Consider the following 288,358-nt stretch of genomic DNA (forward strand, 5'->3'; position numbering starts at 1 on the left):
CAGTGCACAGGAACATTAATGCTTTAATGAATTTAATGTGCTGCTATTAAAAATGCCATGCCGCAACGAAAATATGTTCAACTGGCTGCACAATGTAAACCAGTCTAGACCCAGTCTAGACACGTAATAACATACTACAGTAAAGCGTGTCAGGCCACATTTAGACATACCTAGACTGGTTGCACCAAAATGCCACTTGAAGCACAAACACTTATTATGGTTATTTTATCACAGATGCCCAGAAAAATTTAAAATATACAATGCCACAGTAACGGCTAGACTGGCAGCACACAAATGTCAGTGTAGCCAGGCAATTACACTTTGCAGGACTGCTTTATCAGCAATGCCCAGTTAAAAAAAAAGTCAAACCAAACTAAGCAATGACTACACTGGCTGCACCACAATGCCTCTCTAGCCACTAATACCACATATCATGCCTGCTTAGTCTGGACATGGAGGACCATTAGGATTTATCGCAGAATCCTGCACCTCTGCCACCCCCTACACATTCCCCACCCCAACCCCCATAAAATAGCTCATGGGCCCAGAATTACCTCCACGTCCCTCTTCCTTGTCCCAGTGCTTACGCATGAGACACCTTGACTCATGGGCACGTACTGGGACGAGGAAGAGCCAGACTAGGAGTAATGAAGATTACAGGTAACTAAGCCAGCATTAGCTCCATCTGCCTCTACATCAACCCAGTACTTGTGCATGAGGCAAAGTGCCTCATGCACAAGTACTGGGATGAGGAAGGAAAGGGTCAGGAGTAATGAAGATTACCTATAAGTAATCAAGGCATTAAACACAAGCAGTGGTGCAACACCATTGCGCTGACTGGACTTCAGCCCCCCACCAACCTGAAATTTTGGGCTATGTTGACTCGGCCTGGCTGACCTAAAGAGCCGTTGCCGGACAGAACAGGACACAGATGTTAATGTTAAACGGCGCCTGTATGTTGCTGTTAACAAAGGCCCAGCAATTACTAACATAAAGCATTACACCGTTAGTACCTGTATTCAAATGCTTAATTTTTTGGGCAATTGAAATCGTGATGTGGATTTAGTACTTGCATACCAGGAAAGTGATTCGAAGGGTAGAGAGGGGACAGGAGACCCCTCATTCGCACAGCAGTCCATAAGTGTGTGCTTTCAGACTTAAAGGAGAGAGTTAACTGCTTGTAACATTGAAGCTGCACTAGAATAGTTTAATTAGAATGCGTAAAGAAGTTAGATGCCCCCACACAAATACGTTTGCCACTTCCCCATGGCCCGTGAAGTTAGCGCCTCTCCCTACATTTGAAGGGTTAGCCCTCCCCGAAATGTAGGTTTTGTTGCACCCCTGAAGACAAGCACACACAGCATTCATCATACACACACAAATGCACACTCAGCCACCCATACATTTAAAAGTGTGTACCCTTTCACCATACAGGCACACCCAGGCATTCACCCATACATTTACGTGTACACACTTTAACCATGCAGTCACACCGAGGCAGCCACCCATACATTTAAGTGTGCACCCTTTCACTGTACAGGCACACTCAGGCAGCCACCCATACATGTAAGTGTGCACTCTTTCACTACACAGGCACACCGAGGCAGCCACCCATACATTTAAGTGTGTACTCTTTAACCATGCAGGCAAATGCAGGCACCACCCATACATTTAAGTGTGCACTCTTTCACCATACAGGCACACCCTGGCAGCAACCCACACATTTAAGTGTGTACCGTTGCCATAAAGGCACACCCCGGCAGCCACCTATATATGTAAGTGTGCACCCTTTCACCATACAGGCACAGACACCCCGTCAGCCACCCATACCTTTAAGAGTGCAACCTTTCACCATGTAGGCACACACCAACAGCCACCCATACATTTAAGTGCAAACCGTTTCACCGTAAAGGCACACTCGGCCACTCATACATTTATTTGTGCACCCTTTTACCATACACACGCACACCCAGCCACACATACATTTAAGTGTGCACCCTTTCATCATACACTCACCCAGTCAGCCACCCATACATCATGCACTCAGTCATTCATGCACATTGTGTACATATATACACACATACACTTACATGCACACACACATTTAAAGAAAATACATTTTCTTACCTTTAATCCGTTGGTCCAGGGAACAAAGCCTTCAGCTCCCTGCAGCAGCCAGGAACGCCTGTTCCTATCATCTACAGAGGATCTTGAGGCCTCCATGTCATGGGGTGGGGGCAGCCCTCACACTTAAAAAATAAAGTTTCTTTTTGAAGTCACTCTTCCTTCATAAAGAAACAGAGTGAGTTAAAAAAAACGATTTCATTATTTTTTTTACATTTTAATTTCTTCGAGGGGCCCCTGCCCAGGACCTGTTCTGGCTGGCCCCCCTGCACCACAGGGGCTGCAGGGGCCCCTGCTATGCCAGTGTTGGGGAGGCATCTGTGCGGTGCATAGATTATAGCAGAGCGTGCTCCCCTAAAGCAAGTTGCAACAGGTGATTTCCCTGTCTTTTTCATTGAGGTAACAGAGCATGAACCCATCTGCTCCCCCGAGCTTCATTAATCTCTTAGCATACTCACTGCCCCACGCCAAAGAGCTGAAAGCAGGGTGAATATGGTCTGTTATTATTGAACACTTTCTGAAGATGCCTGTCTGGCCTGCAAATACGCATGTGAAGTGACCCAGCCTTCAGTGTGCGAAGAGTGATCCATCCTTAGCAAATTTTAGCATACAATCAGCACCACCTTACGGCGTCATTCTGTGGCAACTACTAGATAAAGCAAGGGAGGGAGGGGGTTAATAGCTGCAGATTATCAAAAAGAAGGTGTACAGCCCTCTGCACATCAGAACAAAGAACGGTAGCTGGTGCGGAAGCTAAAACCCCAAATGACCACTTAAGAAAAATGATTAAGCTTTCTTTGACATAGTCATAGTGGGGCGGCCGGAGGGTCAAGATTTACAGCCAATTTCACAAGTAATTATCATTATAAATATAATTGGTTATTTATAACACGCTTAATACCCAGAGGTTTCTAAACATGGACCGGGAATCAAACCTGTGTTACTCCTCGTCGTCTTGCTTCCAAGGCGAGCGCATTGCCCCTGAGCTATGCTCCCTCAAATGCCTACAGCACCCAACAGCAAGGCCGCTTGCAATCAAGTTCCATTCTCGTGCTAAAACACATTCGGCCAGACTAAGGGCCTCATTGCAACTCCGGCGGTAGCCGTACTGGTAAAACCGGCAGGCTGCCCCCAGAGTTGTGATTTTTTCCGGCACCTGGCTTGCCGGTAACAATGGGGGGATTCTAACCTCACCGGTCCGGGAAGTCAGGCGCCGGAAAAATGGTATTCCCAATTCTCATTCGAGTCCCATAGGACTCAATGGAAATGGGGAACACGGAGGAACGGCACCGTAAATTGTGATTTTTTCCGGCACCTGGCTTGCCGGTAACATCGGGGGATTCTAACCCCGCCGGTCTGGGAATTCAGGTACCGGAAAAATGGTATTCCTCATTCCTATTCGAGTCTTATAGGACTCAATGGAAATGGCGAACACGGAGGAACCAGTACCGTAAATAACGATGGTGGTGCCTCCGTGAAAGTCTGCTAGCAGCTGTCATCGTGCCTGCCAGGTCTCACCTGGCGGGTGGGACGGCAAGCAGCTCACAGACTCAGAGTGTGCCGGTCTGGTAACAACGGTGACAGTAGGCTTAGTGCCAGTCCGGTATTTACCAGCACCGTTGTTACCGGACCGGCATGCTCGTAATGAGGCCCTAAGATTGGATAGAAGACTGACCCCGCCCCCTTTAGGAAAGAAGGTTCTGGGGTCGTTTCTTTCTGGTACAGGCGATTAGACACTGGAATCTACAACCTCACCCTGCTAGCCTTAAAGAAAACATTCAAAACTCATCGTTTTAATGTATGATCTACCGTTGCCTCGGTTCCTAAAACGCCTGTGCTTCTGAGCTTTTCTCCACATCGGACAGTGCCGAGGTACCCACTCGGTGATTGCCTCGCTCAATCAAACTCACCCATAACATAACATAGCATATCATAACATAACATAGAGCCTAACACTGAGCTTGGGGGGCGCAGTGCGGATGACGGCCACAGGGAGAGACTATGATGTCTGTCGCAGAGTGTGGTGGAAAAATGAGTATCATATCAGAATACACACGTGTAGCATGTAGGTCCCGCACCTAAGTGTTGCAACTTGGCAACTTGTCCACGGTGTTGTGGCAAGAAACTGGTCGATTAGATGTGATAAGAGATGTGATAAGAGTCTTGAAAATTGTTGAAAAAAAGGAGCTCACGGTGAGAATCCCTGATTGTTGGAGCAATTGATTTGAACTGCAACCCACGTATTTGCACGTTACTTTCCATGGCTGCACGCGCCCAGGCCTGTGCCTTCTCGATGGCAGGTGCGCTCACACAAGCTCATGTGTGAACGAGGCAGCATCTGCCGTGGCAACGCCTAGACCTGCATGCCCAGGCTGTCCAGATGGGCACAGCGTTTGATCTATGAACGAACCAATCCCACAGGCTCGTCCATCGCCTCCCTAGAACAAGGGTCAACCTGGTCCCTGCAGAGGGATGTGGCTAAGGGGAGGAGCCAGATGTCGACCTATTTAAAGGCCAGGTTGGCTGGGCCAGTAGAGCCACGGTGGCACTGGCTGCAGGTACTTTACCCAGGTGCCGCCTCTCTCCAGGAGTTCCACCAGCCCCTCCATCTTACCCTCCACCACAGCGCGCCTGTGCACCTTCTTTGTGAGACGCAGAGGTTCCCTCAAGACTGTATTTTTTTAAGTTAAACTTGGGCGCTACATCCTCAAAATGACCAGGATTTTGACGGTGTTCAAGAAGGTGAAGACCCTGAGAGGTGGGCTCGGACTGTCTGCGTCACGTCACTGGAACTTTTCAAGACCTGGCGTCAGACTTTTAAGTGTTCAGGTATAGTACCTTCAAGGAGGTTTTCTCGTTATCGAAGCGTTTGATTCTGTGTCAGGGGGCCAGTACCCGAGCTTGTCATTGCACTAGGGATCCGGTCGCCGTTATGGATCAAGGCACTGGGGAGATACAGCAAGTCTACCCATAGGACTTAAGAAGGCTACCTTTATTGTGTAGGGCGACTACTTCTGAGCCTGGGGTCAGCTGGCCTAACTGAAAATGACCACGGTTTTAGAACTTTGGCAGTGATCCTAACTTCACTGCCTGTTCCGCTCTAAGATGGGAGTGCTCCTTTGCTCACTCCTACTGGGTGTTACTTTAGTTTGGGGCGCTGTTCTTTTTTCATGTAAGCTGTACAAAAGAACTCCCAGTGGTTATGATTAATTCAAAGCTTTCTATCCCGCACTTTTGAAATGTATTCCTTCCAAAAGGAGACATACTCTTGCATTTTCTTTTTCTATTGTACTTTATTTCTGGACTTTTTCTTTTTGTGCGCGGTATGCATTCATGCTCTGTGCTGCGACTGCGCAGCTCATTTGTGTTTTTTACCCTTAAAATCCTATGGGGTAACTAGCGCACCGAAGCTTTAAGGTGGATCAAGGACAGGGATTTGGTTAAAGAAATAATCTATCTATCTATCTATCTATCTATCTATCTATCTATCTATCTATCTATCTATCTATCTATCTATCTAGCTATCTATCCATCCACATATTCAACTTTTTGTATTGCACTTTACACCCATGGGTCTCTAAGCGCTCACATGACATTAACAGCAAAAACCAGAACGAGTCATAGTGGAGGACAGAATAAGGGTGGGGTAATAGATGGGATGGATCGCCAGGCAATGTCAGCCCTGTTGCTCTAGTTACTTTATCTTGGTGTAAAGATACTTCTTTGTTGCTGTTGCAATCTGAATATTTTGGGGATCAATGTCAGGTGGGTCCAGCACATGAACTCTACTAAAAGCTGCAGCAAGATTGCTCAGTCCCTGCTTAAGAGGTCTGTCTGTAGCTGGTAGGTGTGAACCCTCAGATGTTTCATTTATCCTTTCCTCCCTCTGGGCGTCCATTCCTGTGGTGTCATGCACGGCCCACCTTCAACCACAGCACCTCACCCTGGACACATCACCATCTTAAATACAGAAACCGCCATAAGACTGCATGTCGGAGAGATAACCGAACAGCTGGGTTGTGGGGTGTGATGGTGGACTTCTGAAGACACAATTATGCAAACATGATAGTCGAGGTAGGGATGTGGGATCCCTCAGGGGCTGTGTTCACCTTAGATAAAGGATGTATATCTTTTTGACGAAGTCCTGAATAACCTACCTTTCTATGTTGGTCATTCTAGGGCACACCAATGCAGCCAGCCCCCTGCAAAGAATGGGTAGGAATCAAGGACCAGTAACAAGGTGGCATTTAAGGGCAGACGACGACTACCCAGTTCATCCAATGTGCCCATTCTTGATACTCATGGTCCCCAGCTTTACCCTCAGTTCATCAGTAATATTGTTCCTTTTTTCTGTTTCTGGCATGGGCCTTTTTGAACCCATGTACCGTGTTTGGCTACCCCCCATCCCAGAACTCCCAAATAAACCCCCAGTGTCACTCACAGTTTTTCTGGGAACCTGTTACATGCATTATCTGCTCTTTCTGGGATCAAAGGCTTTCTGGTGTGGATCCAGAGCCTGGTTTTGTTAGCAGCCTATCATTGCATCCTCTATTTTTATTTCCACTGTCTCCTTTAAGGAGGGGCTTTTGTGCTAAGTTCCCGGTGGTGGGACCTGGAGAGAATTGTGGTGTGCGGGTGCGTCCAATGAAACAAGGAAAAGAAAAAGGCCCAGAAATTCCAAATCAAGGAGGCCTTAACTCGTGAATTTGTATGTTTTTCTCTGTGGAGTCCTCACTCTTTTTAGTTTTTGCTAATCGTTGGCACCTAAGCACCACCCATAATCTGAAACTATTGGATTGGAGTACATCTAGAAGGGAGATGACATGTGAGGATGGACACACAGCTTGTGGGTGGTATTAAATGATTTACCCACCCATCGACTGCCCCTGGCCATGCTAATCCTTATTGCCATTCCTACCCAGTATCTGCCCCTCCCGACCCAAAACACATCTTCCTGGAGTCTCTTTGAGCTAGTGCTTTCAAGCAGTAAGATCAGACGTTGGCCTGCAAGTGTTACTTCAAAGCAGCCTGCTAAGAGATAATGGCTCAATTGCAGCTGTAACGCACTACTGGTATAATATAAACGTCTTAACCAAGTGTGCCTTCAGTCAATTCATTTATATATGTTCCTTGCACTGATGTCCAGATACAAACAAACATTGAAAAAGCCAACTGTTCTGGCTTGTGTACAGGTGTTAGATATGTATTTGTCAGGCACTGCTATCAAATACCCAGGTAATCACACCTTTTTCCAGCTGTTGCCATCTTATGGCCAAGTAGTACTATTATGGTAGTGTCTGACAAATAACTATCCCATGTCTACACAAAAGCCAAACTGGTTGACTTTGCCAATGCTTGTTTGTTTGGGAGCGGCCGCAGCCGGGTCTCAGGTCTGTCATGAAGCATGCTGCTACTCTCTGTGCCATAAGCCCATCTGGCAATTCAATTACCACAACTTTGTGTGTCCCATTATTGCGGTCTGCAGAAGCCCGGGTACGTGGTTCTTCAGCCTATACATGGATTTTAAAGTAAAGCCCTTTGTAAAACTTTGCAAAGCCATCCGATCCGTTAACATGACCCCTGTGTATGCTTTTTTTTGTTGTTGCAAAGAACTGCAGATTCAATTTACATCAAACATAACAGTAAGCTGAATGCTTGGGTCAGAGTCTGTTAAGATACAATTTTGCCCCATTCTAGGTGTGAAATGCCCAGCCAGCTCTGGCCTTCTGGCGCCCATCACTGTGCATTATGGTACTTGCAGTCCTTATTTCATAGTGGTGAAAATAAAACTACAAGACTACAGAATGACATGAACCAAAAAGAGATGGGCTGCAGAATTTCAATCTTGATAGGGGACAGACTGAGAACTGAGAGGGGTAGTCCTTAGTGCCCTTTCCCTGACACTAGGTAGATGTTTGGAAGTGACAACTTAGATACCAAAGAACATTTCCCTGCACTGGATGATAAGCAACTACAGGGAAGATGTGCCCTGCAGTAGGAAGTGCGATTGCACGGCAAGAGGGGGGCTGCTGTGCAATACGGGAGACTCCAGCGTGCAACGCTATTGAGCTAATCCGGCTCCAGCCTCCCTCCCCCTGAAATGTGAGCTGAGGGGCGGGGCCTCTGCATAGAGCTCTTTGCTTTTTGTTAGCGATGGGCAGAGAAGCCTTTGCTGAAACTAGCGGCTTTAAAGTGTTACTGTATTTGTGCAGAAAAAATGTATTTGTACAAACACAGCAAACCTTAAAACTCCTATTGTCAGGAAAGGCTTCCATCGCTGCTCTGCATCATAAAAATCACATGCACACATCAACCCCCTCGCCACAGATGCGAGCGAACATATAACAACGTGATGTGTTCTTTCACCTCCGAGGGGAGCGGGCTGATGTGTGCCCATGCTTCCTGTTAGGCAGAGACGCGAAGGAAGCCTTTCCTAACAGTGGCAGCGTTAAAGTTTTACTGTGTTGGTGCAGAACAATGTATTTGCACAAGTGCAGCAACACTTTAAAGCTGCTAGTTACAAGAAAGGCTTCCATTGCCTCTCTGCCTCAGAAAAACGAAATGCACACATCAGCCCCCTGCCCACGGATGCGAGCCAGCATATAACAATGTTAAGTGTTCTTTCACATCCAAGGGGGGGGGGGGCGCTGGCTGGCTGATGTGCACACTTGCTTTTTGTTAGGCAGAGGGGCGAGGACGCCTTTTCTGAAACTTGCAGTGTTAAAGGATGTTGTTGCATGTCAGCTCATTATGCATGTACGCATGTGTGCAAGGAGTGCGTGAGTGTATGATGCATGGGACTGGATGCGCATGGGAAGGAGCGAGTGTGTGGTGAATGGGATGTTTAACTGAGTGATTGAATGTGTAATTGTGTGTGGGTGTGTGCGCTTATGTGGAATGCTGGACCAAGTGGCTGATGCTAGCGGTTAGAAGGTGGGGGTGGGGGCATGGTGGTTGGTGACAGAGGGATGGGTGGGCAAAGGGGGATTTCACTAAACATAACATTTTAGTGGACATACATAATAAAGTACACATGATATGCGCTATGTGACTAGAATAGCATTTTGGTGCAGCCAGTCTTGTGATTTATTAATGTGGCATGACCTTTTTTTTACTAGGAATCCGTAACAAAGTAGGCATGATGTGCTATTAAGTGGCTAGACTGGAATTTTGTTATAGCCTGTCTAGCCATTTCATCCTATGTCTTGACATTTTTCACTGGGATGGATATGTTTTCTTCTAGTATCACTACTGGCATTGTAGGCAAAGCAAAAATGAGTGTTTTCATATATGGGAATATTGGCATATTTTGGTGTAGCCAGAATGGAAATGTATGGGCACAACCAGCTTAAAAATGTTTAAACGGCATATATGGTAAATTGAACAGAAATGTACGGTTTGTATCTCATGTGGTAGTTGGATCAGTGGTACACTGTACTTACGTCTTGTCCCCTAGTGGTCGAGTTTGCTTAAAGGGCTGGGCTTTAGATATACAAATTATCAAAGCAACTAAATGTGTATTTTATCTTTAAATCCAATCACTTTGTCATTCTCACTGGCATATTTTGCTTTATTATCGTTGTTAAGAATAGATCTTACGTGTTCATGCGATGATGTTAGCGTACCATAATGCAATGGTATTATGTTATTTGTGTGAATGGCATTAGGCTATGCTGCTGGTATTCTATGTTATCTTTGTCCTGTTATGCTTTGATACACTAGGTTTTGCAAAGCCAGGCTATTCTATGCCATTTCATATTATGTTTGGCTACACTATTACCTCCCATGTGGTCATGCTATGCTAGCTAAGCTTATGTGGTATTTGGTATGGTGTACATTTATTTATTTATTTGCATTTTTATGTGCTCACACAGCCCGGGGGCATCGAGGCGCTGTTACAGGAATATGTCTTAGTTGTGTATTTATAATGCGCTTAATACCCGGAGGTTACTAAGCACGGACCCGTGGATCGAACCTGTGTTGCTTCGTGCTGTCTTGTTTCCAAGGCGAGCATGTTGCCGCTGAGCTATCCTCCCCGCTACATTGCATACGGGTATGCATTTTATTCATGCACAGAAATGAAAGTCTCCTACCTATGCAGAGCCTGCAGTTGCAACCAGAGATATTGTCAACCTAATCTCACACACCTCACATGTAGTCCCTGCACCACCTTGTTCCCCTATGCTTCTTTGCGACTCCCTGCTCACTGTGCTTAGAGAGGCTCAGCTTCACCTCACTGATGATGCCCAACAAGGCTGAAACACGTGTATGGGGTTGCTGTTGGTACTCTTGTTCAGAGAGGAATTGCCATAGCATTTCGGTGCTGGACTGCCCATGTGGGCGGGACAAAGACTGATATGCAAATGGATATTTCCCATCTGTCAAAGGTACAGTGAGCAAAAAGCAGATGGCTGCAAACTCTCAATGTGGTTAACAACCACTGAACAGTTTATCATGCCTTGTTCTTTCGAGAGAGGGGCGCCTGCTACCTTTGTTGAATTCTTTGCGACTCAGACCAATGGCACTTAAGTGCTTTGCAAATGAGAAACGACTTCACAAAACACGGACCAATAACCTGAATTAAGTAGATCTGTTCTGCTTTTCATTGCCTAGTGACTATAGCAGCAGCCATTCTCCAGTGGTAGGCTATGTTGGGTGATTCGGCGCTTGCACTGCTCTGACTCACCACCGCAGTAACTTAAAAGCACTGAATTCTTGTTCGAGGCCCATTTTGCCCCCACCGGGGCCACCAGACCATATACTCTGCTGGGAGGAATAGCATGAACAAGTTTGAAGGTAGGAGGGAGGGAAAGGCGTGTGCAAATGCTGAGGAGCCGGGCATGGCTGAATGCTTGAGCTAGTATGGATGCATGTTGCCGCTTCTATGCAGACTATCTTCTAGAGAGAGGCGATACGGGAGAGTATATGTTGAGCTACTTATATGCACTGCGATTACAAGGCCTTTTTGGAGTAATATGACATAGATAGGGTAGGGTTGGTTAGGTGAGAGTCTTGAGACCGTGCCCGGGTAATCCTGGTAGATATAGAGGTGAGTAGGCTTAAAATAGCTTTTGCGTATAGTTATGGTACTGGAGATAACTCCTGAGAATGATATGATATGCTTGGTTATTCATAACATGCTTAATACCCAGAGGTTTCTAAGAGCGGACCCGGGGTACGAACCTGTTTTGCTCCGTGTTGTCTTGCTTCCAAGGCGAACACGTTGCCCCTGAGCTATCCTCCAAGATGAGAAGGTGGCTTAATCCCAGAGTAGGGCATGTGAGAGGTGAATGCTGGTAACACATCCTAGTGGACCTTTATTCATTCTCCTGATGCCGCCTCAGTATACCACCAAACAGCCTGCGCTACCCAACCTTCCATCAACTGCAAAATCAAGGACAAGTCACCTGCATGTGATGGACACCGGGCTCCCTCAGCGGTGCCCAGCAAAAAGCTGCAGCGATGCACTCTTGGGATTCATAAGCCAATGTGCAGCCATGTGGTCCCAACGATCAGTGCATGAAGAGCCCTTAGCATTGTTGCACCAGCGCGCCCCGATCCTCACCGATCCAGTTCCTGTCCTATCATAATAGGAGTACATAGGCTCTTCCCCCTCCGCGTCAACATTCTAACCACCATCAATAACGACCACCATCATCCCTATCAGCTCCTGTTGCTGGGACTTCTTCGACGGGAATGGCCACTTCATCCATTAGTCTCAGGGACCCTCAGAGGCGGTGGGCTCTTCGCGTCCGTTCCCAGTATCTTCTGACTTTAACCTTCCCCTGAATGGATTTCCATTCAATTTCCAGACAAGTTTATTGTAACCACATAGGTTTGCGGTATCTTTGAACGGTTACCTTGATTGCGTTTGTGGTTTTCCTAGATTCTTGGGCACAAAGCCATCCTTAAGACCTCCTGAATGTCAGAATACCATACAGACTGCCTTTACGCCCCACATAAACCATTGCGCTCGGAGGGTTATTTTTCTCAAACTGTATTTTACTCTTCCCTGTGGATTCCTGCATTGCCAGCCTGCATGGATCTGGTTTCCATACCTTTGAAGTGACACAAAAAAACTGCTCTCCTTTAGCCAGAAGATAACAGAAAAGCAAGTCATTTATTTGCCAAAATTAATACGAGGAAATGGTACGACGTTGTTACATCACCTGTTTTTTTCGATTTGTTTTTTTCGGACAGTTTTTGCCCGAAAAAACTCATCGAAAAATATAGGAGGGTGGGGGGTAATGGTATGTGAGGGATATCGGGCGTGGGGAATAGGTAACAAATAATAGGGTAGGCGGAGCTTGGGAGAAGCCCCCCTTAAATACAAAAATACAAATGTCAATGAGTTTTTCTGGCAAAAAACTGTCTGCAAATAACTCAAGGAGAAAAAAAACGGCGATGTAAGAACAGAGAAAGGAGGAAAAAGGTTTTCATCTCTTCTAAAAGATATGCGAGTGTTTTGGTTCCACCCAAATAAATTCTCAAGAATACATCTCATCAGCTGACAGCATGTGTTTAGTTTCTGGGCTGGACAGTGATCTCATTTCCGGCTCCCATAAGGGCACGTTTAATTGTGCTGACCCACTCCAGGTGCGTTAGGATATGAAGCTAGGAGCTAGTGAAAGATGGACTTCGCTGCTTAGACCCAATCTTGCTGTCTGTTGGTTCTAAGCCGGGCACCCAGATGGGAACACTGCTCCTATCACAATCTCCCGCTAGCAGAGAACCCAAGGAATTGCTTCCATCACTAGTTGGGCAATGTTATCAGGTTAGAGTGACCAGGGAAAGTTTTGATAAGGTCCGGTTTTCGAGGCAAGGCAGGACGGAGGAGTATTTGTATTTGTGGGCATACTTGAATGAGCTGTATGGATAGTTTGGATTGAATACTACTGTATATTCTTGGTGATAAGGGGGGTTGTCAAAGGATTGTGTGTGTATGTGATTAGGTGAGTGTGCCCCCATTTTTTATTTATTTTTTTGTTTGTTTCTTTTGAGTTTAGATTTAATTTAGTTGGGGATTCAATGTTCTTTTTGACTTTTAGTGTAATTGCTGTAGAATTTGGTATTTGTATTAATATATCACCAATAATTGTTACTTATATGATATGGATTGTACTTGGAGTTTATTTCCACTTGTAGATATTCGAATATTTTGTTTCTCTGAAAATAAGAAAATAAAATAATCATGAAAAAAAAAGACATTCCAGGGAAGGTTTTAACAGCTCCTTCACATGAAACCCATTGAAGGAAAATATGCCTTGTGTTCATTCTTATGAGTCCATCAAGTTGGACTCACTGGCTGCTCCTCGGCATCACTTTCTGGATCTAGACTCAATTTCAGGAGCCAGGGGGAGACATGGTGGCGGAAGCACTGTCCTCTAAGACACAACCCGATCAGATTTAGGGACATACCACGATCTCAAAACACAAACAGAATGCAATGCTACCAGGGGTGGACTGGCCCATAGGGAACTCTGGCGATTTCCCAGTGGGGCTCTGCACACTGGGCCTCTTTTGTGTGGTATTTTCAAATGTTCCCATAGGAAAAGGGTTGGGCTTGCTGAAAATGTGTAACATGGGGCCACTTTGAAACTTATTTCCAGGGCCTCTTTTGCTTCCCAGTCCACCCCTGAATGCTACATCTTTGTGGAGAGGTCTATTGTGATTTGTGATGCTGATTGCTCAAGCTCTTGGTTAACGGATAATTAAGTGGGATTTCTTTTTCCACAGGCCAAGTCAGCAAACCTTGTGCTGGAAGATGGAACCAAGATCAAGGGCTATTCGTTCGGGCACCCGACCTCTGTCGCTGGAGAAGTCGTCTTCAATACCGGTCTGGCGGGGTGAGTCTTCCCTAAAGTGCGCGCACCCATACACACGCACACCCAGGCGCGCGCGCGCACGCACACACACACACACACACACACACACCATATTGAGTTCCACTTACAACAGACCCTACACAGGATTCATACAGTCACCAGAGGAGGTTGCGCATTATAAACACCATGACCACGATCCAGATACACTACACGTGCCTTCCAAATAAACACGCACAAGACCGGATCCACCAGCATAATCAAGACTGTACTATGCAACATACCCAAAGCAACACCGTTGGTACTAAACTTTCACCTCCCCACTCAAATATTTGTTTTTCTAACTTCACTTAAACACTACCCTAACTCTTATTTTCCATACTTCATAAATGCTTCGCAGGGTCTAGCACATGCTAGCACACTGTCGCTTGCACAGCTCAACAATGTCACATTAACTGACATATACATGTATAGTGTATTACTCACACTCTGTAACCCTCACACACACAATCCCGTTCAGGTGTGTGCACGCACGCATTTTCCTTGCAGATTCACAATACATAATCCCTTCTGTGCACAGAAACACACACAGTACACAAAAACACACACAGTACACAAACACACACACAGTACACACACACACCACACACACACACAACACACACCCCACACACGCACACACACACATACACACACAGACACACCACACACCACACACACATTCACTTTTTTCTGAATGCTCTCAGAATCACTCTCAACGTGAGCTAACACTATGTAAATGTGGTCTCGTGTTGTTCCTTTGCATTGTGCCAGGTATACCGAGGCCATTACAGACCCCAGCTACCGGGGGCAGATCCTGACACTGACCAACCCAATCATCGGCAATGGGGGAGGCCCAGACACCAAAGCTGTGGACGAGATTGGGCTGCGAATGTTCATGGAATCTGAGCGCATCCAGGTACAGACCCTCTAGCACATGGATACTTAGGGAACAAGCACGAACAAGAGCACTTCCTGAGCAAAGGGGAACCTTTGAGCCCCAGTGGAAGTCATGGTGAGGTAGATTAGGTATCAGGTGGGGCATGCTTTGTGGAGCAGGTGTGGTTGCTTCACCAATGCTGTGGTTGTCAAGCCTAGCTAGGAAGCAACAGAGCTCTGTACAAGTAATTTGGCGTTATCAGAAGCTGGAGGAAGGGGAGGTTACAAGTTATTGCACATTGGATACCCCATACTACGCGGGCTGCACGTCCCCAAGAGTAGAAGTGACCCTTGGGGTTACCCTGAAGACCTGGATCTTAAGTTCCTTCTTGAACTGCAGGAGCATTGGAGTGGTCTGGATTGCAACCAGGATGGCGTTCCAATCGGCTGGATCTTAGCGAGAGAAGGCCTTTTTCCTGGTTTTCTTTTTGTGTGCCGGTTAAGTCTCGGGCCTCGCATTGGCCTCGCTCCTAGAGGAGTGCATCCCACCTGTGCCCACATGTCTCCTGGCTGAGAAGGCTGGTGTTCGGGCGGTAGTGGTGGCCGCATATATGACGCCGGCAGGTTTGAAGGGTATCCTGGCTAGTATGAGTAGCAAGAGTAATTTTATGGGGACACGTGGTCACATGTGTTAGTTCCTATAACGAGGCCTGCAAGGGTGGTTGAAGAGAATTCAGAGGAGACCCTGGGTCTCATTACAAGTTTGGAGGTAGCCAAGGTGCTATTAGCGCCATGACTGCCCCCAAAATCGTGTCCGGGTTCCTTGAATGAGGATTTACCGGGTCATTCCGACCTTGGAGTACCCAGTAATTCCTCATTCAAAAAGCCAATCCCCATTCCCATTTGAGCCCCCATAGGGCTTAATGGGGATGGAGCTAATAATGGGCCTGTCAATAACGGGCCCGTTATTAGCTCCCTGGTTCCCTTGCGGGACCCGCAAAGGACGTCTGGTCTGACCAGACGTTCTGAGGGGGTCCCGCAAGGGAACCTCGTAATAGGGCTGAATGGGTTTACCGGCACCGGCAGCAATACCGGTGCCGGTAAACCCATTCCGCCAACCTCGTAATGAGGCCCCATATGTGTGGCTGGGATTTTTTCGGGCAAGCTTTGCACCATCTTGCACCAGCTTGGGGTGTCTCGCCTGGACTGTGTCTTTTCGATCTTCATCTCCTGTGTGGTGTACCCAAGCCATGTGTCCTGGGGCCATTGAGTCTATACTTTCCCCATGTAAATCCCCACTTCCCGAACTGCCCTATGCTCCTCACAAGGGCTGCCACCCCTGGGAGTCAGATAACGTTGTCAGCATCTGTGCCAGGCTGCGTCAGTCTTGCCTAATTATAAGGGGCCTTCGCAGCTGGATTGTTCATCCCAGGCACAGTCGCGAGGGCATTGCCACTGTTGCGTTAGAAAGGCGGGTGGAGTCTGGGGAGGGAAAAGGTCACCCAAATCGAATAAGTTTCACACTGAATGATAACATGCATTTGGGCAAAGCAGCCAGTCCCAAGGTCAATACCACTTTAGGCTGAGTGCCACCCCCGGGGAAAGATGGTACCGACCTCGAGAATTAAAAAGAAGTACAGAGAGAGAGAGAGAGAGAGAGAGAGAAAGAGAGAGAGAGAGAGAGAGGGGAGGAGAGAGGGAGAGAGAGAAAGAGAGAGAGAGGGGGAGAGAGAGAGAGAAAGAAAGAGAGAGAGAGAGAGAGGGGGGAGAGAGAGAGAAAGGGAGAGAGAGAGGGCGAGAGAGAGTGTGAGAGAGAGGGGAGAGAGAGAGAGGCAGCGAGAGATAGAGTGAGAGAGAGAGGGAGAGAGAGAGAAAGGCAGGTTAAGAGCGAGGCAGGTATATGCGGCCTTCCTGGTTATTTACCTGGTGTCCAGTCACCCATGTATTCTGTAATATCTTGGCGTGTTTATTTTGTGACTTTAGCACAGTGCCGCCAATGCGCCTTACACAATGTCTTGCCTCACCAGGTTTCAGGGCTGCTGGTCCTAGACTACAGCAACGAGTACAGCCACTGGCGGGCGGCCAAGTCTCTGGCAGAGTGGCTGCACGAGGAGAAGGTGAGTGATGTCAGGGGTTAGGCCGGACACAGGTAAACCTGTTGGTTCAAGTGCTTACTGGAATTGAGTATGAGAATATACATTTCCTATTTGTGATGCGGTCCTGCCATCCTGTGGATGACGTTAGAAATTGCAGCTTGTAGAAAAATAAAACGGAATGTTTGTCATCTTCAAGAGGAGCCGGTGATGGTTTAGACCTTCTTTTAAAACAATGCCATTGTCTAATTGACAGTTCTAAATGCTTATTTTGTGCTACTGTATACCATTTTAATAACCAATGGAAGCGTAGGCGACCTATTTTCGAAGCAGCTATAAAGAAAGGGGAGTAACCGCAGGTGAAATGTTGGAAGCTGGGATGGGGAGTAGTGCAGTGGAGATGCTACACAGGGCCACTGATGTACGGGGGGGAAAGCAGACGCAGCCCCCAGCAAAGGTACCACCTTTGCCTACGTTTTAATCGCAATATATCAAACTTAATCCCTAACTCCATACTAAACAAACCATAGATTACTTTTCAGAAAAACGTATGGTATGACCATATATAACATATGTCTAAAAAACCTATAAACATCAAGAAGATAAAGACATTAGAATAAAAACGAAGCTATCATGAACCGCACCAACTTGGGAGTCGTTCTCCCTGGCTAATCCAGTGTTGAAGTGTCACTTTGGGCGGCTCGGGTGCCCGCTTCCGCCTGTGCAGAGTCCTCATTCAGTGTGGGTCCCTCAAAGTCGTTCTTGCAGCGCTGGCGCATGCGCCCTCTGAACCAATGGCCAGGGGTGTATCTCAGGTCGGCTGCCTGGAAAACTGCCCCGCGGAGTTGGGGAGCGGCAGGCCCTTTCAGAGGATGAACCATTTACTACTTCCCACAAGGACAAAGAAAGATTTGCTCTCTGCGCATCCCACCTTTTGCAAAGGTCGTATCAGATTTCCACATGAACCAAGAGATTTGTCTGCGAGTTTTCTTCCCCAACCCTTCGCTGGAGGACGCCAGACCCAGAGCACCATATCTGATATCCATATTTTAGTCATAATAAAACGGATCCCTGATCAGATTAGGTTCTTCTTCTGGGCCTACGAAGGCAATCGATCGTCCTTAGGTAGTCAATTCGGACATTTTGGCTGACCATGCTCCCCCATTTCTGACCCAATTTCCAATTCCTAAAATGATTTTCTTAACCTTCAGCTGCTACTTTTTTAGTGCATGAAATGATATACCGCTCTGTCTGCAGAATTAAAGGAAGGTCACACAAGAGTGGAAGGTGAATACTACATTTCAGGTATTTCCCAAACACTAAGTTAATTGTATCTTAACCCAGCAATCTCAAAAGAGGTCCTGCAGTTCACCTTTTTCAAGACCTGGTGTGTGCACGAGCACCCTCAGAGCTCTGACACCTTACATCTACCCTGACTTGACATGCGTCTTTGTTCATTAGTACTCAGGCCTTTTCAGAGCTCTCCTTTCTCAATAGGACTATTTCCTGATCTGCAGCAGGCCCTTGAGTCCCAACAGGGTAAAATCCTCAGAGCACCCATAATGCACTGCTATGCTGATTTGCTGTGTGCATTAACATCCCAGTAATTACCTATCCTCAAAGCTCTCCTAAAGCAGAGCCATACACTGTAGTTCCCTCGGAACTGAGGCGCGGAGCTCTCAAGACACTTCCACTCCTTGACTTGCGCTGTGCTCTAATATCCGAATATTGATGCATCCACAGCACTCTCAACCCTGTCCTGACTTGTGATGCGCACTCTTGAGTACTGAGACATCCCTGTAGCGCTGGTAACGCTCCCACATCCTGACTTTCATGATACATCTAGAGCTGGGTTGTACATTTAGTATCATTGTATGCGAATGTATCTCATGAATATTAATGAGAGGGTGTCCTGAAAACCCGACATGTGTCCGGCCCTCGAGGCCTGGAGTTAGATAACTCTGATGTAGAGCGTAATAACACCTTTCATCTAAAAAGCGAGCACAGGGCGTGAATGCACCACCTGCAGAGACTTATCAAAGCTGCATCTTCAGGTGTTTGAGTTCTGAAGGGGCCAACTTGAACGTTCAACATTTCGAGTTTATTGAAATGAGCACCACTAAGCTGGGTACTTGTGGTCACTGCAAACATGTGTCCATAAGGTGTAGGTTCCCGTGCAAATGTGCTCAGTGGTTGACTCACTTTCCAGAGCTATGCATGTAACCCACAGGTCACAGGTTAGGATCCAGTGCACTGGCAAGTGTCTGCCGAGGAGAACCAGATATAGCCTGCAGAAAGCTAGCTCCCCTCATAGTAATATAGCTCAGGGGGTACTGTGTCTGCTGCAGAGCTACGCATATAACCCAGAGGCCACAGGTTAGAATCCAATGCACTTGCAAGTGCCTGCTGAGGAGATCCAGGTATAGCCTGCAAACAGCTAGCTCCTCTCATAGTAATATAGCTCAGCGGGTACTGTGTCTGCTGCAGAGCCATGCATATAACCCAGAGGCCACAGGTTAGAATCCAATGCACTTACAAGTGCCTGCCGAGGAGAACCAGGTATAGCCTGCAGACAGCTAGCTCCTCCCATAGTAATATAGCTCAGGGGGTACTGTGTCTGCTGCAGAGCCATGCATATAACCCAGAGGACACAGGTTAGAATCCAATGCACTTACAAGTGCCTGCTGAGGAGATCCAGGTATAGCCTGCAGACAGCTAGCTCCTCTCATAGTAATATAGCTCTGGGGGTTCTGTGTCTGCTGCAGAGCTACGCATATAACCCAGAGGCCACAGGTTAGAATCCAATGCACTTGCAAGTGCCTGCTGAGGAGATCCAGGTATAGCCTGCAAACAGCTAGCTCCTCTCATAGTAATATAGCTCAGCGGGTACTGTGTCTGCTGCAGAGCCATGCATATAACCCAGAGGCCACAGGTTAGAATCCAATGCACTTACAAGTGCCTGCCGAGGAGAACCAGGTATAGCCTGCAGACAGCTAGCTCCTCCCATAGTAATATAGCTCAGGGGGTACTGTGTCTGCTGCAGAGCCATGCATATAACCCAGAGGACACAGGTTAGAATCCAATGCACTTACAAGTGCCTGCTGAGGAGAACCAGGTATAGCCTGCAGACAGCTAGCTCCTCTCATAGTAATATAGCTCTGGGGGTTCTGTGTCTACTGCAGAGCTCTGCATGTAACCCACAGGCCACATGTTAGAATCCCTGCCCAGTGCTTTAAGTGGGATAAGAAACTGAAGGGGGGGCTCCTGCGTGCTGTGATTCATATTTTTGAGGGTGAGGCCTAAAAAAGCTATGGCAAACCCTCAAATCGCAAAGCCTTTAAAAGAGGTGGGGCCTACATAATTAAGAGTGACCCAACAGACCCAATTGAATTTTCATACATGCAACGGAAGGGGAGTAAAGCCTACTTTACAATATATATAAATGTGCTTAAACATATTGACCAAAATAAATATATTCATTTATCGAATAGAACTTCAAATCCAAACGGTCACTGCACCATGCAAACCCATAGACCTTTGAAAGAAATCTGTGAGTCTTATGTACTAATTAACATCATTGGGATGACAATACTTTAATATAATGTGTTTCAATGATCAAACCTGTTTGAACACCTAATTCAACTGATGTATTTGTAAATATGATTGATAGTGACATCTACTGGTGAAGATTAGTAGTGTCACTCAGCTTTGTGTTTACATTACGGCAAAGAAGCGATTTGGCCAGGAAAGTCAGTTCCCAGAGCCCTGCAGAGCCCCGGCATTTGGAAGTGCTGAGTTGAGCCTTTGCTACCCCCGGCCCACCTAAAGCCCTGTCCCTGCCTTTCAAACAGAAATGTTCACCCTGGTAGTGTGGGCTCACATAAAGATAGGACTTGGGTGCAGTGGCGTCGCCAGGAATCAAATTTAGGAGGGGCACAGTGGGGCCCATAGACAAAAGTAGGGGGGCACAGACAAAAGTAGGTAGAGAAAATGGTCACTGCTCGTTTTAGGTAGGGAGGGCACAAGGGGGGGCACAGCGTTTCACAGGGGGGGCCTACCTCCCCACGCCCCTTAGCTACGCCACTGCTTGGGTGCCTAGAGTATGAGCATTTTCTAAAAATGTAAGCCAATCGAATTCTTTTTGTGCCACAAAATGTCCTTTATTTCAATCGTTTCGAATCAGGAAGCTGTGGCACGTGGGTGTTCTCTCTGCTCGTTGCCCCATTCCGATGGCATGCCCCCCCGACCCCCAACATAAACACGATGAAAGATGGGCGTTTTGATTTAGAAAAGAGGAACATGGTCCAATTTACAATTGAAATTATTGGGCAGAAAGGATTTTTATAACAGGAACAATATGTACATTGCACACATATGTGTCAAATATTGGCCCGAAAATAGTAACTGTCCCTAAACAAAAAAAGGAAAACCAAAACTTAACAGAGTGCTGTACTGTCATTGACCGTTTTGCATGTTAACGATAATGACATCATCAACATGAAAAAGGGACTACGGAAGTACAGACCTCTTCAGGGTTCCCTGTAATAAGGTTCCTTTTTAATGTTCATTTCCTCCAAAGAGCCTTTATCACACGGGTGTACCATTTATGGGTGCTTAGGGGTGCACAGGTGGGTGTCGAGTGTGCCATTTTCACAAAGGGGTCAAGGGCCACTGGCCAAGCAGCACCCTGGCTGCTCACAATTCAGGCTTGCACCTGTTACTTCAGCCTGCGGCCCAAACCTCCTGATTGGCCAGCTGTCCCAGCTGGCTTCTAATGAAAGTCAGGTTTTGGCGAACTTTACTGGGTGGGGACCCTTCTCAATTCCCACAAAAAAACAGGTGTCTTTACTACTATTGGTCTTCTGATAGTGAAAGCTGCTTCTATCTGCGTGTGCCCCCAGTGATGGGAAAGTCCATACGTACAATGCTGATATCTCACTTTCTCTCTCCTCTCTGGATTGTGTTTTTGCAGGTGCCGGCCCTTTATGGAATTGATACTAGAATGTTGGCCAAAACCATCAGAGATAAGGTAAGCCTTTTGCATACCCTTCCACATGTGCCCCCGGCCCCCCTTTAAGACACAGCAGCGAGGCAGACATCTTGAGGTCCTGCACTGTGGATCAGTGATGAATGTGTGTAGCATTTTGAAGATTTCACCTCCTATGCAGATGCCAGTGGATCAATGAACTCATAGGCTCCTTAATTTACATCCACACAAAATGGGGTACAATTTCAATCTGCTGCTAACTATTTCAACATTATATGCAGAACTTTCCAAAAATGAGTTGCCTGAGCTAATAATACTTTTTTTTGGCAGGCTTTTCCTGACTTGCAACTAGCGCTGCATCCTTTGAGCTAGTCTTTCAGCATGCACTTCTCTATCCTGTACTTGCCTCCCAGTAGAAGGAAACCAGTGCCCTCCATCGGTAGAAGGACACCCATCACCTCCCTCGTTCCCTGATCGAGAGCGATGCACGTCCTTATATTCTGACTTGCTCTCCCCAGAACAACCCGCTCACAGAGTGATTGATTTTTTCCCCGCAGGGTACAGTGCTGGGAAAGATCGAGTTTGAAGGGGCGCCTGTGGAATTTGTGGATCCCAACAAAAGAAACTTGATTGCTGAAGTTTCGACCAAGGTGAGATCTTGACTCGCTTGCATGCCTGTGTCATCAATGGGGTCAAAATGTAGCACCCATAAGAGCCTGCCGTGTTATCTAATATCCAAAGCAACCAACCCACTTGAAATGTGTGATTTGCAGTGGATTGACAGCTTGGACCGAATTCATCAAGTGAGAGCCCAATCAACGCTGCCTTTTTTTTTGGAAGCAAGAATTTAACATCTGGTAGTCCTTCTCCAGGGGGTAACTTGCAGTTGTAAAGGCATAGAAAAAGCGTCTTTGCAGGAGCCTACTCTCGCATACTCTCCAGACTACCTCTCAGCGCCCGTCCAGTACATGCACCACTCCAGGACACATTGCACAACACTTCTGCCATAAGAATGCAGCTATCCCCCATGATAAAAATGTGGTGAAGCTGCACGCATAATGTCTCTCCTGCTCTCGCACACCCCCCGAACTACCTCTCAGCACCCATCCACATGCCAGCTGGACTTGGGCGCCTAGCAGGGACTTGGCCACCCCTACCTACCTTTGGATTGGCTATAATGCAAACACGCATTCTAAATCTCTCTGATGACTTTACCATACCTGACTTCTGTCCCCGGGAGTGTTCAACCTACAGCGCCTTGGGACCATACCAATGGTGAAAGGCGCTATACCAATTACAATGACACTGCATTACATTATAACCATGGCCAGGCTGCTTAGTGTTAATGTCCCGATGGTTCAGTTCAGTGAAAATGGGAGCAGTTCATTATTAAGGAAGACAGTTTTTCTTTTGGGCATAAACTGCCTATGCTGACTAGGGTTGTAGAGCAAGTTGCTTGTGGCTACCAACGCTGTTGTGGTCATGAGACAGAGGTGTTTTAATGTGAATTTGAATCCGTTTAATTTCTTCTTTTTTTCCTTGTTCTCGATACAACTGTCAGGTTTTCTAATTTTTTTCCTTGTAAACTTTTCGCAGGAGGGTGCCTAGACTCCTCGCCCTCCTCAAAATATTGACATGTCATTCTAAAATGGCAGTTAATATTTGTACTCTATGCATTTGAATCAGTCGCCGATTAGCCCACTTAAAAACCTCTGACTTGCCCTCAAGCCTTCTGGGTAAGTTGCCAGTGTTTCCGGGCTGCTTATACTGATAGTGGAGTGTGATGCTTGGTCACCAATGCTCTTGTGCCCAATACCCTGACCTTTTCAAAAACTCATTTCTTAATTTTATCTAGTACTTCTTTTTCTTGCACAGCACTATGCTGGCAGGGCCCCTAGACCCATTTTCTCATGTTATTCATGTTAACCTTTGGCAGGAGAGGACCTGGCTCCAGGTGATCTATGCTGTTCATGCTGGTAGTGGTTGTCTGCTTGGATACTGATGCTGTTGCACCCATTCCCCTTAAGCGTTTTAACTTAGTTTCTTTTATTTCTCCTGTTATTATTTTAATTATTTCTTCTCTTCCGTGTAAAAAACTGCATTGGGATAGTTCCCATTTACTCTTGGTAGATCTTCTCAGCAGTGTGCATGGGCACTCTGCACATTACTGTCTGCATGTTTTCCCATTCTAAAATGGCTGCCAATCTTTTTTACTCTATTCATTTGATCCAGTTGCAAATCCCCCTGTGTACAATCAACTGACTTGCCCCTGAGTCAAGCGCTTATGGCTACAGCATGTGCGCAGAGTGAATGGGCACAGTGGGCAAACTACTGGTGAATTAGGGGCAAACCCAGCTGTTTTCTGGCCACGTGGTGTGCAGGCTTAAGGCTCCCCTCTTGAGACGTTGATCCCAAATGATAATTATCAAATAATCTGCCAATATTCCACAGAAACGCAGCTACAACGGACAACCAAAAAGCATTTACTATTCATACATTATTCCATCATCTGATATCAGCCACAATATTAATAGTATTATTGGCTACTTAATGAATGTCCGGTCAGCAGTTAAGAAGATAGCTTGCATTCATGATCTCCTATTAGATCCATCAGGTCGGCCAAGGATCGAATTCCCCAGAAGCTGCCAAGCCCCACTGCCTCCTTGGCAGCGTTCATGCAGCAACCCCAAAATGAACCCGCCGCGCTCTTAACCCTCACAAGGGAATGTGGTGTGCATAGCATAACACACTTCAGAAGCTCCCTCTCTCTGGAGCCTTGCAGAGGAGACCGAAGTACATCTACCATTAGCTTCTATTTGAAGGAGTATTTCAGCCTTTCCGTGACACATTCTTCTGTAATCAGCAACATTACCTGACTGCCCCTGCACTATGCTTAGGGGCTGATTATTATCTCAACTGCTAAACCTCAGTTCTTTGACTAAACTGAAGGCCCCGGAGAAATAGTGTAGGCTGCTTGAAAGGAACTATTACAGGGTAGCTGTCTGCTTTTCTCTGTTTTCTGTTATTTACATTCATATGTCTGCTTTTCTCTGCTTTTCCAGCAAGGCCTTCTAAGCCTTTTCATGGAGATGAATAGTTCTGTTCAGCTATGTACAAACGCTATTACTCAGAGTCACCCAAAACAGTACCTTCATATAATTCACACACTGAGCTAGCTGTAATCGGCCAAAAACCTTGCTGATCTCTGCCATCAACTGCACCAAATGACCAAACTCTGGTCCCCCGCCCCTGGGGAACAAGAGGGACCATCCACACTGCGGCAGCACCTGAAAGATAGGAAAGGATTAATGTCACCTTGGCTGCATCAGTAGGAAAGGACTCAGGTCGACACACAAAGTGCAGTTCACATTGGGCCTCATTACGACCCTGGCGCTAATGTGTTAACGGCGCTGTAAAAGGCTGCGGCGCCATTAACCCATTAGCGCCTTATTACGAGGTCCCTTTGCGGGACCCGACCTTAACGGCTGGTCTAGACCAGCCGTTAAAGTAGGGACCCGCAAAGGGACCTTCGCGGTAAGTATGGTACTGCAATTTGCGGTACCGTACTTAGCACCATCGCCATTCCCATTATGCCCCATGGGGCAAAAATGGGAATGGGGAAGGGCCATGGGGAAATGGGGAAATACCGCCCCGCCAACCTTGGAATGGGGCGGTATTTCACCATTTCACCATGGCGGACACGTTACGATACCAGCACCAACCATGGTGCTAATAGCGCCATGGTTTAGCACCGGTATCGTAATGAGGGCCATTGTGTCCAGAAAGTTGAGAATCCCTTTTGGTTGCCTGCAAACCCGCTCTGGGGGAGCTAGTGGACTAGCCAAGTGATAGATTCCCAAAATCTTGGCAACCTAATCCCCAATTCCCTGACTTCTTCCCTTGACTACCAACAACTGATTTGGGTATTGTTTAGGACGCTCAGGGTCGACATTGTTTCCTGGTGGGGATGGTGCCAGCTGAACTCCAGATTCACTTACCCGCAGATGCAACTCTTCCAACCTCCTCTCTCATTCTCCTAAGATTCCCCTATGGGCACTAAACCCGGGCAGGACTAACAACTTGGGGCTTTCATCCTGTCAGGTCCCAGTAGATTTTTCCTGCAGAGGCTGCTGAACCCCACAAACCCAGCTTAAATGTTTGCCCTGCATATTTTTTAATTCTCAACCAGAGAACCTAAACTCCAGGATAAGGAAAGGGAAAGTGGAGAAAATAACGAAAAACCAGCTTTCAAACGTGTGTCCACACTGTCTCTCACTGGACTTTGTTGGAGAACCTAAAAATAAAAATAATACAGTGTTATCTAAAAACTGAAAACCATCTACTCTCCCCCACCTCCTGGTGACCTCTGCAGATTCCTTAGAAGTGATTACTATTTTGATTTTATGGTAGCTCTCCTTTGAAATGCCTGGCCTTTTGTTCTGAGATTTTATTTGCACTGTATCTTTAAGGTTTTCACTCAGTGTTTGCTCCAAGAGTCTGTCTAGGTTTCTAGTTCACTGTGATGACTCCTTTTTAGTAGGAAGGTCCTCAAAGTTACAACGTTAATTGCGGAAATGGTACGTGAATCCTGAATCTTTAATAATACATTTGCTTCTTTATTTTGTCCTCCGCTCCCTGCAGCACACACACGCGTCTGGCCCACGCTCTGTAGGTAACCGATGCCGCAATAAAATCCTCCTTCCAAGATGGCTGCGGCGAACGCTGCACGCAAAGTGCTGCTTTCCTTTGATGACGCCGCCCCCTTTATGCTTTTCCTCAGTGCTGTAAACCACACTTGGTGAAAACGATAAAAAATGCTCAAGCTAACTCCTACGTTTTTAAAAAAGCATTAAACAAAAATGAACATTTTCTAAGCAAACACGCGCCTCAAATTCCTAAACATGCGCAGACAAAAACAAACTCTTGAGCCGCTATCTGCCCCGCTTAAACTAGCATTTGTCTCAGTCTAAATCAAATCTTTTACAAGTGGTAAAACTGTCTCAATGGGTATCTTCTTTCGAACACACGCTACAGTGATGGCACAACTGTTGATGTCAAACACGGCACAATCTCAGGTCTTCAACATATGGGAGGTAGGGGGGCATGTTTTCCTACAGAAGCATGCATCTGCTCCTCTACACCATTTTCAAACGGACCGAAGCTGAAGGCTCAAGCTTTCCTACAATTGCGGCCAAACAATGGAACTCCCTCCCCTGCTGGCCTTGCGAGCTGAGATATCCTACTGGACTTTCTGGAGATCTCTAAAAACTTTGCTGTTTGCATAATCTGCAAACCTGAACAGTACCGTCAATCTAACCTTCTGCACACGCTTTGCGAGTAACACTTTTCTCTGTAACAGCACCTTGATGCCCCCTGGTTTAGTGCGCTTTATACATGTAAACATAAATAAATAAATACATTCTCTGCACCTGTTTGAACCAGGTGCAGAGGAAGGTGCTATAAAGGAGAGGTTCATTTCTGAAGCTTTCATGCATTTATTTTGAAGTGAAAGAGCATTGGTACTACTGTTGCTCTTCCACTTGCATTTCTATCCTTCGAACAAGGATAGAAATGCTTTTGTTAATCATTCCATAGTGACATGACATTTAGAGCCCTTTAAGGGCCTGTCACTGTGAAATGCACTCCCACCACCCCCATGGGTGATGGGAGCCTGTATAACACATCTTGGGTTGGGGATGACCTACCCTTGTGCATGATAATTAAGTTAAAGAAATCATTGGAAAATGTGACCCCCAACTAAACTCCCCCAATCAAAATGAGTAGAACAATCACCCAGCCTGTGAGTTACCACCCTGCCAAGCTACCTGTGTGCCCTTACCCACCCACAACGCCCCCTCCCAGGGCTAACTTTGAAGGGATTAGATCAATGCAAGTTGGTGACTATGCGAGGAGCATGGACATCAATAGCTCCCTCCCAAGACCTTTATTTGGGTCCAAAACCTTTCCAATTGACTAGATAATGGAAATTCCCCTGTCCCCTCCAAAATGACCCTAACCTCACATTCCTCAGATTGTCCATCCTTCCATAATATTGGAAACCGATTTTTCTTCCTTCAACTTTCATTTTTTTCCCTGAAATTGGAGCCATCATCCTTAAGGTAGGCTCTGGGTTTCAGGACACTTGCCAAGTTCGAGGGTCCTTCAGAACTCCTCACTCCTAGGTCTTTCCACCTTCTGCCAATGCCTAACTTTGGAGACCCCCCTTCCACCGCTCCCATCTTGTGCTGAGTCACCCTATGGTCCATCTGCATAAGTAAATCTATTGTTGTGTCACAGAGCGAGGGCCTATCCACAATCGTTGACAAGGCATCTTTCAGCTATTCCCTCAATGATTTAGAAAGATTTGAATCTTCTTAGGATCCCAAGCAAAAGTCCCCAGGCTCCAAAAGGAATTGCCACGTGAGATGATCTATGCAAGGACACCTTACTATCGATCACCCTACACTCCACTTTTGTACCCAGGCTTGTTCACCCCGAAACGCTTACTCAGGAAGTAACTTGGGCCTCTTCAGGCAGTAAGGGCATCCTAGGGGCCTGCAGATTACTGACTTGTAGACTAAGCGTATCCAGTTTCTGACTGAGGGCTATATTCTCCTACCGAGAAACCTGCGACTCGTTCCTATGTTCCCTTAGTATGTGCCCAAAGGGCTTGGAAGGGAATTATATGAATCCCTAGCAACTCAGGTGAAAAGGCCTATTTGGACATTCTGTTCCATCAGGCCCTCATGTGGTGAAATCCAGTGGAGTCGTTGGGCACCACAGACTGCCCCTCCCATCGCATTTCCATCTACAGCAGTCAGGCTAGTGCTAAAATCATGATAACTGGACAGGAAAGGGGAATTGAATAAAAATAGAAACAGCACAGGGTCTCTTCTTTCACGTTAGAGATCTACAAGGCACAAGAAAACATTTGGTAAGAAACTTCCTCTCTTACATCTGCCTCGCCTTTCCTGGTCAAATGGTAGTTATTTACATGCACCACCGCTAAGTGCTTGGCGAGGTAGAGCAACCGGAGACCCCTGATCATCAAAGGTACTTGCGGTATGGTATTGTGAAAGATGGTCTGCTGGCTCTTCCTTTGAACCCCAACAACAACTATGGCCTCGTGTATGAGCTTTTCCAGTCGTTAGCTTGAAGCCTCAAACTTATATTTTCCTAAATGTCTTTTGTAGGTTCCTCTTCCCTTTTTCTTACCTGAATAGCTTATTCTAACTTTCCCTACCTCTAATTATTTACAAAGGTTACTTATTTTCCTGCTCGACTAGTCCTTTCCTCATCTACTTTTCTTTAACTATGAATTCATGTTTTTCTCCCTTTTTTCACATACTCTCATCTTCAAGAGTTGCTCAAGCTGCTTGCTTGCTTAACGCCAGAGGCCCTTGCAGTGGTGTTAACTTACCAAGTCCTCAAGTGTACATAAGAGTCTCTTCCACAATACACTATCTCAGAGCTATGTAGGCAGTTTCTTTGATGCTCAAATCTGAAGTCAACGAAAAGCTGCCCTCCAAAAACTAGAGACTGCATGTCTCTTTTACGGGAGTTGGTTGCTGCTGCGAGCGTGCCCCAAAGCAATGGCTCTGACCTGCTCCTACACATGTTGGGACTTCATGCGTCTTCAGAAGACTCAATTTTACCCATCTTCAGTGCACTACCAGAGTTTCCCTCAATAATGATTTTTAGGGTGGCTGAGCCCCAACTTCACTTAGTTCTGTCCTTTAGAGCCAATGATTATTTCAACTTTCAGCAGTCCCACCATATAATCTGGAACCTGTTACTCAATGGCCCTTCAAATCGTCTGGATAAGGGAGGCCCAAGTAGGCCTTGACTTCACAGAGCAGACTTCAGATGGACCTCGCTCCTGATTGTCTTGAACAAAAGGCACCAACTGTAGCCACAAATATTCGGAATAGTCCTATGACCTCACTACTCCACTCTCGCTGGATCCCATGCTCTCTTCTCCATCTTGGGTTGGGGATGGCCTACTCTCCTGCATAACAAATTAAGTTGAGGAAATCATTGGAAAGCATGACCCCAAACAAAGCTACCAAAGCCCAATTGAGTAAAGCAACAAACCAGTCTGCAAATTACCGCCGGGCCCAGCCTCTTGTGTGTCCTGACAGCAAGGTGGTAAGGAGTCCCAGAGATTCCACCTAGAGGTTTTTCTTCTTCACCTCCATGTCTTGAGGTCCTTACTTTAGTCCTGCACTCACCTTGTCTACCTCCTCACTAGTTACAAAAGTATCATACTTAAGAGGATATTTCCTATGCCTCCTGTCCTCTTCACTCCCTCCCCGCTTTGCCTTCTCCTGTGCCTCCTCGATGCATTGGCACATGCTGATACCACCACCTTTCCTTAATTCTCCACCACCAGGCTTGTAGCATGCTTGCTCCCTTCAATTTTCCTCCTCCGACCGTCCTTCTAGTATGTGTCCTGCCCTCAACCTCATTGTTCTCTCTTCTTGCCTTTTCTCCCAGACTGCACCTTGGATTCTTATCCAGTCACCTCCCAAATGCAATCCAACTCTCCCCTCCTGATATTTCCTCCGAGCACTTCCTCAATGTACTTCTCTCCACCTATGATGTTGTTTCCTGCTTCCTTTCTAAATGTCCTCCTTCCTTAGATTTTCCTTGAACTCCTATTATACACCAATGCCTCTCCACCACACCTCCTCTGCGTGCATTGGCTCAATCCTCCTCTACCCCCTCCAGGCCCCCCCTCTCCAACCTTCTCTCACCTGTGCTCCTCTTTCTCAATCGACCTCCAATATTCACCAAACGTCTGTCTCCTAGCATCACCCACACTCCTCGCACAAAGCTACTGTGTTCCATGGAGGGATGGCCCCCAAACCTGGGGACCACTCACACCTAACCATGCTCTGGGTCATAATTAGACTTCCAATCTGATTGGTTCAACTAAATCTTATTGTAGGATCTCTGTCCCTCTGGCAACCTTACCCCTACATTTGCTGTGGTGCTGTTTGAGACTTGACAATGGCTGCCTGCCATATTGATTTCCCATTCCACTTATGGCTGTGGTGGGGCTGCTACTGTGGGGCTCTACAGTCCATGTCCCCGTACAGGACTACTATGCAGTGAATGCATCTTCGCCAAGCAAAGACCTCCAGACTCCCCTCACAATGTGCCACTTTCATCCTCCACCCTGTATCTTAAAGCTGCTGGCATCCACGTGGCATTAACGTTTTGGTAGTTAGGACTTTGAAACCATCCTTGCCAGATGGTTCTAGGGTTACCGTTGCTGGGTTGTCAGAGGTGGTGATGGGGTGGGGGTAGTGGTGGATCTGTGATCACTTGTTGGGTCAAACTTTGGGAAAACTTGGAATACTGGGGTGCTTGGAATTTGACCACATTACTCAGGGGTGGAGTCTCTTCAAATGAGTTTTGGGGATGTTTCCGGCACTGAAGAGCAAGCCCTTGCCAAATAGTTGGGGTATGGTGGTGTGGGCGAGGGGAACCTCCCAAATTTTTCTCTGTGCACTTCATTGTGTATCCGTATCCGGAACAGCATGAGCCCCCCCCCCCCAACCTCTACCCTTATGGCCAGGCAGGGAACCTCCTTAGGTTCAGGAATGGTGTCAAGGCGGAACTCATCAGGCATGGTTTCTATTATGGGAAAGGAGTCTCATCTATGACTGCCCTGGTTCAATAGGGTGCCCTTCCCATCGACACTGTAACTCACATCAGCATTTATGCCATTTGTTAAGAACCAGAAAAAGCATTGCTCCTATCCTGCAATAAGGGGTCATCCGATGTACAATTTACTCCTCACTGCATCTTGCAATATGTTCCTTCATCGCCCCTCTCCCTCCCACCCAGCGACCTTTTCCTGCGATGTGGAGCGATCCGTTTCCAAGAAGCATGATACAAATCACAATAAAATAACATTACAAAAATAAAATGTCACAAATTGTATATCTGATTGAAAGCTCGTCTGCTGCTTCATAGCCTCCAACAACTCTGCCTAGTCTTGAACGAGGTGGCATGCCATGCATGAAAGTCCTGCAATTAATACTGTGCCACAGAGGCAGCTGGAGTACTAGTCCCAGTGGTTAAATTGGTGCCTGCCTAAGTCTCTTCACTGCACTGTGAACTCTCATACCCACCACCTCCAGGGACGACATTTCACCAACATGCCTGGGGTAGCGGAAGTGACATCACAAGACCCCTGGCCGCCTGATGACATCGCAGGAAGTGATGTCATTTGACCCCACCTCAAAGTGACATCACAGGAAGTGATGGAACACAACCTTTCACCCCTTGTCAAAACAATAAGTTGCATCACATAGCATTGTTCCTAAGTACACTACGAAAAATATGGTAACAATATCACTGTAATGTAATATTTCATACAAGAACGGATCACCATATGTAACGTTAATATCAGTGTGTATAGGTGCATGTTACCAAATTACTGTGACTGCAAGCAGATGCCCAAGGCCAAATGATAATGATGTGTTATTATAAAGCACTTACTCTTACTCACGCTTCCTTACACTTACTTACGTTTACCCTTCATATAGAACAAATATACAGACAATATCACCCAACACAACCTGTGTAGGTACTCATTTATCAACCTCATAGGGATGAAAGGCTGAGTTGGCCTTGCCGGGATTCAAACGTGCAACCTGCTGATCACACACACATTGCTGCAGCGAGCACTAAACCCACTGAGCTATCTTACCGGCTATAGCTATCTTACTGGCTATAGTAAAATGTGAAATTACACGTCTGAATGTACTCAGAAAGCAAATTACACTCTGTAGTGGATACCATTAAACTGGTAACAGATTTAAAAGCAGGCCAGTTCATCTGCAGGTCTGGTGCAAAGTTAGCCACATGTCACGCCTGCGTGGATCTACTTTTCAGGTTTCAGAGGTTGGCCTCACAGGGCATCCCATACTCTGGGCATTCGTTACCTCATACATGCAAACAAACATCGCAAACAAACATCCTGAACAGCGTGCCATGGAGATAGGAAAGATAGACACATTACAAGGCACAATGAAATCAAGGGCCACTTTATGTGTTATGGTCAAACATTTCTACACTCTACACAAACTTTTAGGACACAGAAATGGAATGTCTTGTGATGATCATAACAGAGACAACAGCAGAAACAAACATGCTATAGTTGCAAATTGTGAATTTGAGGTGTTTAAGAACAGACTTAATCAGTGACACACCCCCTGAAGTGTGCCTGAAATAAATCTTTAATGAGTCTAGCAATTATTGTATACAATTCCAGAAAGATACATTACTTGTTATTCCAATTCTTTCATATTTATAGTTTTGTGGCTCAAAGTGGTACACCTGTGGAACCCCCTGTTTTTATTTTAAGAGGCCTGAACAAGAAAGCCAGCCACACCAGAAACAAAAGCCACACGGTGCTGGCCCCATGCCAGGAACTTCTATCTACCCCTGCGACCCCTAAATGACGTCTCTAACCACCTCCAAGGAAGTTATCTCGTCAAGTCTTTGTGCCTGCTCGTCCCACGTGATCCAACACCGATCACAGATAGAAAGTCAAAGTTGTCCAAGAGATGAACTTTAAGATGGAGACAGGACTTCATGTTTTCTTTTTTAAATGGGCAGGCGTGGTTGCCTGTTTTCGGAGTGCAGCCTATCATCGCATTGCGACGCGTGTGACAAAGAGTAGTGACGAAGAGGGGATTTGCATACGGCGCGTTCCCTTTTGTGATGGTAAAGACAAGTGATAAATGTTACAAACACTACATCCATGCAATCGTATGTTAAGGGGGAGGCTTCGGAATTTGTTTTATCTCATCCAACCCTCTCCTTTATTTTATCAGCTATAGACTTCTAATTTTCTGTAATCCTTAATGGTGCATGCTTCATAGAGACATCTGATGTTTTCTAGAGGACACAGATGAAGTGTGTGCTGAACAGCTGCCTTGTGTCCTGTGGTGCCAGAGAGACTTTGTTGTGCTGCCCTCTATTTGTCTGATGTCTAGACTTCAGTGGGTTAATCATTAACCTATTCAATGGAGAGCACATTTGAGGACCAATAGTCTACAAGCCAGGCTCTGCTGGTGTCCGAAGGGTAGAGACATCGGGGCAGTTGGTGTGCCTGCCACAGTTTGTTTAGTTAGCCTCAGTTTCTCTGCCTGTCCTGCTACTGATTCATTGACCGTCTCTTCTGTTAGCTTAGGCAGCTCTCTCATGTCCATCGGGAAGTGCACCCACAGTCAGGGGGGCCCGGGTCAAAGAAGTTTGAAGACCACTGGCTTAGAGGAAGAAGTTATGAAGAAGTTGTTTGCAAGGCAGCTCCCCGTGGGTGAAATGTGTCTCTCTCACTCACCACTGCCCCAGCCCTATGCTCTTTTTCTGACATGTGACTGAATCTACCCAGGTCCCCAGCCCCATCAGTTCCATGTGTATTTACCCACCTTTTTTTACCACGTTTTTTAACACACTTTTTTTACCGATTGTTTTGCCGTAAAATGCGAGGAGAGATCCCCGCCCACCTCTAACTGATCCCCATCCCATATTGCCTCACCTAAATCCCCCCACCCCTGTATTTTGTGTCACAAAAGTGGTAAAGAAATGGTGGCAAGGAAATTCTAGAGTGACTTTTTTTTCTGCAGTAAGTCTGGATACCGCCCCACAGGCCTTGCAGAGGTTGAGCGTGACTTGGGGCTGATCTGCCCCAGCCTTCCTAGCATTTGGTATATGAGACTGACATGTTACACCTCTGCCTCGATCCTTCTTTCCTTTCAGAGGTCAGTGTGATATCACAAAGCCCCACCAGGGGTTACAGGTGGGTCTGCCATCTGACTGACCAGCTCTGAGACCTTTCAGAGGTAAGTGACTGGCTCTAGTTCATCCCTACCAGTCTTTTGGGGGCACTGCCTTTCCAGAATTCACCACATTCCATATGTTGGCTGATCAAGCTCAAGAGATGGAGAGATCATAGAGGTTATGCCAAAAAAGAGAAGGAAGAGTGACAGGAAAGAGGTGGCGCAGTTCAGAAATGACAGGAAAGAGGTGGCGCAGTTCATAAATGAGAAGGAAACGAAAAGTGAGTGGAAGAAGTGTAAAGAAAAACTACCATGTAGAGAAGGGTGTAAAGGAGAAAACAGTGGCGTGAGGGACAACGCTTATAAGAAGGTGAAAGTGCAAGTCTTAGACATCTGACCAGCTGGGGAGAGTGATGCCATTAGGTGGGGGCTGACCTATGTCTAGTCAATTGGGTTTGGGAAGAAGACACCAGAGTCACTTGGGGATATCATCACCATTTGCTGATTAGAAGAGAAGAGCCCTTACACCCCTCTGCAATTTGAGGACCTTACCGCAAATATATGGTGGGGCGGCATTCCAGAGGATAGAGTCCAGAGCAGGCAGCGTTCAGCCACCATATCACGGATATCTGGTTAATTTGGTTATAGAGGAAATTCAAGTTGGCCGATTTCAAGATCTTGGTTAGTTGATAAGGTTTTAGAATCTTTTTTTTTGTATAACTTTTTTTTATTTTTACAACATGTAACAACAAACAAATGATTGGTCATCACAAATTAACACAGTTTTCAGATATTTCATCTGCGCTCTTATGTACATATTTTACAGCCGGGATGAGAAATGCTAATCTCATTTATCCATTTCCTCTTGTGGCATTCAATTTTCTGTTGTTCTGTAGACATACAGATATTTACATTAGCAACCCATTGTGCAAAACTGGGGCACTCGGGAACCCTCCCTTTCATTGCAATGTTCTGTTTAACCAGGCCAATCGTTGTGGCTAAGAATACATTTACATAGCGGTTAGAACATTCCTCTCCCCAACACCCAACAGTAGTAATGTGGGGTTTTGTGGTATCTCCACTTCCAGTATATTGGATATCTTATTGCAGCATGCCAACCAAAAGCAGCGGATCTGGGGGCATTTCTATAAAATGTGGATAGAGGTACCTTCTCCCACCCCACAATGCAGACAGTGCGAACCATTGGCTTGACCTCATCAAAATAGTGTTACCCTAGTGTAATATACTCCATGGAGAATCTTAAAATGTATTAGGCGGATCCTGGAAGAGATTGCGATCTCTTGGGGGAACATCAGTGCAACAACCCTGTCTTCAGGGTCAATAGGTGCTGCATCGACTTCCCATTTTGCCTTAAGACTGGATAATTCTGGGGTCGCAAAAGCTGTTATTGTTTGTTACAATGTAGAAGTACTCTTGGAGCTTAGGCGCTCTAATAGGACATTCCGTTCCAGTGGGGGGCAATGTGGCATTTTTGATGGATAGGGAAAGTGCTTATGTAATGCATGAGTGAATTGTAAAAAGTGGTATTGTTATGTGTCCGATAAGCCAAATTTCTGTCGCAATACAGCAAAGGGGGAGAAAGTCTCCCCCTCACTCATGTCCCCAATAGTATTTATACCTGCTTCCATCCATTCTAGGAACACCAGTCCTTTATTTATTTCCGGGAAACTGCCATTTGCCCATAGGGGATGTGCTAGAGTTAGCTCCTCATCCCATCCAATATGTTTATGGGCCTCCCTCCACACCTGTACCGTGTGCAGTGTCATAGATGGAGAGTAAGTTCGCTGTGTCCCCTGATACAAGCAACTGAGTAGTGTCATACCCTGTAGTCTCATTGCCTCCGTCCGAATATGAGGCAACTCCTGGTCTCCATGCATTACATTATTAACAATCGCCATTTGGCTCGCTCAATAATAGCATTTCATATGAGGCAGCCCGATCTCGCCCTCGCAAATCAACCGCTGCAATGTAGCTAAAGCAACCCGTGGTTGTCTACCTCCCCAGAGAAGATCCCTAAGGATGGACTCAATCTTGTGGAATGCAAGATCAGGGATCCACAAGGGGGTGTCTTGTATGATATATAGAAAATGTGGCAGTGAAATCATCTTAAACAGAGCATAACATAACAGGAATAACGGAAGTATCTTCCAGTGTCGAAACGTCTTCAGAAAAGCGGTCAGGGACTTGGTGTAGATTGCGAGTGAGGTATTTTGAAAGGTCTACTTCGACCCGTATGCCCAAATTTAAGAAACCTTCTTTTTCAATTCAGTATGGGCAGTTTGGGGGTATCGTCAGGTCAGGCCCCTGAACCGGAAAGAGTATAGATTGATCTCAATTAACTTGTAGTCCGCTGAATGCTCCATATTCCCTCAGTAGATGTGTAACAATCGGGCAGGAACGGGCCGGATCGCCCAAGTATGTCAGTAAATCTTCAGCGTACAGTGAAACCTTTTCTTTGCTTCCCGTTGGCCAGCAAACGCCTACCCACAATGTGTCCTGCCGTAGCAGTGCGGCAAGAGGCTATATAGTGATTGCATATAACAAAGGGGATGAGGGCATCCCTGACATGTTCCCCTCCCCAGTGGGAAGGATTAGAGAGCCTGCCGTTCACCCAGAGTGCTGCCAATGGAGATTTATACAGTAAACAAGCCCAGTTCAGGAAGCCACCTGCGAACGCCATCCTGCCCGTAATTCCCAAACACTATCCCAGATCACCAAATCAAATGCCTTCTCGAAGTCTATTGCTAAAAGTGCAAGTGGAATTACTGGGGTGCGCTCAATCATTAAATGTAACCAACGGATGATCATGCGAGTTGATTTGTCCGGCATAAAGCTGCACTGATCCAGATGAATTAAGGATGAAATGATGGCAAGCAATTGATTCGCAAGCATCTTGGTGAGTATTTTTGCCTCCCCATTAATTAAGGAAATTGGTCTGTAGGATTTGTAAAGTTCTGGGGGTTTCGCCAGATTGGGAAGAACTACAATACTGGCTTTACGCAGGTCTGAAGGAACAACACCATGTTTCCTACAATGATTAAACATATTGTACATTGGATTAACTACCCTCTACCCAATCTTTTTACTTGTTTCGACTGGGAACCCATTAGGACCCAGTGTTTTCCTGGAGTGTGGCTGGGAAATACCTGTGTCGATTTCGTTTTCCGTTATTTCAGTGTCCAGCTGCAATTGTGTTATATTATTTAGTATTGTGGGATTTGGTGGTAGATCTGGGCTCCCGTAAAGTGCAGTGTAGTAATTGGCAAGGGCCTCTGCAATTTCATGATCTGTGCTTACAAGCCCACTCTGCTCCGTCCTTAACTCCAAGAGCTGCCGGAGCCCTTCGTCCCTTTTTTCAAGCCACGCTGGAATTTTGCCAGCCTTATTGCCTGCTTCATAGATATGACAACTTATCTCACAGTGGGCCTGTTTGGCGTTATCCATTGATACATTCTGCACTCTCTCTCTGGCTATGAGAAGAGATCGGTCCGATTCGGCAGAGCCCGAAAGTAAATGTCCGTCTTCCCATTTATTTGCCTCCTCATTTGCTTCGGTTATTCATTGGAGCTGGGCCTTTTTCTTGGAGGAGACCCAGGAGAACCTTTCCCCTCATATTATTGCCTTATAGGCCTCCTACACAATCCCAGGGCCATCTAACGTACCATTATTGATGTCAAAGTAGTCTGAGGCTTTGGCATGGATGTGATCTATAAAGTTTGGGAATTCCAAATAGGAACTATTCAAACGCCAAGACGGAATCAGTCTAGCCCTATTTGTGTGATTTTCCATCATCATTGGTGAATGGACGCAAGCAAGATAGTTGGCCGTGGTCGCCCAGTATGCGTCCTGCTGTCATGGGAGAAATAAATAACCCAGTCGCGACAGAGAAGTGTTGGCCCCTGAATGGAATGAATATGCATGCTCCTGCAGATGTAGGTCTCGCCAAACATCACTTAGCCCTATTGCCGAAGTGAAGGCGGCCAGTTTTGAGGAAACATTGGGGTTTCTACCTCGTAAGTGTGTGTGGTCTGGGGTTACGTCCATAATATCATTAAAGTCACCACCAAGAATCCACAGGTCAGTTGGTGGTTTACAATTGTGACCTGAATGTCATTGAGTAGGTCTACCGAACACGGTGGAGGAGCAACACCGCTAGTATACCAACAGTCTCTCCTCATATTTCACCAGTCAACATAACAAACCTATCCCTGGGGTCTTGTTGCACCAATAATAATTTAAGGGGAAAGTTTTTTGTGAAATAATATCAAGACACATCTGGCCCCCATGGAAAAGCTAGCATGCAACGTGGTTCTGTAATTCGTCCTCTGGAAAAGTGTACATGTTGCCCCCGCCAAATGTGTTTCAGTAAGGAGGGCGATGTCAGGGGAATGTCTGTTTAGGACTTGTGTAACTAGTCGCCTTTTAATTCCAGAGCCCAGCCCGTTAACATTCCATGTGAGAAGTTTAAGAGTTCTCATGTTATCTCCAGTCATCCCATATCGTGGGTGGAGGGTGCATAGGTGTTGCAGGGCCATTTTAAGCACTTTTGGGGCCCTGGCCACGGACATCTTTGGGGCCCCCTCCACCAAACCAAAGGAATTAAGTGATCAAGAATATCTGCCCCGTCCCCCACACCGCAATCACAATCAATAGGCTGATATGTTGCCCCACAGCATTAAAAATAAGCATGTTTACTCCCTTTAAATCCCCTTACCGTCTTCAGTCTTGCTCTAATCAGAATGATAATGTTGGCCTTCAAATGGTAGTTGTTTACCAGTCGACGAAGAGGTTACTTCTGTTCTAGCATAGATACAGGAGACTTTTTATAAGTAGCACCCAGGAAACTATGCAACCTGTAGTATTAATGCAGGACTGTGTGTAAAAGGTACATGTAACACAGAATGGACAGAGAACTCACATTTGCTGCCTCACAGAATGCAAACGTGCTCAAGCATGGCTAGAGGAGACCAATTGGGAGGAAGGAGAAAGCTACACATACCATAGCATGGATAGTGGATGCAGATTAGAACCTACCAGGAATGTGTCTGTATCCCGACAGACTGAGATTAGAAGTGGGACATGGTTTTCAAATAGTGTTGCCATTAGAGATCAAAGGAGCAAGTGCCTGTGGTGTGCACTATATCAATGCTCACTATTAACGTGGAAGCACCACTATAGCCAGTAGTGAAACCATGAGTGAGGCTGTTTTGAACATCATACCCTGAGAAGGAAATTGCTCTGAAGGGCTGATAATTTTGAAAGGTTTAAGGACTGGCACTTTCGAGAGGATAGGCAATATAAGATTAAATTAGGTGCCCAGCATTACACACGCTGGTTAAGGGGTGAATCTGGGATGTGTGCCACCTGTGCTATTTCTGCATTTGAACACTTTCATTACCAGTTCTTACCATTAACTAAAATAATCTCATTTTATAAAACTGACTTGGAAAGTACACCAATCACATTACCAAACATGACCATTTTTACAAACAAAATATTATAGAAGGGTGTAACACAGAATGATTCTAGCTTCATTCTCTCCATCAACAAGGGAAGAACATAAGGGTGACATGTTCGTTTTTATTGCAGCCCCTATCTGGTGCGGGTACCTTGCTGATAATAGCACCTGTTGTGCTGCAAGACCAAATACATATGCAGGCAGGTTTATAAACTTCAGACATAGGAAAGGCTCAGCCAGCCTTACAGGAATGTGCTATTCTAATATTGCATAGGAACACATATCTCTGCAATGAGTGCTTAACACAGTGAGCTAAGTTATGAACCATTGTGGCACTCAATTTACCAATTTGCATTTAAAATGTAGCTATTGCACATGAGCAACATAATTCCCACAGGAAGGAAAGAATGCTACAGGAGCTGTGCCGCAAGGAACACACAAACTATATATACCACAGTGAGCCCAGAAAGCATTACATGATGAGTTGATTGAGGCACGATGTACTTGGCAAAACAGGCAGGCAATAGGTTTAGAGTATCAGCACCCTGCCATACAATATCATGATGTGTGCTATTTAAGTCTGGTGAACAAAGGAGTCTTACTTCTTTAGATCAGACAGTGTTGTGGGGCACCCTCCAATGTGGGAGCTCTGGGCAAGTGCCCCTGTTGCCCCCCCATAAAAACATCTCTGAGGTGTTGCAATCACTTCCATGATTAGTTGCGTTCCAGTGTGCGCATTGATGAAAGTGGTTGCATATGTGATGTCCTCATTCAAACCCATACAAAATAAAACTTCCTGAATTCCCCCCAGCCCATACTGCACCCCAACTCAAGTCCTACCAGTAAAAAAACAAGAACATAAAGAACAAGCATGAAATCCAATCAAATCAAAACTTAGAATAGAGACAAAGAGGCAAAGAGGAAGGGGGATGGTCCCGTCTTGTTACCGCACAGTCGTGGCAGCAGTGTCCTCACGGCCTTAAGATGAGCAGCCCGGGGGAGGCGTCAAAATATCCATATCATTTTCATCCCAGGTCTGCAGTGGTGATGATTTCTTCGCCCCCTTACTTACAGTCTTTAGGTATCTCCCACCGGTGCAGCCAAGGTCTGTTCCTGGGTGTTTATACCAATTTAGGCTTGGGCGATCATGGTGGCCATGGAGGGTGTGATTGAGGATTATTACATATCCCTCTTCCAGCAGATCCCCACTCACTCTCCAGATGTTGGTCGGTCCATGTCCAGGCCTCACGAGGGTCTGTAAAGTCGTGTGTGGTTCCTTTATGATACATTATTAGTTGGGCAGAGACTAATTTAACAAGCCGTATTTAACACAGAGGGATTGCAGCTTTCTTTTCAGTGGATCAAAGGATTGCCTGGCTCGTTGCACTTCCCTGGTGTAATCTGATTTTAGATCCATTGTAGGTGATTGGCCCCATTGCGCAGGCCATCTGTAGTAGCGCGTCTCAGTTCCTATATTTGAGCAGTTTTGCAATTACCGTGCAGGGGGCTGCCCCTCAGGCAGGTCGTCCCGACGGCAGTCGATTGGCCCGTTCAATGGAGACAAAATTTGAAATTGTCTTAGGTGCAACCAGGTCGACCAGCCATTGTTTGAGAAATAGCTCAATGTTGGGACCCTCTGTTTTATCAGGGAGACCCAGGATGCAAATGTTATTCTGTCTAGATCTGCCTTCTCCCTCAGCAACGCAACTTTCCATAAGCGTGTGCTGTTGCACCACCGTTGAAATTCGGTGTTCCATAGCTTTAGCAGAGTCCTCTGTATCAGAAATGCAGTGTTTGGCCTCTACCATGGAGGAGGGAAGAATGACACCTCTGAGCTAAGGCCGTCCATCTTCTCCTCCATGGACGATCGAGAGTTTTAAATGGCAGCCATCACGTCCTTGAGAGAGATGTTCTCTTCCATCTGTATGACTTTTCCCTGCATGGCCAGCACGTTGGGAGTGCTGGCCACACCTGTTGCATATTGCTCTATTTTACTCTGGGTGGAGACCTTCTTAAGTTTGTCTTTAACCAATGTAGTTCTTTACCCTTGGCGGGTGTCGCCCGGTTGCCGCCTGATTGCAAGGATGTTGGGGATCAGGACTCAGTGTCAATACGTGGGGTTCTAGGAGGTGGCATCTGGTCAACGAAAAGTTTTCCCATGTCAGCTTCTAATGTTTCAGTTCGAGCTGTGGCGGGTATAGGGGGGAAGTATCTAGTGCAACCTCACCATGAGAGAATACTCCTAGACTATGTTGCCGTTCTTTAACATTAGAGCAGTAGGCAATGGGTTATCGCAAAGTGAGAATTATTAGTTAGCACACCATGGTCGAAAAATTGCCCCTCTCATCTGCACGTCATGGATAACACATAGGCCAGCGTCAGATTGGGGATGATGCAGATCCTGACCACCACCTCTACAGCATCCCGTCAAAATTCTGCTGCTGTTATGTTCAGGGGGTCACAAATAGTGTGAGATCTTGGATGGATCGGGACAAGGAAGCACCATAGGTCGCCTCCTACAATGGAAGCATAGTGATATATTATGTTTGTTGGTTTGTCGATCAGCACTGAGGGGGTTTGGGTGTGTTTGACCGTCTGAGAACTGATCGGGGCCAACTGTTTAGAAAAAAACAGCCTGCATGCGATCAGTTCTCAGAGGATGAAACACACTCACACCAACCCCCCACCCAACATTCCCCTTTGCCACTTACCTGATTCCTGTTGCCTGGTCCACATTACCGATGTGGCGTCGGATCTGTCCCCGTAACGCGGGTCGGATCCAACGTTGCAGGGTCCCTTTTTCTTCTTTTTTTTTGGTCCCTCGCCTCCAATACTGAGGAAGCGGGGGACACCCCTACTACCGCCATGGGTAATACATGCCGAACATGGAGACCGGGGGACATCCCTGCAACCCTGACTCCACATATTTGGTATGTATTAGCCTAATTTTTCTTTTTTTTTCAATCGAATGGTACTGACCAAATTCAGTCACGTGTATCATTCGATAAAAAAAAACGGAAAAATTATGTAATACCGCTGAGAGCGGTCGTAGATCCTACCACCTTGGCTACGCTGAGTTGCTTTTGCTCCACCAGGAGCCTTTCCCCGACTATTGCAGGCAGATAATTACGTTGTTATCCATTTTGTTCGTTTGCAGGGGTTAGGAGGAGAGGATGGGGAGGAAGGGCCCTTTTTGGCACACACCATTCAAGGGGAAGTGTTTAGTGGTCTAAATACCAGCCTGTTTCAGTTCCCGGATTGTATCTTCCAAAATGGTGGTCATGGGTTGCATGCCACAGTCCCTAGTGGGTGATGGTTCTATCTTTTTCCGGGTTCCCCAACCACCATCACATAGGTCCTTCTTGCAGTTATGGCTCCTCAATTCCGTCAGACTCTATTTGATTACTGTTCAGACCAAATGGGGCCCTGTGTTTGCAAACACCTTGCTCGCGCAGTAGTGATAGCCCTGTGAATACCTTGGTCCTTTTTCCCTCCTCCTTTATAGGTGCATTGCGATCCCGAAGTAAATCGCTGTACTGTCGGAGGGCGGGTCGTCCTGTTATTTGGAGGTTAGTTTAGAGACTCATCCTGCCAATCAGACCGCTGCCGAACACGCCGACTCCCTTTGACTGGTTCGACAAGCGGCTGGTGAATACCACGGATATTCCCTTTAATTCTCACAGGACCTATGATTATCGCGCCAGGCTACACCACCTTATTCCACTCATGGACTCCGGATCTTTGGGCAAGTGCAGCACTCTTCGCCTGCCTCTCGGTGAAGGTTTGCAGCCGATCTCCTGTTATTAGTGCTGCAGCGGGTTCTCCCCAAGATGACGTCCGATGCGAATCGTCACAATCGGCAAGTATTTATAGGGCTTTTTTTCCCCTGATTTTCAAGGAAAAAACGATATTTCAGTGTGTGCGGGCTCTGTGCACATACTGTCAGCAATGCTTTACGCCAGTCTCGGGGAAAGGAACAGGACTTTATGCAGGATGTTGGTGGCTCACACAGAGCTGTAGCAGGTCACGTCTTCACTTGTTCATCGCGCAACAGCATCCCAAGGTTTTACAATCTTGAAGAGGAACCTTTGGGTGCAGCCATGGTGGGATTTGTGGACCAGACATAGGGTTTTGAAATGGACAGTATACCTAATAAGGAGTCAAAATAGGTCTGTCAGTGCTGTGGTTGTGTGTTCGTAACATCCCAGACTGACTGTGAAAGGAGCAGAATGTTCTGGATGCTTTGCAGTTTCCACATTGACTTTTGCCTGAGTCATGTATGAATGTTATTGCAGTACTGTAAACATATAGTGATCATGGCAATGGCCCAGGGAGTTTATGGAGAAACTGCATAAGAGGAAATATCACTTTGCATCGGTATAGATATTCCATTGATGTGAAAATCACAAGTTATTGTCAAACACCAAACCTAGGTTGTACAATTTCTGTTAGAGCATTGGAAGAGGACCCAAGGGTCCAAAGCTGGAGCCAGCTGGAGAGGGATCCACCGGGCCCAGAAGCTGGATCTTTGTTTCAGAGCGATTCTGTTATAGCCATTTTGTTTGTATCCAATGAGTTTAGGGCCCTTTAGGAACGTGCATATGTAATGGATCGGATCACACAGAATAACTCCAAATCCAAATAACCGAACCAACTTAGGAAGATGGCAAAGTACTGTTTTATTAACAATTATCTAAAACAGGGAGTTTACAACCAACATCAGCGGATGTACACTCAGGTTCTCTCAGCTATTTTCACACAAATCATAGCTTTTATATCAGAAATACATCAGAGGTGATGTCATACTACGTGGTTATAAGGAAAAACCTACCAAGGGTCAGATTGGTTTAAGGGGAACTTCTAAATATAACTTTCGAAAGGAACTAGGATTGTGATTGGCTGCCCACTGTCAGGTGGACAACATATGACTACCTCTAAAACATGTAATCTTCAGAAACATTAAATACACAGTTTCTCATTGGTTTTCAAACTATAAGGTCCTTCGTTATATGGACCACTACAATTGGTTGGCACGCTTGTTTCAGGTCTGGAACATTCGGTTCACTTAGCACCACATAAGCCCAGACACAGGTACAAGGAGATGGGGCATGACACTACCTCCCCACCCAATTAGACCAGCATCTCTCATCGCCCATACCTTCTGCCATGAAGATTGTCTTTGAACTTTCAAAATATCCTTGTCTTCAGAATACATGGGAGTGAGAGCCCTCACTATCATGTTCTGAGACTCCAAGTTAAAACTCTATTTTCAACCTCGGCTCATGTGACAGGAGACCACAATTTGGTCTATTTTGCAGGTTTTAAATGCTTTAAGTGAAATAAACTTGGCACTCTTGGTGTTCTTTCCTTGCACCTTAACAAGGGATGACTCATCCTCCGCACGTTCGCTCATTTCCAGAATAGATAGCTGACCTAGGCTGCTTCAGTCTCCACTCGAGGCCAGACAACCTCGCCATGCTTCTATACAATGGCCGCTTCACCTGTGCTGTATTCACTACGTATAGCCAGCTTCTATGATGACTTAATCTTCTTGCATTTCAGCATCTGTACAATTATTGAATGGTTGATTTTTTGCAACACTTTGTGCATGTGTAATCTCCTTTTTCTCATTTAAAAGTTCACTTGATTCTTTACTTCATCATTAATCTCTTCAGGATCTATATGTCTTCTTCAACTAGCATTTTGGGACCTTGTACATATACTTTTGTGATGCCACTGGCTTTTTTCTCTGCTTTTTCTCATATTCCTTTCGGGGATACATTTGGTAGGGTTGTCTCCCTGAGTATCTTCTCTCGAACACACGCTGCGGTATTGGCACAACTGCTCGTGTCAAACACGGCACGGTCTCAGGTCTCCAACATATGGGACGTAGGGGGGGCATGGTTTCCTGCGGGGGCATGCAGCTGCTCCTCTGCACCAATGTTTGACTTGATTCAGGTAATGAGCAATGCAATGATGGGGGCAAACAAGGCTGGTAATGACCTGCTAACCCAGGTTATTGGTACTAGCACCCCACTGTGCTACTCATTCTTTTTAAGGGAAATTGGTGCCACAATGAACGTGTGTGCCCAATTTCCCTTAAAAAAGCAATGCACAAAGATGACCGCCATAGTAAATAGTACATGGAGTATGTCTCTTTGCTATTGCTGTGGCACAGCTGGGACAGCCAAGAAAGCAGCAGCACAGCAAAGACAGAGTGGCCAGGTATGTTGGGGCACAGCAGATGTGTCCCGGGAGATGGGTACAGGGCCAGTTTGAGTAAAAGTAGAAAGGGGACGAGGGCACAGGCTGAAAAAAAAACATGGTGTACACTCGGGAAAGAGGCAGAGGTGGATGAGAGAATGCAGGCAGTCAAGTCACTGGCAGATTCCAGTACATTTTGTAAAAAATCTCTGTGATTTTGATGAATATTTTCCTGATGAAATTCCAGTCTGATGATATTTTAACATTGCAAGAGTTAAGAAAGTTTTATGAAAAATCTTTTTGGCTTTACTTTGATAAACCATCTCTTTTGTATCATTTAATTTTTTGGGGGTAATCTTACATCCCTGCCCCTTTCTGCCATACTTCTGGGACATCTAACAGAACAGGGACGTGACCAGAACCCATTACAACACAGTACTTAATAAAACCTTCCAGCTGCAGAAGTGCAGGCGCGAATCAGCCCCATCCCTGCGCAGCACCTCCCACACACACCGCCCACAACCGTCAGTCCCTTTCTCTATGTCGGATGGGATGGATCCAACCACTGCAGCTTTGCTTCATTGCCCTCAAATTCTTGACTAGTTACCCAGCGTTCCATGCCCAACGGGTTCAAGTGTTGTGTGGGTTGTCCAGGGAGTTTCCCCTCTGCCGGCCCGCACAGTCTGCACCTGACTTGTTTGGCCTGGCCACACGTGTGGCTGACCTGCGAGGCGTATGGCCACCCGCGACGCACGTGACAGACCTGCGACACACATGATAGACCTGCAACACACGTGGCAGACCTGCGACATGCTTGCAGCCTTCTCATGGCATGAACTTTCACGAAGACTCTCGTGTTAGGACCTTCGGGGAACCACCTCTGTGGGACATCCAGGACTTCATGACATTGAAACTCAAGGACATATCTCAGGTAAGTTCAGTCTTATTTTCAAGGGCACCTCGCACAGGGGACACCCTCCTGGGCTTTGTCCCATGCAAGAGAGGACTTACAGACCTTATTGTACCAAAGTCAAACCCCTTCTGGTGGCATTTATGAATTTCCATGTTTTTCCCAAATGTCCCAGGACACCTCAAGCTAGTTCTGCTAACGAGAGTGACTGACGGCTGGGATATAGGATCAATTAGGGTCAGCAACCTGTGCCTCTCCAGATGTCTTGCCTTCGACTACCAAGATCCCTCCTCATTGATTATCCTCTGGCTCAGAGCTGTAGTCTAAAACCTCTGGAGAGCGCTAGGGTGCAGACCCCACTGCCCCAAAGATCCTACCTTGATTTAATTAGTGCAGTTTTGGCTAGAGGAATCAAACTAAGTACCTGCTATGCCTGTCGCCTTTGCAAGGTGTTCAAGCATTGTTTTGGGGTGAATAGCATCTAACGCTGATGAGAAGTTCTTCCAGATTAGAATTGCTTCACTCTTAGTCAGTAACATGATTTTGTTCTACGTCATATCCTGTACCCTGACTGGAAGTCACTCACCAAATTATCACCAATTGCCGATTGCTCCACTCAACCCTAATTCTCCCCCTCTGGAGATTCTCCACTCCCCTGATCCGATATATACATCCCTGCTCCTCCCCCTATCTTGTAACCCGCTGGGTGTATCCTGTGCGTACAGCGCCCTCTACTCCCCAGCTGGGTTTGTGCTTTATAAATCCAATACATCCATACTGGACCGTAATTCTCCCGCTCTGAGCCTCCCTTTCCTGTGATCCGCCTCCTCCCCTGCTCCCCATTTTCATCCCAGCTCTTCTGCTACCCTTGCACCTTTACTTCTACCCCCCTGAGTGGATGCGCTATGTACAGCACTCAAGCTAGGGGTGTGCTTTATGAATCCCTTACATATATACAAACATTGGCCTTCAAATGGAAGAAGAGTTGGATGGTGACCACTGTTTCGGCTTCCAGAAACTTTGTGGTGCATGGAGGGCCACGGCAGAAAGGGTGTTACCGGTGTGCGAGGAAGGCAATGTTTTAGGTCTCCAGGGAATCATTGTTGCCTTGGTTGGGTCTGCCATGGCAAGGTGGCAGAGCAGGCGCTGGGTGTTGTGCTTTCTGTTGGTGATGACTTTGGGTTCAATTGAATTCTGTGTGGTGAGTCTTGCATATGACGGTGTTTCCCAGTGGTCATTGGGGTGATAATCCAGGTGGTGGTCATCATTTATAGAATATGACTGCCGTGACTGGTACCATGGGTGCCAGGGCATTGGTGTGCAGAAAGCAACAGAGCGCTAGAGAGGGAGGGAGGGGGAAGAGAGAGAGAGAAAGATAGAGAGACTGGCAGGTAGACAGAGAGCGAAAGAGAGAGAGAGAGAGAGAGAGAGAGAGAGACACAAAGAAGAGACATAGATTGACAGCGAGAGAGAGGCGGGGGTGGAGCAAGAAAGACAACACGAGAGATAGGACGGAGAGTGAAAGGAAGAGCAAGAGAACAGGGAGAGGATGATGGAGCCAGAAGTCCATGCAGAGAGATGAAGAGCGCGAGAGAGAAAGAGAGAGAGAGAGAGAGAGGGAGAGAGAGCATTTCGGTGAGATGTCGACGTGGGGAGAGTGAGTAGAGGCAGACTTCCTTGCAGCCTGCAGCTGGTGCGAGGCACTTGGCCTGGCACATTAATGGGCACGAATCCCAGTAAAGATGCAGACAGGAGGCATACATAGAGACTGGATTGAAAAATAAGAGGCTGAATGGAATCCTTAGACCCTTGCTATCCTCTAACTTCATTCCAGGAGCTTAGGAAGCCATTTGACAAAATGAAGCTGACAATTAGCTCCATTCTCCAATGGCGGTAATTAGCGGGCAGTGATCTATCAGTATCTGCGGCTAACAGCTCTTTAATGCAGATGAGCCTGTAGCGGAGAGCGCGAGGCCGGGCACGAGCTCTTATCAATGAGCGATTATGGCAGCGGGGATGGATCACCCTTCCCCTCGCGCCCCCCTCCTGTACAGCGTGTGAAAGGGAGGTCAGCTTCAGTGGCGTCCATTTCACAGTCAGCGTGGAGGTAATGTGTGGAACTAGCGTGCCTCGGTGTGAGGTGCGCTGCAGAGCTATGTCTGTTCAGTGGAAGACAGCGTACTGCATAGAGAACGACAGGGATATAGTGAAAGGCACTGCACTTGGTGCAGTGGCGTCTGATGAAGACACAGGCTCCGCGCCGATTGAAGTCGTTTTCTCCACACAGACAACATTTGGTCCTCCCGCCAGGTTTACCAGGATCGACTGACTGACACCTACTGCTCAGAGACCACTGTACATACAGCTACAAGGCCTCAGCACGAGAAAGAAGGGGCACGGGGATTTCATGAGAGACAACGTGCAGAATGTGCAGAGAGCTGCGTTGCTTCAGGGGAAGGGACAGAGGCGGTGCTAGGGAGGGGGGGTGCTGCTAAGAGGGCTATAGCCCCTGGTCTTTTGGTTGTAGCCCCAGATAGAACCTCAGGTGCTACAACCAAAAGGTTAGCTAGCCCCGAGTCTAGACAGTCCCAACATTAGCATAGCCCCGGATCTTTTCCAGACCTAGCAACACCCCTGGGAAGGGACATAGGTCTACAGTGTAGAGACGTAAACCTGCTCATTTAAAGAGAATGAACAGCCAAATCAAATCCTGCAGTGCGCCCCAATACACGCTGCGCTGCCCCCACTTCTGCAACATTACATTCTCAGTGCTCACAACCTGCGCATTTGCTCCAGACACACATGCATGCAAACGCAGACTTTGGACTAGCAACATGGAGGGCGTCCTAACCACTGCTCTGAAAAACTCACAAATAGCTAAATCCTACGCAATACAGCGAGCCCTATCTTTCCAGATCCGTGCACATCAACATTGTCACAAGGAAACCTAGCTCTGCTCCCCCTGCTTCTACATTAGTCCATGAGCCCACCTTTTGCAGATTATGAAGCTCCAAGAACAGCAGAGGGTGTCCTCACAAGACAAAATAATTGGGCATATGAAAGAGTTTCACTCATTGTGAGGTGAGCAGCACTCCACGCTGCCTAAGCATCCTTTGTGACTGGCAACAACAGGAGATGAATTTTAATGTTGCTTCTGCCGCAGTCAGTCTGCTATACTAGAATGTCTGGCACACAGACTGGCTGGTGAGACTTTATGTCTGCCTGTCAAATCAAGTGATCTGGGACTGCGAGAGAGCCAGTGAAACAATAATGCAGTTGCATGTGACAGCCTCAGGGGACACTAATAGAGCAGTGCGAGGGACACCATTATGTCCCTAAAATCATTAAACATGCCCCATTGTAAGAGCGTCCTATTTTTTATATGTGAATTTAGTCACTGTAAAGGACTCACTTTTTTGTATATGTCACAGTGGTATAACATTATTTCCCCCAAATCACAAAGTTGGGTTAAGCAGTGATGCTGGGATTTTAAACTACGCTGTGATTTACGCACTTTGAAGACATACTTTTTTTGAGCTTTACTTCATACAAATATTTAAAGTTTGGCTTTCCCGGACTACAGTAATATTGTATTTTTGTGCTTACAAATCACACAGTAAAGCAACTTCACAATAGGGAAATCCTTATGCGAACATTTTAAGCCAAAAGAATATCATTATGGCTGTATTCCCACATCCTGAATGGAAAACTGCAAGTCCCAGACTAAATAATGCAAGTCTAAAAATCTATTTTTGCCACCGTATTTTTCAGCACTTTAAGACATACATTAAAAGTAATTGTGTATTAAACTGACCTAGGTATAGAGATTGTTTGTCAGAAATCTCTAGCTTGCTGTTATGCATGATGTTAAAAACATTTGACTTTTCACATAAAAGCAAACCTTTTTTTGCATGTCACACTAGTATGCATCATGGATGTCAATGGGGCCATGCCGCGGAATATGATGGTCACCGGAGGGAGCCTGATGCTTAGGCCTGGAGCCACTGCTAGAGAGATTTCTCTAGTGAGTGTCAGCAAATGGTTCCATAGGAAATCAGAGATGTACGTCATGATATTGCAATCATTGACACGTGTACGTTTGAATGCGTTGTTTCATGTGGATTCCTCAAGTTTCCTTTGTCTTCTCCCTGTTTTTATATTCTTCCATTGTGAGGTTGTTTCCCTATACCACCGCCTTGCTTCCCCTCGGTTTTCTCTTTGGGAGGACCCTCTATGATGGTGTGCTCAATTTGTGCCCATGACTCCAAGCCAGACAACCTTGCCTTGCAGCTCCACCATTCAGCTTATTCTTGCTGCAACATAGTTTTCCCTTCCTTCTTCATGGGTGCTGGCTTGCTAAATTCATGATACCAATGTCCAGCTTCTATACAATGGCGACTTTGCCTGCATTCTGTTCACTACGTATAGCCAGCTTCTATGATGACTTAATCTACCTTGCGTTTCAGCATCTGTACAATTATTGAATGGTCTATTCTCTGCAGCACTCTGTGCACGTGTAATCTTCATTTTTGTATTTAAAGGTTCTCTTGATTCTTTACTACGTCATTAGTTTCTGTAGGATCCGTACATCATCTTCAGCCAGTATCTCAGGATGTCGTACATGTCTCTTGTGACGTCACTAGCTTCTTTCTTTGCTCCTTTTCATATTCCTTCAGGGAGTTCCTCCCTTAGGTTGTCATCACCTTGGGGATACATTCGGTAGGGTTGTCTCAACGGGTATCTTCTTTCAAACACATGTTGCGGTATTGGCATAACTGCTGGTGTCAAACACGGCATGATCACAGGTCTCCAACATATGGGGGGTAGGGAGGCAACGTTTACTGCAGAGGCATGCAGCTTCTCCTCTACACAGTGCATGCACGTGCCTTGTAACCAGTGGTCGAAGTGAGCGGGAGCGGTCGGGAGCGGTGCTCCTCTACTTTTTTAAATTACCTTTCACAGCTCCTATACTTTTATTTTAAAAAGAAAACGTTCCGGAATGGTTTCGTTTTAAAATAAAAGTGTAGAAAGAAGTTGAAACTTGCACTTTCAGTGCATTGCACTGAACGTTCCCTTAACCAGCAGGTGCAAGTGTTTGGGGGTGTTTATTGTGTGTGGGAGGGGACATGTTGATGGGGTTTGTGGGGAGTGGGTGCAGTCCAGCAGGGAACATAGTTCCACTACTTCTTTTCCTACACTTCGACCACTGCTTGTAACGCAGGGGTGGTAACTGGATGGACCTGTTGTGTGATCCCTGGTAGAGCACACTGGTCAGCATCAATGTGGCCGCCAAGGTGTTATGTATTTTCTCCATGTATTGGCCACCCACTCTAGTCTTCCCACCTGGGAAGTGGCCACAAACACACAAGATGACCACATAGGGGGGTACCGAGCTAGGAGAAAAGCACACCCTATGCTTAGTGCAGTCACTAGGCATCACTTCCGGTAAAAGCTCGAAGCATTCTCCTTCGAAAACATTATACGAGGGAAGCACGACTGTCTACATGCCATTCGAGAAGCTTCTACATACTGTATCCTTAAACCTATGGGCTCTGTGTGTGACAAGCTATGGATGCCTTCTGCTACGAGTCATGGATTATACACACACACACGCCTGCACGCGCGCGCGCGCACACACACACACACACACACACACACACACACACACACACACACACACACCTGCATGCATGCACACACACACACACCTGCACGCACGTACACACACACACATATACATATTTATCACTCCCCTCAACCCTTCTTCTCCCACTTCAGAGCTCCCTCTTCCCAGAGTCTCTCTTTCTGTCTCAGTACCCCCGCTACCCCCGCAAGCCACTTGTAACATCTGGGTGCATCCCTTATGTAGAGGACTCTGTTGCGCACACCCTCGATTTCCACTTCATGAATCCCACACATACATGCAGACATGCATATATACTTGTGCGTGAATATGTTATTTTTTGTTACATGGGCTGTATTCCTAAAAACCCTCAAAGTGCTGGTGCCTTTACATTAGGGCCACAACCTTATTCAAATCAGTTTTAACCCTACTCTCAAAGGGAGCAGTCCACGCTGAAATGCTAGCGCATGTTTACTCTCCGTGGTAACCCTCGCAATGTCAGGGGCGCTCAAGCTTCTGGGCTCCAAGTGCATTTCACTTTGTTCCGGGAAGGACACAATCCTTCTGCTTGCAGGTCATTGGCAGGCCAACTCTATTCAGTGCTGATGCACGACACGCGGCGTAAGTACTTGGATGAGGCCCTGAATTGAGCCCCATAGCGCTGTAGGAACAATGACCTCTGCCCACTGTTCTTCTCCACCTGTTGCAGAATGACTGTTTTCACCCCTTGAAGTCCTCTACTATTGCTCTTTTTATCTTTGCCCCATAAAACGTGATTCTGCAATCTGCCCTACCAGCAGTTTGGTTAATTACATGCATGATGCAATTGCACACTCCTCGTCTCATCTGCATGGTCTGATTTCCAATGTGTTTGCCTCCCCCATCGGTTGGTTACCCACTTACACAGAATTCAGCACCTGACTTCCCAACAAAGGTGAGCCCCCCCATCCTGTTAATCACTGCTTTCCTCTGAAAGCATCTGTACTTGGACAACCCTGAGGGCCGTAGTCTGCAATGTTTGTCAGATGCTTTGGACTACAACTCCCACCAGCCCCAGTCAGTATATTCAACAGAGAGGTGTCACGGGAGTGCATACTATGCAATACACCGAAATAAATGACACATAAAGACTGATCAGGCCCAAAAAGGAGACCTGAGAAGGAGCCTGGGCTGCACTCCACCACCATAAAGGCTGAAAGAAGCCCCCTTCATATGTTTGATATAGTTACTAATCGTCAAGGACACATGGTTATTATACGATAGACAGGAGAGTTGATTTTTCAGCCAGGAATGCCGGCTGCGGGTCTGTAGCCAGGGGCAGATCCAGCCTCACATTTTGGTGCAACTGGATGACAGATTTGAAAACTGATCATGATCGGGGACATTACCCCTCGGTCTCCCACTCAACCCCCCCACTGCCAGCTTCCTTTATAGCTATTATGCCTTTCTTTGGCCCATTAGATGCATCTTTCACCCCAATTCAGAGAATAGTTCGTTTCTCAAAGAGATGCTAAACATTGAAGGCGTGGGCCATCTAAAAACTGAGCCCAGCACCTACGCCTTTGGCTTCATTATATGGGCTATATTGCTATCGCCTGGGCAGGCCTTTTCCCTCTGACTCGGTACGTTTGCAGCTGCTGCCGCAGTAACTCAGGTTTATGCATGCATAGTCTGTTCTCCCAAGTGAGCAATTTGGCAGGTTCTTGCTTTAGCACACTTTTCCCATTGGTACCCCTGGGCTCCGCATCCAACAGGGGGGTGAACGGAGGATAGCACAGGGGCAACGCTCGGGTCTGGGAAGCAAGACCATGCAGAGCATCAGAGGTTCAAATCCCGGATCCGCGCTTAGAATCTGAACTCAGGCGCGGTATTGGGGGCGTTATAAAAAAACGATTAAATAAATAAAATAAAAAACATCCTCAATGGCCTCCCAAGCTAGGTAACCATAAATGAGCATGTTTTGCAGGACTGCATCCAAGCACTCGGTTTGATTGCAGTAGTGCTGGCTAATTGAACCCACGGCATGCCCAGATTTGCACCCTTTAACACGCTACAAGTTGCAACACGGAAGTAAGTCCAAGGAATCCGGAATCCGGAAGCCACCGATATCTGTAGAGTGATTACTCTGTGTAATGGGATTACTGGTAAAGGATAGACATTGCGATGTGTATGTTAAGTGATACGCCAAGAATATTCTCTTCTTTCTGCATGTAACTGGTCACGAAAAGCGCCTTGATCCCCCAGGGTTTAGTGCGCTATACAAATGTAAAAATAAATAAAGTATCCAGATATTGATTTAAAATACACGTGTGTTCATACAGTGCTCCGACACCAGACCTTGCCTTTTCCGCCACCGAAATCATAAATGGATAAGTACATACAAGGATACCTGATGGGCAATCGTTCTTCAGTGGGGAATGATTATCCTGACAAAATTGGAGTATATTAATTAAAAACAAAAATTCAATAAACAGGTCCTCAAATGTTTTTTAGATAAGTTTTGTTTAGAAAGTGTGACTATTTGGCCATAAGGATAGCAGTAAAAGCCTATTGAAAAAGAAAGGTTTGGTGCAGTGGCAGCAGGTCTTGGCACTAACTGGAGACTGCGTTCCCCTCTCTAAACAGGACATCAAGGTCTATGGCAAGGGGAATCCGGTGAAGCTGGTGGCAGTGGACTGCGGCGTGAAGCATAACATCATCCGCCAATTGGTCAAGGTAAGGGCGGCCTCTTCATGGTAGACTGACAGGCAGGGGCCTGCGTAAGCCTTGACAGGATTTCTTACCTGACAGCTGAACATGGCATGGAGGGCTTCTAGGCACCCCTCGCAGTTCAAACAAGGGGGTTGTTTTTATGCTTTCTTTCTGAACAGAAATGTAATCTGCTTGTAGTCTGGTCGCAGTGTACCGTACAGTGATTTACAATGCTACGTCCCTCCTTTTTGAAAGTGTTCTTTTTCTCAAAGTTCTACCCCTAAATTCAGTCATATAACTATAGTCACGGAAAGCATTCCTTTTACATTGTTCAACTTGTTTTTATTAAAATTCCATTTCTTTTTTCTTAAAATGGTAACTGGTCACTACCAGATGATACACTTCTTAATACATGCCGGCTAGGAGGAAGGTCCGCCTTTGGCCCGACCTGTGTAATTGGGAATTAAAGGCAAACAGGTGCGCTGGCCAATGGAAGACGGTCCTCTGGATCCCACTTGCTAACCTTCTCTTCCTTGTCTTGTAGCGAGGTGCCGAGGTGAATTTAGTTCCTTGGAACCATGACTTCTCCAAGATGGAATACGACGGGCTATTCCTCACCAACGGGCCTGGCAACCCGGAGTTGGCGGGGACTCTTGTGCAGAACCTCAAGAAGGTGCGTAATCAGCTGCTCAGCACATTTTGCATGCGTCTCAGCATTTCCTACACTGCTGATCCCATTGGGTCTCATTACGAGGTTGGCGGTAACCTGCAGGTCCTACCGACAGATTTGCCGCCAAGCCCATGAAACTATTTCACCGCCTGACATCACGGTGCTACCAGAATATCATCGGCAGCGGAACAGTTATTTCCCATTCCCATGGAGTCCCATAGGAGGAATGAGAAACCCGAAGCCTGCTGGTAGCGGCATGAACTCGTGCCCCTACCAGCAAACTCACCGGTTGGCGGTCCGGAAAGTGTGCCGGGACGTTTATTTATTTATTGGGAATTTGTATGACGCCTATAGACAAGTGTTTCCAGGTGCCACAAGACAAACTAGGGGAGGGGAACATAGGAAGAACGAATGGTTATATTGGCTTTGTGGCAATCCTACTGTGCAAGTGCAAGAATGAGGTGATAGGTGCAGGGGCAGGGGCTAGGGGGAGAAGTGCAGGAGTGAAGTGCCCAAGGTAGGGGGTTAGAGGTTAAGCGCTGGGGGGTCCAAGAAAGGTAAGTTCTAGGGGAGCCAAGATGGAAAGGGGGAAAAGGGGAGAGGGAAGCGAGGGTAAGTGCGGAGGACAGGGTGGACCGGGTTAGGGCTAGTCCGGGGAAGGGAGCCCGAAAGGCAGTGCTGGCAAGGGATGCTTAGGGGACTTGTAGGAGGGTGGCTTAGCCCCTGTATAACTCTGAAGGGGCCAGGCCCCAGCTGCAGCGGCAGATGGAACATTAGCACGGGAGGGGAGAGGGAAGGAAGAGGAGAAAAGGAAAGTCTTGAGAAGTTTCCGGGAACTTACAAAGATCCGGCTCAAGTCTGTGGGGGCAGAGAGGTCATTCCAGAGGGAGGCCCTGCCAGGGAAAGGGATCTACCTCCCACTCTCTGTTTGGAAAGCGTTTGCCCTGAAGAGAGTTGGAGCCAGAGGACTGAAGGACTCTAGTAGTGAGGTATTTAAGGAGGGAAAGCTGGATGTAGATAGGTCCCAGGCCCCAGACAGCCTTGTGGATGATGCAAAAAGTCTTGAATTTGATACTTGCGTTCACCGGGAGCAAGTGGAGAGATTTTATGGCTAGAGAGATGCAGTCCCTGGGCTTGAGGCCAAGGATAAGTCTTGCAGTCGTATTCTAGATTAGTTGAAGGGGGCGAAGGGAGGAAAGAGGCAGATTGAGGATGAGGCTGTTGCAGTAGTCCAGCCTCGAAAGAACTAGGGATCTGAAGATGTTGAACTTCTGGGGGAAGGTGAGGAAAGAAAGAATGCCCCTGAGGAGGTGGAGGTAGAAGTTGGACTTCCTGGTGAGGTCCGTAATGGGTGCAGAGAAAGAGAGAGAGGAGTCAAAGGTGACCCCAAGGTTTTTAGCCTCATAAGTGCTACATGCACTGTAATTTCCAGACTGCCAAGCTTATAATGAGGCCCAGTGTCTATAATTTACATCGAGGGACTGTAATCTGTGCACTCCGGATGTTTTGAACTACAACCTCCACCCACCCTAGCCATCATAGCCAATACATGGCAACATGGGAGTCTTGGTTCAAAACACCTGGAGAGCTCGAGATTGTAAACTCCTGTTTTTCATGATGTCTGAACTGATTGTTTTTGTACATTATCTCACCTTGCTTCTGATTGATTGTCCACTGTTTTGCAGAACTTATTTTCCCTAGGAGGAAAGCATCAGTTGGATTTGCCAATCATTTCTTCCAATCACCTCATGACATACCAATGTAGACTCTTCTTGGTACAGACTGGGGGTGACTAGAATCTTTGTTCTCTTGATGACTGTTCTTGCGCATGAGTCCCACAGCCTGTTTCCCTCTGGGAAAGCCTCTGCACCGCATTAGAATGGTTGGGTCCATCTAATATGTTTTTCTTTGAGCAAGGCTTGATATATTCAATGGGCCTCATTCCGAGTACGGCGCTAACCAATGGCGCTATTAACGCCTTGGTTGACGCCGTACCCGGACCGGCAGCGCCTTGGTGGATGGCGGAATTACCGCCCCATTCCAAGGTTGGCGGGGCGGTAATTCCCCAATCCCCATTTACCCTTCCCCATTTCCATTCTTGCCCCATAGGGCATAATGGGAGTGGGGAAGGCGTTAATTACGCCACCGTAAATTACGGTGGCGTAATTAACATCAAGGTCCCTTAGCGCCATGGTTTTTAACACCTGCTAAAAGCAGGTGTTAAAACCTCCATGGCGCAAAGGGAACTCGGAGTATGGCGGTAAGGGATTACCGTCACCGCTCTCGTTAGCGGTGGCCGCTATCCCTTACCGCCATACTCGGAATGAGGCCCAATGTTTTCAAAATGTTTCATGTTCTCTTCCTCACCACACTAACAGCTATCCAATCCCTCCAAAAGAGTTGGCATTGTGTCAATTGCTACAGTGTGTATTTTTCTGTATTTCCATGGTGTTCCCCCTTGACTCACTTTGCTTTCTAGCTTTAATGGAGTGTTTGATGAAATCTGCAGAATAAGTGCTAGTTGTTGGTTTATTGCTAAATATTGCATAATTCCAAAGGCCTCAAATATAACGCAGAGTCCCAGTCTTTCAGAAACAATCCTACTAATTATGTAATTTTTCCTAATATGTCTAAATGAAGCTGATTTCTTGAGGGTAGCTAAGAAAAGATGGCTGTAGAGGATCTGGGTTGTTAGTGTGCGCAGGTTTTATTCGCAGGTGAACTGACCACAATGTTACTGCTTGGTCCCCCGTTCTGACCATTCATTGTTTTTTTTGTCCCCTGCCGCCAATGGTAAGGAATCGGAGGACACCACTGCACCCCCAAAAACCCCAAATACCGAACAAGGGGAGCAGGGGATCCCCCGTCAGCTACCGCTCCTCATGTTCAGTATTTTTGTATTCAAACAAAACAGAAACATCCAATTCGATCAAAACGGCCATATGGTCAGTTTTTTTTGGATCAAATTGGTTGTTACCGCTGTAAATTTGTGGGGTGGTTTCAGGGATACTTAGCGTGGTGCATCTAGGGTTAAAGAAATAACTCTATTGACTTTCTTTTTTCAAATATGCTAGTTCTCTTGAAGTTTGCTGGTGAAGCACCATGAACTTGAATAACCCCTTTATTGTTTGCAAACACTCAATGCGTTTGTGTACATGCAGGTGCCCATTTATATAGCTATGGCAGGCTGCGTTGTAGCAGCATGATAAGCTTCCACGAGGACCTACACGGTTATCTTGTTTGTTTGTTGGTTTGTTTATTTATATAGCGCTCCACACCCGGAGGTATCTTGGTGCTTGAACTCAGGGAGTCGGGGCATATAAGAGATGGAACAATCTAGAACCCATACTCACTAATTTCCTGACTTCTAGTGTGAGTCTGTCAATGAAAATGTGACCTTTGGGAGCATATTAATGTGCTCGATAATGTGCATGGGTTGGTTATGTCCCCACAAGCCATTGCACTGATGCCATCAATCATTTCATATGTTGCAGCCACCCAATAATAACAATGTTTTAACAATGTCTTTTGTCATGGAGGAAGTGCTTTTGAAAATGAGATCTAGAGGTCAAAGTTGACTAAGGCATCAAGCCATACCTCTTTAGCTGACCAGTCCTCTGGAAACTGGTTTTCTAATCAGCGTATTTCTCAATGACTTTTGGTTCATATTTCAGGTCTTCAACAGTGATCGGAAGGAGCCTGTGTTTGGGGTCTGCATGGGTAATGAGATAGCTGCTCTGGCCGCCGGTGCAAAGACCTACAGGCTACCCATGGCAAACAGGTGTGTCACCGTCACTGCACGCAGAACTCATGCAACCTCAGCAGCATCTTTCACAGCCATCAGCCTGAAGAGTAGAGCACATATCACTTGCCTGTTCTCCATTGCAACACTATGCTGTTAATTATTCTGCAGTGCTTTTCAATCTGCTTTTTGCTATTTCTCAAATAAGGAAAACAGTAAAAGGCTATATTTTCCTGTGTGCTGTACCCCACCAAACAGAGAAGATTGAGCTCAGAAGTCTTTGGAAACTACAGTGGAGTTTGGTTAACTTAGAAACAGAAGCTTGTGCATAGATAACCTAGAGTCTCTGGCAGGGGGATGCTGAGTTGGATTGCTGTTAGGTGGGCACAGTAGCCTAGGCATGTGGGCTTCTTTCAGCTCCATTCACTATGGAACTATTTAAGATAAGATCACTGTTTATAAGCTCTGATTGGATATTGAACAGTGAGGTGGGAACACTAAATACAGCTCTTCTTGGCCTGTTTAAAGTAAATTGATAGGCATTGGTGGGGCCGTTTGAATCCTACAATAAGGAGGACATAAACAGACATGTTCAGCCTCTAACTCTTGCTTTCTGACCTAATGTATCTCAGTTGGACTCCTAATGACTGGCTTCATGGCAGTCTTTCCCAACAGGGTCAATATTCCAGAGCTATGCGAGGATCGTCATGTGAATGCAATCAATGCCGATGTCCTGCTTCATTGCCATGTTTTCTCTCTCCATCCTCACCAGGGGACAGAACCAACCAGTCCTGAACAAGATGAATGGCCAGGCGTTCATCACTGCCCAGAACCATGCATACGGAGTGGATGCCAACTCTCTGCCCGCCGGCTGGAAACCACTCTTTGTGAACGCCAACGACCAAACAAATGAGGTACAAATGTAGAACCATGCCAGATCTCACCCCAATGGTTGCCACCAAAATAATGATGGGCATAGGTCTCAATCAATGCACTGATTGGTTTGGTAGACGGATACATGAGCGGGTGTTGGATGCATGTATAGCTGGGTGTTCAGATGGAGGGATGGATGTCTGATTATAATGAAAAGGCAATGCTGTACGGATGATTAGATGAACACTTGACAGATGACTGGTCAAGGCGTACATGCACAAATGGCAAGACACATAAACAGTTCAATAGGTGTGAAGATGTGGATACACATCTGGTTGATGACTAGATTGCTGAATGAGTGGATACAAGGATAGATGGAATGTGCGATACATGGATCTAAGGAGGGATAGATATATGGATGGATGATACGAGCAGGTGGACAGATCGATGGATGGATTATATTTTGAAGAATGCATGACAGCCATCCCATTAAGGAACACGACAAAGCAATTGCTTGTGCCTAAATACAAAATGCTAGGTTCTAGCTTTGCTGTTGTCTCAAATGAAGTGGTAGAGCATGGCTACACACCTGACGTCTGGCCACTTTAAACTGGGCATCCATAAGCCCTGTTTTTTCATACTACTCTTGGGTTCTGGCAAGTCTTGCTGCCTGGGCATTCTTTCTAGGCTGTAACTGAGGTTACAGTCTGAACAGAGTTTGGCCCCTCGCCTGTTTTTACACAATAGAAAGACTAGGATGTCATGCTTGAGCTCGCTGCACAGAATCGGCTTTCATGAGGCCCATAATGCTTATCATCAAGGACCAATGCAAAGATTGGGGTTGCCATTTTCGACATGGTTTGAGTCAATGGTCATGGTGAGACTTCTACCAACTATTTATTCACACATAACGCTGTGAGAAGACAGCTTGTATTTCTATTAATTTATTTGTAGAGCACTCATTGGCCGAGTACGGCATATCGGCTTCAAGGAAAGAGAAACTTGCTGAGGGGTCAAATATTTATGGGCCTCATTACGAGTTTGCCAGGATTCCAGTGCTAAATACCACCAAATTCAATTGTGTTACCGCCACTTGGTCCTGTGGAGTTACCACATGATTATAAGTGGTGGTCAGTCCCCATTTTTAGAGTCCATAGAACTCCATGGGGATTTTTGTTGGATTCACTGCCGGTGGAACTACCAGCAGGTGCCCCAACGAACACACGTAAACTGAGCCAAGCTTTACACACTCTATAAAAATGTGTTTCACAGTCTGAGGGACATGCCTCATTCTACACATGCAACACAATCATTCTTCTCGTCCCAGATTGAGTTGTGCGCCTCTCTCAGGCAACAATGGCAAGTGATTGGTCCATAGCAGGACATAAACGTAGATAAGGTTAAGCTTTCCTGAATTGATGCATCACAAAAGTTGGACTTGAAAGATGGGCATCATTGTTGGCCCAGTCCCAGTGGCAGCAATGTAAAACCCACCCAATGCTAAATCATGAGTCCAACCAATAGTTTCATACAATTCCATGTTAAGAGTTTTGAAGGATTTCCTTCTACAAAACATTTTGGTCTCATGGTGCTCACCTAATTTGTCCAACAGTCGGCAGTCTGGATCCAGTGTCCATTTGATATATAGCTCCCCCCTCCTTCTTCACGCCATTCCACGTAGGGAAATAAGACCCAATTCAAGTCTAAGGTACTCCATAGGGAACGACTGAGGCGATCTTAGAAATCTCCACCCAAACATTCCCTCAAGACTATTCAACCAGGTTAGGTCACACGTAGTAACGGCTTCAAGCCCCTATAGAGCCATCGGGCAATAGCATGGCCTGTATATCATTAGCACACCTTTAAGCCAATATCCAGCATTACCAGCAGCGCATTTGCTTACTTGTGCCATAATTACCTTAGCCTTTCTGGTTTTCATCGCCATAATATATCTATATCTCCTGCCACATCCCATATCCAGATCCAAATAGAGGTAATGGCCCACATATTCCAATCAGCAGAGTACTGTCTTTAATAAAGGCCTATTGATTTTCTTGCTGGATACCACCATGACCTTTGTTTTGGCTAGGTTTATTGTCAATTCATTCTCTGCGCCATAAGCGGCCAGCTCATTTAACATATTCACCATAGCCGAAGAGGTTTGGTTGAACAGCACCAAATCATCTGCGTGTAGCATGGCTGGTAGCAGTGAATCTCCCAATTTTGGAGGACAACTGGCCTTTTCTCTCAGGCACCTGGGTAATTCCATTAGGTATAAATTGAACAATAGGGGAGCCAAAAAACGCCCTTGTTTGACTCCCCTATTAATCAACACTAATTCCGATACCCCACCTGAATCATTCAGGCGCACACGGGCTTCGATGTTACTATATATGCCTATTATTATCTGTGATAGCCAGAGGGGACAGCCCAGACCCTGTAACGTACTCCATAAAATGTTCCTGTTTATGAGATCAAAGGAAGATTTGAAATCCACAAAAGTGATGTACACGGTTGCTCTATTCAAACCCTTCCCCATGCGCTGTGAATAACAGAATCAAGTGCTCTGATGTTGTGCACCGTGGAAGACCCGGTGCAACACAGCTCATGTTCTCTGAAGTGTACTTCAGTGTTGATCGTCTTGTCACTGTGTAGTCCAGAATGCGCTGTCTTCGAATTGAATTTCTCACCTTCCTTACTCTCTAGTTTGCCAATTGTTGTTCTTTTTTTATCCCACCATCAGGGAATTATGCACGAGACCAAACCCATATTTGCGGTACAGTTCAACCCAGAAGGAAATCCTGGACCAACAGACACAGAGGTACAGCAGACAGCTGAGTCTTTGCTGAACTGAAGTCGGTTAAGGGGGTGAGAGGTGTTGCCACGGCTAGCGTCGTGAATCGGCAGTGCTGGGTTACAGCTAACTTGGGTCTTGGAGTAGATGGGCTCAATTTGTCTCAACAAGTATTTATTAGCAATAACAATGTAGACAATTTTAGAGCACTGTTATACTAGACAGGAACGCGATACAAGCAAAGGGTTCTTCTTAAAAGTTGCTTAGATCCACTAAGTAGGAGATTGGAAGATGTGTTAAATCAGAATTGAACAAAATGATAAGAAGAGGCTAAATATAGTATGGGGTAAATGTCACGAGAGGGATCAGAGTTCAGCCAAAAAGATGTTTAGAAGACACGGAAAAGCTAATCATTCTAGTAAGATGATTAAGAGGAGCTAGGAATTCCAGTCCAGGCAACAGGACGATCTTATCCTCCTGATAAATTGATTGGTTCTCCCTCATAGGATGTCATGGTGCTGCTGGTCATGGGAGTGGGACCAGGCAAGCAGCGTGGGCAGGGAGTTTGTTTGCAAGATATTGTCATCAAATCAAAACAACATCCATAGCGGCTCAATTTCCCACACTGAGCTCAAGAGTCTGCCACCTATGCCTAGGGATGCGCACGGGGGTGAATCCAGGCCTAGCTATAGTACAGGTCAGACCTAGCTTTGGGGCACTTTAACTATTGCACGGGATGTGTGTTGTATCCTCTAATAGCCAATTGTCAACCACTTTGTGATTACAAATGATGTGCCTCACAGCATCAGTAGAGCCAATATACAAAGAAGTCAGGCATGTGGTTCCCAGCTTCTCCGATGCAGAATGTCAGATGGCTTGATCTTGATATGCCATAAACTTTAATTTCCTTTCTCTTATATTTTTTTCAGTTTCTCTTTGACGTCTTCATGTCCATGATAAAGAAGGGGAAAGGCACCACCCTGACATCAGTGATGCCAAAGCCAGCATTAATCTCATCCCGGATCGATGTAAGTCTTCGATCAAGCATGTTTCTCATATCACTCTCGGTGGGCTATTGGGCACCTTGCAGGACCGAGCACCAGTGCTGTTGTTCAATGACTGATGCAGATATTTCATGTGCACGATGCATATATATTTTGTATATAGAGCTCTATAAAGCAATGTTACAAATGAAATCAAACAATATAGATACATTAATACGTAACTTAAACATGAGAGAAAAATAAACGACAGGAAAAGGCTTGATACAGAAGAAAGATAAGGTTTTAAGAGTGTTGAGATAGGTACTTGGTGTGGCAGCAGGGAGGGCATCCCATAATTTGAGATGAAGAAACAACTATTTCTGTAACTGGAAGGTGCTCCTGTGGGTGGAACAGTCACGTGGCCCAGGGATATTTAGGCCAAAGACATGTTTATTGATAATGGGAAATGTGAATGGACATATATCGAGGGGAAAGAGAGTGAGCGCATTTGTGCGAACAAGACAAAGAAAACCAAATAGCAAACAGTGGGCCATAGGAAGACCTATAGAGGATGCCCTTGCGCAGGACTATGACTTCAAGCAGACTAATAAGCAACAAGGTGTACAGCCATTTGGAAGTAAGCAGGCTGCATTTTATTGCACAACATTTTTAAGCAAATGCTTGAAGGGGACTGCACCTGATTGCTACATCTTACAAGCAAGTTTACGTGATCATGCCCACGTGCTTGAAGGGGACTGCACCTGATTGCTACATCTTACAAGCAAGTTTACGTGATCATGCCCACGGCAGCTCCTTTTGACCCACCAATAGCCTGTTGGCTTAGCAGTTGCCTGAGTTCCTCTGAGGTGAATTGATAAGTCAAATGTCAGAGCGGACAGTCTAAGACCCAAGTTTGTGATACACCCTTCTCCCCATTGGGCAACCCAAGGGACCAGCCAACCATTCGTGCCTGCTTGCTGGCCTTTTGGATGGGTATAGGACCCCAACCTCACAGCGCACATAGCACAACGTACTTCATAAATGGTTCATGGTCATAAAATCTCCATAAAACATTGTGAAGGTCCCTGTAACAACACCTGACAATTAGCTCATACAATTGTCAGGTGGGCGAGGCGAGGAAAGAGGGATAGGTGCCAGGGAACCCTAAAGGGTGGGCACCGTGACTCAGGTAAGTGCCCATTTCCCTGCCACGTCCTCTCCATGAGTTTGTGCCCCTTTACCTTTTTGGGGGGAGGGGACTTTTCTTCCCTGGGCACAGGAAATGGCCTAAATGCCAGCTGTCGGCATGTCCCACGAGGCAGTAGGGCCATCACGCCACCACCAGAAGCTGAAATAGACGTGGAGAAAATGTTAGGACCTAATAATATCAGAAAATTTGAATATTTTATGCATACTAAAAAGAGCATCAATATTTGTAGGAAGAGAGAAAGAAACATTGAGTTAAATATTTTAGTGATTGAAAAGGTTTTAGTACACACAAGCAAGAATGTGTAATAGGAGAGGATCAATCGTTTCTAAGTCACCATGCCATGCCTAGAACGACAGCGCTAAATATGAGGAAGGGTTAACGGGGAAACATTAAAAACATATCATGTTTGCTGGGGGCGTTGTCACACTTATAATAGAGCCAATATATGCACATATAACAGGATTATTCTTGATGCTCCAGCGATGAACACAATTGAAAGCTCAGAGTGTAATCAGATGATGCAAATTGAGGAATAAAGAGAAGTACTGTGTAGGTAAAGAGGCCCCATGAAAGGCTCTACAGCTCAGGGTTTGGTATGAATGGAGTAACTAAATGAAGGGAAAGACAGGAAATCACGAGAACTTTGAATTAAATGTGACTGAAAACAGAAAGGAGGATGAATGGACGTGAGACAGCTGGTGCATAGCGAGAAACTAAGAGGCCAGGAACTGAGCCCTACAGAACCTCACAGAAGAAGGAAGCGGGGATGATAAAGAACCTTTCATAAGAGTGAGAAGATGCAAAAAGGGAGAGCGATGAAGGACAGCAAGTAAGAGCAGCGCCTGGAGTATTTGGTTTAGAACGTGAGCAAAGAAGCGCAGGGCAGATACATGCTTTCAAAGGCAAGCGGGAGATCGAGTGGGACAGGAATGGAGGAAAGACCACCAGGCTGGGCCTAGTGCGGATCATCAGAGCCATATAGAGGGAGCAACAGTGGCAGTGGAGGCACCAGCGCCGAAAAGACATGCATCAAACATGGTCAGACAAGTGGACAGCGACAAGTGCAAAAGGGAGCCCTTCTTTCCAGAAGCTTAGCAACGTGTGGCAGCATTATATTTAGGAGGACCAGAAGAGTCTGTGCAGGATTTCTGGGTACCTTGCATCAGGGAGACTAGAGGCAGGCAAGTTGCACTGGAGAGACGCGTGAACCATTTCCATTACCGCCACTTTACCACCATTTTCCCACAATGCTAAATTCTGAGTTTAGGGGTAAAGTGGATGAAAAAACCTCGTTGCTTGCTCGAAGGTTGTCCTCCACCTTGCCTCCCAAAAATGGGAGGATTTACAGAGAGGGGTATTGCTGCCAGCTGTCTATCCTCCTAATCCACATTGGGCTCAAATGAGCTACAGCAATGGCGATCAACCCCCTCCCCCCACCCTCCCCCATTCCACAACTCATTAATGAGGCGCATGTACTGTGATTGCGAGTGGCAGGAACTGGAAAGACGTTTTGAGGTATTCCTTGAGAAAATACAGCCAAGCTTGTGACTCGACCCCAAGCTCCCTCTCCCCTCACTGCACAGCAGCATAAAAAGGGGAAAAAATACCTGGCAGAGAAAATGCTGCGTCCCCCGTCCCCCAGCTGTGACGCCATAGCAGCTGATTCTGAATTCCATCATCCTCAGATGCTATTATGTCACATCAGGGTTATACTGCATTTGAAAATGGAAATTCTTATACACATAATTCTTTGGTGAACATTCTGGGCAGAATCGGTCTAGTGCTATTCAGTCCTCAAATGACCTTCATTTGAACAGTGTATCGAATTTCACTACGGTTAAATGTTTTAACATTTTCTGAACTGCTGCCCATATAAGGAAACATTCGGATTTGCCTTGCCTTTCATGGCCTCTGGGTGACTCTCGTGTCACACATGACCTAGAGTCAGGACATCCTCTTGTCTTGAGTCAGGCCCGGAACCCTCATTGGCTTGCCTACACCTACAAATAAAGTAGGAACTAAAGAAAATGATGGCGGGCGCTGGAGAGGGACGGCTTTAAGGCCCTTGGGAGTAGGGAATGTGTAAGACTCTAGCAGTGCACTTGACCATGGTAAGTGCTTCTTGTAAACAAGAGTTTTATGGGATTAATGGAGATTTGAGTAGGAGAGGGAAAAATGTGCGGGTTTCACCATCTTCAGCCTTCCCCCAAACAATCCCTGCCACACTCAGGAGTGTACCACTGTCTTTTGGGACAAACCCCCATCCTGAGTTTGAGTAGACTAACCTTGGTGCAACGCTGGATTCATGCTAATGACTACGAACGGAGTTACATCCCTACAACCTTACGGGCATCCTAGCCATTGGAATTTATGCTGCTAACTAGCTGAGAAATACGGCGTCTTTTCATTACGCGACATTTCCGTTGCAACCTGGGACATGTCGCCATCACGAATCTAATCACTGCAATTGCATTGGAGGATAGGCGTCAACAGGATCATTACTATATGTCCTGGCGTGCCGTTAACAATCGCGCTCTTAATGGATACTGCTTTACCTTAGTAAGACGTATTGCACTGTGTTCATCTGTTACAATACTTAGTAAAGGTATCCGTATTTGACCACAGGAGACTAACAGTAGTGTGGTCTCTTGGCCCCGCCTTGAAAAGGACCAAATCGGTCGAAACACGTGTTGGCATTTCTCTGGGCCTTTTTCTTAATTTGTCTGTACGATAAATGTACAATTAAACCAATCAATACATTTTGCACAAGTTTCGGACATTTGTAGGACGGCGCTTTTTCTCCACAGATCACCAGTTAGTTTTAACCTTGGTGCAGGCTTGCACATGTACCAATGGGCAGTAAAGAGGGCACACGCTTGGTGACCCCACACACTCAGTATGGCTACTACCACAAATGGGGTTCAAGACAGGCAAGGACTGGCCATTACGTTTCTGATGCTTTGGGGCACAAGGGACATAGGTGTTGCAGGGAGTGTCTGTTATGAGCCTTCTGTGTGCCTATAATTAGTGCAGTGGGTTGTCGGTGATGTGAGGCCGGTGCAGACAAAGTCCACGTTGGGAGTGCTAGCCCATGCTCCCATGGCATTGAACGATCTATGAGTAATTCAGCAATGCCTTCAATTCAAAATATGTTGATTTTGCTTTCCTTTACCATGCCCCATTGATAACTTGAGGGTTTCCAGGTGTGATCTCACAGTGCCAAATCCACTTCATGGTGTCAGGATTTCCATACAAAATACTTTTGATAACAATTCATCTGAAATCGCTGCTTCTTTACATAGTCAATGGCTATCATGAAAATCTGGTGTGGCTGGGGCTGTCATGGGCTGGACTGGGAATCCTAATCATTTGTTATTTTACCTCTTCTAAGTCTTTCATTAGTTATAACGTCTATTTTGTAATGTATCATTTCATTTTATATATGTTTCCATGTCTTTGTTTCTCCATTGTACTCCTTGTTTCTTTCTTTCTTTTTTGTTTCCTTCATTGGGTTGGTCTTTTGCCCTGTTTTGTTTTAATGTATTACTTTTTGGCTGGTGGGAGGTTCTGAATTTAGGGATTGCGCTTGCAATGGGCTTGTTTCCCACTAAGCTAAGTCTTTTGTCCCTTTCCATGAAACCTTCTGATATTGGCTCAGTGACTGATTCCCACTCCTCTCTTCTACTAGGTTTCCAAAGTTCTGATCCTGGGATCTGGTGGTTTGTCCATCGGCCAGGCGGGTGAATTTGATTACTCAGGGTCACAGGCTGTTAAAGCCATGAAGGTGAGTCTTTAGGGTCATGGTTTTGCTACCATGTTGAAGTCTTGCTTGACATTTTATACAGCATTTCATTGGACATGTTCACATATTTAGAATTTGGACGATTTATGCATTGATAGGTTTTTGACTGTCCGTCATAGGATCCCGAAATCATTCACATCATTAACAAGTGAGAGCACAATTATGAAATTCTCTCTTATGTGACAAGCTTAATAATGAAAAAAAAATGCCACTTTTTTTAGTATAAGTATATCTGGAGGGTGGGGTAAGAGATTAAAAAGGGTGGAGGGAGCTTTGAGGGTAAAAAAGCTGTGGAAATGGGGGAGTTGGGGGAACTCTTCAAATTAAAAAAGAGAAAAGAATTCTGCAGTTTTTAGTTCTTTTTATTTCACTGAAAATGTTTTTGTTATTTGTGTTGTCGTTATGAAGACATGGAACCTACTAATGGATGACCAGTCGTGAAATCATTTCACACTTGGCCATCTATTTCTTTAAATTGATTATATGTATGGTGAGAAACCTGAGGGCAACCCCACTTTTTTTTCCTCAACCTCCTCTGCTCAGGTGGCCAGGGAAAGGCCATCGCTTTTGGATCCCGACCCTGGGGGTGGAGATGCGAGGGAGGATCACATGGGTGCAGGAGATTTGGGGAATGGAGAGAGGATGTCCTTAGGCAAGACACAGTATTCTCCATTCCCATTTAATTATGAACGTTCAGTCACATATGCCTTTATAGGGTACTATCAACCTTTCCCCTTTCCGCCCTTCCAAAATGACTCCTGGAAATAGCATCATTATATAGGGACAAAGAAAAGATCAACCAGGTGAGTACCTCCTTATATGGGCAGGTTAAACCGACATCAACCTCCTCTTGTTAATACAGGAAAATATCAGAAGCATACCAAGACAGGGAAGAAACAACTCGGTTTTACGCACCCTTCCATTCAGTCTTTTCCTCTTTCACATCACACAGACAAACTGTCCTAAAATCATATTCCTTTAAGACTCAGACGAGGAGGAGGAAACAGACAGTTATGCCCCGTCCATTCATTCACACCACTTTGGTACTGGGACGAGGAAGAGGATTATGGAGGAATACCATAACAATGGCCAGGTGTGTCCTGCTAATAGATTTAACTATGGTCAGGCAAAGGACTTGCACCTGCAACCAATTAAGAGGTTACAGGTGCATAAAATGAGAGGCAGGAAAGAGCGAGGGAGAAACCCGTCTGGCTAGAATGCCGCACTGACCCGACGTGGAGAAGGCTGCAGAGGGGCCATCGAAAAGGACGCCCTGTGTTGCAGTGGGGTGGGAGAGACACTGGGCCCAAATGGGCCACAGGAGGGTTGAGACACCTGCAGTACTCTATGCCGTGTCTCAGCTGGAGCTGTGTGACACAGAAGACTCCAAATTGCTGCAGACCGCTGAAGCACGATTCAAAGGTGATGAGCGCTGCTGGCTGGAGTTCCCGACACGCACAAGGGGAGGGAGAGAAACCCATAGAAGAGAAAGAAGACACTCGGAGGAGCGGCTGTACACCGGTGAGTGAAAGAAAGGGAGCACTCATACCGGGGTGCTTCAGGGGCTGGAATTGGGCAGATGGAAATGCAGATCGAAGAGAAACATATAGTAATTGAGTCTGAAGACTGAATAGAACAATTCTGAATACTGAACAAGCTGCAAAGTACTTTTGAAAGGCAACAAGTGTTATTGAATACCGAACTAAAGAAAAAGACATGACAAGTATAGGAAAATACTGCACAAGTGAAAAGAAAGTGATGTGTATTAATGAACACAGTGAAAATAAGTAATAAGCACTAATGGACAATGTGAAAGCAAGATGATGGAAAGGAACAAACAACACAGAGTGAGTTATGTGAAATTCATGTTGTGGCATAGCCGAGTGTTTGCCAAGGGAAACTGATTTGAATGTGGAGTGCGAACGCTGGTTTAAAAGAGAGAAAACCTGTTTCGGCAAGAAGACTTGAAGGATTTTATAAGATATAAGTTGTATCAAGAAGAATATGAAATAAGTGTGAGTCTAGAGATACATAAGCTCTGGAAAGCATGTGGTGGCAAAGCCACGAGAGTGTTAAAGAGATGCAGAATTTCGTGCTGACTAATGATGCAGGTACATAGAAAGAAAACATAAGGGAATAACAAAAGGCCAAGGGTTATCGGTCGCGTGACCTATAATGGGTGGACTGTGTGGTCCGACAACTGCACCTAGACCAAATGACCCTCTTTTGGAAAGAACCAAGGAGAGCCAAGTGCATAACAAAGTGCCAAGGGTTATTGGTCACGTGACCTGTAATGGCCGGACCGTGTGGTCCGACAACTGCACCTAGACCAAATAACCCCTACTCGAGAAGAACCAAGGAAAGTTAAGATACAGAAGCTGTTTTATATATAAGTGCTGAAGTGATTGAAAAAAGAGCAATCTGTGCAAACTATTGAAAAGCCTGAATAGTTACAAAGTTGATTTGGAATTTTTATTGAAAGCTGAGAGATTTGAACTGACTGTGGTGTTGAAGCTGGAAGAGCTGCCTTCTTGGGGAAGGGAACCCAGGGACGTAGTGAACTGTGTTGAACTTGCGGAAGGGAACTCACAGGCCTGTTGGAATTGTTTTGAACTTGGGGGAAGGGATCTCCAAGGCCTTTTGGAACTTATTTGAACTTGGGGGAGGGAACCCAGAGACGTTTTGGAATTGTTTTGGGACCTGGGGAAGAGGGAAGCTTAAAAGCCAGCCAGGAGCTAGAAGAAGCTTGGAAATCTATTCTGAAATACTATTCCTTTTATTGCTGACGTCCCTACACATTGTATATCTTCAGTTGTGAGGGCAAGCCTAGGTTTTGGAAACAGACAGACTTTTAAGTTGAACTTAATGACACAGACTATCCTCAGTTTCTTTATGTAGGGAAATCCCACCTTAGCATAGGGCAAGTTAGGCCTTACACCATCCTGACATTTATGAAGAATACATTATTTTGTAGAAAAGTGAATCTGTTGTATCTCTTACATCGTGATGCATTTAAAACATTTATCTAGTGCCAACCTAGCTTCAAGAAGCAAAAGAGCGGTGCACACCTTGGCTACAAGCATAAACTAGATGATTACACTGGGGGAACATTCTTACAACATATCATTTATTACGAGTATACCACTTAGGGTAGCAGTTAGTGGGGAATATGTCACAATGCTAAAGGGTTAGTGGTGGGTGGTGGAACAGAGGGGTGTTGTTCGTCAGGTGGGATACTGAGCTGGGTTGGTCCTATCAACAGTTTTTTAAAATAATATAAAAGGGATGTGATACTTTTACTTGTGTGTGACTAACTACAGTAATGCTGAGCACACCCTACTATGCACATCCCGCTATGCACATCCTGCTATGCACATCCTGCTATGTATATCCTGCTATGCACATCCTGCTATGTGGTATTGGTATGAGAAGTCAGTGATCTATGTGATTACTTCATCACTGATGCAACAGGTTGTCTGACGTGTGTTATTGCTGGGGTGAGCCAAAGAGTGATCTACCATGTTTTATTGCTACGGTGAGCTACTGAGTGGCCTGTTGCGTCTTATTGCTACAGTGAGCTACTGAGTAGTCTGCCGTGTCATATTGCTACAATGAGTTAGGGAGTAGCTTGCCATGTGTTATTGCTACAGTCATGTAAGGAGTGGCCTTCCCTGTAGGGTGTGTATCGCCTTCTCAGCGTTATTGCTATACAGAATGATGGAGAGGCCTGTTGTGTGTTACTTCTACAGTGAGGTAAGGAGTGCCTGCAATGTGTTGTGGTTACAGTGGAGTAAGGAGTGGCTTTCAGTGTGTTTTTGCTTCAGTAAGTGAATTCCCACCCTGTGAATTTGGGTCTTCTTTTGTCAAGGCCAGATTTGCTTCTAAATTCAGTTGAGCAGTCACTGAAGCTTGCCCCACTAGTCCATCTGAACATCAGTGCGACCCCAGCCTGATTGCTTGATTTCTAAAGTACTGTTGTTGCCGTGGCCACACAAGGCCCGGAGAGTAGGGGCTACATGCGTGACTCCTAAGGAACCCTAGGAACAAAGACACAGACACCGGCGTGAATAACGTATTTTAATAAATGTGTAGTGCGTGTTTTATTTATGAGTGTGTGTGTGGGTGTGTTTTAAACCGTCCAGCCCACCATGGGGTTGGATGGAGTGTTCAATAAAGAAGCAAAAAAAGAAAAAGCAATAGGGCATAACTCCCCTTCCCAAGAATGGGCTGGACAGGGAAGAAAAGAATCCAAATAGGATTTTAAACAGAAGACAGTTGGAAAAAGGCAGTTGGAGGATAGAGAAAGAAAGGAGAGAAAGAAAAAGACTTCCCTGGAGGGTCTGCTACCTCGAGGAGCCACTAAGGCCCAAATCCCAGAAATGGCACCAGGTGGCGCATGGGAACCCCCCGAAACACTAAGCCAGAGGGCAAAGCTGCAAATGCTAGGAGCAGCTTGGCCGCCACAGGACGATGACAGCCATCAGCTTACCCGGAGGCTGCACAGGATGGGTCTGGCAGTATGCAGGGCCCAGGCAACGTGCTAGGTACTGCCTGGGCCGAAAAAGAACAGGCCAGCCCGGGCCATGTGTGGGTGGGGACTCAGGCCAGCTGCCTGGCCGTGCCCCTGACAGCCCGCCTCGTGGCCAGCTTGGCGGGCCCTTCATAAAAGTCCACTAGTTGTAGCCCGGGAGGTGAAGAGCAGAGAGGGAGAAACCTGCTGCACAAAGCCAGTGCAGAGTTATTTATAAGAATGCTAAGTAGAGAAAGCGGGTAGAGGAAAGGTACCCTGGCGTTAGGTAGCGGCACAGTATGGCCGCCTGACTGAGGCTGATTAGCAAGATGGGACCACTCACAGAGATCATCCTCTGGCCTCACATTCCATGTGGGTGGGAAGGGATCTGTTGAGTCAGACTCACCCTAAGAGTCCCCGAGACTCCTCCAAGGAAGGGTGAGCTGACATAGCAGGTCCCCATTTAGATGGAGCTCACGCCAGGGGAATCCTAGGGAAAAAGGGATACATGTGGTTTTATAAATAGAGAGGGCTGCCCGTTGGAATACCCTTTAAAATGTACTTGTGTGTCTGTGTCTATTAGTGATCTAAGAACTCAGGGTGCAGCCCATCTCCTGTTGTCATCAATTTTATTGTGAGGTGCAGCGCTCCTCCCAACCCAGCAGGCCTGGGTGGTAACGGTGGTGGTTCCGATGGAGACTGTCCCTGGTTTGGGGTGAGAGGTGCACGCCCGTGCTTGGACCAGGATCAGGAAACAGGGGCTACACTGTGCTCAAACAGTGCGAGGTGGGGGGGAATTTGGGACAAAAGAACAAGCTCAGCCTCCCTCTGATGAACTCCTGGGGCTAAAAGACACATGGGTGGGAAACCATTAAAACGATTATCATCTGTGCACCTGCCTGATAGCTGGAAGGTGAGACGGGACAAAGTCTCCATTTTGTTTCTGTTAGTTACAGGTTCTCCTTGGTTCTCGTCTTCGAACTACTCTTCTGCTAGTTTCCTCACTGTAAAGATTTTGAGGAAACCTGTTCAGTGGTTCTTTTCTTCTGCTCTGGAGAATGATAGTTGTCTGGGTGGCTCCGTAGACTCTCACTGAGGAAAGTCTTTAACTCTGGTTCCTAAATAATCTCTTTGCAGTGGAAGTCCTGAGATTATTTTGCCACTGACCAACCGAAATCTAAGCTCCATCAATAAAATAAAACTAAAACCCTACCTGCCTAAATCAGGGACCTAACCTATCTACCCAATCCATTATCTAGGCTACTTGGCCAAATCTAAATCTGGTCACATTCTTCTGCTTAAGACTAAGCCCCGGGCTATCTCAGCCCAACCGGAGACTCAAGCAGAGATTCCCTTGTGCTGCCCAGACTATGGCTCCAAATGGACATTTGTTTATCTTTGAGTGAAGAAATTAACAAGGTGAATTTCTCAGTCACTGATCCACGTGGATACTTATTTGACAGGAGGGTGTTTTGTGTCTCTGGATGAGTTTATTCATCAGAATAAAATTCTCCTGCCACTCCTAAGATTGATGTCTTTACGCAGAGCAGGTTTCCTGGTTTTGCAAAGATCGGGGAACGCAGCTGAATGGAAGATCAACAGCGCAGCTTTCCCAGAGTGGCATTACCAACAAAAGGCAGGTTGTGGCGGTGGTGCGATACCACTAAGGCTAGTTTGGACGTGCTCCAAGCTGGCAGCTTTACGCGCTGAGCAGCACGCTGCTTCTCCTGCAGCTGAAGGATTGCTATTATCTCCGCCTCAAAAGATGCTGTAGAAGAATTAGTTAAGGCGCAGCACACAGAGGTTCCTGCGCTCTCCCGTTCCTCTCTCCCGTTCCATCCCGGCCCAAATCACCCAAACTACACTGTTCACAGTTTTAATGGCTGGAATGCCCACATACCCAAGGAGCAAACTAGGAAAGGGCTCCTAACTATGCGATGTGGACTTGTGCCCTAACAGTGGAACCCTGGGGAACCAGGCTAGTGAACCCTAACAGAGGAACCCAGGGGAACCTGTGAGGCGATACATGACGCAGACCCCTCTCTAGCACCCTGACATCTTTGGAGTCTCACCAAGACGGGCACACCTATCACTCTGAGATGCTTGCTTGGGCTGCCTCTTCTTGCACTCAGCAACTCATCCATTTCTGAATATGCACCCAGGATAGTTCCACCATCAGAGAGAGCAAAAAGCAAACGACTTGACAGTTCACTGTACACCTTTAAGAGACAATGGCAGGTATAGACCATTTCTGAGAAAGATGAGTCCTGCAGACTAAATCTGCACAATTTGAAGTGGAATTAAGGTCACTCACTCCACCAGCACCAGATGAAATGTGCACTGTTTATGCAAATATTGTACATTTTAAACATTTTCCAAATGGAAAAACTCAAAAGCATTTAGAGTAAAATGAGTAATAAATGTCTAAACAAAAAGGGATAGTCCCCAAATGAACCATTTATTCATCTGATTTTGCAAACCACACATTGAATGAAAAGGGTTGCTATAGTGGACTTAGTCAAATCAAATCAAATTAATCTGATATACAGTAAACAGGCATCTACCAATTGTGTCCTTTCATTTGTAGGCTGATAGGTCGTACATACATTTGGGGTATTTCATTTCCACTAAATTAAAATCAAAAGCAAAAGTTGCACTAAATAGTAAAAAGTATACACCACATTTGTTCTAAAAAAAATAAATAAATAATTTAGCAATATACACAAGCTGCAAATAGTGTAGCATTCGTCTAGTAGTTTGACAACCCAGAGAGGGGTTGTGGGAGTCTTAGAAAGTCGTAGGCCTTGCAGGTAAATATTGTTTTGTAGCTGTAGTTTAATCTGTTACTAGCTATACAATAAACAAAAGCTAGTTTGCCACAAGGCGGGCCTTTTTTTCCAGCTAGTGAATAATATTAATCTCTTCATTTTGGCTATTAGATGGTGTTATAAGCACTGCCTATATGCTGACATTATTTTTTATGGGAAATTAAGATATGAGCGAGATGGGATGTTAGAAGAGCACACAGTCTGCAGGTGTTGTTTGGCTTTTTACCCATCCATTGACCACCCATGATGATACTACTACCATGAGCCATTCCCAACATCTACCTTCCGCTCCCTACCCAAAATATTCCCTTTTAATATCACTGTGAAATCACTCTGTGGTTTTAAGTCCATGCAGCTGTTATTTCTAAGCAGATGTCGGGAAGTGAATGGCTTCATTGTAGCTATGAAGTAGTTCTTGGTGTAATAAAAATGTCTTAACCAAGTGTGTCTTCTACTACTTGATTTATAAGCGCTATGTGAATTCTTGCATCTGTTCCTGGCACGCAAGTCATGTCCTGTTGTAAACAAGCATTTCCAAAGCCAAACTTTTTGGCTTTTGCATAAGTAACAGATAAGCATTTGCAAGGCACTGGCATAGTACGGTCAGGTACTAAGACCATTTGGCAGCTACTATTACCATTTTATGGCCAGGTGGTACCATTATTGAAGTGCCTGGAAAATGCCAACCCTATGCCCACACAAATGCATAAATTGCTAGCATTACTGATGCTTGTTATATAGTACTTCTTGGCAGATGCCTCAGGCTCCTAAGCTTTAATACAATAGTTGTTATCACCCAATTAAATGGTACTCAATTTACCAACCTCAGGAGGCTGAATGACTGGGCGTGCACTCCTGGGAACATTTCTGGCCCTGTGGCTAGTGCTTAAATCACTGAGCTATGCACCCGGGCGCAACAAGACCTTGATCATTAGTGTTGTGCTTTTCACAATATCCCCAAAGAAAAGCTAACTCCTAATTCTAACAAATGCTTGCTGGATAGTATTATATATCAGGAATTCTGTTGTGTTTTTACTAAGGTACATTGAGTCATGATGCCTGTTTCATAGTATGGCTTGAAATGTATTGTTACTACAGGAAACCAATGCATACATGTTTACTTGATCTCTTGTACAATAAACTGGTCTTAGTGAGTAAATAAAGTCTGTGACAAAACCATTAGCTGGGTGCTATGTAAGAAAGACTGGTGGAATTCTGCTGCTTTGTGGTCTTCAAGCTTGAGGAGAAAATGAAAGACAAACTGGGCAGTGCGTTTCTAAAATCCAAATCTGGCCAGAGGGATTGGAGGCATGGACACCAGGAGACATCCAAGGAAGATAAAAACACGTCATCATGCTTAAAAATACTTCTGAGTTTCCTCCGTTGGAACTTACATTTTCAGCCAGGGTTCTGCAACTGGCCACTCGCCAGATGTTCTTGACTACGACTCCCATGATCCCTCACCATTAACTATGCTGGCTATGACGGATCAGAGTTCTCCTCAAATAACATTTGGAGAGCCAAAGTTTGTAGAACCCTGCTTCAAACATTGTACAATCGATGGACGTCTTTGTTTTCATGGCCTCTTTTTTGTGGAGGTTTTGTAGTTTATTCTGGACTTAAAAGTGTCTAAAAATGGTTCATTGAAGCAGCACTGGCAGCGGCTGTGTTATTTTTATCTTCTCTGGATGTCTCCTGGGATCTGTTCCCTGCACGCATGTCCATTTACTCTTGCGTGTTTTAAGTGCTGCAGGACCTGTCCTACTTTTCCTCAACTCACATCCAGCCCCGTGTTGATGCCTGATGGAGGAGCCCCAGATGTTCAGCATGCAAGTCTGACATTTGCTCTCGTTTGCAGGAGGAGAATGTGAAAACGGTCCTTATGAACCCCAACATTGCCTCTGTGCAGACGAATGAGGTGGGCATCAAGCAGGCAGACACCGTCTACTTCCTGCCCATTACCCCACAATATGTTACCGAGATCATCAAGCAAGAAAGACCGGACGGGCTGATCCTGGGTATGGGTGGGCAGACTGCCCTCAACTGCGGTGAGTCACACAGCTGAGTACATGTACGTTAAGCTTTATTAACACAAAAGGTAAATTGATATTTAAATAAAAAATGTAATCTAGCTATCACTTTTATACCACTGTGGTACTCTTTGGCTAACATTGGTTTTTTCAGCAAAGATCCTGTGTTCCTCTCTACATTGCACTCTGCTAAGAAGCAGCTATCATGCAACAACCACACCAGCTGCACACATATCCGGTGCGCCCACGCACCATACAACACTCTCTCTCTCTACTGACTTGAACTGTGGTTCCCGAGGGCGTTCAACCTACCAGTGCTTTTAGGTCATACCAATGATACATAAGGTGCTATATACATGCCAAGTAACATAACATAACATAACATAACATAACATTCAGATATTTCAGCCTTTTTGTCCACTGTTTTTAAAATGTTTTATGCCTGCGTCCACAAAATGTTGACAAAGGACCTCATTTAACAAAAAGTGTTAATTACACAGGGATGGCCACTAGCATTTGCACAGGTGTTCCTGGAGTATGGTACTCCGTCGGTGCCTGTGGCTCCAGTGTCCAGTGGTAGGCCACTATCTGGGGTCTTGGCAAGGCGTGTTCAGGGGCGACAGGGACTCTTAGACATGTGAATGGATTTAATTGGCGATGAACCTGGCTTATCAGCAGAAGCGTTCATTTGAAGTCAAGCTGGAAGTACTGACTGTCATCAGCTTTGACAATGTCAATTCAGTGGTTCGGGGTTGGAAGCCTGCGACGGAAATGTTCGAGGGAGAAAAGGCCGAAGATTATTTTTCCGAAATAACCTTTGGTCTTTTCTCCCCTGAACATTTCTGACTTGGCCCTACCCCCGTCCCCACCCACACCCACAACCATATCCCAAACCACATCCCCAAACTCCCCTTCACTGTGTATCGCCGACTCGCTGTGTCCCTGCAACTCCTGTTCCCTTTCACTTCTGTGATCAGGAACCGGCGCCGCAGGGTCCTTTCTTTTCCTTTTTTTTTGTTTGGCTTTTTGGGATCAGCTGCGGGGGACACACCCGCAACCCCCGCTCACAATATAGTGAACAAGGGTGCAAGGGACACTCCCGCAGCCCTTAGCACCGAATGGCAGATTTGGTTGAACTTTTTCTGGCCGTTCAGAATTTTCAAATGGCTGGATTTCGGCCAAATATCTCATTCAGGCTTTTTATGCAGCCTTTTTGGGTGATTCCCAATTCAGTCCTCGGCAAAGAGTATGGAGTATGTAATTTCAGAGGCTATTTCACAGTCTCCCTTGGGATATAAAGGGATGGATGATGATCCAACTAATCCTGGGAGATGGCAACGCATTAAGGAGAGTATTATTCGTGATCTTAACCAGTGTGAACACGCTATGGAATTCTGTTTATGGGTTAAATCCTTGGATACGGTTGTAACACAGGTTCATACTGATAGGGTTGATAAATGCTGCCAAACAGACCAGAATGAAGCCAGTAGTCTGGTAATTGCTACCATGGAAATCACTGAACATCAGGTTGTGCCGACATATCCAGCCTCTAGTTTAGTGTTGGTGTCAGCACTTGCAGAACCTCTTTGTGATATTATACCATCTCCCCAAAAATCTGTTGGCTCTGCGGACATCATACATAGACCAATCAAGTCTCTCAATCAGAAGGAAATTTGCATCAGAAAGTCCCAAATGCCAGAGATTGCTAACATTAACCAAAGAAGGTTTGTTATACATCAGAGAAATATTCTAGTAACTAATGTGGAGAAGCTGAGGAAGAATGAGCCCAGAGAGGTGCTCAGGAACAAAGTCTTGGCCTGGTTGCATCTGATAGTAGGTCGAGGCTGTATTAGAGTTCAGGACCTGAGAGTCTTCCGGAGCGTGTGGAGCAATGCCTGGTGTTCTGTGAGCAATACTGATCGTATTGTGAGGGGGTGTGGACAGAGTAATCTCCTGCTATTTCTGAGCCTGTGTAAGAAACTGAGTAATGTGTCAACCATTTCTAACATCAGAATTGTACTGGATTGACCGTATTAGCTTAATTAAGCCATGTGTGCCTAGGAGGGCTCCTTTCTATTATGATTATATTTTGTATTTTCTTTTGTTGTTGTCAAACCATTATTCAGCATAAGCCTTTAGGTAATACACTTATACATTTATGCATTTCCAATCGAAATCATACATAATTATACAGTTAATCAACAATGATAAATTTACAATAATCCTTCTAAAATCATTAAATTATCACAAATGCAAATCCTATCTATGCTAGGAAAGAAATCGACTCATGAAAATTAAAGAGCAGCGTACTTTGGGTCAATGCGTTAAATAAGTGCAGCATAGTTTAATACTATAGGATATAGCATTCTATCGGCCTCATTACACGGTAGGCACTAAGGGATTACCGGCACCGGTAAATTCACCAGTGCCGGTAATCCCTTAGCGCCCTACTACGAGGTCCCTCAGCGGATTCCGCGGGACCCGCTGATGGACTTCAGAGCTAATCACGGTACCGCAAATTATGGTACCGTTATTAGCTCCTTCCCCATTCCCATTGAGTCCTATGGAGGCTCAAATGGGGTTGGGGAATGGTATTTGGAATGGGTACTTACCGGGTCCTCCAGGGTCGGAATGACCCAGTAAGTCCCCATACCGCCTACCTGGACCCGGAATGCGGTAAGGGGGGAGCCATGCCGCTAATAGCGGCATGGTTACCTCCTATCGTGTAATGAGGCCCTATGTATTTTTGTCTCAGACTCATTATGATTCTGTTTCTTATAAAACCAAGCCTGATGCACATAATTTGAAACAAAATAAACCACGTTCAAGTTGTCTGTGGATATACATAATAGCACTGCATCATTAGTTGAGGTGATGTCAAACAGATGAAACAGGGGTTTTAAATACCTGGTCCTCAATTGTTTAGTGCCCTGACATGATAACATAAAAATGGAGGGGGCTTTCCCCAGTCGCGCCACATCAAGGACAGTCTACACCCTGGTTCCTGTCCCAGTTAATGGTGTATGGTCCTAGCGGGAGGCAGCCCATTCTAAACCACATAAAGAAGGCGTGGGCATACTCCAGGGCTATTATGTCCAAATATTCTACATAGCCCGGGTCACTCTTCAAACTTAAGTAAGCCAGCCCGCTGACCAAGGCGGAAACACATTGCCACTGCCTTAATATTCTTATACCTCAAATGATCAGCCTTTACAGTTGTTTTTTCATCTCTATTCACAGTGCCCGGTTCTTCCCAATATGTGGTCAATCCCAATTTCATAAGGCACTTCTTGACGTGGCCAAGCCAATGGATGTTATCAATGCTCCCCCACCCCCTAACTCAATATATGCTTGAGGGCTTTGCGATATTTCCCAAGCTCTGGTCTGCCCCATATCTGGAGCCAATAAAACACTGGTCTTGTCTCAGCATCATCACCAATCGGGCCCAAGTTACACTCCTTGCGGATTAAAGCGTTTGGTGTACTTTGTGGCAATAGCAAGTTACTTTTCAAATACTTACTCTCAATGGTGGTAAGAGGTGAGGTGTCTATATAGCTCCAGATTTCGGTGCCATATAATACTGACGTCTTCGCCTGGGCTCTGTAAATTTCTAGTGCTGGTGTAATAGCTTCCCTCCATGTTTAAAGTTAAACATTTTCAGGGCCCTGTTGGTTTTCTACAACTTAATCTTAGCCTTGAGAAGATGACTGCCATTACTTGCAAACCGCACGCCCAGATAGTCGTACCAAGGCACCTGCTCCAGCATGATGTTGCCCACCATTAAGTTCAGGGACTCGCACTTTACGTTTCTAGGACAAAGGACCATAGACTTTGGGGGTCATTACGACCTGGGCGCAAAGGGATACCGGGCACTGATAATGACACCGGTGCCGGTAATCCCTTTGCTCCCTATTCTGAGGTCCCTTTGCGGGTCCCTCCCTTAACGCCTGGTTTTACCAGGCGTTAAGGCAGGGGACCCGCAAAGGGATACCGGGGTCAATTATGGTACCGCAATTTGCGGTACCATTATTGACGCCTTCCCATTGAGCCCTATGGGGGCTCAAATGGGAATGGGGAATGGCTTTTCAAATGGGGACTTACCGGTCCCGCCAAGGTCGTACTGGACCGGTAAGTCCCCATACCACCAAGTCGGTGGCGGTACCGGTATTGGTGCTAGTCATGGCGCTAATAGGGCCATGACTGGCACCAACCTCGGAATGATGGGGTTTGTCTTGTTAGCGTTAATCTCAAAGCCGAGCTCCAAACATTTGTCTACGGAGGTTGACAAAGTCAAACAGAGACCCATGGGCGATGCTGATAAAAGAACCGCATCATCGGCAAACAATACAATGGGATAACGATCCCTTCACCTTCTTGAGGGATCTGTGCCAGTGCAGAGAAGCTGCTCAATTTTTGCCTTCATATAAACGCAAAAAAGGCGTGGCACCAGGACGCAGCCCCGGCGAACCGCCCTGGCCACAGGAAATGGTTTTGTAACATCTCCCCCCAAACTCCACTGAACCACAGCTGTGTTGCTAGTATGTAAAAGTTGCATCGGGATTAGTATTTCATCTGGGATATTTTTTGTCTGCAATGTCCCCCATAATAAATTCCTCTGCACACTGTCAAAGGCTGCTTTTAGGTGTACAAACACCCCATGAAACTTCATGAACAGTTAGCTGTCTCTGAATGAGGAGATGTAGCCTGAAGCCTTGATCCACTCTGCTCATCCCAGTCTGGAGCCCAGCTTGCATATGAATAAACTCCTTATTTTCTGTTGATCTATGGGAACTGTTGTTGTTGCCTCTTTGGCATTACTTTCGTTGGCGTGTGTAATTGGTATTGTGTAGACTTGTTATTTATATTTATTTATGTTTTGTTGCATTTGAGCACACTGATAGCTTTGGGTGTGTCACGCTGTACAAAAAAATAAAATCAAATAAAATAAATCTCTATGAAAATTGGTCCCCTCTTTGCAATTTTCATAAATTCCAAGATGTAGTAGAAAATAAAGGGTTAAAACATCCAAAATCACCTTAACTCCATTAGTAATACACTTCATTTAGCAAAAAGTGGTAATGCCATATGGAAGACAGCATTTATAGTGGATTCTTATGGAATCTGTCTGCTTTTAACAAGTGTAAAAAACAGACAGATGCATAGGAATCCATTGGTTGTATGTACGCATGAAAATGTCATGCTGGTGTAATACCAAGTGGTTTTTGAAGGTGAAATGCTTGCTTTCCACAAGTCCAAAAAAATACCCCAGCGAGTGAATAAAGTTAAGCACCACGTTTTAACACCTTTATATACACCCTTGGGGCCTAGAAAATGAGCCACATTGTTATGTTGGCATGAGAGCTAACATTTTTGCAGGCACAACAGGAATGCAAGAGGCCAACGTATGTTACATTCCGTGCCCCCAATGTGCTTGCAAAAACAATGACAATCCATTGAAGGATTAATAAAGGTGTTAAAATCTGGTGTATATGTATTACGCCAGGTTTAACACATTTATCCACGCTCCAGGGTATTTTCTTGGGTTTTGTAGGACGAATGGAGCCATGGAAAAACTAGCCATGTCTCCCTGCCGTTTACACTCCTCCTTTAATGATTATCCCCTGGAGTGTTAAAGAAAGTGTTAAGGCAGGTGTAACAAATGTACCCGCTCGAAAAGCCCTAAGTAACAGCATATAGGACACCATGGGCCTCATTTTCTATAAAAGCTTATTATGAAGGTGGGGAGCCATTATGTTTACAGTGTGACGTAAGCGGCTCCCTGCTGCCAGATTTTCATCATTTACACTGTGGGGTGCAAATGCAAAGGGCGAAAGGTGGCATCCAAGTGTGTACGCAGCCTTTTGCCCTTCACATTTCAACTCTGCAGTGCAAAGTGAGTAAACGCTGCCTGGTATGATCTCTTGCCAGGGAGCATTTCCTTTTGTTTGTGAGCACTGATTGCCATGGACGCATGGCAAACGGTGCTCACAATCTAAATGAAACCTTTCCCGTCATGCTAACACGTTGGGCAGGGTTTAATTTCAACTGGGAACACTGCTTACCATGCAGTTATGGTGAGCAGTATTCCCAATTGAAATTAACCTTGAGGGTTTAATTGACATTGTACATGGCAGGGAGCGTGTACAATGCATCCCTGTGGGGTCTGCCTGCTTTATGCTGCTGCATAAAGCCGGTGGATGACATAGGAATCTACTGTACATGATGAAAATCCATGCCGGTGCAGATGCTGGAGCATTTGTATGGCGGAGAGGAAGGTAGCGGCGGAAACGCAAGTTGTGTTCCGCCCCTCCTCTCTGCCATACAAATAATTGCAAATGAGCTGTGGAGTGATTGCAAGGCGTTAAAGCCTTACTCAAGGCTTTGACGCCTTGCAATCACGTTATGCTCAATGGAAAATGAGCCCCCATGTGTTGGTCTGGGAGAGTTTGCGTTTTAGTGCATAAATATTTGCTTTTTTTAAGGTCAGTGGGGGTCATTACGAGTGCGGCGGTAAGGGGTTAACGGCACCAGTAAGGATGCTGGTGCCGTTAACCCCTTACTGCCGCATTCCGAGGTCCCTTACTGGGTCCCACTAAGACCGGCTGGTAAAACCAGCTGTCCTTAGCGGGAGCCGCTAAGGGACCAGGGAGCTAATAAGCCCTATGGGGGCTCAAATGGGAATGGGGAAGGGTTTTTTGAATGGGGACTTACCAGGTCCTCCAAGGTTGGAATGACCCGGTAAGTCCCCATACAGAGAACCTGGACACAACTTTGGAGGCAGCCATGGTGCTTATAGCACCATGGCTACCTCCAAACTCGTAATGACCCCAATGTTAGATTGTATCAGAATTTGGGGAGTGCAGATGTTACATCTTTAGTCAAATATAGATTCTTATTTAAGATTAAAAAATGGGTACAGTGGAGTTCAAATGGGGGTTGTACAATAAGCGACGTGCTCTAGCACCTTGAAGCGTCGCTTGTGCTAGATGGAATTACAAATAAAGATCTCAGACCAAATAACAGGTCAGACTCAAGGAATATGGCTAAATGCTACTTTATTCTCATTTAATAAAGCAGGGAGTACTGACAGGCACCGGACTGATGCTTGCACACTCACACACAAACTTGTTTATTCAGGGTTTTATACCCCGATGTACGCCATCTATGATGTCATCCTACATGGCAAATCATAAAACCTATTGAGGGGATGGATTGACTATGGGAACAGATCTACTTATAGAACATATACATATTAGTACATCATTGGGTGCCCCATTATCTGTAGGTCACGCCTTGAACTACTTCTAAATATGTATAGTACTGATTATATCGGACAAAATAGCAGCGGATTGATCTATGCAACATTGTATGTTAGGTTGCCCCTTAGACCCATGGATTGGTTGGCATACTTTCCCAGCTTTGGACTTTTGGCTCTTTAGCAGTGCATACGTGAAACAAAACTTAGGTGCTTTGAATTGTGCCAGATTACTCCCTGTTCTCCCAATTAATCCATCATCCCTCATCGGTTGGCCATAAGCCAAAGTCTTACATCTGTAGGAGACCTTGTAGCCTGATCAACTGTCTTGGAAGGGACGGTGTCAACACATCACTTTCTTCATCTGGGGCTCTAATGAATAGCCCTTGCCTTTGACTTCTGAATCACGTGTGAGGAGACCACAAATGTGTCCATTTTAACCTTCTATTTATAACTATTTAATTCAATTATGCTGGGTGCTATTGTTCATCTTGGCCAATGGAGACTTTCTCACTCTATCTTGTTTAAAATGCATACTCTTTTAATTGTCCAACACTTTGGCTGTTGCAGATTTATTCTTCTTCCCAAATCTAAGAGGAATGTCTCACATTCACGGCTTGTCCGTGTAACTCCCCTTGTGCCTTGAAACTATTCCTTACGTATACTAGTATCCTTGATCCTAGGCCAACCTTGACCTACCATTGTTTTGCAAACGAGCTGTATTTCCAGCGTCTCCTGATTCTGCAGCCTTTGTCTGTTTCTGAGGTAGCTTGGTTGAATTCGACATGCGCCAGCGTCCATTTTCCTATCATGGCCGTCCCTTCCACGTTATATATTCCTCTATAGCAAGCTTCTATATGTCTCATCTCTCTTGCGTTACTGCGTATTTACAGTTATTGGCCAGTAAGTTAATTCATTGTCCTTTAGATCCATGATTATTTTAGCTTTAGGTTCATATTTCTCTTGGTGCTTCAGTTACATCGTCACTCTTAAGTATTTTCATATAGTTTCAGCAAAGGTTCATATATCTTCTTCATGACATCACTCTGCCCTCGTATTATTTCACTTAGAACTCCATGATGTCCATAGGTGCGTGCTTACATCCTCCTATGCGGCATCCTTCCACACTTTCAGTGCGAGGGCACATTCTATATGGCTGTCTAAGTGCATAACGTCTCTCACACACTCAATGGGGTAGTGGGATTACAAAAGGGGTCCCAGCCATAGCCCTTCGTCTGCTGCTCCAATATGAGGGTGGTGAGGGTGTGGGAACTAGTGAGAAAGCATTCACCTGCTCCTCTGCAGAAACATAGCAATCTGTTTTCTGCATTTTTCGTACAGATTTTAGTCAATAATGATTGTGCCCTGAGCTCTGAGAGCGCACTTCTGGTTTTGCTCCAGATCCCTCTTTTGGGACACTTCAAGCACAGCCGTCGGTGCACACACTCTGCCTCTTGATTCCGATCTTAGTGATGGTGCAATAAAAAGCAATCACTCAGGATGGGGTATCGGAAGTTTCACTGCTTGTTCGTGTCTTTCTCACGCTCTTTTTCACTGACCATCCCTTCCGCAGGTGTGGAGCTTTTCAAGCGAGGTGTTCTGAAGGAGTATGGCGTCAAGGTGCTGGGGACCTCCGTGGAGTCCATCATGTTCACAGAGGACAGGCAGCTCTTCTCAGACAAGCTGAACGAGATCAACGAGCCGATTGCGCCCAGCTTCGCCGTTGAATCGGTAAAGTATTTCTCGTTGCGAGGGGGTGTGGCAGCCATCAGTCACAGTGCTGCGCTCCTGACCATGGCACGCAGTCAGTGATAGTGCTGAGGCCCGGGACAGCGAGGATGGTCAGTTACAGTCCTGGCTTCTGAGTCACTTTAAAGACAGTGAAATTGCTGAGCCATAAACCGAGGTAGAGTCAGTTGCAGTGCTGGGCTCTGTCCACCTCTGAGCTTCTGGACAAAGTGAGCTCGGGACATACATGCATGGTCAGTGAAAGTACTGAGCCCTGGTACGGTGAGAGTTGGGGGACAGAATTCTGGTACTGCGCTCAGCATCTAGCAATAGCCATGAGCTGTGGGACAGCGTGACAGGTCAGTGATAGCATTGACTACCCCGGGACAGTAAGAACAAGGGCCAGCATCAGGGCCTTTCACTTGTCCAATTCATATGGACCAACTCACTGTGTGGGGCTTCCTGTTACTATGATAAAGAAAGCATGTAGCTTTTTTAAGCAGTCATGTACGGTTTTAACTCCTCATGGGTTGCCTTCCTTTGTTCTACCGTGGTGAGGCTAATCAACATGATAATATGCAGCTTTTTATCCCCTCCCTCAGTTGCTTTATCTAGAATGAATCACCAAAGTGCTTAACATTCGTTGCACTGAATCCATTTTCCCATTCTGTATACTGTATTGATTGTGTGTCAGGCTTGTGCTCCTGGAATAAACAATTGCACCAACTGAAACTGCATGTACCCCCAAAAAACATATTCAGCATTTTCCCACTACCCTTTTGCAATTGAAACATCACATCAGGGCATTTTTGTCAACCTAGCAGACAGTTTTCCCAGTTCTAGGCAACAGGGCCCCCCAAATATCATTTTGAAAGGGATCTGACCATCTTCTGCCAGCCCTGGTAACCACAGTCACTGGTCGCACGGGGAGTGTGTTGGCCAGTCACAGTGCAGAGACGGAGTCCCTCTTTCCCTGCACTATCCGTGCTGGTAAAAACCACAAGCCATTTCCAGAGTCTTGCTAATGATTACAGCCTTTCCTCTCTCCTCAGATATTTCTCTCTCTGCCCATGTCCCCTTCTCTTTCTCTCACTCCCCGTCTTTCTTACTCTCTCTCACTATCTCGCTTTTCTAGCTTCCTTTTTCTCTCTCTCTCTGTCTTTTTGTCTCTCCCTCTATCACATTTCTCTCTCCTTTTCCCACTCATTTTCTCTCTCAGTAAAAAATGATAATTGGTCAAGTGTCAATGTCATGAAAGTGTCTCTGAATTCATTTTCCCACATACGATTAGGTCACTGTGTGACATGCATGCCCCTTTTTCCAACCAATAATTGCATGGTTGCCATGACCAATAGGATTCCAGGTGAGTATCAACCCCCCATGGAGATCCCCTGCTCCAATGTCACTGGATTCATATTTGCCACTAGCCCAGGGTTTAGGGCAAGGATCTGCAATGTTTGGTTCTCCAGATGTGTTGGACTACAACTCCCACCAGCACCAGCCTGCATAGTTAATGGTGAGGATAGAGAGTCATAATCCAAAACACCTGTAGAGCCTGGCAGCAGCTGCCATATGTAATGTAATGCACCTTGGTCTTGTATTGCTCAACAACGGCCATTATGGCTGCCAAAACAAGCTGAATGCCACTAAGTAGACCTCCAGCGAGTCCCCTCCACCATCTTGGTTCCCAGAAGGCTGCACCAAAGCTCTAATGGCCAACTCTCTCCACAGGTGGAAGATGCCTTCAAGGCTGCAGACAAGATTGGCTATCCCGTCATGATTCGCTCTGCGTATGCCCTGGGGGGACTCGGATCCGGCCTGTGTCCAGACAAGGAGAAGCTGGCGGATCTTGCTACCAAGGTAAGACTCCATCTCGAAGGGCCAATGGGGATATGGCATCTGTGTCAAGAGCAAGGAGCGAATGGACAGCGTGAATGGCCCCAGAGTTCCCTATCTGCCACCCAATGAACAGGTCTACCCTCATGCTCTATTACAAGGAAAGCACCAGAAAAATAGACTAATGCAAGTCAATCCCTTTACATACAGCGCAAAATGCTCCCAGAATAACGCTGAGGACCCAGGAACAGGGTATGCAACGGTTCACCAGTGCCCTAGCACCAGTATTTTTGCTTGTGCAATACGAATGACGCAAACAGGTCCGGCCCCCGATCCAGAGGCCAGAACCATGTTTGCCCTCATACAAAGGAGTGTGATTTCTGTGCTTGTTTTCTGCTTGACATCAGGAGACACAGATTTTGCCTCAAAGTCCTGTTTCACGCCGGAAAAGTGAAGTAACAATTATTTTTTGCTTCTTGTGGCAATATTGCATAAACTAAAAAAATAAAACAAAAAAATGTGAGTGCTTAGTTTTATTGCCATGCTTCAAAACGTAATAGGGTCCTAGCTAGAACCAGAGCAAGTCCTATTTGCCATATTCCCTATCATGCTGGCTGCAAAATAGGAAAAAGCCATTTCACACCGTTGCAAATACATTTACGTTATATGGATTGGGGTAGCACTTGGGAGCGGGTCATTATCGAATGATAATGACCCGTCCCCTCAGTCTATAAGGTTAAATTATGCTAGTCGCAACATGGTGCTAATTGCATCTGCTCAATTTTTAGCACCAGTGTTAACATTCTATAATCCCGGTGCCAGTTATTTTGTCATGATTTTAAGGTGTTTTATTTAATAATTTACACCAATAATGCACCCATTATGACTCATTTCTGTTGGTGAAGAATGCTTTTATTGAATGACTAAAGTTTGGACCAAGACTACCAAATATATTTCCTCTTCTTTATTTTGTTTTTGCAGGCCTTTGCGATGACCAATCAGATCCTGGTGGAGCGCTCGGTTGTTGGGTGGAAGGAGATTGAGTATGAAGTTGTGCGTGACGCTGCGGATAACTGCGTCACCGTCTGCAACATGGAGAATGTTGATGCCATGGGAGTACACACAGGTGGGGTGAAATCCGGGCCATCAGTTACAGTTCCTATGGTCACCATCTAAAAGGCAGAGGAGGGTTTCCCAGGCTCTGCATCTCAGCTTCTGTCTACCAAGACATCCCTGGATAAAGAGTGGGAGGAAAGTCTTGGTTGCATTGGTTCCAGAGGGGCCAAGACTTGGATCCACTGTAACTGACTCTGCCAAATCATTGGAAATTGGGGGGATTACACACATTCCTATAAACTTTGAAGTTGGTACTTCTGCCTCCCTTCTGCATCCCTTCCGTTCCCAGTTCATGCCATCCTAGTGCTACTTTGCTACTCTCACGGTTAAGTCCCTATCTACCCACTTACCCAGCATGCCCTTTCCATCACCCTTTATTTACACCTGCAGGGAATCTGTCTACTGACAAGTAAGCTTGACAGGTGAATGTCTCTGCCCAAGCCCTCTTGATCTTCCCTAGGTGCTCGCCAGACAGCAATCTGTGCCCATCTTTTGGTTGATGTTGCATCCCGGGGTCTAACTGGCATTTTTCTCTGGATGAGCAGGAGATTCCATCGTGGTGGCCCCCAGCCAGACACTCTCCAACGAGGAGTTCCAGTTGCTGAGAGCCACCTCCATCAAGGTGGTGCGCCACCTGGGCATCGTGGGCGAATGCAACATCCAATTTGCCCTGCACCCCACCTCTCTGGAGTACGTCATCATCGAGGTGAATGCTAGGCTGTCCAGGAGCTCTGCGCTGGCCTCCAAGGCTACAGGGTAAGGAAAGACACCGACTCCCGCGTTCTTGAATTCCAGAGCCACTAGCATGGTACGGCTCTATACACAGGCCGCATATCAGGAAGAAAGCAGAGGCTCGTGAGGAAAAATGAAACATGTTCCTTAGGAAAGTGAAGTCATGGATTGAATGCCCCAATGCACTTAGTGAAGACAGACAATCATCCAGAAAGCGCTGAAGCAAAGACAGGGCATAAGTACTGCCGAGTAATCCAAAGATAAGCTTGATGCCATATCTGCATGTCGCTCCAGAGCAGGTATGGATGTGGGCAAACCATATGGGCTTGGCAAGGCGTAGCTACCATCAGATCCTATGTTTCTATGTGAGTCTCTCTGTAAGTACAAGACACTTGTATGACAAATACACTTACATAGGAAAGCATCCCCAGCAATGTACAGTATGGGTGCAGGGTATGCAGTGTAAATACACCTGCGCCTGTCAGTGTCAATGCTGGCATTTCTGATGCTCTGACCAGGCTGCATGCGGAACTAATTATGCAAGGGTGGTACCAAAGCTCTCCTCCTAACACCTTAAAGCACTTCTCCTTCAGCACATCTTCCATTCCAGCAGCAGCACTGAGAGTGTTGGACTCCTTTCACTCAAGATCTGAATGTGTCCCTCTGTCCCCGTGTAGGGCCTCCGCTGGCACCCTGACATGGTCCTCAGAGGCCTTGTCCATACTGTCCCTGTGCTCTTCAGTTATTACAGGCCTGAGCTTCTTCCCTCACATGCAGCCTTCAGCTACTCCTCCCGTCTCTCTGGTAACGTGTTCATCTGAGTTCCCGGGCTGAAGGAAAAGAAATGAATTGCCAGGATCAATTCTGGGGGTACGGCTAGTTTGTGAACATCTTTCACATACATTTGTGCAGGAGACGCACTAAAGCAAAGCACAGAGACAGGGAGATCCCTGTACAGTTGAAAGTCACACCCCTCCCAAACGGCCCCTGTCTGTACGTCTAGTTATCCATCAGTTTGAACACAGAATAGTGGAATGTTACCAGGCTGTAACGGGGAGGGTCGCCTTCCCCAATTGGCTCAATACTTGGAATTATGGAACTGGGCCGCCCAAGGCTCCTCAAGGTCACAAATGTAGTTTATGCAAGAGAACCACATAGCTGCGAGCTGTGAACACGATTAAGCACTGAATCCTTTGAAGGAGAGGTAGCAAGGAGGATGCATATTAGTGTACACTCAACACAGTTTTATGCTTAAAGCAAATTCAAAAGATCAAGCAAATCATGATTTTCATAGCCTTTAATTTCTTCATGCTTAAAATCAATTCAGTCAAGATGGTCTCCATTTTCCAACTGACACGAGGCTTAGACGTTCAAATGAATAACACTATAATTCCTTAAAGGATCCCTTTGTCTTTCACTCTCTTTTATATGATTATACACAATGGGGTGTTTGTTTAATGTAGCTGAACATGTTCAGTTAATTTACTTAAACACTATTTAATTAATTTAAATCAGTGGTCGAAGTGGACGGGAGCGGCTGCGAGCTGTGCTCCTGTACTTAAAAAAAACAGGGTTTTCTGTTCTTATACTTTTATTTTAGAAAGAAAATGTTTCGGAATGATGTAATTATTTTAAAATAAAAGTGTACGAAGAAGTTGCGACTTGCACTTCAATGCACTGCACTGAACACCCCCTTAAACAGCAGGTGTGTTTGTTTCTGGGTTCGGATAGCACATGGGAGGGGATGCGGCGAGGGGGTTTGTGGGCACTGGGGGCAGGCCAGCAGAGAACATAGTTGCACTACTTCTTTGTGTACACTTTAACCACTGATTTAAATAGTTGTTTTATAAATACACACACACACACACACACACACACACGTATTCATGTATTCACATTATTTAAAAAAAAAATGTGAATTAATAATCCGAATATCAAATACGTTAAAAACACATCTTGTAACCTAGAAAACAAAGGGGAAATCCCCTACTTACTTTGATACTCTCCCCTTTCCCCACCATCACACGAATTCCCCTCCACAAGACCGTGAAACTATAATTTCAAAAATATAATCAATTCCTCAAGACCTATATTTTCACCCTAATCCGTTGCCAGCCTTGTTGTAAACCTTTGATGTAAAACAAAATGCAAAACGTTGAACTCGTTTTGTTTCTCATTCTAGTTTCTATATTTTGAATTTGACATTATGTGAGATACATATTTGTCTTTCAACATTTTCATCCATGGCAATTTTTTCTTTGTTTACCCTTCGCGCTGAACCACTGACATATTGCCCACACTGGAGCAATAAGGAGAATCAGATTGCGTCATTATATTCTGTTAATACACAGGTCACCTGCCATTAATGCTCATTACCATAGTCAAGGCAATCAGATGCCTTCTCTGTCTCGATTTTTCTAAGAAAATGACTACTACTCCATGCCCCTGTACTTGCCAATCATGTCTCTCAATTACCCCTTCAATAATGTCATGACCCATAATTGAAACGCTTCGTAACTTGGGCAACTTGTCTTGACATATTTTGTGCCTTTGATTCCTCCATCGTTATTCAGGTACCCATTGGCGTTCATTGCAGCAAAGATTGCCCTGGGCATTCCTCTTCCGGAGATCCGGAATGTTGTCTCTGGGAAGACGACGGCCTGCTTCGAGCCCAGCCTGGACTACATGGTCACCAAGATCCCCCGCTGGGACCTGGATCGCTTCCAAGGCACCACCAAGCAGATCGGCAGCTCCATGAAGAGTGTGGGGGAGGTGAGCCTTGTCCCCATTCCCATCTTCATTGCTCTTTGGGAAAAGCATCATCCCCATGAATTAATTTAGTAGTCATTAGTTGCACACGAACATGTTTCTCCAGGGTGTCTGGCGGCATGTTGGGGGCTAAAGAGCGGGAACCCCAAGAGAGCATGGATAGGGGAACAGCAAAGATATAGCAAAGCTGTAGAACAGGCCCTTTCACAGCTCAGCCGTGTCTTGCATTCATGGTACTACAATCCAAAATACCTGGACTATAAATAAGGTTTACCTGATAATTGCCTGGCATTATCGCCAAGGTGCTGGTCAGGTTGGTAGGCAGTCCTTGTTAAGTAGAAACCAGTTTCTAGAGTTCTGTTTTTAGGGGTTTCCTGAATTTGGGGAGTTTTTCATAATATTACAGGCACTGAGGTGGGTTGTTCCGGAGGCGAGGACCAGTTGTTGCAGATGCCCTGTTCCCACCTTCAGCTTTGTCATAAGTCGAAGGTTGCAGTTTCATTGTTGTTGGTGAACTGGAATTGCTTGTACGTTTGTAGTGGGTACGTTGATCAGATAGCTATTTAGAAACCTTAAGCGGACAGGCTTTTTGTGTCACTGAGCCAGTGCCAATTTTTCAGTGCCGGGGATTGTGGTCTCTGCAAGTAGCTTGATATTTTCTTTCTACTGTCATCGGGGGGTTCTGGGAACATCTTGCAGTTTGGCTAATGCCCCAGAACACTTTGATGCCACTTAAGGATCATATTGCACAGTTGTGGAAGTCATCTCTGGGTGGTATGAGGAAAGATAGTGTGGGCTGTAATTTAATTGTATTTCAACGAAAGGTATTTTAGGGAATCCAGACATTTGAAAAAGAAGCCTGGCCTGAAAGCCTATTAGGGTAATTAGTCGATCCTTACACTTAAAGCATCCCAGGACGATCTGACTGGTTGCGCCTTGCTTCTGATCAGACTGCTTCTTAAAGTGCCAGTGTGGAGATTTAGGTTCAATTTTATGTCTAAGGTGTAACCTTGGGGTGCATATGAAAAAAGTACACAGAGCACCAACAATTATGTGGTGCTAGCGCTGCACACCTGACCTGTGAAAGCTCATCTGGCGTCTTTCGTCCAGATCTGATGCACACATCTGCAGGAGGGTAGAGACAGGTGGTCTGAGAGGTGTGATTAAAAGCCTGCATGGTCTTTACCAAAAATCTTATGAGCACCATAATATGATGAGAGAGAAACTTACAGCCATCTGTATAGTCTGGGAGAGAGGAGATAGAGGTGAAATGTGATAGTGACATTTTAACATCTCAGCTAAACAACTAGAGGAGAGAAGGGGAGGAGAGCATGTTGCAGTGGCAGAGGGGAACTAGAGCATGTGACTACACATCAGCAGTTGGCGTGGAGCAAAATCCAATTGCCCTGTGTGCGCGTCATATCAGATTTGTATTAGCTGAATCATCCCGCCGTGTGCCCCAAACCATTGTGCCCTCTGTGAATAGCAAGGCAAGCGGGAGTTTGTATTAGCAAGGATAGTATCTTGAAGACCGGCCATCCATTCATAATGCTTTCCCCTTGCGTTCAGGTCATGGCCATTGGCCGCACGTTCGAGGAGAGCTTCCAGAAGGCTCTGAGGATGTGCCACCCCTCTGTGGATGGGTTCACCCCACACCTGCCCTTGAACAAGGAATGGCCATCAGACCTCAACTTGTACAGAGACATGGCGGACGCTTCCAGCACCCGCATCTACTCCATGGCCAAGGTAAGCAAGGGATACAGAGTGTCCTACATCACTGCTCACATTGAAGCGATCATTCTTAAGCCCTTGTTGGTCTTTAAGGCAACATCCAGAGCATACGAGACCGTTGAACCTACACTGTAGAGGCCATCTTCATATCTTGAATGCATTCTGACATATTAGTATTCGTAAGCAGCAATGGAAGACATTATTTAGTAGGCTAACATCATTATAAACTTCTTAGAGTATTATACTTACATAGCATATTTCAAAGAATAGTTAAATAGTGTAAGTAGCTGGTTGAAAGTATATGGTTGTGAAATAAGGCTGGGAAGGTCCTGGTTGAGGTGTTAATTCCCCCATGAAATGCATCAACTCACCAATGCCTCTGGCACTCCTGCACTGGGGCTGTATCTGTAACCCAACAGCCCCCATCCTTGCACTTATCTAACCCTTGCTGTCTCCACTTAACCCCCCTTGCACTGCCACTTGTTGGCCGCGCTACTTGTATGTCTTCTACGTCTCACACTTCTCCTCCTCCCCTCCCCCTGGCACCTTTTCCCCTTCCCTCTCCCCTGCACCTGCGCGATCTCAATGTCACTTGGCTTAGTAAGCTTGTTATCTTGTCCTCCCTTGTCCCCCCCCCTTGCCTTGTCACGCCTTGAAACACTTGTATATAGGCGTCCTATAAATAACATTTCATATCATATTAATGACACTTTATTTTGCCCACTCAAATATCTGGTATTTTTCCAGGAAACTATGTATGCATAGTTTCCATATGCACTACCCTCACTGATCCAGAAAATGACTTCAGCAAGTACAATTACAACAAAGCAATGACATCATTTGGATTGGTAAAAACCATCTATGTTCATATGAAACGAATTAAAGCAACTCCTGACACCTTTCAGTCACATTAGAGTCTATCAAAAGAGTACAGTTCAGTCCTGACATGACCAAGGCAACCACAGAAGTGACGCCAGGCTGCGGACAAAAGCGAGATTAGCCGATTGGTGGATGCATTTCACTGGGAGTGCTCTGCACCATAAACAGGAGTGCTGCAGATGTGTGCATTCTGTTTTACACACCTACTAATGTTAATGAATGCATACGAGCTTGATCCAGCATATCATATGGCGAGCTAGAGCTCTCCTTCTCTCTTTCACTCTGCACTCTTTTTCTCTCACTGCCTATCTCTATCAAACTCGATGTCGCTGTCTCCCTCTTTGTATCTCTCTCTCTGCGTCTCCCTCTCTGTGTTTCTCTCTCTGAGCCTCCCTCTCTGTATCTCTCTCTCTGTGTCTCCCTCTCTGTATCTCTCTCTCTGCGCCCCCCTCTCTGCGTCTCCCTCTCTGTATCTATCTCTCTGCGTCTCCCTCTCTGTATCTCTCTTTCGTGTCTCCCTCTCTGTGTCACTCTCTCTCTGTGTCTCTCTCTCTGTCTCCCTCTCTGTGTCTCTCTCTCTGCGTCTCCCTCTCTGTATATCTCTCTCTGCGTCTCCCTCTCTGTGTCTCTCTCTCTCTGTGTCTCCCTCTCTGTATCTTTCTCTCTGCGCCCCCCTCTCTGTGTCTCCCTCTCTGTATCTATCTCTCTGCGTCTCCCCCTCTGTATCTCTCTCTCGCGTCTACCTATGTGTCTCTCTCTCTCTCTGTGTCTTTCTCTCTCTGTGTCTCTCTCTCTGCGTCTCTCTCTCTGCGTCTCTCTCTCTGTATCTCTCTCTCTGCGTCTCCCTCTCTGTGTCTCTCTCTCTCTGTGTCTCCCTCTCTGTATCTTTCTCTCTGTGCCCCCCTCTCTGCGTCTCCCTCTCTGTGTCTCTCTCTCTCTGTGTCTCCCTCTCTGTATCTTTCTCTCTGTGCCCCCCTCTCTGCGTCTCCCTCTCTGTATCTCTCTCTGAGCCTCCCTCTCTGTATCTCTCTCTCTGTGTCTCCCTCTCTGTATCTCTCTCTCTGCGCCCCCCTCTCTGCGTCTCCCTCTCTGCGTCTCCCTCTCTGTATCTCCCTCTCTGCGTCTCCCTCTCTGTGTCTCTCTCTCTCTGTGTCTCTCTCTCTCTGTGTCTCTCTCTCTGCGTCTCCCTCTCTGTGTCTCTCTCTCTCTGTGTCTCTCTCTCTCTCTGTGTCTCTCTCTCTGCGTCTCTCTCTCTGCGTCTCTCTCTCTGTATCTCTCTCTCTGCGTCTCCCTCTCTGTGTCTCTCTCTCTCTGTGTCTCCCTCTCTGTATCTTTCTCTCTGTGCCCCCCTCTCTGCGTCTCCCTCTCTGTATCTCTCTCTCTGCGCCTCTCTCTCTGTATCTCTCTGTGCGGGCCTGAGTCACGTGGACAGGTGCACGTTTACGAGAGCCACCTCAGAACATCACCAGAGAAAAATACGCAGATATGGAGGACGTGGCTCTGTGTTTTTGTGGAAAAGAATATATACAAAGTAAATTATATAATTGTATTAACATTGTAAAGTTGCTCTTTTAAAAATGTACGATATTCATTTTCTAAGGATCACTTCCAGTGTGTGTATTGTAGTCATGAAAAAGATGTCACTGATCAAAGAACGTTATGAAAACAAAGAATAACCATTTAAAATCTTTTCTGACAGAAGGTAATCATTCCAAAATGGACAGTCTGGTGCACTCATAATGCACTCTTTCAGCGCACCCCTTTGAGAAAGGGGAAGGGGACATATTGAAACAATGATAGTTCCTGACTTCTTTGCATAACATCAAAGAGAATTCTGGGAACATGAGAATGCACAGATAGCCCTACAATTTGTTGAATAGGTCTCTGATAAAAGGATTGCCTGCTTGAATCATGACGTGGTGTTCATATAATGTTTCACCCTTCCCGCCCTAACATTGAAATGCTGCAACATTGAACCATATATGTCCTGATTCAGGCAGCTGGAGCACTTAGGCTGAGGATGCACTTCATGGGTTGCAAGGGCCATATCCAGCGCTAGGGTTTTAGCAAGGACTCAGGATAAGGATGGCTCTGCACATGCTCAGTTCCCAATGCACCGGCATCCCACAAGAAGTCCATCTACATGGGCAAGGGCTGATTGAGAGGTAAAGACCAAGGGGAGTGTGAAAGTAAAAGAGGAGGCAATGTGGGAGGAGGAAAGAGGAGCGACAAAGAGTGGTTTAAAGACAGTTAGAGAGAGATAGAGCCTAAAAGAAAGAAAACTGAATAAGGGAAGAACATATAGAAAAAGAAGGGAATAGATGGGTTGGACGAGAGAGAAGGGGACAGAGAAATGCAAAAGAGATAAAGATGGAGACAAGGAGCTGAATAGATAAAGAGGGCTAGATACTGATGACTTGGAAAAGGTGGAAGAAGACAGTGAAGATATGTTTTTGGATAAGGCTGTGGTGGATAGAGGCTTGATCATGCCTTTGGTGATATATTCATGGCTTTTCAGCCTCCTGCATTTATAGCGAGATACAATATAATTGGGTCCTACATGTTCTTTCCCGGAATGGACACCAGGGGGAAAAGATGCAAAGCAAAACTGAGTTTAATTAAGTCAAGTGCATAGTGTACTCTTAGTCTGTCCTTCCCTCTCCCACCCTAGCCTCCCACTTCCAATGTTTGGAGTCAGCTTCAGACTTTCACTCTGTGCAGATCAGAAAACTGCCTGTTTCCAGTCAATAACTATAATTCAAATACTGTGTCAACACCTCGTCATCCCATGGTCTCTCCCACTCACAACGGAGGTAGCGATGACTGCAATCTTTGGGGGGTTCTGAAGAGTGGCGGTGGCCACGCATGGAAGTCAGGACAGAGTGCTCCTTGCAGAGGGGTACAGAGGAACAGGAAGACGTTCCCACAGGCAGGTGCCTCTCAGAGAGTCACCTGTTGGAAGGTCTTATTCTGAAACGTTGACTCCCTCTCTCTTCTTCTCAGGCGCTCTATGATGGGGTCCCAATAGACGACATCTACAAGTTGACAGACATCGACAAATGGTTCATCTACAAGATGCGGGACATCATCAACATGGAGAAGACACTCAAGGGGAGCAAAAGGTAGGACCAGGGATTCCGACCAGGCAATGCTGGGAATCTTGCATCCACCAATTATTTAGAGAATGTCCAGATCTTTCTTTTGCCAGTAACCCTATATTGGTGACCATTTGAGCCTATGCCCTTTTATACACGTAATGCCTGATACAAAGCAAAGGCTGGGCTACAACTGGTTGACCCTGTTAGAAAGAGCAAATCTCAGAGCCTGTTTTTAGTGCCACGTGTAGGGGGTTCTGAAAAGGTGCTTGGTTGGGAATACTCTTATTAAATCTGGCCCTGTTACATTACAGTGGTGAGCTAAAATGGTAATCTGTTTGAGGCATTATTGAACCTTGCATCAGCCCTGTATGTGAAGGCTTTGGAGGAGGGTGGGGTTGCATATAATAGGTTGTGGCAGGTGAGATCCTGATCTTTGCTTGCAGGTACAAAAGGAATGACGACCGTCACGTCACTAAGACGAACAACGCATACACTACTTACCACACACGTGCATAGCTCATTGATGAGCACAATAAAATGCGTGCTAATTGGCAGTGTTCATCCTGCAAACGGTGTGGAGTCTGCAGTCTGCCACAATGCCATGTGCAACGGGGCATGGCATTGTGGTCCCAGTTCTTCAGTAGGCCGTTTCTTTGCCATATTGGTGCCTGTTTCCCTCCGCTTGCCAGCCAATGCCAACAGATAGTCGCACCTTGAATGCGGCATGTCTCCATTTTCTCCAACTTAGGTCATATTGCCACCTGCGATGTACTTTTTCAGGGAGCAGTGGGGGTACAGGCCAAATACCACACACAGGGTTCATTTCTTTCCCCATCGCCCAACTCTTCCCCCATCTCCCATTGCCCCCATGCGTTCCCTGACCTTGGGATGGCTGACTTTGTTGGAAAGTCCCTCCACACTTTTCCCCTACAAACTTTGGTTGCAGGGCTGTGTTGCTGTGTGTGCTGTATTTCTTGTCCGCTGCATATAGCCTTGTGCGGCTGACGCGCCATTTGTGTACCTCAGTATTATCTGCATTCGTATATCCTATATGGCCTATATGGCCTGTATAGCCTGTGTTGTGCAGTCTCCTCCCAGAAAAGTATTGACGTAAAGTGGGTTAGAGCAAGCAGGATAATTCAGATGTATTCTTCAAGGGGTTTTTGTTGTCACCCCGAAGATAGTTGCCGGCAGCTAATAGACATGGATTTAAGTCACTGTGGTGGTGAAAGGACCGTGGTGTGAAAAGGACAGAGGACCACCATATTTGTCGCAGGAAAGATGCCTACCTCAATTCGGTTATTTGGTGGTGGAGTTCAAAGAACTCTTAAGTAACAGTAATGCTGTAGTCCAAAATCTGCTAAACTAGAACTTGCAAGAGGACATCCTCACAAAACAATCCGTGTCAAAACGGACCTCTACGGGGCATGCCAGGAACGCGTCCCAGAGATGATCCACAAGCAGTGGCACTGTCATGTCCCCAGTAGTGTCTGCCCCGACTGAGTACTTCTTGACTCCTGCAAGGCTTCATGTCCACTGTTGCTCTCTAAACTGAAACAGCACTGCGGGTGTCCTGTGGATGCCACCTGAGACCAGTGCGCACTCAGGACTCCAGTGATCCAGGATCCCCAGCGGGAGAGAATGGAGCGGGTGACCTTGACTCCTGGATCCAGCGGTAGAGAATCGTCCTTCAGCCTCAGGGGAAGCCTTCTACGCCCTGAAGATTTTTAGCCACACCAACCATTCCCACTATAGGCTTAAGACTAGGTTCTATGTGCCTAAAGAAACGAGCTTGCAAGTGGACTTTTCATCTGAAAAGATTTTAAGATTAAAATTAACTGTGGCCCCCCTGCTTCTACCTAGTCTCCCATAGACTTATATGGTGACCTAATGAAACCACCTATTGTGGTTGGCATTGAAGTTAAGTAATAATATGCATTAAACTATGTATTTGAAGTCCTATTTCTAGTCCAAACCTAATAGTCAATAAATGTATCCGTTTTTTTAAATGCTCCAGTTTGTACCTTGTGGTTTTTAGTCTTTGTGTTGTGAAGCTTGCATCACTCAGCCCCTCTGGCAGGCTGCGTTATATAAAGAGTGGCATGACACAAACTTAGGACCCCTTCCCATGAGCCCTGCAGAGAACCTCCAAGCTAGTCGAAGAAGCGCATTCTGTGCCACTGACTCTCGAGCCAGCCTGGGCCACCACTCAAGTCTAATAATTTTGATGATCATGCTGACGCAGTGGTATAATGCAGAATGAACCAGGTGAAAAATGTAAGGTTCTTTATCAAATTCTACACCTAACATTGAGGCAAGGGGTGGGGGTGGCACCTAGCCCCTGGCACCCATAGGTTCCAGCTGCCATAGTGTGTGGCCAGTAAAAATGTTCTTGCCTCGGGAGTATAGCTCAGGGACAATGTGCTCACCTTGGAAGCAAGACGACACGGAGCACCGGGTTCATACTTAGAAACCTCTGGGTATTAAGCATGCTTTAAATAACCTATAATATTATATTATGCACAGGACAGCAGAGGAGGCAGCTTATAGTGCCAGGTGGTCGGGCAGCTCCTGAGAGGGCACTGGATTTGTAGCTGATTCCAGGTCAGAGGCGGCAGGTGAATATCTTTAGTGCAGGAGCAATTACATCTTTCGCAAATTAGTACAACCAAGCATAGCAAGAGAACCCTAAGTAATTATAGGGGATCTGGCTTTTCTCCCAAGAACATTTTAAAAATAATATACTGAAATGGTGCCTTTCATTTTACAGCATAGGTTTTGAGAAAAATGGGCTAAAAAGTCATGCAATTTACAATTGGTTCTCTAGAATAAAGCATGAATGCATCTACTAGATGGAATGTCACCAACAGTACACAGGAGCATTTGACAACATTTTCATGATGCGCAAGTTCACAACATATGCCACTGTTGCCATTGTAAATCGTTTTTTATGCAGCTTTCCCCACGATATATCCAAACATTGCCAGTGAAAATAATTTAATAATGCTAAATCTACAATAAATGCCAGCACTCATATTGCAAAGGACAATGATTTAGCAGCCACAATCTATGCCATTATGGTCACTGTAAATAACTTTGATGAGGCTGCGAACACAATCCAGGCTTGTATGACCATTTTAATTTACATTGATGAAGCTGCAGCAAAATATATTAAAGCATTCCTAATATATCAAAATGGATAATGTTGAACACACACTAGAAGTCACCATTGTCAATATCAACTTCCATGAAATAGTTCCCTGCCACCAAACACATGGCCGAATTCCGCACCCCTATGCGCACATTTCCACACACAAACATCACTTACAGGATAAATCAGAAGCAAGGACATGTGTAGACTTGAACTCTGCTGTTGCCGGAAGCAAAGAACTAGAAGACAGGCATTCTCTGTCTACACCCCCAGACTCTGGAACTTCCTCCCAACAGCATAAATGCCCCCTCGCTTTTATATTTCAGGGTGGCGCTCCAGACCAACCTCTTCAAGGAATGGCTTCTCCCTAATGCCTTTGCCCACACACCCTCCACTCTCCACCTACCCTGAGACTGGATGATTTCCTCCCCCATTTCTTCCCTTGGTTATGTGTAGATTCTTTGGTGCCAAATTGCCCGCCCTCACCCTGTCCCGTTGTTAGTTGTTAGCTCCCACCCCCCCCCCCCCCCTGTATAATGATCCCTTGGAATCTGCTTCCCTCTCTGTGTACTTATCCCCTCTGAACTGTAAAGTGCTCAGTTGCTCCCCGGAGCTTGGTCCACACTCAATATAGGCATTAAAAACGAACAATACCAAAATCATGCCTTTTGGGTAACTCAGCATGATCTCGGGTCTTTATTTTGCATTCAATCTGCATATTGTAAATCCATTTCTCTGTCTCAGTTTTGTAAATAAATAACTGTATATAAATAAACTATTCTGTCACTCAGTATATAAACAATTCAATAAGTGAGGACATATCCCTCATTCTGTAAATAAATCTATGGGAAAGGGTATGGGGATAAATGGCACGATTGTTTCTGGCTGCTTTACATAAAATCAAAGAGCATTTTGGGAACATAAAAATGGTCATAGATTTGTTATATTTAACACTGTTAAAGATGTAAGTGTGCAACGATTTTGAGCACAAAATGCACAGTAGGCTTAGTTTTCATTGTCAAAATACTCACCCTAACAGCAAAATGTAAGTTTAATATACCAATTTGGACATGTTCATCTTTTGGTGGGAGGCTTGTGCTGAGCAGAGAACAATGCTTGTTGCGTTCAGAAACAACGTCTCTGGGCAGCTTGTTAGTGTGGTATGTGTTAGGGGCCCCTGAGGCCCCCTCACTGTGAGGGCTGCAGAGGCCCCTGCTATGCCACTGTATATAACGGTGACTCATGGGTATGCCATGGAGGCTTTTTTCTTGCCTTGATTTTTTGAGCTGCTGGGTATGGGGAGCTGGGCTGGCACATGGTATGGCTCTAGCCATTTTCCTACCCCACTCTCCCACATTGTTAATCGATTCTGACTTCTCTTTCTCTTTTCCTGTTTCCGATGCACCATTTTCTGTTCTTCTCCCCCTTGATTGTGGCTCTCTTTTTTATCTTTCACCTTCGTCTTTTTTTCCTCTTTCTCCTTTCTGTTTCCATGTTTAAATTAGCTGTTCTCCTTATCCCATTGCCCTCGTTCCCTGCTCTACGGCTCATTCTCTGTTCTCCTGCGTCCCCACTTTGATTTGCTCCCCAACTGTCTTTTGTCTAGTTACGGTGGCAAAACCTTATTCGCACGCGTCTCAGATGCCACAGTGGCCGCTCTGAAAGCTATCCAGCATGCTGCTGCATGCCTGATTACAGGACTAACAAAATGTGACCCCCATCCTCCAGACACTGCACCCTTTTCAAGAATGCACCATGTTCAAATTGCCTGCATCACCTACAAAGCAGCCACCACCAAAACGCCACTCTGCTTGGCCAAGAAACTCACCATCTACGGAGGACAGCACACCCCAGAATCGCCTGGTTGGGAACAAAGACATGGATGAGGGAGAAAAACAGGAAACATGCCTTTTCCTGCCATGCATCCTGTCTCTGGAACAAGTTACCGACACAGATAAGACTGGCCCCTCCATCCTGCACTAACCCTACTCTTCAAACAACATCTTGCCAATTGCTGATCACTCCACTCAGCCCTATACTCCCACTCTGGAGTTCAACCCTCCCCAGCTCCTCTGCTACCCCTCTACCCTTGCTGTAAGGTCTGTTGCACCCTCGCTATCTTTGTATTTTATAAATCCTATACATCTCCATCTTTTTTCCTTTTGAGTTTAGTTTTTTCATTCACCTTCTCTCTGCCTTTAATGAACTGTTTTCCTCTTCATCCTCAGACCCTTGCCTGATAGTACTTTTTTGGTTTCTACCCACGTCTTTCCATCTGAAAGCATGTGCAGCTTTTCCTCTTCTCTAAATCTTTTTTCCATGTTTAATTTATTTTCCCCTTTCCATGCTTTGCCTTCTTTCCCCTCCGTGACCCTGCATTCTTTCCCCTTCTAGTCATTCAACCAGTCCCTCTCTTCAACTTGTCTTTGTCCTTTATCTCTTTCTCAGACTCTTTTTGTCTCCCACTCGTCCTGACTTTTCCTCACTGCTCCTTCTTTCTCAACGTTCCCTCTGAAATATTTTCGTATTTCTCCTGTGTATCTTTCGTTAATGAAAGATTCTCTCTTTTTGTTCCCCCTCTACCCTTCGCTCATTCGGTTTCTTGCCATTTCTCTCTACACTTCTTTCCTTAGGGGCATAATATAGACCCCTATTGTTCCCTCCCCACCACTCATTTCTTAGAGGCTCCAGCTCAGCCCGAGGGTTTTGTATGTCTGTGGTGGTAGGTGAAAAGCAAGGGGTGACAGGTCGCCTTCCCCTACCTAAAGACCCTGAGTCGCACCAGGTTAAATCCAAGGTAATCTTATATAATATTAAGATTACATGTACCACACCTAAATAATGACATCTAATTAACACAGATCTTTACTTTTTATTTTTCAATTTATTTATCAAATCGCAAATGTATAAAATCAAAATACACCTAAATCTATAAAAACAAACTGTGCTAATCACTTACAATCTAGCTGGTGAGAATCCACCAGGCCTATCGGGATGTCAAGTTCCATCCGGATAGGTAACGGGAAAAAACAGTATGTATTACTGCAAAGATAAAACAGATGATTACAAGGAAGAGTCAAAAGGTATTGGAGTCTCCCAACTACTAATGTATGCCTCAAGGGTTTTTGGCCAGAGCGGGTGGTCTAGTACTGCATTTCGTTTGTTAACCACTCTGTTTTAAATTAACTTGCGTAAATGTCGGGTAGCTGCGGAGTGCTTTGTACACGCCAGCTGCCCTATTCCACTTTTAAAGTGTGAGAGATAGGAATCAAAAAGATAAAACAGTTCCTATTAACAAGTCTTGTTAATAGGAACTGTTTTATCTTTTTGAGGCATACATTAGTAGTTGGGAGACTCCAATACCTTTTGACTCTTCCTTGTAATCCTCTGTTTTATCTTTGCAGTAATACGTACGGCGTACGCTACTTTATATTTGACTTACTTTTTATCTTGGTCTGTCCTCTAGCACTACACTCCTCCGTCTCGCCCTACCACATTTCCTCCTTTTATCATGTTCCTTTCCCCATCCGTCATCCCTCATCCATACCCCCTTCCCTCTTAATAATAACATCTTGTTTTTATATACTGTGCTTCATGTCAGGTTCATCCCACATCTAAGTGCCACAATATTAATGCAATATTAGGTGTTATAATCGCCCACACTTTCATTCATCAATCTCAGAAGGATAAGAGACTGAGTCACCACAGCCGGGATTCAAACTTTCAAAGTGCAGGCTAACCCCATGTCAGAGGTGAGCACCTAGCTTATGAGCTATCCACCTTACTTCTTCCTACTTTTGCTTTCCGTTTCCTGGCCTATCTCTATGTCTGATTCTCTAGATTTCTACTTCCCAGTTTGGTTTTTCCCCTTCCTACCTCCCGGTCTCGCTCTTTCTATAATCAGTCTTGCTCATTCTTCACTAACAGTTTCCTCCCCGCTGTATATTTCAGTCCCCTCTCTTTCCTCAGGTGCTCGTTGCAGCCTGCTGCTCCCTTCCTTTAGCCCTTCCCCATTATCTGATTCTCTGTTATTCTCTTTCCCATTTTCCATTCTTTGTCCTCTTCCTTTAGCCTTCTTCTCCCTTTCTCTGCAGACTATCTTCCTCTGCTCACATCCCTCTCTCCATTCATTTCTTTTTTGCTCACTCCCCTCCTCAGTATTCCTGTCATCAATGTTCGTTTCTGCCTTTGTTGTCTTTGCCCCCCTCTTTTCACCCACACTTTGTGGTCTTTCCCTTCCATCTCTCCTGTCTTTTTGACACCTTTCTTCTTTATTTTTCTTCCACCGTTAATTTCCCTTCTCAACTTTTGATTCATCACATATTCAATCTCCTTGTCGTCTCACTCACCTCATACTGCTTACTCTCCCTATATCCTGGCGTCCTCCGTTTACCCATGCCTTTCTATGAAATCCCGTAGCAGCCCTTCTCTCTTTCTGCTGCCCTTTTCTCGCTCTTCATCTTTCCATCTTCACTCCCTCATTCTTTTTCTTCTCTTTCTGTACTCCCTCCTTAGTGCTCCTCTTTCACTCCATAACCACCTTCCTCCTTTCTTTCTTCTCTGCTCTATATTTCCTTATTTCTTCTCTGCTCTTTCTTTCTTTAACGCCCTCCCCCCGTCTTCGTGCACTCGATCTTTATGTTTCCCTTTCACTTTCACACCCCTTTCGCTGTGAAGCAGTAGCTATTTGTATTATCCCTTGCTGTCAGCCTCCAAGAGTTTGCACAATGCCCCCGTGACAGTCGTTGTCCAGCACTTGCCGTTCTCTCCCTCCCAGTTCCACACATCCATAATTTTGCTATTAAATCTCAGACTGTTTCTAGCGACTTTGTGGATCGAGCCGTGCCCAGTGACAGCAAATTGAATCCGGGGAATATATAGCTGCCTTCCCGGCCGTTTCGCTGATTGGCTCGTGTAGCCTCTATTTTTTGTTTCCCTCTCTCTGGCCCGGGAAGCCTATTATTATAAATACTCCGAGCCAGAAACAGACTTACAGATGTCACCTGGTTAACCGGCCCGCTCCGGGCAAGGGCACACTCTTCCCTCCCCCGGAGCAGCGACAGCTTCTAGGGATACCACCCCACAATCCCAGACCAGCTGCTCTGGTGGGGCGCACTAAGCATCCTGCAAATGAAAGGGGTTAATACAGGAGATGGGTACACCTTGCGTTCTTTGGTGATTAACAGACAGATACCAGAGTCAATTTTTATGGAGAGCCCAACGGGGCCCATCTTTATTAAACACACACTTATTCTTAACACATACACCCTAGGATTCCCCTGGCGTGAGCTCCATCTAAGGGGGGACCAGCTATGTCAGCTCTCCCTTCCTTGGAGGGGTCCCAGGGACACTAAGGATGAGCTTGCCAGAACCAATCCCCTTCCTAAACTCATGTACCACTCATATGGAGAGTGAGGCCAGAGGATAAGCATCATGCAAGGCAGCCTTGGGCAGGCCGCCAACCTATCCTACCACCTCACAGCAGGATGCCTCCTCTCTACCGACTATTTAAACTAATGGCCCCCTAATTTATTCCTACCTACCAGTTACCCTACTTAAAATTCCCAATAATTATTACCCCAACTCCCTAACCTCCCCTACATAACATTTACCCTACTTAACTGTGCAGAATAAATAGTGTTGCCATTAGATATCAAAGGAACAAATGCCTGTGGTGTGCAATCTAAATATGCTCACTATTAACACAGTGAAACCATGAATACGGCTTTTATGAAGATCATACCATGAGAAGGAAATCACTCTGAAGGGCTGACAATTTTGAAAGGTTTAGGGACTGACAATATTGAGAGGTTAGGCAATACAAGATTAAATGAGATGCCCAGCATCACACATTGGTTATGGGGTGAAGGGGTGAAGCGGGGATTTGTGACAACTCTGCAATTGGTGCATTTGAACACTTTCTTTTCCAGTTCTTACCATGAACTAAAACAATCTAATTTTATAAAAAACGGACTTGGAAAGTACACAAATCACATTACCAAACATGGCCATTTTTTAACAAAATATTATAGAAGGGGTTTTATGCAAAATGGAAATGATTCTAGCTTCATTCTCTCCATCATCAAGGGAAGTATATAAGAACCAGAATACCAATCTATGTGATTTAACACATTTAATCTGGGTTAGTCTTTTGTATTTTAAAGCTTGAAATACTTCAAAAAAATTGGCTTGTGACATTTTAATTTATAAACGTGCATAAAAACCTTTGTCTTTAACCAAAAAGCAAACAGTTTTTGTGTCAAACAAGCAGACCTTAAAATATGCTTGCCTGAGGCCTGCAACACATGGTTCGCTCTCTTCTATCTACCATCCCTTCCACCCAAATGGCCTACATAGGAAGAAAGATCAAGTAATGGGCTTAACTCTACCAGCTGCATGCAAGAAGACAAACCTCACAGAAGACAGCACAGTAATGTAAGATATATTAGATGATTTGACCAGGATCACTGTATCATCTGCTGGCAAATCCAGGATACAAACATAAACACTTTCCTTCCATAGTCTTGAATTTAGATAGCATAAACTCTTAGTCCAAGAGCTGAATCACTATCGTTGGAGGCGATTGCCTACATTTTGCAATACCCCAACACCCCATCTGAACAAACCAATTTCTAGATCTTCACCATACGGATGATATGTTAGGTTTTATAGCAACCCCTCGCTGGTGCAGGTACTTTGCTGTTAATAGCAGATATTGTTCTGCAAAACCAAGTACATATGCAGGCAGGTTTATAAACTTCAGACATAGGAAAGGCTCTGCCAGCCTTGCTGGAATGTGATATTCTAATTGTGCGTGTAAACACATATCTCTGCAATTGGTGCTTCAAACACTGAGCTAACTTTTGAACCACTGTGGCACTCAATTTATCAATATGCATTTCACCATTGCCTATTGCACATGATCAACATAATTCCCAGAGGAAGGAAAGAATGCTACAGAATTGTGCCATAGGGAACACATAAACTATGTATAACACAGTGAACACAGAGAGCAATACATGATGAATTGATAATGGCAGAATGTACTTATCAAAACAGAAAGGCAATGAGTTTAGAGCCTCAGCAGCACCCAATAAAATATCCTGACGTATGCTATTTAAGACTGGTGAACAATGGAATCTTACTTCTTCAGATCAGCTAGCCTTGTGCGCCCCCCCTGCAAGGTGGGGACCCTGGGCAACTGCCCCTTTTGCCCTCCCATAAAAACGTCTCTGGGTTTATGTGTTCAACACTTGCACAGATCTGAGGTATCACTATCAAAGCGAAGCTGCATAGCCATTCTGCAGACTTGCATTACTGATTGATGCCACGCGAGGGCGCTGCTATCCCCTGCTCGAATAAATCGACTTACACAGAACTACTCTAGCTAGCTACCTTCTGGTCCCAATCTGCTTTAAGCATGGAATCGCAGCTGTGTTTATAGACCAAGATAGTACAGTTGATTTATGCACTTGCTAAACTTGTCTGTGTGCATTTATGTACCCAATAGAAATCGGTGTGGGTTGGCGAACTTATTGAATGCAGAGCAAACAAGTAGAGGGTAGCCGCCGATCGCAAGTTGTGTTGCAAATATGCCATCTCTAGTCCTGAACTTGAAAAAGTAAAGGCAGTTTTAAATGCTGACTGGGGAAAGTGTCTTGATCCTGTTTTTGCCTGGGAGGATGTGCACAACCTGCGATTGCCTTATAATTATTCCCTTGCTGTCCTTATCCTTTCGTCTACTTGGCCCCTCTCTCCCCTGGGAAACACTTGACATGCACTTACAAGGGCCTGTGACTTGTGTTTTTTATTTCTCTCTAGTCCCTGCTTTATTTGTATCCCTTCTCTTCTCTGCCCGTGTCTCGCTGATTAGAGGCTCCATGTGTTCCCGGCGTGTCTTCCATCTCCTCAGCACTTCCTGCCTCCCCTATTCTTCCAACGCTGCCTCTCACTTTCTTGTTCCGTACTTGGCAGTTCTTTGTCTCTCTGTGTTTCCCCTTCCCTCACTGTCATTTACTCTTTTTGACCCCTTTGTTTTGCTATTCTATCCCTCTCTCCCCAGCTTTCCCATTCTGTCTCCTGCCTGCTAACTGACCAAGACATCCTTCCCTCCAACACTCGCCTGAATGCTGGAGGCCCTCTTCTCTGCAGAACGCGTGCGACCTTCTTGCCCCCCCAGTGGCGTAACACAAAATGTGGGGGCCCCCCTGCGAGTCATGCTGAGGGCCCCCCAACTCCAACAAATCATGGGCCGCGCCACACTCTAGGCCGGCCTAGATTATCACGCTTGCACAATACGCATGAACGTGCTGCTGAAGGGGTATGCCACACACTGTACTAGGAGAAAAATATAAATATGTGTTTTAATGCAATATACAGCACACTTTCTGAGAATAATTGGCTAAAAAGCCAGAGTGTTTGCAATTGTTTTGTAGGGTAACACCAATCCAATAAACGCAAGTCACCAACAGTGGACAGGAACATTAATTCTTTGCTATTAAAAATGCCATGTCACATTGAAAACATGTCCCACTGGCTGCACAATGTAGACCGGTGTAGACACGTTATAACATTACAGTAAAGCATGCCAGGCCATATTTAGACATACCTAGACTGGTTGCACAAAAATGCCAGTTGAAGCAATAACACTCATCAAGAAGAGAGCACACATTGAAGCCCGGGTCTCTGACTTTAACAACACGGCCAAACTCTTTAAAATCTGCACGGAACTGGTCAATTCTGTTGCGGTCTCCACCTCTCCTGTTCCTTCCCAGGCCCTCTATGGCTCTGGCCTCTCACTTCTCCGCTAAAACTCAGCACATCCTGTCCACTATCTCCCTCTTCCTCTCTCAGCCCCTGTTTGGCCACCTCTACCTCTCCTCCTCCTTTCTCCTCTTTCTCTCTGACAACACCTGACAAGGTTTCTAGATAAGTCTGATCCATGAAAGTGTCGTCCAAACAGGTGCTCCTCTGCTCCTCCAAAACCATCAAGGACCATATTGACACCCCTGCTGCACCTTGGCCAATTTCTGTAATCACTCTTCCACCATTGGAACGTTCCCCTCTCCACTTAAGCAATCCCTTGTGCACCCACTCCTCAAGAAGCCGTCTGCCAATCCTACCTGTCTGTCAAACTATCGGCCAATCTCCATCACCCCTTTCCTGGGCAAACTCTTGGAAAAAAGCTGACCATCTCCCAGCTTACTCTCCACATTGAATCTGTTGGTTGTCTCCATGACCATCAGTCTGGCTTCCGAGCTGCCAGAGGCACGGAAACTTCTCTCGTGAACCCCTTGAAGATCTGCTCTCTAACCTTGATCCCAGCATTCCTTCTGTCCTAATCCTCCTTGATCTTTCCTCTACTTTCGACACAGTCAACCATGCCATCCTGATGAATCGACTACATGAGAACCTGGGCATCACGGATCAGGCCCTGGAGTAGCTGACCTCCTTCCTCTTGGACTGGCCCTCCCAGGTCCAACTTGGTCCCTTTCTCTCTGCCACCTCTCTCTACCTGTGGCATTCCCCAGGGCTCTATCCTCTCACCCTGGTTTTTCAACCTCTACTTGTCCCCTTTGGCCCACCTGATCTCTGCCTTCTCCTCTAACTTTCAGTGTTATGCAGATGGCACTCAGCTTTCCTTCATGCTCCTCTCATCTCTTGCTCATTCCTGACTGTCTATCCGTGATTCAGGATTAGTGCACCTCCAACGATATCTACCTTAGTGCCATTACGATGGAGATACTTCTCAATGGGACCCCTGCCCCTGTTTTCCCTCTCTCACTCTGGCTGCCCACCTTGGGCCCTCTTCCATCGCCTTCCTGCGAGGCAAAAAACCTTTTGTGTCATCTTCGACTCCACTCTCTCTTTCTCTCCTCTCATCTAGGATGTCGCCAAGAAGTCCCACTCCCTACCAGCTGCTCCTGCTCAAAGGGACTCTTCCCTTTCTTACTTTCCCCAGGAGCTCGCTGTCTCCAGAGCCCTGTTTCTCTCTATGCTGGACTCCTGCAACAGCCTCTTTCTCAAGCTGCTTCCTCTACTCTCCGCCCTCTGCAACTAATCCAGAACAGGACAGTGAGACGTATCCTTGGCCACAAGCCCAGGGATCATATCTCTACAGCCCTGAAATTTCTCCACTGGCTCCCGGTGGTTGCAAGAATCAAGTTCAAAACCCTTTGCATTGTCCACAATGCTTTCTGGGGTTGGGCCCACACTACATCCAACGCACTCTTACAAAATACCTTTTTTCTTGAGCCCTTCCCCCGGCTACCACCAACTCTCTAAGGGCTAGACGCTTCTTCTGGCAGAGAGTGGGGTGTAGATCTCTCTCCTCTGCAGATGCCTCCCTCTGGAATGCCCTCCCTGCCCCTCTCAAACTTTAGCGGACCACCTGATGTTCCAGAAGCAGCCCAAAACTTTCCTCTTCTCCTCTGCTTTTGCTCTTTCCACTCCCTGCTGATCTACCTGACTACCTGTCTACTGTATCGACTGGTTGCTTGGCTACCCTCAGAGTCTCACACAGTCCAGGCTCTTTCTTAATCAGTCCCCCTTGCACTGCCTCCAGCCTACCACGTAGTTAGGGACTGTAACTGTAACCCTACAGTCCCTTGTTCTCCTTGCACTACCCAGAACCGCACTGTCCCGGCTGCACTTACTCAGAGCATTACAGCCCTGTTTTCCCCTCCCTTCTTCCTTGCACTTCCCCCTCCCTTTCCCCTTGCATTTCTCATTCTCGCACTTGCACAATTTAAATGACACAAGGTCTAGTAAGATCATTTGTCTTGTCCACCTTCTATCTTCACTCCATTGCTTGCCGCGCCAAGAAACACTTGTGTACAGGCGTGTTATAATAGACTTATATCATATCATTTTATCATAGATGCTCAAAAGAATATACAATGCTGCAGTAAGAATAACTAGACGGGCTGCACCAAAATGCCTCTCTAGCCACTAATACCACATATCATGCCTGCTTAGCCTGGACATGGACAACCATTATGATTTATCGCACAATCCCACCGTCCACACATCCCCTCTCCCTCCCATGCCCTACCCCACCCTCCAAAATCAGCTCGTTGGCCCAGAATTAACATTACCTTCACGTCCCTCTTCCTTGTCCCAGAGCTTACGTTTGAGGCTCCTTGCATCATAGGTAAGTACTGGGATGAGGAAGAGTGGGATTAGGAGTAATGGAGCTACAGGTAGCTAAGTCAGGCATTACCTCCATGTACCTCTACCTCATCCTAGTGCTTGTCTATGAGGCATAGTGCATCATACACAAGTATTGCCTCATACACAAGTACGGGGACAAGGAAGAATAGGGCTAGGAGTAATGACGATTACCAATAAGTAATTAAGGCATTAAACACAAGTAGGGGCTTAACAATAGTCAGTTGACTGGGCTGCAGCACTCACCCCCAGAAATGTTGGGCTATGTTGACTCAACCTGGCTGACCTGAGCAGTTGCCGGACAGAACAGGACACAGATGTTAAACGGCACCTGGGTTTCGCTGTTAACAAGGGACCAGCAGTGACTAACGTAAAGCATTTCACTGTTACTACCTGCATTCAAATGCCACATTTTTTAGGCAATTGAAATTGTGATGTGTGTTTAGTACTTTAATGCCAAGGAAGTGATTGGAAGGATAGAAAGGGAACAGGAGACCGTTCATTTTCACAACAGTTCATAAGTGGGTGCTTTCACACTTAAAGGAGAGAGTCAACTGCGTGTAACATTGAAGCTGCACTAGAATAGTCTCATATAAATGCGTAAAGAAGTTAGATGCCCCCACCCAAATAAGTTTGCCTCCCCCACCACCCGTGAAGTTAGCGCCTCTCCCAACATTTGAAGGATCAGTCCCCCGAAATGTAGGTTTTGTTGCGCTCCTGAACACCAGCACAAACACCATTCACCATGTACAAGCATGCCCACCCAGCCATCCTTACATTTAAGTGTGCACTCTTTCACCATGCAGGCACACCCAGGCAGCCACCCATACATTTAAGTGTACACCCTTTCACTGTACACGCACATATGCACACCCAGTCACCCATACATTTGTGTGCACCCTTTCACCATACACTCACACAGGCAGCCACCTCCACATTTAAGTGTACACCCTTTCACAATACACTCAGACACGCACACGTCATGGGGTTGAGGGGAGCCCTAGTACTTCAAAAAGAAATTGGGCCTCAGTATAAGTTTGTCGGTTCTGTAACAACGGTACCAGTAAGCTTGCCGGTATCATTGTTACCAGACTGGCAAATTACAAGTTCTGCTTGCGGGTGCCTTCCCGCCCACCAGGTCAGACCTGCAGGCGTAACGGCACGCGTGAGCAGCGCATGTCAGATGCACCAACACCATTCTGAATGGTGCCGGTGCATCCGAGCTCCCCATTCCTATTGAACCCTACGGGGATTAATTGGGAATGGGGAGCATTTATTTCTGGCGTCCGCAAATGGGCAATTACCGGGTCCGTAATGACCCAGTAATTGCTCATTCGCGGGTGCCGGAAAAAAGCGCAAGTTTGGCGGCAGCCTGCCAGTTTTACTGGCAAGGCTACCGCCAAACTTGTAATGAGGTTGATTGTTTCTTTTTGAAATCACTCTGACTTCATAAAGAAATTATTTCTGTTAAGGACCGAACCATAACGGAAATCATTTCTTAATGAAGGCAGAGTGGCTCCCCCACCCCATGACATGGAAGCTTCCAGCCTGGGGTCTTCCATGTCATGGGGTAGGGGGAGCCCTCGGACTTCAAAAAGAAAGTTTCTTTTTGTAGTCACTCTGTCTGCATAAAGACATTATTTCTGTTAGAGAAATAATTTCTTTATGAAGGCAAAGTGATTTCAAAAAGAAAAAAAAAACTATTTAGAAAAAAAAAAACATTTTCATTTTTTTTCCAAGTGTGGCCCCCTCCCAGGACATGTGCTAGTGGGGCCCCCCGCACCGCAGGGCCTGCGGGGGCCCCTGTTACGCCAGTGGCCCCCCCCCTCCTGTTCCTCCTCTCTCTCTATGGATTGGTGGCTGGCTGTACCTGCCATGGTCCAGACACCACTGAACGCCAGGGTCGGACTGGGGTGTAAAATTGTGTTCGGAACAAATGAAAAAGTGGCCCACAGTGCAAATGGCAATTACTTCCTTTTGTGATACGACTGTTTGAGTAGCACCCAAGGGGGAGGTTTAGGATTACATGTGATGCAAATTGTGCACTTTATTCAGTGACAATGGTCAAAACTACTAGCCACATGGTGAAGTAACTTGTCAACTGGCCCACACGGGCTAGGAAAGTGGACCACTTGGAAACATGCAAACTGGCTCACACTAGCATTTTACGTTTTTGGTTCGGGCATTGCATATAGGCCAGTCCGAGCCGGCTGACTGCTACCGCGCTGAACGCCCTTATGACCCACTCACGATGACATGCTACTGATAACTCTGACCAATTGGCTGTAGTCAGTCACCAATTATACCAAGCCTCTGGTAATACTGATCCGCTCTTGTGCATTATATTGAGCCAATGGCCATCGATGACTCTCGGCCACCATTTTGAACATTCGTCTGTGATACACTAAAGAAAACCGCCGGTAGAAGGATACGCATCTTCTCTGCGGTAATTAGTTTGAAAATTCTATGCTCGCTGTTGAAAAAATGAATATGGATAACTGGGAAGCTAGTCCAGTAGGCTGAGCTCCTGCGGTAGACATCTCTGTGTAACCTTCAGATTGGAGGTTTGCACGCCAGTCAGGGTAGTGTCAGCCTTTCACACTTCCCAGGTTGCTAAAATATTTTGGGTATAAATACCACCTACAATTAAGTGGCAGAAATGTTTTAATCTGTCGTATGAACTATGCCAATTGTCATGTTGTTATTATTTTAATTATATTCCCTGAGGTGCTTTTATATTCCTGCGGTGCCTGCATGCTAGCTGGAAAGCAATATAATGCTAATGCCTGTGCAATTTGTGTGCTATTTTTGGCGTTTGCTGGCTGATTTTAGAAATGGAACCAACAAAGTAACATCTTTTTCAGAAACGTTTTGTATCTAACTCTGATTTTCACTCTAATCTTTTTAGCAATTAAACCAGCATAAATATGCTTAAAATTACTCCATTTGCTTAGTTCTTTAAGCAATAACTGAAGTACTCTACACACATTGGGCCTCATTACATGGATGGCGGTAAGGGTTTACCGGTACCGGTAAGGGTACCAGTGCCGGTAAACCCTTACCGCCTTACTACGAGGTCTCTTTGTGGGACCCTACCTTAATGGTTAGACCCGCAAAGGGACCTTGGAGGTAATAACGGTACCGTAATTACCGCCTTCCCCATTCCCATTGAGCCCTATGGGGGCAAAAATGGGAATGGGGAAGTGCCATGGTGAATGGGGAATTACCGCCCCCACACACCTTGGAATAGGGTGGTAATTCCGCCATTCACCATGGCGGACTCTGTAAAATACCGGCGGCAACGGTTACCACCGTCCGTGTCATGAGGCCCATTGTTTCAAGTCATAATTACTTAACCATTGAATTTGCTCAGGTGCTCTTTAAAACTGAACTCTTACATTTTTTTTTTGTAAAAGAAACTGTCCGGGCTAGTCATTTGTTGAGAAGAAATCCTACCAGGTGGTTGCTGTCAGATTGTTAGTGCTGACATTGGTGAGAGGCGGAGAGCTGCACTGTGGCAGGAAGGAACATTTTTTAAAAGCCATCATTTGCGCGGAAGAGCGGCGCGGAGAGCTGTGACGAGAGCTAACTTTGTGATCTGCTGCAGGGGCAGGGTGCTGGTGCTGTCATGGGACTCTATTATATGCGAAGCAACTTTCGTCATTCAACTTGCAGGCTCAGTAAGTTAAATAACTCAGTAAACAAAGCTCTGTATTCTAACTGCCCCCCCCCCCCACCTGCTAGAGCTAGAGCGCTGAGAACACTGAATATGTTGAAAGATCAGTACACAACGAAGCTAAGGTTTCACTCTAATCGGACTGGCCTGAGACTTTGCTCCGCTCGCTTGGATGGCAGACGGATTTTCGGTTACTGGCATAAGGCCCTCCCAGGAGTATAAGAAGGATGGAGTGAGAGCAGATCAATTGATATGTTGTAATGGGTCGCTATGTATTGAACGCGCCCTGCCAGCAGGAATTGCATCGACATCAAAAGAAATAGCACAAGCATAGTCTGCTGAGGAGATAGTTTGTGCTATTAACTCTGATGTGGGAATTATGGACTCACCTGCTACCGCAATGGAAAGTATGTGTGTGACACCGATCGATAGTGCAAAAATCCCTGATTTCTTTTCCAGTGTTAGCACGAGTACAGATGTTAGCCAACCTTAAGGATCAATGGCATCCCTTAGAAATCTCTTGACTGATATGATGGATCAAAGCCTGTTAGCCGGTGTGGGGCATGATGGATCTTTGGCATTACACCGTCTAGGGTCAATTAATGCGGGGGACGAGGAATCAGGTGTAGGATTAGCTGAAGCTGAAAATGATCAAGAAACTGAAGTGTTAAACCTACACACTTCCATCTAAGACTTTGGTTATTATGCTTCCCCCGAATCACCCTCTCAACTAGGAGAGCTTTCGTCATCTGCTAATTTAGCACAAGGTTCCAATGCTACTGAAAATAGGCCACTTCATCATACATTAAGAGAAATAGAAGTTAGGATCAAATTAACTTCACCCTCTATTTCTGCACTAAACTCAATATTGGGTGCTTCAGTAGGATTATATGATAACATCACGGATGAAGTCAAAGCTCACACTTTGATTTTGAGTGAACTAAATGTAAAAATGGATATCCAGAGTGAATGGGTGCATGTAACAAAGCTAAATAGACCTAGATTAGTAGATAAACAAGAGGGTGCTGCTGCTAATGATCCCTTTGAAATTGATAATTCCCAATTAGAAAATTCTTCGGCCTCGATTGTGTTATAAGGTTGATGATTTGGTTGCTTGAAATTCTAAAAAAAACAACAAAAGAGAAAGGGAAAAACTATTAAGAGCGGATTCACACTAGTTTCTCAGCAATGTGAACTCTAGGCAAGAAGTGATGGCAAATGTCAACCCTATTACTCAGCCAGTAATCAACTCCCGTAATAAGGAGTCGGGCAAGGAAATAACCTTTTGTCAGGATAAGGAACAAAGAGTACAAATAGAACAAATAGTACAGTTCAAAGGTAATGCCTGTCAAACTATAAGGGGGGGTTGCACCATTTTCAGGTATAATCCGTACTTCCTCGGAGGGCGTGTAAAGAGAAAACCAATTTGTTAAAAATTGAAGTATGCCTAGAGCACCTAATCGCGAGCCAAATGAAATACCCTTAGTTAGTAACAAGGTAAATAAAAAAGTACAAACAGAAATGTGTCGAATGAATAATGACCTATATGAGGTTGTCGAAACACATACACTGGGTGCTCAAGAAAGATCAAGCAGTGTGACTGGTCAATTAGAAGAAAATCCCTTTAATTTAAGAAATATTGAAAATACTAATGAAAGAAATAATAAGAAAAAAATAGAGGATATTACTGAAGCAACGATGGGCAGAGATTTTCACATCATTAAAAAAAAAAAAAAAAACAGCATTTTACCAGAGGAGACCGGTGAACAAAGTAACCTTTCAACTCAGATTGAGAAGGAAACACTTAAACCTGTTGAGACGTGCGGTACATTGATGGTAAAAGAACCTCTATTCCTCAGAGTAGAGCAAGAGCTCCCTTCATTATCCAAACTGGTACCACATGAGCGGGAACAACTTAGAAGAATATTTAGGCTGGTTGATGAATAATCTAATATCTCTGAGAAGAACAATAAGATCTATAGGCAGGATCCACCAGATCTGACATAGGCTAAGTTGAGACTAAGTGTATCAGGAGAAGATGATCGAATTAGGGAAAGAAGATTATTCCTTGAAATTAAATCACACTTAAAATTGTAAATTATTCTGAATCGTACAAGAGTCTTAAAATTATTAAGCAAGATACAAGGTTTAAATGGGGTTGGAACATTGGACATTGACAATATTAGTTTTCCGAATGATACACGTGTCAATTTAGTGGAGGTACTCCTGAGATCCTCATTTGTGGCAAAATATATCCTAGCTGCTATGAGAACTTGAGTGGCAATAATAGACGTAATATTGCGAATGGCAAAAAATGGAGACCCCTGTTTGAGGAATGGGATTTGTCAATCGTTAATGGGAAGGTGGCAGATGGTCTACAACCACATGCTACCTGGAAACACAGGGCTATATCATCCACCATTAATTATCTGATTTAATCACAACCACTGCTTGACGTTTGTAAGAAATATGTAGTTAAGGAAACTATTAACAGTGATCATAACATGTTGGTGGATGTATTAAAACAATATTCAATTGTTATTTCCTCCAATAATTATAACAGCTTTGAGGTTAATCAGGGCGACAATCGAATTTGAAGATTTAAAAAGGGGGGTCGCTTCTTAGTGAAGCAGTTGTCTGATTATGTTGTGGAATCACTGGAAGCCAATAGCTCAAGTAGTTAGTTCTTTTCAAGAATTTTTTATGGACAATGGAGACCCCTGAAATTCGCACTGGCAACAACCGTAGCCATGCATATCTTTTTCATAATGAAGTCTGCCTAAGAAAGAAGTATTATAACAAACAATTAAGTCTTTTAAAACAAAGTAACCCTGATAAAGCTCATTGGGGGTCATTACGACCCAGGCGCTAATTGCGCCAACTTGGTGGATGGCGGATTTACCGCCCCATTCCAAGGTGAGTGGGGCGGTAAATCCCCATTTCCCATTTTCCCTTCCCCATTCCCATTTTTGCCCCATAGGGCATAATGGGAGTGGGGAAGGCGCTAATTACGCCACCGTAAATTACGGTGGCGTAATTAGCATCATGGCAGGTTAGCACCATGGATTTTAACGGCTGCTAACGACGGCTAACGACGGCGTTAACCCTTAACGCCGGGGTCGTAATGAGGCCCATTGTAATGAAAAAATGGAATTACTGAGGGCATATACGAATTGGTAGTGCAACCATAGATATAGATTAGCCCAAATAGATGGGGAATCTATGCTCAGAACTTGTATTCAAAGGGACACTCAAAGCTTCTGGTCCCTAATTAATAGTTCCTTAACATCGCAGGTGGAGCTTCAGACTAAAATTGCATCTGAAGAATGTTAGAGTGCACACATTGCGAAAATGAATGGCATAGTAGAAACCTCTGTATTGATGTATAGCGTGGACGTTTGGAATATAGATTTTGATTTGTTTGATATAGACTGATCAATCAGAAAAGCCTTCTCATCCAACGCTGTGGTTCCTAATGGCTTGTCTAATGCCACCCTGAAGCGGAATATAGAATTGTGGGCATGTTTGTTGCATATACTTTTTAAACACATTTTACACCTGCAAGCCATGCCAGACTCTTGAAGTCAATCTATTATAATTCCAAGACTTTTGACAGGGTCAATCACCAACTCCCGTGGCAGAAGCTTAAAAGGTGGGGAATCCCTAATGCCCTACATGCAATTATTGAGAAAATACACAATATTACCAGTGTTCAGATTAAATAAAACATGCATGGGAATTTGACCCCTCTAATACAAACAACAAGAGGATTGAGACAGGGCTGCATATTGGCACCCTGCCTTTTCAATTTATATTTAGCTAATCTTAATGAGGTATTGGCCTCAGCAGTATTTGTTAGCCCTAAATTGGGAGAACATCATATTTGTTGTATGAGTTACGCTGCTGATATTGTTTTGATGGATGCCACCCCTATAGGACTACAACGTCTTCTTAAAACCTTTGTTGAATATGCAAAGAATAAAGACTTGGTAATTAATCAAAAGAAATCCAATTTAATGCACTTTGTCAGATATGTTAAAAAGGTGAGCAAGTTCAGAGGGACGATTTACAGTTTACCAATTGCATTAGTAACTGAAACGACCCATATGGGCTTTTTGGTTATAGCTTGTCCAAGCAGGACATTAACTTTAAAAAGAGTGGAAAGGTTGGTGGATCAGATGGTTTATCAAATGAGGAAAATCTATAATAAATATTGTACCCCTGAGTAGATTATATACTGGCAAGGTCATTCCTAAAATTCTTTATGAATCCGAGATTGATCAATCTGCAGATGGATGTCCCTGGGAGCAGCTGGAAGTCAGAATCTGGAAACAAGTTCAATCTGCCCCATTCGGTTCCAATATCATTAGTACGGTTTGAATTAGGTCTGTTACCTTTGCAAGGATGGTTTAATTGGCGAGTAGTATCTCTGTATGCTAAACTAGGTTCCCTGCTTAACTCATTGCTTTATGAGGGTTTGTCCTTTATCTTAAAGGTAAACATTTCACCTTTTTTGAATACTTTCAAACTAAAGCCTGAATCACTTTTGATTAGATGTGATAAAACTGAGAAAAATTCCATAGATAATCCTGTCCATGTAAGGAAACATTTACAGAAAATGGACTGGATTGAGACAATAACTAGGACTAGATCCTATAAATTACATTCTACTTTTTCATAATTGGGATTAGGAGTTCTGTCGAAATATTTATTGCAGTTTACATGTCTTTTTATTCGTGAACAATTTTTTAGATTTCAGTTAAATTTCATAAATACAGGAGACATTTTATTTGTGAGAACGTCGAGACAACACACATTTTAAAACATGTGATGGTGGAATGCCCGGCCTTACAACATAAAAACAACATTCTTCGGTTGGTTCTTTGAAATAAGCTATAATCATGTGATAGAAAATGTACGGGAAAGCCTAAATTCTGGTTATGAAACCTGTTTAACGATGGAAATTGTAGGAATATTGAAGGCTTCACAAAAAGGAGAAATACATAGCTGTTTTAAAGTTAGATTATTTAGAAAAAAAATGAGATGGCATGGAAATTTAACTGAGTTTTATTTGAATTGTGTCACTATGTGAATAGTATTTGTGTAGTATTGATTCTTATGAATTGTACCACTACAATCTTGTGTAAAAGGCCATAATAGGACCAATGTACAATAAATAAACAATTTAAAAAAATGGTATTTCACAACAAATTCTAAATTTTGTGTACAAGCCAATGAGCAGTACCCAAAATATCAAATTGTTTTCAATCAGTCTTGAAGTTTATTAGATTTGAATTTTTCTTGTTTGCTTTTTTGAAAAGAAATTCCCGGGGAGGAATGCCCAAATATGGATTACAGTCAATTTTCCTAAATCTGCTCTGCTTGACCAATAAGTGAGACCAAAAGTGCTTTTCTGTGACAATGTTTCACTCCCGTTTTGTATAATGATTTGTTGGGAAATGAATATAGTTTGCATCGTAGAGCGATATTTAAACATATGCTCACCCCCCTTAAAAAAACCCTTCCTTCACGCCATACCACTAATTTGGCCACAAAACCTCTCCAAAATGTTGCATGTGGATTGGTATGTGGTGCTGTCTATCATTTCACCACACAAGGCCTTTTTATCTTTCACATGGGCCATCGTTCCTGCACATTGTAATGACTTACATTTATGGGGGATCAATTTCAAAGATTTGTTTTACGGAGAAACGTCCCCTGGACTAACCCCCCTAACTCCTCCTCACTGTGACAATCTTACCCCAAGATTGAAGTAGAAGTAAACTACTAAACGCATATTCTACTGAAGGGGGTATATAACTTTATTCAGGATTTCTGTAAACTATGTTTTTCACAGGTCAAGAAGTCTACCAATTTCTAAAAATCTGGAATCATATTGTACACTATGGTCACAAATCCAGATATAAATTTTCCTTGTGAAAACTCTGTGTAATTCATGTGAGGAATTAGACCATCTGCACGGTGGGTGTGCACTCGCCTGGGCTTTTAATTTTTTTTGTATGAAATCAAATGATTGTAGATCAACCTCTGGCAAATGTGCGGGGCTAATCCACACACCTTTTCCTATGCTCACCGCACGCCAAACACATAGACCTGTGTACTCGGGGTGAACACCCCTGACAGGCGCCGCCCCTCACCCCCTGTCACATTAAGTTGGAATGTGACAGCCAGGAGTACATCAAGGCATTTCAAAAGGGGGAGAGCCAAACCTTCCTCCTGCCATATCCAGCCTGATTAAAAGACACATGCTCCATGGATCCACCCTACAAAGGCTCCATGGATCCACCCTATCCTTTGTTACCCCTGCTGGTGGTAGCTACACATACGGATGAGAGTTAATTCAAGCAGACCCATGAGAGGCCTGGTTGCAGAGCTAACAAAAGACAGGAAACCCCAACACCTTTGATATGCATCTGTGTCAATATGAAGCCAGCTCCTGCCTCTTAGTATCAAGGCCAGTGAAAAGTCATGTCTGGGACAGCTATTTACAGTATTCATCCCCGGAGGGGGACCCCATTCAGAAGGTAAGAGTATGTGGTTTGGTGGCGACCGAAAGTTTGATTTGGCCGCAGCTTCAAGGGAGACCTGCCGCATTATTATTATTATTATTGTTAATATTATTATTATTGCAGTCTTCTAAAGTGCATCATGCCCATAGGCCTCAGTGTTCTAACAGACAAACAAACAGATAGCAGTAAAAAGTAGAGTCAAAATAAGGAGGACCAGGGAGGATCGGGCACAACAACTACAGGATAGAAATTTTCCTAATCCTTAGAATTAAATAAATGTTTTTTTTATTGCTTTTTTAAATGCTAAGAAAGTTGGAATGTGTCTGATGTCGCTGGGAAGTGAGTTCCATAAGACAGGGGCCCGGACATCAAGGCATGTGCCACCAAATTTCTTCAGCTTTAAAATGGCTTTATCAAGACTAAAGGACACAGTAAAAGAGAACACAATATATTATGTAATTTGCTTGAGTCCTTTCAACCAGCATGCAGCATTACTGTAACCCCCGGCCCAAATGCTGCCCTTCCATGTAGGGGGTTATGAACAAATAGATGAGAGTAAGACAAGAAACAAAGGGGTTTTAAAAGTTTCTTTATTAAATGTGTATGTGCTTGAATGGAAAGACTTACCCGACTGTACCACGTTCCCCACCATGTGGGACACAGGGAACCCTGAGACTGTGGAACAATGGGCAGGTCTCCCCTGCCAATAGATATGGACCTACCTGAAGAGCATTCTAAAGAGGAGAACCGTAAAAAAGTGACAGTTGAGAGAGAGGGTACAGGGAGAAAGACAGAAAGAAAAAACACACAGAGGAAGGAGAGCAGCAGGAAAGAAAAGAAAATGATCAATGCTTCCTGGGGGGTTGCGGCCTCGAGCGACCCGCCGGTCAGAGCATCCCAAAAGTGTTGAGATGGGCTGTGTATGTCAGCTGCAGCCCGGTGTGAATTGAAGTCCCAGGCCGCATGTCGGGTGCGTCCTAGGTGAAGTTAAAGCCCGTGCCTGGGGTCGCATGTGCAGGGCGACCCACAAGACAAGAGTGTGGCCTGAGAGGCAACGGCCCATTCGAGGTCCAGTCTGGGCAAGCTGGAAGACAAGGAAGCCCCGAGTCAGTGCCATGCGTGGGCCCGGGTGAGTAAATCTCTGCAGTCTGACATGGAGGAAATGACCGAAGGGCTCCCAAAGCTCCTTCCCCAGAAGCTCACTGTCTCTAGAGCTCTGGTTCTCTCTAGGCTGGACTACTGCAACAGCCTCTTTCTAAATCTACCTGCTACTACACTCTGCCCTCTGCAACTCATCTAGAACTGTGAGACTTGTCCTTGGCCTCAAGCCTAAGAATCGTATCTCTCCAGCCCTGAAACCACTTCATTGGCTCCCAGTGGCTGGAAGGATTAAGTTCAAGACCTTCTGCATTGTTCACAAGGCCTTCTGGGGCCTGGGTTTGCATTATCTTCAACTCTCCCTTCGGAAATACCTTCCTACTCGAGCTCTTCGCTCCTCCACTTTCAGCTCCCTCAAGGTCAGTCGCTTCTCCAAGCAACGAGTTGGTGGTAGATCTCTTTCTTCGACTGGGGCCTCCCTCTGGAACTGCCTCTCTGAAACTTGAGGAGAACCATCTTCGGTTCCGGAAGCACCTCAAGACCTTCCTCTTTGCTTCTGCCTTCTCTCTTCCTCTCCCTTGCTGATCTGTCTGTATTGCACTGGGCTCCTGGCCACCCTCTGAAATTGGGCTCAGTTCCCTGCCCACCCAGCTGCATACCAGCACTGGCTCCTGGCAACCTTTGCACTTGGGTCTTTATCTTCAACCCTACAGTCCCCTTAACTGCACTTCTCAGACACCCGTTGTCTGCGCTTAATTTTCGCACTTGCCACCTGCTGGCCGCACTATCTGTTGTTTTTTGTCACTTGTTCAGCACTTTCCACTGCTCCTCTCCCCTTTCACTGTCCCCCTTTCCTCTCCCCTGCACTTGCACATTCTCAATGTCACTGGGCCTAGTAAGATCGTTGTTTTTGTCCTCCCTTGTACCACTCACTTGCCTCGTCGTGCTCTGAAACACTTGTGTATGGGCGCAAACATAAATATCATACCATAATGGGACTGCCACGGAGGAAATGAACGAAGGTCTCCCAAAGCCCTGAAGGCAATGCCACTGCCACTGAGGAGAGGACACATTAGGCCCTGTCAACAATTAAACACTGCTGCCGAGGAAATATGGGCTTGGAGAGCCCCAATCAAAGAAAACACAGCGGAAAGTGACATGGATGCCGAAAGCTGCAACAGAAAAGGGGCTTCCACAGCCCATTTAACAAGAGTCTTGTGGCTCAGCAAGCTCCAGCTATGGCCCACATTGCCACGAAGAGAAGAAGCAGAAGTCAGTCAGCAAGGTCTCAAGGGGCCACTTTCATACCCGTGCCAACCACTTGTGGCACAGTGGGAGGTGATCTATGGAGGCACCAAAGCAGTGAGGACGCAAGAAGGTACTGTACTTTATTGACTCTTTACTGACGTTATACAGGACTGATAAGTTGGACTACAGTTAAAACAAAAGTAATGGCTGCCTGCAGCTGTCAAGTTGATGTAAAAGAATGAAATGCAGAAGATACATGTAGCAAGGAACTTGGCCAAAGGTCATCTGTTGGGGGGCTGTTTTCACATTGTATCCTCTATTTTGTACCAGCGAGCTTAGATGGGGATCATGAAAGGGGCATACCGAAATGGGAAAGAAATATGGGAGTGGATGAGTTTTATGTAAAACCTGTAAGGGTACCAAAACCTCCCCCTGGTGTACTGTGCATTATTTAATATCATGAACTCAGGGTGTGGCCGATCTACAGGTTGCAGGTTGCTCAGCGCCTCACTGGAAGAGCCGATCTGAGATGGCAGGGTAGTTCCAGTGTGGTCCATTACTGGCCCAGGGTACATTTTTTTATATTGCGCACCCCCGGGCCAGGGCCACAAAACCAGGGGCTCAATTATGCACCCCTCCAATGTCTTACCACTCACCAACACCCCTTAAAGGACAATGTTGTTTGTGGTCTTTAAACCGCTGGGTGGAAGCATGACTTACTAAAGGGCTTTGGAAAAGACAATTGTGCGATGTAGCCCCACCCTCTGATGTCCCAGGAGGACGAGCAGGCATGAGGGGCGGGATGGGTGGAGGCAGGGTGTGCGGGAGGGGCCTGGGGAGCAGGAGGTGAGTGTAGAGGGGTCCCCCAAAAGCAGACAAGAGAGGAGAGAGAGTGCCCTTGCAGAGGTTGACCTTCAGCAGGCAGCCCTCTGCAACGTCACCCTTTTGAGAGCGACCTTTGGACATAGATCCGACAATATACTCTCACAAATGACCATTCAGGGCTGTCTCTGGGCCATCAACCTTCAATCGCTCCTTTTGTAATGCCTACTGACACAACGCAATACCTCACCTGGAGCTACTGTGCTGCTTTGCCCTTTAATCATCACGTGAACAGTACACGCTGTGAAGGCTTTGATCTGTTAGCTGATCCTGCAGCAGAGCTGCAAAGACGGGACTTTCCCCTGCCCTGGCAGCCTGTGTGCTCGACGGTTGGCACAGCCCTCTAAATTATCAACAGCAAAATAAGAAAAATGCATTATGAGTAATAATAATAGTAATAACAAACTGAGGGACCTCGATGGGTGAAGGTCCATGGGTACAGTGGCGGTCACACTAGGCATAGTATCACTGGTAGGCGCTATCTACGTCCCTTTTCGAGTTTCTAAAACAACAACTGTAATACTCTGCAGCTTCCACTAGAGGGCGGCTTATGCCGACATTAAAAAAAAACATAAATAATTAAAATATCAATATCTATAAGGCCCACTTCTCCCATTCGCATATGCATGCTACACACACAGACCTTAAGAGAAATGCACTCCTGGTTGCATTAGTGCTCACCAACAACCACCACGTCCAGAAGTGGTGGTCGTGTTAGAGAGTTCATCCTGAACAGCAGATGGCCGAAAACCTGTTGATTTTCGTAGCAATGAACAGCTCTATTTTATTTTTTCAGTAGAGTGGGACAGTTTGAAGCAGCAGACCCTGATACAACCACTTGTCGAAATTAAGCAAGTTGTGTCTTGACTGCTTCTCTTAAACATCTGTGTGCCAAACTTCTTTTAGGGCTACCCTTTCGTCGAGGCACTTGTGGAAAAGTGGGGTCAGTTGGTAGAGGCCTCTTTGTAGATTTTCACTGCCCACATTTAGCCTTTCTTTGAGTGGTCCATGTTGGTGTGCAGGAAGGGACAGCAGGCACGGTGATGCATTGCCCATGCTTTTGGGTTTTTATGTTCACCCTGCGGCATTGCTGCCTGTCATTGAGCACAGAGCTGCATGATAACATAGTTGGGGGTTGTAACCTTGCGGCAGTGGGTGTATGTGTTAAGGCCCTCAATAGTCTGCCTTTTACAGGGCCTGTAATCAAATGTAACCGGGAGTATCTAGCATGGCAGTAGTGTGGGGGAAACGACGGTAACATTCCTGTTTCGAAGGGATTGTGTCCTCCGACTTATTCCTCATCTTAGATATCTCCTTCCAGCTCTGCTGGCCTCGGAAAAAATTTTCTCTAGAGGGCGCTGCGCGTCGACGTCCTCCGAGTCGATGTCCTTCGACAGCCGCCGTATCGACGTCGAAGTCATCCTGCCTATAAAGGCCGCGCGCAGCGTCCGTTGCTCAGTTCCGTTTTTCCGCGCTTACTCAGTGCCTCGGAATACCGTTGCTCAGTTCTTAGTCAGATTAATCCTATTTACCTCGAGTTATTCGATCCGTACTCGATGGCTTCCTCGTCGGAACCGACAACTCCTCGATCCGGCTTCAAGAAATGTCGAGATTGTGGGAAAAAGATGTCGTTGACCGATCCTCACAGAATTTGTCTGTGGTGTTTGGGAGCTGAACACCATTGTTCGGAGTGCGAGGACTGTATGTCCATGACAGCTAAGGCCCTGAAGGAGCGTAGTGGAAGCTGGAGAAAGGTAAGACTTTTAAAGCTTCTTCTTTGTCGACGAAGTCGAGACATTCGTCTCCTCGTCACCATTCGCGCTCCAGGTCTCGGAGTGGGTCTCATCACTCCTCGAGATCGAAGCACTCGAAGAGGAGACGTCGAAGATCCCCTTCTCCGTCTTCCTCTTCCTCTGTTTCGCCAAAAAGAATCCCTTACCCCACGAAACATAGTTCCCGGGCTGAATGGGAGGAATTCCGCAAAAATATAATGAGCGTCTTCGAGAAAGCGACCTCGACCCCCTCGAAGACTGCCGAGAGCGATGCTCTGGTCAAAAGACCCCAAGGTCGAAAACGCCGCGAGTCGCAGTACCCGGCGAAAGAAACCTCTCGAGCGCGTCTCGAACCCTCGAGCAGGACTATGACCTCCAAACATTCCTCGAAGGTTCCGTCGACGCCGTCGACGAAGGTTCCGTCGACGTCGAGGTCGATGTCTTCGACGCCGTTGTCGAGGGGACCTTCGACACACGGGTCTGTCGACTCGACGCCGGCTTCGACACCGGCGTCGACGCCAAGAAAAGTCACGGTTACCACACATCCAGTGACTATCCCCAGGCCCTCGACGTCGATGGCTTCGATATTGTCGAGTAGAATTCCAATTCTGTCGAGGTCTTCGAGGCCTCCGCCTCTGTTTTCGACGCCACGCTCGAAGCCTTCGACGTCGGCGTCGACGACATCGACGTTTTCGAGGCCAATAATGACAAGTTCGGCACCCTCTGCCTTGGAAATGGGATTTACTCCCTTTATGAGTTCAGAACAATTGAGAACTGTATCCTCAATTTTAGAAGAGGGTGATTTGCCTGAACAGGAAGACACATTTGAGTTACAGGGACCTGTAACCTCAGTTAGAGAGGAATTTTCCTCTGAAGAGCGCAGATTAAAGGATCTTCATGATTCTTTACATGAGGCAAGTGGGTTAGACACTTCCCCTGAGGTGGAGTTTGCTAAGCCAGATCCGGGGGAGCATGCTGAATCCCCCTACAGAGCCTTCATGGCCAGGATTACAGAGTTCATGGGGTGGTCTGCACCTTCACAATCTTTCCAACAAGATGACCTCACGGATATTCTTGATAAAGGCCCACAGGAGGATCCTGTGGTGCCATTTCATAAAGCTCTTCAGAGAAAGATCATGACAAACTGGGAAACCCCAGATGTAGTACCAGCAGTAAATAAAAAACTGTCTACAAAGTACAGGGTATCTTCTACAGACCCAGAGTTTTTGTCTAAACACCCATCCCCAGAAAGTCTGGTGGTACAGGCAGCATCCTCTACCGATGTCAAGACGGCTTATCCTACCGACCCACAGGACAGGGACGATAAAAAATATGATGCTATGGCAAAGAAAGTCTTTTCAGCATGTAGCATGGCGTTAAAATCTGTTAATGCTACTTGCACCCTTGCTAGGTTCAGCCATACACTTTGGGAGTGTGCTTCTACAGCGGCTGGCTGCATCCCGGAGGGAGAAGAAAGGGATGCGTTCCTGAATATTATACAGGACGGTAAAGACGCCATGTGCGAATCCCTCCAGACGGGCATTGATTCGGCTGACAGTATCAGCAGAGCAATGGCGGCAAGTACATCAACCAGGAGATTCGCTTGGTTGAGAAAGTCGGGTTTTGCCCCAGATGTGCAAGCCAGGCTCTTGAACATGCCATTCGATGGCTCTTCTTTGTTCGGGAAAAAGGCGGATGACAGTTTAGAGAAACTGCAAACTTCAAAAGCAGCAGCAAAATCCCTAGGAGCTGCAATCCGTCAGACTCCTTTTCGTCCCACAGGAACCTCTGCGAGGGGCAAGTCCTTTCGCTTCTACTCCGCATTCGGAAGAGGTAGAGGACGACCGGCTCAAAGGGGTCAAAGAAGAACTACCCGAGGTGGACGGGGTAGATATTCAAAAGCCGCAGCAACAGCAGGTGCCTCTTTACCATCGGCATCTGCATCAGCCGCCCCAAAACCACTCTGAGGACTTCCCTCACAGGACACCTGTAGGAGGCAGGTTGACTCAACATCTGACGGTATGGCAGGCTATCACGTCAGATGCTTGGGCATTGGAAACAGTTGCCCAAGGTTACTGCCTGCCTTTCCTTCGTTTACCTCAGAGTCATCCACCGGGGATGAGCTCTCAGAAAGCTCCAGATCCGCTCCTCTTGCAGGAAATTTGGGACCTGCTAGAGAAAGGTGCCATAGAACCGGTACCTGTAGCGGAGAGGAACAAGGGCTGGTACTCCCCTTACTTTCTCATTCCAAAGAAAGACGGAGGAATGAGACCCATCTTGGACTTGCGAGAATTGAACAAATTCCTCAGAAAAGACAAATTCAAGATGGTCACTCTTGCTCAGATCCTCCAGGCCCTTCAGTTCCAGGACTGGTTGGTATCTCTGGACCTTCAGGACGCTTATTTCCATGTGCCTATCCATCTCAAACACAGGAAATACCTGAGGTTCGCAATTGGCAACTCTCACTATCAATTTCGAGTGCTGCCATTTGGGCTGACCTCCGCCCCGAGGGTCTTTACCAAGTTAATGTCGGTAGTGGCTGCAAGTCTAAGGAGGGAAGGGATTCACGTCTACCCCTACCTGGACGATTGGTTGATCAGGGCTGTTACTCCGGAACAGGCTCAGATCCAGCTAAATCACGTGTGCCACTTCCTTCACAGACTGGGCTTCTCCCTCAATTTAAAGAAGTCACAAATGATACCATCGCAGAGACTCCAGTTCATAGGAGCGATCCTGGATACTTCCCTGGGAAAAGCCTCGCCACCAGAGGTGAGGGCTCAAGATATTCTACAGATGGTTACCAAGTTCCAGCATGCCAAACGTCTCCCAGCCTTCGACTTTTTGAGGTTGCTAGGCCTCATGGCATCCTGCATTTTCCTAGTGCCAGAGGCTCGCCTGAGAATGAGATCCCTCCAGTGGACACTGAGGACTCAGTGGTCACAATTCTCAGGGAGAATGACAGATCTTCTTCAGGTTCCCGGCAGGGTGGCTCAAGACCTTCAGTGGTGGGCCTGTCAGGAGAACATTCTGAAAGGAGAACAGTTTTGGCAACCCTGGCCGGAGATAACAGTAGTCACGGATGCCTCACTCACGGGGTGGGGAGCCCACGCCAACGACTTGACCATCAGCGGTCGTTGGTCTCCATCGGAGTCCAGACTACACATCAACCTGTTAGAGCTGAGAGCCATCAGACTTGCGCTGAAGGCGTTCCTGCCAGCTGTACAAGGGAAGAACGTCATGATAATGACGGACAACGCGGTGGCCAGGCATTACCTCAACAAAAGAGGAGGCGTAGGATCACTACCCCTGTGCAGAGAGGCGATGCAGCTCTGGTTTTGGGCAATCCAAGAAGGAATCTCTCTCTCGGCAGTTCACCTAGCCGGAGAGAAGAACTTGACAGCGGACGCTCTGAGCAGGCAGAACACAGTCTCCCATGAGTGGGAGCTAGCTCAGGAAGTCCTTCAAGAGATCTTCGCCCTTTGGGGAACCCCTCAGGTAGATCTGTTCGCCAGCAGCCTAAACAGGAAATGCGACCTGTTCTGCTCAAGGGAATTTCCCCCGAGAGGAGCTCTGGGAGACGCGTTCATAGCGGACTGGGAGTTTCCGCTTCTGTACGCGTTCCCACCGGTCCCTGTCATTCCTCAAATGATCAGGAGGTTGAGAAGATTCCGGCGAACCATGATCCTAATTGCCCCGGATTGTGCCAGGAGAACGTGGTACCCGGACCTTCTAGACTTGTCCATCTGCCCTCCAATTCGACTTCCACTCAGAGAGAACCTACTCTCACAGAAGGGAGGTCAGGTTCTCCATCCAGACATCAAAACCCTCAACCTTCACGCTTGGCTTCTGAAAGGCTGAGGTACAAGGATTGGGACCTCCCTGATGATGTTATGGAGGTGTTGCTTTCGGCAAGGAGGCCAGCAACAAAGTCTTTATACCGCTGCCGTTGGAACATATTTTGCAGCTGGTGTAGAGAACAGAATATCAACCCTTTTTCATGTGGTACACCAATGGTTTTGTCCTTCCTACTATATTTGGCAAATTCAGGCCTTCAGGTTGGCACCATTAAGGGCTATCTCGCAGCGCTATCCATCTTTAAGCGTACTGCGGAAGAACCATCCTATTTCAAATTACCCTTGGTAATACAGTTTTTTAAAGGGGTTAACCAATGTTTACCCCCCAAGACCATTCCAAGTTCCCCTATGGGATTTAAACTTAGTACTAACTTTCCTGATGGGTACACCTTTCGAACCTCTCCATTCTTGTTCGTTAAGATTCCTTACCCTTAAAACTGTTTTATTAATAGCACTTACATCTGCTAGAAGGGTGAGCGAATTACAAGCTCTTTCTTGTAAACCCCCTCATACTATATTTCACAAAGACAAAGTTGTCCTGCAAGTGAAGCCTAATTTCCTCCCAAAGGTGGTTTCTGAATTCCATATCACTCAGAAGATTACCCTACCATCTTTCTATCCTCCTCCTCACCCGGGGAAAGAGGAAGAGAGGTTACACAGGCTAGACCCTAGGAGGGCTTTAAGTTTTTACATTAGTAGACTAGCCAGGATAAGACAGGCAGACCAGCTGTTTGTAGGTTACGCAGGTCACAAGCTGGGGTTACCAATAACTAAGCAGACCATTTCCAGATGGATCATTCTAGCCATTCTGGAATGTTATAAACTGGCAGGGAAGGAGCCCCCTCAAAACCTTAGGGCTCACTCGACCAGAGGTATTGCAGCTCCATCGGCCCTCAAAAGAGGCATGCCGGTTAAAGACATATGTGCGGCCGCTACATGGTCGTCTGTCCATCCCTTTACACGTTTTTACAATCTGGATTCCTCCTCCAGTCAAGAGACTAGGTTTGGAAGGGCTGTACTGCATTCTATTCATCAATAGAAGACAGCGTGAAGTCAGTACTCCCTCCTCCGATAATAGAATACTGCTATGGGAGCCTATCTAAGATGAGGAATACGTCGGAGGACACAATCCCTTCGAAGAACAAGTTACTTCTTACCTTGTAACGTTCTTTCGACGTATGTTCCTCCGACGTATTCCTCATCGACCCTCCCATCCATCCCCGCAGTTCTACTTCCCTTGTTGTTGCAGCTTACGCTCCTTCAGGGTGAATAGTTAGTCCAGAAAGTATTATTGTGGGCTACAAAACGGAACTGAGCAACGGACGATGCGCGCGGCCTTTATAGGCAGGATGACGTCGACGTCGATACGGCGGCTGTCGAAGGACATCGACTCGGAGGACGTCGACGCGCAGCGCCCTCTAGAGAAAAAATTTTCCGAGGCCAGCAGAGCTGGAAGGAGATATCTAAGATGAGGAATATGTCGGAGGAACATCCCGTCGAAAGAATGTTACAAGGTAAGAAGTAACTTCTTATGGGATGAACTTGGTTTACTAATATGGGTCAAATAAGGGTTGGAGGCCTAACCGCTCATCACCTTCGCTCCCACCACCCACTCCAACAAAACTATGTCAGCCTAGAACAGGCTTGTCCACAGTTTGTCATGCAGGGCCAGATTGTGAACTTTTAGTGTCAGCAAGTGGGCCAGCGAGCTATCTTGGAAATCACTAGCCGATTAGGAAGTGATGTCAAAATGCCCTTTAACACCAATGACATCATAGGAAGTGACAATGAAATTGGTCTGTAAATGTTGTTGAATAAAAAACAAAAAATGCCCTCAAGAGGAAGCATATGTAAGGTTCTCCCACACATTTGCAGGTGCCGCCCTTCAGATGTGGCCCCGGTCCTCATTTACTATGTTGATGCACGGCTCTGCAGCTGCTGGCAGGGATTTCTTCTTCCCATATGCACTGTGTCAGCAACATCCTGCTACCTGGCCCATCGGATGTGAATGGGAAGCAGGTGAACGTTTGGAAGTGGTACAAGATTTGGGCGCCGCAGAGAGAACACGTGCCCTACTTTCTGTTGTATGACGCTGTGATCTCTGAACTAGCGGGACATGCCAAACGGCTTGATGGACACAATGGCCACTCATGAGCCATATGTTGACCAAGCCTAGTCTTGAGGTTACTTTGCACAAGGTGTCACGTTCACGGTATCACAGTGGGTGCAAGTAGCTTCACAGCATTGTAAATGTTACTATAATACAATTAAATGAGTGTACTCATTTTATCGGCTGCAAAAGGTTGAAAGGCTGCAACGCCCCTGCCTGAATTCCAATGCATACGCATACAAGTTAAGCTCTCTGGTGATCTAAACGTGTATGTACCTGGTCCCATGGGATGACTGCACTTACTTGCCAGGAGTAAATGTTTTCTCTTCTGCTGCTCAACAATAATCTACATCCAGAGCATGTCCATGGATGTAGTAATAACACCACCACCTATTTCACACACTAGCTCTCTTGTTTGTTAGAAATACATGTTTGGATGTCGCCAATCTGTTTTGTTTGCCATATGTGTGAACTTTAATGGTCGAGGTCTAAAGTGACAGAGCATATTTACAAACATCTAAGGCAGAATATCCAGATAAAGGTCTCTATGGGCCAACGTAGAGGCTGCGCCCATCTCCACAGTCCAGCCATTGGCATATATCACGCACTGCATACATTTTACCATTCCACGTGAAGTTTAGACTGTGCTCTTTCTCAGGCATTTTCTGTTAACTGCCCTTCACAATATCTCTGTTTATTTTTAATGGGTGTATGCAGTGCGCACATACATGCAAATGGCTTGACTGTGGAGATGGGCGGAGCCTCTACGTTGGCCCACAGAGGACTTTATCTGGATAAAGTACCAATTATGCCCTAGATTTTGCATGCATGTATGAGTTTGGCATTGCACAACTATCTTTATTATATATATGCATATATATATAATACTATATATATATGTATATATATATATATATATATATATATATATATATATATATATATATATATATATATATATATATATATATTCGCCCACCCTATAGTTAAGGTGAGTTGGACTCCCATAGGAAGCTCGAAAAATTCAATTTTTAATAACTTTTGGTTTGAGTAACGGATTTTGCTGAAATCTTAGTGTTGGTTAGGGATGCAGAGGTCCCCCAAGACCGCAAAGTTACGCAAAGATTCGTTATTAAGAAGACAAAAACATTTTATTTTCCAAAGTTGTGGCCTACTTCCCATTCATTTTCCCATACACAAAGAAGGTCAATTTTTGTCGGACCGCACAGCCCAAACCGCTGGACAGATTTGGACCAGGTCTGAAATAACTTGGGCACAAAGCGTTTAAAAGAGGCCTTTTTCTTGTTTGGGGTTATTACATGCAGTAGTTTTTTAAATATAGGATGGAGAAGGGGGTGCTGCCTTCTCAAAAATAGATAGCTATATCTTGGGTAAATTGCCAAAAACGGGGGTTTTTAAAAAATCAAATGGCCACCATCTTTTTTTCTCAATGCGAGAGATAGCCACGGCTATAGCCTAGGTTATGGGAAAATGAAACACATGAAAAAAGCCTTTTACAGGTCAAAACATGCAAATGCCATCAGTTTAGAGGTGGGGGTGAGGGGAGGGGTGGCTAGAGGGCACCAAGTGAAATTTGGGAGTTGGAGGGAGTCTAGGGGCTTAGTTTGCAACACCAAGCTTTTCTGTAACTTCTGCTATATCTGTGAATAGCTGACATATCAAAGCAAACTGCATCATAGAAACAGTGTGTGTTGTGGGGGGGAGGGAGAGGGCAGGGGAGGTAAGGAGGCCATCTGGGTAGTGGGGGAGCTGGCACAGATGATGGGGCACTTATTGAGGGGCAAGAAAGCTTTTTTGTCAGTTTTGTCGATATTTGCGGCTATGGACAACTACAGATAGCTGTGGCTATCTGTGGTTCGATACCTGCAGTTATAATTTTTTTTAAAGATTTTTTACAGCTAAAGTGACGTCGGGGGTGAAAAAGTCCTTCAAAAGACACACTAGTAATCCAGGTCTCCGATCCATGCAGTAACCAGGAAAGACCATGCTTAGCTTCAAAGTGGGGAAGCCCCCTCAGGCCACTTTAACTAATAAATGAGCCAACCTTACTAGACCACTTAGAGAAACATGGCTTGACGGGCTGCCATTTACTCACTTTGAAGCTAAGAGTGACACTATGGTATATGTACTTTTCAAGTTATGTTTATAAAGCAGAGCATTGATGAAAACCAGGTATGGCATGCAGAGGGGAAATGATGAGAGGGAAAGTAAGTAATGAGTATTTGCCCACAATGTGGCAAGAGAGTTTGCAATCCTGGACACTGGTCCAGTTATTTTCCTCTAATTGTTGCTGCTTTTCAGTGCACAAGCAAAGGAAACATGTGGCTGGACAGCGTAACTTTTTTCACAAGGCGGACCCTACTCCTTGGTTTTTCTTGAGGTTGGGAAGCTTGATTGAGTATTTGGCTACCAGAATGTTACTCAGGTTCTCATGTTCCCAGTGCAGACACTTACCCACAAGACCACAAGTGCTTGTTTCGTATTGGGATTTTGTTTTCCAGGGAATATTTCATGACAGATTGCTGGGTTTAAAAGGTGCGCACCTTTTATACTTTCCCAGCATATGTATTGGAACATTTCCTCTCTCAGGTTATTTTTTTGGTGTTTAATACTTTTTCCAATGTTGTTTTGCCTTGCTCACTTTCTTTCTTCTCAGGAGAAGGTCTAATGAACTACATTTGAATATTTAACTTTTAGATATATGTTCACTTACTGTGTGTAAATTCATGGGTGGCAGCTTTTGATTTTCGCTAAGGGGAAAAAGTACCTGGGCATATATTATTCTTGCAGCCGGTCATTCCTTTACCTTTTCAGTGCTGCTTAAACATGGTTACTTGGGGTGGTGCGATTTATCACAACAGTCATCAAGAAATCGGCCATAAAACAAAGGGCTTGTAGCATGCTTCTTAACCAAAGTGAGAGATCATCGGCAAAAAATGTAATCTCACTGCACATTGCCTAAAAACATTGTATGTTCTCAAAGTCTGCAACAGGGTTGCGGTGTAGACAGTGAGTGTAGACGATCTCACCCTACTGTCTGCGGCCACCAGGTAAGAAGTTGCCGGTAGAGTTAGCTTGCTTCACTCCACGCAGCCCCGCTGATCTGGCGCCCCTTCTCGCTCCTGCACATGTGTTGTTTCCCCAGGTGACCTGACCATGTGCCCCTCCTCACCCACTGCTCTTTGCGCTCCCTCGCATCCTAGGCTGCATGCATTCCCCTTGCAGTCCTATATTGCGTGTTCTCCCTCAAATCCTCAGCTGCGTGCGTTCCACTCGCATTAAGGGATTGTATGTGCTCCCTCGCTTCCTAGGCCGTGTGCGCTCCCTCGCAGTCCTGGATTGCATGTGCTCCCCTGAATCCTAGGCCGTGAGGGTTCCCTCGCATCCCTGGATTGCGTGCGCTCACTCGCATTTAAAGCTGCGTGGCACCCTCACATCCTGGTCCATGTGCATTCCCTTGCAATCCTAGATAGTGTGCGCTCACTCCCATATTGTCTGCGTGCACCCCCTTGTAACTCTAAGTAGGTTTCTCTCCACTCATCCGTGTGCCCCCCGCATACCCTGCAGGCCCTTCCCTCCTTATTCCTTGCCCCTTTCCCATTCCTTGCCCCTTCCCCTTTCCTAGACATGTCCCCTGACCTATTGTGTACTGTCTCTGAGTTCTACACGGTTTTTGACTATTTTTGCATTGCTTGCATCCCTGCTGTGCTCATTGCTTTCTTCCAGGTTCCCTGGCCGATTGTTCTGTTTGTTGCATTTTTTTATCCATTGTTGTTATTGCCTGCATCCCTGCTGTGTTCATTCTTTTCCTCAAGGTCTCCTGTTCGATTGTTCTGTTCCTTGGCATTTCTTGTTATCCATTGTTGTTTTTCTCACATTGTAGTGCCTGCATCCCTGCTGTCTTCTTCCTTACTCTAGGTTCCCTAAGCGATTGTTCGGTTCTTTTTGTTGTGTTTCTCTTTGGTAGTTTGCTTACATTGTACTGCCTGCATCCCTGCTGTGTCCATTCTTTACTTCTAGGTTCCGATGCCAACTGACTTGTCTATATACTGCATCTGATTTTCTGTCATTGTTCTGTCCTCTGTGTGCCCCCTCCTTTTGTGTCCCCCCACCCTAGTGTTCCCTCACCTGCCTGCTCCATAGCCACCCACTCCACTCTCCACACTCCCTTTCCCTCACTCTCCCCGCTGCACCCTCTATGGTGCTCTGTGTCTCTCCTATCTTCTCTAACTTCTTTTCTATTGACTATCCTGTCCTTCTCACTTATTCTGGAAGGAAGAAGTTCAAAAGGGATATCCAGGTCTCCAACCCAGGCCTCCCTATCACTGATACCCACACCAGTGCTTCCTTCAGACATACCCTTACCGACATCCTCTTTATCGTTCCCTCTCCAGTCTTATGGACCCCCATATGGTCTCTGTTCTCTCTTCTTTTTCCTCTTCAACCATGAATGGTGGCACCCAATGGGAGGCCCTCCTGGCCCCCTTCCACTCCTCCAAGACCATCATTAATGTTTACGTTAATGGCCCCGTCTTGGTCCAAGGCCCTCAGGCCAACCTCCTTTTTGATAGGCTCTTCCCCCGCCTTTTCAACTTCTCTTCCCTCTCTGGCTCCTCTGCCTCATCAATTCTCTGCCACCTCTATGGCTGCCTCTGCTGCTTCTCCGGCCACCCTGTTGCCTCTTTCTGCTGCCACCCCTTTGGCACCCACCTCCTCTTCCTTGACTACCTTGCTCTCACCTCCTTCCTGCGCTGCCCATCCTCGGGCACCTACAACACTTCTTCAGGGTGTAATTCTGACCTGTACCCCTCCACGGAAGTCCTTCAAAGCGGGCAACCTGCTCCACATTGCTACTCTCGTTCAGCGGTCAAACACTCCTCTGACATCTGCCGTCTCCTTGAAGAACTTGATCTGGATTTATTCGGTCTGACTGTGACGTGGTTCATGGCCAGTTTTGTCACAAGCTTTGACACTCTCCTTCCTGATGGCTACAAGATCCTCTCTGTGCCCAGAACCAACCGTCCCAGTTGGGGTGTAGCCTCCATCTTCCTGTAGTGGATCCCTGCTTCTATCATTTCTATGAAGCACTACTCCTCCTTTGAATGCCTGATCTGCAGGCTCTCTATCTCTCCTGGCCTTTCTCTCACTGTGGCCACTATCTACCGGCCGCCGGGGCAGCTAGCCTCCTTCCTCTCTGAGTGGGCGGACCTCTCCTCCTCCATCCTCACCTCTTCCTTTCAACCTCTCCTCCTAACAGACCTTAACATCCACTTGGATGCTTCATGTCCTTCTGCAGGACTCTTTCGCAACCTCTGTGACCCGCTCTCTCTATTCTTCCCTCTGGCCCGACTCACTCTGCAGGGCACACCCTCGATGTCCTGATCTCCTCAGACCTCCCCCTCTCTAACCCTCTCACCACTCATCTCTCCTGGAGTGATCACGCTCTCTTTTCCTCCCATCTCTCTCTCTCTCTCTCTCTCTCTCTCTCTCTCTCTCTACCTCTCTCTACCCCTCAGGCCAAGCCGACTCCAACGCTGCCACCTACTTTCTCGGACATCTGTCCCATGAAGGCTTTTGCTGCTACGTTCTCTCCTCCTTCTGCACCTTTGGCTGACTCACATCCTGACACAGCCCTTTCTAACCTCCATCTTTCTATCTCTGACACTCTTGATGCACTTGCCCCTGTCATGAGGATCTGCTTGAAGCCCAAATCCAACTGCAACTCTTGGTACGACTCTGACCTCGTCACCCTCAAACGCAAGTGCAGAGTGGCTGAGAGGAAGTGGAGGGCTACTGGTGCACCCTCTGACAAAACGGCCTTCCACCTTCTCCAGAGGCAGAACTCAGCTCTCGCCAAGAAGAGAGCACACATCCAAGCCCACGTCTTGCGGCATCTAACAACTCGGCCGAAGTCTTCAAAATCTGCAAGGAGCTGGCCAACCCTGCTGCAGTCTCTACCTCTCCTGTTCCATCCCAGGCCCTCTGTATGGTTTTTACTTCTCATTTAATCATTAAAACTCAGGACATCCTGTGCACCCTCTCTTCCTCATCCTCCTCCACTCCTGGCCTGCCTGTGACTTTCTATACTCCTCCCTTCTCTTCCCTTTTCTTGTTCACCCCCAACAACATTTCTAGACATGTCCGATCTATGAAAGTCTCATCAAAATAGGATCTTCCCTGTTCTTCCAGAACCATCAAGGACCACATCGACACTGTTGATCCAGCCCTGGCCGATTTCTGCATTCACTCTTTTGCCCCTGCAACCTTCCCCTCCCCACTAGCACTCCATTATGCACCCCCTCCTTAAGAAGCCCTCTGCTGATTCTTCCTCTCCGGCTAACTATCACCCGATCTCCATCACTCCTTTCCTGGGAAAACACTTGGAAAAGTTGGCCATCTCCCAGCTTAATATTCACACTGAATCTGTTGGCTGTCTCCATGACCACCAGTCTGGCTTCAGAGCAGCCAGAAACATGGAAACTGCTCTCCTCAACATCCATGAAGAACTGCTCTCTAACCTTGATTCTAACCTTCCTTCTGTCCTCATTCTCCTCAATCTTTCTTCTGCTTTTGATATGGTCAACCATGCCATCCTGCTCAATCACCTCTGTGATAACCTGGGTACCACTGATCAGGCACTGGCCTGGCTGACCTCCTTTCTCACTGAGCGATGCTCCCAGGTCCAGCTGTGGTCCTTCCTTTTTTCTATCTCTATCTCTACCTGTGGTGTACCCCAGGGGTCTAACCTTTTTCCCGTCTATCCAACCAATACATGGCACCTCTTGCCCACTGCATCGCTGCTTTCTACTCCAACTTTCAGTGTTATGTAAATGACAACTCTTTCAGGCTCCTCTCGGCCGCCTCTATTCCTTCTCTCATTCCAGACTTTCTGTCCGCAATCCAGGAGTGGTGTGCCACCAATGATCTCTGCCTTAATGACAGTAAGACTGAAATCCTCCTCATTGGAACACCAGCTCTCTCCTTTCCTCTCTCTCTTTGGCCACCCACTCTGGGCCCTCTTCCTACTCCTACCTGTTAGGCTAAGAACCTTGGGGTCATCTTTGACTCCACCCTCTCCTTCTCACTTCACATCTCTGATATCTGTAAGAAGTCAAATTATCAGCTGCACCTCCTCAGAGGTATTCTTCCTTTCCTCACTTTCCTCCAGAAGCTCACTGTATCCAGAGCTCTGGTCCTCTCTAGGCTGGACTACTGCAATAGCCTCTCTAAATCTTCCTGCCTCTACTCTCCGTCCTCTGCAACTTATCCAGAACAGGACTGTGAGACTTGTCCTTGGCCACAAACCGAGGGATCGCATCTCTCCAGCACTGAAATCTCTTCACTGGCTCGGAGTGGCGACAAGGATTGAGTTCAAGACCCTCTGCAGCGTCCACAGGCTTTCTGGGGCTTAGGACCTCACTACCTCCAACGCTCCCTTCCTAAAAATCTCCCTTCTCAAGCTCTCTGCTCATCCTCCTCCAACTCTCTGAGGGTCAGTGGCTTTTCTAATCAGAACGTTGGGGGCAGATCTCTTTCTTCAACTGAGGCCTCCCTCTGGAACAGCCTCAATCAATCTTGAGCAGAACCACCTCCGGTTCCAGAAGCAACTCAAGACCTTCCTCTTCGCTTCCACTTTCTCTTTTCCTCTCACATGCTGATGACCCGTCCGGTCCAGGCCCTGGTCACCTGGCCACCCTCTGAACTTGGGCCCAGGTCCCCGCTTGTCCAGTTGCACCTCATACGGCCTCTTGGCTCCTCCAGCACTTGTGGTCTGTATCTGTAACCCTACAGTCCCCTCGCTCTGCGCTTAGGAGCCACCAGCTGGCTGTGCTTTGACTACCAGCACTTCACCATCCCCCCTTTTTTTGGCACTTCTCCCTCTCCGCTTCCTTGCACCTGTACGACCTGAATGACACAAGGCCTGGTAAGATCGTTGTTTTGTCCTCCCTTTCCCCCACCCCTTGTCTTGTCACGCATAGAAACACTTGTGTATAGGCTAGTTATAAATGCCATATCATATCATATGATAACATGGCGAGTGGTCTGGTAGTGTTCTAAAATATACAGTGGGCATGGCCACTGGCCAAGAGCGAAACAAATCTATAGAATAACAAAACCCTTGACATTCAGGGAAATAACTTCAGTTGCCTTGACGTTAAGGTGAGCAATACGTTGTAACAAAACCTTTGAAATTCAAGGAAAAAACATTAGTTGCAGGGATGTTAAGGTGAGAACTTAATGCAACAACATTCAGCTAAAGCCACCTTAACTTCACACCACCTGTTCTGCAACCTGTGACCACAATGATTACATCACAGATGACATCACTAATGACATCATCTATGGCATACACAGAAGTCAATGTAATACAAAATTGGATACTATTTAAAGATTATTTATGTGTTTTATTTTAATGTTAACATGTTAATCACTTACAAAAGACACACATAACGAAATATACATCTATGTACAAGTTTTCAAGCAAATGTAGAATTTATTTTCTAGACATATAGATATATACATTTAGAGTAATAATTATTTTATTTTCCATTCCCATGTATGGAAATCTTAAAATATATTCTAACACATAGTTGTTTTTTGTTTTAAAGCACTTCTCATGCCATTTAGAAAATGATACGTGCACATATTTTTCTTACAATAAAACACTTGAGTATTTACATATGTTTATTTTTAAAAGTAGTAAATTATTAGGACTCAACATGTGTCTCAATTTATTGAGACTAATTATTTTGTAAATGTATTTCATAGATTTCATTATAGTGAACCTGTCCTAGATATATTTGCCACAAGCAGGAACATTCTAAGCAGTGTAGTATTTATAATTTAGATATCATCTTTTACCAAAGTACTACAAAACAAAGATTCACAAGGGGCGATATGATGCATGTGTAGCTGTTTACTATTTCAAACAATGTGCTCATTGGTATGAACTATTCTAAAATGCTAACATCACATATGAAAAAACATAAGGGTGGTCTAAATATAAGCAAATACCTCGAGTGATCTTATGTCTGAGGCCATTAGTTAAATAATCATTGAAGTCATATATGATGTTGTTAGTGATGCCATTGGCGATGCCATCAAAGATGGCATAGATGATGTAATTAGTAATGTCATCTGTGATGTTATCATTGTTGTCATAGACTGTGCAACAGAGGGCACAATGTTAAGGTGGCTTTAGCTGAATTTATATATATATATACACACCCACCCACATTATAGGGTGACAGCTTTTCTCAAAAGCATATTGCTAATGACCTTGAACCTGCTGGACATATTTGGATGACATTTTCAAACCTAAATTGTCTGCCATGGGCCCGTCCAAATTGTAAATTTTGGGATTTTTTTTACACTGTTCAAAAGTTGTTAAGAAAACAAATAACTGTGCTTTCAACCTACTCCCATTCATTTTCCAATAGAGAACAAGCTGCTTTCATTGAACAACGATAACACGAAAAACACCGGATAGATTTGCACCAAAGAAGAAACAAGTTGGGCACAAAGCATTGCTGATATTCCTTTCTTTTGTTTGCTGTAAAACCGTCCAATCGTTTTTTGAAAATTCAGTAGTGAAGGCAGTGTCTCCGGTGCAAAAAACGTTAAACAACTCCCATAGTGCATTGCGGCAGTGAGCCTTTTCAGAAATGAAAACCCAGCATTTTATTTTTTTGTTCTCGATGTGAGTGATTATGGCAGGAATCCATCAGGAAGCCAAAAAAGAGAAGTGCTCAAAATTAGATTTAGAGGGCACGTGGAAGGTAGTTTTACATTTTGGCTGAGGTGAGGAGGGGGTGAAAAAAGACCACGTCTGTAGTTGGGGAGTTTAGTTTGGGTTGGAGATCCTGTTTTGTAGCAGGTTGTTTTCTCCTTTTTCCTGCAGAATTCCCTTGACAATGTCACAAGTGGTGCTCAGAATTATTTTAATCACAGGAACCTGCGAGTGAAAGGGGATATTTGGAGAGAGTCAGGGAGGATTTACACAGAGCTGGGCTATGGGGGTGGGGAAGACCTAGACATTAGGAAGTGTGTACATGCAGAGTGGCAGTGAGGAAGGGGAAGAAATTAAAATGGTTCGGTAGTTTCTCATTAACGTGCCAATCAGCAAATGATATATTATCGTGGGAATTGGGAATCACCACTGTGCTAATACAAGGCTGCATTTCAGATGATTGCAGTATGTAATCCAGGAATTTCCCTGGAGAAACTGCTGCAGAAATTAAAAGAGGAGCAATAAAAGGGAGCATGGGCCAACGGTCAGTGGCCCATGCTCTTTTAGTAGTGTTGGTGCAACAGGGACAGCACCCCCGGCTGGTGGGATCTGATAATTCAATAATGAGGGTGATATGTGCCTCAGCTGTAGGCCGGCCCAATGACCATGGTCATGGTATTTTAGCCTATTTCGTGAAACAGGGACCGTGGATTCGACCACGGGGCATGGCCGTTGACCAACAGACTTTTTGCCTCATTTTTGCAATGTGGTTAGTTGACCTGGTTGAAGGCTTCAGCCACTGTGGCATCTGGTTAGTTACTTGGCAGGTGGATATGAGTCACAGCCGAAGGTAGCTGCTATCTTTTTTCTGGTACTTGAGGAAACATGGACAGTGGCCATGGCCAAAGACGAGGGCCAATACACCCGGCAGAAGATGTAGCATAACAAACCCCTTACAAATTCAGGGAAAAACTCTAGTTAAGGCAGAGTTCAGATTTGGCGCAAGAAACCCTAAAGAATGTGGCGGTTGTGGGAAGTGACGACCATCTTGTAGATGTCCCCCCATGATGTACTTGTTTGTCTCATTGTTGATTCCTGCTGTGATCTAAATTATGTGTTCATGGGCTGAACACCTAGGGGGATTTCGAGATAAGATGGTTGTCACTTCCCATCCCAGCCAAATTTCCTGGGATTTCTTGCAAAAATCTATTTATCTAAACTTTGCCTTAACTAAAGGTTTTTCACTTACACACACACACACCATGCTTTTCTATTACATCGTGAACCTGATAATATTAATTATGATATATTTGCAGATGTATAATTGTAGCTAAAACATAATAACTGTGATTATACTGAATATTTATAAACACACATTCTGAAATATGTAATACTAAACTATAATAGTGATATTAACAAAAACAAATGTGTTTATTAAAACACCCACACGCTTTAAATGCATGATTACAAGATAGTGTCTCCATTTTACAATGCCAGATAATAATGATAATAATAAAAATAATAATAATAATAATAATAATAATAATAATAATAATAATAATAAAAGTAATAATCATAACAATATAACATGCTTTCTTTGGGTACAGTGGTGAGAACAACTTTTAGCAGTTATTAGTTTAAAATGGTATGCACATCACCTAACAATATTAACAAATAAAACATGACAAATGAAAGCAAGGATAGGTAAAATGATGTTCCGGTTACTGTTTTCAGTAGCTGTTAATGATACACCCAGTAAAAAGGACACTTTTTCGAGTTCCCTGTAGAGGCACAAACCAACAGAAAAGATCATTACCCCTAAGCAAATTGTGTTCTGCAAAATAACAGGTTTCTAGAGAAATCTCGCGTTAGTATTCTCTCTGTGTGCAGAAACAAGGGTTGTCTGAAAGTTCACTTGAACATAACTTATTGATTTTTCCAGAATGTTGCCTTGGGCCAAGCAATAAGGCAAGAAAATAAAGTGCTGACTACATATATTTTAACAGAAAACCGTTTGTAAAGATACTATTCATGTTCACATTTAAAATTGTGTAGAATATAAGAGGCCAGTGACTTCTCAAAATGCCATTGCAAATGACATCATACATGCCATGAGGTATGAGATAAATGAGCTCAGAAAAGCTCAAAGAAGATAGTGCTGGCCCATGATATGCTGCACGTTAGTCCACCAATACATGCAAAGCATATGAATGAGAGTGTATCGTAGCCTACCTTTGATGTACTACTGTCTGTGAACCAGCCCCCTTTAAGTGGCTAACTTGTGAATGTTGAAGCATCCCCAGCCGCTGTTAGAGTGTACTGATGAGCCAATCAGAACGTTAGGAATGCATTCTATAGCTGGTGTCACAAACTGCATCCTGAGCATTCTGAGTTCCCAGCCGCCGGAGCCGCCTCCATTTCCTTCTCCCTAACCTCTGTTCCCGCACTTTCCTCTCCCATGATGTGAGCCCCCTCCTTGGCTCCTCTTTTTCGTTCTCCACCATCGTCTGCCCTCAAAGCCCTCCTCCCTCTTCTTCTTGTTTAAAACATGGAGAATTAGACTTGGGTACCAAGGCTGCCGCACATCATTTGGTGGGTAGCATGGGATGTTCTTTTTCTCCAACCCTTGCTTTTTTTTTTACTTTGCACACGGTGCAGAGAGCAAAATAAAGAGTGTCAAAAGATATGTGGGTGGGGTCTAATAGCATTATACATCTTGGTAGGGTGCATTATCACTTTGGATACTAACCTTCCCCAATTCATTGCCACCAGCTTTGCCTTGGGCAATACCTTAGGGGAGGCAGTCGCCCTCAATATGACTAAACCGTGTCTTCAGTGCTTAATTGATGGTATGCTGATGTTTAAAAAATGCTGGAGTGGCACACTTACACAAATTATAAAATATATAATCTAATATCCAAAAGGTTCACTGATGACACCCAGGAGTACCTTAAAGTTAGTGACATCGCTCACCTCCTCATGTGTCTGGCTACCATCCAAACATGGATGTGAAACACCTACCTTAAACTGAACCCCACCAAGACGGAATTCCTTCTCATTGGACCCCCACAAAAATCACATGTGCAACAATGGCTGCATGACATGTGCCTGGCAGGATTCACCCTGCAGCTGTGAAATGCAGTAAAATCCCTGGGCTACAGTGTTAACAGTAGTCCTTCCATCCAAAAGTACATAGCCAAAAAGGCACATACCACATAACTGCAGGTCTCCACACTCGCAAAATCAAACCATTCATTCCCCTAGATAATGTCCACATGGCAGTCCAAGTCCTCGTGATCTCACACATCAATGGGGGAAACACCCTCCTAACTGGACTTTGAGCCACACACCTGTCCTCCCTCAATGCAGCCCACCACACTGCAGCCCAACTCATTACAGGCACCCAGACATGTGACCGTATCTCTCCTACACGGCACGAGGTTCATCAACTACATCATCCAATAACGATCAAATTCAAAACTGCATGTATCACCTACAGAACACTCTCGAGTGGAACACCAACATGCTTGGCAGCTAAACCCCGCACCAGTGGATGCTCGTGCGCCTTTCGTAGCACAGCTATCAAAAGGGTGGAGTCTATGGAAGCCAGTAAAGAGAAGACCCGAAAGCAGTCCTTCTGCGTTCATGCTCCTAGCATCTTGAGTTCAACCCAGCAGAGGCTCGAAATGCCCTACTATGTTCCATTTCTGAAAAAAAAGATTAAAAACGTGGCTCAGCTATATCTGCCAAACGAATACCAATCCCGCCGTCCGTCTACCAACTGTACTGTGCCACGGTGTGAAATACCAAGTCCAGTGCTGTCCCCCTCCTGCTGCAAAGGGCTCCACTGCTCTCAAGCTAGGTTTGCGCTATAAGCAATAAACATGAAAATAAAATAAGGTTACAAGCAAACACAAGAGATTGCTTTATTAATGTAGACACTTAGATTATTCAACTGTAAGCCTGAGTACCAAAAGTCCTGCAGATAGCTTGAAACATACTAATTGCTGCACTATATAGAAATATGTTACTTTTGCATTCTTTACTTGGAAAAACAAACCTGTCAAGAGAACTGCACTTTGAAACCGTTCCTTTATAAACTAATCTTGCATAGTTTTTACAAGCTAACCCCATGGCTTCCATAAACTTCAGAAAACAACGTCATCTCCATTAACTTCAATGGAATTACCCTCTAAAGACAAACATCTGACTTCTTCCTCCTTGGAAACTCAACAGGTTGAGAGGTATACACATGCCAATACCTAAAGGTCACCCCCCACCACAACACAGCCCATACCTGCTGACCTGCCTCCTTCCGCCGCCCCCCAGAACATATCCATCTCTGGGGGTTCTGCCTCTCCAGATTTCTCCCGTTTCGCATTGCCACGTGAGAGTATGTCATCTAGCACTGGCCGTAGTCCTTGCACTCCCATTTCTAAATGCAGGAATAGAATCCCCAGAATAAACCTGGGCTCGATGACCATCACACACATGCACAATTCCTGCATACATGTAACACTCAAGAAGGTACAGCTGCTTTGTGCTGCTTGAGCGACTACCAAAATATCGTTTATTAACATATTATTCAGTAACACATACATTCCTCTTTTCTCTAACACTGGAAATACACATGTGTTGAAAATGCATAAGATTGATAATTCTATGTGAAAGTATAAAATATGAAGAATCCGGCACATTTTACTGCAAACAGATGAATTTGAAACATATTAAGAATGAATTTCAGTGGGAAGGGAAAGCTTCCCTTATGTTTGTATGTGCTTAATGGCATGGTCAATTCCAAATATATCATGTAAGATAAGAACAAGAAGAATACACGAGTTAACAGCAAAAATCCACTTTCTTGTTTGGGAGGCGACGTTACCATGAAGGCTGTCGCTAAATGGTATCTTCTGCAGCGACCCCACGTGCTCAGCTCTCTGTGATGAGACAAGTTACTCATCGTAGTGACGCCTGCAGCTCTAGTCCATAGCCCCCTTCCATTTTTCAGAAGAAAATCCTCGCCAATAATGTAATATAATAGCATAGCATGTACAAGCACACATCCAGCCACGTCCCTGCAGCAACCACAGCCATGACTACAGTGAGTAACGTTTTCTTCATCCTACATCCGGTCCCCCTTTCTCTACACTCTTGAGTGACTAAAAAGCATAACACACTGGAGAGGTGGAGGACCTAGCCTGATCTAGATAGACACGATCTGAAGCACTTAGTAAACCGGGCATCGGCCCGAGAGGGAGCTAGCATCCATGCCGTAGTGCCTGAAGAAGGCCGAGGGTGAGGCCCGTGTGGCTGCCTTGGCGATCACATCCCAAGGGGCATTACTCTTGAAGGCCCCGGAAGTCGTCTTAGCCCTCACTTCATGAGCATACATGCCCCTTGGGGGAGAGAGGTTCTGATATCTGTAGCTCTCTGTAATGCCGGCGACTACGCAGAGAGCAACAGTTGCCGTGGATGCCCACTTACCACGCGAAATAACTCTGTACGTCACAAAAAGGTGCTTTGAAGAGCGAAAGTCCATAGTACTATCCAATTAAGACTTAAGAGCTCTTCAAATGTCTAGCAATGAAGGTCTCACTCTGCCTGCGAAAGGAGTCCGAGAGATCTTTGCTGCCATCACAACTTGGATGGCCAGAAACTGCCTTTAAATGATAACAAAACCGAAATCATCATCCTTGCTACTGGTTCTAAACTGATAAACCTGATCCCTAGTATGAAGGCTTTTTGATCGAGGGTAACAATATTCGTATCTCTGATTGTGTAAAAACTTAGTAATTCATTTGGAATCTCAACTTTTAAAAAACACATTTCACATCTGAGCTCATCGTGTGCATATATGATGCATCTTTTATGGCAAATTTGTCCCTATTTGTCCAAAAAGAGTAGGGCTTTAATTGCAACAGCCACTATTAATTCTAAATCAGACTACTGCAATAGCCTCCTGGTGGCAACTTCTCAGGCGAATCTTAAAAACTCCAAACTATTCAAAATGGAGCAGTTAGAGCGGTCTGTGTCGAAGAGCTCATATTTCCACAGAATATCAAAAGTTACACTGTCTCCCTATTGTAAAGAGAATACATTTTAAAGCCTCATGTTTAGTGTACAAATGCATGGCTAGTTCGTCTGGTGAGCGCCCTGAAGCCTTCGGGCATGTTGGCGCTATATAAAAATTCTAAATAATAGAATACAATAGAATTGCTTCCTTGCCAAGAAAAAATGCAGGATCCTCTGATGGGGCTCCCATAACAGCATTCAGAGGTATGAGTCTTAAAGTTCCACTGCCCAGAGCCAGTCACCCCACAAAGGGCTGATCTGTTTTGCGCCAGTGTGATGATCTTGAATTTCTCTGGGGGAAGGGAGAGACTGAAGTGGGACGTATCCAAAATTGTAAGCAGGCCGGCCTGCTTTCGTTTGGGGATCAGGTACGACCTGGAAAGAAGCCCATGTAACACTGGGAAGGAGGAACCTCCTCCACTAATCCCAATTCCAAGAACTTCTGAATCACCAGAAGAAGAGGTAAGGATCTGAACTACCGGAGTTGGGGAGGGAGGAGGAAAGCTGGAAGGAGGAAGTGGTATCCTCACCTCACCATTGAGAGGACACAGGGATCCATAAAAATAGACCAGAAATACTCCACATGCAGAGACACTCTATCCCAATGGTGTGATGTAGGAGCAGATACGCATGCCATTGTTTAGATTGTCCAGTCCTGCTATCTGGCCCTCCATTGTTGAATACCCTTGAATCTTTGGAATGATCTGAATCTTTGCTTCTCTTGAGTGGCAAAAAAAAACATTTTTGCTGGGACTTGGTAAGCACTGCCAGAGGGTTAGTAGCCTGGGTGCTGCCTTTTCTTTCCAAATCCTCATCTGTCGGTCCAGGATTGTTTATTGTATGTCGAAGTTGAATTTCGTAAGCCTCTTATGGGCATGTTGCCTCACATCCAGGCCTATCAGCATACCTTGAGCTGCCGTGTCAATATGGTCCTCAGCAGACTGCATGGGGAGATAGGCACCTGATGAACTTGCGCTAGACCAGCAGTGAAATAATTCTGCTTGTTCTGTGGCAGAAACTGTTCAGATTTGCCACGCTCCTTCTAGTTCGTGGCTCATCTGTGTTGGCTTGTCGCTGGTGAAATGCATTCTTTTCTAAGGCCGAAGGTGAAGAAGCTCCTGGGGTGGCCTTAGAGTGCTGTGACGCAGCTACCACCAACGTTGAAAGCAGCAGAGAGTGTGATGCAGGACAGGCGTCCTTCGGGGGGCAACGGCCCGTTTCTTATGTCTACCCGTCTACTGGCTGCCTGGGTTTTATGGGGTTTCTTTAAAAGCTTCTGCATCTCTCCCAGATCATTCCACTGAATGTGAATGCCTGAGTGCTCTTGCTCCCTTGTAGCCAGCACTGCCGACAGGACCGCTGTGCATGTGATGGGGGGAGTAAGCCGCTCTAGCCATACCTTTTAACACTTGTTGGTGCATTCGGCACGATTGGATTTGATCAGCTTGAAGAAGCCTGAGCATTCAGGCGGAACGCGTGGCTTTGCCACCCTTATGGGTGAGTGTGTTTTTACCATTTGGTCGCCATATAGATGAACATTTTTGTATGTTCCTTTTTGTTATGATGCACTGTAACTATGTGAATTAAAGAATATGTTTTAACAGTAGCAGGTAGTGTGTGCTTGGGACTTTTTTTGTATACATGCAGTGTGTAAGATTTTCTGCAGTGTTACAACTTTACTACAGCATGTATTTTGATATATATACATATAAAGATATATACAATATCCCCCAACTGAAGTTGATACTCATTTATCAAACTCAGAAAGATGATAGGCTGAGTTGGCCTAGCCAGGATTCGAACATGCAACCTGCAGATCACACACAGATTGCAGCAATGAGCGCTCAAACCCGCTGGGCTAGCTTACTGGCTCTTACTTACAGATCTGTTAATTAAATCAACTATGCTATTTAATATTTTCATGTCATTGTTTCAGATCCTTAACACTGTTGTGATATGTCTTGTCATTATTTCATTGTTGCATTTCTTAAAAATGTTTTGCCTCGTCTTTTTACGCAGCGAGTCCCTTCCAGAAGAGACACTCTTGAGGGCAAAGCAGATTGGCTTCTCAGACAAGAAAATTGGCAAGTGCATGGGGCTGAGCGAGGCCCAGACCCGCGAGCTGAGGCTCAGCAAGAACATCACGCCTTGGGTGAAGCAGGTATGGCAACTCAGGCCCATGTCTGACTGGTGAAGCAGGTATGGAAACCCTGGCCCATGCCTGACCCGCCTGGTGTTGAAAGCCGCCCTTCTACTGGGGCCAAGCCAGTGCATTGGGAGCTTCTATGAAGGAATCCCATATCCAACACTGACACTGTACGGTACCTTGGAGAAGCCAGGTCTTCTATCTGTCCCTTGACTAGCTTAGGAACACGCACAGAAATAAGCACGTCACCACATCGCAACAACAAACACATCACACAGACCCTCACACAAGCGCACACCACGGGCTCCGACCGAATACCACACCCAAAAGCTCAGCGAACGGCGTTAACAGCACTGAAGCTGCCAGCAGCACATCACAGCTCCCTTGCTCCTCTCCCAACTTTGTCCTACTGACACGCCCTAACCTACCCCCTTTTCTTTCAGATCCACCATAGCGCCATGGGACCACTCTGGGGGTGATAGTGCGCGGTACAAATATCCTTTAACATTAACATAAACAATCAAACCGAATTACAGATCAGGATGACTCCCACCTCCCGGCCATTGCTGGGGAGCTGGCCAATGGGAGAAGACTGATCGGGCTTTGCTAGTGAAAGCAGAACTTGCTGCACGTTTCTCGTTCATGGGCCTTGTGACAGCCAAGGCATGGCAAGGTCAGCCTGGCATAGTCCTAAAAGATTGCCTCTCAGCAGCATTTGTCTTTGTTGGCACGGGCCACCGTAGGGTATGGACGCAATTCTTCATGACCAGCGTTTTGATGGTGAACCTTTCTTTTTTTTCAGATTGACACCTTGGCAGCAGAATACCCTGCAATCACCAACTACCTCTACCTCACCTACAATGGAAAGGTAAGTTGGCGGACTCCTCTACCTCCCCTCAACACCAATCTTTTGTAGGGACGCAGGACCGTCTCTTTGTTAAAAATTGTGAAAATGTTGTTAAGCAGAAGTGGCAAACTAGGTCACAAAACCAGACACATTTCACCTTTTTCAGTGCTGGCCATCTGATCCCCCACAGCCTATGCACTCCATTCTGGTCTTGGGTTGCTCTGCCAGTGCACCTCAATGCTGGCCCAAATGCACCAGAAACCCGTGGTGAGCACACATCTGCCATTACACCTCACTCCTGTCCCATCACATTCCTGTTATTCATCACGCACAGGACAACTAGTACCCCCCATACACCATACACCAAACATTCCAATCCAGGCCATCACCCAGCACTGCCTGTCAGCGCACGTCATTCGTGGCCCACCTAATACCAGTCATTCCAATGTGTGGCCTCTTGCAGCTCACACAGTGGGCCTCTATCCTGACCTTCGTTACCCAGATATCCCAGGCCATGAACTCATGCAGCCCTCCTCATACATCATTTTCTTAGCCTTGTATGCCAAAGATATTTATACTAAGAGCTCGCACTGCTCTGCCAACACAACTCATTCCAGACCTGCAGGCTCAGTGCTGTTCTGGTATTAATGGGTCCGATTCATGGAACGTTTAGCGCTCTGCAAAGTGACCTTTCACTGGTTCAAAGTGACTTTGAACTGCCAACAAACACTCTGATTCACAGAACGGTGCAAAGTGTATTTTTGCAGTGCAAAGTGACTTTGCACCAGTGGAAAGTCAGTGCAAACTCACTTTGCAATGCGACAATGGACTTTTCAGGGCCCTGTGAATCAGGGTGTTTGTTGTCACAAGAGCATGAATTAAGCCCAGTGTCACTTCTCTGCTATGCTGATGGCTGCACTGTCTGTTTGCGACACCCTGAGATGTTTTGTAGAACCTGCCGTTCTTCTGTCATTGGTGCACATTCTTGGTCTTGCACACTGGTGTATTACAACATTGCACCTTTTGCATTTCTGCCATCTCATCCCTCTTTCAAACGGCAGCATCCCTGCTACCTCGGTTTCCAGGCACCTACATGGACAGCAGAGCATCCTGCCTTATATGAATCTGCAAATAGTCCTGGGCGCCTCGCCACGAGTACTGTGGTGCAGTAAAAAGGTGCTAATGTGGTGGTAATTCATTTCTGCTACTCTACCACCTCATTACCGCAACCCTATACGCTGAGGGTCTTAAAGTGGAGGATCTGCTTCCAGCAACTTCCTCCTCCTCCATTTAAACCCCCAAAATCAACAGTGTTACTGCAGTGCATTTACCACTCGTTGTAATTCACCCAAAAGTAGGCAAAAACAAAGGAGTTGTATCTTGGTTGGTCGGGTCCAATCCACAGACATAGTTATTTTGGGCCTTTACATTGGCTACTGCCGGCCATGACTAGTGGGCACATCAGAAGGCAAGTGGGCCACAGGACAGCACTGCAGACAATGGCCACTTGCCACTGTAGGCAGGGTCAGTGGTCACATCAGGGCTAGTCCAGTATTACTGAATATCAAAGTAGAAATTGTGGAACCATTGAGTGGATCAGGGGTTCCCGGGCTATGCCCTTGAGTAAAAATAGCAACTGGCCATGCTCATTGGGTAGCTCTGTTGTTCCCAGGGCAGGGCCTGTACAATGTAGACTCCGCAGTCTATGCACTGATATTGTATATAATTAAAAATCCAACAAAGAACTTTGTTTAAGGGATTTTTTTGGTTATCATTCCCTTCAAAAAAGATTCAAATTCAGTGAATAAAGTTTTTGAATCGGAAGTTATAGCGGCACAAGGCCAACCTTCGCCACAAATCGCCACTTGTGGTTTCTAAACCACAAACTGCAAACCACCATAACATCTCTGCAATTGTAAAAAACTCTGCGACTGCCATGCAATCCTCATGGCGCCACATATGCCAACACAAATGATATGCTGTGATGGCCTTCATTGATCACAGGACGCACATGTGATAGGAAGGGGTATTGATTTGGCACCTACAACATACAAGGTAACAATAAGTGGTTGGGTCCAGGAGCTGGGAATGGGGAACTACTCACGGTTCAGTTCTTGTTACCCAGCGCAGTTACCTTCACTGCCAGATATGGGTGCTGCAGAACTGGTATCCTCTGTTAGCTGGAGCCCCCACTAGACTGTCCTCCAGCCATGGCATTACGCTCAGCTAACCGGGATTCTTGATGGTGAGAATTCTTCACCTGGGGGCTGATTTCCCTCATACAGGAAGAGCACCAAGGCCTGACTGTATGCTCTGGCCTGGCTCTGCTTGTTGCGCCAATCTTGCTGCTCTTGCATTTTGCAAGTGAACTCTTGCGCGATCTCGTGACAACGAGATCTCGCGTGACGGGTCCCCACACATGCATGTACCCACCCACACGTTGTACAAGACATGAGTAATGGAAAGAGCCTAAGATAAAGAAAATGACCCAACCAGGTAATAGTCACTTTAAATTAGAGGTGAGCGCCAATCCAAAATAAAAGTTATGGTTGTTTAAACCAATAACCAGAGCTCTGCCAATCAGAATCCACTTTCATTCCAGGAGTTGGATGCATTGTATCTTTGGATCTGGACCCAGCCAAACAATTTGAACTATGTTCTCCCAACTCAATCCAACTGAAGCGTTACAATTAACAAAAGCAGATGCTCGGATTAATTTTGCAAAAAAAGACATGAATAAAAAATGCTCCAGCTTATTTTATTTTTTCAAAACAAACCCTGGGTGGGTTTCCACCAAAGTAAACAGAGCATTCAAGTTGGCCGGCATGACTGCCCCTTGTGAAGGTTTCATGCAAATCCACACAGCATTTGGTTCTGTAGGTGACAGCAACTATTCCCTTTCTTAGTTGAATTGGAAATGCAACTTTTTGGGACTCCCCTATAACTGTGGGCACCTCTCTGAACTTCACACACTTTCCCAAAAATCTTCAAAGGGACATGTATATTTGTTTTGAGAGGTTTTGTGCAGCTATGTCAAATGGCGCCATATCTCCAAAATGCCTCTTGCCATGGAAACAGCAACCTAACTATAACTACAGAGTCGCTATTGTCAATTCTGTAATGTATATACTACTTTGGTGATTCAAATAGCGTCTCATGCAAGCGTGCTGCTTCTAAGAGCTGTAACAATAGGCGTCAACATGACTTGATTTATCAAGCCCAGAAGGATGAAGGGCTGAGTCACCGCTGACCGAGGTTTTTAACCCTTGCGCATGGCATTGTACCGTTTCCATGTGTGAAATTTGGCAATTTCGCATTCTCTGATTTTCTGAAACTGTGCATTAAGCCACACCAATTTCACGAAAAATGGCAAAATTGGAACAAAGAAATATGCATTTGTGGTATATTAAATTGTAAACCTGATAGGAACAAAATCAGCCAGGGGACCATTGATGGAAGTTTTGTCAGCAAGCTAAATCAAAAGTGTTCAATCACTTTGCTTTGCAATAATAGTGTATCTGCAGTTTTTTTTCCTAGCTAAGAAAATGGGCAACTCGAATAAATAGTTTTCAATTGAGTTTTCCTCTTACTTTGCTAATAAAAAAAATCCTTCAAATTAGATTTTTGTAGGTTATCTTTTCTGCAAAATAAGTGAAAACTCCTTACTAGGGTTTCCCACTTTTTTTGGCCATAAAAAAAATCTTGGAATGTTTTTTTTTGTTGCTGCATTTCGTTTCAGCAAAATAAGTGAACACTCCTTACTAGAGCTTTCAGCTTATTTTGCAGAAAAGAAATCCAGGAAGGATATAATGTGAAGAATTTTTGTCAGCAGTTTCGCTAAACACGCAATTGCAAAAAGAATTTGACAATTTCTCTAAATAAAAAAAATATAAATTTTGTCTAATTAGGTCAGTGGATTTTAAAGTTTTGCACACCCCTCCATACATTTCCTTTTCTGCCTATTGTCATCTTCATCTGCCCCTCTTAGACTTGCTCCATGGTGTCCAGTTAAAGTATTGACTGTAAAAGGATCGAATACAAAACGATCGACGTAATAGGACCGAAAACAAAATGATCGAATTTATTTTTTAATTATATATTTTTTGGGGGGTTTTCGTATAGGTAAAAAAGCGTTTTTTACCACAAAAACAGGGGTTGGAGGTGAACCCCCCAATTTTTTTTTTTTTTTAAATATAATAAAAATGTTTGATACCTTTTGTTTTCGGTCCTTTTCATTCGACCCTTTTGTCATTCGATCCTTTTAAATCGATCCTTTGACCTATAACCTTGCTCCATTTTAGCATTAGCCACTGCATCTTAATGTTGATCCCTATTGATCTCTCTGTCTCTGCCCCCCTCTTTCTCATCCAGTCTATCTTTCCATGGCTTTATCGTACACTCTTTCTATTTTTTTTTTTATTTATTGAATATAGTTGAAATTACATCAACTTTTTCAATTTATACAAATTAGAAAAATTCATAAACATAAAATCCGATTTAAGAAAAACATATAAATTCATAACATGCTGTAAAATCATCATCATTCTAGGTTCAAGGCCTGTAAAAAATTAATCTTTGCAATTCTTATACACATACATTCAGTGGCTGCCAAGGCGACCCATCTATTTTTTGGGTCAAGTTGTGCAAAATATGCAAAATAATTAACAAAGTGCAATTTTCTTAAAGTACTAAGTGCCGGACATTCCAATATTAAGTGTTGAAGAGATTCTACAATCATAACATTTTTACAGAACCTGCACCAGTTGAGGTCAGAGGAGATTTGTTTCCTTCTTGTTTTAATCTCACGGGTGGGCCAGATATTAAACCTCAAACGAAGAATGGCAGTTCTTAAGGCAGCAGATGGTGCTAAGCATAAATAAGAAGCAATGTTTTTAAAACGTTTTGGACCAAAGATTGTAGAATCAAAGTCTTTATAAGTTAAACACTGAGTTCTGGTGTCAATCCAGTCCATCATATACACCTTCTTCTTTGCTTGCTCTGGATGAGTAGTAAGTAGTTCAAGTGATATGTCCGCATGCACCATAATTGTTAATATTTTCGTAGACCAGTATTTCGGAAATATTTCTGTAGAATTGAGCAGATAACTTGAAATGGTGGATAATGTAGAATTACCATATGTAGATAATAAACATTTGCGGAATAAGGCACATAGGCGCCAGTTATATAATGCACTTAGAGAAATTATTCCCAATTCATATCTTATTAGCACACTAGGAATATAAATTGCATGCCAAAACGTGGCTCTTTCTATTCCGAAACCTTTCCCCTTGTTCCTGTCCATTGCCTTGAGATGTTTCTTGCTGTGGTTTCTGACCAAGATAAAAGGAACAGCAGCACCCTGCCCCAGGATGCACTAAACTGTGACAGTTTTCGTTTTTTCTCAGGAGCACGATATCAAGTTTGATGACCACGGCATGATGGTGCTGGGCTGCGGACCCTACCATATCGGTAAGACTGTGAGGGATGTTTGTTTCTAGCACTTCCTGCTCACATCACGGTTTGGACATTCATGTTCACTTATGGCAGATGAAATTGACATAGTACTAAGAAACGTTACTTCGGGTTAGCTGATTTGGCTGGTCACATCGGCAGGTTCATTATATTTTGCTTCAAGTGTGGTGCTTGAACCAGGAACTAATTCATTTACATTGACCGATATTCAGTTCAAGTGCATTGACTGGTTTTCAGATGGGTGCATTGGCTAGCCCCAGATCTAGGTAATATAAAAGTACTGTGCGAGGACCTATACCCACCAGTGGTAGAAGTGTACAAAAAGAAGTAGTGGAGCTATGTTCCCTGCTGGCCTGTCCCCGCTCCCCACAAACCCCATCACCACATCTCCTCGCACACACAATACACCCCCACCCACCGCCAAACACTTGAACATGCTGTTTAAGGGAACGTTCAGTGCAGTGCACTGAAAGTGTAAGTTTCAACTTCTTCCTACAACGAAGGCCACAGTTCCAGGTTCCACAGGTTCTATGAATGAGTGAGAGATTCGGACACTTAGAAAGCATGTATTGCAAAATAAACAATTGCTAAATCAGTCCACACACCTCATTATCCCAAATGTGTCTTTCTGTACCCTTTGGTTGCTAAGCAAACCCGAAGATTAAGACCCACATGGGAATCATGGAGTTTAAGTCTTCCTTAGTAAATATAATATCCTACTCTGTATTGCATATTGTCCCAATATAATAATAACTTTATTGTATATATTTCTAAAAAGAACTTTTACAATCAACATTACAGACACTACAAAATATACATTAGGTAACATAAATACATGCATCATTCGTTTTACATTTTTACAAAATCACACAATCAATCAAGCAATCAAGCAATTCATCACTTCTTGCGGCTAACCTAAGAACAGAGTAAAATTCATTTTAGGACCTAATATTGCACATATACTAAGTGGCTGCCTAGCATCGTTATTTTTGTTGAGATGCCACACCCCAAATAGCGCCATTGCGCATCAATGTTTCTCTTAGTTTGCAAGCTTGCATATCTTTCTCTTCTTGCCTTAATGAATCACAGGCCCATTTGTGTTTTCCAAGCAGAGTCGCCACCCAGGCAGATTACTGAGGGCCTGTACCCAGCATAATGTTTACTGTGGTGGTGGGTGGCAGGTGAACCTTCAAACAGATGGCTCGTCAATACCCACCTAGCAAGAAGCCCAAGCTCTCCCCATCTAGAAAATGTTGGGTAAATGTGAAGGGTTGACATTTGAGAAGAAATTCGATAAAAGTCGGCGCGATTTACTGGCAGTCCTGAAGGGGAACACATGCGGCATTCCAAGCCCCTTACCAATGCACAGGTGCATCTCTTTGCAGCAAGTAATGCATGTGCCTATCCTAATATGGTGTGCAATAGCTAAAAAACCCACAACGCCCAGTAGGCAAAAACACTTTTGCCACCTCATCGAAGTTGTGCCTGATGCACTGTGCCACTACCACACTGTAAACAACAACAACACACATACATCAAACACCAGTAGGAACTACGCCAGCTTTGCATTTTGTGGAAGGAGACATAACTACAAAGTTTTGAAATTGTCTACCAGGATCTATAACACACATCATTGTTTCTCTATACCAGGAGCTGTAAAACACATCCTTGTTTCTCTATACCAGGAGCTGTAACACACATCCTTGTTTCTCTATACCAGGAGCTGTAACACACATCCTTGTTTCTCTGTACCAGGATCTGTAACACACATCCTTGTTTCTCTGTACCAGGAGCTGTAACACACTTCCTTGTTTCTCTATACCAGGAGCTGTAACACACATCATTGTTTCTCTATACCAGGAGCTGTAACACACATCCTTGTTTCTCTATACCAGGAGCTGTAACACACATCCTTGTTTCTCTATACCAGGAGCTGTAACACACATCATTGCTTCTCTCGGGTCATACTTATACATCAGTGGGAGACACTGTTGGTTCATGTGTGTATTGTAGATACATTTTTTAATAGGATGAATTATGAATATATTAGTTTTTAAATATTGATTTAGTGATCACACCACAACCATGGAGGTCTACCTACATTTATGTTAAATAGGTAGTACAAAGAGAGTCAGGGTGAGCCCGTAAACTAACTCAGAACGTGAAGGAAGGAATCTGTTTTGTGGGTATCTGTATATATTGTCATAACTTAAACGCTGCAATATCATCTTTCCACATTGCATGCAGGGTTCATTTCTGCCATGTCTTACCAGTCTGCCAAATGACACAAAGATGAGAGTACTTTACCCTCTGACCCTAACTATGATCTTACCAACAAAACAAAATCATCCAGTTAACCACGTCCTCTGGGTTCAATGGGTGAAGATGGACCTCGGTGCTGTCCAAACCTATGTGCCCTGCAAGAGTATCTCTGATTCCTCCATTCACACAGGAAGACCTAGGGGCTTACAATCATTGCACATTGCAGTCTGGTGTTAGCCAGGCAGCCCTTCCTTCTACGGGACAAATTCTCTCATTGGCTCAACTACATTCTCCCTTCAATGTTTTCTAAGGTGCAGACCAGGTCAGCAACTAAGGTGTGGAGAATTCCCTTAAGGAGGTCTCATTTTGGAGAATGCCCTTAAGGTTTGTGTAGGTGTAAATATTGGGTGGGCTGCTATTATCACTGTTGTTTAAGCTAAAATGGTGGGGAAAGTCCTTAATCTACCATCAGGGGCTTTGGTACCTTATTCAGAGCTAGCTACAAGTTATATAAAAAAAGGCTACCAGTTCATTTGAAACCTACAATGGCTAATGGGCTGCTTTTCTCCTTGGCTATCCTACACACCTGATTACAGCAAACCTCCTTTTAGCATAGCTTCCCACAAAGAACCAGCTCTTCAAAGCTCCAGCCTAGTGGCCACCACCATTGGGCTCAGGGCACAACTAGTATCCAATCTATCACACTGCTCGACACCACACCACCTGGGAAATCACCCCAGGGCCCATTGACACCCACCAGAGCTCTTTCACGGGAGTTGTGAGTTGTGGTTGCAGTGCCAAAGCATGCTCTGTTTCTTTCAGTGCTCTCAACAGAGCTATCAAACATCTTCAATTCACTCAGTACAACCAGTCCTCAGTGTAACCCGGTCCTCCCACAGTGTGTAGAACTTTTAGGGGAATACTCCAGTCACAGCAAGAGATCCTTTCACTTTGCCCATGTTTACAGCATGTGTACAGCAATCACACTTGTTTTTTGGTGCTTAACATGAGTTCTTACATTCCAAGTTGATGGGGCTCAATTGATCAAATTTGCAAGAATGAAAGGCAGAGGTTGTCCTACCAGGTTTCAAAATTGTGGGTTTGCAGACTGCACATATATATAAAAGTTTAAGATGCAGAACTACCTTAGTTGGTGAATGACCTATTAAATATGATGTGTCATTTCCTTTCATTGGTACCCAATGTATAGATGTCAGGAGCATGAAAGACTAAGTTGGCCTTGCTGGGATTTAGACATTTGAGCTGCAGGCCACACAGATCTCTGCAGTGGAGGTCATGCCCAGTTTACAATGTTCGCCTCCTGTTCCTCTAGCCATATTTACACATGAGAACGTGACAATGCTCTCCGTTTGACCGCCTTTCATCATGGCAAACTGGAAAGTCACTGACTCCATGTTTATTTAGGTGTAATATTTGAAAACTTGCCCTATAAAAAAATAATACCTTGCATCCGGGCGGATCTGTTGACGTCATAAAGGAATATCCAGTACCTGGGGGGGGGGGGCAAAGTAATCCAGCAGCTCCCAGGCGGGGCTTCTGCAGAGACAGTTTGACAGGGGAACTTTGTGTGTTTGTCATGGACATAAGTGTTTACTGACATGAATACATTAGGACGAGGTTGGGAATAACGACCACTGAAGTTCTATGGATAGACTGAGTTTCAGTAGGACCCCAGGGATGTGCCCCAACCCCTTGATGAGTGGGCAGAGAAGTCAGCTGGCTAACATGAATATCTGGAGATGGGATGGCAGGCCAGTGCTCTAGAACGCCTGGAACGCCTGCAAAAGAGTGGTTAGTCACACCTAACTGACTCTACCTTTCCATACCAATCTTGCATATGTGATGGGATCAAACCCAATACTTGCTTGCCTTTCAGAGGCGCGGGCCATCCACAATCAGTCCGGTGGGCTGCATTATGCAAGCCTGGCACCTGGGAACCATTGGACACTGAAGTGAAATGTGGAGTGATCGGCCAGACACTAACATTCTTCATTGATCTCTTTGTCTGTTCCTCTGCCATGTAACCCTCTCTCCTGGAACCCATTACCCACCATCACCACTTTCGCTTTCTCCTTCCACTGTTGTCCTCTTACCTTTCCTCTTATCCTCTTCTTCTACTCCTCTATATCTCTTATTATCTTCTTCTGCCCCAATGAACCTCTCTCCTTCTTTCATCTTTGTATGTCCATGTCCTGTGGCCCTCTCCATCCGTTGATCAATCTCTTTCTTCCCTCTCTACAAATGGTCTCACTGACGACTCAACCACTCACTCGTCTTCCTGCCTTCTATTTATCGTCCAATCCAATGTCGCCCTTTCTCACTCACAATCTTACTCGCATCTTCTTTTTCCGTCCCTTTTCTTCTTTGCTCATGCCCCGCCGTGTCTTGTCCACACCAGGCAGCAGTGTGGAGTTTGACTGGTGTGCAGTGTCCGCCATCCGTACTCTGCGTGAGCTCGGAAAGAAGACTGTGGTGGTGAACTGCAACCCGGAGACTGTGAGCACAGACTTCGATGAATGCGACCGGCTGTACTTTGAAGAGCTCTCTCTGGAAAGGATCCTGGACATCGCCCAAAACGAGGTAAAGTCAAAGGAAGAGTACCGCCACATGGGCCAAGAAGGGATGCGGGGTGGGAGGGATGGAGCGACACACATGGGTGTACAGCTAAAACGCAGGAACTGGATCACAGACTACTCTAAAGCTAATCACACAGGCATACCAGAAAGAGAAGGGCTGATGAAGCCATCGAGAATCAACTCACGCAGGCATGATGCGAGACAGGGGCAACAGACAGGGATGGCAGAGTGGCTAACACCTGGCCAGGAAACTTGACATGCTTCAGCCGAGCTTCCTCAAAGCCCTAATCCAGAAGGGTGGAGCGGGAGGTTAGTGGCCACCATGTAGCAGAGCTTGGCTCACAAACAGTAAAAGAGGCTATTGCCTTGGGTGTAAAGAAAGCAAATTCTACGGCTCAAATTTAGAACTTCTTAAGCTCATAAAGAAACCTGATTTCATAAGTTTACATACCTATAGACACAACGCACTATTCTTTAAAAAATCGACTTTTTAAATACAATCTTACTATACAAATATTCCATTCATTATTATAGTAAACACAAATCCAGCACTAGATAAATTGTCAAACGTAGGTAATTTGCTGCATTCACTCAGTCAGTTCAATCCATGTCACATTCGCTCACTTATTTATACTAAAATAACAAGAGCTCAGTCATAAATAAACAACATCAATCACAGACGTTGGTGCTGATTCCCAGAGCACCGGCAGCACATCTGGATCAGTCTTCTATGCAGTTACATAGTGATTTGACCAAAAATGTTTCAGTACATTTTTATGAGGCTCATAATCATTTACTGAGCTGCAACCCAAGACTTGAGCTGTGCCATTGAAACTGTAGGATTCAGAAATCAAGAAGCATATTGCAATACAACTTAGAAAAAAAGATCGTAGCATTGAAAGAGCAGCATGTATATCAAACACTATACCTGCGTTAGCGAAGTTTCAGAATTAAATTGAGGGACAATAATATAAAAAGTGTTTTTTTAAACGGACATCAAATTAGAAGTCATGAAAAATAATGTATTTGGGATAAAAAAAAGCCTGACAAATGTTTCACTAAAACAATCAATAAGTTAAAGAAAGGCAAACTCATTGAAATTGTCTGCAACACTTCTATGCGCTCAACAGAGGGCCTCAATGAATTAGTGTCCACAAGCGGGCGGGGTAGGCTGGAAGAACTCATTCAGTAGGAGGCTGATTGCTTACAAGGGCAGTTCACTTAGTTATTGGTGATTAGTACCCGGCGGGGAATGAGGGGCGTGGCAGCCTCTCAGCCAATGAGAAGGCTCGGAACAGGGGCGTTATCACATGATAATCCCGCAGCTCCGAGCCTCCTCAAGGTTGGAGGCCGCCATCTTCCCTTGACAGGGAATGAAGTAAGTGCTCCCCTCCTCTCCACAGATTCCCCCCTTCCCTCTATTTACCTGCTTTTTTATCCTCTTTCGCAGCGGACGCGGTGGAAACACTTCTATCTCCAGCGCATCTGCTCCCGATCTGCGACACACCATCATGGAAAGGAGAGAAGGGACTAATTGTAGTCCCTTCTCTCCTTTCCATGGTCGCCATTTTTTTGTTTACCTTTTTCCTATTTTTTAATGGCTGCCATGAAAAGGGAAATGGGACTGCGTCTAGTCCCTTCTCCCTTTCCCTGGTGGCCATTTGGTTTGTTTACTTTTTTAAATGATTTTCAATGGCCGCCATGGAAAGGAAGAACGGACTTCGTTTTCCCTTCCACAGCGGTTATTTGTTTTTTTTCCATTGTGAAATGCCGGAGCGTTTTGCAAAGGAAGAAAGAAGATTTTAGTACCGCGGTCCAACGGTCCAAGGTACTAATAACACTAATCCCCTCGCCTGGGTGTCATCACTGAGTTAGAGGATGATTGCTTAATTAGGCTCCCGCTTTATGATATTGCAGTGATGAACAGGACACTGCATTTCAGCTTTATAACTAGTGAAAGTAAAAGTGCAGCCCCTGTAGAATTCTCCACTCACAAGTCTGGCTTCTGCAGCTCTGAATTGCTCAGTCTCTTGGACCTAACGAGTGGAGGGTTTCTCATTGTTTAGGTTTCGGTCCAGATCACCCTGCTCAGCATATTTTGGGTTTGCACACTGCACATATATATCACAGTTTTAGATGCAGACCTAACTTAGTTGGTGAAAGATCTATTAAATATGATGTGTCATTTCCTTTCATTGGTACCCAATTTATAGATGTTAGGAGCATGAAAGACTAAGTTGGCCTTGCTGGGATTTAAACATTTGAGATGATGGCCACACAGATCTCTGCAGTGGAGGTCATGCCCAGTTTACAAAGTTCGCCTCCTGTTCCTCTACCCATATTTACACATGGGAAAGTGACAATGCTCTCTGTTGGACCATCTTTCATCACGCTGCATGCTGAGCCAGTCTAGTTAGAGCAACCGCAGATATCATTGCGTTGTTCTGCTGTCTTGCGCGGCCCTCTTCGCTTAGCAGCTGTATTCTTCGGTCCCCAACTTCAATGAAACAGCTTTTTTGATTGCTTATCAAATTCGATGCACCCAGGGTCCAACAACAAGGCAGCTCATTCAACTGATCAGCCCTGGTGATGGAATCTGGAAGTTGTTTCTCCCAATTGTGAAAAGCATTCTTCAGATTAGGGCAAGGCACCCGTCCTAACATTTCCTTCAACTGGTACCCACAATCCACTTTTTTAAGTAGTCTAGCTTTCCCAAGTACAGAAATCTTGGTTTGGGGTACTTCAAATCTCAACATTGGTCAACCTTGCTTCCAGCGAACGGTTCTTTCTACCCCTGTTAGTTACGGAGAGTTCCTGTAAGATCTGTTAGGAGGGTAGGAGGAGTAGCACCCCACTGGAGTGGTGTCAGGGGTTTAATGCTGCCCAAATGGACAACAAAGGCAGCAAGCATCACGATTCAACAGTGCTTTTCTCTCCTTCCTGCTGACACTGTCCAGGCAGTTTCAACTGCATATAGATTAATACTGATTAATGAAGTGAAGCTAAACAGCAGTGGCTGGAGAAGGGTTAATCTTCTCAAAAAACTTTCTAAAAAGAAAAAGGTACTGGAAACCCCAAATGGGTTATTGGGGTTTATGCAGAGATCGATGTATGCTGAAATCATGGTTTAGTTATCTGCTGTCACCCTAAAACTGGGTTAAGCAATCTGGAGTTCTCCAGATGTTTTGGACTACAAATCCCATGACCCCTCACCATTGACGTTGCTGGCTAAGTCTGATGGGAGTTGTAGGGTGAAATATCTGGAAAGCCAAAGGCTGCAGACCTCTACCCTAAAATATCATTAGTGCAAGTTTATTCACGATTTATCTGAACAAACATGCACACGAGGAGCGAGGCGATGGAGCACTCAAATTGCTATTTTCTTAACCCTACCTCTTTCCCTTCTCTTTTCCCATCTCCACAGCAATGCAATGGATGCATCATCTCGGTGGGTGGACAGATCCCCAACAATCTGGCTGTTCCTCTACACAAAAACGGGGTGAAAATCCTGGGCACAAATCCCCTGCAGATCGACCGGGCCGAGGATCGCTCTATCTTCTCAGCGATTCTCGATGAGTTGAACATTGCCCAGGCCCCGTGGAAGGCCGTCAACTCTCTGGTACGTCAAGCAAGTGATGTGTCTGTGGGTTTGATTATCTCACGTGGACTCCTCTGCCACGGTACCTTGGCAGTTTGAGATTTACATTGAAGAAATGTAGTGCAAATAACATGTGTGCAAGAATACTTCAGTTCCATGACTGATTGGGTAATGGATAGATCCATAGATTGTGTATCGTCTGGTACCTTTGAAATGCCAGTAGGGCTACGGAAGTGTCTGACAAGTCAACCGGACATAGCAATGCATCTGGTGGTTGTAAATGGGGCATGCAGAGGTTCCATCATTTTAGGAAGTCTCCCAGTTTCGACCTCTCTGCTCCAAAAGCCAGCTTGCTCAGGACCCTTTCCCCAGTCTTGAGGTTGGCATTACCTACACTCAGTAAGCAAGACTTTGAGAAACCCACTGACCTCAGGGGAGCTGATGCCCAAGTGCCATTGCAGCATGCCAATAATGTTATATGCATCTCTGCAAGGTGGAGGCCGGTAGCGGGTCTCACTGCTTCTTTGTTTGGGAGATCACAAAGCAAATGTAAAGGGTAATGGGAGAGCACAGTGCACCCACTGTTTAGGCGACGAGGTTGTCCAATGCATCTGTTTATAATACATTGCATATGTTTCCTTTTCCCTCCCACCATCTGTGCAGGATGATGCCATTTCATTTACGAAAACCGTGGGGTTCCCCTGCTTGTTGAGGCCGTCCTACGTCCTAAGGTAAGTGAAAAGGGCATATGGGCGTTACACAAGCACACACAGCTGTCTCAAGTGAGTACCTGGCGAACAGAACTGCACAAAGGAACACTGTATTGCATAGGGGTAGGTGATCAGGTTTTGGAACCCAAATACAAGACAATTGTAATACAAGAAAATTTTGCAGCCAATAAAATACAGACATAGAACAAAGACACCAAAGACTGGGTCGGAAATATCTGTGTATAAAGTGGCTGAGCCCATACACAGCCATTAGACTGGAACCATGAGCATTTCGACGTGTTTTCACGTCAGTGATATTTGGGGCATATTTAGCTGCTGCCCACCATTTCAGGGTCATTACAGCTATTTTTCAAGCATTTGTATTCGTTTAAAATGTTAAAAGTTGATTTAGGATCTTTTCCTGCAGAAAAAAACTGGAGGGCATTAATGGCTCATAATTATGACCCTGTCACACTAGGGAAACTATTGGGGCACCTGGTGTACACACATTTTCTATCTCGTTAATGCCTTACTCTCCTTTTAACAATAACTCATTTTATTCAACTTGTATCCTTGCCTCTCTCCATCAAACAGTTTCACCCCATCCCTCCTACCCACTGTCTTCCTTTTCTGAGCCATCTGATCTCTGGAAGCACCAATTCAGGGAAAATGTGCAGTCTCTCCACCACGCTGGGCTTTCCATGCAGCTGTAGCTTTACCCCAATTCACCCTTTATCACAAAAGTGATTTGATAAGGCTGTTTTATTTATTTATTTATCTATAGAGCGCTTAAGCCCGAGGGTGTCAGAGCGCTACACATATAAGACATAACAAAATTAATGAACAAGAAAAGAAAAGAACCAGTCATACAGAGATCAGTCCAAGAGAAAGCATGAGAGTTATGTGACGTGTTCTTTGAACAGGTGTGTTTTCAAGTGCTTTTTGAAGGAAGCCAAACTAGAGTCCAGGCGCAGGCCCTGCGCTAATGCATTCCACCAACTCGAAGCTGCAGTTTGGAAGGATCTGCCGCCAGCACAACTACGCTTGCATCGTTTGTTGATCACGAGCAGTTGTGTTCTAGAGGGGAAGGAGCGGGAGAGATTGTAGGGACGTAATCGAGCCTTAAGATATAAAGGTGCGTCCTCGTGCACACATTTGTGAGTAATAGACATAGCTGTGAATTGCATTCTTTGGACAATTGGCAACCAATGCGGCCGTTTTTCAACACTGGGGTAATGTGGTATCTTCTGGGAGTATTTGTCACGAACCCGAGCGGCTACATTCTGTATCATTTGGAGCCTAGCAATCCCACAGGACGGTGCTCCAGTGAGCAGCGCATTACTGTAATCAGGTTTGTTCCCTATGACAGCTCTGGTAATAGTGGCAGCATATGTGTCAGAAATGAAAGGTCATACTGACGGAGAAGGCAGCGATAATAGTGGCTGAGAGCTGGGCATCCATATTCATCTCGGTGTTACGATAAATGCCTCAAGATTTGGCTTTCCTCAGACGGGAAATAGAATGAGAATTTATTGACATGGAGATATTGGGTGCCACCAACAGAACTAATTCTGTCTTTTGAGCATTCAGACAAAGCCAGTTATCCCTCATTCAAGGCCACTCATGGAAACCCAGGGCCTATGACGTTCGCAGAAGCATGTTGCCCTAAAACATTGATTCCTGCGCGCCCTATAATTGGGTCAAGTGTAAACTTTTGCTGTCTTGACTTTTCTGACCGATGCAAAACTGATGTGAATGTGAGAGGATCTGCCGGCTGAAACACTAGCTTGGACTTCCAGGTCATCAATGAAAACAAATACTTCACTCTGTTCCTACTATTTCTACAAACCACCAAGAAGTGAGACAGAGAATTGATTAATTAATTTGGCAATTTGTACATTTGTAATTTTTATTTGAATCTCTGTTCAGTGATCCTGTCTTGACATTTAATGCAGAAGTGGAGACACCTTATGGAAAGTGGGAGATTTGTTACCACACTAAAGCCTCTGTTGTGCCAGTAGATATGTCTGACATGTGATGACTACTACCAGAGTCTTTTAAAGGTCTGAACTTAAGTACATGTCTTTCATTTTCACATGGGCAGCAATTAACATACCAATAAAGGGCACTTCAAACAGACCCACATGGGGACTGGCTGCAGAGGTTAACAAAGGAGACAGGAAGCCCAACCTTTCATCTGTAAATGTGTCAACCTGAAGCCAGTTCCCGTCCTCAGTTTCAATGACAGTGAACTGTCATGTCTGGGGCTGTTGTTTACACTAGGCCACCCCGCCAGGGGCACCCCATTCATAATGTACAAGAATGTGGTTTGCAGGAGCCAGAGAGCTCGGTCTCGCAACAGCTTCAAGGGAGACCTGCCACTTTAACAGGGACCACACAGGGAGATCCATTAACCAGAGAGAGTCTTTGATCACAGCAGCCAGGCAGATGGGTGGGACTTAGTAGCACAAGGGAGTGAGCCCAGAGCTCTTTCTGTTGAGAGGTGGTTTCTGCCATCGTGGTTCTGGGACACCCCTTGGTCCTGTTCCACCCCTTTACATTTTCCTGTTGCAAAGCACTCTGGGTATGACCTCACACATATAGAAAATTGTTGATATGGACCCTAGGATTGATTCAGTAAGGTAGGCTTTGCCTACACCAATTACTGTGGCCCACTGGCTTTAAAAAGGGAGCTGGGGCCACTCTTTAAGCAGATCATCTGCCGACATCACCAAAAGTAACAAAGAAGAGCTCAACCTTGGACCCTGGCTGAAGGTACAGTCTTCCTTACATCTTCCACCAGTGAAGGAATGCCAAGATATCTAAAGAGGGAAGCAAGATCCATCCCCTAAAATTCTCCCAGGGAACAGGGGGAGAAACAGAACTCAGAGGACCCTCCAACCGCTCCAGAACCGGTACCCATCGAGCACACAGCGTGCCCTGCTAGGCTCTGCAGCAAGCTTCCTTCATAGGAAGTGCCAAAAGGTCTCTGAAACTACAACCACGGACAAGGTGGCTGCCTGCAACACTCTCCACAGCCTTAGGCCATCTGCCTTAAAGGATGACACAAGCCCATTGAAGAAGCTTGAGGAGTGCCTCGATGAGCATCTACCGACGTCAGCCTTAAAGGTAATTTTCGACCCAGTCAAGGTCATATATCCGCAAACCGTTGTCAAGCCACCACCGCTTAAAGACATTCAAGACATCTTGACCAGTGCTTTAGAACCACCTATCAGCACTGAGACATGACTCTTGACCCTGAGCCACCGTGTAGTCTTGCCGAACCGCTTTGCCACCTGATACCCGCAGCTGACTTCCTTCTCGAACTCTGTCACAAAAGCCTGCAAAGCACCCTGAAGCCGACTCGACCCTGTCAAGCGCCAAGAACACCTACAGCACAAAGTACATTGTGGTTCTGTCCCCCTGGTCCTTCTCAGAAGGACCCTAGAGACATATTAAGACCAATTGCTCCTTTTATTCTGAAGTCAAGAAACCTTAAACGGTTGTAGTTATTAACCAGGCCCTCTTGTCGTTATCCACAGTGCATCCCTTTTGCTTCTTGGAGCTGTCTATCGGTTGTATTTTGTAGTGTTGTTAGACAGTCTGTTGTTATTAATAAAGTAAATATTTTGAAAACATGCTTGACTGGACACTACTTTAATCATTGGGTAATTATTGTGTTTTCACTGTGTTGCAACTAACCAACGATCCACAACCTTTGGTCCACGTTACCAAAATTGGACAAGGAGGTTTATAATTTGCTTGTTATTCCAATCTGTTCAGATCCCTTCTGATGTATTAGAGGTGTGGGGCTGATTGATGGTTTAGAAACCGATATTCACCCCTGGATCACTGGTGCCCCCGGAATTTGATTCGTCACAACAAGACAGACAGGTAGCTCTGGCCAAATCTTAAATCAGTTTCCTCGTTGGAACTACTTTTTTTAAAGAACCATCAGAATCATATATTTATTTGCCATTATGTGGAACGGTTGTTTAAAATACAGGACAGGTGAACTTTCCTGTACAAAACCCCCTACAAAACTCATGTTATTCACAGACTCTGAGGTGGGAACTGATCTTAGGTTGTTCTGATAAAAATTTAAAACCAATGAGAAATGTTCTCAGCACTTTCCCCAAATGGATCGCTGCTCCTATTTCCAGGCACGAAGAAAAAAAAGGGCACAGTGATCCGCCACTAATCTCATAACATGTTCACCTGTATTTGTGGAAGATGTTGGCCAATTTGTGGATACATATGATGGAAATTTAGAGGGAGAATCTAGGTAATTTCATAGGTGAGATAAGGCAAATTTCATGCATTACTTTTACATCAGCTCTATCAGTCAATTGACATTTAGGTTAATAGGTCAGAAAGTGTAAAGGTCACCACAGTGATTCCAGCTCTCCTGGAGCACTGTCATCCTAATTCCTTTAGGCTGAATGGCAAGAAATCTACAATGATTTGTATATCTGAAGGCACATAATTCATCACAGGGATTCTAGGCTTTGTGGCTGGACATGTTTCCATTCCAGTGCTTTCTTAGTCCTAATAGAGAAGCACACATCCTGTTCGCCCATTTGGAGTACTGACTGTTCTTTGATTCCTTTCAGTGGGTCTGCCATGAATGTGGTATATGGGGAAGAGGAGCTGAAGACCTTCCTAGAAGACGCTACACGACTCTCCCCGGTAATGTACTCTATTTTACCCACTAGCATGTGACTGTCATTTATAAGCTATTGTTTATGGAGAGGATTGGGGAATGCTAAGGGTGAGGCATGGGTGGTAGGAAAGCATCACACTGTAAATGCCACAAATAAATGATTGCTACTGGAAACAATCAGAGAATGCAGAGGGTGAGAGTTGAGTGGGGGGAGATAATCAGGTCCTAAATGTATTATTGATACTTGGGAGGGTAAGGGGATTGTAAAGGTAAGTTATGAGTAGTAGAATGTCATCATGGAGTAAATATACCAAGGGCAATATAGCAAAAGGAGAGATTCATATGGTGCTAGGTTAAGCTCTGACTAGTAGAACCTATCACTATACAGCTTTACCCCATCTGCCCACGCGTTACTGCTCTTCAGCATCCCTGTTCTGCCCTGCTCTCTCCCTCCTATATATCCCATTGCTAAACATATATTTAAGCCTGAATCCCTGGCCCCTCCCTGGCAGAAGTCATGTCCTCCCTTCCTTCTCTTGCTCCTCCTCTAGCCTCCTCCATTGGACAGGCCTTCTGGTTTTTAACCTAGTTCTCAGCTCTCTCAGCTCTGCTTATGTGCACCATTATCCGTCTCAAACCTTCACTCCCTATACCCTGCACCTCCATCCCTCAATCAGATGCCTTCTCGGAATGGACATGCAATGCCACCTATGCAAGGGACTCCGACCCTTTCCTCTCACTTCTCATTGCTTACAAGGATGCCCTCCTTTCCTCTATTACACCCCTAAACCCAGCCACATCATCTTACTTCTTTAATGTAATTACTACTCTTTGCCCTCATCCCTACAAGCTTTGCACCACTCTCTAAGCTATGATTGTCTCTCCACACCCATGTGCTATCTCCTCTAAACTCTCTGCTAATGACTTTGCCCTCTGAGAACTTTGTATCCAAGATCTCTAAAATCGGAGACACCCTCACTACTCTTCTCTTCTACCCATTCGTTCTTAGTCCCTCCACTTCCTAGCTATGTTTCCTCTAATTAACTTTTCCTGCTAAGCTAGCACCCATCCTGCAGATATCCAGCACCTCTTGCACCCCAGTTTACCTGTTTGCTTCACAGGTGATCAAGGAAGAGCACCTCTCGCCTCCTATTATTATCATTATTAGGATTCTCAAACTTAGGTGTGTTTTTCCCCGTGTTGTTATAATATGCACTGTATCAGTATTTAAAAACATTGCATCATGGAAAACTAGGCCTTTTCTCCCTGATTTAGGATTCTGAAACTTAGATGTGTCTTCTCACCTGTCTCATACCGGCGCATTCTGAAAACTCTTTATCCTGAGTGTCGTCTTCTGTCCTATTGCGCTACCTGCTTTCATCTCGCTGTCTTGTCTGCCTAATCTAGTGTCTGTCGCTAGTGTCTTTCCCTCTCCCTTCCTCCCCCCTCCTCTATTGTGCTCTCTGTCTCTCCTATCTTTTCTAACTGCTTCTCTATTGACTATCCTGCTCTCCTTCCTAAATCTGGTAGGAAGAAGTTTACAAAGGACATCCTGGTCTCCAACCCAAGCCTCCCTATCGCCGACACCTACACTATTGCCTCCTCCAAGGAAACTCTCACCGACATCTTCTTTGTTGTGCCTTCGCCAGACCTATGGACCCTTCATATGGTCTCTGTGCTCTCCCCTTTCTCCTCTTCTCCCATTAATGGTGGCACCCGCTGGGACGACCTCCTGGCATCCTTCCATTCATCTAAGGTCATCACTAATGTTTGCTCGAATGGGACTGTTCTGGTCCAAGGCCATCAGGCCAACCTTCACGTCTTTGATAGACGCTTCCCACGCCTCATCAACTTCCTTTCTCCTCCTGCTGTCCCCTCTCCCCTTTCTGTGACTACCTCACCTCCCCCGTCTGCCTCCTCCTTGGCTACCTTGCCTTCCCCTTCCCTCTCTGCACCTCTCAGGCTCCTTCTACACCTCTGCAGGGCGTACCTCTGATCTGTACCCCTCCCCGAAAGACCTTCAAGGATGGCAAACTTCTCCATATTGCCACTCTAAACTCTCGCTCTGCTGTCAAACACTTCTGTGATATCTGCCGCCTCCTGGAAGAACTTGACCTTGATGTCCTCGGTCTCATCGAGACATGGTTCATGGCCAGCTCTGTCACAAGCTTTGGCACTCTCCTACCTGACGGATACAAGATCCTCTCCGCGTCCAGGGCCAACCGCTTTGGTGGGGGTGTAGGCCTGATCTTCCCTGAGTGGATTCCTGCCCCTGTCACTTCTACGCAGGCCTACTCCACTTTATATTGCCTCGTCTGCAGGCTCTCTCTCTCCCCCTAGCCATTCCCTTACTGTGGCTACCATCTATTGGCCACCTGGTCAGATTTCATCCTTCCTCTCTGAGTGGGCGGACCTCTCCTCCTCACTCCTGGCCTCAATTACTCAACTCCTCCTTCTTGGAGACTTCGACATCCACCTGGATGCCTCCTGTCCTCCCCCTGGACTCTTTCACGACCTCTGCCACTCTCTCTCACTCACCATCATCCCCTCTGGCCTGACTCATTCTACAGGGCACACTGTTGATGTTCTGATCTCCCCAGACCTTCCCTTCTCTGTCCCTCTCACCACTCCTTTCTCCTGGAGTGATCACTTTCTCCTCTCCTCCCACCTCACCCACCCTACCCCTCAGGCTAAGCCACTTCCATCACTGCCACCCACCTTCTTGGTCAACCGACCCATGAAGCGGTTCTCAGCTGAGGCTTTCACCTCCACCTTCTCACCCCTCTCCCCCTTTGGCTGACTCTCATCCTGACACAGCCCTCTCCACGCTTCACTCTGCTATGTCTGATAATCTTGATATCCTTGCCCCTGTCATGAGAATCCGCCTGAAGCCCAAAGCCAAGTGCAACTCCTGGTTCGACTCAGACCTCGTCACCATAAAACTCAAGTGTAGGGTGGCAGAGAGGAAATGGCGTGCTTCATGTACATCCTCTGACAAACTGGCCTGCTGCCTGCTGCAAAGGCAATACCTGCTCTCCGTCCTTACCAAGAAGAGAGCTCATATGCAAGACCGCGTCTCTCCGGCATCAAACAACTTGGCTGAACTCTTTAAAATCTGCAAGGAACTGGCCAATCCTGCCACAGTCTCTACCTCCCCTGTCCCCTCCCAGGCCCTCTGTACGGCACTGGCTTCTCACTTCATCTCTAAAACTCAGGACATCCTGTCCTCTCTCTCCTCCAATCCCCTCCCTCCCCCCACTCCCTGCTCTTCCTCTGGCCTTTCTGCAGCACCTCTCCTCCCTCCTTCTCTGCTTTTCCCCTGTTCTCCGCTGATGAGGTTTGTAGACAAGTCCAATCTATGAAAGTCTCGTCGAAACACGTTCACCCATGTTCCTCCAAAACTATCAAGGACCACATCGACTCCCTGGCTCCTGCCCTGGCTCCTGCCCTGGCTGATTTCTGCAATCACTCCTTCGCCACTGGAGTCTTCCCATCCTCCCTTAAGCACTCCCTTGTGAACACCCTTCTTAAGAAACCCTCTGCCGACCCCTCTTGCCCGGCTAACTATTGCCCTATCTCCATCACTTCCTTCCTTCCCAAGCTCCTGTAGAAACTGGCCAACTCCCAGCTTAATCTCCACACTGAATCTGTTGGTTGTCTACATGATCATCAGTCTTGCTTCAGAGCGGCCAGAAGCACGGAAACTGCTCTCCTGAACATCCGTGAAGACCTGCTCTCCAACCTTGACACTAACACCCCTTGCGTCCCCATCCTGTTTGATCTCTCTTCTGCCTTTGACACTGTCAACCATGCCATCCTGCTCAGCTGTCTCTGTGATAACCCGGGTATCACTGGTCAGGCTCTGGCTTGGCTGACTTCTTTCCTCTCCAACCGACCCTCCCAGGTCCAACTTGTGTCCTTCCTCTCCGCTATCTTTTTCTCTACCTGTGGTGTCCCCCAGGGGTCTAACCTCTCTCCCTGGCTGTTCAACCAATACCTGGCACTCCTTGCCCACCGCATTGCTGCTCTCTGCCCCAACTTTCAGTGCTATGCCGCTGACACCCAGCTCATTTTCAGGCTACCCTCAGCCTCCTCCTCTCCTTTGCTCATCTCTGACTGTCTGTCTGCTATCCAGGAGTGGTCTGCTGCCAATGACCTCTGCCTTAATGCCAGTAAGACTGAGATTCTCCTCATCGGCACACCCACTCCCTCCTTTCCTGTAGCTCTCTGGCCGGCCTTTCTTGGCCCTCTTCCTGCTCCCACCTGCAAGGCTAAAAACCTCTGGGTAATCTTTGACTCCACTCTCTCCTTCTCTCCTCACATCTCTGATGTCTCTAAGAAGTCACACTACCAGCTGTACCTCCTCAGAGGTATTCTTCCTTTCCTCCCCTTCGACCAGAAGCTCACTGTCTCCAGAGCTCTGCTTCTCTCTAGGCTGGATTATTGCAACAGCCTCTTTCTAAATCTGTCTGCTTCTACTCTCCACTCTCTGCATCTTATCCAGAACAGGACTGCGAGACTTGTCCTTGGCCTCAAGCCCAAGGATCGTATCTCTCCAGGACTGAAATCTCTGCAGTGGCTCCCAGTGGCTGCGAGGAATAAGTTCAAAACCCTCTGAATCTGAAGCCTCTGAAAAGGCCTTCTGGGGCCTGGGGCCTCAATACCTCCAACTCTCTCTTCCTAAATACCTTCCTTCTCGAGCTCTTCGCTCATCTGCCTCCAACTCCCTCAGGGTCAGTAGCTTCTCTAAGCAACAAGTTGGTGGTATATCTCTTTCTTCGGCTGGGGCTTCCCTCTGGAACAGTGTTCCTGCCTCCCTCAAACTTGAGGAGAATCATCTTCAGTTCCGGAAGCTCCTCAAAACCTTTCTCTTTGCTTCTGCCTTTTCTCCTCCTCTCCCTTGCTGACTTCCTGGCTGACATTGAAACTGCACTGGTTACCTGGCCACCCTCTGTTCTCGGGCCCAGGTCCCCTCCCCGCCAGTCGCACTCCTGCACTGCCTTCCTGGCAACCCTCGACCTTGGGGACTGTTTTCTGTATCCCTAAAGTCCCACTTCCAGCACTTGACACCTCATGTCTGCACTTACCCTTGCACTTGCCATCTGCTGGCCATACTTTTACTTATTGTTATTTATTTTCTTATCCAATGCACTGCACTGTCCTCTCCCACTTCCCCCCGCACTTCTCCTCCTTCCCCCTCCCATGCACTTGTGCAATCTGAATGACACCTGGACTAGTAGGATCGTTGTCTGCCCTCCCTCTGCTCCCCCTCCCTTGCCTCGTCGCGCCTTGAAACAGTTGTGTATAGGCTTGTTACAAATGCCATATCATATTATTATTATTATTATTATTATTATTATTATTATTGTATTTGTTGAGCTCAAACCTGGCTTTGAGAAGCTACATAGCCCTTTACAGAGGTATATAACACTACAGATACACAACTGAACGCTTTACAGAGGCATACAACAGTACAGATGCATAACTGAGATCTTTACAGAGGTAACAAGGGAACAGATATACAGCGGGGGGTTGGATACAGTGGGGCAGAGAGGAGGGGTACAGCTGTAGAGGGTGGTAGGGTGGAGGCGGGCAGACCGCCTCTAGCGAGTCAGGTTGCGCGGGGGGTGACGTGATGGCCTAGGTGTTGAGGAGGAGAGACTCCTTGAAGAGGTCTCTCATCCCCCTTTAATTACTCCCTTTATCAGGGGATTTTTTTATTTTCTTCTTTAAAATATCTATCTTCCTACCACTCCCAAAAAAACCTCGGCTCATTCCAACTATCCTGCCAATTAATTGCCTGTTTCTCTCGTTCATCACTTCTCAGAAATTCATCTAAGACTCTTGTTAGGCAGGATATCTTCCTACTTCGACAATTGGTCTTTGGGAACTGCCACTCTTCTGATACAGCACACAGCTGTTTGACCTCAGCTCACCACTGTATACTCTCATGCATATTTCTCTCACTCTCGGTTGCCTTTGATATGTTGGACTAACCCTCCTTCCTTCGGAACCTTGCTCTCCTGGCTATCCAAAATACCACTCTCAGTTGGGTCACCTCAGACCTCTCCCATCGTACCTTGGAACACTGACCCGTCTGACCCAGCTTCCCTTCCTATAAGTGTTCTCCGGTGTTCTACCATGGCTCTCCACTATTCACACTTGGCATATCTTTCCTTGGTCATCTCATCGTGTCCTTTGGGTTGTCCTATCACCTCTTTGTGCATGACACCCAGATCTTCTTCTCCTTCCCTACGCTCACTCATGATCACTCTGCATATATTTCCGGTTGCCTGACTGCACTCCACTGCTAGATGACACTTCTGTACTTCTGGCAGAATTCCTTGAAGATTGAATGCATCTACCTCGTTTGTTCCAGTGGTTTTCCTCCTTCTCCCAGCCATTTATTTTACCCTTGACCTGTATTTCCATCCCCCAAGGCACACAACCTTGGAATCATCTTCATCAGCAACTTTAATCTACACCATTTTATTTCTGCTACTGCTGCTAGGGTAAGGCAGGGTAATCCAAGGAAAATCCATCCTTTCCTCGCTTACCACTCTGGAAAAACTATCATACTACCCTTCCTACCGAGTTAAGCCTCTCCCTTTATGCCTTCTCCTTACTTGGCAAAGTACTCAGTTTCATTGCATGCATCCCCTATAACTTCCCCTGCACGTCTCCCTCTTCCCAACACCGCCCGAATGCTTGCTGGCTCCCAATGAAAAATCACGCCCTTGAAATTCTTCATTCTGTTTTGGCTCACCCCTGCCTTCGTTGCAGACACTATCCCTGATTACTGCCCTCCACACAGCCTCTATTTGGAAAGCGTGCTTAATCTCTGTTCCCCGTCCACCCTGTGCATCCTCTTGTTTTCATTCCTTCCACCCCTTGTGATGCACTACCATACCATGTGGAAAATACCTAGACCATCCACGCCAGCGCTGAAATGTCACCTCCTAACCTTGAGAGGATCACTCTTCACTCCCTGTCCCATCACTCTGCACCATAACTATCCTTTCCCCTACACCCGAAGGCACTTTTTTCGCAATGCATTTCCAGTCCCACTGGTCTATGTACATCATGGGTCTTGCTCTGTCCTTGGTTTAGGCATCTCCTTTTCCCTATCATTACTTGGTCCATCTCTCTTTATTAGCAACCAGGTTGGGTGCAGCAGCCAATCAGGTTGCGTAAAAAGTGGGCTGAATCTCACAATCCAAGCCTGCCGTCTGAGCAAGTTCACCACTACTTGCACCCACTCGCCACCTTCCCTCCTTTTCCCCTCTGCTTCCCCGTCCACATCCTTGCCCCCACTTAACAATCAGTGTTGCAAAACACTGCACCGCTCCCTACCACCCATCTGACTCCCATGGTAATGGAAGAGGCCACTCTCTGTTTCCATGATGGCCATGTTTGGTGAGTCTTTGAGTGAAACGACAGTTTGCGTACTTCCCGCAACCTGTTGCTTCACACACATACATTTCTGGATTGTAAACCTGGAGTTCTAATAGCAATAATACCCCCTCCTGGGTGCTTCACCGGCCGGTAACAACATCAGGGCTCAGCATAAAGCCCTTCACTTCGCTCAGGACTACATCTTAGTCCTCAGGCCATTACCAGCTGGTGAAGCATATGGCAGGTGCTGTTATTGCTTAATTTTTGTAGAGTAAAGCACCTTTCACAGGATTGCATTCTACACTGTTATCTATGTAGAGTAAAGCACCTTTCACAGGATTGCATTCTACACTGTTGACTATTTTGTTGTGTTTCTGGTGGAAATACATTGTTCCCTCAAACACATCAATAAATAAATAAACAAATGTTGTAAATGTCATGAAGACATTATTGCTCCACGAACGTGATACCAAGCGTGAGCTCTGAGTGGCAAGATGTCATCATGCATCAAATGCCATGAATGTGTTATTGCGGTAGGAGAGTCTGTGACTTATTTTACGTCTCAAAACATAATTAGGTTGTAAATGGCATGAATCCCCTATTGCTACAATAGAGCGGCAAGGAGTGTTAAAGATGAGCTCTGACGAGCTCATGTTGTTTCAAGTCATAATTTGGCAGTGGGGAGCTGTCACATGTAGACATACAAATTTTGGTCACTTGCACGGTGGAGTGCAAATGTGCAGGGCAAAAAAGCCATCTTTGCCCTGCACATTTGCCCTCCACAGTGCAAATGAGTAAACGCTGCCTGCGCATGGCAGGTATTTATTTGTACTTTGAGCATGGCAGGCAGCGTTTACAATGGATTCCTTTGGCATCTGCCTGCTTTATGCTAGTGCATGAAGCCTGTAGGCTCCATAGGGATCCCCAGCATTTGCATAGGCATGAAAATGCATGCTGGTACAAGTGCTGCGGCATTTATATGGCGGAGAGATAGGGAGGCAGAAAACACGAATTGCATTTTTCCCCTCCTCTCTGCCATACCAATGGACGAAAACTGGGCGTGATGTTAATGAAACGCCTTCCATTAATGTTACCCCATTGATAAAAATGAGCTCCTGAGTGGCAGGAAATCATCCTGTCCTAAATGCAATGAGTGTGTTATTGCTACAGGACACAGGGCGCTATGAGCAAGCTCTGCGTGGTAGCACGCCATCATGTAGTAAATGCAATGAGTGTGTTATTGCTACAGGACACAGGGCGCTATGAGCAAGCTCTGCGTGGTAGGACGCCATCATGTAGTAAATGCAATGAGTGTGTTATTGCTACAGGACACAGGGCGCTATGAGCAAGCTCTGCGTGGTAGGACGCCATCATGTAGTAAATGCAATGAGTGTGTTATTGCTACAGGACACAGGGCGCTATGAGCAAGCTCTGCGTGGTAGGACGCCATCATGTAGTAAATGCAATGAGTGTGTTATTGCTACAGGACACAGGGCGCTATGAGCAAGCTCTGCGTGGTAGGACGCCATCATGTAGTAAATGCAATGAGTGTGTTATTGCTACAGGACACAGGGCGCTATGAGCAAGCTCTGCGTGGTAGGACGCCATCATGTAGTAAATGCAATGAGTGTGTTATTGCTACAGGACACAGGGCGCTATGAGCAAGCTCTGCGTGGTAGGACGCCATCATGTAGTAAATGCAATGAGTGTGTTATTGCTACAGGACACAGGGCGCTATGAGCAAGCTCTGCGTGGTAGGACGCCATCATGTAGTAAATGCAATGAGTGTGTTATTGCTACAGGACACAGGGCGCTATGAGCAAGCTCTGCGTGGTAGGACGCCATCATGTAGTAAATGCAATGAGTGTGTTATTGCTACAGGACACAGGGCGCTATGAGCAAGCTCTGCGTGGTAGGACGCCATCATGTAGTAAATGCAATGAGTGTGTTATTGCTACAGGACACAGGGCGCTATGAGCAAGCTCTGCGTGGTAGGACGCCATCATGTAGTAAATGCAATGAGTGTGTTATTGCTACAGGACACAGGGCGCTATGGGCAAGCTCTGCGTGGTAGGACGCCATCATGTAGTAAATGCAATGAGTGTGTTATTGCTACAGGACACAGGGCGCTATGGACGCCATCATGTAGTAAATGCAATGAGTGTGTTATTGCTACAGGACACAGGGCGCTATGAGCAAGCTCTGCGTGGTAGCACGCCATCATGTAGTAAATGCAATGAGTGTGTTATTGCTACAGGACACAGGGCGCTATGAGCAAGCTCTGCGTGGTAGGATGCCATCATGTAGTAAATGCAATGAGTGTGTTATTGCTACAGGACACAGGGCGCTATGAGCAAGCTCTGCGTGGTAGGACGCCATCATGTAGTAAATGCAATGAGTGTGTTATTGCTACAGGACACAGGGCGCTATGAGCAAGCTCTGCGTGGTAGGACGCCATCATGTAGTAAATGCAATGAGTGTGTTATTGCTACAGGACACAGGGCGCTATGGACGCCATCATGTAGTAAATGCAATGAGTGTGTTATTGCTACAGGACACAGGGCGCTATGAGCAAGCTCTGCGTGGTAGCACGCCATCATGTAGTAAATGCAATGAGTGTGTTATTGCTACAGGACACAGGGCGCTATGAGCAAGCTCTGCGTGGTAGCACGCCATCATGTAGTAAATGCAATGAGTGTGTTATTGCTACAGGACACAGGGCGCTATGAGCAAGCTCTGCGTGGTAGGACGCCATCATGTAGTAAATGCAATGAGTGTGTTATTGCTACAGGACACAGGGCGCTATGAGCAAGCTCTGCGTGGTAGGACGCCATCATGTAGTAAATGCAATGAGTGTGTTATTGCTACAGGACACAGGGCGCTATGAGCAAGCTCTGCGTGGTAGGACGCCATCATGTAGTAAATGCAATGAGTGTGTTATTGCTACAGGACACAGGGCGCTATGGACGGCATCATGTAGTAAATGCAATGAGTGTGTTATTGCTACAGGACACAGGGCGCTATGAGCAAGCTCTGCGTGGTAGCACGCCATCATGTAGTAAATGCAATGAGTGTGTTATTGCTACAGGACACAGGGCGCTATGAGCAAGCTCTGCGTGGTAGGACCCCATCATGTAGTAAATGCAATGAGTGTGTTATTGCTACAGGACACAGGGCGCTATGAGCAAGCTCTGCGTGGTAGGACGCCATCATGTAGTAAATGCAATGAGTGTGTTATTGCTACAGGACACAGGGCGCTATGAGCAAGCTCTGCGTGGTAGGACGCCATCATGTAGTAAATGCAATGAGTGTGTTATTGCTACAGGACACAGGGCGCTATGAGCAAGCTCTGCGTGGTAGGACGCCATCATGTAGTAAATGCAATGAGTGTGTTATTGCTACAGGACACAGGGCGCTATGTGCAAGCTCTGCGTGGTAGGACCCCATCATGTAGTAAATGCAATGAGTGTGTTATTGCTACAGGACACAGGGCGCTATGAGCAAGCTCTGCGTGGTAGGACGCCATCATGTAGTAAATGCAATGAGTGTGTTATTGCTACAGGACACAGGGCGCTATGAGCAAGCTCTGCGTGGTAGGACGCCATCATGTAGTAAATGCAATGAGTGTGTTATTGCTACAGGACACAGGGCGCTATGAGCAAGCTCTGCGTGGTAGGACGCCATCATGTAGTAAATGCAATGAGTGTGTTATTGCTACAGGACACAGGGCGCTATGAGCAAGCTCTGCGTGGTAGGACGCCATCATGTAGTAAATGAGTGTTATAGCTAAAGGAACGAGTAAGAGGAAGCCAGGGGTGACATTGGACTAATTCATTCACTACAGGGGCCTGTGTTTGACCTCATGGTCACAGGTTCGAATCCAGGCAGGTCCGCTCAGCTCTTCATTATTCTGAGGTCGATAAAATAAGGACTGTTGAGTAACAATAAACATCTGTTAACTGTCAATAGCACCAAGATACCCATCTGGGGGTAAATGTGTGCTCTACAAATACACCAGTTATGTTATGTAACCAGTGGGTGATATCAGCAACCTCTGCATGGTAGGACGTCACCATGCTGTAAATGTCATGAGTGTGTTATAGAGAATGCCGAGGGCGAGCTCTGGTTGACAGGGCATCACCCTGTCCCAAATGTCATGAATGCCTTGTTTTTACATGTTAGTGTCAGAAGGTGCTAAGGATGGTTGCTTCCATTGCATGGCAGGAAGTTATTACTCCACAAACGTTATGTGTGTTATTGCTACAGAGGATGTAAAAAGCCAGCTCTGTGTGGCAAGACGTCATCAGTCAGGAAGTGCCATCAAGGCACTATTACTAACATGGCTCTGCAACCTGCGGCTCTCCAGATGTTTTGAACTACAACACCCATGATCCTTCTCCCTTTGTCTTTGCTGGTTAGTGCTGATGGGCGATCTAGTCCAAAACATCTGGAGATCCAGCGGTTACAGGCAGCTTCTATTGGAGATCAAGATGCTAACATTACGCTCAGTGAATGCGATGGCAGTAATCCTTACAGGACATGCATGCATTACGGCTCCAGGCAATAGCCAGGGTTGCCAGAGTCAAGTGCCAGGGCTTCTCAGAGTGTGTTCTGCATATCATCACATCACCGCGTGACAGAAGCCTGAATACGTTACTGCTGCATGAGATGGTGACGAGTTCTGGGCGGCAGGATGTCATTGCACCTATTATTATGAATGTGCTACTGATGGAAGAGCTAGTCAGGGGCAGCTTTGTGTTTCAGGACGTCATTACGCCATTAATTCGATGAACACGTGCTCGGTTCACGGGATAGGCAGATAACTGCAGGGTCCGCTATTTATTACATGAATCAACGCAGTGCTGCTACGAGGTGCTCCCAATTCACAGCTGAGTAACTGAAGCACAGGGCATAGAATTGATTATCAAACATTTCCACTGCGTTTGAGCGTTTGTACTGGAACCTGCAATCCGGATGTCTAGACATTTAAGAGTGCCTTGCGTTGCCCGTCTGGATGCTGCCGGAGTGTTAGAGCCATGGGAGAGAAATGCCCAGTTGCAATACTGCTAGGTTCGTCTGCAAGCTGAAGCGAAATCTGCGGAGGCAACAAGGTGATCCCCCACCCCTTTAGATCGCTGATGCCCGCAATTTAAATGCATGTTATTTTGATAGTATCCAGCCGCCCCCACCAGGAGAGGTAAAGAGGGGACCATTTGGATGTCCAATAGTGTTTTAGTATTGAGTTTGATGGTTTCTTGAATTGTAGGGGCAAAACGAAGTCCTAAATATTTGATGGATCCACTACACCATTTGAGACCAAAAGATTCAATGTCATGCTTGAAGCAGTAGGGATTTAATGGCATAATTTCTGATTTTTGTCTGTTAAGTTTATATCCTGATACATGACCAAACTGAAATAGAGTGTCTAAGAGGTTAGGTATATGGAATTTAGGGTTTTTGATTAGGATAAGAATATCGTCGGCATAAGCAGCAATTTTAGTTATTGAGGTGCCTACTTGAATTCCTGGGATATTTTTGTTTGATCTTATTGATTCCAGCAACGGTTCAAGTGAGAGAATATATAATAGCGGTGAGAAGGGGCAACCTTGCCGTGTGCCTCTGAGTAAGGAGAAGAATGAAGAGGTTTGTCCATTTAAATATATAGCGGATTTGGGGGCTGAATATAGAAGTTTTACCAGTGAAATAAATTTCTCACCAAATCCGTGCCAGCGTAAGGATTGGAACATGAAATTCCAGTCTACACGGTTGAAAGCTTTTTCCGCGTCCAAAGCGATGGCAGCATATCCTTGTCTGTCTTTTTTGTTCTTAGCTACTAGACTTATGGCATTCAGTAGGAGTCTAGCATTTGAGGATATATTACGTCCTTTTACATAACCTGTTTGATCTGCTTTAATCAAATTTGGGAGGGAAGATTCGATTCTGTTAGCAAGTATTTTAGCGAAAATTTTGCTTTCTATGTTGATAAGAGAAATGGGTCGGTAGTTACTGGGGAGGGAAGGGTCTTTGTCAGGTTTAGGGAAGATGATAAGTAGAGCATCTTCTCTGTATATGTTCCATTTTCTCCTTTAAGTATATTCTTAGGAAGCGTAGCCATCACAACGCAAATTCCACCGGACTCTGCAAGATTATACGACCTACTCATATGCATAGCATTAAAATGTATTACTGCAAACTGGAAAGACTTTCGATCGCTCTCTACCAGAGCATGGTGGAATGCTTTATGTCAAACTCATAAATTGGAAATGTGCATGGCAAAAAATCTCAATACAATCCCTAAATACAACGCTAAATGGCACCATTTCACATGTTATCTCAACTGTTTCAATGCAACTGCTCATGGCTCCTGAATATACACTCTCATGCTTACGTTACTAATTGAATGATTATACTTATATAAAAATGCTTGTTTTTAATTATCAATGTAAGAAAAGAATCAGCTTTATGTAATAAATCTGTTATACCCATTTTCCCCCCCTCCACCTCGCTCCCTTCTGTATCTAGTATGTCAGCTGTCTGTTACCCTGTCTTGTCCCCCCATCTCTCTACTCATTCCTCCATATCAATTACTCATTACAGATATGTATTATATTAATCCAGGTTTAATCAGCACTTTCTACAATTGCTACTCCATCTTGTTCAATTTAATGCATCTAATTTTATATATCTTCTATACGGTTATACCATTTCTTGCTGAAAATTATTATCTCTGTTCATTCTCTATGTTTACCAGATATACTCAAAGTCTGTAATGTGCTAACATATGTAATAATATCTGCATCTTGAATAATAAAAAATTATGAAAATGAAAAAAAAAAAAAAAATGCATGTTATCATGTACCATTTTCTTTCTGAAGATTGAAGTAGTTATCAGTTGTACCTTAGAGAGTTGCACTTGACTATATGTAAGTGTACACATTTGCACTACCCAAATTGACCTTTTACAATTGACCTTTTGTCCTAATTGACCTAATTATAGTGTTCCTCATTGACCTTCTGCAAATTGACCTTTATATTATTTTAGTTATTTTATATATGTATTGGGTTGGTTTTGCATTATAAATAATATAAGGGGATTGGGTTGAGGGTTGCGGGGGGTTTTGGATTGGGTTGGGGATTGCGGGGGGTTTCCCACCGCATATATGTCTTAATTGACCTTTTAAATTAGGTCAAGTCTCCCGAGGTCAATTGTGAAAATGCCAATTAGTATACAACCTACAAATTAGCCTCCAAAATGTGCCGACATATTGACTTTTGTGAAGGCAACTATTTCAGAATGAATCTTTGCCACTCGGTGGCAACTAATACAAAGGTGCAAGAAGAGATTGATGACAGGACGTTTACCATTGCTCATCTCAGGCTACTTCCTGTTGAAAACACATGGCCAGTTTACATAATCACATCGCACAATAGACTATATAACTGAAAATGAAATATCGGTCTGGGTTTCTCCCTCTTACTTTGGAGAGTTGTATGATCTCCTGTGTAGTGCAGTAATGCAATGTGGACCTGTGGTTTTCAGACAGGTTGTGACCTGAACTGGACAATGACAGGTCCGGCTCTCCACAGGAGTGAATTTCAAGGATCATTTTGCATGCTAATTTGCATATTTGTATATAGTTAAATACAATGCACCTGTCATGATCACTGCTTCCAAGGAGCTAGGACCAGCCCAACGTCCTTGGAAGCAGGCCCCTAACCTTCATCCTAGGCACCTACTGGGACCTTTTGGACCTTGTCCTGGTGCCGGTGGCACCAGGCTCATCAAAGTCACTGGTCCCGGCACTGGAAGCGCCGGGCTCATAATTTGTATGAAGATGCTTGGGTGGACTTACCTGCAGCAGACCATGCTGCTTACTTACCAGCCACATAGAAATCCTCTGTGAGCCGGGACTACTTTCTTACCTGGGTGGGGCAAGCTCCACTCCCTGGATACAACACTGGAACTCTTCTGGAACAGGAACTCTTTTCTTACTAGGGCGAGGCCGTGGAGGAAGACGCCTCATCATTCCAAGGCTATTTAAACCACACCCGATTGATGAAACGGGCTTCGCGTTATTCTGCATCTGCAGCAGAACGCTCACCGTGTCTGTTCCAGTTTTCTTCTTTCCGATCCTGAACCTGCAAGAACAAACGCTTACCATTCCTGTATCCAGCCTTCAGTAGCACCTGCAAAGACAAGAAACAACAGGTTAGCACGGCAACCTTCACGCGCAGCGCTTTCCTCACCTGATCCATCGGCAGCTACCATCTCTTCACGCTGCTCCTCCGCCTGTGAAGACAAAAGCATAGTTATTCCTGTGTGGAATTACTTACCGGCACTCCGGGAATTCCGGTTTTCTCCAACGCTGCAATCCTGCACCTGAAAGACAAAAGAAGAGACATTAGACAGGTATTTTACTTACGCGCCATCGCGCCCGCCACAATAGGGTGCCTGCAAATACTCCGGCATTTACTTACGCATTTCCAAGCGTGTCATTCCAAGACTCTGGCTCGAACTTCGGCTTTCTTCACACCATCTTCTACCTCAAGAGCCCTGCAAGACAAATAGAAAAAGCATTATACAGAGCCCTGTTCCACATTTACGTGCCCACGCACCTAAAGACTGTAAGGACTTAAAAGGTGTCCGGAAACTCACCGTTCGTGCAGTTAACGACGGTAGCAATCCTCTGATGTCAAGAGGCCTACGTTTCACCCAGTGAAGGAACTGGCAACGGCACCCTGCACCAGACGCAGATGGAGAGTCCAGCATTCACCTATCTAAGGTGAGCACGTTGACCTTGGGGCTCCACGGAAAAGCAAGGAAGGGAAAGGGAGAGAGATACCCGACAACCCCAGATCATTAACCCCATATTCTTTCACCTGCAGATATCTCACTCTTCGAGTTAGACACACAGTGCGAAGAGGCTCAGCCCCGGAAGCCAATCGAGTCCTGCACTTTACTTTTCGAGTCACAGACACCATCCTGCCAAGACCGGCGCCTCCGTGGGAATCAGGTGAGCGTTACAGAACGCGAAGCTCACCGCAAAACTCCTACCCAGGCACAATGGAAACCTCGGATACTGATCAATTGGCCCAGTTGCTTGGGGAACTAAGAGCAGAAGTACATGCAGCTCGTCAGGAAACAAACGCTCTAAGAAGAGAGCTGATAATATCCAAGGAGCGAACAGAGGACCTCGCTAGGCAATTGTTACGAACGCAGGCAGGACAAACACCTTTGCCCGCTCCAGGAGGAAATTATCCTTCAGCATCTTCCTCAAATCCAGTGCAAATCAATCTACCCGGTAATGTGCCCTTGGCTCCGCCCGAACGCTTTTCTGGTGACCCAAAGAGATTTGCAGTGTTCATTAACCAGTGCCGCCTACACTTCTTATGTAGACCAGCTGCCTTCCCAACAGATCAGGCCAAGGTGGCTTTAGTGCTTTCTTATGTCAGTGGCAGTGCCGCAGATTGGTCGATCCCTTTAGTCACTCAGGATGATCCGGTTCTTCATGATTTCCAGGCCTTCCAGTCCAGCATGGAGAAACTGTTCGCAAGACATGCACAAGGGCTGGCCTTGGACAATGAACTCCTTTCGTTACGACAGGGTAATCAAGACCTCTTGACTTACATTGCCTCATTCAACAGACTTATAGTGGAAACTCAATGGCCTGAGGATAAAAGAATAACGCTTTTCTACAGAGGCCTGCGTGGAGAGCTCAAGGATGTGTTAGCTCAAGTTGTGAATCCTCCACAAGAATGCTCAGACTATATTGACTTAGTTGTTCAATTGGACCACAGATTACAGAACAGAAAGGCTGATCGTTCCAAATTTGATACCCGAGTGTTTTCTAAACCGCAGACCTCTACTAGGGGAGCTGACACCGTGGAACCCATGCAAATAGGGGGCAGGAAAGGACCTTTAACCCAAAAAGAGCGAGAAAGGAGAAGACAGCTGCAATTATGCCTCTACTGCGGAAACTCGGGGCACTTTCTTCGAGACTGTCCAGTGAAACCAGCTAAGAAGGCTGTAGGAGCCGCAGATACCTGTACCACAAATTCTGAGCAGGGAAACGACCTAGCCCGACAAGTGTAGAGGTCCTCTTGCCGAGCGTTAAAATCTGTTCCATGACCTCGCATTTCGTGGTGCCTATGGTCCTCATTAGCCCTGAACGTCCGGATCGTTTGCATGCAATTGAAGCTTACATCGACAGCGGAGCAATCGGTAATTATGTGGACCGTGAAATGGTATCAAGGATGAATCTACCTCTTGTCCCTAAGGCAGTAAAAGACGTCATTACTACAGTGGATGGCACGGAGATAGCCTCCGGACCAGTAACTCACGCCACCCAAGAAGTGACGTTAGTGAGCCAAGAGGGACACCGGGAGAAAATCGTGTTCGATGTGATCAAGGCCCCTCAGTTCCAGATCATTCTGGGAATTCCTTGGTTAGAGAAGCACAATCCTCAGATCGATTGGCGAGCAAAGACGGTTCAGTTTCCAGAATGTATCTCCACTTGTTATCCTCGGCCTGATGTTTCACTGGCGGCAATCTCTTCTGAGGTTCCCAAACTACCTCCCGAATACCAGAAATTCCAAGACGTCTTTCGGAAGGACCAAGCTAACACCCTGCCTCCTCATAGGTCGTACGACTGTCAAATAGATCTGATACCCGGAACAACTCCTCCTTGCAGTAGGATTTATGCCCTCACCGAGCCAGAGAATCTTCACCTCAGACAATATCTGGACCAATACCTAGCTAACAGATTTATCCGTCCTTCAAAATCTCCAGCTTCCTCGGCTTTGTTCTTCGTTCCGAAAAAGGAAGGAGACCTTAGGACTTGTATAGATTACCGCGCCCTGAATCAAATCACTGTTAAAAACAGATACCCGTTACCTTTGATCCCTGAACTCCTGGACCAAGTCAAAGACGCATGTATATATACAAAGTTGGATCTCAGAGGAGCCTACCACTTGGTACGAATAAAAGAGGGCGATGAATGGAAGACGGCCTTCCGCACCAAGTATGGGCTGTTTGAATATCAAGTTATGCCCTTTGGACTATGCAACGCTCCTGCCGCCTTCTAGTATTTTATGAATGATGTCCTTAGAGAACTCATAGATGTGTGTGTTGTCGTCTACATTGATGACATCCTCGTCTATTCATCATCTGAAGAGGAACATCAGAAACACGTTAAAGAGGTCCTCGAGAGATTACGTCAACATAACCTTTTTGCTAAGCTTGACAAATGCGTTTTCAACGTAACTGAAGTTGAGTTCCTGGGATTCATATTGTCACCAAACGGAGTCCATATGGATTCAAAGAAAGTCGATGCAATCATTAAGTGGCCTTTACCAACCTCTGTAAAAGGAGTTCAAAGCATGTTAGGCTTCGCTAACTTTTACCGCAGGTTCATTCCTGAATTCTCTCGAATAGTCCAGCCCATCACCGCTCTATTAAAGAAAAACAAACGTTTTGAGTGGTCTACCGAGGCGGAACAAGCTTTTCAGGACTTAAAAGCTAAATTCATCTCTGCACCTGTTCTAAAACACCCTCGCCCAGAACTCCCCTACATCGTAGAAACAGATGCTTCTAGTCTTGCTATGGGGGCAGTTTTATCACAAAGAGATCCGGTCACACACCAATTACATCCTGTAGCCTTTTGGTCCCGCAAATTCTCGGCTCCCGAGATCAACTATTCAATTACAGACAAGGAACTTTTAGCTATCAGATCAGCCTTTAAAGCCTGGCGGCATTATTTTTTGGGAGCCAGACACACAGTCACCGTAATGACAGATCACCGCAACTTACAATATCTGAAGATGGCCAAAGCTCAGTCTTCCAGGCAGCTCCGCTGGGCTCTGTTTTTGGCTGAGTTTGACTTTATAATTACTTATCGACCAGGCAGTAAAAACGGAAAAGCAGATGCCCTCTCCCGGATGGGAATAGATGAACACTTGACCAATCCTGAACCAATACCCATAATCCCGGACCAAAGGTTTTTGGGCTTGGTCAGCGCTCAATCCTTTGAAGACATCGAGACTACAGTCAAATCACTCCTAACTCCGGCAGAATTACAGGACTGGCAATTCAAGGGGAAGGATTTCTCAGTGGACCAAGACCTACCATATTTCCGAGGACGATTGTACTTGCCCTGTGAGAAAATACAAAAACAGGTAATCTCCTGTTATCACGACTCATTAATGGAGGGTCACCCTGGCATTATCAAAACCATGGAAAAGGTCAAAAGACATTTCTGGTGGCCATCATGGAAGAAGGATATTAGAGACTTTGTAATCTCCTGCGGTGTGTGTGCTCAGAATAAAAGTCAGAAGGAGAAACCAGCCGGCCTCTTACACCCACTGGACATCCCTCCCTGTCCATGGCATACCCTGTCCATGGATTTCATCACGGACTTACCTCCATGCTCAGGGTATAATACCATTTTAGTAGTCGTGGATCTATTCTCCAAGATGGCTCACTTCATTCCCCTGAAGGGCCTACCTTCAGCTTCAGTATTAGCCCGAGAATTCTTAGAAAACATCGTTCGGTTACACGGTTTTCCCTCGGTTATGGTCTCCGATAGGGGAAGTCAATTCATCTCCCACTTTTGGCGAAGTTGCTGTCGCTTAGCCCAAATTGATGTGAGACTTTCAACCAGTCACCATCCCCAAACTGACGGACAAACCGAGAGGACAAATCAAACTCTGGAGCAATATTTACGTTGCATGCTCCAACAGACTGAAAACCATTGGAAGGATATCCTTTGGATCGCTGAATACGCTTATAACAATTCGACCCATTCTGGAACCGGGAAGACTCCCTTCTTCCTATTATACGGAAACCATCCTAGGACCTCTAACCTGGATCCTCCCCAAGAATTCGAAACACCTGCTGTGGATCACTTGCACTCGGTGATCACTCGTACTTTTAAAGAAGCCACTGCCCATCTGCAAAGAGCTAAAGCTCTATACAAGAAAGGAGCGGATCAACACCGTAAAGAGGCCCCTCACTACGCAGTGGGAGATCAGGTCTGGTTATCCACTAAGCACCTGCCTCTAAAAGGACCCCGCACCTTCATCCCGAGATACTTAGGACCCTTTCTCATCTCTGCCATAATTAATCCGGTGGCTGTCAAATTGGAATTGCCTTCGCATATGAAAATACATCCAGTATTCCATGTCTCCTTACTAAAACCAGTACAACCAGAAACCCGATTGACCGAACTCCCAGAACCTGTTCTAGTGGATGGAGAACTTGAGTTCGAAGTAAAGAACATCCTAGACTCCAAAATCTCCAAATCTAAATTATATTACCTGGTTGATTGGAAAGGATACGGCCCCCAGGAAAGGTCTTGGGAACCCTCAGAACATGTCCACGCACCTCGTCTGGTCAAGAAATTCCATCTGAATCACCCCGACAAGCCAAAACCCCCGGAGAAGACACGCTTAGGAGGGGCCTTGAGGGGGGGTACTGTCATGATCACTGCTTCCAAGGAGCTAGGACCAGCCCAACGTCCTTGGAAGCAGGCCCCTAACCTTCATCCTAGGCACCAGCCGGTCCCTACTGGGACCTTTTGGACCTTGTCCTGGCGCCGGTGGCACCAGGCTCATCAAAGTCACTGGTCCCGGCACTGGAAGCGCCGGGCTCATAATTTGTATGAAGATGCTTGGGTGGACTTACCTGCAGCAGACCATGCTGCTTACTTACCAGCCACATAGAAATCCTCTGTGAGCCGGGACTACTTTCTTACCTGGGTGGGGCAAGCTCCACTCCCTGGATACAACACTGGAACTCTTCTGGAACAGGAACTCTTTTCTTACTAGGGCGAGGCCGTGGAGGAAGACGCCTCATCACTCCAAGGCTAAACCACACCCGATTGATGAAACGTGCTTCGCGTTATTCTGCATCTGCAGCAGAACGCTCACCGTGTCTGTTCCAGTTTTCTTCTTTCCGATCCTGAACCTGCAAGAACAAACGCTTACCATTCCTGTATCCAGCCTTCACTAGCACCTGCAAAGACAAGAAATAACAGGTTAGCACGGCAACCTTCACGCGCAGCGCTTTCCTCACCTGATCCATCGGCAGCTACCATCTCTTCACGCTGCTCCTCCGCCTGTGAAGACAAAAGCATAGTTATTCCTGTGTGGATTTACTTACCGGCACTCCGGGAATTCCGGTTTTCTTCAACGCTGCAATCCTGCACCTGAAAGACAAAAGAAGAGACATTAGACAGGTATTTTACTTACGCGCCATCGCGCCCGCCACAATAGGGCGCCTGCAAATACTCCGGCATTTACTTACGCATTTCCAAGCGCGTCATTCCAAGACTCTGGCTCGAACTTCGGCTTTCTTCACACCATCTTCTACCTCAAGAGCACTGCAAGACAAATAGAAAAAGCATTATACAGAGCCCTGTTCCACATTAACGTGCCCACGCACCTAAAGACTGTAAGGACTTAAAAGGTGTCCGGAAACTCACAGTTCGTGCAGTTAACGACGGTAGCAATCCTCTGATGTCAAGAGGCCTACGCTTCACCCAGTGAAGGAACTGGCAACGGCACCCTGCACCAGACGCAGATGGAGAGTCCAGCATCCACCTATCTAAGGTGAGCACGTTGACCTCGGGGCTCCACGGAAAAGCGAGGAAGGGAAAGGGAGAGAGATACCCGACAACCCCAGATCATTAACCCCATATTCTTTCACCTGCAGATATCTCACTCTTCGAGTTAGACACACAGTGCAATGAGGCTCAGCCCCGGAAGCCAATCGAGTCCTGCACTTCACTTTTCGAGTCACAGACACCATCCTGCCAAGACCGGCGCCTCCGTGGGAATCAGGTGAGCGTTACAGCACCAAGGTGTTACTGATGATTTCCTCAATGTTTTCCAAAGAGAATTATGGAAGATATGACTCCTTTAAGGTCAAACAAGGGGTCTACAAAAACACATTCTCACCTTTTTGAGGCAAGGTCGAAAGCTCACAATGGGGGTCATTACACGGTAGGAGGTAACCATGCCGCAAGCAGCAGCATGGCTATCCCCTTACCGGGTACCGGGTCCGGGTTCCTTAAACAAGGAATTACTGGGCCATTCCAACATTGGAGGGCCTGGTAATTCCTCATTCAAGGATCCCGGACCCGGTACATCCCCATTCCCATTTGAGCCCCCTATAGGGCTCAATGGGAATGGGGAGGGTGCTTACAACGGGCCTGTTAATAACGGGCCCATTGTTAGCACCCTGGCCTGCTCGCGAGACCCGCTAAGGGCGCCTGGTAAAACCAGGCATCCTTAGCAGGTTCCCTCGAGCAGACTCGTAATGAGGCGGTAAGGGGTTGGTGGCTCCGGCACCTTTACTGGTGCTGTTAACCCCTTACTGCCTCACTCAGAATGACCCCCAATCTTCTTTGTGGAAGCCGGTCACAATTGCTCAGAGCACAGCATAACTCCTAAATGCAACCCCAAAAGCAAATATGGTAACAACAGGATATTACACAAGATATCAAACGCATGTTCACAGAAAAAGTAACACAATTCTACTTTAAGCAAAACTATGCTTATTAAAAGACGTTGGGGTCATTACGAGGTAGGCGGTAAGGGGTTAACAACCCCTTACCGCCTCATTACGAGTTCTGCTCGCGGGACCCCCTAAGGCCGCCTGGTAAAACCAGGCGTCCTTAGCGGGTTCCGTGAGCAGACCAGGGTGCTAACAACGGTAGCACCCTCCCCATTCCCATTGAGCCCTCTGGGGGCTCGAATGGGAATGGGGATGGGCTCCTTGAATGAGGAATTACCGAGCCCTGCAAGGTCGGAATGGCCCGGTAATTCCTCATTCAAGGAACCCGGACCCGGAACCCGGTAAGGGGGTACCTATGCTGCTAATAGCGGCATGGTTACATCCTACTTCGTAATGACCCTCATTGTTCTTAAGATCTGACTCCTTCATGCACTAGCCATTCAGAGTTTCTTCCCATGAACACTACCGGGACTAATAAGACACTTATGGCAGATATGCGAGTTCGGTGATGCAGTAAAAAGGTGGTGGCAAATCCATTACCAGCACTTTTGTAGAAGAATAAGTGGAGAATTCACCTCCTGCAAAAAGCTCCAAAAATTGGCAGATTTACTGTGGTGGAATTATCCCTCACCGTCAATCCACCAAAATCCCCATGGAATCCAGAAATGGGGAATTACACCGCCCTTTCCAACACTCATAATCCCATGGTAAATTCACGCGACAGAGTGGCGGTAACAGTAAACATTTTTGGTGGTAATTCAAAGACAATGGACTCAATTTTGAAAACCTGCGCATACAACTTAAAGGGAACCTGAGTAAACCTTACATTCTAGAACCTTACCTTCAAGTATTATGAACAATACAAATAATGGGGAACACCCATCCCAACGCACGGTATTAAAGAAGCATTCCGCTTGGCGTTCTACATTCTATACAATCCCACTTGCAGCTTATTCTCCAAGGATTTTGTCTTGGAATCGAAGCACAAGCAGGCGCTGTGACTGTGCACATTGTGACTGGGAATGGCAGTGAAGTTACATATTTGCACTTTCAACCCGCGCCTTGCTTATGGGGGGGAAGTTATGTTATGTTATGTTGGTTGCTTGCGAAACGATTATGCCACCTTAAACCAGAAGAGAGAGGGCGCGAGAAGGCGGGAGCAGGAGAGAGGGCAGTCAGGAGCCGGGCTGGGGAACGGATGGAGCAGAGGAGGCGGAAGGAGGGAGGTAGCCCAATGCTTTGTCATGATGATTGCTCGCACAGGATGGAGCAGCGATTCACTGGCGACAGAGAAAAGGGAACCAGGAGTAGGGGCGCTCACGGAGGGATAGAGGGAAAACGTTGCAAAATACCCACAAAACATTGGTTAAAGAGGAGGAAAATACCCTTTAAAAAGGGAGAGATGGTCACTGGACGCCGAAGAAAAAGCTAATAGCGTTCCAGTCCAGACACGACCGCCTGCACCACTGCTGATAGTGGAACAGGGGACGCGGCCCTTATTATGCGGGGAATGGGGTTCGGTCGGCAGGCTCTGAAGGTTCAGGATGAAGGGAAGGCTCTCTGAATGTTGCGGATTTCAAGTTTAAGTTTCGCTTTATTTCAAATACAAATGGTTATCTAGAAAGAAAATCCCACAGTAATAATCATAAATACATAATCACACACAATAAGAATTTCTTATTTAAAAAGCATAAATCATATATTTCCCTGCAACAAAAAACACAGACGGATCATAGAGTAAGTGGACGTTAACTAAAGCATGGCGACATTGACCAAAGCATGTAGGTTTAAGCACAGGTACCCCTGTCCTCATCCTAAGAGCAGCATACACCCGGCAGAGTGTGGCAAAGGGGCATGGAGTGTGGCAGAGGAGCATGGAGTGTGGCAGAGGAGCATGGAGTTTGCTAGAGGACCAGGAAGTATGGCAGAGGACATTGACGTGGGCACAGGAGCATGACGTGTGGCAGAGGAGCATGGAGTGTGGCAACGGAGCATTAAGTGTGGCAGAGGAGCAGGAAGTGTGCCAGAGGAGCAGGAAGTGTGGCAGAGGACATTGAAGTGTGGCAGAGGAGCATGACGTGTGGCAGAGGAGCATGGAGTGTGGCAACGGAACATTAAGTGTGGCAAAGGGGCATGGAGTGTGGCAGACGAGCATGAAGTGTGCTAGAGGACAAGGAAGTATGGCAGAGGACATTGACGTGGGCAGAGGAGCATGACGTGTGGCAGAGGAGCATGGAGTGTGGCAACGGAGCATTAAGCGTGGCAGTGAAGCACGGAGTGTGGCAGAGGACCATGAAGTGTGCCAGAGGAGCAGGAAGTGTGGCAGAGGAAATTGAAGTGTGGCAGAGGAGCATGGCGTGTGGCAGAACAGTATTAAGTGTGGCACGGGGCATGCAGTGTGGCAGAGGAGCAGCAAGTGTGGCAGAGGAGCATGAAGTGTGGCAGAGGAGCATAAAGTGTGGCAGAGGAGCATGGAGTGTGGCATAGGGGCATGGAGTGTGGCAGAGGAGCATGAAGTGTGTCAAAGGAGCAGGAAGTGTGGCAGAGGACATTGAAGTGTGGCAGAGGAGCATGGCGTGTGGCAGAGGAGTATTGAGTGTGGCAAAAGGGCATTTAGTGTGGCAGAGGAGCAGCAACTGTGGCAGAGGAGCATGAAGTGTGGCAGAGGAGCATGAAGTGTGGCAGAGGAGCATGGAGTGTGGCAGCGCAGCATTAAGCATGGCAGAGGGGCATGGATTGTGGCAGAGGAGCATGAAGTGTGGTAGAGGTGCAAGAAGTGTGGCAGATGACATTGACATGTGGCAGAGAAGCATGACGTGACGCAGAGGAGCAGAAAGTGTGGCAACGGAGCATTAAGTATTTGTATTTTCATTTATTTGTATAGCGTGTCGAGCCCTGAGGCAACTGAGCGCTGTTCTTACAATTTTAAACAGTTTTATACATGGCAGTCATATATACAGGTGACGGCAGTCAAATATATACAGGCAATAACACTACAATTAGTGGTTCTCACGGTGAAAGATACAGGAAAGCATAATAAAGGACATACATCTGTACAAACAATAAGATATAATATAGCATTTGCAGTCATATACAGTAGAGGCCGTAATATGGTAGATTGTACGTTATGGCGTGGGTAGGTTATGGTCCTGGTCCATAAACCAGACTTTAACCTTGTTTCGGAAGACCATGAAGGATGGTTCTGCTCTTATGGAGATAGGAAGTGAGTTCAATTGTTTTGCTGCAAGGACTGGGAAGCTAACCCCACAGGCCTGTTGTGTGGTAGAGGGGCATGGAGTGTGGCAGAGGAGCATGAAGTGTGTCAGAGGAGCAGGAAGTGTGGCAGAGGACATTGAAGTGTGGCAGAGGAGCATGGCATGTGGCAGAGGAGTATTAAGTGTGGCAAAGGGGCATGCAGTGTGGCAGAGGATCAGCAAGTGTGGCAGAGGAGCAGGAAGTGTGGCAGAGGAGCATGACGTGTGGCAGAGCAGCATGGAGTGTGGCAACGGAGCATTCAGTGTGGTAGAGGGGCATGAAGTGTGGCAGAGGAGCAAGAAGTGTGGCAGAGGACATTGAAGTGTGGCAGAGGAGCAGGAAGTGTGGAAGAGGAGAATGAAGTGTGGCAGAGGAGAATGAAGTGTGGCAGAGGAGCATGAAGTGTGGCAGGTCCTCATCCATCTTGGTGAGAAGAGCAAAGTATTTCAAAATCATCTGGCTGTGACTGAATTAAGCGTGTGTATGTCCAGCCTGCATCTTTTTTGGGATGAGCACCTTCACAGTTTCTTAACCCAGAGGAAGTAAGGGGCTGGCCCCACCACAGTTTTCAAGAATATATAAGAACTGAGAGTGGGTTCAAGTTCGCTCTTGCATGAATCCAACTTTCTAAATCTGCCTCTCACAGACCTATAAGATGTGTTATTAATTAATTCCAGACTTATCAATCAGAACACTTAAATACTGTTTGAAATTGTTATGTATAAGGGAAGAAGGTGGGAAATGTAGTTGTATATTTTAGCAGTTAGCAGGGAGGCGCGGGGATCTGGCGAGCATGGGTAGGATCAACTTTAGTGATGTAAATACTGTTACCTATAAATAGCCTAGATTAGGTCAGGCTGCTATGATTTCGATATATACCTGTTCAAGTTGTCTTGTGTTTGTGTGCTTGGTATATATTCCTTTTAGTTCGAATGGAATTTGTAGCTGTGGAGAAATGAGGATGTCCTTACTTTTTGGTGGTGGGAGCACTTTGTCTGTGCTTTTGTGGCATTTCTGAGAGATGATTGCTTCATATTGTTTGTGGTTGACTTGTTCTAGAGACTTTTGTGACGTGGAATGTGAAGGGCCTAAATTGCCCTAAGATAAGGAAGAAAGTTATGGCTAGGATCTGGAGGGCTAGGACGGATATTGTTTTTCACCAGGAGGCACATTTTTCTGATGATGACTGAATGTGTTTGACAAATGCAAGAGCTCTTCAATAATTGCACCACGAATTCTAGTGCAGTATGCCTTTTGATTCGCAAGGGAGTGAATGTGATAGTTGAGAAGGTAGTTAGAGATGGATAGAGTAGAATATTGCTAGCGGATATTTGTAGTAATGGTACTTGATCACCATTGATTCTGTGTATGGACCATATACGCCAGGGGAATTTATTTTCTGAATGATCTTCTCTATTGCGGACGCTTTTGGGAGAGAAGATAATTCTGCGTGTAGACTTTAATTGTGCTTTGGATTGCAGGTTGAATCGCTCAGTGGTATGCAGGTACACAAATGTTAGAGCGAGTAGGGACTTTAGTTGCTTCCTGCTAGACTTTGATTTGGTTGATGCTTGGAGGATTCTAAATCCAACTGAAAGAGAGTTCGCCTTTTATTCTGGTGTGCATGAATCTTATTCAAGGATATATTTGATTTTGGTTACAGATACACTCATTGAGAAGACTGTAAGCACATCCATTAAAGAGGGGGTATATCGGGTCACGTGTTGGTTGATTTACAGATGGATTTGGACATTGGGAAGATTAATTTTACGAGGTGGCGAATGAAAACGGGCATATTGGGTGATCAAGATATAGGGCCTCATTACACGGTAGGCGGTGGACCAAGGTGCTAATAGCACCTTGGTCCATGCCGGTAAAATACCGGCACCGCCTTGGTGGAAAGGGGAATTACCGCCCTATTCCAAGGTTGGCGGGGCGGTAATTCCCCCTTCCACCATTGCCCTTCCCCATTCCCATTTTTGCCCCATAGGGCATAATGGGAATGGGGAAGGTGCTAATTACGGTACCGCAAATTTGCGGTGCCGTAATTAGCACCAAGGTCCCTTAACGGGTTGGTTTTTAACGCCTGCTAAAAGCAGGCGTTAAAGTACCAAACCGCTAAGGGACCTCGTAGTAAGGCAGTAAGGGTTAACGGTCACCGGTACCATTACCGGTGACCGTTAACCCTAACCGCCTTCCGTGTAATGAGGCCCATAGTTAGATCGCTTGGTGCTTTCATTGATTTTTTTGTTGTTGCTGAAAACAGAAACTCAGCTAACCTATTGACTATTTGGGATAGTTTCAAAGCGACTTTGTGGAGTGAGCTGATAAGTTTTACAAGTCATATGGGAAAGATTGGGTTATCTAAAATTGCACAATTGGAAAGTAAACTTACAGTACTTCAGCAGAGATATGCATTGTCTGGTGCTCAAAAGGATATGTTGTAATTACAGAGGCTGGAAGAATCTCTGACATTAGAGAGTAATACCCAAATGGAAAAATGGCTCTTCCTCCAAAGAGAGAAATACTGTGCGAGTGGCAATAAGAGTGGTAGACGTTTGGCCAATAAGTTAAATGGAAAGATTGAGAGCACTCTCATTAGAGGTCTGGAAAATGAACAGGGAATTTTAGTAATGAAGAGCTGATATTTGTGAGAGCTTTTGCTCATTTTATGACGCACTGTACAGGGAGGATATCTTTCCAATGGAATTGTAAAAGGATGGGCTTTTTCAGAAAATTAATATCTCTGTGCTGACCCCAGAAAGTAAACTCTCCTGGGAGGTTGACATTACAAAAGCAGAAGTCACAGTGGCTATCTCTTAGTTTATGGCGAGTGAATCTCTAGGTTTGGGTGTTTTGCAGGGAGAACTCTAAAAGGCATTTCAAGTTCAGTTGACACCTTTTCTGTGTGATTTGTAAAATTTCATGTTGCAGAATGGGGAATTGTGTCCTACTATGCGTGAAGTGCTTATCGCGTTAATCCTGAAACCAGGAAAAGAGCATACCAGATGTGGTAATTACTATCCAGTATAATTGCTTTACATGGATCTTAAGCTTTTTGTGAACATTCTGGTGAACAGGCTCGACAAATGTATGGGGGAAGTTATACATCAGACTGGTTTTATGAGAAATAGATTTGGCTAAGATAACATCAGAACTCTTACTGATATTTTCAGTCTTCGTCTGGAAGCCTCTGTTGGTACTGCTATGTTCTTTTTGATGCTGAAAAAGCCTTTGATAGATTTAACTGGATCTTTTTGGAATGTACAATGGGGGAATGGGCTTTGGGGAGGTTTTTTTAGGGCAATACATAGCCTACATGCTGGGCCGATGGCTAATGTTTGGTTGAATGGAGTTCTATCGAGAGAAATTGTTCTAATGAGGGGAATGAGGCATGGATGCCGTTTATCCCCATTTTTGTTTAATAGTGCACTTGAACCCCTTTCGGCTCACATCAGACAACAGATCAGAATACAAGGTATATCTGTGGTTAACAAAGAATTCAAGGTGTTGTCCTATGTGGATGACATGGCTGTGATATTATTGAATCCATGTGAGGGTAGTGTTACGCTGAAGGGTATTTTTGATGAAGTTGGGCATTTTTCTGGACATAAAATAAACTGGTACAAAACAGAGGTCTTTCCACTGTCCCCATTGTGCAGTTGAAGTGATTTTGGATTCTGGGACTGTAAATGGTCAGACAAATGCGCTAATTACTTGGGCATATATATTATAAGCAATCTTAATAAGTTGGTGAATTGTAATGTAAATAAACTGATTGACGGTCTTTCAAGGGTGTGAGAAAATGGGAGGGATTGCAATTGAGTATTTGGGCCAAAATAAATGCAATAAAGATGGCACTTCTTCCTAAAGTGCTATATGTATATATATTGCAGTTGCTTCTGCTGAAGTGTACAAAGCAGAATTTACCGAAGGTTGATACGATTTTTCAGGCTCTTCTGTGGGACAGTGGTAAGCGTCCTAGGATTCTGAAAAGATGGTAGTTTTGTCTATCCAGAACTTTAGAATTATAATGAGGGGTTTCTTCTGAAGAAATCTGCCTATTATTTTATGTCGGGAGAAAGCTTGGTGCCAGTTTAGATGGATATGGAGAGTGAGATGGTGTTACCCTATAACATGCATAATTTGTATTCCTTGGAGAAGATACTGTCAGTGAGTAAAAAGCCACAGGGATGGCACTTGTTTCCTGGTTTGAGGACAATGGACAGAGTTGCTGGTTAAACTATGAGGCCTCATTGTGGCACAATCCAGTGTTGTAGGTTGATAATAGGTCTTTGTATTGGCGTAGTTGGATCATGAAAGGGGTATTGAAGATTGGCAATGTTATGCGAAATGAGAGACTGGATAGGTATGGGTTGCTTAAAAGGCTACCGTTGCATAGGTTGGAGTTGTCGCACACCCCACTGGAGGACAGGGCGGCGTTATGTGATGTTTTTGACCTGTCTCCGAGCATGGTATTTAAGTTTCTTAGCTTGATACCTGTGAGGCCAACATATGTTGAACACTGGGATGAGTTGCAGCGGGAGTGGGAAACAGAACTGAATTGCAATATCACAACTGAGCATTGGGAATGTATGCTCAGAGCGGGTTCTAGGGCAAAACTGGATTTGAATTTGGGACTGATTCATCAAAAGAAACTGACGTGATTGTACTGGTCGCTTGTGTTCATGCAGAGATTGGGCCTGTTAGATAATGATTTGAGCTGGGGCTGTGGCATTGAAATGGGAACTTTACTGCACACCTTGTGGGATTGTTCAAGCGTGCATGCTTTTTGGAAGGAGGTTCTGGTTATGTTAGATTTAATAATGAAGGTGACCTTTCCTCGGTTGCCAATGCCATCCATCTTGTTCTCCAAAATGGGCAGGTGTGTGGTTGCTCGTGGTCATTATTGTTGGATTGACTGGTCCTTAATGGTGGCAGTAAACCAGATAATGAAGGTTTGGAAGATGAGGAAGAAACCACAGGTTGATGATTGGGTGAACGAGTTGCAGATACTATCTAATTTTGATAAGGTCATGTTTTCGGGGCAGAGCAGGACAGAGGAGTATTTGGATTTATGGGCATCCTTTAATTAGCTGTATGGGTAATTTGGGTTGCATGTTACTGTATGCGGTGGGAATAAGGGGATCACAAGATTGTTCGTGTTTGTGGTTGGCAGATGTTTTTTGTGTGTGTGTCTGTTTTGTTTGTATGTCTTGCGTTTTGACTTAGTTTAGTCGTGGATTCATGGTTTTAATTGTAGAATCTAGTATTTTATTCCCTACTTTCTGCTTATATGATGTAGAATGTATTCACAGTTTCTTTCAACTTGTAGTTATTCAATTTCTCTGTTTCTTTGAAAATGCATAAATACATCTTTTTTTTTTATTTGTTATTGTTGTGTAATCCAGGGCCTGAGGCCCAGTGCTATTGCAGCGATCCTCAAATGCTGTGCTATAATGTTAAGGTATAGGATCACATACAGTAGATCTTCTGCCATGTTCATGGCATTTTAGCACTTGGGGACCTACAGAAGAATGGGCTGGGAGATAAGTAGAACTAGAGAGAGCGGGTTAGTCTTGCTATTGCTGCTGTGATACCCACAGAGCGGAAGGACCCCAGCTCTGTGTGCAGGCAAGCGTGTAGGTGTTTTTATGCATATGTGCAGTCTGGTGAGACCTGACCAGGCATACACAGATGTGAGTATCAAGGTCACATGCTTTGCGATAGAGCTGAAGGGTGTCTTGTATGTAGTGTTTCAGTGGTATGGAGTGGTCGTAGGGTACGTCTCTTGGGAATCAAAAGTGGATTTCTGCTGTGTTTTCACATGGAGTGTTTTTCGGTGCTGCAATGGTATGGTGATTTGATGTCGGTTAGAGCAGGTAGCTCGAAGTTTGTTTGGCGATTAGTACTGACTTAGTGTGAGGCCAATGCCACGGCCGATGCCACACGGTGCCTACCAGCTTGGTGGTCCTTTTATGGGACTACTGGTGAGCTGAGGCTCCTGCAGGTGTGTTGCCTCTGTTCCCTCTACTTGGCCATGGGGTTGGGCCTGTAGATTTCCCAATAGCAAATTACAGCCCGATTTTCCGGATCTTCACATTACATATGTACGAACAAACATACATGTGATCTATTTTAGTAGATGTTACATCCTACTGACTTTTTTAAAAACCCAACTGGATCTTGTTATTTAATGCGTCAACACACTAAGCCTGATGATTCAACTGTGCTCACGTTTGTTGACTTGAACCTAAATAGTCTCTAAAGTTAGGCAATGGCATTCATTTTAATAATATTTGCTTTTATATAGTTCTTTCATCAAGAGTATTATTTTTTGTTCAGGCCATATATCATGGGTGTTACTCCTACCAAACTCAATACAACTGTACTTATTATATTGAGCTCAGCATAATGAAAGCACTTGCCAAACGGACATTATTCAAACTTGTCACTGATAGGTTGCACATAGAGTTCTGATGCAAGTGCATTGCCACGCTGAGCTATTTTCCTCTACGGCTCTATTATGGAATTATAACGAGAATTATGCATATGGTGGGAGGTGGCAAAGAAATGTAATAGATCCTTGACATGTATCTGCCCTCACCCACCTTCTGTGAGCACCCATTTAATTCCCAAAGTGTGCATGTACCCCAGGCCCTTCGCCCACTCCCTGTGCCATGGCTGGAGTTGTAGTCTACATGCAGAGGTGTCTGTCTTCATCGTTCATAACTCTCTCCTCTTGTGCTAATACAGGAGCACCCAGTGGTCATAACTAAATTTGTTGAAGGCGCCAGAGAGGTGGAGATGGACGCTGTTGCCAAGGAAGGAAGGGTAAGTGCGGTTTCTAGGGGGCAAATATAGGTCTGTATATGAGCTGGTCTCAATTGGAAACTGAAGAGCTCTCTGATAGTGACCACTCCAGTAGGATTTCATTTCCATGGTCTACATTGTTTTTCTGTAGAAGGGAATAATACATATTCTCCATGGTCTTTTCCACACAACACACATTCCCGAATCAAGGACTTTGATCTCAGAATGAAGGCATGAGGATAAGATGTGAATTTACACACGTTCAACACTTGTAAAATAAACACGCTATTATCACAACAAATCACAGAAATGTGCACTGGAACCAATCAATTGGCAATGAGCATCTCCGATTTGCACCTCGTAGCTTTGAGCAAACCCAGCAAATCCTGGTATCTCTGAGGTGCTCATTGGCAAATTCAATTCACAAGAATTGTGCTGCTCTACAACACTGAACCTAATTCACAAAGATCTGCACTCTTGCAAATCGGGGAATGCCGGTAAGCATCTCAGATTAGCACCTGTCACCTTCTCACAGACTAAAAATGGAGTAGAACTTGCCTGCAACATCCCAGAGATGCCTTTTGCCAAACTTTGTGAATGGCACTTGCACCCAAGCATCTCAAAGATGCTCAAGGCACTTGTTCACATTTTCAACTCCACCTTTATTGAGAGTCTCCAATGACCCCAAAGATAAGATGCAGGCTCTACAAGTTGGAATAGGTCATCCATTAACCCCCAACCCCTAGCGGTACGTCTGTCCCAATTGGTCCATCTGCCATCCCCTTCTGTTTCCCGGTCCAAGTTAATGAGGGCCTTCCTTTTGAGTGTAAATGCACGGGCCCGGTGCACATTATAAAGGAATAAACAATTACACTTACAGTGTGAGCTGACAAACCTAAACTGCTTGTGCGCATTCTGCAAGGACATAAGGGAGGCAGTCCAAAGGGGGAGGTCCATCTAGTATGGAGCTTATCCCAAGGGCTCCCCAGCCAGAACCCAAGAGTACAGGCTATTTTCTGGCACTCGATCAACCCGGAATGCTACATCTACCAGCAGCATGTCCAAGCTCGAGAAGGAGCCCCAGTTGCGAGATATTCGCTGTATCCATACAGAATCCCTCAAGGGGCAGCAGCAGAAGATTGTGGAACCTCTAATAAGGGCTGTGAGAAAGCAGACTGATTGGAGGCCAAGGCCTTTCCCAGGGGGAGAAATACAAGGTGGAGGGGCAGGCCTTTTTGAATGTAACATGGCCACCGATAATTCAAGCCATAGTGTCTCTGGGTCCAAAAGATGTCAAGAAAAGAGCGGGGATATTCAAGAGGTATAGATAGGGGGAGGCACATTTTCTTGCACAAAGTCCCTAAAGCTGCCAACGAGCAATCCGAATCAAGTGACTCATTAATAAATAAGCGTATCCACTGGTTTCGAACCTCTGTGGATGCTCTCTAATTCGAGATGATATATCAAGTTGAAAGAGGATTGGCTCCATGAGGGAGACCCCCACCGACTCTATCTGTGTTGAATTGAAAGATCAAAGCTTGGCCAATGGCACATTGAGAGCTGCAGCGAGATGGTGCTCATCAACCCATAGCACAATTGAAAGTAGTGCTTTTCCCCGCCTTAATAAGGCTCTTCCCATCGGAACTAGGAGACAACACTGCCCGCTTTCTGGAGTCAATCTAGTTCCACTAGGGAAAAGACAAGGGGGGCTACCGATGGAAGTGGGATAGTAGTGCCTAAACAAACTGTTTATGAATGCTTGGTCTGTGGTTCCAAGGGTGGGCTAGGGGTTTGTTACCTTCGTAGGTATTTCCCCCCTAAAGATTATACATTTTGCTCTAGACTATTCTTGTTGTATGTTAAATGTGTATTTTGTTTATATTCTACATTGATGGTCTTATGGCCGAATCTGTGTGAGTGAATGAGGCCCTTTATCTTAGAAACATTTACCTACAACTATTTGTTATGATCTAAAGTCAGTGGGCCTGATTTACAAAACTGTTTCACAATGGCGCAATCCCATGGAAGAAGGTTCTGTAAACCAGGCCCATTTTCACCAAGTGGGAATCCACAAGAGCGGAGCCTCATTATCACATGTACCTCATTTTGCATCCCAGAATACCCTCACGGGAGCCTGGTGCCTAACATCGGACGCATAGTTTTATTGTTTTGGGAAACATTTCTCTTGGACCACATCCCGGATGTACTAAGAACTGTCTGCCCGCTCCACTCACGCATTCTTATGAATGCTTGAATTAAACTGTGCCAAATTCAGTGGGCAAACTAGGAGGTGTACAAGGATTTCCAGACGTTTGGGGCATTCTTCGCAAGTCTTTGGACTCCTGCAAGCTAAAGGAAGGCCAGGCGGGCTGAAATCAATACTGCAGAAAACACCTGCGCCAGATTTTCCAAACCCTGGACAGTGCCCCACCGTGGCACACACATGCTGTACGAGGTGGCCGCTGGACAGGCCTGGCTGAAAATGTATCAGGTCTTGTGAGGGCCTATTTCAATATGTTTGGGGGCCACCTTGCGTACAATTTGGGGAAACGACCTGAGGCCCCGGTAGGTTGCTTAAATAATAATGTATACAAAGGAATGGAACAGGTATGCTAATCCTGCAGATTATCACGTGGCAGGCAGCCAGCGGCAGGGGAGTTCAGGAGGGGGGCCGTTGAAACAATGGATGTCCACTGAAAAGCTAGTGATTACCCTTTGCCAGCAAGGTGCCAATGCAGACGAAACCAGAGTCAAGGGCAACAAGGGTGCTGAATTCTGGTCGCCAGCAAAGGCAGTCTGTAACCTGCACACTCCAATGCACCATTTAAAATCTTGAATTATGGTGGCAGCAGCCACCATAGGCAGCCTGTCACATGCGCCTGGCACACACACATTTAATGCCATGAATGAAAATAAATATGTTGCTGTGTAGTAAGAAAGTAAGGTATCCTTTGAACTTTCTGTGGCCACTGTGTTACCTAATGCCCCAATCTCACTAATCCCATTTGAATGATCTGTCAGTCAAGGTAATGCCCCTACTTGACCACTCCGGTGTCAGGCAATCATTGGCACCTGTGCTGGCTTCTTCAGTCACTCATCAGAAATCTTTTCCTTTACAGGTCATCTCTCACGCCATCTCGGAGCACGTGGAGGATGCGGGAGTGCACTCCGGCGATGCCACACTGATGATTCCTACCCAGACCATCAGCCAGGGGGCGATTGAGAAGGTCAGAGTTTCCTCCTCTAGAATGCTACATAGCGAAGGGAGGGAGTGGGCCGGCCATTTCCTTATAATGAAGTTGGAGCATTTATAAGGAGAACAATAATGACAATAAAATAACATTAGTTGTGTGAACAATGAACACGCAATATAATTCCTTAAACTGACATTTTTCTTGGGAGGTATTGCTGCTAGCACATTCCTACTCCATAAAAACCTGGCTGGGCTGAGCCTGCTAGAGTAGGAAGCAAATGGAGAAAAGTGGTCAAGGTGTCTAAATATTACTTTTACCTGCAACTTCTGCTGTCTCTCTGTAGGTCAAAATTGCCACCAAGAAGATTGCAAATGCCTTTGCCATCTCCGGACCTTTCAATGTTCAGTTCCTGGTCCGCGGAAACGATGTCTTGGTAGGTATTGAAGATGTCTTGAGGCAAGGCACTTTGTCATATACAAATGTCTTTACCACTGGTCCAGGCCAACTCTTAGTGGACATGCAGGTTTGGATCAGCCTATAGGGCAACAGGGCAATGCCTGAAGTGCCAACACATGATTCTAGGAGAGGCAATTATTTTGACAAAATTGACAACTTTTTGACCAGAGTGGGTCAGTTTCATAAGTTACTACACCACTCTGAACCAATGGTACTAAGAAAATGTTTTCAAATGCATTATTTGCAACATATTTTGCCACAAACACCACTTTGGATAGTACTCAAACAGTCTGTTCTGGAAAGTAATGAATTGTAATTTGTGATTGTGGGCCACTTTTTCATTGGTGTCTGGACTGATTTTATGACACAGTCCAACCCTGTGGACATGGGGTTTAGCATTATTTCTGGCATAGCCCAATGGATATGATTGTTTGACAAGGCAATTTGTTCAGTCTTTTTCCACCATTTTTGCAATAATGGGATCAAAAGGAAAACATGAAATGCTGTATTAGAACATATCCCATTTCATTTCAGCATATACATACTTTGGTGACCAAAGGAGAAGGTGGGGCCCAAAAAGGTGGACTCAGGGACCATAATTCACAGTTTGACAGCAACTGTCGAATCTTTGCTATTGGCACCCAGCTATGGGGCAATGTGTTGATCTCATGCTTCTCCATAGCACAGCGAAAAGAAAATATTCATTGTATGAAGCATAAAAGAGAAGCGAAAATCAAAAGACAAGCCCATTCCAATATGGCCAAATAATACTCAGTGGGCACAAGGCACCAACACCTTTTTTAGTTCTATTAATCCTAGCAGGACAGGAGCAGGGGTTATGGAATCCAAGGACTGCAGTACCATGCAAGAAGAGATCGGGGGCCATGGAGGGGGTGGTACCGGTGGCCGTGCGAGAGCAGGCCACTGGTACCACAGAGCAGGAAAGATGAGGAAAGCAAGCCTCAGTTCGGAGGAACAGTGGGAGGCCTCCAGAGGCTACACAGACATTGTAGCAGCCTACAGGATCCATGAAAAGACAAATCATACCAGTAATGAATGCTGTAAGTCTCAGATCCTGATTGGTTACCAGGATCTGAGCATTCCACTGAGGATGCTAATGAAAGTTAATTAAGAGCATTGATATAGAAATGAATGAAAAACATAGAAAATAATGGAGTACTGACTTAAAAGCTCAAATCACAAATGCAGAATGGACAGAGTTGTTACATATAAACATTCCACTATTATTGCATACAACACACAATAAATTCAGCATTTCTCTCACTATAGGTTATTTTACTCTGAATATCAGCTACACATACTATATCCTCAATTTAGTGAAGCATGCGGAAGATATGAAAATGGAACAGCAATTTGGGTTTACATGGCCGATCTTGTGAAATATTAATACATTGGGGAATACATTTACAAGCAGGAGTGGGATCATGGGTTTAGAGACTGAACTGAATGCACAAACATGCTTGGGAGTTAGTTCTGATTTAACCGAGATTCAGAATCAATTGTACTGAGAGTTCCTATCTTCGTGTAAGTGACAACAAAGCAAGAGATACCTCACGGCCACTTGAGCACTTGGTTAATTGATGTGTTAAACATAGACACATATCGAACAGTTCTATGGAAAGCCAGGTAAAAAAACGAGGATTCAGAATATATATGGGATTTCATAGAAGGTAATTTAAATGAGAATAAAAAGGAAATGGATACAGCTTACTGAACATACACAGATATAACGAATATTGAAATGCTTGCAATTATTAAAATGTATATATAGGCTCTAGGTACAATCCTCAAGTGATAACATACAACTTACAATATATTGCACTTCACTGGATTAAGTAAGTATCCTATGTTTACAGCATAGATTCCTAATGGCCATAGACAGAATCTGGACAAGACAACAAGCTTGAAAGCTTGATGCCTTGCACCAGGCAATAACCAGTGGGATCTAGGGTGAGGTGAGGGGCAGAACAAAATGATTCCACAATCCACTTGATGTGCTTGATTATAGCACAGGGGACAGGTGTGGGAGCTCAGCACAATCTGATAATTCCCCAGCCAAATCTTAGAACTGCACACCCAACATTGTCTACAGCTCTGCCTATACTATTGCAATCTGTTTATTGACCCTCCCCACTCCATGTGAGATTGGGGGGGGGGGCTTATTCCTGCTGGGAAGATAGCGCAATCCTTAATTACCTTTCACTGCTAAGAATTTGCAACAGAACATGCCATTAATTCCCACTCCTCAAATATAAAATTTTCGCCTGAATCAGTGTTAAATCCGAAGTATGCATAATCCGTTGGGGCACATGATAATGGGACTAGGCGTGCCCGCTTCTGCGCACTGGTAGATCGACAACATTATCTCTGGAAATGGGAATAGTTAATGTCTCATAACTGTAATACACTTTGATGCAAAGTGTCAGTCTATACCTGTCAGGCCCTGTAAACTCTTGAATCCGCAGGAGCTGCTGGACCCCACCGACCTCCACTGACGTTTATTGAGCAATAAATTATACACTGCTACACTTGACCCTCTTGAGGGAAATGAGGATTGGACAAAATAAGAAATGACACAGGAACCTCTCTTCCACTCGTCAGTTCGGGCGACCTGCAGATGTGAAAAGGAAATATAAAAGGTTTAACAGGCAATTATTTTTGGATACTAGAGTGTTCTCCTTTCTCAGCTAATCTCAAATAGCTCCCCTTTAAATTACTTGTGTACTCCTCTGTAATCCTGAAAGAGGAGAAAGACATACCAACCCCTGTAATTCCAGAAAGAAAATGTGTTGTAAAAAGAATGGAATTATACCAGTTGGTTCAATATCTTTTGATTCTTCCATACAGGGAAACTATAAACACTATAAACTATCATGTTTCACAGTATTGATCTTCTCATGGGGAACTACTTCGTTCTTTGGAGTGCTTATGTCGGCAGTCATCACAAACCAGTAAATGTCGGTGTCCCTGATAGCTACTGCTGAAAAGAGGCTGAGTTCGTGGACATGTTTTGAGAGGCTCTGATGAGCATGAATTTAAACCAGCTGATGAGCATGCCGGGAACAAACCAATGCGTGCATAAACACGCAACATCATACGTGACGACTACATGAAATCCTCAGCTTTCCTTGTTCCTGACAACTGCTAATTCAGACATGCTGTGCTCGCGGGTGCCACTCTGCCCGCCAGATCAAACCTGGCGGGCAGAAAGGTACCTGCGAGCACAACTCGTAGTTTGCTGGTCCCGGAACTACGGTACTGGCAAGCTTACTGGTACCGTAGTTCCCGGACCGGCAAACTTGTAATGACCCATGTCTTATTCTCTTATTGATCAAAGGAGTGGACCGACACAGCTCTTCTTTCTCAACACCCTCTGACAGAAACATTTTACCAACAGTAGCATTTTGGGCATTTGGGAGAGGGTGATCCATCTAAATGCTTTTACCTTTTTACTTGCTTCCTAGTGAACTGTGTGGGGCAGAGTGTGACCTCTGCCTCACTGAGCCTGTGTGAGTTATGTTACTGTAAACACGCCGTGGTCTACCATTGACCTCTGTCTCTATTTGACTCTGCTTGGCTGCTGATGTCCCCTCTGCCCTCTTTGTCGGAATGGGCTTAACGCAAGGCAGAGCTCACTGAAATCCTGCATGCCTGTGTAGCCTGTATCAGTCTAAGCTCTGCAGGGAGTTCCCTATCAGACCCGGTGCCCGAGTTACTTCTAAGCTCTGCAAGGAGCTGCATGCCAACCCCTGTGACTGAGTGGCCTATGTTACTCTAGGTTCTGCAGGGATATCCCTCTGCTCACCAGTGTCCAAGTGACCTATGGCAATCTAAACTACCTATAAACTCTGCATGGAACTCCCTCTCAGTGCCTGTGCGTGGGTGACCTACTCTAAGCTTTGTATGGATATCACTCTCAACACCTGGGCCTGAGGGACCTGTGGTAATGTGAGCTCTGCAGGGAGCCCCATCTCAACCCTTCTGCCTGAGTTACCTGCTTCACTCTAGGCTCTGCAGGGTTCCCGCACAGCCCCTGTGCCAGATGTTACTCTAACCTCTTCAGGGATCTCCCTTATCAACCCATGTGCCTGGGTGATGTCACTCTAAGGTCCGTGGGGAGCTCCCTCTCAACCCCTGTGCCTGAGTAACCTATGCTACAACCTCTGTGCCTGTGTGTCATATGTTGCTCAAGGTTCTGTAGCGCGCCCCTCTAGCGCGCCCCTCTTAGCCCTCTATACCTAGGCTCTGCAGGGAGTTACCCCTCAACCCTTGCGCCTGAGTGACGTGCGCAGCTCACTCTTATCCCATGTGCTTGAGGGACCTATGTTACTGTAAGCTGTCCAGGGAGCCCCTCTGAACCCCTGTGCCTAATTGACGTACTGCAAGGTCCACAGAGAGTCCAATCACAACCCCCTGCCTGAGTGAGCTATTGTACTCTAAACTCTGTAGAGATTTCCAGCTCAGACCCTGTGCCTGAGTGGTCTATGTTACCCTAAACTCTGCAGACATTGCCCTATCATCCCCTGCTCCTGAGTGACCTTTGTTATTCTTAGCTATGCAGGGAACTCCCTCTCCACCCCTGTGCCTGGGTGACCTATGCTAATCCAAGCTCAGCAAGCAGCTTCCTCTGAACCCCTTCACATAAGTGACTGACTCTAATCTTTGCCCCCTCAACCCCGCTCAACCACTGTGCCTGAGAGTGACTGAGTCCTTATGTGCAAGAGGTTTACAGTATCCGTGTCATTTGTTATGTGTATCTACTTGCCCAATTACTTACTTTCAATCCTGATGGCTCTGAGCCCCAGAGACCAAACATTGAAGCTATTCAGGCTGCCAGGGTCAACTAAAATACCATCCTCTGTTTGCAGTCGAGTACCTTCGCCTGACTGGCTGTGTGGAGTGGTAACCGTTTCTGTTCTTTGGCGTATAGAGCAGAGGCCCTACCCGAGTGTGATGGTAACTACCCACTGATAGCCAAATAGGCCCAACGTCCAGGCAGAGAAAGAGTGCATCAGAACTGATTCTAGATGACCCTCCCTCTGACATGAAGCTGACCCTATCTATATGGAGTTATTTTGCTCTGTCTTCACTGGCCGAATACACATACATTTTCATGACACGGAGCCCCTACATGCTTGTGCGTAAAGTTTGTATTGGATGAATTTAGCCCCGAGTGGCCAGGACCTTTACATTCAAATAAATGCTCAAATATAATTGGGCCTGTGAACACCTTTCAAACCACCCTATACATACTCTGGTTCTGAGCCAACACTTAAAATATAGCTGGGCATCGGCTAAGACCTCAGTACAGCAACATTCCAGGGTGAGGCCAGGCCAGGAGCCCATCTACTTTCCAGCAGAGCCAGAACCTCTTGATACCTGCAGCCTACTGTGTGATTTCCCAATCAAAGAAGAGACTATGGGATTATAGGAGAGGACGCTGCCAGGAGTCAGTCCCTGTAGACGCTGACCTGCGCCATCTATTGACAAGCATTGGGGAGTCAGGCCCTCAGGGTGGAGAGCCTATCAGTCCCAGGTTCGGACCAATAGAACCAATGGCAAGTCCAAGCCCAAACATGAGTCTAAGGCAGATTCCTTGGCTGTTGAGGTTACCCAAACTGGTTAGACCAAACACCAGGAATCGTAGCACCTTGCAGTGGAAAGACCACCCTTGACTGCATTGCAATACCTCATCTGGAGTGCCAGAGGGTACCCGTGCCTATTTTACCCATATTTCGACATCAGATCTACTCCACAGATCCCACAGAATCAATCACTCAGCATTGTGGCCATCGAGTACAGGGGTGCAACCCTTTATTTAGTCCCTTTCCCACCTCTTACAAGGAGGGCCATCATCCACCTGGTTTGGAAACCACCACCACCCAGTAACCAGTTCAGCATTCTGAGGGGTTAGATCAGTCACTGCAGTAGGAGATGGACTTACACGGAAGGAGGCCTGTGTAGTTTCCTGTTGTCTTTCCAACAACCACAAGTCTTTCCATCGTAGAATACCAACACTGGGGATTTTAATAGGAAAGGATACAGGAAATGTACAGCAGAAAACAAGGGGTACTGTGCCTGAAGTCCACTGTCAAATCCAACTGCAGGGTCATAAACCAACACCGAAGGGACTTTTCAGAATCACTGTGGTTCCCTTCAGCTTGTATTTTCAACCATGAGTTGCTTGACTTGGAAAAGAGGGGGGACTGTAAATAATGCAACCATGAGAGCCCAGATCCTCTGGCAGATGTAGGCAATCACAATGATACCCAGTGAATTCATTACTGGAAATAAACATCGATGGAGAAACAATATTTTTTTGTTGGGCTCCTATCCAACACTTTTCTCAAATATTCTAGGACTGGAGTTTGCTTATATAATTGCACCAGTCCTAAAATATGTTGGGAAGGGTATTTAGTGGGTTAAAAAAAATATCGGGTCCACCTCGCTGTTTATTTCCAGCAATTAAATCACATGCAACCAATCAGAATACCTAGACTGCGTCCAAAGGAAAACACTGCCACCTTAAATAACACTTACTTCATTCTTTCCATAGCGGGTGTTCTGCTGCCAGTTGAATGGTGCTCTTAACCATACCAGTTTCGGCATTTACGTAAACACACCCCCTGTACTCGGGGATAGGAGAAAGAGTTGTTATTCTGGGAGAGGTGGGGTAAGGTAAGCATGTTGTTACAAGCAGAGTACCCTCTGCAAAAAAACAACAACATACATGCACAGACAGGACTTTTACCATCCACGTTCAGCTTCGGGCATATTCACAAAGAATCATTCGATTCCTACAGGGGTAGACCTACCATTTTGGCATCCCTGTCTGCGGTTAAAACTCTTCAACAGTTAGTATATTGTACAGCAATTCTATTGTATGATTTAACTCCCTCTATCAAACTTTCTCTGGCACAGCACCAAGACAAAGGGTGTCCTTATTGGCGTGATGAGATAAGAAGTGCTAATACTACCAAGCGCAATTAACAGTGGCACCAGTAGTTACAGTGGTATCTACGCATAATGATAAGATCACCATTATTCCCCATTCTGAAGTCCCATTGGTACTTCATTGGGGAATGGACGAATTAACATTGGGGGTAATACCTCTGACATCATTGCCACCATTCTTTCGGTAGTAATACATACATGTACTTGCAGGGGGTTTCCCCCCTCTTGGGATAACAGACACATAATCAGGTGGATCTGTAAAACAGGTGGTAACTGTAAACTGCCTATTTTTAGCTCTACCTCTGAACAGACATTGATGCCCAAAACACTCGGGACCAAAGAGGGCTTCAGGCAACCTACCATATGACTAATGCTTGTATCAAATGAACCTGCTAACTCTTCACTCTGTACGGAACGCTGTGAAACCCAGGGTCTGGGCATTACACAAATGTCATAAATAAATAAAACATGCACGCCTTTTGTTACTGTAAACTCTTGTTTGAGCCTTGTCTTATCTCCTAGGACTTCCTGACGGGTGTTGCTGTAAGCTGAATGGGGGGCCTTGGGAACAGTCCGTCACTTGTTATGTTTTGCATCACCTCTTCAGTTTTCATGCGTGCAAACCTTTGCACCTTGTCTCTACTGCTGAATAATAAGGTGATTGACTTTTTAGGTGATTGAATGCAACCTCCGAGCTTCACGCTCCTTCCCATTTGTGTCGAAGACCCTTGGAGTGGACTTCATCGACGTGGCAACCAAAGTGATGATTGGAGAGAAGGTGGACGAGGGTCCTCTTCCCACCCTGGAAAGTCCCATCATCCCTGCCGACTATGTGGGGATCAAGGTATGGGATGGCCAACCGATTATGCCCAAGAGAAGGCCACGGCACAGAGGCTCCATGTAACGTATTATGCATGTCATCGAGGGTTTATTCTTTGTTTTTGAAGCCATCAATGTTATCCTCCTCTGGAGACAGGAGGCACTGTTAAATATACTGCTGGGCACCTTTTATTGCCAAATGACTAGGTAACAGCAAATGAAAGCTAGGTTGGACACCACCCATTGGCTGCGGATGAAGCAGCGCTGCTAGATTCAATATAAGACTATTTTCCCAAAGCGTATGCATAACAGTGACCCCCAATGGCTTCTGATAAGACAGCATCCACAAGTCAACAAGACCCTTGAGAATTATTGGGCAACACATGTTTTTGATGAACATCCCTAGAGGGTCCGAGCTTTGTGATTAGCACTTGACAATTTGAAGGACATAAATGATGTAGAGGGCGTGACTTTTCAATACCGTGATCTTCTCTGGGTTTGATGATTGGCTGGTGCTTTTCACCTTCTGCTGATCTGAGCATGTCTTGGGTACTTCTGGAAGTTCACACAAAATTCACATGCCCATAAAAAAGCTGGTCCGCTGCTTGCGCCCTAACGCGCTATGCCTTGCTGATAGGGTGCCTCGTAATCGGGGTGTCGGGCTTTACTCATCTCAGAGGTTTAGTGTCCACTGGCAGACACATGCTGGAGCAGTTGCCTCCTGCGAGGGGCTGTTCTTGGAAAAATGAAGGGTGGGATGGCTGATGCCAATGGGGGATGTGGTGGCCTTCTACAGTGGTCACCTACAGCAGGGTTGTCCAACTCCAGGCTTTGAGGGCTGGAATCCTGACGGGTTTTCAGGATATCCCTCATTAATATCCCTGAGACAAAATGTGCATACATGTAGAATCATTGTTTGCAAATTTATCTCATGAATATTAATCAGGGGTATCCTAAAAATCTGACATGTTTCCAGCCCTCTAGGCCTGGAGTTGGTCAACCCTGACCTCCATTGAATATCCCTATGGGTGTTGCAGTATCTCGCTTTAGCAGAACCATGTTTTGGTTTCTTCTCTCAATGTTAAACCCTTCTATAACTTACGCTCTTACAAACAAATGCTAGAATGTTTGTCTCCTCAAATACGGAGCCAATCAGCATCTCTGTCTCTCCATACAGCTTACCCTATTCGTTAAAATGTGCTCCAACCACCCCTGGTGGGATGACACCTGTTACCTCTATGGTGTAAGCTAGCCTTGTCTGCCGTGAAAGCTCACACCTAAACATCTACATGCCAGGCCACAGCAGCTTTATTAAAGGGCCACATGTCATCCTCTGTATCCCTTCACACGTAGATGCTCTGCCATGGGGAAGGCACTGTGTTATATGGAAGCGTGTCACTCCACACATGAATGCACTGCCATTGGAAAGTTCCTTGCATTACATGGTACATGAGCAGCCCACATTGATATATTCTGCCATTGGAGAACCCTCACACTCCATTGCAGATGGACATTACCCATCAGGGTGATCTGCCATGGGAAAGGGCCCTTTTTCATATGGCAGATTGAATTGAATTGATATTTTATTTCTATTGCGCTCGTACACAAGTGTTTCAGAGCGCGACAAGGTAAGGGAGGGGAACAGAGGAGAACAAAACAATGATCTTACTAGGCCCAGTGACATTGAGAATGTGCAAAAGCATGGGATAGGGGGAGGGGAAAAGTTCAAGGAAGGGGGAGAAGTGGAAAGTGCGGAGCAAAAGGAGAACAGAATAAATAATAATAAATGCATAAATAAATAATAAAAGCAACACAAATGGTAGTACAGCCAGCAAGTGGCAAGTGCTGAGTTTAAGACAGCAGACAGAGAGGTCAGATACGTGCACGAAGAAAAGGGGGGTACTGTATGGGTCTGTAGAGGACTGTATGGTACTGTATGAGCAGCGCCCATATAATGTCCACGTTCTTCTGTTTCATTTGCTCTTCGTCTTTTGCAATAGGCTCCCATGTTCTCCTGGCCCCGGCTGAGAGGTGCTGACCCTGTTCTCCGCTGTGAGATGGCTTCAACAGGAGAGGTAAGTCATTTTGATCATACTCTTACATGTGTTTAATGCATGATGAAACATGATAGGGGACATTCATCCCCCACCTCTCTGTTCTTGTGTTCGAGAAAAACCTGGAAATAAATAAAACCACTGCCCCTCTCATGCTTCCATGAACTACACTGCCCCCAACGTGCCTTTGGAAGCAACCACTCTGCACCCAGGGAGCAGTTGGACCAATAGGAGCAAGGCGTAGCAAATCCCCCTTGATGTTATGTAGTAGAGTGACCAAAAAGGGCATTTCTCTCATGCCGCAGACCGACCAATAGGAGAATGTGGGCACAGCCGCTCTCTACTTCCATTAGGTGGACATTGAACAGTTGGTATGGGAAAGCTACCCACTCCCTGTTCCAGTGGAGTGGACTATTTCAGAGGGACATGGGCATGCAACCGATCTTGCTCCTGTGGGACAGACTGAGCAATAGGGGCAGAGGGTAGCAGATGCCCCTGGTCTCGTGGCACAGAATAGCATTAGATTAAAGAATCCTGCATTCTTCTGGAGTAGACTGGCTGATATCTCCACACAGATGCACGCTCCAGCTGTTCACATAGAGCATATTGACCCTTAGTCCTGTAGTCCTTGCAGCATCTCTAACACTTGCACAAATCATTTCACTGTGTCAGTACTAAGAGCTGCGTAACTCTGATGATACCCCCCGGCTCAACAAACAGTTAATTCTGGCCTTCCACAAAACGAGTCCAAGATGCAATTTCAAGCATAGCATACTCCCAATGTGCACATATCATAATATGACAGACAGGGGTGGACTGGAAACCAAAAGAGGACCTGGAAATAATTTTCAAAGTGGCCCCATATTACTAAATGCCAGCAAGTCCAACCCTTTTCCTATGGGAACATTTGGAAATACTACAGAAAAGAGGCAAAGGGTTCAGAGGTCTACCAGCAAATCTCCAGAGTTCCCTATAGGCCAGTCCACCCTTGATGACAGATCATGACATGTTAAGACATATCATGATCGACCTATCATGATCTGTCATGCCATGTCTTGGTATGTCATGTCATAATATCAAACCATACGTCATGATATCAATCTATGTACTTTGTCATGTCTTGTTTTGGCAAGCCAGGCTATTACCTGGCATGCTTTGTTATGTAATGGTATGCCATGCAATGTCCTGATAATGCCATGTCATATTTCATGATAACTCACTCATGTCATGACATTTCATGATATATGTCCTAACGTGGCTTGTGAAAATTATGCCCGACCTCACACAAGCCTCTGCGCTGTAAGGCCATAACGGTGCTTGCTGGCACAGTCCAACCGCTGACTCTCAACATCACAGATCTCATCATATGCCAAGTGATGATATGCCATGATTGATGTCCTATTATGTCATGCTGTGTTATAGCATAGCAGGGCATGACATTCCTAGTAAGCTCCTCGTCTGAAATTCTCATTGAACTTTACATTCAAGTAGCTTTTTCCAATATTATCCTGCACTGATGTAGTTTTGGCTTTTAGTCTATGCAGATGTGAATTGTAGCCTTTTCTGTGCACATTTGCCCAGTAGGTTATTTCGCAGTCACAGGCGCAGCACAGCACATTCTCCTGTAGAGCAGCAGATAGGAATGTCTTTCCTGCACACGTGCAGATACGGCCATTTTTCCAGCACATGTGTATGCAGACTGCGCCTCACCTGGTTTATAAGAAGGCAGGGAGGGCGTCTTCCATTTCCATCACGGCCAGATCATTTTTCTAAGGATGCTAGATGTGTTAACTCATGGCTAAGGGATGAGTGTTATCAAAAATGCCGACCCCCCACTGGCTCACGGTTCCAAGGTGAGGTACGGGAGCAATTAGGATTCTGGAGCACACACCGGCAAGCCACAGCTGGGCTTCCCACACCGAAGAACGCACGCCGGGATCCGCTTACGCCGCAGCTTGACGTGTCTGCTCAGAAGCAGCGGGCTGCGCCTTCCTTGCCGCTTAATTAAAAGCAATGCCGGTGTCCACCTTTGCCTTCAGACAGAAACACACAAACACCTCTTGTTTTCTTCCCCCTCAATCTTGGGCTTCCATACCCCTGTAAAACTTTTTTTGGAGCTTATGAACATCTTTCATTTAAAATGTGAATGGGACCGAGCCAGCCATTCGACACAGATATAGTCATATAGCGCCTTTTCATAAATTGACCACCATAAAGGAAGCTGTCTGTTCTCTCGCTTCCGGTAACTTTCTGAAGCATTAAAGAGTCAGTGCCATAGGGGTTCAAGCCTTTGACCTATAGCTTGTTGCTCATAGATCTTTGCAGGCCAGTGAGTGGACTTATTTCGCCGCAGTTCAGAACACGAAATGTGTTTGGTGGCCTCAGTTCATCTCCCCACAATTTCTGCATTAAATGATCATCAAGTTCCATTGGCCACCTCAGCTAGCAAGCCAAGAGCGGCTAGGTATGCCTAATTCTTGACTCGGGCCCTCTCAGTGCGGGATCTTAATGCGTGTCAGCAGAGATGTTGGTGCTTGTGCGGTCCCTGCCTTTGCTGGCCCTGCACCTTCTGCCCCCACGCAGGGCCTCATTACAAGTCTGCCGGTCCAAAAATAAGGGTGCCTGTAGCTACGTACCGGCACCCTTTATGGACCGGCAGGCTACAACTTTGCCTACCAGGGCTGATGCACCCGGCCGGTCTGACTTGCTGAGCGCATCAGCCCCGGTGGCAGGGTTGCCATGGAAACACTGGCACTGCTGACAATGGTGCTGGTGCCTCCGTGCACCCATTCCCGTGGAGTCCTCTGGGACTCCAAGGGAATGAGGCACAACATTTCTGGCGCCTGATATCCCGGGCTTGTATGTCCCGGTGGCACTGGGAAGTCAGGCGTCTGTAAAATGTTAGGAGTCTGGCGGCAACCTGCCGGAAGCACCGGCAGCGTTACCGCCAGACTCGTAATGAGGCCCACTATCTCTCAGATGTAGGAAGTTATGATAGCGGAATATGGGATACTTACGGCGCTGTCGTCCATGAATTGATAATTACAAGGAAAAAAAAAGAATAAGACTTAGTACCTTTTTTCAAAAGTCTGCAGGTTTTTCACATTCAAATCGAATAATATTATGATCATGATTAAAAAAAAGACAAACAAGGAAACTTGAAGGGGCTTCGAGGAGTGAAGATGAGACCTGGTCGACTGCATAAGATGTTCAAGCTTTATGGTCTACAGGCATGTTGAGGTCCTTATTCAGTGGCCGCACACCATTGTGTTTGAATTGAATCCTGGTTTTAGAATTTGCAGGGAGCACAACGCCTCTCTCCACCCCCCCCCCCACATTTATTATTACCCTAATTCACCCCCCCACATATGTATGTGGTGAAATTCGATGGAAAGTATTTGATCAAATCGAATTCAGCAAAAAAGGCTGTGCTGTAAACAACATTTGCCATGGAATCTGCTTCCCTATACCAGGTGTAAAAGTCAGGTGGTTTACATAGGAATCCATTCATTTTTTTTTGTTGCAATCATGAAAATACATGCTCTTGAAAAACCATGCGGATTCAGCAGGCGGACCTGGAAGAGCTGGAATACGTATCAAGGTTGCTCCGGTCTCCAATTCTGCCAAATTATTCAAAATTGTGCAGTACGTAAAAGGTGGGAGCAACCATAGAATACCACTGTTACTGCCACACATTTACACTCCGTGGTACTTGGAAAATGACCCCCAGTATGGCTGCAATCGAGACTCTGCCTCTCAAGAGATGAGAAGGTGAAGCGGCCACTGTACACTGCAGGTGGCCGAACACTGGAGGGGCAGGAGAAGACGATGTGCATGTATAGGGAGACTGACCACAATGTGACTGTAACTGGGCAGTAAATGGGTTACAATTCTCCTATGGTGCTCTGCCACAACAGCGCAGATCCATGCGCCATGGTCCCTGAAGTTGAGTGGGGCCATTCAGGCTCCCCTTGTGGCATCTTACTTTACAAATGGAAGTTGTGTGTGGGGGAGAAGGGATCCAGTCACTTTACCCGGCACAACAAACTCTTCACACACCACGTGCCCAAACACAGTGGGCCTTATTCTAACCTTGCCGGTCCAGAAACAACAGTGCCGGTAAGCAAAGTACAACTCTGCCGGGCTGGTGCCCTCCCACCCGGCAGGTCTGACCTGCTGGGCAGACCGGCACCTGCCCACAGAGTTTCATGGAAGCACCAGAACCGTTATTACCGGTGCCAGTGTTTCCGTGGTCCTCATTCCCATAGAGTTCTATGGGAGTCTATTGGAATGGGGAACATTTTACCGGCGCCTGACTTAGTAGCCGCCAGGGTTGTTATCCCCCGGTGTTACCGGCAACTCAGGCACCAGTAACTGTTTATGGGTCCGATGACTACCTACTAGTTTTACCGGCCCAGTTACCACCGGACCCGTAATGAGGCCCAGTTACTGCTTTCCTTTTTTTGTACAGTTTTTTTATAAGCAGTGCTGAAATTGAGACGTATTCCTCCTGATTTGGAAATTGTCCACTCAGATTCCGAATACAAAGACACCAAAAGTCCATTCCTGAGCCGTGAAACACTACACCACATTGTTCAGCTGGTGCCAGGCTCGGTGACCCAATGATGTACATATTCTTTCCCTGCTTCTTTCTAGGGGCAATTATTTTAGTCTTAATTACCTTGCTTATTGGTAATTATAGACTCCCTTCATTCAGGATTGGACTTCAGGCTGGGGAAAATAAAGCCCAAAATATGCTCCTTTTGCTCAGCTATATTGTCAAGTCAAGTCATTTACTCCTGTGTTTTATACCTTGTTTACATGCCTATCACTTGTCTGCCATGACTCTTTTCTTAGCCCACCACCGCATACCCCTGCAGACCACTGCCCTCCTATCGTAGGTATAATCCCAGAGTCCTTTCTTTACCATTTTCAGCACTGCTTATTGGAAAAACAAGGTTCTCGATTTGCTAACGAACCTTCTATTGTTCAATTCCTCAGATATTCCCAAGAGCACAAACTTTGGTTTTCAGCGTAGGTTTTCTCAATTCATCTGGGTTTTGCAGATCTATGTATGGGCAGGGTCCTGTTTCTCAGTCCTTGATGATACTGAGCTGTACAGCTGCAAGACTAGACAGAGATGTGATATATTTAACAAGAGCTTGGGAGCCCCTCTACTGAGAGCGAACATGATTCAAATAATCTGGTCTATGGAATTTCTTCCACTTAGGAGGGTCTACAATCACGTTTTAGCTCACTGACTCTTCATAGAGGAGAAATAGCCATTTGCATGTCGATTTGGTCCCACCCACAAGTGCACCTAAATGCTAGGCAATTCTCCTCTGAAAATGAATACCATAAGCAACCCAGCCACATATTTTATGCTTGTTGTGCCTCCTCGGTGAGGTGATGCTGAGGTTCTCAAAGGCAAAGTGAACAGGGACTTCATGTCTGGGTTACCTTGGAGATTTAGGGTGAGACCCCCAAGTTTTAAAAAATTTGCAAGTGTTTGGGAGCCCCTCTCCTAAGAATGAACATAGTTCAAATAACTTGTTCTATGGAATTTCTTCCACTCAGGAGGGTTTAGAACCAGTTTTTAGCTCGCTGCACCCTTCACAGTCAGATCAGGTATTATTTCTATTAGCACCCCGGGTATTGAATCCGGAAAGACGGGGTGCCTACTAGCAATGTATTTTGTTTGAATAAACGGGATGCCTCGCAGCATCCAGTTCGTTCAAACAATACACTTACCTAAGATGGCCACCGTGGAGCTGGAAGGTCAGACTCCACACGGAGCCCTTCTTCTATTTCCATGGTGGCCCTGGAGGCTGGATCAGTGGCTGCGCAATGAACGCTGTTGAAAGAAATCAGGTAAGTGGGAGAGGGGTGTGGCTAGGAAAGACATTGGGACTGGAGCGAATGGGAGGATGGGCAAAAGATGGCGGAGCCTGTGAAGCATACTTCAGGCTTCTTGGAACGCTTGCTTTGATTGTGGAATTCAGCCTTTGATCTGATTGGTTGGCTCCCCAGCCTTGTGTTCTAATATCAATTAAAGGATATTCATGGTGAATGTTGTGATGATTATTCCTAACCCTCAAAGAATGTAAATGTAGGGAAGGGATGTGGGATCTCATTCAACAATAACTCAACCCCAAAATCAAACTCAGCTGGATTGAACATAGGCATACCAGTAGCTTTCTAAAGCTCCTAGGATGTTCAGATTGTGATAAGGTTGAGCTGACGACTTTGCTTTAGAAGTGAGCGTAGTGAATGAATGAATTGATCTTTATTTCATGGCCTCATAAAAGACATCATAAAATAAAAATAACTGCACAAATTTGAATACAACATATTACAAATCATCAAAAGTAAACAGTATTATAATACAAAGCAATAGAATTAAAATCAGAAAAACCAGAACCATTCAAGCAATGTATCCGCAATCATTTGTAATGTTGCTTCCAGAAACATATAAACAACCACTGCAATCTTTTTTGTGCGCTAAGAGAGTAAATGACTAATTGCTTCATTTATAGAGCTACAATGTATCTCCTTAAAGATTGGTATTAGAAATGTTTGCCTAGATTTAGAGAATGATGGACAAAAAATAAAAGATGGGCCAACTCTTGAGATAAAATGACATTACAAGGACACCTAATATTTGATTTTAGGCCTACACAGTTTTTACCATCCTTTCGCCGAACTAGCAACAATATACCACTGGTCCCTAATTGGAGCAGAACGCTCCTCTTTCGCTTACTCTGAAACCAGTGCATATAATTTGCATTTTGCCCATTACATCCATAATCATAATAACTGAGAACAGAGGTTTTTTTAAAAAAAATTCAAGAGAGCCATGCAAAGTCCTTCTATATTCCATATACGTTTGTAGCACCGATGCAGCATCGGCTTGAGAGATACATGGCGGACTGACATAAAGGCCTAACATATCCAGGCTTTCAAATGACTTTTTCACTGAGTTCAGCCAGGTAATAATCCTACTAATATCTGATAATGTCAGGTCCTGTAGGATTGCATGGGTTAGATGATGCTCCTTTTGGGACAATATTCCTATCCAGAATAACATGAGTTTTAAACTCAATAAATCATTAATATAATCTACTCCTAGTTCTTGATGGAGCAGATAAATTGAAGTGATCTGCGATGCCCCTAAAACATTACAGAGAAATCTATTTTCTGTGGTTTGAATTGATTGTACTGGGGACAAACTCCACACTTCTGCTCCTTAGGCACATGAAACAATTAGTTTGGCCCGGTAGATATTAAGTGTTGGGTCTATAATTAACCCACCCATCTCAAGACCAAACATATGAAGTGCTCCACAGGCCTGAGTAAACATCTGCGTCATCTAGGAAATATGGTCAGACCAGTTTGCCCTATTATTAAAGATCATCATAAAGTAGGTACATTTGTCCACCCAGTCTAATTTGTGACCAGATACCAAGATGTGAGGTATTTAGCCTGCCTACCAAGGCACATTAATTTGGATTTCTTAATGTTGAATAACAGATTTCTGTCACCCATGTACTTAACATAGGCATTGACAAGTTTCTGTAAGGCTAGAGAAATGCAAGCGAGCAAAACTGCGTCATCGGCATAAGACAACAAAGTAATATTTCACCCCACAACTCTAGGAGTGTCCTTTGTAGTTTTATTTGATTCCATTGCCAAGTTGCTAACATAGAGATTGAACAATAGTGGGGCCAGGACACAACCCTGCCTGTCCCCACATAAAATATAGAAAGAAGGGGATAAATCGCCTTCATTGCTCAACATCCCTACCGCTTTCAAGCCTGGATGCAGGGATATTAACACATTCAGTAGGGGCACTGGTAGACCCATAGTTTTGAGGAAATTCCATAGCTTGTCACGATTTACCTTATCAAATGCTTGGCTAAGCTCCATGAAACCAAAAAAGACTGGAGAAGTAGGGCCTTTAATGTACTTGTCTTAAATTAAGGTTCAGGACCTGCTCCTCTGTTCCAACTGCTGCCCTAAACCCGCATTGCTCCTCAGGCAATAGGTTATTTTCTTACACCCAGTTTCCTATATGAGTATATAACACCCTGCCTAACCATTTTGCAGTGGCATCAATCAGGGATCTTGTCCGATAGCAACTAGGGTCCACCGCGTCTCCTTCAAACTGTTCGGAAATGCGCTTCACGCTACAAATGCATTAAAGGGAGCAAACGGGGTGTGCCAAGTATAACGGGTATGGCATCTGTGGCCTTCATTAGATGCATCATTTTCCAGTATACAGAGACAGAGAGGCCTGAAGCATCTTTAACATCAGACTGGGACCGCATCGATTTCCTTTGCAATGGTATCCAGTGTAAGCTTCCTTAAAGCAAGTGCTGAGATATGAGGTTACATTTTGCACCAGCTGGAGGGTTTCCTGCTTTCCAAAGTCAATGGGTTGTTGTCTTTGACCTCTAGAGCTTGAAATCTCTGCCCTTCTCACAATATGTCAGGCACGGATATAAATGATGAAACAATTTGTCCTGCTCCCTCCTTTCACCCAAAACATTTAGCAGGGTTTGGAGAGGGGATCAGTAACCTTTGGCCTTCCAGATTTATTGGACGGCAACTCCCATCAGCCATGGTCAGCATAGTTAATAGTGAGGGATCATAGAAGTCATAGTCCAAAACATTTGGCAAGCAAAAGATTGTAGACCACTGGCTTAGAATTTGCATCGCCAATTCAGTTGTAGTTGAAGATTTAGTAGAATACCATCTACCATCAGTTGTAATCCCCTGGTAAATCCGCGGGACCAAGTGGTGGTAAAGGTAATTTTGTTTGGCGGTAGTTTGGTGGAAGTTCTGCCAAACTAATGCCAAACTCGTAATGAGAACCTTAAGCTTTTTCTCGCTGATAGCAGGGTTTAGAACAGGGGTCAGTAACCTATGGCTTTCCAGATCTATTGGACGGCAACTCCCATTAGCCCTGGCCAGGATAGTTAATAGTGAGGGATCATGGGAGTCGTAGTCCAAACCATTTGGCGAGCAAAAGATTGTAGACCTTTGGCTAAGAAGATGCATTACCATTGGAGTTGTAGAAGATTTAGTAGAATACAATCAAACATTAAAGCTTTTTCTCGCCGAGTTGTGAAAGGGCTCAGAATATGGGAATGGAAGACAAAGATTGGAACTTCGGTAAATGTGAATATATCTGTGCCACTGTTGATGATGAGAAGCTTTTAGCCATATTGATGTGAATGAGTTTAGATACAAGCGCTTTATGTGGGAGGTAAGTGGCTGGTCAGAATCTTATGTTTGTATCCTTACTCCAGCTGCCAATGTGGCACTTCACTACACAATGTGGCACTTTTAGGTTTCCTATAGTTAGTGTCTAATTTCCTGTTATTGTTTAATTGCTTGTTTTTTTCCCATTCTTTCATGTTTCTATGAAGCTTTGAGTCTTTCTTTCACGTTTAAGGTTTCCTATTTCCGGTAGATCTACATGCAAAAAAAACCTGTTGTCTGGTACGGTCAGAGGCTGCCCATTGCAACAGAAACACATGCTTTAAGGAATCTAAAATACGGTAGCTTTCAAGCACCCCTCCCCCCCTGAAAGAAATAAAGGAGATCACAAAGAGGAGTGAAACATTTAGCAATGAAGGGGATATAACTTGACCCTTTCAATTGTGAACCATTATCACACTTTTCGAGCTGAGTTTGCTAACCTAGCGCAGAGTAGAATCCAAGATCCCTGCCTATCTACCAGATACCTTTGCATATAATGATTTTTTTAATGGGGATCATTCATGTCGATATTTGGCTGGTCATTCTGAAAACCCATAAGTATTAACCTGCTCTCTGGATTGGGGAGCCCAGATTTGCGCACTACACTGAGAAATCATTGAGCCTGAAGATGGCACTGCCATATTACCAAGGTATACTGTTGTTTCATCGACAGGTTTTTTTACGACTTCCTTCTTTACATGGACACTATTACGAAAAAGTAATTGAAACTTTGCGGGAGGGGAAATAAGGGGTTGGGTGTGTCGGGAATAGTTAAAAATCGGTGGCAGAGGGAGGTTTGGAGGGGGCAAGACCCCAAACCCTCAAAAAAAATTCTGTGACTTTTTCCATAATAGTGTCGACATAAAAAAGGAAGTCGTAAAAATGCCTGTCGGCGGAATGACATGGAACCATTACCAATAACCAATAAAGCCTCTTTCCCAGACTTCCAAATTCAGACCAACTTTGGGCAATACAGACTTTGAAGATAAAAGTAGTCATTGATGAATTAATAATGTGTATTCTTTTATCTGCAATTCTTCGATCTATCTTTCATTCTCTGGCCTCCTCTTGCTGCCACTCAACCTCTCCTCCTACCTCCCCCTGTACAGGTTGCCTGTTTCGGAGAAAACATTTACTCTGCCTTCCTGAAGGCCATGCTCTCGACGGGATTCAAGCAACCCCAGAAGGGGATCCTGATTGGAATCCAGGTGAGCCCCACATGTGGAAATCAAGACCCCGCCGAGGCCACTGCCTTTCGCTCAGCACACTCTCCATCAGTGGGCACTGTATCTGTCATGCTAACATGATGTTCACCTCTTTTAATACCCATTCTACTGCTCTTAAAAAAAGCTACAGCATAACAGGGAACCTTTCAGAAACTGATACACACAACTTAAGTTTACTTTTAATTATGTGTTTCTATTTTCTTAAAAAACACCTTTATCCCCGTCAGTCATACATCGAACTGAATTTTCTAGGCTGAGATTCAATCTTTGCCCAACGCGCGAGATATTACACAGACGGAAATTGTTGGTTGATAATAGCTGTAGACATTGTGAAGATCTTGGTCAAAAAGAAACACTTAAACATCTGCTCACTGAATGTACCTCTCTACATATGAAACGAATTCATTTTCTCAAATCCACTCTCAAAGAATATGTTAACTTGCCTTCAGATTTATTAAGGCAAATGATTCTTGAAGGTAAAAATATATCACTTAGAATCAATGTTATTCGTTTTCTACATGATGTGAACCTCCTAGAATGTCTTAAAGTGGGAGATCCCAGCTAATTAGAAATTTACTTTTTAATTTTTTATATTTTAAACTCAGGAAATGAATATGATCGGATGACCCAAGTTAAAATCATTACTTACTCAGATATAGAAATGTACTTATTGTGCTTGTTATTTTTTTTGTATTCGAACTTGTTTCTTTTTGTTTCTTTGTTCTTTTTTTTTTTCTTCTCAATTTTATTGTACATAATATGTTGTTTTTAAAAGTTGATTAAATTCAGCTAAATAAAAAAAAAAAAAAAAAAAAAACACCTTTATTTAAAAACTGTATCTCAATACACCACAATATGACCATATGTTTGTAAAGATGTTATAGATAACATCATGGTCTGCAAAGTTATCATAAAAGAGAGCATTATTAACAGGGACATAAAAACAGTTTGTCTGTGGTTAGACCTGCTGATAGACACAGAAACGGCATCTCTAGAAGTGCATACGTGTAGAGGCCATTTGTGTTAGGTGGGCGAAGTGATGGGAGTTAGGATTGCATTGGCTACCATAATTGGGGAATTTCAATGATTTTTAGTTTTTTTTTCTTTTTGGTGGCACTGTAAGCACTGTTGCCATGGCAAGTGAAAATAGGAGAGAGAAGGGATGTGAGGCGGGACGCACAGCATGTGAATTTTTACCCACCCATTGTGTGGGTGTTGTTTGGCTTTTTGCCCACCCATTGACCAATCATGTCCATGACAGTCCTTCCCACTCATTGCTTGCTTCTTCTGCCCAACCACCCCTCTCTCCAGTATCTCTTTGACCTAGTTCTAGGCTTTTAAGGGGACGGCAATTGTATTTCTAAGCAGTCTTCTGAAAGGTGATGACTCAGTTGCAGCTGTTAACTGGTTTAATAATTATGTCTTAACCAAGGGTGCTTTCCACACTTGATTTATACGCAAAATGGTTGCCCTTGCATCTGTTCTTTGCATTGAATTACAGTTAAAAACGAGCATTGGCAAAGCCAACCATTTTCGCTCTAGACTTTAGCTAGGCATTCACTGGGCACTGCCATAATATCTATCCCATGCCTACAAACAATTCAAAACGGTTGGCTTAAGTTTTGCATTGTAACCTTGACACTTGTTCATGTAAAAAGGTTTTTTCAACAGACTTTCATTAATAACCGTTTAAAGTAACCGTAACATCTCTAAACAAAGTTTTTCTAATATGTTTTTTAGTTTTTGTTTAAGCAATATGCAGTGCACCGAGGCTTGTGAAGTTTGACCTTTGCTTGTTTTTCTATCTTTCCTTCAGCACTCCTTCCGGCCCCAGTTCTTAGGCACAGCACAGCAACTGAAGGATGAAGGATTCAAGGTATGATTTGTGCAGAGGTTCTGTGTAGGTGGAACTAAAAGTTATTCTTTGTGCTGATGTTGGGAATAAGAAGGGATCGTCTATTGTGAATAGACACAGGCCTTTAACATACCAACCAGCCAATGGCTGAGACTTGAAAATGAAAATAGCAAAAGGACAAATTCGAAGTGAATGAAAACTGTTTCCCAGAGAAACAGTGTGATGTGTGCGGGGCTTGAATTGTGGGTAATACTGTCTGTACAGTTGTCTACAGTTATTCCGAGAAGCTGTTGATGATTTTGCAATGGTGAGTCCTTAAGCGTGGCAGAATGTTATAAACATTTGCAATGAAGATCATTCAAACTGCCCAAAGGTACAACCTAGTCTGAGAACCACAGGTGGCTGAAGAAATGAAAAGATATATCAACTCAAATCATGATCCAGCTACAGATTATATTCTGTTTTCTTTGGCTTTACACTCTGATAGTCTGGAAGAGTGTCTACTGGACAACACCTTTCTTCCGCATTTATAGGGTTAAAGGTACACTGCCAACTCATGGTGATCAATTATTTACCATTTGTGTAGCATACATAACAAAGACCATGCTCAAACAGTATATTATTAGTGGTGTACAAAAGCAGTAGGAAGTGGTTTCTACAATGAAGCATCAGCAATTGGTTCTAGTAGTCAGTTCAGTAGAACAGCCTAAGTATGTGGAAGACCCTGTTAAAACCATAGTGTTCTTGGTTCTTGGGCTGGGAGGATAGCTCAGAGGCAACGCATGTATGTATCTGTATTTCTTGAGCGCGAACCAAGGCCCGAACGCTTCTAGGTGCTAGCAGTAGACTGGTAAACCAGCAAGATAACCTAGCTAAAATAAAAAAGTCTTGAAGGTTTTTCAGAAGAGCAGATGATCAGAGATCCCTCGCAAGCTTTGGGGAAGTGAATTCCACGGGACCAGAGCGAGTACAGAGACCGAACGTCCTCTGGACTTCGACCTACGGAAGTGTGAGACTAGTAATTGGTTCTGAGAAGCTGATCGCAGTCTGCGTGAAGGAACATAACCAATAAGCTTTGACTGAAAGAAAGCAGGACCTATAGAGTGAACAGATCAATGTACGATACACAAAACCTTAAACTTGATTTGACTTCTCACCGGAAGCCAGTGAAGCTCAGCCAGCAGCCAGGGAGAGTGAGAAAGTCTAGGAGCATTTAGAGCCAGATGTGCTGCAGAATATTACAGGATTTGGAGCCTCTGGACTAAAAATTCAAGCTATCCAAGGTAGATGCCATTACAATAGTCTGGAGAGCCCATGATAGAGGCAGTGACTACTGAGGAACGGCATTGAGGTGGCAAAAATGGCACGATTTTCATTAGTAGTTGCAGCCTAAGAAAATCGGCGCTACAAACTGAAGCAATCTGAGCTTCACATGAACCAGCAGGGAGAAGTTTTATCCCTAGGCTCTTCACACAAGAACTAGGGGACAGCTCTAATTTGCACTATATTATAGGGTTCCAGATTTAAGTATTTTACTCCCTATTTTGTAAATTTCGGAATAAGATTATTTTTTTAGAGAGGAACAACGTATTTTCCTTTCCCAATGGGAGTATTTTTTGGGTGAGTAAAACCATGTCTGTAAATTCTTCGTACAGCGTGTTCGTGCGCATTAAAAGATACATGTTTACCTAAAGATTCTTGTTCAGAACTGGTAGAAATAATATTAGAGCTCTTCCCTGAGGCAATAATCTTCTGGGACCATTGATTGCACAGATCATTGGGGGTGGAAGCAGTGAGCAGGCTCCTAAGGGTCCTTGTTTCCTTTTGTGATGTTAGGATACTTTTACTCCTCATTTGTTTGTTTGAGAGTATTTTCCTCTTTTGGGGGAGTAAAAGTGGCTAGTACACAGCTTCTCTGTAGGCCTGATTATAGGGAAAGACTAGCCATAGACAGAGGAGATGGTGTGCCACCTGTCTACTTAAAATTGTCAGTAGCTTGATGTGCATTTTACCCATAGATTGTACCATTGTGTGTGATCACTTAGAATGACTAATAATAATAATAATAATAATAATTTGGCATTTATATAGCGCTACGAACCCTCAGGTATCTGAGCGCTGCTTATTATTACCCGACTGAACAATATTTTAAAAGCACATATTAACCCAAAATACCCTAGTCACTTGTTTTGGTCACTTATCTCTTTCTATGCAAGGGATCTCAGTGTTAGTCCTAAACAATTACAACTCCCTTTATTTGCCAATCATTTGCTTGATAAACGTTAACATGTTTCATCTGGTGATATACACAAGGATTGTAGGCACAGACACTCCGTGAGATGTTTCAGTAGAAATGTGGAACACTACTTGACTCTCTGGGGCTAGTGTTTCCATCTAGTGTTTCCATGACACTCTTAGAGCACAGGAGTTAGCCAACTTTAGATATAGCCCTGAACCTGCGTAAAGTCTTTCTTTGGACAAGGAATCCCATGGTTTGAATAGGCTCCTCAGGTTGTGACACCAGTGCAGCAGAGTTCTATTAAGCTGCACACTCTAAGCCATTGATTTGACGAAGGTTCCTTGTACAAAGGATGGCCTGTTAGTGTTGCCGTCTTTGTGAGACACTGATCTTAAGTTTAAACAATTATATTCACTGAATGTTTAGAAAAATAGCATTTTCAAGATAGGGGGTGAGAAGTTTAGTTAGACACTCTTGGGTTAACTCTGGTGTATTTTTGGTGGCCCAGCTCCGGCGGGACGTAGGCATGCTAAGCCTTGACATTCTGCAGTTGAAATATAAATTAGCTGAGACCGAAGAAGGAGGCTACCTGCTTTTAAGGGACTGTATATTGGGTGTGGTAAGGTTTGCCACAAGCCCTGAACAATGATCACCTGTCCTGTTGATTGCTTTGAGTGTAGAAATGAGAAAGATTAGTGTTCCACATAAATTGCTGGTAACAATAAAACATGGAGGACCATGGGGCATGTGAAGAATGTCACCAGGGGTGAGGGAAGATGTGGCTGAACAGTATTTTGAGGTTACCCTTATGACTAAAATGGATTTGGCTTTGGGTTGCATCCAACAAATAACTCTTTTTAAAAGGTTTTGGAATTGGGCCCAGACGCTAGGTTGCGGTTTGATGAGCAATGATATATGTTGGCCATTCAGTAGAAAAAGGGGCTAGGTGGTCCACTCCAGAGTTTCAAAACATACTTGTAGGGGCAGGCTTGGTTGTCTACCCAGTTGATGATACTATTATGAGGCAATGAGGTTTGGTTGATGGGGGGGGGAGTCAAGATGGAGCCTCTGGGGAGAGGTTTTGTAGTTGCTAAGAAGACCATAGTGTGGGTCTGGACGAGCGCCATTACCCTGAGGTTGTGAGACTGGATTGACGATATGATATTGCTGTGGTCTCATGAAAAGGAACTCAGAGGGAAGAGAGGCTCTCATACCCTGATCCCTTACAGGCTGGACTAGCATAAGTATGACAGTATAGGTAGCAAGCAGAACTGTCAGTGTCTGAGTGAGAGGAAATGACTGGAGGTGGGGCTTGTATCTTTTTTAAACTTTCTTTTACTAGCATTAGATTGGTCTTGGATTTTTCTTCCCCAGTGAATATGAACAGAGAAATATGGCAGGCAAGAGTTTTGATTTGAACACGTCATCTTAACGCCTTGGGCCTGTGCTAACTGTACTGATGATGACTTGTTTTGCTCAGAATTCAAATATAATTACATTTTTGAAATAACAAAAAAAGGCTTGCAGATGTCCCTCCCCCACAATCAATTAGTAAACAATTGATCGCCACAATGACACATTAATTTTTGGGGATCATACAATCACTGCACCTGCAAACACTTCGAATACGAAAATGCTGACGTTTGGCTTTGCATTTCACCACACACTATATGTGGAGGGGTGGGGTGAGGTAATAAATAAGGTAAGGAGAGTATAGGAGAGGGGTTGCAGGTTGTCTCCCCCATATACCTGCAGTGAAAGGAAAAAACGAATTCTTCATTTTCGTATTCACATTTGTTTTTCTGCAGTGATCATATAGATCCTTTTTTTTTTAGTGATTAGCACTTAGTTCTTCCCTTTATTTTATTTTGTATATACAAAGTTCGATAGGCCTTGCACAGTGCTAGGGTGGCCGTCTTAGACAGTGTACTTAGCTAATCATTGCCATCTGCTCTTCAAAACACATGACCAATGCTAATTTCCTTCCATCAAGGTAGGAATGTGATGTGTGAAAATGTTTTGGATTCAGCCAGGCTGGAGTCATTTACACACTATGCTTACATTTCCCCTCTCTGTTCCTTGCAGCTCTATGCCACAGATGCCACTGCATCCTGGCTCAATGCCAATGATGTACCCGCAACCCCTGTGGCATGGCCATCCCAAGAGGGGCAAAACCCCAACCTACCAGCTATCAACAGGTGAGTGAGTGGGGAATGGCATTCTGGGCATTTAAGGAGCCTGGTCCTGGAACAGCATTTCAAGGTGAGCAGCTGACGATTCAGTGTAAGAGAACAGTACCTCAATATGGCAGAAGATTACCCCCTAATGGGTCCTATGGACCTCGGGAAGGGTCAGCCTTGCTTGGGGTGATTGCCCTTCCCCAGCTTGTGGCCTGACCTCACCGTAGGCCATAACTTGAGGAAGGCATTTACCTAGCGATAATGACTTATTCCTCAGGCTATGAAGCTTAATTATTTCAAGATATATCAAAATCGGAATACATGCTCTCAGTATGTGGTTTGCTCAGCACTCATGGGTCTTTTGCCTCCAGGGGTTGTCTGTTTGTTCACATTCCTGACTTTGTTCCATAGCAAATAAATGTCAAGTTGTGAAGTAGTGATACCAACAGAAATGTGTGATTCATTATTTCACAATTGAGAATTTAAAATGATGGAGTGATAATCTATGTTGTTTCATCGAATCCAGGTATGTTGCCCCACCCTTCGTCATGCCTCATTGTGGTACTCACGACCCCCTTCTCTTCCCCTTCACCTATCATTATTTCCCCTACCCACATATACATTTGGTCCCTTTTGAAATGGGATTTTGTAATCTCATTTCAAAACCACGGAGTTGTGCTAATTTTCCATTGAACTACATTCAATAGTACAACACATGCTCCGGACTCATGTAATTGGTAGCATCCAGTACACCTCCCCGTGCCTGCTTTGTGGTTGGAGGTCAGTACTGCATAATAGGTTGAAGGCTCTGCATAGAAAGTTGCATACTCAGTGAAGTTCACGTTGAAATATGAATAATGAATGCACTTTCTAGGGAATTTAAATATTTTCATTATTATGGAGATTTCTTAAAATTCAGGGGAATGTTTACACGCCTCGATTTTTGTAAAATACTGAAGACCACTCTTTTTCTCCCATTGCATCTTTTGCCAAGTAAATAAATGCAATTATTTTGAGCAAGAGGATGCCAGATCAATTAATCACACATTCAATTTGACAATAGAATAGCCAAGAATTCACCTGGGACAGCTTGTCAAGAACTGTTGCCCCATCAACTTAAATGGGAAACATCTGCTGATGCTGAGCTTTGGACAACACCTGAATCAGGCATTTTTTCTTTGTAGGTTGATCAAAGATGGAAATATCGATATGGTGATTAACCTACCCAACAACAACACTAAATTTGTACGAGACAACTTCCTGATCCGCCGGTCGACGATTGATTCTGGGATCCCTCTTCTCACCAATTTCCAGGTGGTGTATTAGTTCCTCTGCTGCTTTTATGTCCTGCCTACCCCAATTGACAGCAGACCTGTGTGTGTCCCCTCCATCCTTTATAAGGTAGAGGCAGGCTTGTCTGTGGGTACATTGGGAGGTTTGGCCAACAGACCAGGCCAATGAAACGTGGGCTCACTAGGCCACGTATGAGGTCATGTATTGGCCAATTTCTCCATAGACCATTTCAGGGTATTCTGATCATGCTGTCTTGTTGAATTTATTTCAGGAAAATAGTTTGTTTTTCAATTTTGCACCAGTGTTCAAATATTGGAAAAAATCAATTTTTTACTAAAAGAGATGGAACAAGAGACCAGCGAGGCTAGGCACAGATGTTACTTGTCAGTGTTGCGGAAAGAAAAAAAGTTGTGTGCGTGTATGCATGTGAGAGTTCAAGAGAGATGGCGACCAAGCGAGTTACAGAAAATTCTTTTGGCGTGGCTTTCCAAACACACACATATTTTACTAATATATTTAAATACCACTTAATCGCAACTGAGGACAGCATATAACCTGATCAATTTAAGAGTGGAGTAAGTGAAGTGAAGATTTAACAGCGATGATACAGGGTATGCACGTTATAGAGCCAGCACTTCATCTCACTGCTCCTTACCATATGAGGACTAATCAGTAGACCTCATTTCCATCCCATATGTTGAGTCCCAGGATTGTCTGCATGCTCCCATGGTCCGTATTCACTCCCTGGAATGCTACGAGCAATGGGGAGAAAGAGTTGGGATGAGCATGCCAGGGAAGGAGTCCACATGCTACATAGATCCATGGCCAGGGTGGTTTTCCATTAAGCAACCATATACATCTGTAGAATGGTTGCAGAACATCTGATCAACAGTAGAGGGCACTAGTAGTGCAATGATATGGATGTCTGAATGAGATGATATATTCTGTGTGCAATGCCTCATTACATCACTTTGCTAAGTCTTTAACGCGTGCTTTGAATTTAAGGTCAATGTTATGCAATGATATTAAAAAACTATTAAGCGTGTGTCTTGTTGATATGTTCTTAATGGCATTTTTTTTTACTTCCTGATTGTTTTTCAAAGTCTTTTGGTTTCTTTGTCGCCATTTTTCTCTGCCCTTTTTCTGTTTATCTTCCCCCTGTCCATTTACCTACTCTCTCATTTGTGTGAACACATGTGAAAATACTTATGGTACTGAAGCTCCGACACTTGTTTTTTCCAGGTGGTCAAACTCTTTGCCGAGGCGGTCAAGTACTCTGGAGATTTGGATACCAAAACACTTTTCCACTACAGACAATTCGGTGGAGCCAAACGTTCTTAGAATGTCATATTACCCCCTCTGCGGACCCTTCATGCACCCACGGAACAAGCGGGTTTCCAGCGTGCCATTGGATGGATTGTAGACTTCCACTGTCATTTTGATGTCTCTATGTAGCATAGCCTCTGTATCATGTAGCTGAGGCTGTAAGGAAGATCTGCTTCAATGGATTGACTGTTGACGTTTAGGATCCACTTCCAGAAAAACAAACACGGTTCACATGTATTCTATTGTCTTTTAAATGCATGCACCACTGAATTGTTTTCTTTTGTGCTAGCATATTTCTCCTCCAACCACAATTCACAGCTAGGTCTCTTCCCCAATGAGGTTGTTCCACAAACACCCCTCCCCAGTCTCTCCACTCTGTATGGACAGGAGCCAGAAGCCTTCGGCACGGTTTAGGATGAGAGAAAACCCTCTTGTAAAGTCAGTGATATTGCCTTTCTGGAATCCTTGATCTTGGTTATCTCTCTCTGGCACTCTCATGGTTTTCACTCATACAAAACATCAGCCTCTGCTTTTCTGATTCTGAACATGGCATTTGCTTTCCTAAAGCCCACGTTGTGCTTGTTTCCTTTTAACCATGTCCCCAAGAGCCTTAGCCAGATGAGTCACTTTCCTTGTGTCGAAAATCATATCTGTGACCCTTTCTCCAAGCTAAACCAGTGCAGATCCGTTGCTGAGGCATTACTTTTGGTTGCTTTCAGTAGGATGTGGATGAATCGCCTTACCTTCTCTCCATAAAGCGACCTCTGGGTGTTACATTTGCCTTTATTTATCAAATAAAATAGACAAGCCAAACCCTCATCTGGAGTTGCTCTCACTCTACCATCTAGCAAAATATCTACCTTAAATTGTGCATTCCATCGAAGAGATGTAGAACCTGTGGGGCCCACTTCTTTTCTGAAGTCATTTTGCATGCAAAGAATCCAATGGTTTTCGTACTCTTTGGTGGGCATTACAAATATTTTAAAAGATGCGACATCTTAGAATGCCTAATCATATCACTGCTACGGCAGAGGAGATTGTTTGTTTTTCCCACCACTAAAATAAGTACTGCATTGGCTCAGAAATGTGGCTACTTGTGAAACCTTTGCCATAGAGCCAGAGATACCAATGTGTTGTCAATCGCAGGACGTAACATTCACTTAGCTTTTGAGAAACCCACCAATTGCATTGATATAGCAACAAGTAGTGTTACCTCGTATGTTTCCCAGCAGATTAAGACACCAGAAAGCACTGAACCGTGAACAACATGGCTCCCATGTTTCTGCAAATGCAATCTCCGATAACAAGCTTGTTCTCTGAACATTGCATTGCTTGCAGTGATGTGATGTTGAGAATTCTGCATACGTCTCCATTGAGCTCACCAGGGGTGTAATATTGATGACAACATCACAGTTTACTCCCTCATAACCCAACAATGAAATACATTCCACAGGTGCTACAAAGCGTTCCTCAGTTCTACTTGCAGAGCAAGTGTGGTTGAACTTGGACCAAGGGTGGTAAATATTGGTAAATGTCTCCATCCGCTTCCGACCTATGCGCAGTGTCCCACCGCCAATGAAGTACATAGTCAATGATAGTCACCTAGCTGTTTATAAAGCCTTCCAGTTGCCATGATCCTTGTTTACTTTGAATGTCCCAGGTTTGTCACACATACTCCAGTTGAGAGCACTTGTGGGGCTGCCTTCATGAAACACTCAACACTTGTAATATTTACCCCAGCATGTCTGGGTACGTCTCTCTGGATATCATCTGTGCATTTCATTAAATTAGTAAATATTGCAAAATGATGTGGTCTGTGATAAGCTACAACAAACCCAGAGGAAATAGATAGGAACAGAAGGAGACGCCAGAAGACCTTTGTTCTACAAAACATTATTTTTGTGAATGTCAAACTGACTGTGAAGATTAAAGGAATTCAATTATTTTGAATCAAAACATGACTCTTATTTTATTGTGTTTCCTGTGCTTTAGATCAGAGTCTGCAACTCTTACACACATTTCTTAACCCTGCTGCAAGAATGGAAGCCAATTTTGAAACTATTTCCATGTGGGTGTCTTTTAAATCTGACTAGTAGTCTACACAGGCCTACATGTGTCAATTACATGGGACTTGTGCAGGACACTACTTTAGATCTTGTTAGGCCAGAATTATATATATATATATATATATATAATATATATATATATATATATATATATATATATATATATATATATATATATATATATATATATACATATATATATATATGTATATATATATATATATATTACAAAAAAGGTAGCAGGCGCCCCTCTCTCGAAAGAACAAGGCATGATAACCTGTTCAGTGGTTATTAACCACATTGAGAGTTCGCAGCCATTGCTTTTTGCTCACTGTACCTTCACAGATGGGAAATATCCATTTGCATATAAGTCTTTGTCCCGCCCACAAGGGCAGTCCAGCACCGAAATGCTATGGCAATTCCTCTCTGAACAAGAGTACCATCAGCAACCCCATACACGTGTTTCAGCCTTGTTGGGCATCATCAGTGAGGTGAAGCTGAGCCTCTCTAAGCACAGTGAGCAGGGAGTCCACGTCTGGTTGCCCCCAGGTAACCTAGGGTGACCAACCCCAAGTTCCTTTCAAAATTACAAAAAAGGTAGCAGGCGCCCCTCTCTCGAAAGAACAAAAAAGCAGTGGCTGCGAACTCTCAAGTGGTTAGTAACCACTGAACAGGTTATCAGGCCTTGTTCTGTCGAGAGAGGGGCGCCCGCTACCTTTGCAAACTAAATTTCAAGGAACCTGGGATTGGTAACCCTAGGTCTCCTGGGGGCAACCAGACGTGGTCTCCCTCTCACTGTGCTTAGAGAGGCATCAGCTTCACCTCACTGATGATCCCCAACAAGGGTGAAACACGTGTATGGGGTTGCTGGTGGTACTCTCGTTCAGGTTGGAATTGCCATTGCATTTCGGTGCTGGACTGCCCGTGGGCAGGACAAAGACTGATATGCAAATGGATATTTCCCATCTGTGAAAGGCACAGTGAGTAAAAGCAGTGGCTGCGAACTCTCAAGTGGTTAGTAAGCACTGAACAGGTTATCAGGCCTTGTTCTGTCAAAAGAGGGGCACCCGCTACCTTTGCAATATATATATATATATATATATATATAGACATGCATGTGGGTTGTGAAATGCCATATGTAGGACCATCTAAGTGCTCCACTAAGACCTGAATCTGGGACATTGTCTTGCATGTCTCCCTCCCTGAACATGGCCACCACCCTTGCATTTCTCATCACCTGAAACTTTAAGAGTGAGCCAGGCAATCCCACATTCTGACTATGAGACAGTGATGTTTGACTCCTGCAAATCCAGAATATTGTAATGTGCCCTCACACCTCTTAACTCCCAATGATGGCAGTATGGTGTCAGACAGCAGACAACAGCTTGAATTCTGTCAAATATTCTTCACTAAGCTTAAAGACCAAATTATGTTAGACGTTCTATAGACTTTTAGACTTTTTCTGCAGACCCTCTTGCCCAGCCAACTACCACCCTATATCTATCACCCTCTTCCTTGGGAAACTCTTGAGAAGCTGGTCTTCCCCCAACTGACCCAGCACACTGAACTTGTTGGTTGCCTACACAACCATCAATCTGGATTCTGAGCATCCAGAGGCACGGAAACTGCTCTTCTGAAAACAATTGAGAAACTGCTTGCATCTCATGACTGCACCGCTCCAGCTGTTCTCATTCTACTTGATCTCTCCTCTGCATATGATACAGTTAACCACTCCATAATCATAAAACGGCTCCACAATACCGTAGATATCTCAGAGCGGGCACTGGACTGGCTGACCTTCTTCCTCAATGACCGTCCATCTCAGGTTATTCTGGGCTTTTCCTCCTCCCTCACCTCTATCTCCACCTTCAGCGTACCCCATGGCTCCAACCCTTCTCCCTGGCTCTTTAACATCTATTTTGCTCCACTTGCACACCTCATTTCCACCTTCTCCCCCAATTTCCAGTGCTATGCAGATGACACACAACTCTTCTTCAAACTTCCATCTGATCCTCTCTTTACTTCCTCCATCATTCCTGACTGCCTATCTGCCATCTACTCCCGGTGTACTTGCAACAATCTCTGCCTCAATGCCACCAAGACTGAGATCATATCTATTGGGACTCCTACTCCCTCTTTCTTCCCCTTACTCTGGCCATCTTCTGTGGGTTCTCCCCCTTCTCCTTCATCTGAAGCCAGAAACCTTCGACTCATCTTCGACTCCTCTCTTTCCCTCCTCCCACACATTCAGGACCTTGCCAAGAAGGCCCACTTTCAACTCCACCTCCTCAAAGGAATGTTTCCTTTCCTAATTTTCCCCCAGAAGCTCAATGTCTATATTTGCATCCAATTTGACTTCTCTCTAGGCTAGACTACTGCAATAGCCTTATCTGTAACCTGCCCTCTTCTCTGCGACCCCTCCAGCTAATCCAGAATAGGGCTGCAATAATTATCTTTGGCCTCAATCCCACGGACTGCATCTCGCCAGCCCTAAAATCTCTCCATTGGCTCCCGGTTGCTGCAAGTATCAAATTCAAATCCCTTTGCATCATCCAAAAGGCTGTCTGGGGCTGGGGACCATGCCATCTACAAATGGCTCTCACTAAATACTCTCCCTCCAGATCTTTACGTTCCTCCGGCACCAACTCTCTCTGTGTCAAGCGTTTCGCTAAACAGCCAGCCGGTGACTGATCTCTTTGCTCAGAATACTCCCTCCTATGGAACAGGCTCCCCTTCCTCTTCATCTTGAGATGGATTTCCTCAAATTCCGGAAGCTCCTCAAGACCTTCCTTTTCACCTCCTCCTTCCCTTCGACCCTCCTCTGCTGGCTCCATGTCATTTCATTGCGGGATGTTTTTTCACAGGGTTTTTTACAGCAGATTTTATTTTGAAAAAACTCATCAAATTTCTTTCTATTGTATTTTTGGGGGGGTTACCCCCAAAACCTCATCCACTTTAATGTTTTTTTATATTCCCGTACACCCACACCCAATTTATATAATTTTTTGAAACCCCCAAAAAATGCGATTTAAAAAAAAAAAATCTGCAGTAAAAAACCCAGCGAAAAAACATCCCGCGATGAAAGGACATCGTACCCCTCTGCTAAACCCCACAGTTGCTGAGCTTGGTGACCAGGGCCCTTAAGTGTCCTCCTGTGTCCTGGTTTCCCACACCCAATTGCTTTCAGCCTCCGCCAGCTCCCAGCTCTTGCCTTGGCACCCACTGACCATTCTCACAAAGTCACTTAACAGTCGCTTACTCCGTGGCACTTTCCTCTTTGGTTCACCTAGCACTTAGCCCCACTTCCTCATCCCTTCTCTCTCTCTGCACTTGAACGTTCTGAATGCTCACAAGGCCTAGTAGGTCCGCCTCTATCTTTCTTTGTAATATTTGCTTTCTTTATCATGTTCCTGCCCTGTTGCCCTGTAGGAGCTTTGAAACACAATTTACTTGATTTATATGCCCGTTAAAAATCCACAATAGAAATAATAATGAATAAATAGTTTGAATGAGGGGAAATGAGACCCAACAAAATGTGTCGGCATCGCCTCGTCAAAGTGTACGCCGGTGCAAGCAGTAACGCAGTTTTATTCAGGCCCCAAGACGCAGCTGGGACAGCAAATTCAAACAGATCTTCAAACAGAATTGCATGAAAATGCGCTGTCAAAGAACCACCCCCAAAATAAAGTCTTTTATACAAAGCAAAATAATTAGCTTTTGAGGTTGTGCAACATGAAAAAATCTCCCCACACAGAAATGATTGGACCCCGCACTTTGGACCTTTATAGAAGAATATACATTGTAATCAACCATTGGGTCCTCAAACATTTCCACACCGCTCTCAATTATACTCTGTGATGTCACAATCCACCCCCAATTCTCACAGCACAAAATTAAGTCATTGAAACAGAAGAGGCAACCAGCAGAACTTTAATCATCTGCCCTGGTCGCCTCATCCTATCTCTCATGAGAAAACGGCTACCCACCATGACACCATTGGAGCCTTAAAACACGGGCATACTGCTGGGAAAACGGTCTAAGGGCAATTTGAAACTGCTGTGGTTCTTGCCAGCTCCATTAGAGGATCACTTTTAATAAATGCTTTTGAATTATAAAATCGTCATGTATTCTTTATTCCTTGCCGGAAACTGTGTGCTCTAATCTGTTATCTTCGAAAAATAAAAACCTCTTTCTACTTCTCCTAACACTGGCCTGGGATCGCAGACTCTTCACTAATTCACAAGCTGTTGCGTCTTTTGCCATGACCAAAATGCTAAGCAAATTCTAGGGCCAATTTACTGCATTTCATTCTACCACTATGCATGATTATACTTACCTGTGCCCCAGCATGTATGTATTAGTTTTATTAAACCTTACATTTCACATGTATCAGGAAGGTCACCCTCCCCTTTTACAGTGCTACTCTCGCAGCTGATTAGTGCGTTCCATCATACCACGCTGAACTTGCATTTTTATTACATTATTCCCCACTTTTATTAATTTGTTATTAACTAAATCTTTTTGGGCCTCTCGTTCCTTTTTAGCAACCTCATCTTCATAGATCCATATTTTCTCCAACTTTGTCATGTATTCCTCAATCTCCTTCCAGCCTTTCAGATCTTCTCCAACCCAGACACACCCTGTGCCATCTATTATGCATTGAATCCAGTATTCATTATAATTTTCAACATCAGCAGGTTGTGTAAAGACCCATCCATCAGGATCATCCCCTTCAATTTCCCCCATTATTTTCTTCCTACACTTCATTTCAAAACTGTTTTTATCAACACTCAAGGTTAACATCAAATGTCCTTTTTGCTTAATAAAAAATATACTTTAGAAATGTTCTTAATAATGCAGAAGGTGATGAGAATGAGCACTACTGTAGGGACAGTAACTCAAAACAATCCAGAAAACCAGGTGCGCACCCATGCAAATAGTCTGTCCTTATCTCTTGTGTAGCTGCACTTAGAGTTCCATTGGATGCATCAGGTGTTGCAGTGTAGCAACCTGTCCCAAATTTTGCACAGACACCTCCTTGAATGGCTGTTAGGATGTCCAGAACAAATCTGTTTTGAAGTGCCTAATGCCCTCATCTGTTCCTTGATTGCGTTTAAACCTTTTGCTGTTGAATTAACCAGTTGTAATAGCTCATAACGGGTTAGCTGCAGACATTTAGAATTAGCTGCAGCCTGTACTCATGGAAACAACAGAGAAGAAAAAAAGGTGGCAGCCATGGGAAAGAGTCTGTACTCGTCTGGGATAGCCACCAGGTTATACAAAGTTTCCTGGAGAAGTAATTGTTTTATCTTTTCCTACTACTCATTATTTCTTTTTGCTCATTTTGATGTGCCATATTCCCCTGCACTGCAATCTTCATGGCAGTGCTATTTTGAGACACCACAAGCACATGGCTGTGCAAGGTGACAAGAGCACACAATCCACTCTAGTCAGGTGGAAGATGGGCATATGCTTTGGATCCGCAGGCCCACCAAATATCCATCATGGGTGCTGTTCCCTGCATCAGCAATGCATTTGACATCATCATGGCGCATCCAGAATTAGTCCCCAGGAGAATTGACCCACTTGACCGGAAACAAAAAGGGAATCATGTAAAGATCATTATGCCAACTGGTTGATGTTTTTCATGTAACCACATTAAAGCATGAACATACTTTTCCCAAGTTGCTCGGCCGTTGTCATTAATCTTTGCTACCCCGTTTTGCTCAAAACCCACCAGTCTTTCAGTCCAACACAGCATTATTCCCCCCTCCCATTTGTCCCCATACCAAACTGCTCCCTTTATTTTCATCAGTGCCACGTGTGACACCAGGGGACACTCTGCCCTTTTTTAGTTGTACATTGCAATCTTTTCTGTTCTCTTATTTGTAATGTCACCTCTTTAGGGCCTTAAGTTACATACTCCACCACCTTATGCCTTGTTTCCTGATTTTGAAGCATTCACGTTAATTTTACATAGTTGTCTTCATGTACATTTTCCCCTTCATCCACGCATTGAACTGCTACTTTGGAATATACTGTACTTTGGAATAGACTTTGAGTTCTACAGAGAGAGAGGTACACCATGCATCCAGCCTTCTCATAGTACACAGCTTGGTGTAGAAAAACCCTAGAAACACCCACTATTTGTGGAATGAGAGAGCACACATAGCGTGTGCCATTTACTCTCTCTTCCCACATGAATCATTTCATCATACCAGATATTGGGCCTCATCACGAGTTGGGCTGTAGCCCTTAAATGCAGTGGTAACGGTATACTGCTGCATTTAAGTGCTGGCCCTATCACGAGTTGGGCGCTAAATGGGCTGTTTTACCTCCAACCTTTATCTGGAGGTGAAAGTCCCCTGTTTTTGGCTGCTTCTCCGCCGGCTATATTAGCCCGCATAATTAGCGCTCAAAATGCCCCATTGAATCGAATGGACCCAATGGGGAATGAGGATTTACCGTTAACACCCAACCCGTGATTCGGCAGTAATACTGCCGGACAGGTCAGTGCTAGGGCTATTACAGTCGGGCAATATTACTGCCAGGATATAGCCGAACTCGTGATGAGGCCCATTGCCTTCCCCGGTGCCATGGTGGATGCCCTCCCCATTCATTACATCACTCTTTCCCATTTTTCTTTTTGCATTCAATTGTGTCTCACTTTTTGCTTTAAAAAACATATAAAACAGAAGCATCAGAGCTACACTGAAACATATTAACATTTTTATGCTCCAGAAACCTGAAAATGTATTTTTCTTTGCACCTTTTTCACATTACAACCTTCTTTGGCTCCCTCTTTTGCTGGTTTTTGATAAAATCTAAATGCTGTTAGAAAATGAAAAGAAAATACTCCTCACTATGCTGTGCCTTGGGAGGCAGTTCTTTTGTCTCTGCGCACATCTGTAATGTGGACCCATCTGCATCGTCCCTGTTTTCTCACAGCAGTCGGTGTTGAATAGATGATGGTTTGCGGGCCAGTGTAACGTTCCTCTTTTGAGTTTGGTTAGGTAAAAAGATGTGGTCCCACCGATAAAGAGGTTCTGCTTGAGGGAAATGTGCGTTTGGATCACCTGATTGTCCCAATTGGTTTTTAGGCCTCTTCTGCAATGATATGTATTTAAGGGACTTGGGAAGTTCTTTGAGGTACAAATCAAATTCCCCTCCCAGAATAGCATAAATAGAGCGAGCATCATAGATTGTATGCAATGGTGGAATTGGTGCATGCATTCTCTGCCTTGTAACAATCTTGTGAGGAGTCAAATGATGATCTCCTTCAGGCGTGTTTCTTAATACAAACAAAGCAAGCGGCAAGCAATGCACCCATGATTTCTCAAGAATTTGCATAAGCTTAGCCAACTGCATTTTCACCAGTCCATTAGTTTTCTCTTCCAGACCGTTGGCTTGTGGATGGTACAGTGTGCATAGTTTATGCTTTATCCCCAGGAGTGTTGTGATTTCTTTTATTAATTAATTGGCAAAGTGCTGCTCATTGTCAGAATTAATTTTATCTGGAATATGAACGTAATCAATATGCTAGTGGCGAAAGGGGCTTTCTGGTCGTGGCAATGCTCCCTGAACAACTCTTAATGTGTGACCTGATAAAAACCTCTGACACATCATACAATTACTTACGTACTCAGAAACACACTCATACAGATTTGGCACAAACCAGCCTTCACTTATCCCTACATGCTCTTTCAATACTTGGAAAGGATAGTGAAGCTGTTCCAATGACAATTGTAACCGTCTCCTTGGCATGACAACTTTTCCGGTGCTGTCATGCCACCAAACCAAATTGGTTGGGGACAGAGAGCATCCTCTCTTTTTTTTCACAGCTCTTTTCAGCATCTGATGCTTCTCCCTGCAACTCAATTATCTGCAATATTGGGATTGCATTGAAACTGTCTGGCAATGCATCTTTTTCTTTGCTCACTTTCAGTACTGCTATTAGGGGTCTTTTTTTCTTCCTCGTCAGGCTACAGCACATGTGATCCCTCTGGCATATATGCTTCTTCTTTTGCTGCTCTGACTGCCCTTTAATTTCCTAGTGAGATCAAATCGTGCCCTCCTGTATGTGCTTTGCACTTTATTAATGCTAGTTCTACTGGGAGTGGTAACATTTCTAGTAGTTTACTCAGTAATGCTGCATGCTGAAGGGGAGTGCCATCACGTCTTTTGATCCCTTTCCTTTCCTACCTTGCTAGTGCTGAGTGCACTGTAGAGGTAACATAGACCAAATCAGAGAAGATTTTCACTCCTTGACCTTCAGACGTGTTTAGTGCTTCAATCGAGGCCACTAGCTCTGCCGCTTGTGCAGAGTAATAGTTTGGTAGTCATGTCTGTGAGTACACTATCAACTCCTCCCCTTTTTGTACTCCTTGTCCATAACCCACCACTGTGCACCCTGAGTGCCTTTGCCCTGTGGTTTGATCAATGCTGGAGCTGCTGTCAATAAAAAATCATGTCCCCCCTTCAATCACTTCTTCATTAACTAGGAGGTTACCTTCACTCCTGTCGATGCATGCTACACTGTCACGCACATAATCTCCTCTTACTACATTTTCTGCAATGAAATCTGCTCGGTTTATTGTCCTGCACCTCACCACTTCTATTGTTTGGTTGGTTAGTGTCACCGCCTACCCCTACAGTTTGGCAAATAATCCATGTTCCACTTACAAAACTACTGGGCACCCCATAGTTATTGTGAAAGCCTTTTCAGCTGCAAATGTAGTGGCAGAAAGTTCCTGCTCGCATGGGAAGTGTCCTTGCATAACTGCATCCAGTGACCCCCTGTAATATGCAAGTGGCATGTGTCCCTGTCCCTTTTTCTGTGTCAGCACTGCTGTCATCACTTTTCCATATGATTTTGAAAACAGGTGAAACTTCTCTTTAATTGGGAGTTGCTAACACTGGTGCTGGTGCTAACTCATGTTTTAGATCATCAAAACATTTGCTCATCTCAGCTGTCCATTTTATGTGTGCTTTGTTTTTCTGTGCTTCTTTTAGTGCTTGCAACAATGGCCTGGTGTATGTGGATAATGAAAGATCCATGCTCTGCAATAGTTGCACAAGCCCAAATATTATTGCATCCCTTTCACTGTTTTTGGTTGTGGTATGGCCACTACTCTTTCTGGCGGTATTTTTCTCCTATCTGCCGACACAATCTGACCCAAGTACACCACCTCTTTTTGACAGTATTGTAACTTCTCTCTGCCCACGTTGTATCCTTTGTTTGCTAGTAAAGTCACTAGTGTCACTGAGTCCTTTCTGCACTTTTCTTCTGTCTTACTGCACACTAATAAATCATCAACATATTATATCACTGTGCTAGCAACCTAGAAATTCCTGAAATCCATTTGTATTACTCTGTTGAAGATGCTAGGCCCTTCGCAGTACCCCTGAGGCATTCTAGTATGTTCGAACTGTGTCCCGCAATACGTAAAGGCGGTGAGATACCTGGAGTCTGCGTGTAGTGCAATGGAGAAAAAGGCGTTCTTTAAGTCAACCACTATGAAATAGTGTGCCTCTGCAGGAACGCTGCATAAAATCATTGCGGTGCTGGGAACCAATGGATATTCTGCCTCAATAATGTCATTCGGAAGGCGTAAATCCTGTATAAAGTGCCACACCCTCCCTTTGCCTTCTTAATTGGATAGATAGTGGTGTTACAAGGTGATGAGCTCACCTGTATTATGCCTTGCTGCCATAGGGCATGCAGTGTCTCATTTGCGCTCATCTGCTTGTCGTGAGAGTGGATACTGCTTTACTCATGATAACAGTGCTCCCGCTCCCTCTTTTAACTTGATGTGTACCACCCCTGCCACTTTGAGTATTCCTACATGATGGTGTCCTGTTGTCCACACATTCTTGGGTACTTTTTCCAAATATTCCTGCAAATATTGTGCTTTCTGATTTGTTATCCGGGTCATCTGGTGCACTGCCCTTTCTGTTATATGTTCTGGACAAGGTAGGCTCAGTTCGGACACTACCTCTACTTCTTCTTTGTCTTTTGTTGCAAACAACTCTGTCTCACTTACTCCTGTTAATGTCAGAGTGGGGTCAAAACATAACATTGAGCGCCATTCCAATTTGGTCTCATCATGTCTTTTTGTACCACTTCTTCCTTCGAGTACAGTAGCTGGATACATCCCGGGTGTGGTGTACAACATCCCCTTCCCCGGAAATGAAATGTGGCATTCAATTTGCTGAGTAGGTCCCTCCCTGGAATATTGATGGGAGTGTCTTTTGAATACAGCAAAAGTGCTATGATATGCTGTGTCCCTATTGTCAAGAGTAAATCTTTCATCAGTGGAACTTTCAGAATTGTCCCCAAAAAGCCTTGTGTGTACAAACGTTTGTTAGATAATGGAAATCCTTCTTCCTTGATGCACAATCTGGTTGCCCCAGTATCTATAAAACAGGAAAACCCCCTCGGTCCTATCTGAACTGCTACCGCTGGTTCCTCCTCGGGGTCTTCAGTTACTGCTAGAACAGGACACACTTGTACTCCCCGTGGGCATCCCTATTGGGAAAAAGTGCATGCGGATGACACAAATAGATTACCTCCCACCATTGTCACTCCTGTGTATTGGGGTACAGTATTATTTCCCAGTATTGTTACCCCTTCTAGTATCTGTACCCGTGATAGTGCCTGAAGTATGCTCACTGTACCTTGAGTTCCCGTTATTTCGCCACTGTGTACCTTTACTTGTCCTTGGGTAGTAATACCCTGAGTCTGTGCAGGCTGTCTCTGTAATTGCTGTTGCTGGGGCATTACCTGTGCCTGTTGTGGAGTCTGCTGCATGTATGTCTGTTGTGGCTGCCCTGCCTGTGCAATGAGTGGGCATGTTCGTGCAAATTGTCCAAAATTCTCAAATGCGAAGCACTATACTCCAAAATGTGGAGTCACTTCCCTGTTTCCCATTCCTCTTCCATGTGCATAGTATCTTCTCCCTGTCTGATACTGTCCCAGGTACCCATTCCCTCCGCCTGCCTGCATAACCCCTGGTTGCTGCACATTTATGAATGCCGGTTGCTGTTGTATCTGCACCGTTCCTCACTGCTGGTTTGGTGGCACCTGAGTGTAACTTCCTGGCTGCATTACCGTGGTCACTGGAAGCCCCATTTGCTGAGCTTGTGGAACCACTACTGGCCCTATGAGTACTGCTTCCTCCATATGTATTTGTGCCAGTTTTTTCCCGAACCAATTTGTTTTCTTCCTTGATAGCATTATCAACTGTCTCTTTATCCTTCTCCTGCTACCTTTTGCAATTGTTTACAATTGTGGCCTGCATCTCAGGCCACCCCTTAGCTTCAATTCCCACTATTTTTTCTAAAGAGACCTACTCATCAGCTGGGAGCCCCCTCACTAAGATGTGGTAGAAAAGGGATTTGTTCATCCCATAACTGTTTATTTTCCTGCATGTACCATATGTATTCTGCGGGATCCTCATCAGGCTTCATTTTGCGAGCCAAGATAGACCAAGTGTCTGGATACAGATCCCTCAGGCCTTCCAAACATGCACTCAATAGTTGTTAAAGGGTGCTCCATCATGTATATTAGAGCTTCATTTTACCCCAGAGTATCCGGCCTGTTGCTATATTATGTTACTCCGCTCCCCAACCAATACTGCCAGTAAACGTTTTATGTCTCCTAGGGCCAATGGGAGCCTCGCTGTTTCTTTCTCAAAAACATAAAACCACTAGCTTTCCCCATCCATTAATGAAGGTAAACTGTAAACTACATTGTCCCTGTCCATTGTCTGCCATGGTATGTAATGGACCTCGCCCCTTGCTTTCTGTAAAAGAGGCATTTGCATGCCCGCTCTGTGTTTATTGCCACGCTGTGGTCTTTTTTTCTACCGCTATTCTGCTTTTCCTGCTGCGTAGCCTGTTTACCCGGTCACCCAGTGATTCTTCTCTTTCCTCCTCTTCTCTCTCTCATCTGTGCTCCTTTCCCATCTCTCAATTGTTGGGTGTCTGTTTCATCATCCCCTTGATCGCTGTTAGAACTGTCCTCCCAGTCTTATATAGTGTGCCCTTCTTCTGCCAAGCCAGTTTTGCAGTTGCCCTCATCTTGTCCCCACTTGTCTATTTTAAATTGTATACGTCCTACTGTCCACCCCTGTTCATTCGTTCCCTTCTTGTGTTCCTTTCCTTTCATCTATATTTCCCTTTTCATAGCTTTTTCTGCCTCCTTGAACACAGGGTCACGTTGTTGCTGTGTGCTCTTTTTGATGTAATTTAGATATTTCCTCTTCCCTTTCTCCTCCTTGCCGACAATGCTTGTGTTGCCCTTGTTTTCTTTTTATGTGTTCCTTCCTTATCTTGAGACACTCCCTTAGGATTTGTATGACCTGCAGACGGTTTTAATAAAGGGTATATCGTGTAGGGTGGTGGCGGTTCACTTCCCTGCTCCTCCTCCTCTTTCCTTTTCTCTGTTTCATCTCTTTTTCTTCATATCATTTCAAAAGCCCCAGAAGGTCTGTCTCTTTTTAAGTTTTGCGCTTTTGTATGTAGCAGCTAAATACGAGTTCATACTTTCCATAATATCTTTATCGACCGTTTCCTCTCCGAGCCATTCTTTATAGCACTTGCCCACTGTGTCGTGTACCCATTTAAAATGGTACCTTGATATTTTATCACAGTGCTGGGGCAACTTCCTACACATGTGGTTAAACAGAGCATCCATCCAGTAGGACATCATTGTATCAGCCTTATTAAAATATTCCTCTCTCCTTCCTTTTTCCCTCTCTTTATTAATTCAACCTTTTAAAGTTACACTCTCCCTTCAAACACTCCTACTCGCTCAACGTTTATGCTTACCACTTTGCTTGATCGCCCTAATTTCATTCACTCTGGCATTCTCCACAGGCCCGCCCTTTCACACCTCACACTCAATGCTTGCACACAATGGCCTTCTCCACAGGCCGGCCTTGTTAGATCGTATTAGTATAGAAATGGCCTTCTCCACAGGTCCACCACCTTAACAATGAAGCCCTATATTAGTGAGATAGAAAAAGCTGCTACTCCTCCTCTCCCTTAACTGTGTCAGCAACTTGTGCTATGTGGTTCTGCGCTATTTACAAGCTAGCTTGGCTCTGGTTCTTCCGTTCAATCCACAGCCACATAGAACATACACTATGGCCACTCTCTACATCACTAAAACAAAACTGCTGCTACTCACAAACACGTGCATGCATATACCCCGACTAAACTCTTCCCCAAGAAAAATAAAATGACGCAACTATGCCAAATGCCTGTACCACGTTCAAATCTTGTCTAACAAGGTACGCCACCATCCACCTGTTGCCTATCGGAATGGCAGACCTAACATCTACTACTACTGCAGTTAACTGCTGTCTTCACCATCAATGAGGGTGTGTCCTATACACCATAAAAGAGTCCATCCCACCCATGGCGCTTTCGTGCATGGGTACACTCACGTATCCTTTTTAGGAGATTCTCCACGTCTTTTGACCTCAAGAGTCTCCCCTTAAAGACCTGCACTTTCGGTCAGAGTGAAAGCAGCACCAGACAAGGCAGACCTTTGGGAAGTGGTGTCCACTGACCTCTCTTGGCTCCAGCTCTTTGTACTGGCCAATGGACGCTGTCCCGCACTTCTCCGGGAGCATGGCTGGAATTCTCATGCCTCAGTCGAACAGCAAAGATATCTTGCTGGGGCCTCCAAAAACATGTCGCGGGTCACCTCGTCAAACTCACCCAAAAATTACAAAAGTAATCAAAAAGGAGTGTATGTCGGTGCAAGATGTACTACAGTTTTATTCAGGGCCCCAGACACAGCTGGGACAGCAAACTCAAACAGATCACGGAACAGAACTGCATGAAAAGGTGCTGTCAAAGAACTGCCCCCCCCCAAAAAAGACAAAAAAATTAGTATTTGAGATTGTGCAACATGAAAATTTCTCCCTACCCAGAAGCAATTGGACTCCGCACTTTGGACCTTATAGAAGAATATACATTGCGATCAACCATTGGGTCCACGAACATTCCCACACCGTCCTCAATTATACCCTGTGATGTTACAATCATCCCCAATTCCTACAGCACAAAATTAAGTCATAGACACATTTGAGGCGACCAGCTGAAACTTTAATCATCTGCCCTGTTCACCTCATCATGTCTCTCATGAGAACGGCTACCCACCATGACACCATCAGAGCCATGAACCACTGGCATACTGCTACATAAATGAAGGAAAAAAAACAAAGAAAATGTCTTTTCTCTCCTTTCACACTGGATGTTTTTAAACTGCAAATGTATGTAGTGAAAATTGATTCTGAAAAATGAATGTTTTACTGATAGTGTAAAAGGTTGTTAATAACTATATGCACTTGAATAAAGATTTATTTTTTTTGCATATTGGGAACACTCTAACCCTCTTCCCAGGGAAAACGGTCTAAGGGTGATTTGAAACTGCTGTGGTTCTTGCCATCTCCATTAGAAAATCACATTTCATAAATGATTTTGAATTATAAAATGGTCATGTATTCTTTATTCCCTGGCAGAACCTGTGAGCTCTAATCTGTTGACCTTGAACAATAACAACCTCTCTGTAGTTCTCCTAACGCTGGCCTGGGATCGATGATTGTACTAATTCACAAGCTGCAGCGGCATTTAGGGCCTATTTACCACATTTCATTCTACCACTGGGCATGATTATACTTAACTGTGCCCCAGCATTTTACAGTGCTACTCTCGCAGATAAATGCGTTCCATCATATCACGCTGAACTTGCATTTTTATTACACTACCAAAGGCTAAATGTTAGATACTGCCGATTAAATCCATTAAAAATGTAATGTGTACCAAGGTCTCCCTTCCAAAAACATGCCAATCAGATATTCCCACTGTCTTCTCATGGCCTTTTTGCAAACATTTATTTAGTAATTCTGAATGTGGCACCATTTTTCCTGGATACCCAAAGATTAAATGTGCGACATTGCCTCATACTGCCCAAGTCCAAAATATAGGGGGAGTATGTACTACTACACGACGAGCTGCTCTTAGACTCTATAACCTACCACATACCAGAAATACATTGTACATAAGCCTCTCATCCACCAGTATCGGAACCTTGTGAAATCCCTCAGAACAATGAAGACCTGAATGCTGGATATTGCCTAGGATCCCTCGAGCAAAGCGTTTAAGACAGTGCGTAAGACTTCACAATCCATTGAAGATTAGAACACTAGATACGCCCTCAGACCCTTTCATCAGGCCATCTCTAAACATGAATACACCCACAGACATTTTAAGATGGTATTATAGGATTAATTTGTAAGCATTGATTGACTATAGGTCACTATTCTTAGATGTCTCAACGTATACATGTCTGAACACAATACGTTGACATTTTTCTGCTGGACCCAAAGTGACCAGGGACAGCGGCTTGTACTTTATTATATCAACAGATGTTTTATCTAATTGGCCGAATTCCTAATTACAAAACAATTTCCCTTCAGTTGCTTTCCTGCTTTGCAATGGGGCTTTGCAAACTGGTTGATGCCTTGTTCCCAAACGCTAGAAGCAGCTGAGGCATTCAGATTGTTACTGCTGAACCTACCAGTCCGATTTGATACAACAGCTGAATACGGCAGGACTCACTGCTTTATCTTAATAGAGAATTAACCGGGCATAAGAACCTTTCTGAATGAGTACAAGGAAAGGATAAAAGAAATGTATATCAGCTTGCAACATAAAACATAATTAAATCATATTGAGCTCAGACAAACAATGCCATACATGAGATCATTTAATTCGATAAGAATTCAGAGAATTCTCAAGCATATATATGTTCTGGGGCTATAATCTTGGAACTACTTAAGTTCTACTAATATATGGCTCTGGATATTTGAATAGGGATATTCATAGAGATTGAGTTTTTGGTCCTTTTTGCCTTGACAAACGCCACAGAGAGCGAATCACACGGCCATGATGCTGGTTTCAAGTTATTGGTCATAACGTATGCTGAAAAGCTGAAGAATAATTTGAATGTTTATTATTAGGTCTCAAACGCTAGTTTTTTTTTGTCAAAAGGCAGTTTCAAGCTTTTGGCCATAACTTATACTGAAAAACTGAATATTAGGTTTCCAGTCCTTGGTCTTTTTCCAAATAAACTGCATATGTATTGATATAAAAAAATACATTTTCAAGTTCTTGGTCATAACTAATGCTGTGAAGCTGAAGAATAATTTGAATGTTTATTCGGTCTCAAGTTCTTGGATTTTAGCCAAAAAGCGGTTTCAAGCTTTGAAAATAATTTATGATGAAAAACTGAATAATGATTTGATTATTAGATTTCAAAATAATAATTTGTTTATTAGATTTCAAGTTCTTGGTCTTTTTCCAAATAATCTGTATATGTATTAATATTTTAAAAAGTGTGGATTATGCATGGAGACAATTGATCAGCTTTTTGATTGGTCATGATTTAAGTCGTTTGACCATATGGATTTTGTGTTACAACACATATGACTGTTTTATAAATATCTAATAAGGGTTTTGAATCTTTTGAAATGCTTATTATTTTCTCAAAACATAAATTAAATTATTTCTAAACATTACAAATTTTGGGGCTGATTCATGGAATTTTTGCCCCGATAAACGGGGATTTCTGCGCCATTCTGACTGCAAATCCCCATTTGTTAAGCAGGGATTTGCGGGCAGAATGGCGCACATATCCACGTTTTTCGGCGTAAATAATTCAATGAATCAGCCCCTATGTCTTATAATCTTTGTTTTTGGGTGCTGGATCATATGCAGCAGTTTTTGCTTGTTCTATTTTTTGACAGACATAAGGGTTGGTTGTCTTGGTTTGTATTCCTTAGTGGCCTGCACAAACACATAGAAAATGGGATTCTCCTTCCTTTGAGATAGTGTGCAGTCACTGGAACTGTCAACCCATTGCTCATTTGGTCCACTGATTGCTTCTAAAAAGGTCTCCAAAGATCTGTCAATTGGTGACTTTATCTTAATCCTCAATGTGTGTCGAGAAGTGCAGAGGTAAGGCCAACCCCTATCAGTCACCATGTCAACCTTCAATAAGCGTAAAATGAAGGAGAGCAGGGTGACTACTACGGACACATCCACTGACAAAGGAAAAACCCTAAATGGAAGAAAAATAAGTTGGCAACTTGATGCTTGAGGAAGGGCACAAATGCAGGCCATTTGGAGAGTGATATTGTAGACAGCAAGGCAGGGATCCACAGGTAAGTTCAATGAATAAATAATGCTGGCAGATTTCACAGAACAAAGGGAGCCGGAAGTAAACATTCAGGTAAACGAAAAATATGTGGGTCACAAGAGCATAATACGGAGGGAGCCAGGAGAAGGAGAAAAAGGCCAAGGAAAGACACAAAGCAAGAAGGAGGCAGCAAAGCAACGCAGAAGAATTCCAGGAGTGGAAAAGGAATACAAGAAATCATCTGATAGATCGTGAAAGGCCCACCTAAGTGGAGATCTGCTGGATTGGAACCCAGAAAATAGTAACCAGACCCGATCACTGATTTGATTCGGTAGTTAGGGGCCTCAGGGCAATGTCGGTCTGCACATTTCTCTGGATTTTGGCAAAACCTGTATCATCCACTGGTGGTGGGGATGTTAGCAGTAGGAAACACACAGGGAGTAAAACCATAAGAGCAATGGAAAGAACTGGGTGCAATGGATGTGTGGAGAGATTTATTGTCTGGAAATTCCGAAGTAGACAAAAGAGTAGTCCAATTGCTTGCGATTTTTAGGGAAAAACAGGGAAGATGGTCTGGTTCAGACGTTTCATCTGACCATTCATCCGCGGATGTAACCAAGAGGACATGGCATGCTCAATACCCACTGCCTGACAAAGCGTAGCCAAAAACTTGATATGTATTGTTTGTACCTGGAGACATAAAATTCCTGAAGAAATACATGAGCCATTCTGCGGCATTGGGTTGATGAGTCTATTTTGACCATGATTACAATGTATCCATTAGAAGAAGATAATTCAACTACAAAAGCAGTGGATATCACTTGTCAAGGCAAGGTTGGTAAAGGGGGTTCGAGGAGCTTCCCCGAAGGAGGAGATGGAGAAGAATTGGCTTGGACACATAAGCCGCGAGTAGTAGCACATGTCTGGATGTCTCTTTTCATTGAGGTCCACCAAAAACCGCTGTTCAAAACATCGTAAGTAGTCAATGTCCTGCGGATATGCAGTCATGCCCTATATTCATGATGCGTGACTGAAGGGATTTAGTGGGTACCAACAACTGGGTTACTTTAAACAGCAATTCATCCAGCCTAGTCAGGGAACTATTATGTACAATGTAACGCAGAGACAAACATTGTGTAATAGAGCTTGCACGTATATACTGGAGGAATTAATTACAGAAAATATAAACTGTTTTCCAGAACTTTGTCTGGGAGTAGAGAATAATGCAAGGTTCTCTCTGATTTGACTGGAAGAGTATTATTGCCATTCTTGACTTTTATGGATCGTTATACCACAGCCTTTGACATGATATATTGTCAAAAGCTGTGGAGGATTCTAGATGCAATGTGTATTCCCCCTGAATTACTGGCAGTCCATATCATGCTCCATGACCCCATCGAGCCAGTGGCTATGATTTAGTGGGGCGGCGCTGTCCCTTTTAAAAGAGGGCTAAGATGAAGCTCTGTGCTGGTTCTCCACCTGTTTAACCGTTATATTAATGCATTTCAGGACATACTGGAACTGTCTACTCCTGATGTTTCATGTGAAGTTTCTGGTTCAGTCCATTGCTATCTCATGATGACTATGTGGCATTTATTGTCAGAGCCCTGAGGGCCTTACAATGGTTGTTGGATGAATAGATGGGGTTTATGACTCGTGATATGGTAAATAATGTCACAAAATTGTATGCAATGCCTATTATGAAAGAACCAAAAACTCTGGAGGATAATTATTCATCAGGTTACCCTCATCTGTACCAATGTTTGCATTACATAGAAATCTGTGTTTTAGCTCTTTGGATGATAAGGTGAGCCTTGGGCCACCTCTATTGTGGCCGAATGTGGTAGGATTACCCAGCATCTGTTGAAAGTGTTCCCACTTTGTAGGCTTTGTAGACATGTGCATAACATCACATGGATGGCAAGAGTCAAGGATGTTGTGTACAGCATTTATGCTGGTCATTGATTTGAGGAGTTTGATTTAATCCAAAGAATACAAAGCATGTGTCTCTCTTATGTCCCTACACATAGTGGGCTGAACACAGCAAGCATATGTTAAGCTATGGCACGTTTTTCTGGCAACAGAGGGCGCAATAAGGTGGTTCGGAAGCGACCCCGGACCTACCCGTCCTCAAGAAGGTGGCAAAACCAGTGAAGTGAAACAGAAACTGATCCACTGACAAGTGAGGCTGTGCATAATGATAATAGCACACCCCCTCAATAAGGGAAGACTCACATCTTTGCCGGGACAGATGGTGACGCAAAATCACACACCTTCTTAGTTTTAGCCATCACCAATAGCCATTGTGATAAAAAGAGAAAAGTCACTAAGAGAACTCGCAACTGGTTTTGAGTCATCTGTCGATCCCTCAGCCATAACAAAACGCATTTCTGAGGGCCAGGGACAGAAACATTCTTGCAGTCTGTATTCTGTTTTCTCGTTCAGTGTACTTACCACTTATTTAGAGCGTCCATTTTTTAAAGGCATTTTACTCAAACCACTGAGGGTCTGAAGTTTAGATACTGCCTTATAGAATCTCAGGACCTAAACACATGATCTTGTCATACAACGCTAGTGACATGCAGCTATTTGCCCCTCTCATGTAGCTGAAATGAGTCCCATTTAGAGATGTACTATTGTCTGTTATGATTTCATAATATCCATGAACATAGAAAAACAGCAGAACACACAACCTATCTCTTATTAGAACTGGTATTCTGAGGACCTTTTCCATTGTATATGAGACGAAATGCCAGCACCAAGCCATTAGCTCTATAATTGCACACTGTGTTTAATTTAAACATTCGCTGGCAGAAAAAGCTCTGACCTTTTCAAACCACTGTTTTCAGAAACATTCATCAGCTTAAAACAGTCCTGAATGTAACCCAAATCTACTAGTTGTGACTAGGGCTGGAAAAAGTCTTATGGTGGCCTGCCAAACCTTACTGGACCCACGAGGGGATCCCCCAGATGCATAGATCAGTTAAGAAAAGAATGGTAACGCCATCGATTTCCCTCTCTTTGCCAGAGGGAAAACCTTAACCAGATCTGGGAGAGTAACCTGTGAATAACGAGCAGAAATCTAGGGAGACCCAAGCCAGGTCCCAGAAGCCAGGTAGAACGCTGAAGATAATGTCCCAAGCCCAAACCCGGCTGACAGAGCGAATAGGGCAAAACTACATCTCCCATAATTCTCCTTTTCGGCAGGAAAAAAATATCTAAAATGGACTCAAAAAATACAGATGCAAATTCAAGCACTGGAAGACTATCTGTCAAACTCTGCCGTTATATGTGGTATATTAGCAATATCAATGTCCACCTCCCCTTCCTCCTCACCTGTTTCTTCCAATGAACTTTCACGCAGGAGGAGCTTCTTCTTAGACTTCTTCTTTTTTGAGAAGAGATAGGGTCTTCCGCGGTAAGAAGCCACCCTGATTCCCTGCTAAACAGGGAAGCAGTGGACCCCTCTTTCGAAGAGACCAATGGGAGAAGGAAAAAAGCAGCCGCTTAAAAAAAAACCTCTCCGAGTACGTTGTTGCAGCGGATTGTTGATTTGTCTTGAGTAGTCCAGGACTAATTGGAAGGTGATCCGGAGCAATATTGGAGCAGACGTCCTGAATGGTAAGCATAAAGTGGTGTTGTAGCGGAGAGCAGTATAATGGAGCAGAAATCCTGGATGGCAAGCACACAGTGGGTAGCACACAGGTAAGGAGTACGTCGTACACATAGCGTGGCAGGAGACCGGATACAGGTAAGTGGAAGTAGCTGGAGTATAGAAGCAAAAGGAGGTACTCCGGAGGTATGGAAGCAGTAGCCAGAAGGAAAGGGTAAGTAGAAGAAAAAGAAATGAAACGAACATGGAAAGAGGGAGGCCGATAGCACAGGGCAGTGGGGCTGCGAAAGAAAACAAGCGAGGAGAGAGAGAAAGAACGAAGCGAAGAGGAAGGCAAGATGTGAAAGGGCGAGTAGCGAAATACTCGAAATCCACCGGAAGGCAGAAAGAGGGGAAAACAGAGGCAGAACTAGGTAGAAAACACAGTGTACAAGCAAGTGAGCACAGCAACAAAGCAGAAAACAAAGTTGTAACGCGCTGAGCCGGAAGAAAGGACGGAGCTAAATGCGGAAACGAAGAGACAGAATAGAAAAGACTAGACCGCGAACCCAGGAAGTGAAATACCAAGATGGAACAACCTAATGGCGCCACCAGCGCCAAGCGTTTCAAAGCCGCCAGCGGCATCTACGCGTCGGTGGCATAACACTATCAGAAGGACGTCAGCAGTCCACAGAGATGCTCCCTACACCGTGGAGGAGACACAGACAGTCATGAGAAACTGGTACCCTCTCTCATTTGGTGACTAAACCGGCAGAGAGAAGCATAGCTCTACCTTCATCTGTGACCCAAATCCCAGAGGAGACTTTCCTTCCTCCCCATGCTAAAGGAAAGCCTGAATGTAGGGGAACACGTGGTTTCTCCACAGCTGCAGCCACAGAAGAAGAAAGGCTGTAATAAAAATAGACACTTATTGTATAAATTTGAAGAAATGGGTTTTCAGCCTTTCTGCCCCACAGAAGGATTGTACAGCGTTTGCTGTAACCTTCCTGAATATAGAGAGCAGAAAAAAACTTGAGGGGAGGAATCTTGCAGACTCATTACATACATTTTTAATAGTGCATGCTTTGCATCTAGGCATGTCCTAACAAATTGTATCCTCAGTGACGTGGCAATACATTGCTTGAGAAGTTTGTGAGACATCAGAACAGGTGCTCAGTGCACGGTGCACGTTGACAGAAGCATTTACATACCATGGATAGACAGGACAATCCTAGACATATGACCACAACTATGAGCAGGATGTGCCCAATAGACACTCGGAGCAGCCCCAACAATCCTACAATCCATGACCCAATGGCCCAGGCAGACTCATGGTCGCTGTGTAAACTGGTTACGGTATTATGAATGTGCGTGATGATGCCTTTGATATTGCTGGTGTAATCTGGTATAAAGGTACATCACTTACCTTTTACAACTGCGCAGGTGCCCCCCTGGGATGCTAATATGATATCTAGATCCATACAGTTCTGGAGTACCATCATGCTGATGGACAGCTGTTCACTGTGCAGCAAAGACTTGCACGTAGTGGTGGCATTGGCAATGACTTCCGCTAACCGGGATAGCTTAGTAATGCGGCTGCGGTTTATTTTGACCCGAAGGGCTGGCATCAGGTACCCCACTCCTGCAACAAATGACTTCCAATCAGTGTTTCTCTTTTAGCAGGGTAGAGCAGGGAAAGTGGCGGGTGGCGCACTACAGGCAAAATATATCACAGGTAACAGCTCCCTCCCCAGTTGATAGGCAACCATGCATATGCCTTATCCCCACAAATTAAGTAAATTACAGAATATGTTGCGTACCTGAGTGAACGTGAAGCCGGGGTCAAATGCAAACGTAACATTGTTAATTACTACAATAGCGCAGGTGAACATGTAATGCTGACATTGGGTCTCATTACAAGTGTGGCGGTCCAGAAACAAAGGTGCCGGAAAGCTTACCGGCTCCCTTGTTTCCGGACCGCCACACTATGAGTCAGCCTTTCGGGGCTGCTGCGCACGGCATGTATGACCCTGCCGGGCGCAGCTGCCCCGGTAGGCAGATTCTTCACAGAAGCACCAGCACCGTTAGCGACGGACTCCATGGGAATGGGGACTTACGAAATCCGGGACCTGACTTCCGGCACCACCTGGACTTGTAATCCCTGTGGCACCGGACTCGGCGCCAGATTCGGTGTTACGCGGTTGGCCGCAACCCACCAGTCATACTGCCGGGTTACTGCCAACCTCTTAATGAGTCCCATTGTCTTGTTCCCATATTCAGGGGCCCTTGATTGGTATAGCAAATGAGCCCAGTTGCCGTAGGAGACAGTCAAAGTGCAGTGGCTTTGGTCTCTACCTGATCTGGGGTGGGGCATTTTGGTGCCCCTTGCACCCTTTGTGTGACTGGGGCCTAAGGACTGTGTAGTCAGGTCCAGGCAGAGGTCGCCCCACTGGAAAGGAATGGGCGCAATGGGAAACTAGGCATGCATTTCATGAGGCAGGTGGGTGCACTCCCAGCAGTCTGTAAGGTTGAAAATACAGGCAATGAAAACACGAAGTAGTCCCAGTCTCTCTGCGCTAAGGAATTGTGAAGATTGAGGAATGATTTCCAAAGAATCTGCTGGAGTTCCAGTGAGAGTCTCTCACTGGAACTGCAGCAGACACTTCCATACGTACGCTCAATCGTTCTGCAATTGCGAGGCATTATTTAACATTCTGGCATTTGCCTTTTCTCCATTTTTATTGTGAAGTCCTCCAAGTGGTGTTTAAGCCTCGGAAGAAGAGCCGTCCAAGGCTCGAAACACCTGTCAGGCTTTCCGTTTACACTCCCAATAAATTATTTGGAAATCATTTCTCAATCTTCACAATTCCTTGGCGCAGAGAGACTGGGACTACTTCGTGTTTTCATTGTACTTTACCAGTGGATCTGTATAGGCAGTACAGCCACACCTCCCAGATACCTGCTGCCTTGGTGTAACCTTTCCTATCTTGGAGATACACAAGTGCTGTGGATTAGTGACTCTTTCTGCCAATCGTTGTTTCTATGAAAATACAGGCATACTGCCATGAGAGATGCAAGTAGGTGTTTGCGCTGTGTGTCCAGGGGTGCGCAGTGGAACCCTCATAATCATGACAAGAGATGCAGAAAGTATCAGGCACATTTACATCAGAGACCATTTTTGATCTTACAATTACTACGATAACAGACAAATATCCAGTCATGGTGGCATCAGTGAGGTGGGCCTGTCCGACTCTGAGGTTCTTCAGGCTCTTCCGAGTGAACAGTTCAAGGTGAGGGGACCCTGTTTAGTTGGTCAGACCCAGTGAGAGGCAGTGTGCAGGAGGAGAGGTTTGGTTAAGGCCAGTCTCTTTACTCCGAAGGACGGATGCAGTGAGATGGATGCTGAGAGTGAGGCAAAGTTGCAAAGTTCAACGGTTCCAAGCTTCACTGTTTCAAAGTAAAAAATGTTCCAAAGTTCAAATGCTCACATAATCTAGGCACCTTCTACCGCTGTCTTCACTACAACATTCACAAGTACGCGAGTCAGACAAAGAGGAAGGTTATGGTCACTAAGTTTATAACCAAAAGATGATAGCAGCAGGGGCAACTACTCACATATGCAAGGGCCATAGCATCAAGGACATCTACTCTCGGTTCAGATTAATCGTTGTTGGTGAGTTAGATCCTGTGGTGAGGAACTGGACCAGTCACCACTTTGCTCAAAACTTTGCTACCTCTGGTATTCTTCCTTGGAATCCCAGAGCATACCTCTGGCTGATTGCATTGTGTGATTCAGGGGTGTCAGGCTCTGCAGCTGGTGAGCTACTAGGGGAACTTGCATTGGGATAGTTCCCTCTGGTGCTGTGACAGTCTGCTTGAGGAACTTTAACAGTAGCTCCTGCAGGCACCTCACTCTGATAAAACGACTCAGCAGCTGCAGGTTTTGTCTCTGCATGTGAACGTATTGGCTGATTGTGGGTCGTTCCCTTGCTCTCCGGTACAGTTCGTCTCCTCCAGAAGCATGGCACAGCGCTGGAGGCATTACAGACGGTGGTATCAGTGGTCATGGCAGTTCTGGAAATTGTCAGAGGAAGGTTGGTGGTCCTGGTGGTAATGTCATCAGATGGAGCGGGGAACTTGCAGCAATGCAACGCGTTCATCCAGGCTCAGATCCCGTCACACTTCACTGCAGAGTTCGTGGTGACAAGGATCTTATAGGGGCCGAGCCACCTCGGTTGAAGCAATGTCTTCCACTGGTGTATTTTCAGCAGGACCTATTGTCCTGGCTGCAGAGGGTAGCACGGTCCTACGGATGGCTATGGCAAGGCTTTTGTGGACCAGTGGCTGTAGAGAACGAACAGTCTTAATCAATGTGTGACAATACTAGATTAATGTATCATCCTCTAGCCTTAAACTCAGGGTGTGGGGAACTGCAGGTGCAGCTGTTCCCATTCTCATTGGGTGTCCTGTGAGCATCTCATGTGCAGACAGTCCATGCTTTCATTGTGGATAATATCTCATAACCAACAGGACTAAAGGGAGGGCCTTGGGCCACTTCAGCCCAGTTTTTCTAAACACTTTGCTTAATCTCAATTTAAGGTTGCGGACCTTCTATGTGCGCACCAGAACATGGGTGGTAGATGCTGTGAAACTGCTGTGCTATTCTTAGCGCCTTGCATACTTCCATAATAACCTGACTGGTGAAATGGGTACCCCGTCACTGTCTATACAAAGGGGAGTCCAAACTGAGGTATAAATTCAGCTAGCAGTTTCTTGGCTACAGTGATTGCATCTGCCTTTCTACATGAGTAGGCTTCCTGAAAACACATCAACTACCACTAAACAGTACAGATACGTCATGCAGGTGAAGAGTTGTATTAAATCTGTCTGCACATGTAAGAACAGACCTTCCACTATGGGACGTGTAGATAGCTTCATGGACACTGCTCTCCCGATATTATATGATAAACATGTAACACAGTGTTCTCAATAGTGCAGGACTATCGAAGCTAACCCGGTTGCTAGCCAGTCTCTCTGGAGTAACGGGATCATGGTATTTTTACCTGAATGGGCCATGCCATGTGCTTTGTGGACCAGGTAAGGGAGCAGTACTTTGGGCAACACCAGGCGCCCATCTCACCAGATCACCTTCTCAGTCTCCAGAGATTGATCTTGGAGGATCGCCAGGCTGGCAAGAGATGGGATGGGTGACTGTGGCACCACAATTCAAACAAGACATTCATTAGGAACCATCGGCCCTCTGAGGGCTGCTGATTGAGCTGCACCACCAGCTAAAGCATTCGTAAATCGGTAAAGGATTGTAAGGGGTCGTGTCCTCAGCATTTCACTATGGCGACTTCCGCAGGGAGTAGTAATGCATCTAATAGAGCTGCCACACATCTTCCATTCTAGATTGGTGTAGCAGTGAATATCAAGTATCCATGCTGCTTCCAGAGGACACTAAAGTCATAGACCACCCTGTGGACGTACCTGGAGTTGGTGTAGATCGATACTGATTTACCTGAGCCAGGGCACATGCACGGATAACGGCCACGAGCTCGGGTACTTGTTCTGACTTAGCTGTGGGCAATTTGTAGGTTTCTAGGACTGAGTTAGGTGTGCATACAGCATACCCAGAAACCAATTATCCGGTCTCCGGAATACTGGTGCACAAACCATCTGTGAAGAGAGTAAGCTCTGCGTTCAACAGGGGCACATCCACCAAATCAGTGTGAAGGGACAGCAGTTATTCTATGACCACGTGGCATTCATGAGGCTCCCGATCTTCAGGGGTTGGCAACAATAAGGCAGGGTTAAGGACAGAACAGCAACGTAGGGTCACATTAGCAGCAGAAATTTTCAGTTTCTCATATCTGGTAACATGGGAATTAGATACGTGTTGGGTTTTACCTTTTGTCAATAATGACAGTATGATGTGGGGGAGAGAAATAGTGATGGGATGCCCTTGGCCCAAGGAGTCAATTTTCTCAATCAATAGGGCAGCAGCAGCAGAGACAGCCCCCAGACAGGCTTGGAGCTTTGTTGCTACTGGGTCCAGTGCTACGCTGTGGTAAGATACAGGTTGATGCTTGTCTCTGTGCAACTGCGTCACCACACCTTGAGACAACCAATTGTGCTCATCGGAAAATAAAACAAATGGCTAGCTATAATCCAGCAAACCTTAACCCGGAGCCATTGCGAGCACCTGCTTAATGGTGACAAAGGCATCTTCGGCTTCCTGGGACCATGGCAGCGGTTTGGGGGTCGGATCATGGGTGATGTTCTGAAAGGGCTTCATGATAGCTACTATCCCGGGATCAATTGCCTACAGTAACTAACCATCCAGATTAACCCTCTCCTCTGTTTCTTGGTCAGGAATCTGGGACATTCTGGATCGAGAAAATCTGATCCTAGGGCAGGTGTTTTTCCCCAGCAGAAATGTCTTGGCCCAGGTATCACACTCGGACAGATATAACTGTAACTTGTCCTTAGATGCCTTGTGATCTTCTTCAGCAAGCACTTTCAACAGAACATGTGTTTCTTGCACGCTTACAAGGAGGGGGAGGCTACGAGCAGATTGTCTACATACTCCACTTATAGTCGACCCTCCTGGGAACAGCACTGAGTTCTTTCTTTAGAATTTGGGAGAACAGAGTGGGACTTTCTACATACCCCATTGGGAGGTGAGTGAATGTATATTGCGGCATTTAATGCATGAACGTGAAGAGATATTGACTCTCCGGGTGTATGGGTATAGAGAAAAATGCTGAGCACAAATCTACAACAGTGAAATTCTTGGCAGTGTAGGGAACACACAACAAGATATTAGCGGGATTGGGTATTATGGGAAAATATGGTAGACCGGCGGCATTCACCACATGCGGGTCCTGAATAAAATGGTTCACTTCTTTTCCTGGCTTTTTCATGGGCAGTATCTGGCTATTACAGGGACTGCGGGTAGGCACAATGATACCTTGTTGGAGCAGGGATTCTATCACCGGGTGAATACCCTCTTCTGCTTGTCGGGAAATAGGGTACTGGGGCATACATGGCAATGGTTTGGTGGGATTTATGGTGATCTTAACTGGTTCAACACTCAACATGTACCCATTGTCATTCGCATGGATTGACCATAAGCAGGACAGGACCTGGTCCGATAACTCCTGCCTCAGACAGGGAGTATCGATCGGGTCGTCAGGACTCGAGTGGCCCACTTCTTGTAATGCAGCTATCACTTTGAGCTCTCCATAAACGGGGATATCCAAATGCACACCATTGGGGAACAATGAATGGTACAACTCAGTTTACACAAGAAATATAATCCAAACAAATTTACAAGAGAAGAGGGGCTTAGTAAAAATGCATGGTGTTCGGAAACAGGTTTTAACGTGACCATCATAGGGGTGGACATGAGTTGAGGTATTGGTGTATCTCCTATGCCCACGCTATCTACTATCTCTTCTGAATGGGATGCCTGGGCAAACTCGCATGCTGTAAGAGTTGAGCATAAAGCCCCTGTATCCACCAAACATGAAACCTTTTGGCTGTCAATCTTACATTGAACATTGGGGGTAGCAGGATCAATTGATACAAGCGGTGCAGCAAGCTCTGGACCACTTGGCAATCCTATACATTTGTTATAAGTAGCGACTGTGGGGGCGGACGTTCGTGTTGCCCCTTCTGGGGTGGTTGTCTGTCCGCCTGACTGTCATTCTGAGGCCGATTTGGGCACTTAGCTTTCCTGTTTGCAATAATTCCACTGGTCGATGTTTGTGTTCGGCTAATATCCTTCAGAAGCTTGGTCAGACTGAAATGACTCGGGAGCCCCCATTCACTGCCCCCGCTCCTGTACTCGGAACCCTCCTCTTCTCTGAGAGGGCTGTAAACTCTGTGTTGTAGCGCCATAAGCTTGGATTCTGTCGATTCTGTCTGCCTTTTGACCTTCACGTAAAAATGACATGCGGCTAACAAAACTCGACCAACCTCTTTCTTTCCTGTCCAGCCATAATCTCTTCTGTTACCTTGGGTTGCAACCCCATAACGAACTGTGTCACTACCACCTGCGATGTCCTAATCGCTGTATCCACTATCCTTGAATGTTGTTCAAAACATCCTTTCAGATAGTCTGCAGGGTGTTTTCCCTTGGTCTGTTTGCACAAGTTCATATTGCCCCAATCAGTTATCCGAGGACAAATTGTAAGAATAGTTTGCACCAGTCCATCAGTAAAGGTCTTTAAATCTCTGGGTGCATCACGTTCTATGGCCGACCAATTTTCCTGTGCTTTAAGGAGGGCAAACATGTCCAGGAGAAACACTGCCCGCATTAGCTGGTTTAAGTCTACGCAATTGGGGTGGTAACAGTCTATTATAAACTGGAGTTCTTCCTGGAATTTGACATGATCGAGAAGATCATGTCAAATTCCAGGAAGAACTCCAGTATCTTGGGGAATCTGTGGACAATGTTAAATAAGTAAGTGGCGCTCCAAGGAACATTTACTGTCACTAGGGCGTCGTCTCTTCCCGGGAGCTGTCTGAGTGGGAATACGCCAATGCTGGAGTTTAGTGTACAGTCTGGGAAACCTCTGAACGTGCCTGGGGGCAGTAAAAATAACATAGAAATCTGAGGTCTCATTTCAGGGGTCAATGGGCCCTCCATTGGTTGCTTGGGTGAGGATTGGCGGTTGTGAGGAATCGGGGCTATCGGCTTGCTTATTTGAGGATTGTTCAAATTGGCTGGGTTGTGAGTGTCCAGAATGTCTTTGGGGCTTTCTTTTGGCGGGGTCTTCCCTTGGAGGACTTGATATAATCATTTGTATCTGGTTTTGTGGGTCAGGACCTGCAGGTTTGCGCACTCATTATTCATGGATTTTAGTTGCTCCTGGAGCTTTATACATTTTTATAGGATGTGAATTTAACATTCCAACTTTTTCCATTTTGCCAAGATAAGGATGTATTATTTTAAAATAATTTTCTGCAAAATTACCTCTGACATTGTTTGATGTGCTGGAATAGAGTTTGTACTGTAATACCTTAAGGGGCAAACATGTTTTTGACAACATAGAAGGCTGCTACTTTTTCTTTACTGGACATACAAAAGTAAATCTTGCTTAGTTTGCCATTTGTTTTTTTCGAGACAGGCTGTGCTTGTGAAATTGTATGAATCATAACAACAACAAAAGCCCTTTTCAGACCCATACCCTACTGCACTGTCCTTCAAACTAATATTCACCTTTACTGCTAGCGAGTTTAGGAAAGAGGTTATGACACATGCTTCATTTTTAAAAAAAAAATTTAAAACCTTTCTTATTGAATTTTACACATATTCATAACATACATATGAGTAACTAAAGTGAAAGGGCAGCAGGGTCAAGCGGTGCCTCCAGCATATCAGTAATGAGAGGCATTACATAGGTACATTGAGTCTCTTCAGGCAGCAAAAGGGGGGGGAAGAGGCGGGGGAAAAGTTCATTGGTCGTCCATCCATTTCCCCCATATTTTCTTGAATTTTCGAGGGCAACCCCTTCGCTTTGTAGATGCGACGTTCCATGGATGTGCACCTAGTAACTTTGTTAGACCAACGGATTAGGCTTAGTGTTTCCGTCAAGCACCAAGTAGCAGCAATCAAACGTTTCCCAACTCCCAGTGCAACAGCAATGAACAGTTTGTAAATGCTACTGAGCGTTGGAATGTGGAATGTTGAGTGCATGCTGCGTGCATGAGGTATGTGATGGTTCTAAGGAGGCCAGTTGGCAGAGTGCTATATCTGATATGCTGGTGATGGGGGCGTTGTCTTCCGTGTACTTTACGACAACTGAAGATCTTAGCGTTTACAACCATATCTTTTTCAGATGTTATGCTAATTCGAAATTCTAAAAAAAAAGTCAGTTAAGATGTTTATCACCAGGAAGGGAGGTGGCAACATTAATGGCTATTTGGAAATGGATAGAATAAGGGTTACACACCTGGGATACTTTATGGGATGAAACTACTCCCCTGGCACCTATTTAATTTGTTGGATGGTATGGAGAGAAGTCTGCTAAGATCCATTCTGGCCGTTCCAAAGGCTGTACCCGTGGAAGCACTGAGGTGCAAATTGGGTACTCTTTCTCTCGTATCCCAGGAGTTCATTTTACGCTCTCAATTCTAAGTAAAGCAACTGTGGAAGGATTTTGAGGCTAACTCTCTATCAAAGTTGATGGCTAATGGAGTTGCAAATAACCACCAGAATCCCCTTTATCTGGATTTAGAGCAAGCAGTCGTAGAACATCTTTCGGTTATTTCTTTATCCTTACCAACAGAGGAAGATTTCCGCCAATGTGCTTCCCTCCTTAAGCTTAAAACAAAGATATTGTCAGGTTTCAGAGTAACGTTTAATCTGAGACAGTATACATATTATTTTGTATGAAAAAACATTCCTGCGCAAATATTATATATATATGTGTATATATTCTTCTTATATTAGAAGTTCTTAACTTTACACTGCACTCAATTTAAAATCTCATCTTTCTGGTTATCGAACAGTCATCCATAAAGAGATTTGAAAGGAATGGAGAGCACAGATGTACAAAATAAGTTTATTTAAAGAAAACTCAAAACTAATGTTGTGTATTATACAACTTTCCATGTGTGCACACAAAGAACTCATTCAGTTGAGACACCTATGAACACTAAGGTTCATAGGTTTTTCAACAGCATTGTTTAAGAACTATTAATTTTCTACAAGGTTCAATTTGTACAAACAACGAATCTTATTCAGTAAACTTTAGCAACAACAAGCAAAACATTTGGTTTCCAGCAGCACAGTTAAACATATTACCACAAGAGTTTGCAAATGGGGTTTTGAGAGAATAGAACTCAAAATCAGAAACTAATAATAATACACATCAGAAATCATCCTCTAAGCTTTAGCAGAGGATATTCAGGTAGGATATTTGAAGTTCGTTAAATAAGTGATTGTAAATTAGTGTGATTAATATTTAATGCTTAACAAAATTTTCATTTATACAGAGACCGGATGAAGATAGAAGATCCAGTGTCTGATTTGTTATTTCATCCACTTTACCCCTTACCCCAGGGGTGTCTAGAACTCAGCTGTTCAATTTAGTTGTGAGCTAGACATCTTAGTGGGATTGGTGGACTCAGCAGCTCCCGCGAAGGATAAAGGATAAGCCTGGACATGACAGGTATAGGTTCGGGAGTCGAATACTCGGAAATGGAGCAGGAAGAAAAAGTACCTGGAGTATTCGATGCCAGGCTTTCGTCCTGACCAGCTGTGTAGTTTTTTCAGTAAGTTCTACGCTGAGGCCTAGAGGCGGTTTATTTGATATTCATGCCTAGGCCTACTCCCTACACTGGAACATACGGATGTGTGGCAGAATATCAAGCACGAAGCAAGACTCTGCCGCCTTTGTGGCACCACGATACAGAATAGCAGGAATCTACTGCTGGAACGCCCCACGGTGTCTGACTCCTATCATAGGGGTTATGGCAAATTGGTGGTAGGTTTTTAAAGGCTGCACTCTGGTCAGCTTTGGAGTGCTATATTCTCTGGAGAATCTCTGGTCTTGTTACGTATGGAAAACGGCGCTTTATCAAATTAACATTGCCTAGATCATTGCCTAGATTATTGATTTCAAATTTTAAGGTGCAACTAGCGGCCGAGTTCTGGAAGACATTTTAAATTAGTCTTAATATAAAACCGTTTTTAGGCTTATTTTTGTGTGTCGTACGACCTCTTAATAAGAAGTGATGTTAATTGATGTATGATTTCAATGGATTGTAATTTGATATGCTGTTTTGCTTAATTTTTTGTTCTTTTACTGCTTATTGGTTTTACAATAAGACCGAATGCACTTAAATAACAATACAAATAAAAAAAGTCCATTGAAAACCTTTGACTCCCCCGAACTTTCTGGCCTTTGAGGCAATCAAATCTATCTTTGCTTAAGAGTTTCTAGTTTCTGTAACTTTCTGTCTATACAGCCCTTCTCCACGCGCAGTCAACAAGGACCAAGTAGCGAGCTGGACCGAAAATCCCAGAAGCCTTTTTCTCCTCGTGACGCCCAGCAGCTGCAGGTACTCGATCCCCGGCACCTGCGGCGTCGATAACCTCCGCAACAATACCAGAGGAAGTTACAACAGAGACAAAGCTGCTGTGAATCAAGCTAATCGCCCATAATTGCACAGCACTGTGTTGCTATTCTGCTGCCAGCGCCAGACACCCACAGCTGCAGGTGCCATCAGCGCATCAACACACAAATAACAAGTCCCCCTCGAAAGACCTTTAATTACAGCACGTTCTAGGCCTTTCGAAACGTGATGCGGAGCTGCCTCAGCTCAGCCACTTCCTTCGCATTTTCTTTTCCTTTTGCTCATTCGGCCCACATCCTCCCTTTTTATTTCACTTCCTGAATGGTTAATTGAAACGCTAAGGAATGTGTGCCTTTTTTCATTTAGTCAACGGCTGTTTAGTGAGGTTAAGGCGGTCTTCAGGAGGGATTATTGCGTTTTCGTGTCAACAGACCATTGCGACCACTTTAATAAGTCAAACAGTTTCATAATATCAACAACATTTCAACTGTTCAAGGTCGATTTTCAATGACTATAGGCTCTCAATACGTTTTGGATTACAAATCACATCTGATCTAGCTTGGCTAGTCAATGGTGAGGGATCATGGAAGTTGTAGTCCAAACCATCTAACAGGCTGCAGGTGGCAGAGCCTTGAAGTAGAGAGTGCACCTTGGCCTCAAAGGAGGGAAAGAGTGTGCTTATCATTTGGTTCAGGGCTTTGAACATTTTCGATCAGAGGCCTTCACTCAACAAACATCTGTTACTTAGTTTTGCTGAACCACCAAGACATATCATTGTCCAATTCACCAGCCATATCCTTGCTTCCTATATGAACCAAAAAGACATTTGATTAGGTACAGACATCAGGAATAAACAGGTTAATACCGACATACAACTCAACTGCCAAAATCAGACATGTTTTCGTGCTGGCTGGGTTTTCGATGAAGACAAGTGCTTTCAAACCACACTTGAATGCTGGGTAGTGGGGTTCAAGCCTGATGTTCACGTGTAGCTGACTCCATAACGGTGGGCCTGGCCCGAATCCCCATTTTCCAATACCACTTTTTCACAAAGTGGTGGACTGCGAGATGACATCTGTGGAGGAGTAGAAAGGTAAGGCAAAGGATATGCCTTGATTACGTCTGATAATCCCCATCGCTTTATCCAACTGTTTACCTTCTGACAAAAACTTTCTTAAATTAATTCTCCTTCCCCTTTACATGACCCATCCCTTGTCCCCTCCTTCTGTTATACGTTATCCATGTATCCTAACAACTCCCTGTCATAACAGAGATAGAAAGTACCTGTCATATGATCTCCTTTGCTTGTAGGGTGATGAGAAAGGAAAGCTGAAGTAATGGGGATTGTTGTATGTAATATCTGCATTACCTAGCAGGTCTACCCTCTGATCACCTTATTTAAGCATGAGAACATACCATAGATCAACCACAATGAAATCACACTCCATTATCCCAGGGGTTACTCTCCTGGAGACGAAGGCCGTATTTGTCAGTCTCAACATACTTAACATAATGGATGGCAGTGGGTGACCTCGGTATTGGGGTGTATAGGATTCCAGGATGACACCACGTGTCACAGATGACTCAAGGAATACCCAGAGTTTCAGAGATGGTTCAAGAGTTTTAGTGAATGGTTTCACAGGAGCTACTGCTATTCCTCTCTCTCGTCTAGATAGCACAGAGCCTACCTAGCTTATCCATCCATATTACTGAGGTTAGTATACACAGAAGATTGACCCCTACTGTCTTGGGTCTAGTCTAGCTGGTTGGGATTGCCTAAAGGCTATAGCCTTATATATCTATCCTTCTATTCTCCCTAAGGAACGACCTATACAGACCCTGCACTATCACAGTGGCTAATTTCATTAAAAGGGATAATCGGGTGTGCCTTTCAGACACTCTGCCTGATTCTGTCTTTTTTCTATCATGCTCACATACTCCTCTCCCTCTCACTCCCTGAGGCTTTTATCTTACTACTCTCCTCCTACACATTCCACCTCCTTCAACTATTTCTACTTCCAGTGTCTTCCTTTTGCTGTCCCTCCAATGTCTCTCATTCCTTCTAAGCCTTGCCTCCACCATTTAACGTTACGGCTCCCTCCTCCAGACTACTACACCCTCCTCCACTGTACTCCAACCCACCTTCTTCTCAGACCCTCCATTTCACTCTTGCATTCACTTTATATACACTATCCACATCCCCTCTCCTAATCACACTCTCTAGTCTCTCAAAAACACTTGCCATGCAGTACTGCTTGCACTCACTAACCAATACCTCACCAGCTTCAGAAATTGCCTCCACACTCCACTTACCATCCTTTCTCCTGCTGGCCTCTTGATCTGCCACTGCTTCCTCCTCTAACCTCACTCAAAAACGTAGACTTCCTGCTTAATGGGGGTTCTTTTATCCACATTCCCCTTCTCTGGTTGGTCCACTGGCTCTGCCTTTACCGCTTGAGAGGGCTCATCATTCCTGAAGCCTTTAAAGATGAGCACTGCCCCTTTTACTCCATGCAGAGCCACTGTGCTACAATAATGGTGACCTACACTAGACAGCGTCTACATTTGTTTTAGGGCACTGCACCTCAATTCCCCTTAAGGTGAATCGACTTCTTGTTTGTTATGTTCTTATTTTATGTCCCTGGTGGTCTGTGGTGGTCACGTTGATCTTGCTGCCATGTGTGCTGAGGCTGGAGTGTGGTGTGCAGCATCTGTACCAGCTGCACAACAGCTCTGTCTCCTCAATTCAGATGCTCCCGCTCTCCTGGCTTTGTTTGTACCCCACTTGCATGTGGATCTTGAAATGTGTGCAGGAGCTCCGGCTCTCTTTCCACTGGCTCTTCCTCCCCAGCTGGGTGTTGGTATGGGTTTGCATTAGGGGCTGATGGGTTGCTGTCCTGTGGGTGGTGTTCTCCCGTGACAGTGCTTTTTTGGAATTTCTGGAGAAGCAAGAGAAAACCTGGCCAGCACTTGGGTTAATAAGTATGGGGTGATGCAGATTTCTACTGCACATGTGTAGCCCGTGGCCAAAGGGGGCCCAGCTAGTGTGCCTACATGCTTGTCCCCTGATGGAACACCTAGAAAGAAAGATGTAGACACCAGAATAATACAAGTTTTTATTTAAAGTGAATGCGTTATTTATGTGTCCTGTGTGTGTGTGTTTTAGACTGAATCATTTAGCCCAACATGGGGTGGGATGGAATGTTAAAAGAAAAAGAAAAAGAAACGAACAATAGAATATAGCTCCCATGCCCAGGTAAGTGTTGGGCAGGGGAGAGAAAAGAATCCAGAAAAATTTACAACTAGATGACAGTTGAAAAAAGACAGTTGGAGAGTGAGAGAAAACTGAGAGAAGTAGAAAGAGACTTACCTGGGGGTCACTGCCTCGAGCGGCCCCCCAGGGTCAGGATCCATCCTATGACACCGGATGGAACATGGGGAGTCCCCCAGAGAGGGAGCCAGGGGGGTGAACTGCTGATGCAAGGGCCAGCTCGGCAACCAGGACCGTGTCATCCGTCAGCCCGCCCGGCAGCCAGTACGGATGGGCCTAGTGGAATCCATGGCCCAGGCAGTGTGCCAGTCAACGGGACCCACCCAGAATATATAAGTAATGCCACGAAGACAAAGAAGGGGGCATGGTGGTGAAGCGTAGGACTTTGAAAACAGAGTGGGTGGCCCCATGTGGTGGACGGGGTCCCCCTGAAGAACGAAGAGGGCCAGGGTCCCATCACGTGTCATCCGGGTTCAGGCCATAACGTGCAACCAGCACCTAGCCAGCCTTGTCATCAGGATCAGCCCTGCAACAACCAGCACAGAGTCAGCGCCACCAGATGTCAAGGTACTTTGAATGGGTGACTGACTGCAGGAGTCATTGCATTGTGACATGTTGTGTATATGTTGTTAGTCAATGTATATGTGTATGTGTAGTTATAATTATACATTTATTTCAGTACTGTTATGTAGGGTCATTGTTAAGTAGGGGGAAGCATAGAGTTGGGGTAAGTGTTAGGGGGTATATTAAGTAGAGCTCAAAGTTAAGTAGGGCTAGGACACTATATATAGATGGACATTATTTAAAATAGGGGGGTAGAGAGAATAATAAATGGCCAATTGTGAGGAAAGGAATATGCTATAAATATAAAGTTAACGGGTAAAATGTAGTTCTTAAGCAACTCTTTTGCATTAACACAATTTTCGTGGACAGAATAGAATGAATTGGAACACCGACAACTTGGCCATTATCAACAACATATCTGATTATATGGCCAAATCCATTGGATTTGATTGGTGTGTTTTCATACCAGTAACGACCATGAGAGATCAAATGATTGCATTGATCATGAGACTTATCTTGATCATAACAATTCAATGATCTATGGTCTGGAGTATCCCCTTGAGATATTGTTTAAAGGATACAATGATATTGTAGCTAGTTTGACAAAAGAAATAGCTCCTAATGATTTGAACAAGACAATTAAGAAAACATTTTATCCTCGAAATAGACACAGACGTGCATTTGAGAAGGATATACGCAATGCTAAATGCCGACTTATAAGCAATCTTCAATGGATCTGTCGGAAGATTGCCAACAGCCATGATTATGGTATGGCGGTTAAACTGACTGAAAATCGTTAATGACAATGGTTCCCAGCACATTGCAGAACTAGAATTTCTCAGCAATGGAAATCTGTAATATTGGTGACTATGCAAAATGATAGCTGTGGGTGTTGGAAATTAGTCAATTGCAAACTCCTTGATGAGGGTATTTTGGGAGGAGCCTCTAAATCAACTTGGGAGATTTATATTAGCAGCATCATTGGGTGGCCGTCTACAGACAGGCAGGTACACTTGATATCACTGACAGGTAGGTGTACACTGGTGGGGAAGATACCATCATTGACATTATTAAGTCGAAGTCGCTCAAAAACTGACTTGCTCCCGGACTCGATGACTTGTGCAATGCCTTAATTAAAAGTAACCCTCACTGGTGGGGCAGGCGCCGGGAACTTTATTTTCACTATAATAGGCATACGTAGTAAACTCCCACTGTCGTGGCCAAGTAGCATCATCATTCCAGTGCACAAGAAGGGCCCACAAACCAATCCTACAAATTCGTGCTTGACCCTCCCTCCAAGATTTTCACACACATTTTGCTTAGCAAACTTAACGATTGGGCTTGCAATCATAACATAATTCCCCTGAATAAAACTGCCTTCTGAAAGGCTTTGGGTATCTTTACTAATCTATTGGCCCTGACCACCACCAGTGAATACTCTTGGTGGGTCTTGAAACAAAGTGATTATGTCGATTTCAGTGCCACTTTCAACACTGTTCAGCGTGACATCCTTTGGCTCAAACTTTACAATTAGGGAATCCCTCTGGGCCTATTGAGAATGACCATGCTATTGCTTAGTGACACCAGGGTTGAAGTCAGAATTTTGGTGGCTTGAGGTTACAGATACTATACCTACATTTATCGTCATAAGAGTGTAGACTTGCCATCACTCTTTTTGACCCTGACTTGTCTGACCTACTTCTAACGTTTAATGACCATCAAATCTTTCTGCATAGTTTGGGTATGCATCGGCTTCAGTGGCGTGGCTATGCTTGATTGTACTGCTAAAGGTCTGCAAACCCAAATTGATAGACTTGGGGTATTTGCCAATAAGAATAGATTTCCATAAACACCTGTAAAATTAAAGACAAGATATTCCTGGTCGCCGCGGCTAAGGACGCCACAGTTGGGTTTGGCTGCCAGGATCAGGTGGACACGGGAGCAGCGATATGCCGTCACCGCAGCAGAAGGCCATGCCCCCTTTACTTTAAAAAAGCATCATGGGTCCCGCAGCGACAAGGCATGCCAATGCTAAGGGAGCCACAGTTGGGCAGTTGGCGTGAGGTGGAGTGAGGCGGACCTAGCTGAGGGCTCCACCCAGTCTGCTCAATACTTCAAGGATATACTGACTAAAATGCAGTGAGCACCATCCTAAGCAACCCAGAGGATATTTCAGACTGTGTGCAGTGGGCTAGTCCCGACCTGCCTGTGCAGTGAAGTTGTACAGTTCATTCAAGTTTCGGATGGTAATATCCGAGCTGTAGAAGGCAGAGGGTTCACGAAGGAGGGACTATGAAGGAGAGCAAATACTCTTGTTAAATGCAGTCTTGCACTTGCCATGTGCCTCTATGGATATATTCCTTGTCTTATTTTTAGAACTTTCTTTGACTAGCACGAGCGGGGAAGATGGAATTAGGCAGCCCCTCAAGCTCTCAGGTGTACTTTGTGCTGGCAAGGATCAGGACCAAGCCCCCAGCCAGAGATCCTGGTGTCCTGAATGTCTTGAAGGTCCCTCAGCCTGAGGTCTTTGATATTTCCAAAGGATCATAGGGCAGCAATTGTTCTTGGAGCTGTAAATTGGTTAGGTTCTTGGTGCTGATACAGAGGCAGTCAGACTAAGGGTGCCCCCAAGCTTCGGGCGTTCTCAGCACAGGGAGTGGCTTTTCGTGAACATAGCTATACCATTTTCTATCGTATTGATAGTCATGTAAATTATTATTTTGATTTTCCTGACAGTTTCAAGGCGTGCACATTTTATTGGTATACTGGCACACTGAATATTTTTTAATTAAGAGCGAATACATGCTAACATATTTTCTCTAGAAGCTGACGATTAAATTGCACTTGCACTTTTTTAGAGCCCCAGTAGCACCACGCAGGGGCTACTTGAAACCCAAAACGTATGATGTAGAGAAAGGCTGTCAAATACCCCCCTCCAATACAAAGGCAGTGAAAAGATCTACCAAATTCTCAAAACAAATTGATGAGGCTAATTTAATGATTAATGAGACAGCAAGCCTCTTAAGTGATATTGAAGCTCTAGCCTCTATAGGCAAAATGTACCAACAAAAAGTGGTGGGAAGAACTATAAGTTCCCAGTAGAAATTACTGGACAAGATTTAAGCAGAAAACCAGAGGTGTGGGGAAATGCAATCTGAAAGGTTCATTAATATAGAGACCTCTGGTGCCACCACAATTGTTTATCCTCCAGAGATTGAGATTAGCAATAGATGTGACACACTAACAGCAAAAGGGGCATGGATGTGAGAGGAACTGAGGGTGACCCAAATGATGTCATAACAATGACAGGACCACAGATAGTGGGGGAAGACAGCCATGCAGAGAACTCAAAGCAAAGAGTATTAAAACCAATATAATGTTCTGGGTGCATGGAACTAGATCCTACACTAGAACATTTGAAGGCAGACAATATTGCACTACATATGGAAGTAGTGAAAGACCAAAGAAATATTGAGGCTTAGTACCACAAATGAAATACACCAATCACGGGCTGAAAAGATACAAGTATCTTTTATTACTGTACAGCTTACAAAGCAAAACAGATAGCTATCTGGCTTCCAACACCTCGCAGCATGTAACAGCAGACACAGTGAGGAGTGAGAGAGCTGGACATCTAAAACAGACTTATTTATATCATTTTAGCAATATTGTCTAGCCTCTCTCCAAGTTAATAATTTGCGTGCTAGAGTTCGTGCCTGGTTCACATGACAGATGTTACAATATTATACAAAGGATTAAACAAGTTTACATGTCCATGAAAATACAATGAGGCTGTTGGTTCTTGGATCCACGGTAAGCCTTATTCCAAGAGTCACTACAATGCAGTTCAGCTAAAGCATACGATCGAAGTTTACTCTTAATTGTTTCGATGTTTATATGAGGATGAGGATTGTGAGCGCAGACAACAGCTAAATGACAGTTTGTATGAAGCGCAAGGTTTTTTTGAATAAGTTAAACAGTCTGCTCTTGGTCAGCCTAAACATTAACAAAACTCAAAGGTCGTTCGGCTGGACTGCAAATCGAAAACACAGTTCAGCATTTTAGAACATGGAACATGAGTTGAAATCAAAATGGCGGATGAGTTTTAAAATTGCGGTGAAGTTAATCCAAAATCGGAACGTTGCAAATGCGGTTTTCTGCGTAATGCGAATGGGCTTAGGCCAATATTCATAATAAGGAGGTACTATATGATTACGGTTTAACAAACCCTCATTTTGGCCTAAGCCAAGAGCTTTACTCAACCATTCGCTTTACTCAAAACCCCATATTTCAATGTCCGTACATCCTGAATCACATTCTTTAGATATATTAATCGCCATTAGATCCTTGATAGTGATATCCTTCATTACAAAAACATTAGTCATTTTCTCAGGTGCATGTATTTTTGGTCCTAATGTACCTACAGTTTGCGCACAACATCCCCCTAACATCGAACATATGGCAAGAAGACATTGTATGCACCAACAACAGAAGAATAGAATACCAAGGATTACCACTAAGACTGAAAATATTCCACCCCAAAGACTGTAGAAAGTCCCAGAACCACGCACTATGATACCAATTTCCCTCGGGAACATGTACTTCTGTACTTAGGACGTGCATATTTTGTATTGCCTTGAATATGGTAGGGGAGGAGTCAGGTACAAAAACACAACAAGCAGATCCCACCAATTTACATACGCCACCACGCTCAGCTAGGATGACTTCTAACACCATCCTGTTCTGTAGAGCCACTAATTTAATTGCTTTTTGTTCCAACATCATATTGTATAGTATATCGGTGGTTCTGTTGATGGTTCTCTCCAATACTCTTGCCAGTCTCCTAATATCCTCGGAGTTCATAATCTGTACCCAAAATGGCACAAATGATTTCGCTACATCACCCATGACCTGCGAAGGAGTATCACCATTCTCCTCCTGCCTTGGACAAGCTCTAGAGACCTGAGAGGTGCTGGCAGAAATGCCCTTCTTTGTCAATGCCAACATTGGTTTTATCACTAGTGAAAAATTAGGGATCCACTGTCTACAGTAAGAAGCCATTCCTATCAAGGCTGTGACCTCTTTCTGCGTATTTGGGACAGACATGCTGGAGATGCTTTTTATCCGTTCAGGTGTCAGTCTTCTTCCCTCCTTTGACAGGAGATAGTCTAGAAAGGCGACCTCCTGTCGACAATACTGAAACTTTTTCAATGAAGCCTTATGCCCATCCTCTGCTAGATGAATAAGCAACAACACGGTACCCTCTTTGCAAGCAACTCCTGAGTCTGCAGCTAAAAGAAGATCGTCAATATACTGCAACAATGTACAAGTGGGAGGCAACTCAAGTGTATCGAGCTGCTCTTTCAAAGCTCTACTGTAAATGCTCGGACTCTCCGTGTACCCTTGTGGCACACAAATGAATGTAAACGAGCGTCCCCCTAGGGTGAACACGAACAAATATCTACTATCCACGTGTACGGGAATACCAAAGAAGGCATTCTTAAGATCCACCACACTGAAATGAGTAGCAGAAGCTGGAATCATCGTTAATATCGTGGTTACATCAGGCACAATTGGAAATTGTGGAGCAACAATCTTACTGATAGCACGCAAATCAACAATAAAACAGAAATGAATCGCATTATCCCCTTTCTTATACACAGGTAAAATTGGGCTATTGCACAAACTTCCTGAAATGTCCTCAATCACTCCCCAATGAACAAAATCAGAAACTATGTTTTTTAGAGCTTGCTCACCGTCAACTGAAATCCTATGTTGTGGAATACGTGCCAACTTAGCTCCTGGCTTCAAAACTATTTTAACAGGTTCAATTTGCAAAATGCTGACATCATTGTCATCAACCGCCCATAAACATGCTGGAACTTTACCAAATTCAGACGTAAAGGTCTAGTAAAAAATTGTGAGGCAGAAGATTGCTGGGGTGAAATCAAATGTACTCCATCCGTAGAACAATGAATTACCGCATTTAATTCCTTCAACAGATTTAACCCCAACAAATTCTCACCACAATTCGTCGTTAGAAGAAATGGACAGTGATCCGTGAATGGCCCCAGTGAAATCGGTACCGGCTGAGAAACCGGACTAACCACTGGCGTGCTAGAAAACCCTTCAGAAATGTTACTCTGCACTGACAGTGGATTATCTGGAACCTGTGAATGATCAATGGAACACTTCTGTGCTCCTGTATCTACCAAAAATAGATGCTTCCTATTCCCCACTTTCATCTCAATGTAGGGCCCTTTCTGATCAACGGGAATAGGCACCAGTTCCAGACCCTGCCTCGGGCTGTCCTAACAAAAGAAAATATAATCAAAGACAAGATCCTCAGAAAGATAGGCAGTTGAAGGATTATCAAAAATATTTCTATTATCTATACTAGGTTGCTGACTATCTTGGGAGAATGACTGTGGATTTTGAGCGAACTGGCTCCTACCAGGACCCCCTACCCCATGGCGGCCTCTGGATCATACCCATGATACCATATGTGTTATTCAATCTCTGCTGAAGGATCGGGCATTGGGCTCGCCAATGACCCTCTTGTCTGCAATAAGCACATTGGTTCATGTGTACATGATCCAACTGTGTATTACTTTGTGGAACAAACTGGTCTCTAAACTGTGTACTCCCACCTCTGATTCCTCTATCTGTTGCAACAATCCTCTAGTTTTCAAGTCTCCCGTTTTCTTTTCAATCCTCTCTTTTTCAATATTTACTCTATTTTCGTAATATTGAGCCGTATGCAATACTTCACACTGTGATTTAGCTTGCCAAGCACTTTTGGAAGTCATGATTTGTGATTGGATTTCAGGCAACAATCCACGCACAAATGTATCCACAAACAAACTTTTTCCTGACTCAGCGCTTAAATCTTGTCTGCTAAAATCTGAAAATACTTGTTTGAAAAGGTTAAAGAAGTCGGTAGCACCTTTAGATTTTCCTTGGGTGCAAGCAGTGAGTTTGTCCCAAACTATTCTTCTCTCAGAAAGTAGAGTCTTCAATTTCATTACTATTCTGTCTGGCAAAGTCAGTATCACCTGCGGTGGTCTCTCACCAGCTTTCCTTCCTCCGTCTAACCGCACCAAGTTAACCCATGTGTCATCCAGTCCTGCTTGATCGTCCACAGTCCTAATCTGTTTCCATAAATCAGCAGGTAGGATCACAGGGAACAACAAGTTTATATCACCGAGGGTGAAAACTGACGAATGCAAGACAGATTATATTTCTTTATAAAACCCTGTTGGATTTTTCCTAATGTCTGGAATCGACTGCCTAATAGTGTTCAATTCCTGTCTGGAGAACGGGACATGCACAAATTGTGATACATAGTGAGCTTCAATAGTAGAGGCTGCTGAGCCAGTTGCAACATTAGCTGGAATCTCAACTTTAGGAACAAATGTCAGAGGAACCTCTCTGATAGGCAACTGAGCAGTAGGCAACTCCAAACGATTGTTAAGCAATAAAGCTAGATTGAGTGCTAAAGTAGTCGGATCAGTATCGGGCACAAACGCTCCCTTATAAATAATCACCAAGTTTGCGGGAAAACAAATATTTTTCTTCATACATTCAACACTGTCTTCCGCATTTCTGGAGTTTACTGACTAAACGTATCATATACTTCTATGGGAGATATCGACACTTCCGAAATCCATCTAAGCGCATCCCAAATTTGTGTCTCTTCACTCGTTGATTTACAAGGAGGAAGGAACCATTTCTGCACATACAAAGCGTCCAATCTACCACCATCTACTTCATCATTCTGTAACCATTCTAACTCCCTCCTAATCTCAAAAACCCTCTCGACCTGCTCATTTACTGTCTCCGCAGTGTCCCTTGAATAAGCCAAGACATTTAAATCCCTTAACCCTTGTGGAACATCCATGTCCGTCAAATTATTCCACATCACAGCCAAGTGTATTCCCATCCCCTCAATAAAAACATTCTGTTCGGGAATACTTTCTAGATCAAGAAGTGTAGCTAAAACAGCTGATTTTTCACCTTTCTCTAAACATTTCTTAGCCCATGCATACAATTCTCTCTTCTTATCTTTGGAAACTGACTACGAGCCACTACTTTTGATTCAGCACTCGCCCCTTCATTTGCTACAAGCGGAGCAGCACCGCTTGAGAAAGAGAGAGCAGACAAATCCTGTACAACAGGTAGTGGAGACACTACCGCTGGCAACAAAGACGGAATCACAGGAACAGTAATAGTCGGTAAAGGTGGAGATACAGAAGGAGAAGCAACAATAGGAAGAGGAGCAACAGCTGGCGGCGGAGGAACAATGGGAAGAACAGGGACAGCTATGGGAGGAGGTTCAACAGCGGGAAGAGGAACAACAGCAGGAAGAGGTACATAAGGAGGTGGTACAGTGGCACCAGACCTACGTTCATTTAAAAGTTTATCAATTAGCTCATCTGAGACATGAAAATCTTTAGATGGATATATTTTCTGTACATCAAGTTGGAAAGCCCTATCCATGTTTCTAACAGACTCTGACTGTTTCTGTTGATCATACAATAATGCATTTTCTGAATTAGACATATGGCGACGTGCATGCTTCTCTTTACTCTTAAGTTGATGCATAGCTTCTTTTTTCCAATTCTGAATTACATCAAATGCTGCAGGCCTAGCTTTTTTCTTTAACAATATAGACTCTAAATTCTCTATACAGACAATCTCAAAACTACCATTACTGGCCACTGAAATTCGGAAGCATGTCTAGTTTGTCTGTGCCAAATATAGTTGAATACTATACTACCAATGCCGTACTTACAGTACATAGTACATGCCGGCGACGCCTCCTGTGGCACCGGTCGGCCAAATTCTAAAGATTTTCTGTCTCTGCGGAATAAATCCCTGAAACAGGCAGACAGTTTCCCAGGCATGTCAGATCGCTGGTGTTACCTGACTGTCATGATCTCTGCTTCCGAAAGATCAGGACTTGCCCGACTCCCTTGGAAGCAGACCCATAACCCCGGTTCCGAGTGCCAGCCAGTCCCAATTGGGACCTTTTGGACCCTGTCCTAGCGCCAGTGGCACCAGGCTCATAAAGATGCCCAGTCCCAGCGCTGGAAGCGCCGGGCTCATAATGCTTGGGTGGACTTACCTGCAGCAGACCATGCTGCTTACTTACCTGCCAGTTGAACCCCGGATCCTCTTCTGTTTGGGACTACATTTCCTGTTGGGTGGGGCAGGAGCCACTCCCTAGGTTCAGAACACTGGAACTCTTCTGGAAAGCAGGAACTCTTTTCTTACCTAGGCGTGGCTGTGGAAGGAGACACCTAAGCACTACAGGAGGCTATTTAAACCACACTTGATGGATGAATCTTGCTTTGTGTTATTCTGCATTCTCTGCAGCAGAACGCTCATCGTGTCTTCTGATCCTGAGCCTAAGGAAACAAAGGCTTACCATCCTGGAATCCAGTCTTCAGCAGCACCTGTAAAGACAAAGAAAGAACAGGTTAGCACTACGGTCTTCAGTGGCAGCGCATCTCTTACCTGGTCCATCGGCTGTCACCAACGCCTCGCGCTGCATTCCGGCATCTGAAAGACAAAGGCTTACCTACTCTTCGCATGTTCCGGAGGTCTTCGCACTGCATTCCGGCATCTGAAAGACAAAAGCTTACCAGCTCTTTGCACGCTCCGGAGGCCTTCGGCGCTGCATCCCGCATCTGAAAGACAAAAGAAGGTGCGTTTAAAGACATTGGGCAACTTTATTACTCACGTGCCATTACTCCTTCCCACGCCGAATCCAGTGGGTATTCCAGCACCCTTCATCTTCTCTAAAGCTCCGAACTTGTACCTGCACGATAAAAGGGACAGTTAGTGCGCATCGTGAA

At 45.1% G+C, this 288,358-nt stretch overlaps 1 protein-coding gene across 1 annotated transcript; it reads left to right on the forward strand.

The window, feature by feature from the left end:
* Window positions 1-4,674: 4,674 nt before the first annotated feature.
* Window positions 4,675-241,659, forward strand: CPS1 (carbamoyl-phosphate synthase 1). The gene is made up of 38 exons (XM_069615912.1): window positions 4,675-4,953; window positions 13,861-13,970; window positions 14,760-14,904; window positions 16,892-16,981; window positions 21,930-21,986; window positions 22,502-22,594; window positions 55,586-55,675; window positions 56,196-56,324; window positions 59,996-60,102; window positions 60,836-60,977; window positions 63,680-63,757; window positions 64,660-64,758; window positions 69,612-69,707; window positions 78,922-79,111; window positions 87,922-88,079; window positions 89,808-89,936; window positions 90,894-91,038; window positions 91,574-91,784; window positions 94,334-94,532; window positions 96,099-96,275; window positions 100,143-100,261; window positions 153,570-153,711; window positions 154,499-154,564; window positions 159,949-160,012; window positions 164,697-164,878; window positions 168,299-168,493; window positions 169,136-169,203; window positions 173,796-173,871; window positions 206,766-206,843; window positions 209,942-210,049; window positions 210,360-210,449; window positions 218,121-218,291; window positions 220,267-220,341; window positions 230,694-230,792; window positions 232,627-232,686; window positions 236,990-237,102; window positions 238,269-238,398; window positions 239,620-241,659. The coding sequence occupies exons 1-38, from the start codon at window positions 4,837-4,839 to the stop codon at window positions 239,716-239,718; spliced, it is 4,497 nt and encodes a 1,498-aa protein (XP_069472013.1). The 5' UTR covers window positions 4,675-4,836; the 3' UTR covers window positions 239,719-241,659.
* The last annotated feature ends 46,699 nt before the right edge of the window (window positions 241,660-288,358 follow it).

Source organism: Ambystoma mexicanum, chromosome 9 (assembly GCF_040938575.1).
Source record: "Ambystoma mexicanum isolate Mex_15411 chromosome 9, UKY_AmexF1_1, whole genome shotgun sequence".
NCBI lineage: Eukaryota > Metazoa > Chordata > Amphibia > Caudata > Ambystomatidae > Ambystoma > Ambystoma mexicanum.

Coding starts and splice junctions, on each gene's coding strand:
- CPS1 (XM_069615912.1), top strand. CDS start 4,837: ATGACCAGGATTTTGACGGTGTTCAAGAAGGTGAAGACCCTGAGAGGT. Junction 88,080..89,807: donor CCAGCTTCGCCGTTGAATCG/GTAAAGTATTTC, acceptor CTCTCTCCACAG/GTGGAAGATGCCTTCAAGGC. Junction 91,039..91,573: donor TGCCATGGGAGTACACACAG/GTGGGGTGAAAT, acceptor CTGGATGAGCAG/GAGATTCCATCGTGGTGGCC.